This window comes from Sabethes cyaneus, chromosome 1 (assembly GCF_943734655.1).
Source record: "Sabethes cyaneus chromosome 1, idSabCyanKW18_F2, whole genome shotgun sequence".
In the NCBI taxonomy this organism is placed as follows: Eukaryota; Metazoa; Arthropoda; class Insecta; order Diptera; family Culicidae; genus Sabethes; species Sabethes cyaneus.
Genome location: NC_071353.1, coordinates 53,955,640 through 54,218,850, shown reverse-complemented (window position 1 = coordinate 54,218,850; position 263,211 = coordinate 53,955,640). Strand labels below are relative to the sequence as shown.

The following is a 263,211-nucleotide window of genomic DNA, read 5'->3' as shown; positions in this document are numbered from 1 at the left end:
AATTATCGACAGTATGTTTAGATTCAACATCCCGGTACAATATGTATGTACCACACAATTACAATTTTGCTTTAATTTCACCTAAAATTATTCAGATAGTTGAGTTTACATTTAGTTCTATCCAAAAATATATATCTTTGGTGCCTCGGAGCTTTCCAAGCACCCGAACAAGGTATGACATCAACAACCCTTATGCAAGAATAACTAAAGAGAAGGGTTACAAGCGAAAAATCACTCGTCAGCAAGTAAACGAGCAATGCGGTTAGTGTCATACCTTGTTGGGATGCTTGGAAAGCTCCGAGGTAGCAAAGATATATATTTCTGGATAGAACTAAATGTAAACTCAATTATCTGAATAATTTTAGGTGAAATTAAAGCAAAATTGTAATTGTGCGGTACATACATATTGTACCGGGATGTTGAAACTAAACATACTGTCGATAATTGTAAGCGGTAGGCACCATACAATTGCCCTAGAGCTATCGAAACATCAGCATTCAGTCTAGATTTGAACCCTTTTGAACATCTTTTTAGATAATCTCATTTCTAAATGAGAAATCATTCGATTTCTTATCACAATGACTTAAACCGAGCTCTTGTAAAAAAATGGTCAGCAATTTACAGAGGGATATTTGAAAAATTGTTAATTTTATCCCAAACAGATTAAAACAGGACATCAAGAATGTAAATGGTCCTACAAGGTAGTAGATGAGCGAGAAAGGACATTTGTTTCAACTAATAGTTAACTGTCCGAATACTTTTTTGGCTGCATTTTTGAGGAATTCAAACTATATGTACCCTATCTTCAAAACGGAAAGCTTTTCCCCGAATTTTTGTTGTGCATCTAAATATGCTTTAGTTAAACATTGTTTTAAAAAATATGTGTTACCATTCTTTGCAAAAATACTGTGCAAAATTACTAAAAGAAAATTTTATGCGCTGCTGTCCGAATACTTTTTTGGTTGACTGTAAGTGACTAGCGCTCTTAAAATGAAATAAATACGGAAAGACTGTTTATCGTGTCAACTCTAAAACGAGACAGACTTTACTGGGAAACTGCATACAATTTGAGTAATACCAAAATATATGGTCTTGTGGGCCAAATTGACAGCTTATTTTCTTACTAATTTTTTTAAAGCCCTGTTCATGCTGAAACATCTATTGCCGAATGGATGGATGAATTTTATCTGTCAGATAGGAGCAAATGAACACAAAAAGTTCATCCAGTTCCAATCCGGATTGAATAAACAAATTCGACATGTGATACGTGGTGCCAGGTAATTGAAATATTTACTGGTTTTTCGAATTATTTTGAATGACATAGAGCATTAGTGAATTTTTAGACCCGCATTTCAAGACGGAGGATAAATAATTGATCAGGTACTGAACATGGTCAGAATGGCAGCAAGCCAACATAGCTCGTTTCACAGTTCGCAGTATGAATGGTTCTTACAAGTCAGTCTATGCTCGCAGCGATACAATCTTTGATGGTGGTTTCAGAAAACAGTCATCCTGTCTATCCGTTGAGGATTTCCAACAACGGGTCCATAAACGAACTCTTCTTCCGTGATATGCTATGACATTTTTTAAAGCACTCCGTAATTTTTCACTGAAATTTTTTTGAAGAGCTACAATGTGTATCGCAAATTTTTACTGTTGCGCAATATTCTTAATTGTATTTTTGTTAAAGTCACTTTCATAGATATTTAGATAAATATTTTCCGTTTGTTCAAATTATATAATTGAGCTGTTATTTTCAGAACCTCGAAGCATTGAATTGAATTCGCCCTATACGTTAACAGTCTGAACGGCAATGGAAGCTTCTTGAGTTATTTTTTCATTAAATTTACCATGTAAAAAAATACCGAAAATACCGGTTTTTGATCGCGTAAAAACCGGTGTTTCGGTATTGAAAAATAGCACGGTAATACCGGTAAAACCGGTTTCGGTAAAACCGGTAAAGCATTCCTAGTAAATCTGTCACATCTTAGAATTAAACGCATTATTTTATTCTACAAGCGCTGTAGCCTCACTGAATCATTGGCCGCGCGCGTCTTAGATCTAAGAGAACAGCAACTATTGTGTCCTTCTGCTCAAAGCAGTCGTTCCATTTTGTTACCAAGTTCAATGCGGTTTCACAAGAATGACCTTCTCGATAACCCGATTGTTCCGGAATCAACAAGGTATTCGTACTCAAATATTCCAGCAGCTGAACTTTTACAACAACTCTAGGCTTTTTCTAAACTGTGCAACATGTTAATGGGACGAAACTCTTCGACTTTAACCGTTCTAACAACTTTTTCATTTACCATTTATTAACATTAATTCATTATGTCATTCCTCATTCCATCGCCAATAAAAACGATCATTTCAAATGTTCATTTAAGCCAAGACTCAAACAACAGTCACTGCGGGAGAACGCCACTCGCTTACGCTGGCGCTGTTGTCAGATAATATACAAGTATATTTATAGCATTGCTCAATTTATAGCAATCTGCTTTGCGTAGTGCGGAAACTACACCAGGTGATGCTAGTGTTTTTAGAGGTGTTCATTTTTTAGGGGTGTCATTGAAACAATGTTTTGTTAGAAAATTTGTTTGAAGTGTTATGTCTGTTAGTCTGTGCAATAAGCATTAGTATAAACAGTAAATCAGTCGTTTATTAGCATCCCTGGCGTTTTATACTGCAGATTGCTGTTTATCAGCCGTTTGGCTGCATAACTGTTGTAAATTGGCATCCACAATTCTATTTAAATTCTTCTGGTCGGTAACTAGCTGCTCATAAAGTTCTGTACAACATCTGACTGCAGATTCTTCTGTACGGAAATTCACTTTTTTTTCATGTTTTCCTCAGATTTGACCTCCTTGGGATGCTTTCGTCACAGACTAACAGACGTAACACTTCGAACAAATTTTCTAACAAAACATCGTTTCATTGGCACCCCTAAAACTTGGAAAAAACACTAGCAACACCTGGCGCAGTATTCGCGCCACGCAGAGTAGGTTGCTATAAATTTAGCAATGCTATAAATTTACTTGTAAATTATCTGACAACAGCGCCAGCGCAGGCGAGCGGCGTTCTCGCGCAGCGACTGTTGTTTGAGTCTTGGCTTAAGCGAAAATTTGAAATGATCGTTTTTACTGACGATGGAATGAGGCTTCAGTGTTACGTCTGTTAGTCTGTGCTTTCGTAGTGCGTGCTACATAATAGCCCAGTATTTTTCGATGGGTCTTAGTTGCAGTGCGCTGTGAAGGTTCATGTCCTTGGGTACGAAAGTGACCCCGTTAGAATCATACCACTTCAGGATATCATTTGAATAGTCTCATAAAGCTAGATATGGTCAGAAGATCGTAGGGCGCTCGTGTTGCTTCAACAGAGGTAGCAGACGCTTCTGTAGACACTTCTTGAAGTAGATCTGCCGTTTACAGTTCCGGTAGTCACGAACGGCGCACTCCGTTTGCCACATGAGCATATCTCTTGCCAAGTCATATATTTTTTGGCAAACTTTGAAAGTATCTGCTTCCTTACTTCCTCCGGAATATCAAACTTGTGCTGGGCGGTGAAGAACAGTAGCTCCGGAAGCTGCCGGAAGTTCGCCTTGACGTAAAGGCCCAAACAGAATGCTGCGTCAACGCGTCCGTCAGCGTTATTCTGACAGTTTTCCCACGGGTTTACTGTCAAATTGACGCTGACGGATGCGTTAACGCAGCATTCTGTTTGGCCCTTAAGTCTCATCATCCGTCATGAGACAATGAGGCTTCGTCAGCATCTGATTGTTCATTTTCCAGGCCTGTGACTTTCCCACCGTATTTTGCCGTTCGACACGATTTGGAGCCTTCTGCATTTTGAAAGTATGCAATCCCTCCCGGTCCTTGGCTTTCTGAATGAAAAACTTGGACCGATTCAGCTTTTGGGCCACATCCCAGACCTGCGAAGGGATTCCGCTTAAACGCTTTCACGACACGCCTGTGATTCTGATTACTAATAGAACATCCACAGACTAATAGACGTAACACTTCGAACAAATTTTCTAACAAAACATCGTTTCAATGACACCTCTAAAACTTGGAAAAAACACTACTGTGTTACCTGACTCACTGCGAATATGCGTTGTGTTCGCGGGATCGTGTTGGTTCGAAAGGTTTCGAAAAATATCGCCATTGTATCGAAAATATCGTTAATTTTGATCACTAAAAATAATGTACTTAAACGTTATATTTCATGTGCCAGTAGTACGCAATAATTGTATTGTGAAACTGAATTGTTATTTATGCAACTTTTTACAAATTAAATGCAATAACAAAAGCACAACTTATAAAAAATCGTTTGTTATCGATATTAACTGCATATTCGTTATAAACGAATAAAACGTATGGTTACGTTTTATTTCAATAATACGCATATTCGCAGTGAGTCAGGTAAAACAGTAGCATCACCTCACAGAACAGAAGCGGAAGTCCGAACGATTCGGCGATCAAAACTGATAACAGAGTCTTTTTGTTTTTTATTTTTCTTTGGGAAGGTTTTCGTATGGAAGCAAATAACAGCAATATAAGCAGAACGCTCGCTGCCAATCGCATAGCAGCTTTCACATGCTGTCCTGTGAATTCGTATGAGTTCGTATGTTTTCGTGGAGAAAAGTGACTCGCTACCGCCAGGTTAATATCTGTAGAAAATAGCATGTACGTGTTTGGATTTCTACTTCCACTTCTGTTCTGTGATCACCTGGTGCAGTCTTCGCGCTACGCAGAGTAGATTGCTATAAATTTACCGATGCTATAAATTTACTTGTATATTATCTGACAACAGCGCCAACGCAGGCGAGCGGCGTTCTCGCGCAGCGACTGTTGTTTTAGTCTTGGCTTAAGCAAAAGTTTGAAATGATCGTTTTTATTGACGATGGAATGAGGCTTCAGTGTTACTTCCATTCGATGCTCAGTTTCGTTGTAACGCACCCTATTGGCATCTCTATATCGAGCTGCAGTAAGTGGCATCGTTAGGATGTCCCGGGCTCAAATTTTGACAGCGGGCCAAAATCAGACTACTGGCAGTTGAGTGAAACGCAGTGGTGAAATGCTGTTTCATTTTCGCACCCACGAGATGTTTCCGTCGAAAACATGGTTGCCTGCCGATGGGGTATTGTAACGTTTAATCAGACGACTCATCGTTGACTGCACGATTCCGACCCAAGGAACAATTTTTGCTTATTAAACGTTTAACCGACAGCTTTTATTCAGCACATGCTGTATAGCTGCTTTTCAAGTATGTCTAAACACCTCTGTTCAATGCTTATACAGTTGGTTTTGGAGAATTTAAGCAGCACAGTGCTGAATATGGGCGTGGAAGATGCGTTTGTATGACTGTTAAGCAACGTATAGTAAAATGTTTATTCAGTACGTATAGATATGTTTATTAAACTTCTGCTGATGACACTGAAGCTACGTTTATTCCACAGCAGTTCAACTTTTAGACAAGCAAAAAGAAAAAAATATGCAGGAAGTATTTTTTTTTATTTTGTGGGTTTCGCTATTTTCATGGCCATTTTTGTATGCATATATTATAATTTAATAAGAGACTTTAGTAGAAAATCATTGGTTGACTCTAAATTGATCAAGCCTGTCATATACTTTTTTAATTCACCTGGGTTCGAACTTACATCCTGTCGGTCGGAAGCCGTCAACGAACACATCTGAGATAATCTGACATATGACAGGCGCCGAGTTTTCAGCCGATGTAGATTTACCAGCTTAAGTTTGTCAAGTGTGGAACAAAAATTGGCTAAAATACATTTAAGCGCTGAAGAGTAGTTTCTTAAATCATGTTTGGCATCTGCTGTACAAGATTACTTTAGAAGTATTTATTCCGCACATTTAATAAACTATTTGTACTAACATAAAGCATTTCGCTTGTACCACCAGCAACATAACACAGTCGCAACGCAGAGGACTTTTTTCTTTTGAATATTGACGACGGTGAGCGGTGCTACTAAATAAAATTAGCTGGAAACCAGAAATCCAGAATGTTCGGTTAGCGATTGTTCATTTAGTTAGCAGTGATGTGACTAGCAGCAGCAGTGATTAGTTAGCAGCAGGAGTGATTCGTGTTAGTACCGCAGAGGAGGAGTACTTTTGTCACCCCGTCATTAGTTTACGCAGATAGTCCTGAGCTTCCAGAAAACAAAAAAGAGCAGCGGATGGCACGAGAAGCAGTGTTTTCGCGCACCGGCAGCGGGAGCAGTGGTGGTATCGCCACTATGCCACCCGATCATAACAATTCTGGCGGCTTTAGCCCGACGGAATTAATCTCGCTGAGTAAATCCATTGTGAGTAACTCGCAAAGCGTCAAGCAGCCGGCTGCTTTTGGATATAAGTTTGTTAAAGTTAAATTTCGGTACGACGAGGGACAACAACACACCGAGGGAAAAGATACACACCGTACAGGCAACACTTAAAAGGATTTCCACGACCAGCAAAGATTTGCGGCGGCTAAAAGTGGTTATGCAAATGTTTTCTATTCTTAATGTACCAAAAAAAAAATAAAAATAAAGTGTACCTAACATAAATTTAAAGCATAAATTATAAAGTGTAAAGTATAAAGTGTAATTCAAGTTATTGGTGTTATTGGCTGCCATCAAGCACCTTTTATTCCACACCTGCTCTTGGTGGTGCTACTGATACGTTTGTACGACGATTAATCGACACATATTCCACAATTCCTCTTAGCAATGCAGCTGATGCATTTGGGCAACTTTCATTCCACTCTTATTCCACACTCGCTCTCAGCAATGCTGCTGATAAGTTTGCGCAACGCTCATTCCACATTTATTCCACTTTTATTCCACACCTTCTCGCAGTAATGCTGCGCAACATTTATTCCACTGTTATTCCACACTTGCTTTCAGCAATGCTGCAAATTCGTTTGTACAACATTTATTCCACTGTTATTCCACTTTTATTCTGCACTTGCTCTCAGCAATGCTGCTGATACATTTGCGCAACGCTCATTCCACACTTATTCCACTATTATTCCACATTTGATCTCCGTAATGCTGCTGTTACGTTTGCGCAATGCTCATTCCACTCTTATTCCACTTTTACTCCACAATTGCCCTTGACTGACACGTTTGCACAACGTCTGTTCGACATGCATTTTCATGGTAGCTTTTAAGCGACCATTATTCCACATCTGCTCTTAGCCGTACTGCCGATACGTTTGCATAACGTTTATTCGACTCTTATTCCGCATTTATATAACAACGTATAGATGTTGATTAGAAGCTAGAAAAAATATAGGTTATGACGTTTAAACAACAGACAATTCAGTAAATTCGCTTATTCAGCACCGAATGCTATCAAACAACTCTTATTCCACACCTGCTTGTTTAGGTGCTGCCGTTTTGTTCCTTGGGGAGTGGGTTTTCAAGGTCCCGATGAGAGAGTTGAGGATTTTCCAGGTGCTTGCGCAAAATCAATTCGCTACGTTGCTTTTCGGGTGACGCCATTATTTCCAATTTTCGAAAAACTGACAGCGATAAAAATATAGTGTAAACAATATAGTCTAAACTACCACTACCCAATGGGTAATTTTCCATGGCATTTTCTCCGTGATGCAATTTTATGTGGGACAAGCTTTACTTACGATTTAAAACATCAATAAATCAATTAAACCTGCTGGAAATGCAGTATCGTCTAGCAGCGAGTAACCAGTACCACAGAGAACAGACTACCAGGTAATCGACAAAAAGTGTGTAAAAGGTTTTTATGTAATCTACGAATAATTTTTCAATAGACCACCCCTCGAGCAGTAAGTGGCAAACTAAATCTTGATGTTGCTGCCGTCGCTGCTATGTAACTCCAGCACAAAGAAATATTGATAAAGGTACATGGATATTTTTTGATGCGTTTGGCAAACTATTTCTGGAGGGCGCTACCGACAGATTTTACACACAAAAAATCGATTACTTCCTTCGAGCCTGTTAATCTGTTCTCTGTGCCTTAACATTATTGCCAAATTGCATAACAATTTGTTACAATTTGTTGCGTTACGTAATATTTATACGGGACCTACGACGTAAATAATTACAAAAGTATTCTCCGATTACGACGCACTTTACGCTTTACTGGAAACCCCCTGGCTTTACCTTGCTTTAAAGGTACCTTGGTCTAAGCGAGCGGTCTGAGTGAGTAGTCTGAGCTGAGCCAAAACATAACCGAAAAGAAAGAAAGATTCAAACGAAGCAAATATACATTCATAAAGTTACATTACATCATTCTCCTACGAACCATTGGACGATATCGTTCATCGTTCATCGTTCATTGATCGTTCACTGCTCATTCTGGAATACCACAAGGCAGCCATCTTGGTCCTTTAATATTCCTAATCTACTTTAATGACGTCAACTACCTGCTTAAAGGTCCGCGACTCTTGTTTGCTGACGACCTCAAGTTATACTCAAAAGTTGAAAATCTATCCGACGCCGCTGTCCTTCAGGAGGAACTATCGACCTTTGATAAATGGTGTGTCGACAACCGAATGCTGCTTAACCCCAACAAGTGTGAAGTCATCACATTTTCCAGAAAGCTGAGCCCGTTCGCTTTTGACTACAAGCTGTCAAATACGCCATTACGTCGTGAAAACTGCGTCAAGGATCTGGGGATACTGCTCGACTCTAAACTTACATTCAAACAGCACATCGCGTACATCGTGGACAAAGCCTGCAGAAACCTCGGATTCATTATGCGCATCGGCAAGAACTTCAACGATGTTTACTGCTTGAAAGCTCTTTATTGTGCATTAGTCCGCTCCAACCTTGAATACTGTGCTCCAGTTTGGAGCCCATACTATCAAAATGGAGTTAGCCGAATCGAGTCAGTGCAGCGGAGATTCATTCGTTTTGCTCTTCGGAAACTTCCGTGGAATAACCCTTTCCAGCTGCCAAGCTACGAACAACGCTGTAAGCTCATCGACCTAGACCCCCTTCATGTTCGTCGCGATGTAAATAGAGCAACAATTGTTTCCGATTTATTGACCTCACGGGTGGATTGCCCGTATATATTGCAAAACCTTGATATTCACGTCCGGAGTCGTACATTACGCAATAGCCACTTTTTACACGTGCCGAATCGACGGACTAACTACAGCAGCTTCAGCACGATTACCGGTCTCCAACGCCATTTTAACCGCTTTTACACCAGCTTCGAATTTGACGTCAGCCGTAACGTGCTGAAAAATCGCTTTTTTTCAATAGCGCGTAGTTTTTAGGTTAAATTATCATTTGGGCCACAAGGCCTGTTGATGTACAAATAAATAAACAAATAAACAAATAAGGTTGTGAAGTAAATACAGAGCGAAGTCAAGTGCGCGACGCGTGTTAAATAAATTCCTTTTTCCACCATTTTGTTTTTGAGCGAGAACGAAGTGTGGTTTCAAGTAGATTTTACAAAAGCATCTTGTAATTAAAAGTGAAAAGCAGTGTTACGAAAATATCGGATTCCATTCGAACTTCCCGGCCTCCGGGGATTCGGTGGTCTGAGATAAGATTTTCTCCGCGAGGTTTCCAAGAAACCTCGTTGGATGAAGAGGAAAAAAGACGATGAAAGCTCGGAGGACAAGATTATGGATCTTCAAATAGAACAAGAATGCGAATCAGGAACCGGCTACGAATCATCATATGAAGAATTAACTCCAAATAGCGAAAAAATTATTATGGAGGAAGAAAGAGTAAAAAACAAAAAAATGAAGACCCACGGGGACTTGAAAACCAGAATAAAAGAAAAGAAAAATAAAAAGGAAACGAACAAAAAACTCGAAGACAATTGGACACTAAACAAAACATACAAAACCTTTTTAATAGAACCTATTGACCCTCAAAACGAGAACAATAAACGAATCCACATAATGGAAATAGCCAGAATTTTGCATAACCTGAAAATAAACCAGTACTCGGAATTGAAACCAGCAGGAAGAGATCGCTATAAAATCACCTTCTCTAACCCAAGACACGCGGAACCATTAATCAATTCAAGCATACTGAAGGAAACATTCAAATACAAAGTATTTGTTCCAAACATGTACAAAGAAACTATTGGTGTCATCAGAAACGTCCCTCCAACCATATCTGAATCAGAAATACTAGACAATCTGGAAAGCCACATTAAAATTAACAAAATCGAACGAATCAAAAAACTAAACAGGACTGCAAAACAATCTAACGAAATTGATTTGCAACCAACATACTCAGTGAAAATCTACGTTGAGGGGGAAAAACTCCCTCCCCAAGTCAAAATCTACGGTATTCCGACCAAAGTTGATGTATACGTTTTTCCTCTCAGATGCTGCACAAAATGTCTGCGCTACGGCCATAAAAGTAAAGCTTGTAAATCGACGAATACGAGATGCGAAAATTGCACACTTGAAGATCATGTAGCCAAGAAATGTACATCACTAAATCTCATTTGTTTCCATTGTAAGGGACCACATAGAACATTTGACAGGGACTGCGCTGAAAGAATCAGACAAAATGATACAAACAAGACGATGGCGTATGATAAACTAACCTTCCAAGAAGCAGAAAAACTATACAGAAAACCATCTCAAATTCAAATAAGACTAAGATCCAACACGGATTTCCCATCACTTCCGAATCAAACTCAAAACGAAAACCAACAAGTAGAATCATCTGACACCCCTAATTACACTTCGCAAGAACAGAACAAAGTAACATCCGTAAGCACAATGAACTACATAACTAAAGAAGAACTGATACAAACAATAAATCAATTTAAAACAGAAATAACTAAACAACTAAACATAGATAAGGTAAGAAATAAAATTGAAAAAATACGCAATAAAATTACGGAACATGTAACAGATATAAATAACCCGAACAGAGCAATAGACAATGATTTGCTACTGATAAACATAGGGGAAGAACTGTCAGAAATAATTAGTACAGACACAGAAGATATACAAATCAATAAACCAACTAATAACAATGGATAATACACGTAATTTAAACATTTTACAAAATAACATCAATAGCATAAGACCCCCTGCTAACCGTTCACTTTTAATAAATTTACTACAACAACATAAAATTGACATAGCTATCCTGTCAGAAATTTGGACAAAACCTGGGCAGGAATTTAAATTTCCTGGGTACAAATTCTTCAAAAAATGCAGAGTACAAGGATACGGTGGTGTAGCAATTCTAAGCAAGGAAGAATTAGTCTGTACAGAAATTAAACTTCCAGATGTAAAGCCGATAGAAGCTATTGCAGTAAAAATAGAAAACACAATTTATCCTTTAAATATCATCTCAATTTATATCCCACCATCTCCAATCAACAACAACCAAATAAAAAAACCCTTAACCAAACTTCTCGAATACATAGAAAACTCAGGAACCAGAACCATCTTGGCGGGTGACTTCAATGCTCACCATCCAGTGTGGAACAACGCAAATAAAAATTGCCCTCGTGGTGATTTAGTTACGGAACTGTTAGAAGACACGGACTTGATAATCATGAACGATGGAAATCCCACTATGATTAGACCACCGAACAAAACACCATCTGCAATCGACCTCACAATAGTATCAACTTCCTTAGCACACAAAATAGAATGGTCAGTTCTTAACAACGAAATTTGCGGAGATCACAAAATCATAATATTTAGCATACAGAATGAAGTCACTAAATATACCTACAGCGCCTACGCAATAAATAAGAAAAAAGCAATTGAAAATCTCAACCAAATAGAATCAACAACTATAACTACGCCTGAAATTTTAACAGAAACATTTACAAGGGAAATTAACAAAGCAAAGTATAAGATTAACCCTAAACACCGCCCAAAGAAATGGTGGACTCAGAAAATAGACTCACTACTAAAGGAAAAAAATAATCACCTCAAAAACTATCTATCTAACCTAACAATGGAAAACTTCTTAAAATTTAAAAAGTCAAGGACCGTACTAAAAGCAGAAATACGCAGAGAAAAAAGAAATAGCTACAATGCTCTAACTGACCTATTAACACCAGACTTGAATATAAAACAGTTATGGACTACAGTAAAAATGATTAGTGGAGGTTTTCCAAAAAGAAATAATTTAATACTTCTAAACGATAAACTCATGACTGATAAATTCATGGATCTAAATTTTCCACCTATTGTTAACAATATTAAATACGTAACATCAGCAGAACCTGGAGCAATAAAAATTTCTTATGAAGAAATCAACGAAATTCTAAAAACAAAAAAAGACAGATCAGCCCCGGGTCCTGACAACATTTCTTTTTACTTCCTGAAACACCTGAATATCGACCTACAACTAAAAATAACCGATATGTGCAACCAAGTTTTAACAACAAAAATAATTCCCGATAGCTGGAAAAATATCAAAATAACAGCCATACTCAAACCAGGAAAAGACGAAAAACTACCAGAATCGTATCGTCCAATTTGCCTAATTCCGGTATTTCTTAAAATCATTAACATTAAAATCAAAAAAGTAATTGTAAACTTTATGGAGAATAAAAACATACTTCCAAAATACTCATTTGGGTTTAGGAAAAATACCTCATCAATTAATTGTGTAAATACGCTAATTTCCAAAATTAACACAGCTAAAAATAAAAAACAATTTACCCTCTGCACATTTTTAGATTTGACCAAAGCATTCGACAACGTAAACGTAGAGAAACTACTCACAATCTTACAAGATAAACACTTCCCAACAGAAATCATAGAATGGTTGTACAGCTATCTAAAATTATGAACGGTAGAACTTACGATGAATAATGGTAAGGTAACTAGACGAATTACACATAAAGGATTGCCACAAGGTTGTCCCATTTCACCAATACTTTTTAACATTTATACAGCCAATCTACACGACAAAATCGATGAGGGTACTTTGATACAATTCGCAGATGACTTTGTGATATACGTCGAAAGCAATAAACTACCTGAAATTCAAAACAAAATGAACAACACTCTAAGGAAAATAAACGCCGCCATCAGTGAACTAGATTTACAAATTAACCCAACAAAATCAGCAGCAATACTTTTCACTACAAATCTCCCGGATACTCTCAACATCAATATAAATAATACCCAAATAAACATAGTACCATATCATAACTACCTGGGCATTTGGTTAGATCATAAGTTAAACTATAAGACCCATATTACTAACACAATAATAAAATCGAAGAAAAAAATAAACATCATCAAAATGTTAAGTAGAAAAAAAGGAGGTACTCACCCTAAGACACTGCTACAAATTTGCAAATCAATTGTACAATCTCAATTGGATTACGGAATTTCAATTTACTCAGCAGCATCAAAATTCGATTTACAAAGGATAGAAAAAATCCAAAACCTAACCATCAGAACGGCTTTTCGATTACTCCAATCAACGCCAATACAAGTGCTATACGCTGAATCAGGTGAATGGCCAATAAAATTTAGAGCCCAATATTTAACATTTAAAGAAATACTAAAAAATCTCTTTTTTAAAAATAGCCCAATAGAAAACCGCTTACATGAGCTAATCATCTCAGATGATCTCCCGAAATACACTACATTTCTCGAAAAAACAGCAAGTATGAACAATTATCTTATTTTACAGTGCAAGACTAATTGCTTACCCATAATTTTAGAGGAAGATTCGTTACAAATAATTCCGTCAATTCAAAACATTAAAAAAGATAAAACCCCGCAAAGTATACAAACTGAAATAGTAAAAGAAATGATTAGAATAAAATATTGCAACTATTATAAAATCTATACAGATGGATCAAAAACCAGAGACGGCGTCGGTTTCGGGTTTTATGATCCTCAAACTCGTTCATCATTCAGCCACAAACTAAATAGCAATTTCACAATATCTAACGCAGAACTAGTCGCCATCATAGAAGCTATCGAATATGTAATTAGACTGAACAAATTTAAAGTAGTCATTTTTACAGATTCACAAAGTTCCTGTATGACTTTGCTTAGTAACAATAATCAAAACAACTACCTACTACAACTATTCTTCACAATATTAAAATTTAACAAATTTGAACAAATCATAATCCAGTGGATCCCAGGACACAGCAATATTATTGGCAACGAACGTGCTGACACCGCAGCCAAACTAGGAATAACCAGAGTAAAAAATGAAAACTACCAACTAACAGTAGGAGACTGTCTAGTCAGTCTAAAAAAGGAATTACTGCAGACATGGAACAGTGAATATATTGCAGCATCTGAAAGTAAAGGTAAATATCACTTCCAAATCATGAAAGAAATTAATGACCAACCATGGTATGGAAAAATGAATTTAAATACCAGACAAACGCTAATAATGTCTAGAATTCGTACGTTTCACACCGCTACGAAAGATAGACTACATAGATGGAATCTCATAACCACCGATAAATGTGAATTTTGTAACGAACAGGAAAATTTAAATCACGTACTATATAAATGCAAAAAACACTCGAGAATCCGATCAAAGTTCCCCGTGCTCACAGATGAATCAGAGTTCCTAAACATCCTAAAAAACAAAAGAGAAGATCAATATGCTCAGATTGCCGACTTTCTCGTAGAAACGGGAGTCAATGTTTGAATCAACTACTAAACTATCAATGCTGCTTTCCACTTAAAAGTACACCGCTACATTTATATTTAAATATCTTGCTTCAAGCTATACGGGCACTACTCGTCCAAAGACTACTTTTTGCTAATCGAACACCAACCGTCTTTTTAAGCTACAAAATATCACTTGACAGCTCTGGCATTTATGGATCAAAAGGTCTGTGCCATAAAGGAGAAAGGAAAAAAAAAAAAAAAAAAAGTTACAGTTACATTATTCACATTCAATCAAAATAGTAAATTTATATCAGGTACATCAATTTAGTTTATAACTTTAAACCGTGCCTAATATGTTTTTTGTTTTAGTTACACAATGTTTAGCTGCAGCGGGGGCCGGCTTCTGGCTTCGCGCTTTGTGGAGCAAGATGTCAAACAGCTATTGGAGGTGAACAAATATGCGGAACTTTATTCGCAACATATAACACCTGAAGATTTGCCAATGCGGTTGTTTGGGTTCGAGTTTTATTACGTGGATGACGATTTATTGCGAGTGTTACTACCTGTAGTAAGAGACAGTATCGCAAAATTATCAGTTTATGATGTTCGCATGGAATTCAGTGACAAGTGTAGTACCATTAGGGCTGAAATCAACCGTTTGTTTCGATTAATTTTGGGGTACTTGGAGGAACTACTGCAAATGGATTCCTTAGATATGATCAGTTCATTAGAAGATATTCTGCCGGAAATAATTGATGCTATGGTGGGCACTAAGATGCCGCTGACGGTAGCAGAGATGACCACACCTACATGCTCATTTTATCATGCAATATTAGATTGGAACTGGTTGTATCTTGTTCTTACTTATGAATTGAAGAAATGCGGAGAGTGTATGGAATTATTTGAAACAATCTTCCTAAGATGGTTGGAGAACCTCGTAACGATGGCATTATACATGTATAAGAAAATACAACAAAATAAGTATTTAAGTCAAAGTCAATTCTTTTGTCCGTGCATTAAGAAAGCATGGATTGGAGCAATGTGTTTATCGACAGCCGAAAATAATAATATGGATTTTTGGGATTACCTGCAAAGAGCATTGGATAATATTGAAACTAATAAGCAAAAAAGGATTAGCAGGAAAATAAGGGTGCCGTTGGCTTCGACAACTGATGCCCTATTTCGAACGTGGTTCATGAACGGAATTGTATCCTTGTATGAATATCAAATGTTGGATGAAAGTACGTTCAAAGAGTCGCCGGTAATAACAATTCCACCGCAATATTCTATTTTAGACAGTGCAACCAAAGATTTTGTTAATGGGGACAAACCCGAACAACAAATGAGAATATTTTTGCTTCTACTAAAACCAATATATTCGAAGTGGTGGCCAGTCCGACAGGAGTTTGTCATATTATTATGGGATTATTTCTGGAAACGCTTAAATTTACCCTTTCAGTTGCCGACAGAAAGTCTCAGTAACCTTGCATGTATAAACCGTTCACCACTATCGTTCCTAGAGCAAGCACGTATCCGAGCCAGCCAGGAGGAGTTTGAAAGACTTGACATGAAAGATTCAAGTTTAAAAATGTATATGACGTTTTTGGCCTTTGTGGTTCGACATTATACAGAAGCTGATGTCAAAGTAAAAGTACAGATTCTTGTTAATAGGACCGTTCTTAGAATATCTCCTGCAAGGATGGGATCTATGACGGAACAGGCGGTGTATAACATTGGGCTTTTAGCACTCACCATGCTACAGGCTACAACATATGCGGAAGATTATCCACGAGTTGCGAGGCAATTTTTACTACTTAAGATAGACAAAGGAATACCTCCGACGCCAATAGACAGCCTGATTCGTCGGGGTACGACGATTACCCTGGTCAACGTAGCTTTACTGGTGGCCTGTAGCGAACGAGCCATTAACAGGGCTCTCCATGTTAAGCATTTTATGCTACACTTCGAAGAAGCTCGTAAAAAATACGGTGACCGATTGCAAGCGGCATATCAGGTGCTGGCCGAAGGATTGTGTGCAGTTTTTGAGAAAACTCTCGCGTCACGTCACTTAGAGCAATCGGACGAAGCGCTTTTCGGCAACTGGTTGGGGAAGTATCTTCGAGCTTGTACAGAGAACGATCGCCAAGCTGTGTTTAAATGTAAGTATACATATCAGTATCAACATTGAAAGAATTTGAGCCCATTCATTTTTTAAAATGTTTTTTACAGCCATTTCTCTAATATTTGATTACTACAAACGAAACAAAAGTGTTACATCTGATGGCCAAAGTGATATTTTAAAACGATTGTATGAGATTATGTTACCGTACGTAAAAGACAGTTTTAGTGACCCGGCTACGCAAGGCACATTGATTGCAGAATTGGCAGCGAGTTTCACCATATTGACGAGTGAACAGAAGAGTACGAATTCATTTTTGTCGTTGTTTGGTTTCTTTGCTGAAAATGCTGCTGCCAATGCCGAATTACGTTTGCACTTTGTCAAAGCAATAGTGAGTAGCAACCGGTTACCTGAACTGGATGAAAGTTTAGTAATCAAAAATTGGGTAAAATTTGCGATACTGAACAACAGCAATCAGTTGCATGACCTGTCCCGCGTGGTTTGTCGGATGCCACAATTTATAGCGTTGTGCGAGATACCAGAATACGATCTCTGTGAAGAAGAAGAGGATCCTATTGAACTGTTTTTCAAATTTGTTGGACGAAAGTATAAAGAGTTGGAGCGTTGTGATAGTCGAGGACAATATAATTTAACGATAAAAATGCACACTTTATTTCAAAATTTCGATAAATGGATAATGAAGCCTAGTGTTGCCATCTGCCGCAGGATCTATTCCGTGCTAGCTCTCGCGTTGAAAGAGTGTGGACCAGTCATTTACATCAGAGGAAATTCGACATGCCTATATCATATCGCATTTAATCAGTATTTTTTACCACTTAGCGTGCTGACCGACCGAAATGTGCCAAATGATATCATTTTAGCCATGGGTAAAGTTTGGCATCGTGTAATGGAGGCGCTGGGATCAATGAACTATTCCACGGACCCGGTCATAGGTGATCACGTTTACAATATGATGATCAAATGGGCCCCACAATTTATCAAGTTTAAAAATAAAAAAGACACTGTGAATCCATTCCACACGTTTTTCTCATCGCAAAATGAAGCTCTGACAGCGTTTGCGTTCGATCGGTATTCGTGCGTGTATGTCGAAATGCAGGGAACCGTTACTAAACCTGGTGCCGAAATCGGCCTGAAAATTCTCCTTTATATGTTGGAGAAGTTGCACACAATAGGAGATAATGGAAAGATTGCTCTGTTTATCAGGTTACTGGCTACAGTTATTATAGATCATGCATATCGGGCGAACGAAAAAGCTGCTAGCAAGCCTATTGCTAATGAATTGGTTCAAAAAATGATGCAGTGTACAAAGAATGACTCCAATTTAATCAAATTGGAGATGAAAAATTGCTTGTGCAGGTTCACAAAGAAATATCTACCTATGGAAACAGCGCAATATTTCCGTTATATGAACAAACTGGCTTCCATATCGCCAAAATTTATTGAGTCTATGATTTGGACAATTCATTCAGAAATGATGGAAACTGAGCGTATGCGCGGGGTGCATGAAGATAAATTTATTCGACGCTTGTTCGAGGAGCTTAAGTCAGCGATAGAGGCAAGTCCTATTGATAATTAAAATATATGTAGGTACTATAATTTATCCAATCAGTCATTGATCGTGCCGACCAAAAGGGATTATGCGTTAAGTAAATGATTTCGAATACTATGAGAGTACGAATGGTCGTAATTAATGTATAAGTTGTATGAAGTTTAGAAAAATAAGTTTTAGAAATACTATTAAGGCTGAATCATTCATCATTGCACTGGTCACAAGGAAAAATAACAATTGGAAATTTTTGAATATTCAACAAATAACTCAATGAACTAGCGTTAAAATCTGTCATTGTACCTGATATGATTTATTATTACCATTGAAAACTCATAACGATCATTTCGGAGTTTAGTCGCATTGAAAATTTCATTTTTATCCGTATGGTTTGTTTCAGCCTTAATATCTGATTCTATTCCTGTAATATCTACTGAAGCAAAATGTATGTACTATTTATTGAATTTATTACACGTTTATTACGTGATGGTTGGTTCTTCAGAATCGTGTAATACGAAGGCAAGTAGCCAAATAATTAAAAGTATTCCAAAAATTCCATACCGTACCCTATGTTGTGTAACCATATTTTTGATATGAAAACACAAAAACTGGTTTTTCTAATTTTTTTAGAGTCTAGGCAAATTGCAGTTCTTAACTACCAAAATAAAAAGCTTTTCAAAATATATTTAACCACTTAAAAAAAGCCCTTTCAAGGTTTTTTACTTTACAATAAATATTAGCATAAACTTTGGCCGAATACATAGAATGGAAAATGGCTTCACTTAGACTTTTTGATTAACGCACGTCGGATTGAAATGAAAATTTGTGGCTATGAAGCCCTTGTTTTATTAAGAAACTTGGCATCTGGGCTACTGTCCTGCTCTTAGTGCGCCGATTTTACTTACTCTACTTATTTGACACTTCTGTAACACTTCTGCTTAGCTAAATTTGTAAAAGTTATTTATGGGGTACTTATAAAGCTTGTTATTGTCTACAAAATTTGTTGAATTAAGTACCTATTGCCCTATTTTTGTATTTACTATGACTCTCGGTTTACTCTGAGTGCTACACAAAGAGCGCTCCTTGTAACTAACGGGTGTGAACCAGAAGTGCTCCGTAAATACGTAAATAAACAGCTGTAATAGTGCACCATACATAACTTTTAGAACATATAAGTAAAATCGGTGCACTACAAGGAGCACAGCTCTGTTTGACATACATACTTTTTCCGAAATTGGTCCAGACTAACTTTTTACAAAAACTCAATTTGTTAGTGTTTTTTTTAAACATATACTGTAAGTTTTGGTCAAATATGGAGTGCGCAGAATTAGGAAGCATGCGCAAAATTAGGCGCGCTTATGGTAACTTGGAAATTATAAAACCTGCAAAATTATGATTTATGGGTAACTTTTAGAAAATAATTTAAATTTTTATTAAAAAATACTAATCAAAACAAAATCCTACACTAAAAAATGCATGTTAAAAACTAAAAATCGAATTGCTTATCGATGGCAATGGTCATCTCAGAAATTAATGATTATTTTTTGTGGCCTAAGTCCTCCGTACACCTCTACACACTTAAAAAACTCAGCAAAATTTGCCGAGATTTGGACAGCTGAGCGTTCGGTAAAAATTTCAGTTTTGCAATTCGACGTTTACGGATCTTTACTAACGTTTCGGCAATATTTTGCTGACTTCGGCACTTTTTTTTAAGTGTGTAGATATGCCATATTCAAGCAAAAAAGTTTTTCTAATGTAATATTTTTCATGTTCATACTGAAAATAAAGTGACAGTGTATAATATCACTATTACAGTTAATAGGATCGTAGCAACTGGCCCTGCAATTGTCCTGTACGCTAACAGCTGGCTGCGTCTCGTATAAAAAGTCTGTCGTATAAAAACAGGTCAAGTTTCGATAACGGAATGGTGCACCTACTCACCTAGGCTTTGCTTTGTATAATATCGACGGGAAATCAATTTATTCTGTATTTGAATTATTTTGGTAAATAATTGAAATTTTCTAATACTTTCGTAGTGCGGTTTAATTTCTATAATTGATAATGAATGTATGTGTAATTCATAGTGGCCAAATTCCTCAATATAATTTGTTCAACCGATACAGTGATCATATGCCCAGTTCATTGCCTGATAGTACAAAAAATACCCAAATCACTTGCAAGTTTTTTCCTTTGTTTGAGCTTTCAAGCCGGTGCATTAATTTCTTCCCCAATTTTATTTACCGTCCTCGATTTTGGAAGCACTGGTCGTTTCTGTCAGTACGATATGAAAAAAAATCATTCCGTTGAACGCGACTTAAGAAAGACTTTTTTCGCTCAAATGTAGCATCTTGCGACTATGGAGGACTTGTAGCACGTATTATAACCTATTTTTTTAAAAAATCACCAATATCAGAGATACACTTTTTGGCGAATAGTCTTTTTTAAATGTCTTGTAATCGTCTTTTGATACATTTTACAACCCTACTCTACGTTTATTATAGGTATATCTAAGAACGAGCAGACACAGTTAACACAACTAACATTTATAGCGTATAAGAGAAAAACTGTCTTTTACTACTACAACAGGGAGCAAGTAAACCGAACAAAAATTTTTATTTTTATTTTTATTTTATTTTATTTATTCATTTATAAATGTCTATGAGCCTTTGGCTCGTTAAGACTGACTATAGTGCTATGCAATAAAAAATATTTAAACATTAACAGTAGAACTTTGTATAAACATTTGAAGAAAACCGTACGAATATAAAATAACACATATTATAAGCTATTTTACTATATGCTACATTGATTTGACAATAAATCTTTTTTCAAACGCAATTTGAAGTTATTTACAGGAAGTAATTTTAGTTCATCTCTTAGGTTATTGTATAAGCCGGATGCTTTATTGACTGCTGAATTTAATCCGAATCTGCTGCTATAGCTACGGCCAGTTAATATGTTGCTTCGACCTCTTGTGTGATGTGTATGTTGTTCCGAGAGTCTGCTCAGCGCAGTGTTAGTGTGTATAGAGTTATTCAGTATACGATGAATGTGCAAGCATGCACTGGATTTGTAGACATTCTCAACCGAAAGCAAATGGTGCTTAGAGTGAATGAAGACCGTCGATGTTCTGCGGGAGTAGCCGAATAAATTTTTAATCGCTTTGTTTTGGATGACTTGTAGAGATTTTAACGCTGTTTTACTTGTACTACCCCAAACAAGTATGCCATATACAACATGGCTGTGGAAAAGTGCGTGGAACAAATTACGCTTAGTTTCCGCAGGAATGAACTCGCTAATTCTTCTGAAGACACCAGCAATTTGTGCCAGTTTGATGCCTAGTCTGCTGATGTGCTCAGACCATTTTAGTTCGCTGTCCAACCAGATGCCGAGATGCTTAAAGATGTCCACTTTTTCAACGGGAATATTTTTATAGAAAACATCTAGTTGACACGATTTAGGTACGTTGAATAGCATATACTTTGTTTTGTCGGTGTTTACAGTCAGTTTATGCTGGTTCATCCAAGTTTGCAAGGCATAAAGATCGTGATTGATGTCTTGCTGAAGTTGCTCACACAGTTCAGCTGCATAAACAATGACGATATCATCAGCATACATAAATAATACTCCACGAAGGGGAACATCCTTAAGATTGTTCACATAACAGTTGAACAGTGTTGGACCTAGTATGCTTCCCTGAACAATTCCATACTCAACATTAAGTTTACTGCTACATACATTGGCATCTTGGACAAATTGAGAACGGTGCTCCAGGAAACTTCGAAACCACTGCATAGATTGACCTTCTACACCTAGCTCGTTCAGTCGTCGCATGAGAATTTTCCTGTCACATGTGTCGAAAGCCTTGGACAAATCCAGAAATACCGCTGCTACTTTTTTCTTTTTGTCGCAGTGAGACTGGATTTCAGAAACCACATCAAAAAGCGCTGTTTGTGTGTTAGATCCCGATCGAAAACCGTATTGTTTGGGTGAAATCAGATTGTGGTGTTCTAAATGCTTAATTAATTGGTCATTGACTAGTTTTTGGAGAATTTTATCCGTGACGCAGGGTATACTAATCGGCCTATAATCGGAAAACACGTTTGCCGCTGGTATTTTGGGGATGGCAACAACTTTCGATACTTTCAGATCGGAGGGCACGTGCGACTGTGAAATTGATGCATTGATGACATCTCTAAGTCCAGAACATAGCTCTTCTGCACAGAATTTAAGTGTTGTTGTTTGAATCTGATCGTATCCAGCCGATAGGGATGCACGAAGCGAGGAAATCGATCGTTTAACATCTATCTCTGTCACTGGAGCCAGATGAAGAGACGCCGTGGTTTGCTCTCGACGTGGTTGTAACGCAGTGTACGGGATTCTGTCGGCTAATTGTTTGCCAATAGAAGCAAAATAATCGTTTGCGTCTTCGGCAGTTCGTTGTTTCTCCTCACTAGGGCTACCACTGTGAGTGAGCGATAGAGCTTTTTTAGACTTGTTTCCCATCACTTCCCTAATAGTATCCCAAGTCTTTGCAATACTACTACTGTTGCGATCGAACTTTGCAGCGTAATAAAGCTTCATCTTATAAAATTTTTAAATTTAGATATAAGTATAAAAGTCATAAGCATCTGTTAACTTGTTGCCGATACGTCTGCATATCACTGGCTGTGAATTAATATAATTCAGTTTTGTTATCAAATGCGTTTTACTTTTATATCACTTTTCCAAGCTCTAGCGAATAACTATATTCTGGAAAATTATTGTCACCGAAATAATGTTTTTGGGTGTTTAGAAACAGGTCGTTTGTTTCTTAGGATCGAAGTTGGTAACTTAAACCTAGTCTTTCGTGTGCAACACTGGCTGGGAGAAAATGGGTTAATTTAGTCCGAACGAACGGCAGCGAGTAAGGACAACATACACCATGACGTCGACGTTTGTATCCCTCTGTTTTTAGGGTTGGCTGTTGATAAGGCTGTATAAGGGTTGCTAGCGTGTGACTGTACTGCCCATGGATGCATAGTCGACGTAACGACCAGCATTATGATTGTTGAGAAAACGCATTTTTATCGTGAAAAACGTTTAAAGCCATATAATCTTTGCTATAAACTTTTTCAATCAAATAATCTGTCAATTTAGTAGAGTTTATTATTCAAAACAGGACTGATGGGGTTTTATGATTCATTCATCATTTATTGTGTTTAAAAAATGCGAACGCCAGTTTATGCGAATAAACAGACTGTTTTTTTGAACGATTATTCACATAACTTGGCGTAAAGCTACAAAAACAAATAGGTTACTATGATGATTGATTATGCAGGGAATTACGTCAACAATTAGAATTACGTGAAACCAATCCAGCTTTCCACTGTAGCTCAATTTTCCTAAATTTCTCGAATATTTTCGAACAAACCTATGTTGTTTGAGTATTGGGCATGTGAACAACAGTTAAGAGTGCGTAGGACCGAAAAAGTACATTTTGGCCGTTTTGGTTTTTACGTTAACTATGCACCCATGGGCAGTGTATTCATGATTCGTGTGCATCGCGAATCGATTTCGCTATGGAAAAAAAGTTCGTAATGAATACAAATCGCGTATAGGTATACGCGGCAAAGTGTGCGTAAGAGAAATGCCAGTAATCTGTATACTGCCGCTGGAAGCATATCTGTCCCATGTTACAAAACTCGAAAATGAGAAAATCGAACTAAAGTTTACAAAGTGACTTTTCTAAAATTATTTAGTTTTGATGTTATTATTTGTCCCTCTTTGAGATAATGTTGAAAAACTTCACTTCGACTTGAAAACATTCTATATGAAAAGGTATATGTAGCGAGACATTTTTCTATTTTTTCAGTGGAACAAAGCTAGTGACTAAACGGTTAGCAAGTGACGCCTGAGCTAGCTTTGTTTTGGTCGTGCATTAAGCCGCTATGCTGCCCGTTCTTCTTGCACTCGACACTCGACAGTGACTGAGTCGAGCCGAGTTGCTCGATGTGACTTACAGAATAGGGCCCTTATGTTTCCACCGGTATAGAATATAGTTACTATATATATAGTTCGGCGGATAGAAAACCAGGCGAATTGGCATCCCTGATTTATGAAATTAAATTTGAAATTATGGTGAAATGTGCAGGTTTTTACGAAAAATAATCACTGGCGGGTGTTGAAAATGACTAGTTCTATGAAAATAAAGTGTATTTTTTTAACATTACTCCTGCATTTTGGATTTTGAAAAGCTTTTGGCTCCGCTTTTGACGTTTATTTGGCTCCCGATTTTCTATCCGCCGAACTATATATATAGTAACTATAGTATAGAACTTTCCAGTTATGTGTGTTATTGTGGGTAGTAGACGGAGGAAGAGGCACAATTCGTGCCTAAAAATAACCCAAACCAGATACGTCGCTACCTTAATAAGGGGGTTTTGCAGTCTCCTTTTGTCCAGTCCTCTGCGGTTCAAAGGTACATGGGTACCAGCGCACCACATGCCCTGGCGGGTTTCGTGGGTTCAAATCCGGTTATAATCTTAGAGTATACCTTGGTTCGACCCATGCACCTTCCAGCATTGGACAAAAGATAGGAGTTACAACGACTACTTGTTAAGCGTAGCTACCAACAACCCCCTCCCCCCTCACCTTCCCGCTCTTTTCCCTCCACTCCAAAAAAATTTCATCACTTTTCCCTAGAATGACTATATATAGAGTGGCAACAATACCAAAATTGGAATGATAATTATCTGTCAGTCAGTCATTTCAATCGAGCAGACGACCAATCCAACGCGTATGCAGAAAAGAGAAAGAAAATAAGCATTGCATACTTTTGGGATGACATGTCGCCACTCTGTATATAGTCACTCTACTTTCCCCTACCGTCCCTCCATCAATTGTAGAACCACCGTTTCAAAAAAATGTGAAGATGTGTGCTTAAATTTGAAACAGGATGAAAAATTTGACCAAAATATGTGCTCTGCTGTGTGGCAAACGGCCAGCCAAACAAACAGCACAACCAATAATCGCTATTTTTCGGTTTGTTATTCCAGTATTAGCTGTCCAGCAATGCCCAATATGAGGCAAACATCATGTATATATATATATATATATATATATATATATATATATATATATATATATATATATATAGGGTGGCCTAACTGGTAGTACCGAAACTGGTAACACAATGTTAGGTAACACAACAGCGCCCTAGCGTGCGATTGGCCAGACTGGCCCCCGCCAAAGGCGCAAGCTCTTAGAACGCCAAAAGAGGCCTGAATTTCAGTAAGGCATTAGCAATAACGTATGCATTTTTTAATGCAATAACCTATACATCGCCAACCGTAGCAACCTTGTTAAGTACAAATAAAGTTTGAGTGTGATCAGTTGATTTGTATGCAGCAGCCGTAGTGAAAACAGTCACACAACTACGCTACGCTTAGTGTTTTCGCTAAATTTTATAATCGTTAGCGTTTTTGTTAGCTGGCTGGTAAACGGCTGAATAATGCGTACCTTCGGTGCCTTGTGCTCGTGTAGGCATAAAATAGACCCTACAGTGGTTCATAGCCTCTTATTCAGCAACTCCTATTCCTACCGCCTCGTGGTACCAGCCGGGATACGAGCAACTTTGGCGGAGATCGGGTAACCAACCCCGGTGGAAGCCAAGGTCGTATGCTGACAGGAAAGGAGGGCTCTTTCGAGCTTCGTTGGCCCTCCGGCGCAACAGGGGTTTGGTGTAGCAGGCTTTGCAAGCCGTCACCGCGAAAAATACTAAAGCACGGAACGAAGAACAAATAAATTCTTACTGGAACAATCGGAATAGACCCACGCGACGAAAACGGACTATGGATTGGAAACTCGGGACGTGGAACTGCCGATCTCTCAACTTCCAAGGGAGCACTCGAGTGCTCTCCGCCGTATTGAAGAGCCGCAAGTTCGACGTCGTAGTGCTGCAGGAGGTGTGCTGAAAGAGCTCAACGGTACGTACGTTCAGAGATGGACATACCATCTACCAGAGCTGCGGCAACACACGAGCTGGGTACAGCTTTCATAGTGATGGGCGAGATGCGGTAACGGGTGATTGGGTGGTGGCCAATCAATCCTCGAATGTGCAGGTTGAGAATCAAAGGTCGATTCTTCAATATAAGCATCATCAACGTGTACAGCCCTCACCTCAGAAGTACCGATGACGACAAGGATGAGTTCTACGCGCGGTTGGAGAGTGAATACGACCGCTGCCCAAAACATGATATCAAGATCGTCATCGGGGATTTCAATGCTCAGGTCGGCCAGGACGTGGAATACAAACCGGTGATTGGAAGGTTCAGTGCACACCAACGGACCAATGAAATGGGCCTAAGACTAATCGACTTTGTCACCTCCAAGAATATGGCCGTACGTAGTACCTTTTTCCAGCACAGAATCCATCATAAGTACACCTGGAGGTCACCAAATCAGACAGAATCACAGATCGACCACGTTTTGATCGACAGTCGGCACTTCTCAGACATTATCGACGTCAGATTCTATCGAAGCGCTAACGTTGACTCGGACCACTACCTAGTGATGGTTAAGATGCGCCCAAGACTCTCCGGTGTGAACAACATCCGGTACCGACGCCAGCCTCGGTTAGATATCGCGCGGCTGAAGCAGCCAGACGTCGCCGCAAACTACGCGCATTCAGTCGAAGCTGCACTGCCGGAAGAGGACGAGCTGGACGAAGCCCCTCTCGAGGAATGTTGGAACACTATCAAAACAGCCATCAGCAGTGTAACGGAGAGCTTCATCGGGCATGTGGCCCGGAATCAGCGGAACGATTGGTTTGACGATGAATGTAGGAGGGTGATGGATGAGGAGAACGCTGCGCGGGCGGCCAAGATGCGCAGTGCCACACGACAGAACGTGGAAAGACAAACAGAAGAAGATGCAGCGGAACCAAATCTTTCGGGAGAAAAAGCGCTACCTGGAAGAGCAGGAATATGCAGAGTTGGAGCGGCTACATCGTTCTCAGGAAATGCAAAAGTTCTACCAGAAACTGAACGGATCCCGCAAAGGCTTTGTGCCGCGAGCCGAAATGTGTCGGGATAAGTCGGTCAGTATTCTGACGGACGATCGTGAGGTGACGGATAGGTGGAAGCAGCACTTCGACGAACACCTGAATGGCGCCCAGGCGGAGAGCCATGGGGGCGAGGAAAGCGATTTCGACGGTGCAACAAACGGGGAAGAGGTGCCAGCCCCAACGATAGGCGAAGTTGAGGAGGCCATCATGCAACTAAAGAACAACAAGTTAGCTGGAAAAGATGGCATCGGAGCGGAGCTTATTAAAATGGGACCAGAAAAGCTGGCCGTTTGTTTGCACCAACTAATTGTTAGAATTTGGGATACGGAACGGCTACCGGAGGAGTGGAAAGATGGGGTTATCTAAAAAGCAAAGCCATGGGTTTATACCGTCTTTAGACATTACCCTTCTTTATCGACAGACTTCGCAGCCGGCTGTTAGAGTACAGGAAAATTACGGGGCCAGTGCAACAATCCTACTGACTCTAACTAGCAAGCACCGCCTAGCCGAGATTCGAACATAAGACGACTGGCTTGTTAGACCAGCGTCGTACCTCAAAGCTAACTGGGCGGCTATCTGTCATCGGGGGGTTATCTGTCCGATCTATAAAAAGGGCGACAAGTTGGACTGTGAGAACTATCGAGCGATCACCGTTCTCAATGCCGCCTATAAAGTACTGTCCCAAATCATTTTCCGCCGTCTATCACCAATTGCGAATAGATTTGTGGGAACTTATCAAGCCGGCTTCGTCGAAGGTCGGTCTACAACGGATCAAATATTTACACTGCGGCAAATCCTCCAAAAGGGCTGTGAATACAGAGTTCCCACGCATCATTTATTCGTTGACTTCAAAGCCGCATATGATACCATCGACCGGAAAGAGCTATGGAAAATCATGGACGAGAACAGCTTCCCCAGGAAGCTCATCAAACTGATTCAATCTACGATGGATGGTACACAGTGCTGTGTTCGGATTTCGAGTGGATTGTCAAGTTCATTCGAATCACACAGAGGGCTTCGTCAAGGTGATGGTCTTTCATGCCTGCTGTTCAACATAGCGCTACAAGGTGTTATGAACCGAGCGGATATCAACACGCGGGGCACGATATTCAACAAATCTAGTCAATTCGTCTGCTTTGCCGATGACATGGATATTATCGGCAGAACATCTGTGGCGGTGGCTGAACAGTACACCAGACTAAAGCGCGAAGCAAAAAAGATTGGGTTAAAGGTAAATACGTCTAAAACAAAGTACATGCTGGCCAGCGGAACCGAGGCCGAACGACACCGCTTGGGCAGTAGTATATTGATCAACGGCGATGAGTTTAAGGTAGTCGATGAATTTGTCTACCTTGGCTCACTGGTAACGGCGGACAATGATACCAGCCGTGAGATTCGAAGGCGTATTATCAGCGGAAGTCGTGCTTACTATGGGCTCCACAAGCAATTGCGGTCGAGCAGACTAAGTCCCCGTACAAAGTGCACCCTGTACAAGACGCTTATTAGACCGGTTGTTCTCTACGGGCATGAAACATGGACAATGCCCGAGGAGGACCTGCGAGTGCTCGGAGTTTTCGAACGACGAGTGCTAAGAACGATCTTCGGCGGCGTACAGGAAAACGGAGTATGGAGGCGGAGGATGAACCATGAACTCGCACAGCTCTATGGCGAACCCAGTATCCAGAAGGTGGCTAAAGCTGGACGGATACGATGGGCAGGGCATGTTGCAAGAATGCCGGACAACTACCCTGCAAAGATGGTGTTCGCTTAAAATCGGGTAGGAACAAGACGACCAGGAGCGCAGCGAGCAAGATGGTTAGACCAGGTGGAGCGAGATCTGACGGAGAGTACTCGGTGTCCGAGGAATTGGAGAGCGGTAGCCCTCAACCGAGTTACATGGAGAAACTTTGTTCAACAGGCTTTGTCTTAGGACGGCAAGCCACCTAAGTAAGTAAGTAAGTTTTGTTAGCTTCCGCTAAATTTATGTACCGCTAAATAAACCGCTAACTTTTTTTGGCAGAAAGAAAATTTGTGAGAAATATCGCACAGGCTTCGGAGGAAGGATTCCAAATTCCAAACTTTTCTACGTAATTTACCAGCCAAGCGCCGGGGTGGCTCTTGCCGTATCAAGAATTCTTCTCCATTGTACTTCTGGGTCTTGGGCTACTCGTTTCCAATTCGTTACGCCGCCGGCACATGCAAGTCGACTTCAACGTGGTCAAGCCATCTAACTCGTTTGGCTTTTCTTTTCTTAGTGCCGTTAGGGCTCTTGAAGAGAACAGATTTTACTGCACAGTCGTTCGGTATCCTTGCGATGTGGCCGGCCCACCGTAGTCTCCTAACTTTTTCCAAATAGTGACTACAACTCATCGGTTCATACTCATGGTGCACTTCCGTAAACAAAGTTGCTGTCCCAAGTCCGTAGAGGACTACTTTTGTACGCGGACTCAAATAAATCGATATTTAAAAATACGAGTCCTCCTACATTCACTGAAAACATCAAGGGAGATTTTTCGATTTTCTCGGGCATCACTCGTTTTATAAATTCATAAGTGTTGGGCCAAGTATCAACGTAATAAATTTTTCACAACAACCAAGGAAAATTAGGCCATTGCAAATCATATTTAAACCTTAAATAAAAATTCTTAAAATCCATGTTTTTTTTGCTCGATTAAAAAATTCACTTTGTTTTTTTTTCGCCCCCTCCCCCCTTCAGTGGCCGAACACCGGAAGGACAAAAACTTTATAAAATATTTGTAAAGGCCTTATTATGTACAAAATATTTTTAAAAAAATTTTCTACCTTCTGATTCTGATTCCTTTTATTCTGATTTCATTGTATTTTTACTTGAAATTTTATTGCTAGATGCGCCACTACTGGTATGCTTATCGGTAATGCTCAAGTCTAAACCCAGCAAAATGTAAGTAACTGTTTATTAAGCAATCCAGAGAAAATATTATTTGGAAAGCTTTTACAAAAATTTTCACAGCGATGGAAAACTCCAATAAAAAATCGAGAAATCTATGTCATGGAACATGGAAATGTTTTTTACCCTTTTAATGTGCTAATATGGTAAGCCTCTCAGTTGGCTTCGAGGTATGACGCTGGCCTAATAAGCCACTCGTCGTATGTTCGAATCTCGACTGGGAGAGGCCGTTAGAGTCAATAGGATCGTAGCAATTGGCCCTGCAATTGTCCTGCACTCTAACAGCTGGCTGCGAAGTCTGTCGTATAAAAAACAGAAGGTCAAGTTTCGATAACGGAATGTAGCACTTAGGCTTTGCTTTGCTTTATGGTAAGCGATAATGTCCTTTAAACATTTTTCAAGAATGCCTGCAATTCTTTGCACGGAATTAACTCAGGTATTTTTTGACGTAGGACTACGTCTTACGGCAAGTTTTAAGATAGGGTGTCATTCCAAAAAATCGAAAAATGCGAGCGTCACGAAAATTGAAAGGTTTTGAGCGCTAATTGCTTAGCGGTTTTTCGATCGATTTGCAATATTCTTACACCAACCGATCGGAAAATCTTCTAAGAATTGACCCAAATGAAGAAAAGTATGGATTCTTGATGTTGAACTATTGAAAAATTGAAAATAATGAACCTATGTTTTATCAGAATTCTCGCTTCGTGATTGGTTGGAAGATTCTTTACGATGATCTAAACCTATACCAATTTGATATCTGTGCTTGGGAAGTAAGCCAAAACAAGTGACAAAGTTCCCTCATTTCAACAAGATTTCTTAACCCTCTAACGGGTAAGACCGTCTGTAGACGGCCTTCGCTTTTGGAGCTCCAGAGCCGCATATGAAATTTGTTTTTAATTGGCAATATGCAAAATGTGTTCAGAACAGATTTATTGACATTTTGATTCTAATATCATAACATTCTGACCATGCACTCAAAAGTTATCATCTTTCAAAAACAAAAATTTCGAAAAATTCCGAAAATAATGCGCGAATATTTCCTTTTTTACTTTTGAAGGAAAAGGACATCTAGAACAAAATGATTGACCTAAAAAGTTTTTATATGAGTAAGTTTTATGCATTATTTTAATTTTGTAATATATTTGAATTGAAAAAATATCTGGGCAGAGCGTTAGACATGAAAAAAGAAAAAGAGAAATTGGACTTTTTCTTACATGGCGCTCCTCCAGATAATTATATTTGCTTGAAAATCAGAACTTATGGTATTTTTGTGTGTATTTTCATGATAAAATAGTCATTACCTTGATCACATCGTTTTTACAGCGTTGCCCGTTAGAGGGTTAACACCGCGGTTCAACCTAGACCATTTTGATGTCCTTGCTTGGGAAGTACGCCAGAGAGAGTGACAAAGGCCCCACGTGCCAACAGATTTCTTACGAACGCGATTATACCTAGTCCAACCTGATGTCTGTGTTAGGGAAGTGTGCCAGAAAAAATGACACAAGTCCGTTGTCCCAACAGATCGCAAATTCTTTACTGCGTGACGATTAAACCTCGGCGAATTTGATATCTGTGTTGGAAAAATGTGCTACAGCTGTAGTGTACGGTTATAATACGGCTCTGTATGAATACGAATGCTTGCCGTTTCATTAGAAGTGTAGTGCAAAGATGTGCTGTTGATAAAATAGGATTGAATTGGTAAAATCTCTTCAACGTGAGAAACCATGGATAATAAAAAAAATCTCTAATTTCAGTAAGGTAGCAGGAAAGTAATAGTTTGTGTTCTTGATTTTGTTAAATTGTTTTCAAATGCACAATCTTTTGAGAATTGAACGTATGCAATGTTGCTACTTTGATAAATGTTACATGTAGCATGTATACATGAAGAATCGAATGATTACAAGCATGAATACATTCCACTATCACTACAAAGAGTCTTACGTAGTCCTGCGTCACCTATATATGCGGTCGTGTCTTGTACACAACCTCTCTGATTTTTTCTTAGACCTTTGAAACAAAAATTTTCTTTTATTGCCGAAATCAGCGCTTATCAAAGTAATGCTGATTCTACAGTGCTAACAAATTTAGTTGTTAGCGGTTAGCGTTAACTTCCGCTAAATTTTTGGTTGATTTAGCGATTAGCGGTTATCGAAGCTAACATTTTGATTTAGCGGGTTAGCTGGTAGCGAAGCTAAAATTTCGGTCAGTGCTTTACGTCCTTCTCCAAGAAGGTAAGCGATGACACCAAGTATATCTTCCGCATCAAGTTCCCGAAGAAAGTCGTTCTGTGGCTGATGATCAGTGAGAAGCCGCGGTTTTTTTCCTTCGGGTTTGCGGTGAACGAGGACATACAGCACGAAGTGCCTGCCGGAAGTTGCCGCCTTCATCAATAAGTATCACGCGAAGGAGGATGTGGTCGTTTGGTCGAACCTGATCTCGGCCCATCTTGCCCATTACGGGATGAGGGATTACGGGAGGAGAAAACCGGTTGAAAATAAACGGACCGAAGACCGCCAATTTCCCCAACTGCGACGGATAGAAAATTTTTGAGCGAAGCTCTAATGGAGGATCTGCTCCAACAATTTATAAAATGATCAAAACGGAGAAGCTGTGGACCGTCAAGGCCATTAAAGAGTTGAATAAGATGCCGAAGTCTACCTCGATATCGGCTTTGGCGAAGGTTCCGGTCCATTTCTGAAGCAGCAGGGGTGTAGGGAAGTATTGGATAAGAGACGAATTCGAAAAAAATGATAAACTTGGACGGAACACTGATTAGGGAAACGAAGGGGCTACGGCTCTGTGGCTCTGGAAAACGGTAACCCAGAAGCGATAGTACTAAATGACCATAAGTCGTTCGGCGCAGGATCGATAACAGACCGTTGCCACTAAAGTAAGTAATACCTAAGCAGATGACTTTTTACGTGGCCATGAGGGAGCATACGCCAGCAACGACACACGAAGTTTCTACAAAACGTTGAGATGCAGGAATTTGGCCATGTCTGTGATGTGCAATGATAGTGCTGGCAACCTGCTTACTGACAAAACGACTTAGCAGCCAGGTGGAAGGAGCACATCCATGCACTGTTGAGTGGAGAGGTAAACGCGGAGATCAGCAGGGACAGGATAAGAATTGTAAGCGATGGCCAAGCTGCGGAGCCACCAACACAGAAAGAGGTTAAGAAGGCAATCAGTAAGCTAAAAAACGGTAAGGCTGCTGGGAAGGACTGTATCCCGGTTGAACTTCTAAAAGTTGAAAGCGAGCGGTTGTACGAAGCAATTAACCGGATCATACAAGTACAACTTGCAGACACATCATCTGTTTGTGGACTTTTAGGCGTCGTACGATTCAGTCAAACAAAATGAGCTGTGACAGTTGGCAGATAATGCTAGAACATGGTTTTCCGACGCAGACTAGTTACGCTGATTCGTGCGACACTGGATGGGTCCAAATCATGCGTTAGAATAGCGGGTGAGACTTCAGCCGCTTTCGTGGCGTTAGATGGACTGAAGCACTCTCTAACTTGCTATTCAACATCGCCTTGGAAGGTGCAATACGAAGCGCAAACGTGGAAAGAGATGGAACTATCATGGCGAAATCTCATATACTTCTTGGCTTTGCGGGTGACGTCGATATCAACGGAAGCAACCGTAGAGCAGTGGAAGAGGCGTTCAGTCCTTTTAAAAGGGAAGCGGCGAGATTAAGGCTTACCATTAACAGAGCCAAAACGAAGTACATGATTTATGGCAGGGAATGTGTGAGGCTAAGTGGTGTTGGTGCTGAGGTGGAGTTAGATGGGGAACGATATGAAGTAGTGGAGGAATTTATATACCTTGGTACACTCGTGACATGTGACAACGATGTAATCCGCGAAATGAAACGACGAATTGCAGCCGCGAATCGGGCTTTCTACGGATTACGTAGCCAGCTGAAGTCCCGTAGTTTGCAAATTCGTACAAAACCGGCGCTCTACAGAACACTAATCTTCCCGGTGGCTCTTTACGGAATGAATCTCGAGCTGTACCAAAGATACAAATATGCTGATATAGTGAAGTGAAGGTAGTACAATGTGGCAGGCTGCGGAGGGCTGGGCACGTGGCCAGAATGCCCGACGAAAGAGTAGCCAAAACTATTTTCAGCTCTCGGAGGCAGACTCCGCACCCGACGGGTGTGCACTGTCGAAGACGATGCATGTTAAGCTGGTGTTCGTGGGGATTGGAGAACGGCAGCCCAGGACCGACAACACTGGAGGTCCACAATTCGTTCGGTGCAGGATCGGTAACGGACCGTTGTCACTAAAGTAAAGTAAGAGGGAGGATAAAAACGGAACGGGACGGGAAAACGGGAACGCTTTATTTCTTTCTTCTTGTGAAATTCATGCATTTCTTTTGTCCCAAAAAGGGCCAAATTCTTCGTTATCATCTTATGAATTCTTATCTCGCTGCTCGCGGGATTATCCATACCCGTGTGATAAGCTCTCTCGTATCCTGTTCACTGTACGCTGTTTACTAGATAAGCTCCGGAAGTACAACTTACAGACACATCACCTGGGGATTTCAAGATGGCGTAGGATTCAGTTAAAAGAAATGACCTGATGGTAGATTATGCTTGAACGTGCTTTTTCCATGAAACTGATTAGACTGACTGATTTAAATAGCATAGCATAGCATAGACAACCGTACACATCATGGGTGGCTGATATGAAGTAAATACTCCATACACCTGGCCATGTCCTTACGATTGTAGAAATTGGTACGTTAGTTGACCACCTACTTTAAGAGGATGCGCAAAAACTCACGCAATCTTCATAGGCGTTCTTGTACCCAGTAATCTATACCTATAAAGAAGGATTTCTGTCTGTCTGTCTGTCTGTCCGTATGTTCCTTATAGAATCGAAAACAACTAAACCAATCGGCATGAAAATATGCATGTGGAGGTTTTTTGGGGCCAGGAAAGGTTTTAGTGATGGTTAGAAACCCCTCCCGTCACTAAGAGGGGGGGCTCCCATACAAATGAAACACAAATTTCTGCATAACTCGACAACTAATCAAGCAAATAGAACAAAATTTGGCATGTGGGTGTTTTCGGTGACAAGAATTTATTCTATGGTAAATTGAGACCCCTCCCCTCTTTATAAGGGGATTTATAACTCCTCTCCTCTTTAAAAGGGGGGGGCTTCCATACAAATTTCCTCATAACTCGAGAACTAATCAAGCAAATGGAACCAAATTTGGCATGTGAAGGTTTTCGAGGGCAAGAACATTTTCTATAGTAAATTAGGACCCCTCCCCACTTTAAGAGGGGGGGCTCCTGTACCAAAGAAACACAATTTTCCTCATAACTCGAGAAGTAATTAAGCAAATGGAACCAAATTTGGCATGTGGGTGTTTTTGGAGACAAAATTTTTTTCTATGATGAATTGGGACCCCTCCCCGTTTTAGGAGGGGGGGATCCTATACACATGAAATACAAATTTCCTCATAACTGAAGAACTAATCAAGCAAATGGAACCAAATTTGGCATGTGAAAGTTTTCGAGGGCAAGAATATTTTCTATGGTAAATTAGGACCCCTCCCCACTTTAAGAGGGGGGGCTCCTATACAAACGAAATGCAAATTTACTCATAACTCGAGAACTAATCAAGCAAATGGAACAAAATTTGGCACGTGGGTGTTTTTGGAGACAAAATTTTTTTCTATGATGAATTGGGACTCCTCCCCACTTTAGGAAGGGGGGCTCCTATACAAATGAAATGCAAATTTCCTCATAATTCGAGAATTAATCAAGCAAATGGAACCAAATTTGGCATGTGAAAGTTTTCTAGGGCATGAATATTTTCTATGGTAAATAAGGACCCCTCCCCACTTTAAGAGGGGGGGCTCCTATACAAACGAAATACAAATTTCCTCATAACTCGAGAACTAATCAAGCAAATGGAACCAAATTTGGCACGTGGGTGTTTTTGGAGACAAAAATTTTTTCTATGATGAATTGGGACCCCTACCCACTTTAGGAGGGGGGGGTTCCTATACAAATGAAATTCAAATTTCCTCATAACTCGAGAACTAATCAAACAAATAGAACCAAATTTGGCATGTGGAGGTTTCTGGAGGCAAAAATATTTTCTATGGTGAATTAGGACCCCTCCCAACTTTAAGAGGGGGTGCTTCTACACAAATGAAATACAAATTTCCTCATAATTCGAGAACTAATCAAGCAAATGGAACCATATTTGGCATGTGGGTGTTTTTGGAGGCAACCATTTTTTCTATGATGAATTAGGACCCCTTACCTTTTTAAGAGGGGGGGCTCTCATACAAACGAAATACAAATTTCCTCATAACTCTAGAACTGATCAAGCAAATGGAACCAAATTTATCATTTGGGTGTTTTTGCAGGCAAGAATATTTTCTATGGTATATTTTCTATGGATTTCCCCACTTTAAGAGGGGGGCGGGGCTCCTATACAAATGAAAAACAAATTTCCTCATAACTCGAGAACTAATCAAGCAAATGGAACCAAATTTGACATGTAAGTGGTTTTGGACGCAAGATTTTTTCTATGGTGAATTGAGACCCCTCTCTTCTTTAGAAAGCGAGTTATGACCCATCTCCCCTTTGAGAGGGTGGGCTTCCATACAAATGAAATGCAAATTTCCTCTTATCTCGAGAACTAATCAATCAAATGGAACCAAATTTGGCATGTGGGAGTTTTAGATGGCAGAAATTTTTTCTATGGTGAATTACGACCCCTTCCCCTTTTAAGAGGGGAGCTCCCATACAAATGAAATTCAAATTTCCTTATAACTTGAGAACTAATCAAGCAAATGGAACCAAATTTAGCATGTGGGAGATTTTGGAGTCTTGAATTTATTTTACGATAGTTAGAGACCTTTCACCCCTGTGGTAGGGGGATATGGACTCTCATACAAATAAAACAGAAATTTTTGCGAAGCTCAAAAACTAATCGAACTCGAGAAATTCGAGACTCTTCCATAAAACATTAGTCAATACAAGACCACAAAAACTATCTATAGTAACACTAGATCATTCAGGACGAGACGGTCGCGAGTGTTGCCGGTGACCCGCCGTCGGAAGCGCCGCCCACTGGGGGGCTTGCAAAACTCGAGATTGTGGCAAAGATCATCCGAGATTCATGATTTATGTACAACACAGGTTAATTTGTGGCAATACGAAGTTTGTCGGGTCAGCTAGTATACGATATGAATAAAATATTAAAAATAAAATGAAATGGAGCATATATGGGAAAATAGAACAATCTCACCATCAATCCTTCGAATGAAAAATAATTGCGTCAGTTTCCATTATTCTAATATCCAATAATTAATTTAATTTTTCCTTACGATATCCATGTGCATTATTTAAGCTTGTTACGGTTAGAGTCTTAATTGTACAATAGGAGGTGCTTGATGAGCTAAAACGAAAACCTGATTAGACTGACTGATTTAAATGGCACAAAACCCAAAGGCTTTTATTGCGTTAGATGAACTGAAACAAAGGAACACACTTTCAAAAATTACACTTGAAAATGCTATATGAAGAGGAAACGTGCAAAGAATAGGGGCTGTTAGCGACACAAGAATAACTTCTTAGCTTGGATATATTTGTTGTCGTTGTCCACCTAAGGTTGTGGCCGTGCTAAAAATACATTGCATCGATATCACGTATAGTACAGAGCAATCTTTGCGGAGTTATCGTAACATGTATAATAAAATAAGCATTTATTGAGTGGAAAAGTCAAAATCACTGTCATCATTAACAGAACTTAGTGTCGTGTCAAGTTTTTCCTCTGCATGGGTAGCTGGAGGCAGTTGATTTTTCTGAACTTCATCGGACGCTCCGGTCAATCCTTCATTGTTCCCGTTGGTTAAAGCTTCTGAATTTATCGGTTCATCGGTTTTTGAGACACTTTCCGCTTCTTGTTGCAGTGAATCCGGTTCCTCTTGTTTCGAATACTCGATCGCCGATTCCGAAGCTTCCAGTTGCAATTGAGACTGGTCGTAGACTTCCTGTTGCAATTGAGACTGATCATAGGCTTCCTGTTGCTGGTATTGGACTTGTTCTTCGCCAGAGTAATACTGCTGTAGCACATCCTGGTTATTTGGATCATAGTAGGCCTGTGGATTTTGGTCGAATTGCTGTTGCTCTGATTCTGATTGTTGGCCAGCGTAGTAATCCTGCTCGAAAACATATTGTGTTGGACCGGGATATTCCGTAGCTTGTTGATACTGACTGGGATCCACTGCTCGGTTGCCTTCTTCGTTCTGTTGGCAGAAATACATTTGTGACGGGTCCTGATTTATTTGCTCATCGATCGACTGCGAAAATTGCGGATCGAGTGTTTCCTGTTCATACTGGTAAGCAGTTTCGTCTGAGTTTTGTGCGTATTGTTGCTGGTATTGTTCGTAATCATATTGAGCTGGATCGCATGACTCCACTTGCTGCTCGTTACCAGCACCGGCCTGTTCAAACTCCGGCACAGGTTCTAAACTGACGGAAGATACGTTACGACCAAGTGGAGTGCTACGTTTTGAATCTGGTGGCGTGATACGTTTTTCTGCGAAATTATCTGTCTCCGGTGACTGCAGTTCACCATTGTTTGTAACTTCTTCTATTGTTTCCGGCATGACAGTCGATGCCGTGTAACCTCTAGATTTTATCGCTTGAAAAGCTGTCGACCAGTGCTTGGAATTGTTGGAAGATGCTAACTCCGGAACATTAGGGTCTTGCTGCCCTAGCTTATCGCGGTCTTCAACTTGTTCGTATTCATAAGCGTGATTTGCCGACTCTTGGTCAGCATACTCTGCTGAAGCTCCTTCCAGATACATATTGTAGGGTTGATTATTGGTGTTTTCCTCAACCATGTACTGTAGTTGATAATTTCCATCCTTGGAGTAATCTTGCGAAGGCTCCAACTGAGATTCTGTGTTTGATTAAAAAAAAGCAATAATTTAAGCACATTTTATAAATTGGATAAGTCAAACTTACCTTCTCCCGTTTGTAACACTGGTTCTTCAACAGTATTCTCGCCTGAATCAGTAGGGATTATATTGTCAGGAACCGGCTTTGCTACGAAATTCTCTTCCACTTCCGAGATCATCCCAAGAAGGGTCTGCTCAACGACACCTTGAAGTGAGTGCGTTGGCGTTGGCTCCGGGACATGTAAGGGATATTTCTTGGTTGGTGCTGTCTCTTGCTCTTCTTCCGACTTCGATGCATCTAATGGCACCTGCTGGTGGACGGCGCTACAATTTTCGGATACCACAGAGTTGTCTGCTGGGAACACAGCTACTTCTTCTATTATTTGACGGTCGGATTCGCAATTTATATCAAATTGTGCGGTTGCATCAACGATTTCTTCTAATGCTGGTGAAGAATTGTTGTAATATACCGATACTTGACTGTCGTCGTTATCGTTCTTCAAGTCTTCCAGATAGGCTGTCGGGTACTGTGGTGTTGAAGCTTGCGATGGAGGATCTACCACGATGTTCGGTGTTATGGTGCTGATGGGTAGTTGTGCAAGAGATTCTTTAAGAATTTCATTGTCAACATATCGAATAAATTCCTCGTTGGAGAGCTTCGTTTTTGGGGATACAGCTGGTTTAGTTTGCAGACTTTGATTGTACTGCGGTAGATGGTGGTATTCTGTTGGAAAAGAGTAAGATTCGCTCTCAGCGGGAACCGTAGATAACTGGCGATCTGCCGATTTGCTCTGTATTTGATACTGTTGATGGCTAATATAGTTAGAAAGGGCCATAGGCGGGGGAATCGTTCTGGGGTCCGTTGTCGGAACGTAAGTCGCTTCAGTGAGATATCTAACAAATTCGGACTTTGGCGAACTTATAGCTCGGGATGGAAAGGAGTACAAATTAGCGTTGGTGATTGCTGCTGTGCTTTGACGCGATGAAGAACATTCGGCTTGATGCAAATCCGATGAAATGGTATGCTGGGTTGACCAAGAACGGATAAGATACGACTCATATTGTTCCTAGAAAAATAAGCTTCAAAACATGATGCACAAAATTATGCCTTCATCTGTGTATACTTTAAGCATTTTGAGTCGATCGCTTTTTGCTGCTAAAGACGCCGCTTGTTGATCGATCTTATACAACATTCGAAGCAGTGTTTCATTTCTTTCTGCTCGCATCCGCTCTAGTTCCATCATTCGTTTATACTTCTGTTTCAGAGAACGCTCCGCAGCTTTTTCACTAAAATTTTTCAATGATATATCCTAGTACAAAACTCAGAGCAAACAAAAAGAGTAGTCTTACCATTCTTGACGCTCCCGCATCAACTGGCTAAATTTCTGCTCTAACTGATTGCGTTCTATCTCGCTTTGGATAACAAATCAGAAATTATAAACCCTCATTTAAACGAATTCCACTGTCAACCTTTCTTACCATTTCTTAATTTTATTCTCCATCTCTTGAAACCGCAATCGGTAATTATAGCGATTTATGTCCTGCTCCGAAAACATGTTATTGATTTGATTTAATAGCGAAACGTTCAAACTAAAGGACCTTGTACATGTCACACGCGAAATCTATCCGCAGCCAGATTGTTAGTTTCAGTGTTCCTTTGAAAACAGAAAATCGATAACGGAACATATTAATAGTACACAATGCAATGTAAGCAAAATGATGTTAGAGAAAAAATTTAGGCGACTTCATCTTATTTAGAACGCCTGAATTTATGTGCGCCAGTTTACTACCAGAGACTACAATGTTTGGAAATTTCTATAACGGAACCAAACGAAGGGTTAACTTGCACTTTGCACACGCAACACATGACCTTTAGGCGAAATCAAGGATAATTAGCTTCTTGTTTAGATTCCAAGTTAAACACGCACAGTAAATGTTCCATAAGCTTGTTCTAGTTTTATAATGGCATTTTTACTATAAACATTATTGCTGTACACAACAATGAATTGTACAAATTTGAACTAACTTCAACCCAATGTAGGCTGTACGCTGTACTAATGCCACCGTTTTCCGTTGATGCCTGTACGAAACTGAGAATGGTAAAACAATATCAGATACCTACCTGCAGGAGGACCCCAACCCAAAATATGTTGAATGTTTCGCCGAAATTGACCGTGCATTGCATGCTTATTCACCTTCCACAACGAACAGTGCAGAGGGTTCGGTACGCGTCCTTTCAAGGATTGTTGTTCTGCATCGCAGCGCACGTATTGGTAACTCTTTGCTGCTAGCTTACCAAGGCAACAGAAAGTTGTTGTACATAAACGCCTATTGAGTTCTAACCGAGCTCAATTCATATGTCGCAGCTTAGGTGAACGAATAATGCTATCTCGTGAATGCTTAATTACTACTGAATTACCATGTAAATACAGAGTGATCGATATAAATGGAAACACTCTATATTGTTTAAAAATATTTTTTGTACCGTCTGCCGGGGTGAGATTGTGCCAAAAAAGCATGCCTTTTCGTTCTTTAGCTTGTTACACACACAATTTAGCAATTAAATTGACTCAAAGCCTGTCAATATATACTTCAATGTTCAGTTAACACTTGCCGTAGAGATGGTTTAGTTACAATGGATTCTGATTATATTATAAGTATATGAACTTTGGCACAATCCCACCCCTTCTAAGGGGTGACATTGTGCCAAAAACATAACATCATGTTAAATACTTATAAAACAACGTAGAACAAGCATCTATGTACAATACACATAAATAATATTGTGAAACAGTTCGTATTGGGCCGTCCATGAGTTACGTGGACTATTAGAGATTGGGGGTCGGCCAAAAATAACGAAAATTACAAATCAATACCTGAAAAAATGAGTTTCTGTTTGAATTATCCTTATGGACTCAAAAACTACTGAACCGATCGGCGTGAAAATTTGTATATATATAGGTTTTTGGGGCCGGGAAAGGTTCTTATGATGTTTCCAGACCTCTCTCTCATCTGGAAGGGGAGCCCCATGCAAATAAAATATAAATTTCTGCATAACTTGAGAACTAATCACGCAAATGGAACCAAATTTGGCATGTTGTGATTTTTGGAGGTAAGGTTTTTTTCTATGATGGTTCGAGACCACTCCTCCCTCTGAAAAAAACGAAGAAGAAACGAGGTGGGCGAAAAATCTTAGAGGACTTATCTATTTGATCCAGTGTTACCAGGTCGATTGCCCATTTTCCCGCTGCCCAGAGGTTGATTTCCCGCTGAAATCCCGCTGTCTAGAGTCTATTTCCCGCTAGAAATCCCGCTGAATCAAAAGTCACATTATTCTTTCGTTTCTGGTACAGAATTAAAATTAAAAAATATTTATTTCAGTAAGGCTTGCATTTGAAATCAAGATGATCTGCTGAAATTGAGCGGTTTCAATTGAATGAACATTATGCAAATTTGCTGCATTTATGTTGACGAAGCTTCAGGAAACAGAAAAAGAAATATCTTGTTATTCTTCATAGACACCGCTATTCTATATTTCGAACGAATTGGTTATTCGAACGAAATTTCCGCCAGCAAAATCAAATGGGCAAAACATCTCGTTCGAAACAAGTCGAACGAAATAAAGGTTTGTTCGAAACACAGAATAGGGGTGATAATGACAATTTAGTACGAAATTTCGTAGGAATTATAACATTAAGGAGTCTAAGAACACATGCGAAAATTTCGAAAGAAGCTTTTAGCACAAATTCTCTTTCTTTGTCTAGCTATGATAAAAATCATGCAAAATTTCAGCAACTCTGGCAAATGGTTATGGTTTTTGGTGACAAAAGAAGACATGTTTCAATTTTTATAAGCAGCCAAAGTTCAAAAATATCTGTAAAACGCATCGGCTCTTTGTTCTCGCTGATGTTTTGTTTTAGCAAAAATGTACCGATTTGTCTTTTAGACTTCGGTTTTATCGGTTCATCAGCCGATTTGTTTTGGTTTTGTTATCATACAAATGCTGCGGTATATAGCAAACTATGATGTATATAGATACATAAGTTGTTTGTGTTGTTTTGTTTCCAATTCATGAATCAGTTGGATTTTGCCATTCGCAATGAATTAATTTGTGAAAAAATTAGGAATACGCAAAACGGATTGGTTTGGGGCTTTTTCAGTAAGTTCTAATGAGTATTTGTCAGAACTGATTCCATTCTAGGTAAAAAACACGGAGTTTTCTAATCAACAGAATATACTGAACTATCTGCCAATACACGAGCAGACATTAGAGTGTCAATAAACGAAGTTTTTTGCTGTCTACCTCTCTTTCAGCACTCTCTTTGCCTACCAAATATCGCTAAATCGAGATCCCGCTAAAATCCCGCTGAGTTATTTAAAAAACCGCTAGATTCCCGCTAGCCGCTGTTTGGTTAATAAGTCCCGCTATCCGACTTGAAATCCCGCTAAATCTGCGGGAAAACCGCTGATCTGGCATCGCTGATTTGATCATTTCAAAAGGTTAATCATGTAGAATTCGTTCAAGAACATGCAGACGCAAGATAGGTGATTGCAAACTCCCTTGAAAACAGTCAGTGTATATAAGGTATAACAAATTTCGCTTATTTTGAAGAGTTTATTCTGACCCTTCTAAACAAAAGTTAAATTACAATGAAACATGCCTTTTTAATAGACTAATCTCAAGTTTTTAGTCTTGACCTTGAAATGCGGTCATACATATATATTAATTTTTTTGTTTTGAAACGATGGTTCTACAATTGATGAAGGGACGGTAGGGGAAAGAAATGAAAAAAAAATTTTTTTTTTTTTGGTGAAGGTGGGGAAGAGCGGAAAGGAAGGGGGTTGACAAGTAGTCATTTTGACTCCTACCTTTTGTCCAATGCTGGAAGGTGCATGAGTCGAACCAAGCTGTAATCTGAGATTATAACCGGATTCGAACCCGGATTTGCCCTGGCGGGTGTTGTGGCTTCGAATCCGGTTATAATCTCAGATTACAGCTTGGTTCGACTCATGCACCTTCCAGCATTGGACAAAAGGTAGGAGTCAAAATGACTACTTGTCTAGCATAGCTACCAATACCCCCCCCCCCCTTCCTTTCCGCTCTTCCCCACCTTCACCAAAAAAAAAATTCATTTCTTTCCCCTACCGTCCCTTCATCAATTGTAGAACCATCGCTTCAAAAAAAATGCCTTTTTAAGCAAGTTTTATTAATGATCAACGAATATTAAAAGATAAACAGAAATTTACTTCCGTTTTTTACGTTCATTCTCCTTATTGTGACCTTCTTTCGTTGCCGTACGGCCACCAGGATGAATTTTCAACTTCTTCGGACGTTTTGGTGTGATGTTCTGACCTTCGTTCTTCCGCTTTTCGTACTCATGGATCTCTTCAGCCGTAATACTGGATCCAGCAGGGATGTCGAAGTTCTTTCGTCTCTTCCGTGTTCCACCCTCCAAGACAACTACTCGCTTCGAATTCAAAAACCCCTTGAAACTGTCTTCGATGGCAACAGGAGAACTGGATACAGCATTGATACTTTTCAGCAGAGGATCTACGCTGGTTGGATAAATGCCACATTTCTTGAATCCGGCCTGGAGATTGACTTTTTGGTTCTCCTTAAGGCTATCTAAGAGATTCTGAAGCAAGAGTGGGAAATCTGCCCGCTGCAGGGTTGATGCAGAAGAGTTATTTTGTTCTTTATAAGCCCGCAAAAGTTTTCTCCAGTTACGTTTCATTGTCCCAAAGAATGCTACATCGAGTGGCTGTGTGAGGTGGGTCGAATTCGGGGGAAGACACGTGAAGATTATATTGTTCGATTCGCATAGTTGAAGCACACGTGGCGAGAACTAACATTATCCCCAATCAGAACTTTTTTCCCGTCCAGTTTCTTTAGGATGGGGAGCATATGAAATTCAAACCAGTTTACGAAAGTCGCTCCATCGAACTATCCACTTTTCGAGTTGTTATATCTTGCTCCAGATGGCCCGTTCTCAACCCAGGTGTTCCAAAGCTTAGCTGATTTGTAAACCACGTAGGGAGGGTGCAGGTCCCCTGCCGCACTACCTGACATCATTAGTGAAATACTGCTTTTTGACGTGTTCAAAATATTTCCCGGATATTTAACACCTCTTTGCACAATACATTTCCGAGCACCAGGATCGTCTGTCAGGTTCGTCTCATCATAATTGATGATGTTTTGTGAGGGAATATCGGCTGTCACATTTCTTAAATTTTTAATGTAATTCGTCAAGATCTCCGGTGTAATAGCTGCCCGACTTTTTTTTAATATTAAGAACGAAGCGTACAGAAAGGTCGGAATGCCGATTAAGGAACGATTTAGCCCAATCTGGGCCAGGATAGTTGTCTTTGAAGCGATCAATGGTTCTGCCGACCTTGACGAGGTAGTCCTTGACAACATGCCGTAAATCTTCCTCGTTCACAGGAAATCCCGTGTCACACATAGCTACCAAGCATTTCACAAAAATGTCTTCTTCCTCTGGTGAGAATATAGTTTGACCACCGAACAGTTTGTTACGATTACCGTGAAGCTTGTTAAAAATGGTGCTCCTTGGAATTCCGAACTTTTCGGCCGCTTCCCGGTGAGTCATATCATTTTTGATTGCCTTGAGACACAAATCCAACTTGTCCTTGGGGCAGCCACGTAGCCAGAAGGGGGGGCCCGGGGGCCCAATTTTGATTTTAACTGTTTTATAAGCATATTTTTGCGTTTAGAACTACAATACATTGAATGTATTGTAATGTATTATATTTATAAGCAGTAAGATATGCATATAATGTATTAGGAGCCAAGATAGGGCTCCTGGCCCCCACCTCTGGCTACGTGGCTGCCTTGGGGTAATTTTCGTGACCCAGGAATGCGCCTATGTTTGCGAACCATTCTCTGTAAGTTAAATGATAGTTTTAATTACTATAATTAATATATTACTTAGCAGACTTACGACGCTGTTTGCTCTAAAAAAGATAATACAATGTAGTCTGTCAAAATATTGTGCTCGCTTGTAAGCCATACGAGTGTATTAGTGTACGCCGGCGTATTTTTGTTGTGCGTATGAATTCCATACACTGGGTGGCTTGGCACAATCTCGCCCCAGTGAAGCGCGGAAAGTGCATAACATAGGAAAATGTTTTTTTCGTAAACAAAAGCCAACTAACGCATAATAATCTTTCACTACATTATAAATGAATACTTTATGTACATTCAGAATAGCAAGTTGATGCGATTTCATATTTGGGTTTGTTTATATGGGACATTTTTTGGTAACGTTTTTTTCGAGTATTTTTGACCCTGAACTTTGATACACTATTTACGCCAAATCGTTCGTTAATATTATCTGTGTTCCTTTCCAAGTTATTAATTAATATGTTATGTATCAAATCATTTTGAATTTGAGTCCCCAATTTTCATGGTTTTAATATATTTTCTTAAAGAAACATTTTCGGTTTTTGGCACAATCTCACCCCCGTGGCCCAATGTCATCCCGGATGGCGGTACATGTACTTTTAAATAAAATATTTAAAATAAAAAAAAATTCTTAAATAAAATGCTTGATTATCTAGGTTGTCTCCCAATTCGCAATATATATTCTCCTGGAGAATCAAGTAATCAGTTACATAGTTAAAGTAAAGTAGAAACCCGGTTGGTTGCTTTTAGGGAACCCAGAGAGAGCAAAGATCTGCCCAGAAAGTATCGTGCCTCGTGAGTTCGTCCTGTCAGATAAGAGTCGAACCAGTTCACCAAGAAAATTTCGTACCAAATAGTTTACAGATGGCGGTAGCATTATCAGCTACCTCCAGGGTAGTCGGTAGGCTGAACTTACGGTATTGATTGATGAAATTCGAGAATCGCTTGGGATCTGATTGCAGTTTTCCTTCTATACGTCTCGTGCAATTTCAGTGACACGAACGACTGAAGCGTTAATAGGTATGGTTCATAACCCCTCATGGTACCGGCCGGGATACGAGCAACATTAGTGGAGATCGGGTAAACAACCAACTTATTCTGGATGTGTAATGAGTGCGCAAAGCTGATGAAGTTCGTCCGCTTCAAAAACGTTCAAAAACGAGAGCCAAATCCATGGAACGCTGCAACCCCGAAGCGGATACCTGGATCGCGAGCGCCCTTCAAAACATCGCCGCGGTGACACGGAGACTCCAAACAAGCCGGCCAACGGCACTAGACCTGTCGAAACCCATGAAAAGCTTGTTGCCAGTTCCCCAGCCATTTTATTTTGGGTGTACTTGTTGCGTTTTCACCCCATCGTAACCACTGACGACGTCCAGGGGTCCGTCCGAGATGGCCTACAAATCCGGGATGTTATAGTTGTCCCCCTAGTAGAAAAAAGTCCAGTCCAGATAAAAGTCCAGTCGTTGAACAGTGTAGACGTATTTAAATTTGCTCGCGTTACTTTTCGCGCTTGACACGTATTAATTTTGTTCGTTTTGTTTGTGCTAGATTTACAGTTTAGTGTTGTGAACATGAATTGTGAGATTTGTTTGGCGGATTCTGCCGTAGATTCAGTAATGTTGACATGTGTCGGATGCACACGATCATTTCATGCCGCCTGTGCCGGAGTTACAGTTCAGCGAGGATCCCTACGCAAACGAGACAGAAAGATCGACCCACTGGCATATATACTGCCGTGCTGCAGTTCTTGCCAAACACTAATAAATGTCGCTATAGATCTGAAATCGCTAACTGCGGAACAAGCCCAGTTAGTTGAAGTAATTAATAATCACTCCGAAGTGATTCATCGAACAACACAGCAAAATAATGTATGCGCCATACATGAAACGATCGAGCGCATTGAAACACAAATCGCTGACGTTAAAAAAGAGCTGGCGGCCGGCAGAAACACAGCTGGTAATGCTACGTCGATTAAAAACCACGTGACCTCTATGATGGAAATAGCGATGCACACATTCAACGATAACATAGCTGCTACGTTACAAACAATGACGTCATCAATTTCAGCTGACTTGAAACTGATCAGCGAAGAAATTAAATCGATTTCAACTACGTCTAATGTAATAAATGATGGTGCCGTCTCTGCTGACATGTTATGTAATTGGCCAGCAGCAGAGATTATGGGTGCGATACACAATTTATCGGAAAAAGTTACTAAATTAGAATCCCCCCAACATGCACCCGTTCTTAGCATAGCTGAGGAATTGAATAATGATAATGGCAATGATCATTCGGGATGGCGATTCATTGGTTCTACAAAGCGTTGGTCTGCTGACTGGAGGAAATACGATCAAAAAATAAAACGACGCGAAATGCAGGAACTTAAGGAATTCAAGGCGTGGCGAAATCGGAAGAAGCGCTCTCAACGTCAACTACGTGCTACTATGAACAACAACTACATCAACAACAACAACAACAACAACAACAACAGGAGTCACAATCATAACAGAGGATCAAATAACTATAACAGTAATAGTAACCGGACTAATATCAACAACCGTAGAAATATTAACAACAACAACAACAACAACAACAACCGCAGAAATATTAACAACAACAACAACAACAACAACAACAACAGCAACAACAATTACAACAGAAATAACAACAACAATTACAACAGAAATTACAACAACAACAATTACAACAGAAATAACAACAACAGCAACAGGAATAACAATAACAGCAATAGGAATAACAATTACAACAACAACTACAGGAATAACAACAATATCAACAGGAATAATTACAACAACAACAGGAATAACAGCTATATTTCTTTCGATCATCCACAACACAATAACATCAGCAATCATCGAAATCATCTTCCCCCGGATAGAGTACTACTTGCGGCTGCTAGACATCACTTTTCTGGACCACCTTTGAGACCTGCTATACAATTTCAGCGGGGAGAAACGCTCAACCCTTACACAACAAATGATGAACCGCAACGACCGATGGCATCTAATTCTTCTGCTACACATTGTATGGCTTGCCTGCAGCAACACTCGTGTTTTTGATGAAATAAGTCATAGTTCGGTAAATATGTTTGATAACCACGCTACTATTAATACTCATTCCAAACATTGCTTGGAAAATATACCAAATAATTTAATCATTGAAACCCCATCAACTTCTTCGCTTAATTATTCTACGGTAACTGAAGTTTCGGTATACTGCCAAAATCTAAACCGCATGCGAAGTGCTCACAAAATTAATGAAATTCAAAAGAATATCTTATGTTGCTCCTTTTCTATAATTCTTGTAACCGAAACTAGTTGGGATGATAGTGTACATAGCGAGGAAGTTTTTGGTAATAGATATAATGTCTATAGAAATGATCGTAATTATCAATTGTCTGAAATGAAATCAGGTGGCGGTGTATTAATTGCTATTCTATCAGAGCTAGACTCAGACATCATAATCACTCCATCATTTACCGAATTTGAACATGTATGGGCGAAAGCACGAATAGCTGGCGAGACACATATCTTTGCGTCCGTCTATTTTCCTCCAAACAATGCACGTAAAGAAAACTATGAAAAGTTTTTTGAAGTCGCGGAAAATGTCTTATCTGAGCTCTCTCCTGAAATAAAGCTTCACATATACGGAGATTTCAACCAACGCAATCTTGACTTCATTACAGACATTGACAACGAGAGCATTCTTCTGCCAGTCGTTGGTGAAAACGAAACCTTGCAATTAATATTTGACAAATCTGCCAACTTGGGCCTTTATCAGATTAATCACATAAAGAATAGGCAAGATTGCTACTTAGACTTATTGTTTACTAACATAGGCGAAGACTTCTGCGTAACTGAATCGCAAACTCCATTATGGAAAAACGAGGTATTTCATACCGCCATCGAATATTCGTTATTTATACATGAAAATCTGCGACCCTACGAGTGCGAATATGAAAAAGTATCGGACTTTCAGTCCGCAAATTATGGGAACATAAAACAAAGGCTTCACAATATTAATTGGCAACATGTATTTCGAAATGAAAACAATGTAGAACTGGCTGTCGAAGCCTTCTATAAGCTCATATTTGAAATATTAAAAGACGAGGTGCCTATGAAACAACGAAGACGTCAGGCTCATTCAAAGCATCCTATATGGTACAACAGTCAAATAAAAAATATAAAAAATCGCAAGCAAAAGGCACATAAAGCATACAAAAACCATAACAATGACAATAACTTAGCAAATTATCTTGATCTCTGTGATCAACTAAACCAAACGATAAATGTTGCCTTTGAAGAGTATATACAAAAAACCGAGCGTGAGATAAAATCAAAACCAAAAAACTTTTTCAACTATGTAAAATCAAAATTAAAATCAGAAAACTTTCCATCTAGAATGCATTTGGACGAAAAAACCACAGATAACATAGAAGAAATTTGCGACCTTTTTGCCACTTTCTTCCGAGATATCTATGGTACATTCACAGAAGAGGATCGCGATTACGGCTACTTTACACATTTTCCAGAATCCTCAAATGACGTAAACGTTAGACAAATTAGTGTATTAGAAATATTAGACGCCTTAGAAACATTAGATTCCTCCAAAGGCCCCGGACCAGACGGTTTACCTCCAGCATTCATAAGGAAACTAGCAACAGAGCTAGCTACTCCACTATTCTGGCTTTTTAATTTGTCCCTTCAATCTGGAATTTTCCCAAGCATCTGGAAAAGATCTTTTTTAGTGCCTGTGTTCAAAGCTGGTAAGAAATCTGATATCCGTAATTATAGGGGTATTGCAATTATCTCTTGTATTCCAAAACTTTTTGAAGCAATTGTCAATAAGAAGGTATTCTCGCAAATAAAAAATAGAATTACTCATACACAACATGGTTTCTACAAAGGACGCTCAACCACAACAAATTTACTCGAGTTTGTTAACTTTTCGCTTAACGCAATGGATAATGGAAACTACGTTGAAGCCTTATATACCGACTTTAGTAAAGCATTTGATCGCATTGATATACCAATGCTTCTCTTCAAATTGCAAAAAATAGGTATACATCAAGAACTTTTAATATGGATCGAATCATATCTCACATATCGCCAGCAAATTGTTAAATTTAAAGGAAAAACATCTAATCCCATTCAAGTCACTTCTGGAGTCCCTCAAGGGTCTCATTTAGGACCGCTATTGTTTATTTTATTCGTTAATGATATCTCATTCGTTCTCAAGAATATAAAAATCCTTATTTACGCCGACGATATGAAATTATACTTAGAAATAAAAAATGAGACAGATGTCAACACATTTTGTAACGAAATTCAAATTTTTTATAATTGGTGTAAGAAGAGCTTACTTCAACTAAACGTGAACAAATGTAAATTAATTAAATTTAGTAGGAAACGAAATACACCTATAACCAACATCTCCCTTGGAGATCAAATGATAGAAAATTGTGAACGAATTAGAGATTTGGGAGTTATTCTAGACTCAAAATTAACGTTTATAGATCACTATAATACAATTACTTGTAAAGCAAGCAACATGCTCTCTTTCATAAAACGCTTTAGCTTTAATTTTCGAGACCCATACACATTAAAAACACTTTACATTTACTACGTTCGTTCAATTCTTGAGTACTGTAGCGTGGTATGGTCTCCGTTTGCCAATGCACACATAAATAGAATAGAATCAATACAAAAACAATTCTTGTTGTACGCACTCCGTAATTTAAATTGGACGAGCCTTCCTCTTCCGTCATATGACGACCGCTGCAAGCTTATAAATATCGAAACATTAAAGGCGCGTCGTGAATTTGCAATGGTCTCTTTTGTTAATGACATAGTCTCACAACGTATTGACTCTGCCGAACTCTTATCTAAATTAAATTTTTACGCACCTACTAGAAATTTACGTGTTCGTACACTATTTGCCACGGATCATTATCGAACTAATTATGCTAAATTCGGGCCCATAAATCAAATGATGGTGCTATACAACCAACATTGTAATTTTATTGACTTCACAATTAAAAAAAACCAAATTGAAGCAATATTTTAGGACAATAAGTAATTCAAGTCAATAACAACAGAAAACTAGCAGAAACGAGCAAACATAAATAGAATATGTAATCGATTGATAACATTAGGTTAAGCTTGTATCACGGTCTACACACGATTGACTGCAAATAAATAAATAAATAAATAAATAAATAAATAAATAAATAAATAAAAAAGGACCGATCTGCAGTCGTTGAATTTCGTGTTCTTCTTTCGTCTTCGTGTTCTAATTTCTCGTCGCTTCTGCCAGTCTTATTCAACCGCTCATGAACACCCCAAACCTCTCTGCCGTAGTCGAAACATTCCAGCAACCAGCGAGCAGAAGCCGTCCTGGTCCTGCCTGCGGGTGTAGTGAACGGGTCCTCGAAAATCTTTTGTCAGGCAAGTTCGAAATTTCTGAATTTTCCCCACCGGTGATCCGCACTCTGTTTTCAATCCTTTGCCATCCAACCAGCAATTGTACAACCTCCCAGAACTCCAACATATGCACTGCTACTACTAAAATGTAGATGGCATGAACGCTACCGGTCATGACTATTTACTCGCATGCGCCGACAGTCCGTGGCTGGCAAAGGGTGAATATGTGCATTCCATAACCTCTGTTCATTAACTCCTATTCCTACCTCCACGAGGTGCCGGCTGGGGTACGCAACTTTGTTTGTCGTATGCTAACAGAAAAGAGGGCACAGTGGCTCCCGCCCACATTAAGATGGCAGCCCCATCAGCGGGATAAGGATCTTAGATTAACAGCCTACTGTACCGGAGCACAAAAAAATTACCGAAAATGAAAGAAGAAATCTCTCTGGATTATTGGCAACGACCTTTACCATGAAAACACGGACTCGAATCGGAACATGGAATATACTAACCCTTGCCCAGCAGGGCAAGCTGGCTCAACTTGCAAGGGAAGCTAGCGCCTGAAGCTTGAAATCCTGGGGCTGAGCGAGATCCGCTGGCCGGGTACTGGCGAACACAGGACATCACCCGGCAAGTTTTGCTCTAGTCTGGCATACGAAGTAAAACTGCTACTCGAGAAAGAGGAGTTGGAGTCCTACTGAGCCCAGGGGCACATGCGGCCCTGAAGATGTGGGAACCGATAAATGATCAAATAATCGTTGCCAGATTCAGAACACGGGCCTGGTGGCCTGATAACTGGATATCCAATGAGGAACTCCATCGTCGGTGACATTAACGGCCGAAAGCCACAGAAATTCATGAACGTAGGTGGAAGTGGATCGGACACACCTTGAGGAAAGGAGCGAACGAGGTTTGCAGAGAAGCACTCGACTGGAAACTACAAGGACAGCGTAGAAGAGGCAGACCCAGATGCTCATGGCGACGCAGCCTAGCCAACGACAGCCGGGCTGAAGACGAAAACCTTTCCTGGCGACAGGTAAAAGCTATGGCGGTTAACCGCCAGCAGTGGAGATCTCTGATTTCATCCCTTTGTTCTGCCGGACCGGCAGACATGGGCACATAAGTAAGTAAGCCGACAGTCCGTACGAGATTATCGTACTGACCGAAACGTGGAAACGTAGAGGATCGCACAAGCTCTCAGCAGATATTTGGGCCTAATTACGAGATTATTCGCTTCGACCGCAATACACACAACGGCCACAATATCCCAAATCACTAACGAATTACTCGACTGTTACAGCACTGCTGTCACTCAACAAGTCAACAACATTGCTAACGAAAATTGTCACTTTCTCGATGTTCAAGTTCAGGCTCCCAAAAAAGCTCATGACGTGACTATCGCACCACCGGCCGTCCACGATTTCGCCTGCACAGATTCCAGGGAAATCCACAGGATTAATTGGGGTGCAGTTTTGAACAAGGACGATGTTAATTCCGTCGCAATAACATTCTCTAATATTATAAACTACACTATCGATCGAATCGAGTCAGAGCAGCGCAGATTCATCCGGTTCGCTCTTCGGAAATTGCCTTGAAACGACCTTTTCCCCCTGCTATGAACAACTCTGCAGACTCATTGCATCTAGACCCCTTGAATACTCGTCGTCGCTCAAAGCCGTACTTTAAGCGATGCTCCTTTTCTGCGCGTATCGCATCGGCGAATCAAATAACTACAGCAGCATTAGTACGATCACCGGTCGGCAACGCCACTTTAATCGCTTCAAGCCCAGCTTCGACTTCAGCGTTACCCGTGAGGTACTGAGAGAACACGATTCCTGACACTTGCTCGTACATTCTAGGTTTTCTCTTCTGTTGGGTACTCTTACCACTGCGTCCATTATTTTGAACTATTATGGTATACCCCATTTATTTCTTTTACTGTACCCTTCAAGCTTACATATCACTTATTGAGGAAGTGATGGGCTGATAGGTTGGAGCGAGACAGGTGCCAATCAGCGATGACAGGGATCAGATCTCCCTAGGCTCTAGTAGGCCATTTTTGAGATACTGCAGTCTGCGTCCTATTAGTACTCCACAATTGTGGAGCAAGTGTTCCGAGGTTTCGCTCTCGGCGTTACACAGGCGGCAAACAAATATCATCTTGTACGAAACCGAGATTCCGAAGATGATATTTACTCGCACAATGTCCTGTCACAAGACCGGTAAAAGAGGCACTCATGCGAATGCTGAGTGTGAACTCACCGCCTGCAATGACGGTTCTCTGTAGAAGGTATGACTACTAAGAACCAAAGTAGAGGGTCCAAAGCCCCTGAAAGGAGGATGGTTTTAATAGCCGTTATCCATGACTATTACGTAAAGACTTGAATGGATAAAATCCGAATCCAACGTGTGACGCGACCCGTGCCGAAGGATGAATAGCGGAGAGGGTTCTATAAATTCTCTGCCGCAACGGAGCTTGTGGAGTATCAGGGCGCCCTCCACAGTAATTTGCCCTTGCTGCATCAAGCCGGTCACTGATGCAGTGGACCATTTCTTACCGAGCATGCTCTCTCTGCCGAAAAACAAAAAAGCGAAGGAGGTGGAGAGAAGAATAGAAGAGGAACACCTAGCTCTGTTCCTCGTCTATCCTCAACACGTCGACTCGTAGTGAGTCGACAGACGAGGTGGCTCCAACTCTGAAGGGTGAGCTGAAACAATGGGAGAGCCGAACAGTCATGACTAATTGGATGGCCGTACAATCGCTCAAGCAATCTAAAAATCTATAACGTCGAGTATTAAGGTTACTCAAAAGTTGCTGAGTCTCAATAAGAGAGATCTCAGTACGCTTACCGGTCTTGTGACAGGACATTGTCCGAGTAAATATCATGTACGGAATCTCGGTTTCGTACAAGATGATATTTAACCTCGGAACACTTGCTCTGCAATTGTGGAGCACAAATAGCACGCAGACTACAATATCTCAAGAAGAGGAGACATGGTCTGCGTCGTCGATGAGGGTAGCAAGGTTTAAAAACCACGTCACCTCTGATGTATTGTATCGCTCTTGTATCGCTCCAGCTACCACCCTATCACTTCCTCAATAAGTGATAGATTAGCCTGAAGCGTATAGTAAAAGTAATAAAAGGGGCATACCATACTAGTTCAAAATACTGGACGCAGTGGTAAGAGTACCCAACTGAAGTGAAAAAAAATCACAATCGGAGTCCGCGCTGGTAACAGCGTTGACTGAGGAAAATCCCGGAATGAGTCCCCATCATTAAGTCTAGTACTTCAGCAGATAATTTTGTGAATGAACCGTCTCCTTTCTTGAGAGAACCGGGTCCGTTTGAATGATCCTTAGCAAGAGTCTTTTAAGGCTTGCCACAATTAGAGTACTTTCAATGCTTTCACAATTGTGTACCAAAGATTTCCTTTTTGATCGTCTTAGTTCTCTGCTATATTCGGTTAGAGCTCTCCTATATTGAGTCCAGCCATAGTCATTCTGTTTGTTGTCTGTTGATATTTTCATAAACCAAAAAAAGGAACCGCTTGCCAATTAATGGCTAATTTGTATAGATACTTAGGTAGTTTTGAACTGATCATCCTGGCATGAATACATATAACCTCTTTTATAGATTATAGCACAGATGAGTCGTCGCTTCCACTTGCACTTAGCTATATAGGGTACGGGAGGGTATTTTCAGCAGGTTTCTAAATTCAGCCTATTTGCCTCTTCTTTCGCCAATAAAAATACTTTGCCGACATACAATTTTAATATGTTATAACTATTTCCTCAAGACTGTAAGTAACCTACTATTTTTTGTCCAAAGAACGTCAAAACCGCCTGTTCTTCCACTAGAATTAGGCCATAGGCCGAAAAAATAGATGCCATCGCTTAATGGGCTGAAAATATCCTCCCGTGCCCTACGTTGATTTATACTTCCAACTTCTAAGACAGTTGTGCTGCAGACTGCTGTGATTTACCTCTTACGCCAACAATAATATTCGGATAAGAATTAAACAACAGTGTGCAACATCAGCCAGTATTGAATTAATACGAACCATATCTATTTACTGACGCAGGTTTCTTCAGATTTAGGCAATCTGTTTTTTTTTTGTCACTGGCAAATATAAGTTTTCCTATCAGCCATAGTATCGATTACGTGTTAATGCAGTAAATACATCAAGGCTAATTTGATTCAAACACTGATTTTACTGCTATTACTGCTCTGTTTTGTAATCTAACTAACAGAACTATGCTATAATTTTCTCCTATTATACATTACGGTCAACACTTAAAAGCTATCATTACAAACCTAAAAATAGGGATCACACAAATTTGAAATATTTGATTTTTCCTTTATACATTTTCAAAACATCCAAACTAACACTGTAGCTAACTTACTGTAGGTACTTATTCGCCAAAGTGACACGGTTAGTACATTGTGTCATTAAAAATGTGTTTAGACCAATTACTACCGGGTTACTAACGGGTTTTCGTTATATGTCATACAAACTAATGCACTTACCGATGTAACTAATTTGTTTTCTATGTCGGGGTTGATATTCTCTCATAAGGGGGATGAAAAATCACAGTTTTTTGTATATGTAATTTGTTTGTAAGCACGTATTGTTGTAAGACAAAACCACTACTAAAGGTCACAAAAAGGTTTTACATTTGTATCATACATAAGGCAATGATGTAATAGATGAATAGGAATTAAGTTAGGTACCAAATGTTTCAACAGATTTCGTAAAATAGTTACACTTCTCTAGCACATTCCTTTAGTACTTTATTCTGCATCGTTGATTAATTGGAGGCTTTCAAATCGCAATTTTCATTTGTTTAGCAGAAAATGGATCAAGCCATAGGCTTTATATTACGAGCTTCATACAGGTATACTTTATTCTTAATGTCCAATCTCGATGACAACGGGTTTAAACCGATCAAGAGATTGCCTTCAATTGCACATTACGTTACGTTAAAGGTTTCAGTCTTGGACCGACCGTATTTATTGTCAAAAATTCTTGCTTAGCATGCACTATTATCGAAAAAATTTGAACGTTAAAAAAATATTTATATATGAATAGAACTGATACAAGCTCGAATTATCTACATCTTAGTCTTATCCACAAATTTAAAATCAGCCTTACGAATTCTTTGTTGCTTTCCCTTATAGCGTTTTTGTTTTTGCTAATGTCCAACCTAAGTTCGCTCTAGTTCCAATCGAACGGCTGTCAAAACGTTTGTTTTTTCACTCTGGGTTGAACTCTTTAGAAGTCGGGTTCGCTCTGGGGATTTTTACAGTTTCAACCCCGCTGTTAGCAATACATTGGCAACACGAAGACGTTTGTTTATTCTCCCGAAAATGCTATTTTATGCAGTGGTCGGGTTGGAACTAACCCAGGTTAAAAAACAAAAACGCTATTAGTTTATATTTCTACAAACAGCTCATGAATGTTGCTCGTAGCTTCGCCTTTCTATTAGCCTGTTCCATGCTTTCCTGTTTCGAAGAGTCCTTTTTTGAAAAATGCCGAATGCAGCTCGATCAACGTAGCCTTGGTCAAGCCGGGCCGACCTTCGCCTTCGTAGATTGGGCTGTGCGGTACCTTCGAGCAAACGACTAGCAAGCGACGAAGATAGGCTTCCAATTGGCGCCGTCTTGTCTTTGCTACTGATTCCGTATTCGATGCGAACAACTCTCGCCTTGGAAACGGTATCGATGTAATCTGCGTTTTTTAAACAAAATTTTTAAAAAATATAAATGTAAATGATGATGCTATTAAAGTATGAATAAATGGATCACCTATGGATGGCCGAAACTCGAATGACCGAAACATCACAAACGTACGAAATTACAAATGGCATAATTGATCTAATGGCCGAATCACAAATGACCGGAAAACGAATGACCAAATCTCGAACGGCCGAGTGAATGGCTGCCGCTCGTTCGGATTCAACTAATGCACCGCAATGGCGCCTAGATAGAGGTAGTTTCTGTGGGAAGGCTGTCCCCCGCAGTGGCCGGTTCTTCCGACGGCGGGTCGCCGGCAAATACTCGCGACCTGCGACTGTGTCGCCCTAAATCATCTAAGAAACGTTTGCTACTGACACCTTACATAGACAGTCTCGCAAATCAGCGAAACGTACCAACTCCAAGTACGGGTTCGGCCTTTTGTGATTCGACTAAATACAATTTCGGCCTTCTGTGATAGTCATTGAAATTCGGCCATTCGGCCCGAATAAAAAAAAAGAAACTTAGCTTGCTCCACGCTTCTCTGGTTTGAAGAAACATTTTTAACTCACCTTTTCACCATACACTTTTTTCATTACTAAGTGCAACTCCCGAAAGCGGCTATACCTTCTCAATAGCGTCCATCGATCGTCAGGCAGATTAATTTTCACTTCGTACTCGTAGTGTGTCTGCTTACCAGCTCCTCGAATAATAAACGACGGAATATTTATTAAATAGTCCGATCCTATACCCAAAAAAATTATAATATTAAAAACTAGTACGGAGAATTACAAAAGATTTGTTCACTTACGATAGGAACTTTCAATGGACGGCAATGAGCGCGTCACGCTCGGTGCATAGATACTATCAGCTTGCGCTCGATGCTGCACGAAGTCCGAGTAAGCGCAGGAATGAATGCGACTGTCGTCACTATCGGTAAAACTTCCCGGGAGATCACGAACTGAATCGATTCCTCCAACGTCACCATCTGAAAGGCGGGTCTTCTCAACATCCTGCACCTTAATCTCCAGCTGAAGAATTCGTTTCTGTAGCTCCTGTAACTCACTGATTTTGCTATCTAGCTGAGATTTGTCTCCATTCGTTTCAAGGATCTTCATAATTTCAGCTTTTTTAGTTGCTATACTTTCTCGTAGCAGATTCATTTCGTACAGTATTAGATTTGCAGTGGATGAATTAATTGAATTATTATCCAACGAAGATGACTGTGAATGCTGATCATCATCTTCATCTTCGTTATCGTCGCCGCTTCGGCTGCTTACTCGAAGCGGATGAATCCCATGTCGAATATCGAAAATTTCCGTTCTAACGCTAGTTTTGTTACCGCCACCACTGAAATGCACCAATTGAGTCGTTCGGGTAACACCTCCTCCATTTTGACCGCCTGGGCCATGATCATAGTTTTCATCCGATTCGTCACTAAATTCTCTCGCCTGTCCCTCATCAGCGGATCCGGGCGAACCCCGACTGATCTCGATGTTACTGCCGTTTACAATCAACGTCTTATTAGCATACTTTGGATTTGGTGTAGAAGTGGTCAGCAATAAGCAGTGATCATCTGAACGGAACAGTAACTTTCCGTTCAGCTTTCCCCCATTGTTCTCGCTTGCCTTGTTGGTTTCGAAGCTCACCCCGCTGTCACTCATCCCTTGGCCTCCACCAGCCAGACCGGCTTCCTCGTAGTCTGACTCATGATCCACACCGGACTCGGTGCCCTCCATTGAACTGCCGCTGTTAGGCGTCGGCATTAGGTTTCCCAGTGCTTCCAGGGCTGGCGTATTCAAAGCCGACACGAACGAGCAGTCCGAATTGGCCGTGTGGAAAGTATCACAGGTTTCCAAGGTACGAGCTTCTGTACCAGATGATGGTTTTGCTCCGGTTGCCCCGGTTGGATCGCTTAGCGCATCCGAGCCGGTCGTGTTCGACAGATTGAGCGTCATGCTGAAAAGAAGATGTTGGTTTTTCTATTATATGTACTATAAAAAATGTCAAATTTTTGCATACAATCAAATGTTACTTAATTCTGGGTATAAAATGGGGAAGGTAAATGAGGAGCGTCCAATATAGCTCTAGCCATCCCAAGCCCCTACCTAGCGCCTCCACGTGGCCATACTTGGTAATGCTCTATTGAGTAGCCAAGCTAGGAGGTGCGATGCTGGGTGGTTTCCGGCTGCCTGACTTCAAAACCGAGGTTTTGTGCAGACGGCGGAGCCACACGACCTAGCTAATTGGTAAGCCTAATGAGTTATTTTAATTATTTTTTTCGTTTTAGCTTATGAAGCATCTACTGCTATACAGTAAAAACTTTGGCCAAAACGAGTTTTAATACTGCACATGGATACCAGAATGAAAAGGACTGCTGGTTAGATTGTTCTATTTTTACCTATATATACCACATTTCATCTTAATATCATATTATTAACAGTATTATTATTAAAATCATAAATGTGGAAGGGTGGATGATGGAGTGGATTGCCAACCTGAATCCTTAAGATCTGAAGCAAATATGGCACTCAATTTAAAACAAACACATCATCACGTGGGTTAAAGTTGGTACAGCGAAATTGATTATTACATGGAAGGATCCTAATGCTGGAAGGCGACTCTTATAACCCCAGAATGCGCACAAGTGCCTCTGCTTGGGGGTCTGCCCAATCCCTTTTGGCCCTTCTGTAACAGCATTAGTGTGAAATTCATTTGATAATCAAATTCGGATCTACTGTAATTCTACCCACATACATTGGCAAGTCCTTGAAATGATGGTGGCTTTCCCCTACTACTACTACTACTACAATCAAATGTTACTTAATTCTTATTACATATAACTAAACTGCTTCCATGCTGCATATTTCTGAAGACTGAAGTAAGAGTACCTAAATCGAATTACCTACAACTCCATCTCGCAATGATAGATTTTTTCAGTACTTACTTTCTCCATACAGACTTAAAACGTAATAAGATCTAAAACAGAGGTCCAAACACTCAAGAACCGAGGATGATTAAGTTAGTAATAGTTCGTCATAGCTATCACGTTAAGACCAAGTATATAAATCCCTAATGCTTAGGTGTAATGTACCCCATGTCGAGAGCCAAATGTGAGGGCACTATGATGTTGAAAATTTAAACTAGTTATAAAAACAAAAACAATTTTAAATCTTCAGGCGCCGCTAGGTCTACAATGTTGGAAAAAATGACTAGATGGCTACGATCAAACATTGTGCGATTGATGGATCAGGAATTGCAGGAAAAATTTCACCTGGACAGCGATTGAACGAAGGACCTTCGGTTTTCTCGATAATCCGGAGTTTCGTACGGAAGCTGTACGTTTGATATTCAAATAGCAAAAATTTACTTTATCGCATGGACATTGTCCAGTAAAACGTAAATTCTTTAACTAATTCACACTTAATTCCTATTAAAATCTACAAATTATTCCCTTTTCTCAGTTCTAGACAATTTTTGTTTGTAACAATATCACATAACAATTTTTTTTGAAAGAAATCTTGCTAAAACATACAATCATTGGTCGTATGGAAAATAAATCCTGCCTTTGACTGTTGATACTTACGACTGTTTCTTTTTCTGCATTTCTTCCATTTCAAACTGGGAGCGCTGCTGCAGCATATCCTGATTCTGTCTTTCCAGCTCAGTGATTTTTTGGTCTAGTTCTGCAATCTTACGATTGCTTGTGTCCAGAAGAGATTCTTTCTCACGTAACTCCCGTTCGTATTTGTCTATTTCTTCACGCTAGAATAAAATGTTTGCTCTTTAAATTAGATATTTTGGGCCTCTAAGAAAATTCGCACTTACATTCCTTCGTATATACTCCCGAATGTACTGTGCCGAATAGTTATCCAACGTTTTGGAAATAGTAAGCAGAGTCTCCGAGTAATCTTCGGTATGAGGTGCGTTCTGAATCAGTTCAATACACGCCTGTCAAAGAAAATATTTTCGCAAAGTTCAAAAGTATTCTTCCCTTTTTAATTATTACCGCATTACAAAACCAAATCTATAGTTGCTAATCGAACTAAGGTGAAAAAACGCTAAACTAATGAAACTAAAAGCAATCGGTCAAGCTCCACTACCTCGTCCAGTTTGCCGCAATCCTGCAACTCCTGAAGTTCTTTAGCGACGTACTCGTAGAAATCTCGCTTCTTAGTGTCTAGCTGTGTTTGCAAGGCCGACAGCTGCCTAACTAAAATGTCCACCTGCTCACACAGCGAAACGCAGGGAAACCAAACGATGTAAATGAAACGGAAAAGAAAATGAAATACAAAAATGAAATAAACAACTGAGAAAAAACTCAAATCAATCAAGAACAAAACAAAAAATACGCATATGCATCGGAACGTAGATAGCATTGTTGTTTGTATGACAGTCGCAATCCAATTACGGACGACTTTGAAAAAGCCCCGACTTTGAACTTACCTGTGTTTTTTCATTGCTTTTCTCCCAGAGTATCATTTCCCGTTGGGCCATCAGTTCGTCTATCCGGCAGTCGAGAATCGTCAGTCGGTCCCGCTTGCTGGCCTCTAGGCGATCCAGCTCTTCCCGGCACAGCTTTATCTTGTTTTTAAATTGTTCATGCATTCGTGATCGCTCGAGATTCAACTGCTTCAATGCATTTTCAATCGTTTGCAATATCTTTCGATGTTCTTCCTGCAATTCCGTGTCCTCTCGGCTTGGTGCGTATTGACGGAAGCGCAAAGGATTTTGTGGTGACGCCTGACCATCATCATCACTCATGAAGCTACTACAAAGGTTCTCGCGTGACGCCGCAATCAAGGAAAGCCGGGAAAGGTCTAGTCTAGAAGATCTTGAGACATGATTATTATCCTGTCGCATTTTGGCGGCCTCTGCCGGATTGTTGTATCGGAACATATTGGTGCGACCGAGCAACAAAATGTCTCCCTGACTGATAGCGGTAGGTGATTCGATGATGTTGGCATTCAGTAAGCAGGTAGCTGACGGATTAGGATAGATTGTAGCATTTCCATTGTTTAAAACAATGCGACAATGTTCAGGATAGATTCCAATTCCGTTTAAGGCAATATCTTGCGGGTATGTTGCTTCTGCTGTCCCGATTGTTGTTTCACCCTACAAAAAAAATCGGAAGTGATGTGTTATAGGCACGACCGCGTGGTTCACGTAGCGCTTTTAGTTAAAGAACGTAGACTATTAAATAAGAAAACTTTTTTCACGACTTTAACCTACGGACAGTTAATAAAGCGTCTCACCCCTGTTCTATTAGTTCCATGCTATTGCATAAACAAACTCTATCAAAAATGCCTAAGAAATTCAAGTTTTGTGCATAATATATTAGCGGCAATCTAAAAAAGTCAGACCGTGATACAGTCGCCTTGTCTGTGCTTGGGACGATCAAAAATCTTGGAGAAAATATTTCAATTAAATTTTTAAAGGCGAAACAAATCAATATATACTTTATCCAGTACATATTTGTCTGCATATTAGGTACACTGACAAAGATCGAAAAGCAAACTGCTTTTTAAGTATCCAATGTTATTCCGTTCCCTTGGATTGGAACATGTTTTTTCCATGTTCCTGAGTTGCAACCGCCAAGGCACAAAAATTGCTTCAAGTAGACAGACTATGTGCAGTGATGTTGTCCGTGCTTGGCAAGTTGGGAAATAGTGGAGAAAAACGTTCCTAAGCAGACTACAATTAGTGATGTTCGGTAATCGCTCGATTAATCGAGTAATCGATTAGAGCATGGAATAATCGAATAAGTTCAATCTCCATTATTCGTTCCTAATCGTCCGATTAATCGACTTATTAAACGAAATATTCGAATATTTGTAATCGAATACTACTAGCACGAATACTGAATTAATTGATTAGTGCATACAACGCTAACCGACAAATCGGTAATCGAATAATTGAAAATTTCGGACATCACTAATTAAAATTAAATTTTTAAAAGTGAGAAACACTGATTTATTCCTCCCCAAGGTTTACTATCAGATAACTGAAACTTATGTCTGTGCTAGAAAATTATCTCGATTTATTAGCAAATGTACGAAAAATAATCAAAAATAAGGCATGGTATGACATGTGTCAATGCGTAGAGGACTGTTCGATCAATTTGTGCAAAAATAATAAAAATCGATTTGAAAATCTTTTCAACTCGTTTGAAAATCGTAATGCTCAATACCTAACCATTTTTTGAGATGTTCGTAGACCTTTGCTTAAGACGTAGTCCTACGTCAGAAAGACGTTATGTACTCCATTTACAACATCATTTAGACCGAGTGCTTACCTCTTTTAAGCTGTAGAGCGTGACTCCAGTACTGATATCGTCATGAATTCCAATTAAATGCGGCATCTCGGAATCCAGCACTACTCCGACGCCAGATTTTCGAAGCCCCAGGGACTTCTGCTCCCTCAGTATAGATTGAGCTTCGCGCCACTTTTCTGTCCACTCCTCGGTGAGCACCTTCTCTTGAGCTTCCTTTTTGTGAAGATCTTCCAATACCTTGAGGGATGGCTCGAGTAGTGATCCATCGGTAGAAAGCATCATCTTCAGCTTGTAAATCTCGTCGCGCAGCTCCCGTATTAGTTTTACATTTGGATCTTCGTTGATTGTTGGCTTGTTGATGATGTTCTTAGCACGATTAGCATAGCGCAAAGTACTTAATGTTTCACTGTAGTTTACATCTGCGGGGGAAATGGCAGCAATCATAATGGTTTTACTGTTTCCACCCAGACTGTCCTTCAGCAACCACGTTAGAATCGAATCTCGATAGGGAATATATAAAATTCGCTTGTTGTGAGTCGGATTAGTTTGTTCCGCCAGTGCAGAAATGACGGATCCTAGCGTGACAAGCGATTTGTTTATATGTGCACCTTCTTTTAATCGTTGGCCGGTGGCTCCGGTAGCATTGGCTCGCTCACTTCCCGCTAAATCAACCAGATGAATCTTGGACACCGTTTCGCTAGGCATGTCGTTCAAATACCTCGCTTGCACAAATGTGATTGTGAAGATAGCGTGGCTTCTACTGCTGGTATCATTCATATTGGTGCTAGCCGTCGTCCGCTGGTTATTTCCTTGTACCATACAATTCTGAATCTCTCCATAATCCGACACCGGATGTTGCGAGAGGTTTTCTACGTATGGACCCAACGTTCTATGTTCCCGAACTCGCAATCCATGACCCGCACTACTGGGACCAAGCAGATCTTTTACCCGTTCGTTGTAAATCTCCAAGTAGGAACACTGTGTTTTATAGCCAACGCCTTCCTCCTGTCCGAGTTTCATTCGTGCGAATAGCGAACGACAAATTCGCGGAATCAGACCTTGTGCTTCGGCAGAGCCCATCATGGTGAATGTTTTACCACTTCCGGTTTGGCCGTATGCGAAAACGCAAGCGTTGTAACCTAATATGCAAAAAAAAGAGGTGAACAGAAAAAGATAGAATAATTATAAATGCTTATTAATTGTTTAGAGCGGGCAGTTTTTCAAAATTATTTGCAAATACCCACACCCGTAACAAAATAAAGGTAGGTCACACAAGTGCCGCCAAAGAATAGTTATAAAGGTGCTCAAAAAGATGTAGTTTACGCCGCTCTGAAAGCGGTTTGTAACTGTATCGACCCCAAAAAACTAGCAATTTCACCTGCTTTTGTGAGATTGCTTGCATCTTACCCAAACTTGGTTTTGCTCATCCTTATCATAAAATGATGGAGAAATCAGCTTCGCGCCGCGGCCAAGTGCTTTCGCCTTCTGTTCAACCGTTTGCTCTGCCTCTGCCCCCGAATGATCACAAATACTGTTTTCTTTTACAATAACATACGCAGATAGAGAACAACTAGACGTAAAGCCAATTTTTTCTTCACACACTAGACGCTAAAGACTGCTTGCCCTAATTTGAACGATTCCTCATGCAAACCACCAGGGGTTAATTTTTAATTTGAACAGCTGGCAATCCTAAACATGCTGAACTGAAACTTGCATGAACTGGCCACCCTGCTTTTTGTTATTGTTTCAGTGGTATGATTTAGATGGCAGTTGCAAGCAGCAAATATTTCATTCTCCGATTGGAGATTGGCGAATATTCATTGGAAAAACGGAAAGTGAAACAGATTAAACACGTTAGATCAGTACAAACAAATCATGTCTATGTGCATTGTCTTCATATAAGCAAATCATGTCATGTTGATTATGACATTTGAACCACTTTTAATTTTCACGTGGTGCAAACCAACGGGGGTCCATGGTATGCGGACTGAACCGCTTTGCTTCGTGACCTTGGGAACATGCATTCTGTAGTAAAAATTTTTGTCTGACAAAAAAAGAAAGATGAACCAAAAAGACCTGATCTTATCTAACGCACAACACAATCTCTGTGATGGTGAGTTTGCAGCTTTCAGCACGATTCTCGAATATCTCAGTAGTACCACAAGGCACCAATTTAGGATTATTGCTTTTCATGCTGCTCATTAACAATGTATTGTGGCTGCTTCCATTGAACCCTCTGGTGTCCAAGTTTTTTCTTAGTTTTCGAGAATTTTTTAACATTTCTAACCGATAACTCTTTCAAATTAGCATTATAAACCAAACCATGTATTTAAATGGATAGATTAAACTGTAACGCGAAGGTATGAGTATATATTAACATATAAAAATGAAATATCAGGGTTTTATAGCGATTTAAAGAGAAACACTCCTAACAATTGGCGGAGTTGGGCACTAGAGGGTTAACTATAAAGATATGAACAATTTTCAATTCGTGACTTCTGCGGGGTTGGGATGACCAAAAACTGTTTAAAGTGACTATAATCTAAACAAAAAAAAACAAGTTTCAAGGTTGGTGAACGACTGGATAATGCGAACATAAACCCCATAGTTGCCCTTAACCTCTTATCCAGAAACTCCTATCCTTACCTCCTCGTGGTAGCCGAAATACAAGCCACCTTAGCGGAGATCGGGTTACAAATCCCGGTGCAAACTAAGGTCGTACACCGACAAGGAAAGAGGCACTGTGTTGTCTCGGCACCTAAGATGGCAGCCCCATCACGAGACTCGGTAGCGTGGCCCCAGTAAGGTAACCTACCTAAATCACCCAGCTAGCATTTTCATATGTATAAAAAAGGTAAAAATCAGCATTACGTACAGATATACATGCTAAATAAATCGTATTTCATGCGCAAAATTGGCATATCCGTACTATTTTGGAGGCGATATACGTGATTACGAATAATTTTGAGCGTTACGACTATATAAGTATTCATATACGATAATATCCGATTAAGCGCGAGTCGCTCCGTACTACTCTACGATTTTGTGCTGAAAATCGTATGAATGTCAGTCATTATCATTATATACGACAGAAAATCAACTTGATCCCACTTTATCCAGCTTTAGTTACGAGTTCGAGTTTGTTAGGAGATATTTACGATAGTTTTCATACTTTGATATACGAGTTGGTGCTAGCTGGGCAATTACGGATTTACGGATTTCAAATACGGATCGGAATGTTCAGCATCGACCTAGGCGACGAAACAAGGAGAACGAATGGAAACTTGGTGCTTTGAACTGCAGATCGCTAAATTTAGTAGGTGACGACCGGTTGCTGCTCGAATAGCTTGAATTCCGTAAACTCGGCAATCTGTCGCAAAGGAAAGTTTGGAAGATCCGCAGTGGAAAGGCCTAGTTTTATCAGGGACCCTATTCTCACAGTCAGAGAGAATGTGTATATTGAGGATAAAGGATCGTTTCTCCCATTAAAGCATCATCAACGTGCTCTGCCCTCACGAAGGTAGACCCGACGATGACAACGAAGCGTTACACGCAAGGCTGGAGGTAATGGGACATCAAGGGACATCGGGGATATGAACGCCCAGGCCGGTAGGGAAGAAATGTATAGACCGGTTATAGGACCCCATAGTATGTACTCCGACACGAACGATAACGGGCAACAAAGTATATACTTCGCAGCTTCCTGAGCAGAGGTTAGCAAATTCGTAAAATGAATATATACGTCAAGCATCGGCAAACGATTTTATCATGACAAAACACAGACCTGAACGGTTCAATTCGCCTATAACTAATGAGCCACATAAATTCACGCTTCATTGCATCGCTGAATATACGAATATCATGGGCAAAGCAAAAGTGGAAAATAGCACCTTTTGCTGCTTCTAAAGCAGCTAACACTACTTTAAAATATTCTTTTTTCATGGTGATATTATTTTGAACCCTTTTCGGCGTCCCCAGGCATCCTATATCCGCTAAATCGGTCTCTCTCAATATTCAATATTCAATTTTTGAACGAATTTCGTGTTTTCGCTAATTCTCCGACCACTGTTCCTGAGGCATGGTGATCTGGTGCTTCGGATATCCATATATATATCCACAGAGTCACCTGGAGATCACCTGAACAACGTACAATGAACCAGATTGACCACATTCTCATAGATGGCCAGTTTCTTCTCTAACATCGCGAACATACGTTCCCTACGTGGTGCGAATATTGACTCTAACCAACACATAGTAGCAGTATATGTACGCTCCAAACTGTCAACCGTATACCAGACAAGTCAAAGTCGTCCTCCTCGTTTGAACATCAGGCAACTGCCGAGAACTGCGCCAGAATACTGGATAAGACACTACCTTCTTCCGGGGAGTTAGATGCCTCAAACCTCGAAGACGGTTGGAACAGAATACGATCGGCCATCGGAGATGCACTAGGTGAAGAGTCCTGGAGTATACAAAAAAAAACTAGTTTGATGGGGAATACCAAATAGTGGCGGAGAGGAAAAAATTGAAAAAAATTATCTTTGCCATTAACATTTAGGGAGAGCTTGGCCAAATACCAACGAGCAACCAGTTGACCACAATCCTGAGAAGTAAAAAGCGACAAAAGGAGGACAGAGATCGAGAAGAATTGGAACAACTATTCCGAGTTAATGACACGCACAAGTTTTACAAGAAAGTGACAACTGACATGTGTAGAGAAATCGAGTTGCTGAAGACCAACAAAGCTGGTCGTAAGAACCGTCTACCGGCATTGCTTTATAAATATGGCCGAGAAACGCTGGCAACGGCTCTACTCTGAGTTATTTTCAAGATTTGGCAGGAGGAGAAGCTACCGGAGGAATGGATGGAAGGAGTGGTTTGTCAAATCTACAAAAATGGTGATCGACTCGACTGCTGCGACTATCGTGGCATAACGCTGGTAAACGCCGCCTAGAAAGTACTCTCCCGGATCCTGTTACGCCGGCTGTCACCGGTAGCACAGGGTTTCGTAGGGAATTACCAGGCGCACTTCATGGGGGCTCGCGCAACTATAGACCAAATTTTCACCATCTGACAGATATTGCAGAAATGTCGGGAGTAAAACTTACCCACGCATCATATCCTTATTGATTGCAAAGCAGCATACGATACAGCCGATTGAGATGAGCTATGGCAGATAATGCACGAACATGGTTTTCTGGATAAACTGACGCAACCGATCAGAGTGAATCGAGCGATGTATGTTGTGTACATCTCTGAGACACTCTCGAGTTTTTTCGAGGCTTGGCGAAGGTTAAGACAAGGTGATCGCCTATCCTGCATGTTGTTCAACATTCTTGAGGGAGTGATCCGACGAGCGGGCATCGAAACGTGACGAACGATTTTCTCTATGGGTAGCCAACTTCAAGGCTTTGCAGATGACTTTGATATCATGGCCAGAAACATTGCGACGGTGGAGGTGATCTACGCTAGACCGCAAGTGGATTCTAGGAGGATTGGACTAACAATGAATGCGACGAAGACCAAATACATAAAAGGAAGAGGTTCAAAGGAAACAAACTCGTGCCTCCCGTTGACGGCGACGAACTAGAAGTGGTAGACGAGTTCGTATTTGGACGAGTTTGTATTTGGGATCGCTGCTGATCGCGGACAACAACACTGGTTAGGAAATCCAGCGGCGCATTCAAGCGGGAAATCGGGTCTACTTTGCTCTCCGCAAAACACTACAATCAAGAAGCACACGCTATCGTGCGAATCGGGCAATGTACAAAACCTGTATTACACAGGATTGATTTATGGATTTGAAGCCGTGACGCTGCTCATAGAGGACACCCTTGCCGGATTCGAGCGGAAGAAACTGCGGACGATATTTGACGGAGTACAAACTGAAAGCACAGAATGGCGGAGGCGTATGAATCACGGGCTACAGACACTGCTTGGAGTTTCCCATCATATATCTGGCGAAATTGGGTGGCCTACGGTGGGACACCGGACACGTCGTAAGAATGCCAGACTACAGTGCGACAACAATAGTTCTCTTCAACAACCCCACCGACGCTGGGAACAGGGGGACTCAACGTGCAAGATGGCTCGACTAGGTCGAAAGTAATTTACGACTTCTAAGACGACTGACGATTTGCGTTTTAAAATCTACACAGTACATTTTGCTAGTTTGCTTTGGAAATTGGCAAGTATATTTTCAAATCGCAATTTAAATGGAAGTAAGAAAATATTAGTTTAATGCCATAAATGACGTGAAACAAACCTATCTTACTGCATTAAATCTGTGCATTTATGCTTCCCTATATTCTACGTTTTCTAGCTGAGTTTCAAAGCATTTTGACAACGAAATTCATCCAGTACTGTTTCACCTTGTTTTGATTTTTTATTTAGTTTCGCATGCTTACATGCGAATGGGTTTTGAAAACAATGCAGTTTCGCTCTTTACTATCACCTGTTTACAAAATGATTTGCAAATGAGCCAGTTACTTCATTCCAATGAAAGTGGCTAAACTTTAAATTGTCTTTTGTTCTCTACTTCTATAATAGTCCATCACTAAAAACTATTTTTAAATAATTCAGTCGACTACTACTGTAGAAAGGATGTTTGCCATGAATATCATCAGTCTTTTTAAGGCTAATGGTGTAATAAAACGATTTATTTATACTTTGCTGTTCACCATTCTTTGTGCACAATTTTCTAAGCGGACATCAAGACTAGTGATTTTTGACATGATTTACCGATGCTGATTTTTTGTGGTCCCCCTTAATCTCTACCTGTTACCATCTATCTAACAGTGAAAAACAAATGAAACGATAAAATAAATCGTCAAGATGATTTGAAACCCGTTTCGCTAACTTTTAAGCATCAGCGAAACGGGTTTCAAATCATCTTAACTCTGATTCATTTCACTTGGATTCAAAAGATCCATTGTTTTATCGTCGCGTGGCGTTTTTTAATTGAATGTGAACGTGGCTGGCCCTGGCATTGACGCTTGTGTACATTTTCTGAATGAATCGACAAAGAATCGATATAACATGGGTAATGTCTTAGGGTCGAACTGTTACCGTGAACCTTCTACTATAACTTGGAAAACAAAATTTATACCACTTGGTTAACAATTAAACTCACCAAAACCGTAGTATTTCCTCATTCATCTATCTATGTTTAAACGACACGAAAACGTTCCACTTTAAATGGAACGAAAAGCACGGTCGCTTGATGAAAGGAATTATTGCCGCTTTGTCGACGAGTTATTAAACTTCGAATATAGGTGATTAGTACATATAATCATAAACATGCATGTACGCGCCTGACCGTGAAAGCAATCAATTCACTGATGACGATTGGTTGAACTTCATTAACTAGCTCAGTTTCTTTGCCCCCTGATTCAAGTGTCATGAGCCTGATTTTATCGGCAACTGGTGGAAGCACGATCAGCTGATTCGATCTTAGCTTGGATTTAAAAATCCATACACGAATGGCTCATCGACGATTTTAATTATAAAAGAGATATCGTTACCTCATCAACTAAGTAAAATGAATGAAGTATAGAGTAACAAAAATGCAACTAGCCTTGAAATGCACAGTCCACGATTTCCGTTCCGAGATCCTCGAACACCCTTTCCTGGGGGGTGAAGTGCGAATCCGATTCGTCCACCGACCAGTACGAGTGGTCGAAGGTAAAATCATTAAACGGTTCCGGTCCGCCACGGTTCGCCAGATCCATTCGGGCACCACCTGTTCCAGCGTACTTCGGTTTAAGCAGCCGGGTCTTCTTGCCGTCCATCTGGACGATAAGCTTCGCGTCGAGTTCATTCTCCCTGAAAATAATAGAAACAAAAACAAAACGTTATTACGCTACCACACCATCGATCGTGTGCATGAAGGTGAGCTCCGTCTGGACCGGAAACCAAGTTGAGATGTGTAAACAACATGCTTGGTACAAAGTAGCCACTGCCAGCTCGGTAAGCCTCTAACCACCTGTTAGTGTTTTGTACGCTAACGCGGAAAGCAGTTCGGCCCTGGTATGTTAGAATCCATTGCAATTATTTGCAAATTTTTATTCATAGAAAACCGCTTCACGTTTGACTGTCATGAAACTCCACGTCCTACGGTGCGGAATTAAGAAAGAAACTAACTCATATGCAGAAATGTAGGTCGCATCGTACTGGTCTCGTGTGCGAGAGCATTTATACAGTTCTACATGATACTTCCTGGAGAGTGAATAGCACATAATCAAAATAGAAAACTGGCAGCAGGATGCATTGAAATAAAACAAAAATAAACTGCATAACAGTAGTGCACCATCATTATCAACTGCCGTGCCAGCCATTGGGTCCGGTATGGTAAATTAAAGGGAACCCACTCAAAATTTTCTGCTATGGTCTAGGTTAGTAAGTCATAAAATTATGAATTATTCATGTTTTATAAATCAGTTAATTTCTGAAATTTGATGAATTTTAAACTATTTTATCTTTCCTTTAGTCCGTCAGTAAACCACAGCACACACATAGCATAAAAATTGGCATTATTGGTTGGCCGTCAGCACTACTAGGGCTATGTGAAAATTTGGCATTATCTGGAAGCAGCACCGAAGTCGTTTGCAGTAGTAGAAATAATACTAGTAATATTAAACATCAAACTCCCGCATCTTCTCCTACTCCGAACTGTGCTCCACTCTCAGCGCTACACAGTTTGCTGCTGTTCAACCACCAGCTTGTGTCATTCTGACGGACTTTCGAGGTGGGACAACTATTAAAGTGTTTTCGAATGTGTGTGAATATAATGCACAGTTAGGAACAAGATGATCCGATTTCAATGAATTAGTTATTGCATGTTACTAGGGTGGTATTCACAAAAATAATATGATCCTCTTTGGACACTTAATTCTCGAAACTAGCTGAACCGAAACCTAAACTTGGTACAGAATTGTCCTAAAGGTAGAGGGAATGGTAGAAGAAAGAAATGAAAGCAAAGCTGTTTTAAAGTACACTAGAATCTCTTTACGTCCATTCATTTGACGTGATTTCGTTTCACATCCACTTTTTTACGTCCGAAATTTGAATTAACGTTCTCTCGTTTTAAGTCCAAAATTTGAATTACCGCCCTCTTTCTATTTGACCACACATCCGTGTATGGACTCCATATAACAGTTGAGGTTTCTAGTATATAACAAACAAGGCAAAAGGATAATGTTCGTAAACAATACGGAGCAATAAAATCTTCGGCAACTCTTACGATAAATTGCAAATTTCTGTTCGCTTGTGCAATTATATGGGAGTAATAATTTTTGTTCTTTGTCTTTTGAGTGTCCAAAAGTACTCCAAGATCTTTTACTATTTTTACTCTGTTGAGTTGCTCTTCAGATAGAGTATATTCCCAATAGAGGGTTTTCCACGTTAAAAAGAGATTACAAAACACTTAGGCACACTCAATATTAGTAATCTACTGTCGAACGTACGAAAAGTTAGAGCTTGAGATCGTCGGTATAGATAAGAAATCGGCGTGATTGTTATACCATCAGACGTCGTTAAAAAATACTGAAAAAATTCGGCCCCAGGTTACTCCCTTGAGGTGCGCCCGAGCAGTTTGTGAAACATCGCGATTCATGACTTCCTATTTTTACAGAAGGAGGTCCACAAGGTATGATTTAAACCATTCTACCACAATGGGCGAGGCCCCAAGGCGTTCAATTTTTGCCAATAAAGTAGAGTGATCAACGCGATCGAATGCCGGCTTTAAATCTATATACACGGTATTGACTTGGACCACTCCTTCTATGCCTCTAATGTACTGTAAACTGTGCTAAGTTTGTTGCTGTTGACCTGCCTGAGAAAAAACCATGTTGATCCGTTAATGTATACACTTTGGCCTCCCGTGATAGGATGCCACCAACTAAAATTTCAAACAGTTTGGAGCCTACGCAGAGGGAAGTAGAGTAATTTGCCAACTGTTGCACAACACCCAATTATTGCACACGTCGCAATTTTTGTACCTTTTCTTGGCATTTGTTGTTGTTAAATGTAAGTTGACAACAATATCGACTATGTAGTTTCATTATCCATCAGAATGTTACTATTTTTCCTGTGAATCAACCTGATTTTGTTATTAGGAAAGTTAATTTACAAAATAAGCTTTCACCGAATGTGAGATGCATATACACAATAATTGGATCAACGAACAACACTCCTTTCCATGATTTTATTGCACACATCCTAACCCCCTTATTTCTGCATCGTGTTTGTGATGTGACAGTTCACTTCTCTCTGGTGTTTATTTGTCAATTTGTTGGTGTTTTGTTTATCAACCTAAGCGGTAGAAGCCAGAGTTTTCAGCCCCGCGATTTTTCCCGTTTTTACACATCCCTGGCACGAATGTCATTCTCATACATTTTTCTTAAAGCCGTTTGAGCCAGCCTTCCTGGCTCAATTTTATATCAAATTTGACAGCAGCTGTAAGAATTGCGCAATCATACGGTTGTATACTCGACTAAATTTGTTGCATGTGGGATGTACATAGCGAAAGACGTTCGTTTTTTCTGTTATCGGCAACGAAAAATAGGAAAAAATCTAACTTTTGACACTCTTATTTTTTATGATAAACGAAAGAGTGGAAACAACGCGCTGCTTTCGTCATACTGCACAGCATCAAATACAAGCGGCGTTCAGTCAAAACTTGTTGTCAACCTCTATTACAACCACTGTCAGAGGCGGCTTCAGCTGACAGCTATCGTGACCGGGATCTGGTTTTTTACCGTTTATTGCGAGGTGTTCAGGTCCATAATGGACGTGAAGGTAACCCTGAAGTGTATGTGAGTGATTTTGTCCACAGATAAATCAACTTGGCAATTGCAATAATGAGGACCTGTGCAACAATTGAGTGTGAGGTGTGTAATAATAAGATTTGAAGGTTATTTTGGTGTGCTATACAAAAGATGCATTTTACACAGTTTTTGTAAGGAATTCCCTACAGATGGCAGTGGGAATTAAGATGGCGTTTTTTGAGAAATCGATTTTTCATTTTTAAAATGCTTTTTTCAGTATTTTTTATGAAAATTCAGAACATTTTCTAAAAGTCACTCATAGACCATTTTTTGTAGGTCCTGTAGTTTTCGAATATTTTTTATTAAAAAAAGAGAAAAAATTGCGCCCTTTCCAAAAGTTAGTCTAGATAGACTAATTTTGGAAAAACTAAGTATGCAAAGTTGCTTATTTACATAAACTCTTTACACATACAAAGTTTGATTGAATTCTGAGACGGTGCTGCCACCTCCATAGGTGAGTTGGTATGAAATACGTCATTACCAAAATAACAATTCTAAAACCAGTTGGTTTTACTTAAATTTTGTAGAGGTTTCATTGCGGAATTAATCTTTACCTCTGGTTTTATTGTGAATTATACAATACCAAGAAGATACGAATCAAAACACACTCATAACTAGCTATAAAACTTATTATGGTCGCTTATACTACCACGATAAAACTAGTTGGCTGCGTCACATCTCTTATAAACTTACCATACGGGTGGCGTAGCGATACAAAATGGCACACCAATCAAAATTGATCTTATCGCTGTTGATTGTCAAACCGCAAGAAATATTTTGGTTTTATAGAGCTATTAAGGGGAAACCGAAAGTGGCTCAAAGATGGCTGGATAAATGGCTACCATTCGAAGCATGTATTGTTTTGCGCCTTAAAAATGCATCTGTATTGGCAGAGCACGCTTTCGCCACGTAATCAGTGCTTCCAGCGCTGTTATAATGTCCTAAAACTTGTAATTCAATTTATCGATCTGCTGTGTATCAATAAACGCTCAGCAAAACATAATTGCTAATGGAAAATAAATTTAACTGAACATATCGATCATTACGTGTTCATAAAAGCGACCAATGTATAATTTGGAATTAGTTAATAGATATTTGGTTACGCACATATTTCGTTGAACTAGCGATTTCGGAAAAAGCAGCAACACAGTATCAAACTTTCGTCACATCAATGAGCTTTTAAAGAGCTTTCAACTTTCGCCGCTTCGATGAGCTTAGAGTGAAATAAACAAACAAAACGCAAACGCAGGAATCAAAAACGCAATCCGATGCAAGCGGATTAATTAAACATCCTAGTGATCCTACGCATTATTCAGTTGCTGCTGTTAATTTTGATTGAATCGGAATGCCTTGATAAAGAAAACAAACCCTTTTCGGGATGTTGGTAGTCAGTGCGGTTGGCTGCGGATCAGCTGTTTATGTTTGCAAGCTCCGCTATTTGACATATATTACCAATACTAATGCAGTATTCAAATAAACGTTTAGGTTTTTAACGAACACATGAAATGTACAGTACAGTGTTTGTCGCACTAACACAATAACGTTAGCCACTTTCGGTTCCGCCTTAAAACGGTAACTCCCTGACCAAACAGATTTATTGCTGCTATTATGAAGAATACTAAAGTTTAACACCAAAATTATTTTTTATGCGTGGCCGTATTGCCATATTCCAATATTTTGCCTTAACTCGCAAACAAAAATTCATCAAAGCAGAAAGAATTCAGTATTTCGCAGAAAAAAAGTTATTTTCAATCGGTTTTTCTGTCACAAGAAGCAACTATAATGATTTAGCTAGAAATTGAGTTTGAATAACCGAATATATTTATTTTGTTAAAACAACCAGTTTTGAAAATTGGTAAATTTCAATGGCGCGTTGATTTTATCCACCTAGAAGCAAAGCAAAACCTAGGTGCTACATTCCGTTATCGAAACTTGACCTTCTGTTTTTATACGACAGACTTTGCAGTGCAGGACAATTACACGGTCAGTTGCTACGATCCTGTTGACTTTAACAGCCTCTCCCAGTCGAGATTCGAACATACGACGACTGGTTTATTAGGCCAGCGTCATACCTCTAAGCCGATTTTATTTTATTTCATCATATCAAAATGCGTGATACAGTTTAATGCGCATATGCTGCAAACGAAATAATATTTAACGAACTTACAATGTATTGACTATTCTATGGGATATTTTATTATGGTCGCTATAAACCAAATCGATCAGAATGATCTGACAGTAAAACTTTAACTGTTCTGCTGACGGACTTATTTTCAAGTTGACAAACCTGCCGAACTGATTTAGCTTTTACCAGAGCGATAAGTGAAAAGCTTTGTCAAATTATGGCGGTGGCTGTCAAGCAGCGAAAGCTTAATCGGTTTTATAGCTGCTTTCAGCAGAGCGTGATACGACTATACTACTTGAGCTTATAACCTGATTCTTATAGAGATTATGAAAACATTCTGTGAAGTGGACCACTTGGTCACAAGCACCGCGGTGGCAACTTTGACGTTTGCGAACAAAATAGGTGAAGACAACATAACTGGATCACTGGATCACTTTTATACGTATGTGCGTGTAAAAGAACGATTCACACGATATTTCTGCAGCGCCACACGTGATTTTCGCTGCATTATCATTTATTTCTTGTCCTAAAGGCAACGTTTTCTGTTAGTTGATAGTAAATTATTTTATACATGAATTGTTATTGAGATTCATGTTAAATTCTTCACTTCTACGTGATTATGTTTTGTTGGCTTGATCGTATCACTTCACTGCCGTGTGAATGCTGCGTATTAAAAGCAAAACGCCTGTAGCGCCACCTCATTTTGTGTCGGTTTCAGGAAACATAGTAGATGCCCGGGGGTTGGTCACAAGGCAGTCAACATGAACATGATGTATTTCAATATATATATTGATTTTATGTGCAACGTCTAAGAACACTAAATAACGCGAATACTAGACACAACACTTATGGTTCTTATAAAAAAACACCTTATCTGCTAACCGGTTTCGGGTGTGATGCTACCCATCATCAGAGCGGTGGTCGACTGGATACAAAGTAGTAATTTGCTGTTTACTACAGTTTCAACTTCGTCAGTTGAAAGAGCGGTGAGGTGATGAGAGCGTCATCCTCATTCATCAGGGAACGGTCCTCCGTACAGATGTACATCGACTCCCACGCAGTCAAATGAGAAGACTTTCTCACGTTTTTGAGCAGCTTTGGGTTTCCCCAATCGATTTTGTGTTTGGAGCAGATTGAGTGCATGGCTACACTGGAGTCGTTGGGCCGTTCGTTCTCCACTGCCTTTCTATGTTCCTTTCTATGTGACAAAGTTTCCTCATTTCAACAAGATTTCTTAACACCGCGGTTCAACCTAGACCATTTTGATGTCCTTGCTTGGGAAGTACGCCAGAGAGAGTGACAAAGCCCCCTCGTGCCAGCAGATTTCTTACGAACGCGATTAAACCTAGTCCAATCTGATGTCTGTGTTAGGGAAGTGTGCCAGAAAAAATGACACAAGTTCGTTGTCCCAACAGACCGCAAATTCTTTACTGCGTGACGATTAAACCTCGGCGAATTTGATATCTGTGTTGGAAAAATGTACTACAGCTGTACTGTTCGGTTATAGTAAGGCTCTGTATGAATACGCACGCTTGCCGTTTCATTAGAAGTGTTGTGAAAAGATGTGCTGTTGATAAAATAGGATTGAATTGGTAAAATCCCTTCAACGTGGGAAACCATGGATAATAAAAACAATCTTTAATTTTAGTAAGGTAGCAGGAGAGTAATTGTTTGTGTTCTTGATTTTGTTAAATTGTTTTCCAATGCACAATCTTTTGAGAATTGAACGTATGCAATGTTACTACTTTGATAAATGTTACATACAACGCATGTAGCATGTATATATGTTGCATATAGCATGTATACATGAAGAATCGGATGATTACAAGCATAAATACATGCTACTATCACTACAAAGAGACTTACGTAGTCCTGCGTCACCTATATATGCGTGTGTCTTGTACACAACCCCTCTGATTTTTTTCACCACCTTAGTGGTGTTAGGTCCAATGCCAAGATGCCGCTCAAAGGCAGAGCTGTCAATGATCGACCGTCCAGACCAGCTTAATTGTAGAACTGAATCACCGTTCTCAATGCCGCCTACAAGGTGCTGTGCCAAATCACTTTCCGCCGTCCATCACGAAGCTCGCTTCGTTGAAGGACGGTCAACAGCGAATCAAATATTTACACTGCGGCAGATCCTTGAAAAGGGCCGTGAATATCAGAGTTCCCACGCACCATTTATTTGTTGACTTTAAAGCCGCATATGATATCATCGACCGAAAAGAACTATGAAAAATCACGGCTTCCCCAGGAAGCTCATCAAAGTGAGTTCATCTACGATGGATGGTTCAGATTTCGGGTGGGTTTCAACATGGCGCTACAAGGTATTATGTACCGAGTGGATATCAATACGTGGGGCTACACGTCCTTCAACATATCCAGTCAATTCGTCTGCTTTGCCGAAGACATGGACATTATCTGTGGCGGTGGTTGAACAGTACCAGGCTTCATTCTCGGTTTTTTGCTCAGTAGATGCTCATTTGACTGCAGCGCATCAACGAGACATAATTTGAAAAAGTAGTGTAAAAGGCAATTGTAGAGTTAGCTATTATCTACATTATTGTTGAAGAAAGCATAGTTCTATCTTTTGTATTTACGGCGCTATGGAGCTGCTGCACCGTTGGTAGCAAAAAGAGCGCTCGTTTGGGTACCAATAGCAACGGGGTAGGAATCGCATAGCGCCGTAAATACAAAAGATAAAATGATACTTTCTTCAACAATAATGTAGATTATAATTGGCTCTACAATTGCCCTTTACACTACTTTTTCGAATTCTGTTTAGTTGAGGCGCTGCAGTCAAATGAGCATCTTCTGAGCAAAAAACCGAGAATGAAGCCTGATCAGTACACCAGACTAAAGCACGAAGCAGAAAAGATTGGGTTAAATGATACATTGGCTCACTGGTAATGGCGGACAATGATTCCAGCCATGAGATTCGAAGGTGTATTATCAGCGGAAGTCGTGCTTACCATGAGATTCATAAACAATTGCGATCGAATAGACTAAGCTCCAGAACCAAGTGCACCCTGTACAAGACGCTTATTAGACCGGCTGTTCTCTATGGGCATGAAACGTGGGCAATGCTCGAAGTGGACCTACGAGTGTTTGAAGTTTTCGAAAGACGAAGTGCTAAGAACGATCTTTGACTTTACGCCACCGGGAGGCGGAGGATGAACCATGAACTCACATAGCTTTATGGCGAACCCAATATTCAAAAGATAGGTAAAGCTGGACGGATACAATAGGCAGGGGATGTTGCAAGAATGTCGGACATCTACCCTGAAAAGACGGTGTTTGCTTCAAATGCGGTAGGAACAATAGGACTAGGGGCGCAGCGGCCAAGATAGTTAGACCTGGTGGAATAGGAAGATTACACGATGTCCAAGAAATTGAATAACGGTAACCCAAAACCGAGTGATTTGGAGAAGTTTTGTTTATCTGGTTACAGCAATCCCTTACGAATATTTCCTAATCTATACGCTATTTCATTTCAAGCCTGTTGATGTTTAAGGAACATATAAACAAATAGGTTTGACAACTACCAATGGTCAGGTAAATTGATACGAAAGAAGCTGAAAATTCTCAGTGAGCGTGTAGCACACCCTATCGACTTATTCGGCGGAATCCTGTACGGAGCATTTCATTGATATTGAAGAAACAGACAATATTAAAAATAGCAGGTAGGTATGGAATTTCTAACCAACAGCAAACTACGGGATATTTGCTTACTCTGTAACCGGATAGCTGAAAATTGATAGCTTCGAAATGATCTAAAAGTGAATTCACCACAATCGGTAAAGATTAAGTAGGTACTGTATATATCAGAGCGGAACCACCAGTCACCGCAGTGTCTTGTTGGTTAGGTTTCACACTTTCGCGCAACAGATATGTCACAGCTTACCGAGCCCGCCTTTGTCGAAATGGCCGGCTATATGCTCAGTTTACCGCACAATACCGTAAAGCCAACAACCAACAAGACATGCTTTGGCTGATATATCTCTATTGGTTATGTAGGTGGAAACGTTTCAGTGATTCAGGTCAGCGTCATTGAGCGCTCGTATGCGACAATGGGCGCTTCGTTCCGCAACTGTGAAGAAGAACAGAATATTATTCCATCTTTATCATTATCATCGTCATATTAAGTCGTGCAGGATGCAAAGTACACAGATTTATTCATGTCTATACTGCAATTATAAAAAGCAAAACCTCCGGTCTAAGCGTCCCTCAGAGACATCATAGTTGATTGATTATTTACATTGCGGATGCAAAGGCTATCAACACACATTTCAAAGTCCTACAAAAAGTTTATTCGGAGGAATACGCAATCCTAAATGTAAGATTTTGTATGAATTTGGTAAAAACTCAAAAAATGAGATTGAATTTCAAAGACCAAATCTAATTCGTAAATCAAGATCTATAAAACAATACATTCCAAATTTGTCTCGAAATTGATGCTCAATCAAGAGTGATTTTATATAACTTAAAACACGATGAATCAGCGGCTGCTACTAGGTTGTTTGTTGTTCAATTTCGCTTTCATTTCAGTAACGAGTACCTAAAACGTAATAATCAAATCGTCTCTTTCTGATTTATCTAGAGGGAAGGTACGTGACCATATTTTCAGACTATACTATCAAATCACCTAGAGTACATTTGCGAATTATCCACTTAATCATTAAAGTAAGAATCTAAGCAGATGATAAACTTTTTTGATATTTACTTTTAATGCTAATGAACTCATTTCGAGCCGCATCATTATTCATTATAACCGTTTACCCTTCTTTATTCGTAAGTGGAACACACAGCCGGCGCCGATGAGTGAACAAAACTTATCAGTAATCCAAGTGTTGCTACAACACATCACCCAGCGGCTGGGACTGGGGGTTGTTTATCGAATCAACAGTTGTTACTGTTGGTCAATATCGAATCTACGAAAGAGAAAACGTTTCACCGATTGGAGAGCCATTTTGAGGGGTGAAGATTTTCGCTTGTTTTCCTTTTTGTGTCGGCATTTTTTCCTTACTTTCGGTTGGTTGCTCATCGGTCGGCAGTTGATTGCATCAAAGTGGCAAAAATGAGTGTAACGGTTGCGATTTTTTTTTCTAGCCTTACTTAATCATACTTCAGTTTTAGATATCGAAATAACACTTATACATATTAGATTTGGCATTTTGGGCAGTTTATTTTGCCATACATTAGCTCTAATGGCAGTATTACTAATGCTCCTACTTTTGAACCAAAAACCATACGAACGTTGGAAACTAAGTTAAGTGCTAAATGAACGTGATATGCCGAAACAAAATCTCGTCCATATGCATTACATTCAACGAAAGGGAACTAATTTCGAATAAACTATTGTATATCGTCTTCCTTAATTTATTTATTAATATTTAGTTCTGCTTACTTTGTCATTTTGAAAGTCTTAATTGTCATTCACATTGTGAATACGTCGTTATTTCCGTATGTCTCACCGATATACGATTTGATAGTCTGAGTAAGCTGTCTAGTCACGCGCTGTACCAAACAGAAAGACAACTCTCTGCGCGGACGATGACTCATTCGTTTGTCAGATCAGCTGAAATGTTGCGGGTGGTTGTTTCGAAACACACTTCACTTTCTTGCTGTAAGTACCTACCTAGGTATGTATGTGTGGAATTGGATATTTAGTTTTACATAGTGACCGCATATAATTGCGGTCACTTAAGGGATAATTCAAATATGATTTATCACAAAAAATAAATGTCAACATAAATAAGTCGTGTGGCTGGGGTTGACATTTTCACGAATAACAAAACCCATCATGCAAAAAGTGCCTACAATGATAAAGAAAATTCTCTCAACTCACTAGATAATCCAAACCATAATATCACTACACCATAAGCACATGAGATTCAAGAAAAATTAATTTTTTTTCTAGTCGGTTTAATATTTCGAACCATTCGAATGAATTGAATTCGCATGCATCGACTTCTATATTGATTAAACATACTGTTTGTCTATCATAGGCAATACGTCTGCAAGTCTTGCATCCCTCGTTTCCGGCATGTGTGAATAAAGTTACAACTGAGATCTACGGCTGAGATCAGTAGTAGAAACATAAAACCGCCTACAGCAACCATGAACCTACAACAACGATTTAGTTATTATAATAAAAATATTTATACTTTACTGGTATATTTTTTTCGAGAATTTGCGATCCTTGCATCAGTCAAGTCGAAAAGTTCAAATGATACGGATTGTTTGTAAACGTTTCGATCCTTTGTTCTGATAATCAACTGAGAGTTTTGAACAGCCTCACACATTATATGGAATATAGCAACGAACCAGGCTAAACTTATTCGAACATTCTACAGGACCAAAATAGTCGGTTCTGATAAATAAATCAACCAGTTCATTACTACCCAATTCTATACGATAAAAACTTGAATTCCAGTTCGATTGGCAATTTAATATGATGGAATTTTATTACCTCGCATTTAGTCAAACTGATAGTCGAACAATTTAATTTGCACCAATTCACATATGGTCGGTATTAAGTCAGACCGAACCAAATGACATCATTTTGATTTCGAATTCAAAGTTTTAATTCTGACCGATTTCACGCCAACTCGTCTATTGAGTTGGCAGCACCCTCTCAGAATTCAATGAAACTTTGCATGAGTAAAGAGTTCATGTAAATAAGTAACTTTGCATACTTAGTTTTTCCAAAATTGGTCTAGACTAACTTTTGGAGTCACATATACCGGCCGAGTCACATATACCAATCGATAGGGTTCGACAATTTGAGCAATGTCTGTGTGTGTCTGTGTGTGTATGTGTATGTGTGTATGTGTGTGTGTGTGTGTGTGTGTGTGTGTGTGTGTGTGTGTGTGTGTGTGTGTGTGTGTGTGTGTGTGTGTGTGTGTGTGTGTGTGTGTGTCTGTGTGTGTGTCTGTGTGTGTCTGTGTGTGTGTATGTGACGCTTGACATTAGTCGTCTGTTTCTCAGAAATGGCTGATCCGATTCGTTTGCTATTAAGCTTATTTGAAACGTGTTATCACCTTGTAGATCACTATTAGGGTTGGGATACCGGGAGTACCGGAACCGGTAATACCGGTACTACCGACCGATTTTCCGGCACCGAAATATAAGACACATACATACATGCAAGAATACCGGTATTTTCGGTTCCAGACGCTGATGCTGAAATTCATATCCGTTGCAGCAGAAATAAAACTGATAATTATCCCTGATAACTTTGTAATATACAACGAAGTTTTTTGTTTCGATATTGTCACTCTTGATTTCTACAGGGTTGGGATTTGAACCCAGGTTTTCGGCGTAAATGCTAACCACTACACCTAGATTGCCTTCTACGAAGTTCACTGACCGACTACACAACAAAAGAATTAGCCAAGTAGTTTGGTTTATCAAGGAAAATCCATTCCATAATGTTAACCATTATTAACATTGATTATCATGAACAGAAACCATTCATTAGTAAACAGACGAAGAGTGATAAATAGATTAAATTCAGTACTTCAAGGCAGTCCCAGCTTCAACGAATTCGATTACGCCATGATACCAAAGAAATCTTTGAAATAAATCGGTTTCCTTCAATTTGCCCTTGACAGGCAAAGCTTTGGTTATGTTTCTCGATGCCTTGAGTACCTTTCACATGAAGACGGTAGATTCCAAGAGGGCCTGACAATTATAATACTAAGATTCGTTTTGGCATGGAAGACAATGATTCATGAATGTCCTGTGCATCCTTCTCCTTCTCATCTAGCGGGTTCTCATCTAGCCGGTGGCTCATACTGTAGCAAGAATTTGTCTCCATTGCGCTCGGTTCTGGGTACCTGAGCTATTGGTCGCTAATTCGTTAAGCATATCGACAAATTCTCAAGTCGGTTTCAACCTAGTCGAGCCATTAGGCCATTGGGTTTAGCGCGCTGGGCCCTTCTATTCCTGGTGCCAGGGGAATTTCGTAGCTTCCTGATATTCGCCAAGTGTACGATGGAAAGATCTCTAAGTAATGCCTGCAGCACTTGCTTGAGCCTACGCCACTTTCTGTTTTCCGCTTATAATAGTCCAGAATACCTTTCATTCAGATGAGGCAAGTGCTCGTATATCTTTCATAAGAAAAGTTACACTAAGTCGGATAGTCGGAAAGGTGGATTTCGAAGACGAAAAAAAGCAGTTTCGGGCTCAAACGTCTTTCTAATACTTGACCCTTCTTTAACGACGGACTTCACAGCCGGCTGTTAAAGTACAGGATAATTACGAGGCTAGTGCAACGATCCTACTGCCTCTATGTAGTAGCACGGAAACAAATCAGTGTTAAAATAAATAAATGAGTTTTTTCGGTTCTTACTATAAATAAAGTTTATAATTCTTCAACACATATGGGTACCGGTACTGGAACCGGTACTACCGGTACTGATGCTCCCAGTACCGAAATACCGGTTCACAAAAATAGTGTCGGTACTCCCAACCCTAATCACTATTGAATTGCTTTGCAGTCCGACATTTTGTTTAAAAGTTATAAGCAAAAATGTAAAATTACGTAACGTGATTTTCTCCGGAACCGCACAACCGATTTCAACAATTTTAATATCAAATGAAAGCTTTTCTCCGGAACCGCTCAACCGATTTCAACAATTTTAGTATCAAATGAAAGTTCTTCTTCTTCTTCTTCAGCAGCATAGAGCCGGGGTGGCTCGTGCTGTTTCAAGCACTCGTCTCCATTCAACTCGGTCTTGGGCCACTCGTCGCCAATTTCCTAGTCGTCTCAGAAGTCGCAAATCGTTTTCGACCTGGTCGAGCCATCGTGCACGTTGGGCCCCCCTGTTCCTGGTGCCGGTGGGGTTGTTGAAGAGGACTATTTTCGTCGCACTGTCGTCCGGCATCCTTACGACGTGTCCGGCCCACCGTAGCCTGCTAACTTTCGCTAGATGTACGATGGGAGTCTCCCCAAGCAGTGCCTGTAGCTCGTGATTCATACGCCTCCGCCACTCTCCGCTTTCCGTTTGTACTCCGCCAAATATCGTCCGCAGCACTTTCCGCTCAAACACGGCAAGGGCGCGTATGTCCTCCGTCAGCAGCGTCACGGCTTCAAGTCCATAAAGAACTACCGGTCTAATAATGGTTTTGTACATTGTTAGCTTCGTGCGGCGGCGTATGCTTCCTGATCGTAGCGTTTTACGAAGGGCAAAGTAGGCCCGATTTCCCGCTTGGATGCGCCGCTGGATCTCCTTACTAGTGTTGTTGTCCGCGGTCACCAGCGATCCCAAATACACGAACTCCTCTACCACTTCCAGTTCGTCGCCGTCAACGGTTACCGTCCGTGGGAGGCACGCATTTGTTTCCTTTGAGCCTCTTCCTTTCATGTATTTGGTCTTCGACGCATTTATTTTTAGCCCAATTCTCCTAGACTCCGCTTTCAGTCTGGCGTAGATTGCCTCCGCCGTCGCAAAGTTCCTGGCAATGATATCGAAGTCATCTGCAAAGCCTAGAAGTTGGCTACCCTTGGTAAAAATCGTGCCTCTCGTTTCGATGCCCGCTCGTCGGATCACCCCCTCAAGAGCGATGTTGAACAGCATGCAGGATAGACCGTCACCTTGTCTCAACCCTCGTCGCGTCTCGAAGGGACTCGAGAGTGTCCCAGAGATGCGTACGAAACACATCACTCGATCCAATGTAGCTCTGATCAGTCGCGTCAGTTTGTCCGGAAAACCGTATTCGTGCATTATCTGCCATAGCTTGTCTCGATCGACTGTATCGTATGCTGCTTTGAAATCAATAAAGATGTGATGCGTGGGCACGTTGTATTCCCGACATTTCTGCAAAATCTGTCGGATAGTAAAAATCTGGTCCGTAGTTGCGCGAGCCCCCATGAAACCCGCCTGATAATTCCCTACGAAACCTTGTGCTATCGGTGACAGCCGGCGTAACAGGATCTGGGAGAGTACCTTGTAGGCGGCGTTTACCAGCGTTATACCACGATAGTTGCAGCAGTCTAGCCGATCACCCTTTTTGTAGATGGGACAAACCACTCCTTCCATCCATTCCTCCGGTAGCTTTTCCTCCTCCCAAATCCTAGAAATAACCCAGTGTAAAGCCTTTGCTAGCGTTTCTCCGCCATGTTTATAAAGCTCTGCCGGTAGGCGGTCCTTCCCAGCGGCTTTATTGGTCTTCAGCAGCCTGATTTCTCGTTTGACTTCTTGGAGATCAGGTGCTAGGACATCACTATCTTCCATGGGCGCTCCTAGGTTAATTTCCGTTCCGCCTCCTTCTGCGACTTCGCCATTGAGGTGTTCATCGAAGAACTGCTTCCACCTGTCGACCACCTCGCGCTCGTTTGTAATTAGATTCCCTCCCTCGTCCCTACACACGTCAGGTTTCGGTGTGTAGCACTTTCGAGTTTGGTTCACCTTCTCATAAAACTTGCGCGTGTCATTAGCTCGGAATAGTTGCTCTAATTCTTCACGATCTCTGTCCTCCTTTTGGCGCTTTTTTCTCCTCAGGATCGTGGTCAACTGGTTCCTAGCTCGTCGGTACTTGGCCAGGTTCTCTCTAGTGGCAATACTTAGATAATTTCTCCAAGCATTTTTTTTCTCTTCCACCGCTTGTTGGCATTCCCCATCAAACCAATCATTTTGTGTACTCCGAGGCTCAATACCTAGTGCCGCGGTAGCGGCCTCTCCGATGGCCGAGCGTATTCTGCCCCAACCGTCTTCGAGGTTTGAAGCACCTAACTCCTCGGAAGAGGGCAGTGCCTCATTCAGTACTCGCGCGTAGTTCTCGGCAGCTTGTGGGTTGTCTAGCTGCCTGATGTTCAGCCGAGGAGGGCGGCTTTGACGTGTCCGGTATACGGTGGACAGCTTTGAGCGCACATGTACTGCTACTAGGTAATGGTCAGAATCAATATCCGCACCCCGACGGGAGCGTACGTTCGTGATGTTAGAGAAGAACCGGCCCTCTATGAGAACGTGGTCAATTTGGTTCATTGTACGTTGGTCAGGTGATCTCCAGGTGGCTTTGTGGATATCCTTGCGCGGGAAAAAGGTGCTTCGGATCACCAGGCCTCGGGAAGCTGCGAAGTTTATACATCGTTGGCCGTTATCGTTTGTGTCGGTGTGCAGGCTATGGGGTCCTACCACCGGTCTATACATTTCTTCCCTACCGACCTGGGCGTTCATATCCCCGATGACGATCTTGATGTCCCGTGACGAGCAGCTGTCGTACGTTGCCTCCAGCCTCGCGTAGAACGCTTCTTTCTCATCGTCGGGTCTACCTTCGTGCGGGCAGTGCACGTTAATGATGCTATAATTGAAGAAACGGCCCTTTATCCTCAGTACACACATTCTCTCGTTGATCGCCTTCCAATCAATCACGCGATCCTGCATTCCGCCCAACACTACAAAGCCCGTCCCCAGTTCGTTGGTAGCGCCACCGCTCTGGTAAAACTGGGCCTTTCCGCCACGGATCTTCCATACCTTCTCTCCTTTGCGACAGATTTCCTGCAGAGCTACGATGCCGAGTTTGCGGGGTTCCAGCTGTTCAATCAGCACCCGCTCGCAACCTGCGAAATTTAGCGATCTGCAGTTCCAAGTCCCGAGTCTCCATTCGTCGTCCTTATTCCGTCGCCTAGGTCGATGCCGAATATTCCGCTCCGTAAATGCTTGAATGTTGTTAGTTTGTGTTGTTTAGGTGTGTAGCCGTACTGGGGCAACACTACCGAGTCTCGTGATGGGGCTGCCATCTTATAGTGCCGAGACTCACTACCTCCTTCCCGGTTAGTATACGACCTTAGTTTCCACCGGGGTTGGTTACCCGATCTCCGCTAAGGTTGCTCGTATTCCGGCTGGTACCACGAGGAGGTCGGGATCGGAGTGGCTGGATAAGAGGCTAACGACCACTATGGGGTCTATATTCCGCATTATCCAGCCGTTTACCAACCGTTTGAAAGTTCTTGCTACTGCAAATATTTTGGGAGTTTTATAAAAAACAATCAAGCGGTTCAAAAGTTATGCTTAAAAATGTGCTTTTTCAAGGTGTCAATTAGTCGAACGTTTCTCAGGGATGGCTAAACCGATTTATGCGCTATTAGTCTCATTTGGTAGATAATATAGCCTCATAGATCACTATTGATTTGTTTTTTGATTGGATGTTTGATTTGAAAGTTATGACCAGTCGTGTACAGCATAATAAAATTTACAATTATTTATAACGATTTTAACTAGATAATTAATCAGATTTCAATTATCTTAGTATCAAACGAGAGGCCTTAACGTTGTGAACATATCTGCTAAATCTTATTAGAATTGGCCTTACCAGTCAAAAGTTATTTGAAAAACATTGATGAAATTATTAAAGCAAGCATTACTGATACGAACCAAATAGAAAAAAACGCGATCATGTGCTCTAGCTCAAAAATGCTTAATTTTCCAGATGGTGTGTCTTTGGAAGGGTTTATTTAAAAAATATGGCGCAACTTTTTACACGACTGGGTGACCGTAAATCTACCTGTTAGGGTGATACAAATTTTTTTTTTGAATGCGTCCAAAAAAGTACAGTGTCTCTACAAAAGTTGTAGAACATAGTAAAATAAGCAACTTTGCTGTACATAGTAACTATCTATCTTTCACTGGTTGCGAAATGTAACGATTTTTTTTAAATGCAGCGAAAATTGAAAAATGGAGATATCGAAAAGCGGCTACATCACAATTTAGACAATTAATTTTTACACGTCAAAAAAAATTCAGCCGAATCGATCCTCTAGATACTGAGAGACACGCACCGTCACTGAAAACATATGGTTTCGAGGAGAGCGCGTTTAAACTATTGTACAGCATTGCACTTCCCTTCAAGTGATCCCATAGTTTTACTGTAAATTCTCACCACGAGACCACGTTCCGAAAAATACTTTGAGCTCAACATTGCTGAAGATAAAAGGCTTCTGAAAATGCAAAACAAACATGTTTTTCGACTTTTCAGTGAGGGTCCCCCTTAAATATCAATCCTGCCCAAGAACTTTGCACACGATTGTTTGATTGATTTCAGTCTCAGTCTCAATAGTCTCAGTAGTGAAAATATAACAATAAACATCTAGTTTTCGGAAATGCCTGGACCGATTTAACTGCAATAACTAACAAACGGAAAGTTTTGTGACCTAGAAGAATTCAATTGAACAGAATTTGGATCGGATGTACGGTTCCGAAGATATGTCCGGAACAAGGTCCGAAATATATGAAACTTGAACAAAGAAGCATCATGAATCATAATAAACCCGTCATGCGACACTCCAAGTAGTCGAAATTGCATAGCTAGACCATTGGTAGTCGTAGAAAATGTTCAAGACTTCATCGGCTACATCTGAACACGTCCGGCAATGTTCCGGATCGGGGATCAGTTGCTGAATTGAACTGAAATACAACATGTGACATCTTAAAGTACTCAAAATTGCAAAAGTAGTTCATTTGTCGTCATATAAAGTGTCCAGGATTACATTGGACACAGGCGGACACGTCCTGGGAACGTTCCGAATATATCCAGGAAAACGGCCAGTTTCTAACTTAAACCAAACCCCAGAATGCGACCACGCTATTTACTCAAAATAACAACTTACAAATAAAAGGAAGGCATTTTTTGATTGCTTTGAAATATTATACAAATTTATCAGTATATTACATAGACGAGCATATGTATTGATGATAACTACCATAGTGTTATCAAAAAGTTGAATTATGTTCTTGGCGTGTCGAATTCTATCTCAAATGACAAATGAGATGGTATAACAAAGGTTCCTTTCACCAATAGGTGGATTAAATCGTTTTTTTTTTTTTTTGAAAATTATAGCACCTACGAAAAAATGATCTACACTCTAAATGATTCTACCTGTAAATCGGTCGAGTTTAGCTAAAACTTGGTTGAAACTACTCAAAATGCCCTTAAAGTGTACAAACTCAAATTTTGGGAAAAAAATCAACCAATTTTGGCTACTTGCAACCGATAATTGCGTTATGTTCTATGACAAATAACGCACTTTTAAGTTCTTACTACCAATTTTTCGGTAGAAAAAGTACTCATAATCTGAGTTTGTACCCTTCTAGCACGAAATTGGGCCGAAAAAATAGAAGCAATCACTTACGTGTATCCGCTCTCGACGATGGTTTGGAAAACACACAATTAGGCTCACGTTACTTTTTATAGAAATTAAACAGCTGTTAATACGGTATCACAGAACAATTCTACTTATTTTTATCACGGAGGAATACAAAATTTCCCCTCTGATATGAAAATATAAATCAATTTTCATTCACTAGCAATTTGCAGCATTTTGTTTTTAATTTCAGCCTAAAAAATGAGGTGCTCCATTTATATTACTACAACTATGCGCGGCAGATGCGCCTGGAACACTTCTATCATGTTGAAATGGTTAGTTTTTGAGTGAATTCAGTTATTTATTCAGTTAGTAGTGTATATTTAATGTACACTAGCGCCAGAAGAAAGCTGTTGTCACTACAAAACTAGTTATCTTCAATGAGCCGGTATGTAGGCAAAACCGGCACGTTAACCATCTGACTCTCCTTTGATCTGTTGTTGAAGTACAGCAAACCACCGAATAGGCCCTTGTGTAGTGCTGTTTGCTCATCACAATTTCCCAGGATTCTTTAAATATATATAACCGGTTTTTGGTAGACGATAAGCCTTTGATAAGCCCCAGCAATTTGCCAACAATCAGCTTTATTGATAATAAAGTTGTATAATTAATAAGCGCAACTAAGAAATTACAGTGGACACCCACGCAGGTCCAACTATTGTGCTATTCGGGGGATTGCTTTACAACTGTTATGGTTTGAACCATATCGACGCCTTCGGCTTGTTGGAAATTAGCACAACACAGACACCACAATAATAAATGCACCTAAAATAGTCGCAACAACTTCATCATTTCTGGTGACTATGACTCAAATTTAATAGCGTTTTATTAAGACCAAAATACACTCAGATATTCAGTAAATGTTATTCTACCAATTGGTATAAAAATCTTGCCTCAAATAAATATAGTTTCAATATATTTCCTGAATATTGTTCAGGCTACCGCTTAATAGGCTGGCAAAACAAAGGGATTAAACCAGAGATCTCCACGGTTATCCACCATGGTTTTAACCCCTACGTTGTCGTGAGTTCTGGCTCTTCTTCGTTGTCCTTGCGGATTTCAGTCGAGTACTTCTCAGCAGATCTTCTCAGCAGTTGTATTTATATCTATACCAGCTGACCCGACAAACTTCGTATTGCCACAAATTAAACTGTGTTGTACATAAATCGTTAATCTCGGATGACCTTTGTCACAATCTTGAGTTTTGCAAGTTTCTGGGGAGTTCATGGGTGTTTTGATATACAAATTTTCCTCACAGTAAAGTAGAAAACAACTCCCCCCTTTGCTTAGCCTGAAAAAATAAAGCGAATAGCATTTAAATATTCGCCATCATTACAAACCATTTCGCCGGAATTGGTGCGGAACACCAATTCTCGGTTGACCATAATGCGGAATATAGACTTTCGCAGAATACCATTTCGCGAAAAACCTTACCAGAAAGGTAGAAAGTACCATTTCGCAGGGGTGACCCAACTGAAGGAAAGTAATAGAGGTCAGTAGATCTAGGAAAATAAATAAACCTAGATAGAGGTGATCTCTACAGGGGGCTGCCCCCGCAGTGGCCGGCGCTTCCGACGGCAGGTCGCCGGCAGCACTCGCGGCCTATGGCCGTCTCGCGCTGAATAACCTAATGTTACTATTGATAGTTTTTGGTGGTCTTGTTATTGATTAATGTTTTATGAAAGAGTCTAAAATTTCTCGAGTTCGATTAGTTTTTGAGTTACGCAAAAATTTCTGTTTTATTTGTATGATAGTCCTTATCCCCCTACCACAGGGGTGAGGGGTCTCAAAACAACATTAAAAAAATCCTGCCTCCAAAACCCCCCACATGCCAAATTTGGTTCCATTTGCTTGATTACTTCTCGAGTTATGAGGAAATTTGCATTTCATTTGTATTTGAGCCCCCCCCCCCTAAAAAGGGCCCTTCTTAGAGAGAAGTCCTAATTCATCATAGAAAAAATGCATGCCTCCAAAAACACCCACATGCCAAATATGGTTCCATTTGATTAATTAGTTCTCGAGTTATGAGGAAATTTGTATATCATTTGTAAAGGAGCCCCCCCTCCTAAAGAGGGGAGCAGTTTCAATTCACCATAGAAAAAATTCTTGTCTCCAAAAACGCCCACATGTCAAATTTTGTTCCATTTGCTTGATTAGTTCTCGAGTTATAAGGAAATTTGTATTTCATGTGTATGGAAGCCCCTCCTCTTAAAAGGGAGAGGGGTCATTATTTCCCTCCTAAAGAGGGGAGGGGTCTCAATTCACCATAAAAAAATTCTTGCCTCCAAAAACACCCACATGTAAAATTTCCATTGGCTTGATTGATTCTCGAGTTATGCAGAAATTTGTGTTTCATTTGTATGGGAGCCCCCCCTCTTAGTGGAAGGAGGAGTCTCTAACCATCATAATAACCTTCCCTGGCCCCAAAGACCCCTATATGCAAATTTTCACACCGATCGGTTCGGTAGTTTTCGATTCTTTAAGGAACATTCGGGCAGACAGACAGAAATCCATTTTTATAGGTATAGATTTGTATGGGAACCCCCCTCTTAGTGGAGGGAGGGGTCTTTTGCCATCGAGAGATGGGCATGTATGGGAGTCCCCCCTCTTAGTGGGAGGAGGGGTCTCTTACCAACATAAGAACCTTCCCTGGCCCTAAAAGCCCCTACATGCAAATCTTCACGCCGATCGATTCAGTAGTTTTCGATTCTAAAAGGAACATAGGGACGGACAGACAGAAATCCATTTTTATCGGTATAGATGACTTATGTCTGGGCTTATAACATGGGCCTTGCCCGTACCGAATAAGTTTAAGGGCATTTCCATAACATTGCGCAAAATCCAAAAATCTAAACTAAAGTATGATACACATTTTAAGCCTTTATTGGCCTTTATTTTCGTGCTGAGGACTTACCACCACGACCATTGTTTTGATCTATTGTGGTGTGTCCTCTTTTATTTTATGCCATGTCATATCAAAGTTTGATTGACTATCTCTACAACTGTGGGCATTTATCCCAATCAGGTGATGTATTTCGTATGAAATTTATCTAGCGCATTTCTTTATTAGCGCATTTTGATTGAAGCATAAATGAAACTTACACTTAGGCTAGAAATACTCCGAGATGATTATTTATCATTGTAGATAATGAAGATAGTGATAGTGAAGATAGGACCAATACAGGTGATAGGACTAATAATGGCGCCCTCACCTTACACAAAAACTGCCTAAATAACAATACTATTTTGTTCGACATTTTTCTATATATCCATATTAGCATATACAACACAAATTTCGCACTTATTTTTTGTTCAGTTGTACCTACAAGTAACTTGCGTTATCATTTAGCTCGTTTCTCTTCTTTTTTTGCTGCCGGTAGTCCATTTAATCCATATGTTAACAATATCAAAAACATCGGCCAATCTCTAGTGTAAACGCAAGCATAAATATAGCGTTTTTTTCTGTCTACTTCGTACACATCTTCAGGTGCACAAAACCTCCTTCCAACAACCTCCGTCCGTTTCGAGGCCTTTGCAAACCAAAGGAAAAGTGGGTCGTAAATTTTGGCTTAAATATAATGATCATTCTTTATACATACACAATTGAGGTGCTGCGGATCGCAATAGGATTTGAAATTGATTTCAGGTGCCAATTTTTATTGCACTGTGAATTACAAAGCCATTTGTCGGGTAATAATCATCGATGGTTTAAAAGTATTGAATTGGTAATATTATCATAAAACTGGTTTGATTTTTTGTCGTTTGATTTTGTTCGCTTGATTTCGATTACAATTGTCCCATATACATATTTTTCCGTTTAGAACTACAATACATTAAATGTATTGTAGGTCTAAGAGGTAAAATATGCATATAAAGCAATTGGAGTCAAAACCTGGCTGATCTCCGGTGTCCACTGGTCGTTCACCACAAATCTTCGAATACTTCACAAAAACTAGAAAACAATGCCCGTCGAAAGCAACTGGTTGCACTAACCCATTGAGTTCCACATTTTTTCCAGAAGAAAACTGAAACTTTCCGGAAAGTTTTGTTTTAAATCAACTAAGAAAAAAACCGCAGACTTGTATTTTTGATTCTTAGGGAAGTCATTTCCAAATCGAGTACAAGTTATTTCGGATAATATTTAATTCGAAAAGCGACAAAAATAGTGTGATGACAGTGTGAAAAAATCTGTTATGTGGTTTGAAGACTCCTAGTGCTGCAATAAAAGATATTCCTTTACTGACGGCTGTTCAAATCCCTGCCACTAACTAACAACCAGATCTAGCTTTACTCGATATAATCACCTTACACACTATGCTCTCGGTTGACTCCTACCGGATTTGATGCAGACACCATCTTCGCGGAATAACTGTTCGGCCTTCTTGTAATATGCCATAGCTACTGTCCAACATTAGCCATCTTAATGGGTTTGCCGTAGGACTGCGTAGAAGGAGCCTCCTTGATGTACGCAACAAGCGCATCGCCGATGTTCCATCGGATCATCAACTTATTATCACTGAGATACGCTTTTTTTCCATGTTGGGTATTTTTATCACTGCGACCATTTGTTTGATCTATTGAGATATATTCCCCGTTTTATTATAGCTATGTTTATTTTATTTATTATTGAGAACTTCATCCGACAGGAATGCCTTAATCAATAGACACATTCCAGCGTTACGAGACACCATGAGCAACCGTTTTTTCGTAGCAAAATTGTTCATATTTTACCAACAGCCTGACGAAAATCTTTCAAAATAGGTGTTTTGAGCTGCTATTTAGTAGTACTTTCTCAATACGAGGGCGAAATATTTATTATAATAAGCATCATTGAATAGTGGCGGAATACTTTTCGTTACGGGACACCATCGCAGAAAATGCGTATTCTGAACATGATTCAAACATTTGCAAAACTCTGCTCTGTTTCAAGTTTTTCAAAGTCGACATGTTCCAAAAAATTTTAGCTGAAGGCAGTCTGAAACTCAAAATGTAAAGGTATATTCCGGTTTTGTGTTTAGTTTTTAAGATATAATAAAAATCATTTCGTTACGGGACACCATGCGCTGTTGGGCAAACGGTATTCTGCAAATGGTGTCCCGTAACGAAAAAAGTAAACTGCATTATATGGTTTATTTTCTCTAGATTTCTGTTCAGGCCGTCATATTTTCTGTATCTGGTCTATATTCACTATATTTTGTAACAATAGTGTACTGATTTGGTGTGTTATAGTCTGGTAATAAGACATACGTAACGAAGTATATGTAAGGTAAAGTTTACTTTCAGGTAAAAAGAAATACCCATGGGAGAACTATACTGAAGTATCATAATGAAATGCTTGCCTAATCTTAGGGTTTGGACACATTAGTAATTAAAATGTAGGGGCTGTGCATTAATTATGTAACGAGTTTTCCCCATTGTTGACTAATCGCCCCCTCCCCCTATGTAAGATTTTGCATGATTTTGGCCAAAATAACAAAATTCAAAAATTTTATTTGAAAAAATTTAAAACGGTAAATAAAGTTCGTCTTGATGCGAAAGGTATGCTTTATTTGCGCTGCACGCCAAAATAGTATTAAATAGCAAATATTCGAAAAAAGTTTTACTTCAGACGTATCAGTTAACGTATCATAACGCATAAATTTAAAAGTTTTTAAGCAACTCTACTATTTCATGCAACATTAACAACTCATGTTGCGAACTATAACGATAACATAAGTTGCTATAAAAGACTAAGTTTGCCTATTCTTTAAAATAACTTTGTTGATAACTTGCAAATTATTATACAGTCATAAAACAGTTATATAAAATATAAAAAAAAACTAAAACAGTTGAAAAGGGTCATGAAAACTTTCAAAAAAGAAACGCTATAAAAAGTAGCTGAAAATAATGCCGTTCGAAGTACGACACTTACTATGCATCTTGCAAGCTAAAAATTGTTCTCTGGGCTAGGCTTTCTTGCTAGTGTGCTTAGCGAAGCCACTATAATTGCTAAAAAAAGCTGACTAAACAACTTTCAGAAACGGAATTCCAAATTTTTAGACTATTCAAGTATTTTAATGATAAAGTATTGAAGTAAGTCGAAATCGGCGTTAGGTATAAATATCTTTAAGGCTTAACCCTTCTTCTTTATCGAGAGACTTTCTTTCTTTTTTTTTGTTTTCGGGTACAGTGGGTTGTTAGCCTCAGGTCCCTATCTCACTGACGTGGCTGCCACCTTAAGGTGGGAGGAAGCCCCTCTGTCCCCTTCACTGTTAGCCTACAGCAACCGAGATTGCGTACCCCAGCCGGCAACACGTGGACGTAGGATTAGAAGTTAGTAAACAGAGGTTATGGAATGCACATGTTCACCCTTTGCCTGGAGCCACCCTTTGTCGAGCAGCTAGTTATTAGAGTACAAAACAATTAGGTTGATTTGTCTATTTTGGATAGGCTTTACGCGTACTTTATTTTGGTCACTTCTATTTGATTTTGCCGTAAATGTCCAAAATAACGTACGCGCAACGTCTGCCCAAAATAGATAAATCACTCTACGGGGCTTGTTCAACGATCCTACTGACTTTGGCAGCACCATCCAGTCGAGATTCGAACATACGACGACTGGTATCATATCTTGTTAGCCATTACTCATCAGGCATTACACCTTTTTTTGCGGTGTCCACCTTTCATATAATGTGTCCGTTTTTCTGTACAATGTCTAAAAAATATGATTACTAGGTAATTTTTTTGATGTCAAAGCATAAGTTTTGAACAAAATTTAGTAGTATATGGCTATATCAAACAGAGATACTTGTGTAGATATTGAATTTTAATCTTGAGGTGCCCGTCTTTACCGCACATTCTTTAATATTACAATATATTATTATATTGTAATAATATTTATACATACTTATAATAAATACATATTTACTTGCATTTGGTCATCAAAATAATAGATTTGTTATCGTCGATAAAGATTAGTTGAAATATGATGTGATAAGTGCTTTTTCGTTCAATTACTTTTTGCGTTAAACAAAACGTTACGGGACACCATTTTGAAGCACCTATTTTATTTTACATAGAAATGCTTATCAAAAGTCAAGCACAGCGCAATTTTGATTGTACATATATGATTAAAGAAAATCCATAGTTTCAAAAAATTCGGAATTATAATCTCTGGTATATGGAAATAAATGCAAAATTTTCGTTACGGGACACCATTATAAAAGTATCTGTTTTTAAAGACCGCTTATCTGGAAAATGCTTTCATTTTTTAAAAAACTCTGTATGAACAAAATGTTACCCTAGTAATGAAACATGTTTTGACGATATACAGTTTTAAATTATTTTGGCTTAAAACTATTGACAGAGAATTAATTGCAGCCTTGCCTAAATGATGAAAAAATCTATATTGTTAACCTCCCACTTGTAAGGTCTAAAATGCACCTTAGGTCAATAAACAGTATGACAATTCAGGATTTTTGTAAGCTTTATAGTATGTTTGAACATACTACATACAAATATTTTTAATATTACTACTTTCAAAATTTGCTCTCATGGGATAGATGCGCTTGGAATGTGTCAATATATTCATGATTGGGAAAAGCCGCCTTGAAATGCATACACATCGGTTTCCACCCGGCATAAAAATCCAATATCTTTTTGTCTGGAGAAACAAAGGTCAATACAGAACACTAAACACAAAGTTACAAATATCGAACATTAACAAAAAACTACAAAAACTACCGAAAATCAAAAAATAAAAGTTCAAATCAGCTTGGTTATACGCTAGAGCCAGTCGACGAACTGGTTCATGCTGGCTAAAATTTGTGCGATGCGCGTTCAACCGAAGAAGCTGTTGATGGCGTTGTGGGCGACGAGGGCAATAAAGTTGAAGCATCGACAGGATGGTTGGACAATCATAGCTACCGCTGAGAATTTTTTGAGCAGTTCGAGCCATGATATCTTTACGTCGCCTTTCGAGGGGTGTAATTCCTATTAGGAGGTACAGGTCCGTATAGGGCGGTAGGTTGTCAGAATTTCTCCATGGTAGTGTACGGCAAACCCTTAAAACAAAGTGTTTCTGTACGCGCTCGATTTGTTTTATCCAATTATCGTAAAAGGGATCCCAAATAGCGCAGGCTGACTCCAAAATTGACCGCACCAGCGAGCAATACAAGGTCCGCAAGGTACCAGGGTCTTCGAACTCCTTGCCAATTCTCATGATCAGTCCGAGTTGTCGATTAACCTTGCTGATAATCATGTTGTCAAGATGACGCACCACTATCAGAAGTGATGGTCATTGTTTGACTAATAGCATTTGTCCAGCCCGATGATGCACTTCGGATGAAGTGCACTACTGCGCTGGGAGTTGTTCTCCAAATATCAGAGGGTTCTAACAGCCCTCTTTCGAAGAACCTTAATCGTTTATTGAGAATTGCCGGACATCGGCATAACAGGTGTTCCGAGTCTTCTTTTTCTATGCCACAGAAGCGACATATATCATCATGAAGTTTTCCCATTAGCTTCAGATGATAGCGGCTCGGACAATGTCCTGTTATAAGACCAGTATAAATGCTTAGATCTGTCTTCGAAAGCTCCAGCATTTTGCGAGTAATTGAAACGTTTGGAGAGATAAAACGTTTCGACTGCCTAGCATTGAAAGTGCTATTCCAATTTAATTCCACTTTCGTACATTCCCATACTTTTAGCTCCATTTTTAAAGCAGAAGCAGATAAGCAACAGAAGGTCTCAGGTCCTACAAATTGATGAGATGATCCGAGTCTTGCTAGTGCATCAGCTCTTTAATTTCCATCAATTCCACAGTGACCTGGGACCCAGTACAAGTTGACTTGGTTACGACAAAACAATTGTTGGAATGATTGAATACATTCCCAGACAAGTTTTGATGTACATGTCGCCGACTTTAGAGCGTTTAGAGCTGCTTGGCTGTCGGACATGATGCATATATTTGAATGTCTATAGTTCCAGCGCAAGCATACAGTCGTACATTCTAGAATTGCTTGTATTTCAGCTTGGAATACATTTGGCCATCTGCCCATAGAAATTGACATGTCTATTCCTGGGCCAGTTACTGCTGCTCCCACTTGATTATCCATTTGTGAACCATCCGTATAGAAAACTCTCGAGCCTGCACGAATATCGGGACCACCATCTTCCCAGGAATCACGTCTAGGCTCAAATACACGAAATATTCGGTTGAAGTTGTATTTTTTCTCCATTCAATCTTCATTACTGTTTACAAGAGGATTAATACTAATAGTTTTTAGAATACTGAGATGGCCTGTTAAGTCCCCTTCAAAAAGGTTTATTGATCTTTTGATTCTCAGAGCAGGCCTTTTCAGCTTCTAATTGTATAAACTGATGCAATGAAAGTATATACAGTAAAGCATCCAATGCCTTCGAAGGTGTACTTCTCATTGCACCTGTTATTGAGAGAGTGGCTAGCCTTTGAAGTTTTTCCAGCTTTATTTGGGTAGTTTTCTCTTTCGTTTTTGGCCACCAGACCAACGAAACATAGGTAATCCTGGATCTGACAATGGCCGAATAGATCCAATGGGTCATCTTCGGTTTCAGTCCCCATTGCTTACCAAACGTTCTTTTACATATCCACAGAGCATTTGTTGCTTTGTTTACTACTTGCTCTAGATGTGTGTTCCAATTGAGTTTTCAGTCAAGAAATACTCCAAGATAGTTGACAATGTCTGAAAGTTTTAAAAGTGTTCCTTTCAATTTGATGTTATTTAATGTAAATTTTTTCCTTCTCGTAAATGGTATGATAGTAGTTTTATTGGCATTTATGCTGAGGCCCTGCCTATCACACCATGATGAAATCGAATTTAAAGCCATTTGCATTCGGTCAGCGATAATAGAATCAAATTTTCCTCGAACAATTATGACTATATCATCTGCGAAGCCAATTATTTCAAAGCCTAGCGCCGTCAACTTTTGAAGAAGATCATCAACTATTAAAGACCACAATAGAGGTGATATTACGCCTCCTTGTGGGCAACCTTTTACTGCTCTAATCCTTATAGCTTCAAAGGCTTGCTGATATAACTCTTTTTGATAACATTTCACTAATCCAGTCGATAATGGATATATCGAAACCACGTTTCGTCATAGCCGTAACCAATGAATTATGAGATGAATTATCAAATGCGCCTTCTATGTCAAGGAAGGCACCTAATGAAATTTATTTCGCTTCAAAAGACTAGTTTTTACAACAGTTTGTACTGCTGTTATTGAAGATTTGCCTTCTTGGTGTGCGAATGGTTCGCTCAAAGGATCTTTGGCTAAATATGATGACTTTATATGCTCATCAATTATTTTTTCCATTGTTTTTAACACAACGTACGATAAGCTTATCGGCCTGAAGGATTTTGGTGAAGTCTTATATTTCTTATTAGCCTTCGGAATGAACGTGACCCGTACTTGTCGCCATACTGCTGGTATATGACCTAGTATCAGGCTTGATTGAAAAAGGTTTGTTAGAATAGGTGTTAAAAACGCCTTGCTCTTCTGTAGTAGTACAGGAAAAATTCCATCCCTACCCGGTGATTTGAAGGGTTCAACAGTGTCAATCGCCCATTCAACCTTGCTTCTTGTAAAAATTTTTTTGACCAAAGTACAAGCATCATTTCTGTTTCTATCTAACCCAGTCATTCACGAAATAGGAATGTCTGTCCTGGTTTCAAGATTTACAGTTCTCAATGCCAGTGCACTTTGGTCTCCGCATGTATTAATGATTGAACAGGGAAAATGTGTTCTCATCATTAACTCTAATGTTTCCTTAGTTGAGTTAGTAAAAGAGCCATCCTCTTTTTTTAAAGTACCTAACCCATGAGAATGATATTTAGCGAGGATTTTCTGCAATCTAGCAGCTGCTGGAGTACTTTGAATGTTTTCACATGTGTGCCTCCAGTGAATCTTCTTTGATCTTCGTATTTCCCTATTATAGGCAGTGAGAGTTTGTTTATATTTCTCCCACTGTTGTGTTCTTTTTGCCCGGTTAAATAATTTTCGAGTTTTCTTTCTAAATTTCTCCAAAGTTTTGTTCCACCAAGGTACATCTCTATTCGTAGAGCGTTCCTTTGCAGGACAGCTTTCGTGATAAGCTTGTTGGATCAGGTTTGAAAGTTGAGTTGTCCTCAAGTTCTTTACATGTCCTTGAGCAGCCTTTCAAGTTCTTGACTCCAACCTTCAGTTTCATATTATACTGATCCCAGTTTGTGTTCCTGGGATCTCTTATAATTTCCTTAAGTTGCTGATTAGCTTCGTAATAACGCAACTTAATAATCCTGAATATATGATTGAGATATAACTAAATATTACAATCATTTATACTGCTTTATAATTCACAGTCATGAGTTGAGGAGTCATGAGGACACGCACGACTGCAAAACAACTTATTATTCACTTTGTTTTGACATACTCGAATCATTATGCAATTCCAATGTTAAATTGACATGAAAACGATTTAATGTGAACTTTCTATTACGATCTTGTGTTATCTGGGATCATTTGATGATATATAGTCTAAAAGGAGTTCACCTCTGTTGGGCGTTTGCATCACATCCAATTACAAGTGCTTTGTTTTGTTTCTTGCAGAGACTTACGCGTCGCACGTGTCCAATGACGGGAGAAGAAAGTTGGGTGTCGTTACGATGTCCGCCGATTAGAGAATCCCGAGCTGAAAAGGGCCTTTGTCGAATAATTTGAATCCCGAGTCTCGGAGTTGCCACCGTATGGAACCGTCGAAAAGCAATTGACCGGCATTAACCCTCTAACGGGCAACATCGATGCGATCAAGCTAATGACTATTTTGTCATGAAAGTATACTCAAAAGAACCTTACGTTCTGATTTCGTAATTGTAATTGTAATTTATCAGTCCACACCCTGGCAGAACACTTTCTGCCAATCTACATATGCACGCATATGTTGGGTGAGAACCTACCAAGCCTGACCGTTATCCGAAGTGACATTGCAAGTATGATCATGCCTTTTTTAATTTTATATAAGCTATAAGGGATAGTTCTCTCGTGATCTACCAAGCTTTGTTACTTGGATATGCACTAGACCGTATAGCGCTTCTTCCACTAACAGACTCAGACTAATCTGTCCCACTAGTTTCAGATACATTGCATAGGCGATAGTTGGAGATAGAAAGTGAAAAAATAGAGTAGAGAGCATTTGGTTTGCTGTAACGAGATAAAATAATTAATTGAATATGGAATATGCAATCTTATTTACAGTTGTAGTGCTCATCTTTTAGCGCCAGCCGGGGGGGACTTGGTCCTGTATCCATTGCCGTCCATATCTCCATTCCGCTCAGCTACTGCCACTATTGCTACTGTGATAATAGTGGGCGGAATATTTCAAACTGAGATAATTCATTGCAGACGCCTTACTTAGATAGGTAGAGTGACAGGTAATCAGTGAGTTTTCACCTGGCACCTCAAGCTAGGGGTGGACCGGAAGAGTTGATGAGCATACCCCAACCCCCCCCCCCCCCCCCCAAAAAAAACCTTAAGTTCTGATTTTCATGCAAAAATAATTATTTGGAGCAGCGTCAGGTAGGAAATAGTCCAATTTATCTTTTTCGTTTCTCATGTCTACCGCTCTACCCAAATATTTTTTGCAATTCAGATATATTACAAAATTCATGCATGTGACGTGATGTAGCATTTTCGAAGTGATGAAGAATTAGCGACTGTCTAATCCGAAAATAGATTTTGGGCGTTCAAAGTGGCACTTTTATGGCACCACATTAAAAAACATATAAATAAAACTTTTGTTGCTTCCAAAACACTGGTGACAAATAATACATCAATTCGAATGAAAAACAAATTTAACGAACCACTATTGAAATAAGCATAAGTCGGCATAAGCAGCACTGTCAAGAATTAAATCAATTTAATTTTGCACAGTAAATAAAAAATTGGCATAACATATAGTTGAACATTTGCAAAATATCAGCATTGTCGAACACTGTACCCACATTCATAGTTCTACGTCAACCCCGCGTTCGTTTTTCTAGGCACAAGGCTTCATACTTTTTTTTCGCATAATACAAACCGTCACTTAAAAAGACTGAGCGTAATTTGACATAGATACACACGTGCCGCTATTTCTAGCCGAATTTAATACATACTTTGACCTCCAACGTAGCCACCATACGGTTGATTTTGGGCCCCAAATGGAGCTGGTTTTCCCACTTGACTTCGGTCCAGTTAGGCGAAAATGCCTAACCAAGGAAAAATCAGCAAAAAAGACAGACACTGCAATTGGCAACAACAGTACAGTCATCAGGCTGCATGGTTGGTTGGGTTTTGCCTGTGCACAAAGCATTAAATGTATGTAAACTTTACTACAGCTAGCTGTATGTTGTGGTTCCTATGTACTAAAAGGTACGCTTGATTGTAGGCAGCTGCAGAAAGCCTGCTCAAGGTACACCGATTGAAAATGAAACTTTTTTTTGTTTTTTTTTTATTAAGAACTCGTCTACTTTACCGAAGTACGCAATAGAAAGGCGGTAAATGGTAGTTCAAAGAATTGCATTCATTTGCCTAAAAGGAATAAAATGTTTGCAGTGATTTTACAAATGGATGTAATAAACGTGATTGCAAGGTTCCCCTAGACCTAGATGAATTATACTTTTTATATGTCTAGACATGAAAAATCACTACGTATTCATACATATAATAAATACGTGACTTATACAACGACATATCGCGTTTCCATTAGTCAATCATTAATTCATTCAATTGTTTCTAGGTATATCATTAAACATAAGTGGTCATACAGTTTTGCCTATCAAATGTTAGTGAATAAATCAGATTAATACAAATACAATTTACACAAATATCTGAACAGTATAACACTTTAATTAGATAATATTGCTTACAGTTTTTTCATATTACAAATTGAATTAAAGTATTGTTATAAGTAATTTTCATTTAGACATTGTAAAGTCCATATTTTCGCAATGTTGATTGATAAGCAAACATTATCTGATTTAATGGCCCAAATTTGGAATAATTTGTACGGCAGTGACTTGTGCTAAAAATATTTCGGTTACCCAATTGCCGATTCGGTACGTAAAAGCTGCACTAGCACTAGCCCCGTTATTGTCCTGTACTCTATCTAGCAGCCGGTTGCGAAGTCTGTCGATAAAGAAGGGCCAAGTCTTAGAAGGACATTTAATCCCAAAGCTTTGCTTTTTGGAATCCGCACGATGTGAAACAATATCGTTTACTAATTATACTTTGGTGAACTCACGTCGCGCTGTGTTAGTATTTGTATGTTTATAATCTATCTCTTACACAAGTGAACGTGACTATGTTCGTACGTATGTTCCGCCAAACTTGAACCGTATTAGGCGAAAAGAACGCCTAGACCGTTCTTCATCAAACTTGGCACACTTGTTCTTGACATAAAAGATTGTATGGTTGACAGAAAAAAGGATGGTCACTATCAAGGCGGGGAGGTTCAAACAAGTAAAAATATTGCGTTTCTGTTGCAGTTGCGCAAGTGACTGGGACACAGTACTGTGGAGTTACGGGAGGTTATGGTAGGGGGTCCACCAAAGAGGGATATATGAAAAAAGGCTTTGGTTCTTTTACGTTGGGGATTTTTAGAGAACAAACAGATGCATAGTTGGCTACGTGACAGAAGGTGTAGCAAATAGGGAGGTGGGGACGAGAAACGTAAGCATAAATGTATATTCCGCCATAGTTCCGGTACGCCTGGATGGTTGTTTATCAATAATGGCACACTTATTCTTTGACGTAAAAGAATCAACGCAGAGGGGTTGACAAAGGGGGGAGTGAACTCTGACAAGGGGTCGAAAAAGATTCACATGGGTAAAGCGGTGAGTTTCTCTTGCATTTGGACCGATAGCAATTGTACTAGTGGCTGGATGACAAGAGGGAGTTTCTCAAAGGGGAAGATAGACTGGTCATTGACAAGGGAAAGCTTCAAAACCGTAAAAAAAACTTTGTCGCGTTTTATAGGGATTACTGAAAAGAAGACAGAAACACGATTACGAAAAGGAGCAGAAACATTGAAATGAAGAAAAAGGATTTTGTTTCATACATTATGAGAATTTTAGTTACAAAATCTAAAATCGAGGCATGCCAAAGTGCCCCCCGTGCCTCTAATTGTAGAGCTTAGACAAACCTCTTATGCGGTTGAAATAATTAGCACATTGGCTCACGTATTCTAGAAAATAATCTTCGCCGCTTTTGACCGGCGTAGTTCAGTAATCCCTATAATCAAAAGCGGCGAAGATTATTTTCTAGAATACGTGAGCCAATGTGCTAATTATTTCAACCGCATAAGAGGTTTGTCTAAGCTCTACAATTAGAGGCACGGGGGGCACTTTGGCATGCCTCGATTTTAGATTTTGTAACTAAAATTCTCATAATGTATGAAACAAAATCCTTTTTCTTCATTTCAATGTTTCTGCTCCTTTTCGTAATCGTGTTTCTGTCTTCTTTTCAGTAATCCCTATAAAACGCGACAAAGTTTTTTTTTACGGTTTTGAAGCTTTCCCTTGTCAATGACCAGTCTATCTTCCCCTTTGAGAAACTCCCTCTTGTCATCCAGCCACTAGTACAATTGCTATCGGTCCAAATGCAAGAGAAACTCACCGCTTTACCCATGTGAATCTTTTTCGACCCCTTGTCAGAGTTCACTCCCCCCTTTGTCAACCCCTCTGCGTTGATTCTTTTACGTCAAAGAATAAGTGTGCCATTATTGATAAACAACCATCCAGGCGTACCGGAACTATGGCGGAATATACATTTATGCTTACGTTTCTCGTCCCCACCTCCCTATTTGCTACACCTTCTGTCACGTAGCCAACTATGCATCTGTTTGTTCTCTGAAAATCCCCAACGTAAAAGAACCGGGCGGCGGTTACCGGGCTGATGTTTAACATGTTTTCAAATGGCCATAGAGGTAGGACGTTCCTGGAAACATTTCCAGAACTGATTTCCATATGTTCATATCAATGATCAATGAATCAATCCATATGTTCATATGTATTACAATAGATCAACTATACTGGTCGCAGTAATGAGTCCACACATGAAAAAAATATGTTCATATTGCCCCTTTTATGACTATTTATACTGTGATAATCATTTAATGCCACGTGCCTCATTTTGCACTGTTAATCTGACACTAGAGTGGCTTTTAATTTGATCTACTAAAGAGTTTGACTTCTTTTTCCTTCTTCTCCTTCTTTTTCACTTCATTTTCTTTGAGCGAAATCGTGTGCGAGATTCGACTGTGATAATCGTGTAAATCGGGGTAGTCTAAATAGGGGCAAATGTCGCAATATCTCGGAAATGTACATATCTCGGTTGTTTCTCGACGGATTTCCATCCTCTTTTCACCAATCAACTGGAAACGAAGTCGAGTTTTGGACAAACGTACAAACGCAACAATTAACAAACATGATTTTTTTTAAACAGGTAGATCTCGATGGTGCCCTGTGCTGCTACCTTTGAGGTTTGTTTTGTATATTTTGAATCTAAAGATAATTTCCATTTTTTCGTTATTCTGCTTTTTTTTTGGTTTTGCAACACCATTGCAGTGAAACTGGTAGACAAACCATTAGCATTTAATCGCAACTCACCTTTGATTGAAAGGTCGTACTCGGACAGCCACCTTCAGAGACGCCATTCCGGTGCTGGTAAGCGATATCCGCGGTTCTGTCCAAAGTGTCCTACAGGTTCGGATGATTCTTTACAGCTGAGTGCGTTTATTAGGTAGTAGGTCAAACTCAACAACAGTCGCAATAACAGTACAACGAGCGCCCAGCCCAGAATGCAGAATCATTCTTATGAACATCACTTAAATGCAGGGGTATTTCGAAAGCACTCTAATTTACATGAATGGTAGATTTTAAGCGGATAGCAAACATGCGACGAATTATAAGCACAAGAAGTAACAATAATATTTTCCACCTCTTACATTGCACTGCACAATGATTTACCAGGGCACAATTTTTCAACACCCGGAGAGCACGCACATATACCAATGGGAAGCACTTTTCATGTTATTCTTCAATGCTATTTATCGCTTTCGCTTATATTTTGGGTCGAGCTTCTATTCACGGTAGCTGCCAGTGTGAAGAGCATTATTTTTTCACACATTTATCATTACGATGATTTTCCTTTTCTTATGCTCGTTGATGATAAATATTCTACTGGAACGCATCTCAAGCTGAAGTTCCACAATTAGGTAAACACTAAATAGTAACACTAATATTTCATAACTTTGTGTGCAATGTTCAGTTTTTAGTGCAGCTCAGCTGTAGATATTTAGCTTCATTACAACAGAGGAGAAATAACAGATTTCACGATTTTGCTCATCCTACTAAAATAACAAAATTAATTTACCGCAAGTCATTGGACATTCACATATCACATAACACTGATAGACACTTCAGCAATTTTGGTTCAAACTGATTGGAACATCAGTAAAACAATAAAATAATAACTAAATAAAGCACTACTTCTTCAATCCGATACCGTACCGAACACACAAAGAACGCATCCGCCCAGCCGAACCGTTCAAGTCAAGATCTCATCACCTAATGAACATTGAACATGTACATGCAAGGATTTTGGAAAATGAAAACACAAACACACAAACCGCTATTCGCTATATGTAAGCACAAATCGATCTCTTGTACTCTCATGGAAATGCCATATGGAAAGTTTGTGAAGATTTGGTGCAAAGTTTTGTTTATCCTTTTCACTCTTTAACAAACCTGTGCGAAGGGTGCACATCAGACTTCACAAATAGAACAAACCTGGGAAGGTGGCAGCACCGTTTCGCGCACATAGCGAATAGCGAATAGTTTGTTCTATTTGTGAAGTCTGTGCACAGGTTTGTTAAAGAGTGAAAAGGATAAACAAAGCTTTGCACCAAATCTTCATAAACTTTCCATATGGCAGTTCCATGAGAGTACAAGAGAACGATTTGTGCTTACATAGCGAATAGGACAGGACATGACATTGTGACTTTTTCTTCTTGTTTTTGTTTTGGCGATTCCCTTTCAAAATTTACTACGGCAAGCGAAAAGTCTAGATAGAATTAACAAAAGGGCGAATGTCGAAAATGTAAACAAAACGGGTGAGAGTTATTTTTTGCTGGACCAGCATAGGAAAATCAACCCTCACTCGGTTTGTTTACGCTTGCGACATTCGCCCTTGTGTTAATTCTATCTTCAAGTGTTTCCAAGAATCCAGCTGCAGTTTATGATAGAAGCCAATGTCCTAGTTGATCACTAATTAAATAAAAATAGATATATATAGAATGCCAGTGTCGCTGGTGTTTCATGGATATTTTGGTGGCAAACATGTTGCTGGTTAGTGTCTTGGATACGGGAACAACATTGTCAAATTTCCCAATAGAAAATTTTCCTGCCGACGAAATACCCCAAAACGACCAAATCGGGTGATTTATCCTACGTGATTTACGAAAAAGCAGAATGATTTTTTTATTGGGTTGCCTTTTTAGTTTGACAATCAGGGGTGACATTGCGATTCCAGGGATACCAGACTTGCAGATTTGTCTGCAAATTCCAGATTTTTGGAACGGTCTTGCAGATCCTTATAAATTTGCAGATATTTGCAGTTTTTCTGACTTTTATTGTTTTGGTGCAGATTTTTGTTCGAAGCTCTTTAAACTTTCACAGACTTCCTAAAAAAGTGTGCAGATTTTCGCAGATTATATTTAAACCAGAAAATTCGAGTAGCCGGAAAACTGCTTGATTTTTTCGGTTTTCGAGCAGTTGCAGACATTTTTTTAGAAAATATGGCATCTCTGCGATTCACGTTTCGAGTGATTTTGGTTCGTTTCGCCCATTCGTTTAACGTAGTCGAAACGAACCAAAATCATTCGAAACGAGAATCGCAATGTCACCCCAGATTCCCGTTTCGAATCGATCACTCACACATATGTGTACATACGCATACAATGTAAATATTGCGACATTTGCCCCTATTTAGACTACTCCGCTTTACACGATTATCACAGTCGAATCTCGCGCACGATTTCGCTCAAAGAAAATGAAATGAAAAAGAAGGGGAAGAAGGAAAAAAGGTCAAACTGATTAGTAGATCAATCTAAAAGCCACTCTAGTGTCAGATTAACAGTGCAAAATGCGGTACGTTAGTAGTATCAATCTATATAGAATGCCAGTGTCGCTGCAGTGCTTGTGGTAAACATCACACATTTGAAAATTATGTATTTACATTGTATGCGCATATGTGTGAGTGCTCGATTCGAAACGGAAATCTGATTGTCAAACTGAAAAGGCAACCCAATAAAAAATCCTTCCGGCTCTTCCGTAAATCACATAGGATAAATCACCCGATTTGGTCGTTTCAGGGTATTTCGTCGGCAGAAAAATTTTCTACAGCCTGAATTCGTTAATTGGGCCACGATTGCATTCCAGCTGATTCGCTAATTGGGCCGACTGACAGTTGTTAGAAATTTCTAAACTCGAAAATTCCATACAATTTTGACATTCAAGTTGTCACATAGCCCAATTAGCGAACACCCAATTAACGAACCGCCCAATTAACGAACCACCAATTAACGAAACTTTGCTGTACCGTGGACCCCCGTTCGTTTGACCGTTTTTAATCTGAACACTTTTTAATTTGAACCCCGCTGGTTTGCACGATGTGCAAATTAAAAATGGTTCAAATGTCATTCTCAATATGGCATCATTTGCCTTCGCAGACAATGCACATAAACACGATTTGTGTGTACTGATCTAGCGTGTTTAATTCTAGTTTAATCAGTTTCACATTTCGTTTCCCAACGATTACGATAGAAATCCGATCGGAGAATAACATATTCGCTGTTTGCAACTACCAACTAAACGAGACTAAATCAAACCACCAAAACAATAACAAAGAGCAGGGCGGTCAGTTCAAACAAGTTTCAGCATATTTAGGGTTGCTAGCTGTTCAAATTAAAAACGAACCCCGTTAGTTTGCATGAGGAATCGTTCAAACGAACGGGGGTCCACTGTATTGGGTAATTTGACAGTGTTGTTCCCGTACCCAAGACACGAACCAGCAACATGTTTGTACGTTGCATTAAATGATTATCACAGTAGTCTAAATAGTCATAAAAGGGGCAATACATAATTTTCAAGTGTGTGATGTTTTCCACGAGCACAGCAGCGACACTGGCATTCTATATACCATGGACCCCCGTTAGTTTGACCATTTTTAATCTGTACACTTTTTAATTTGAACCCCGCTGGTTTGCACGACGTGCAAATTAAATGCTCGGGTACTTTTTCATTTAGACGTATCTGCAAATGAGAGATTCTCTTCGTGTCTCCTCTCTTCCGCTTTTTACGGCGATACTAATGCATTGAAAACAAAATTTTCAAAACATTTGGCTAACTAGTGACTCCGGCAACCGATTCATGCAAAGCTGATGTGTCAAAATGCATTAGTATCGCCGTAAACGGCGGAAGAGAGGAGACACGAAGAGAGTCTCTCATTTGCAAATACGTCGAAATGAAAAAGTACCCGAGAATGGTTCTAATGTCATTCCCAACATGACATCATTTGTTTATACAGACAATGCACATAAACACGATTTGTTTGTACTGACCTAGCGTGTTTAATCGGTTTCATGTTTCGTTTTCTAACGATTAAAGCCTATCGACCTGAAAAGAAATGGGCAAAAAGATAGGCCAAGAAATGCTAAAGAAAAGATTTTCCATTTGCGATTTCTTTAGCAGTATGCACCTCACAAGAAATATTATTTCACTTTCAGATGGCGTAGTTTTACATGCACTTTTTCGTACGGAATAATATCCGGCGTAATTATTACCACAAGAAAAACTGACAGATAATTGCATGCCTTGCAGTTATCAAATTTTCTTCGGTAAATAACACGATTTTTTCTTGAGCTGTTTTCTTTTCTGCTGGATATGGATACTAGGCTTAAGATAGAAATCCGATCGGAAAATGCAATATTCGCACTTGCAACTGCCAACTACAACAAACCACCAAAACAATAACAAAGAGCAGGGCGGCCAGTTCACACAGGTTTCAGCATATTTCGGGTTACCAGTTGTTCAAATTAAAAAGTAACCCCGTTAGTTTGCATGAGGAATCGTTCAAACGAACGGGGGTCCACTGTATATTGATTCTATACTGTCATGTCCTATCCTAGCTCACAGTAACAGATACGCGGAAACTAAAGCCAACGATTTGGCATCAGTGTGCACAAATTGCCAGCACTTGCTGCGGAGCAAAATGCTGCAGCAGTGGGACTTGATTGTTTTCAACATGATCCGCTTCTGTTTTGTTTACATCAATTTTTTACAATAGAGCGATATATCTTTCAACTTAATCCACCCCATCGACATCTCTATATCGAACTGCAGTAAACGTCAGCGACAGCATGTCCTGGGCTCAAAATTTGACAGCGGGCCCAAATCAGAATGCTGGCAGTTGAGTGAAACGCAGTGCTGACATGCTATCTCATTTTCGCACACACGAGATGTTGGCAGCGAAAACATAGTTGCCTGCCAATGGTGTGACTTAATCAGTGTAAAATGCGTTGCAAAGCTTTATACACACTGTGTCCGAGTATAATACAGTGGACCTCCGTTCGTTTGAACGATTCCTCATGCAAACTAACGGGGTTACTTTTTAATTTGAACAACTGGCCACCCTAAATATGCTGAAACTCGTATGAACTGGCCGCCCTGCTCTTTGTTATTGTTTTGGTCGTTTGATTCAGCTGGCAGTGGCAAGCAGCGAATATTTCATTCTCCGATCGAATTTCTATCGTAATTGTTGGGAAACGGAATGTGAAACTGATTAAACATGCTAGATCTGTACAAACAAATCGTGTTTATGTGCATTGCCTGCATAAGCAAATGATGCCATGTTGAGAATGACATTTGAACCATTTTTAATTTGCACATCGTGCAAACCAACGGGGTTCAAATTAAAAAGTGTTCAGATTAAAAACGGTCAAACGAACGGGGGTCCACGGTATTCAAGGTGCGTGACAATAGCTTAAGTACATTTCATAACTATTTCAATACTTGTTAATCAAACTTGTAAGCAAAAAGTATGCGTGTTCGATTGGCTCCCATTTGACAACTCTAGATAAAATTAACAAAAGGGCGAATGTCGCAAATGTAAACAAACCTCTGACTATTTCTATTCAGGCAGACCTTCCAATATGGTATAAATATCACGATACCACAGGGACGCTGAATTATTACCAACATCTGGTTTTCGTTTAATGCTTACGGTTACTTCGTTAATTTGATCACGACTGCACTTCAGCTGATTCGCTAATTGAGCCGATTGACAGCTGCTAGAAATTTCTAAACTCAAAAATTCAATAGAATTTTCATTCTTTACAAAACTAGTTTTACTAGTGTCGTAAAAAGTAAAAATAGCTTGACTAATACAGTTGATAAGAAAACAAAAAGTAATATATTTGATTTATCATTTCTTAACAGTAAATTATTATTTCTTAACAGTAAAAGTTAAAAACAACTTTTAGTCACTGTAGCCCTCTCTGGTGTAACTATCAGTCTCAGGTATAAGCAATATGATTCGAAGCACCTTTTCCCACTGGGCGTCGATAGGCCAGGACAATTATTTAAACAATCCAACGATTGTAAAATGCATGCGTTCAGGTACTATCTACTATCAATACTAAACCATTTGTGAATCTGCCCCAAACACCATTCATAGCCTAGAAAAGTAGCGGAATTCACTGGAGCCGCTCTGGCAATTATCATACAACTACCACGAAACAGTGATGTCCATCCGTGACGCTAGAATGACAATGAAAAATTAAGTTATCAGCCATTTTTAGCTCGAACAAACTATACCAAGGTAACCAATAAGCATTAGTATAAGCAGTAAATTAATCGTTTAATATAAATATAATATTTTAAGCATTTTAAGTAACTTGAAAAGTATGTATTCAGGTCCTATAATAGAGGTTTTCCCAAGGATTTTCCGTCAGATCATACCCCTCCTTTTCTTATTTTTTCTCGAAAGTACTCCCAATACGAGTGACAATGGTGCAAAAATATATTTTTTTCGTTGACTCTAGAATTTACTACGATTTTTTAAATAATGCAAATTGCAAGAATGTTGAGTTTCTTTTCGCCAAATCACGAATGTTGAGTTCAAAAAATTCGTTTCGGCTGCACTGTTTATCAAAACTTTCAAATTTTCTGGCAGCATTGCACAACAGTTTTTGACATATGTGTATCAGCGGTAGAGTGAAAAGGACAAAACGAATGAAAAGCGAATGATTACCTTCTTCTTCTTTTCGTTTGTTGCTTGCCACAAGAGTAAAGAGTGGCACAAATGGTTTCGAAGTGGTGAAAATAGAGGACACTGGTACAAACAGGCATGTAATACATCCGAGAAGTGACGGGTTGAAATATACGTATTTTAGTTCTTCATTTTTACAGTAGTTAGAGGCTTTAATAAAGAAAGTTTTATATGGGTATCATTTCTAAGAGTCAAAACCGAACATTTAGTAAAAAAAAATTTTGACGGAAAACCTCTATTGTTAGGTTTAAAATTTTGTAAGTGCAGACAGACAGACAGAAATTTATTTTATAGATGGTCGGTGTTAAGTCAGACCGAACCATGTGACAAAACTCTGATTTCAAGAAAAACGCGATCAAAGTTTGCTGCTCAGTATGGTTTATATCTAGGAATCGTTCGAAAGCATCTCATAACTCTGGCTGTTTGCAACATTTATGTAGTCTGATTAGAGTAAAATGTAGCTTAGAAAATTCTTGATTGTTTGCTGTCATTAACCCATTTTTTTTAAATTTTGTGACTTGATCCGGTCTGATTTAACACCGACCAGGTATAGATAGAACAAACCTTAACCAGCCGCCTGAAGCAGTGCATCATGTTTTTATGCACCGTGGGGTCCGTTTCGGACTGCATCACGGTTTTGACAACGTCGAAGGGTACAACAAATAACCACGATATGACTCCTGCCGTGGCACCAGCAGTGGCTATTAGTGATGCCTCGTATGTACTTCCGATTCCCGTTCCTGCCTGGCGGCTGCGTTTCATGTGATGTAACCGCTCTTCCACATCAATCATGTACTCATAAACCAGCATGTAAATGCCGTATGGCAACACGTCGCGGCACATCATTGGCGTGAAACCCCGATATAAACCCCAAATACCCTCGCGCATAAAAATATCCCGGGAGCAGCGCCACGGGTGACCAATATCTGAAAGAAGAGATCATAAAAATATTTCAGTAAATAGAACTGTAAGCTGCCACCGTTTTTACATTGAAGTGTTTGTAGACGAACTTTGATCACTTCTACAGGGCAGGCCAGGAAAACTTGCGCAGCTCCTGCCATCGAACCAGCGTACAAGATATGCTTTCGCCAGAGCTGTTCTTGCTCCTTTTTCGACTTGCAACTGTAAGTGGAAAAATAATGCTGGAGTTGTAGCTCTGTGACATAGAATGATGGTAAACTATCGCTTACCGTGCTTGGAGAGTCCGCAGGTAATCACCGTATACCGCAAAAACTACGGAATTCAGAGCACCATTTGTGACAAACGGAAAGAACATTCCCTTGTAGAAACCCCGAAGCTGCAATAATAGACCAAACAAATGATTAAATAAATACAGCAAAGTTTCGTTAATTGGGCGGTTCGTTAATTGGCTGTTCGCTAATTGGGCTATGTGACAACTTGAATGTCAAAATTGTATGGAATTTTCGAGTTTAGAAATTTCTAACAACTGTCAGTCGGCCCAATTAGCGAATCAGCTGGAATGCAATCGTGGCCCAATTAACGAATTCAGGCTGTAATAACATTTATCAAGGTTAACCACCGAAGAGCGGGTGCCACACTTGTCTTAATTCCATTGTTAATTCAAAAGAAATCCAGCTTTTTACGAGCCATAATGGCGGACATGTTCGTAATATTTAAACAGCATTTTTGACATTTCCCTAATACAACGCACGTTCCCAGTAAACCATTTGGTTTGTATATCTCGATTGCAACTGAGATATACGAAATCATATCTGAACGAAAAAGTTATATTTCACGCCATATAAGAACATATATGTACCAAAGTGGAGGCGATATACGTGTGAAAATTTTGACAATTATTTGTAATTCTATTTTGCGTAGTTTTTATAACACGCAACTAAATACTCCTGAATATATGATTAAGATATAATCAAATATTGCAATCGTCTATACTGCTTTGTAATTCACAGTCATGAATTGGATATGAAGACACGCACGACTGCAAAACAACTTATTGTTCACTTCAATTTGACATACTCTAATCATTATACAATTCCAATGTGAAATTGACATGAAAAGGATTTAATGTGAACTTTCTATTACGATTTTGTGTTATCTGGCTTTTCTTTCCGTGCATTCCTTTAGTTTTACCGTGAACGCGCGGAAAGAAAACGTGCGATGTACTTAGGGAACTGTAAAAAATGCTGTTCAAATATTACGAACATGTCCGCCATTATGGCTCGTAAAAAGCTGGATAAATGTACAAAAAACAATGTTCAAAAGGGCTTCATTAAAGGGGCGCGGATGTGGTAACATCGACGTTTCGATAGACACCGTCGATCCTGACACTGTTTGTTTGGCTGTTGGCTATATCCAACTTTTTACGAGCCATAATGGCGGACCGCATAATCTGTGTTCATAATATTTGAACAGCATTTTTGACATTTCCTAAATACATCGCACGTTTTCTTTCCCACGTTCACGGTAAAATTAAAGAAACGTGCGGAAAGAAAACGTGTGATACATTTAGGAAATATCAAAAATGCTGTTTAAATATTACGAACGCCGTCTGCCATTATGGCTCGTGAAAAGCTGGATAGCAACATTAAGCGCAAGTGTGAATTTTATAGCTGTCCCAACGCGGTTGAGAACACATGGCAAATTATTTCATAGTTTTCTTTCACGTCCACAGAGATAAATATGTATTGTTATTTGAAATTTTCATATCTATTGATCATATGACGATATAATTCTCATCTTAAAGTTGTGCACTTTGGATCGTAAATCCACCACATACGGTCGAACTAGCCAAAAACATTTCACGCGCCTTTGAAGTTAAGACGCATTTTCAGTTCGGTCAGGTGAGCGTTGTGTTGGTTTCAACAAACATTTGACGCGAATGGTTGGTAACAAGTAAAAACACAAAATATATACGCCTATGATATGTTTTCGAATTTTGTATGAATTATGTCTGTTTGACTTGTCATACTTCAAATAAAAACCAACAGTTCCTTAATTTTAAAGTCTAACACAGACCGAATCGAACGAGGGTTCATTTTTATATACCGGTCTAGCAAAAATCAAACACCCTTCATTTTGTTTACAAAAAGTCTAAAATGTACACCTTTGTCTTGTTTAAAATTCAATTCAATATTAAAACAAATTTAAGAACACAACACCACCAATCTGGTATTTACTCTTAAGATTAAATATTCTCTCTTGAGTCTGCATCTGCAAATCATGATCGCGAATATAATACATTAACCCAAACTATTAAGTTGTCTTATTCCGCTACTTACTGATCCACACATCTAATGCAGCCTGTTTCCCTACATGTCTATTTCCTGTTTGTCGGATAAGCAATAATATTTACTAACGCTATCTAAAAATAACGCGCGCTACTTAGTGCGTCCTGATCAACGCTAGACGCTAACACAAAAAAAAACTGCAAAAGCATTTAACTCAATGTTCGCTGGTCGACACTCGACACTAGGTAGTGCTCCTAAAATGCCAAATTTTTATTTGGCCGTACTCACCCCATTATGACGCACTATAATGTTATAGATTGAGGAACCGATTTTGTTGTTGGAAAACTGTTGCCACGTTTTAATAGTATCCAAAGGATGACCCACCAGAACTCCACAAGCACCTGTTGGAACACATTACACCGATAAATAACAAGTGATTTTCACGCGTCACAATTATCCAGCATAATTTTTTTTTCTCATTTAAAATAGGTGAAATTAGCTGAGAATTTTTTTTATTAACTCACAATACCGAACTAAATTATAAACTATGGCATGAAAGTGACTCTAAACGGGCGGTTGAATTAGGATACGTTACCAGCGAAACAACCGGATATGTAGTCACACGTGATCAGCTTCATGACGCTCTATCACACGCAGCCAATCCAATTCCGGTTGGTAAATAAAAGTGGCTTCCTTCTGTGGGAAAATCTAAAAGAATACTACCCTTCATTCACTGAACGATGCATTGCTACCGGTTGCAGTTGCAGTTGATCGTAAGGGGCGCTTGTTGGTGACGATCGTGGGATGCTGCATCACCTGAGCATAGGGAAGATGCCAACGAAATTGCACACAAGTGTTCTTCTGTGCGCCACAGTAATCAGTTGAATGCAAAATGCACATGACTGCTAAATTAATTAGTGTGAGCCGGGGTGGTAGGTGCAACTAAGTAACTTATACATAGTTCAGATTATATTCAAATCGCCAAGTTTAAAGCACAGGTTGTTATAAACTATTGCAGAGCCGGCCGGCAAACCCGTGCGGTCGCACAAAGCCTCACGCTTTGAAGGGGCCTCGCGCTTCGTGATGACTAGAGAACAATGTTAAAAAAATTCTAGTGGACAATCTCTGGTATTAAATACAATACAACCAATTTAGTTGTTAAGAAATATTTGAATGATTTCCATTGTTTATTAAGAAGAAATCTATGGAATTAGGCCTCCCTGCTTTAGAATGGATCGTTACATAATGTGCCAAACGACTCCGCTCAAATTGCACGCTGATTGTTCACGGAGGCTTCGATCAAATGGGCACTTAGCTCCTTTGAACTAATGAAATCTCCAGGTCCAGATGGTATTCCACCCATTTTTTACAGAAACTGGACGTCGTCATAATGTCCGAGCTCATCAACCGAACCAATTTCGCTTTGGGACATATTTCTGAGAATTGGCAGAAAGTAGAGGTGGTGTTTATGCCTAAGGGAGATAAAAAGTGAAAAGCACGCATAAGGCTTTCAGATCAATAAGTCTGACATCAACGCTTCTTAAGTTGGTGGAGAAAATTCCAGATAATTATATCCGGAAAGAGTTTTTAAAGAGCTCTCCGTTGCATGGAAAGCAACATACATACCAATATGGCAAATCTATGGAAACGTAGAACGTAGGAAGGCAAACTGCTCGGTGTAGTGACGTCAATTGAGAAGTCACTCAACTATCCAGAAACGGCACTTTGTTCTTTGCTTGATATTGAAGTAGCTTTCGATTATATGTCCTTCATTTCATTTATTACGGCTCTCTTTCAAAACGGAGTCGACCACATTACAATGGGCTAGATTCAGGCAACGCTTTTGAGCAGAGAAATCACATCATCGTTGAGAGATGCGTCGGTCATGATCTCGATGATCAAATCCCCCTTAATTTGTTAGAGGAAAGTTTGACGTAGTACAGTCGAGTGGTTTGGTAGGAGCTCTAAACACCACCATGTTATGGTACATACAAGACGGGTTTAATATAAGCCCCACAAAAATAGTCTGGTATCATTCGCAAGGTGAAGAAAACATACTGTTACTTCCCCTATACTGATTGGTTTCAGGCTGAGCTTCAGTAAGAAAGTCAAACTCTTAATTTTGGATAAAAAACTTAACTGGGCTGCTCGCCTAGATTATGTTGTTAAGAAAATGTACCACAGGAATCAAATACAGGGTTGTAGACTAAACAGTTAAGCAGTTTATCTACCCAAATCCTACAGTAGATAAAAAAACTACTCAATTTAACTCGTAGTGTCGGGATTCCTAACTAACTGGAAACTTTCCTGCTCTTTACCATTTAAGAAATATCGGATGATACCGAAACCTGCCAATTTTGCATCTCCATCACTGGGTATACGTATAAGCAGTCCGGAAACTGTGTAGAGCTATCGAAGTCTGTCTCAAAAAATGATCATTTAGATTACCACAGTGGTTTTTTAATCCAATTCCTCCGTTCAAAACCCCGCTGCTTAATCTGCACAGGGCCTCGCACGTTGTAACGCCGGCTCTGAACTATTGGATTGGTATATTGATTTCTCAGAGAAACTATGCGTCACCAAGAAACTTGTAATAGGTATTAACGATTTTGTTAGCATTTATTTTGCATTTAACAAATGATGCTCGTTGCATAAGGATATTACATAATCAGCCACATATTTATTGGTGTGTTTCTGGTTTTGTTTTTCACAAAGTATTACACTGAGTTCTTCACGTTTCATTAATATTTAGTTAAAAATGATTCACAGACAAATTTCGAACCGTTTCTTCAACCGTTACTATAAAAAAGATACCATCAAAACGGTAAATGGCACTTGGCTTGTATTACCATCCTACAACTCCGAACTGCATTAAAAAAATTGTTGGACAAGTTTTTGAGTTTCGCGCATTTAAAATTTTTAGCCAGATTGCTCAAACAACTTAAATAAAAGTCTCTAACCCCTCAAGCCCCACAGTTTTTCTAGCAAAGATACAAAGCTGATTAAAACCTGATTTGATCCACCTGTTGCATAATTAACCCAATAATATTAGCTACAAGTTACAAGTTACAAGCTTCAAAGTTACAAGTGCCAATATTTTGCGTTGCATACTTACTTTACTTTTTCGGCGACAATCCTCTTATCGAATTTATACCAAATTCAGGAGCCGTCTCCACATTACTCGGTCTTGGGTTACCACTCTCCAATCGCCGCTAACACCCGCTGTTCTAGCATCCTCATCGACAGCGCTCAGCCAACGGGTACGGGGTCTGCTAGAAGTCGTCGCCCTCTGTCGGGTTCTCTGCTAAATATTGTTTTCGCTGGTCTCTCATCCTTGCTACATGGCCAGCCCATTGTAGCCTGCCCTATTTTAGTCGCTTCACAATATCCGCATCTTTGCACACTTGTCGAAGTGGAGCTATCGACTGTTTATGATTCCAAACTTTATGTTTTCGGCAGGACAGTCATACGGCAAAGCAAAACGACACTTATTTATTCTATGCCCGACGTTTCGATGTATTTAACATCTTTCTCAAGGAGTTCTACAACATAAAATAACATAGTTAACATCATTTCTAAGATATAACAATAGAACGTCATACAGAACCACGTATCGTATTTTGTCTGGTGGCTTCTGTAGAAGGTTTGAACTAGTCACATTGATAATTAATACTAGCAATTAAAATATAATAATGTTGAATACAAAATTATTATTAAATCGATTTGTGCCTAATGCATCGAACAAATTCAAAACTCACTGTATTCGAACGAAATTCTTGCGGATCGTTTTAACATACACCCTGGCTGAATCGGTACACTATTTGGCTATGGCTACTGTGATGGTTGAATATTCTGTGTAAAGGGGCGTTGTGTATTGATGCTGTTGCTTGTTATTGCGTGTGTGCGTGTTGAGTGAGAAGATTGTTTTGCTATGTTAGTTTTGATAGTGTGTAAGATTGCAGCGTATGTGGAGCTAAGGCAGTCAACATCTGATCGCTTGTTAACTGTATGATCGGTGTTTGTTATGTGACAAACTTCCAAAATCGGCAGTGCTGTTTGGCGACGATGTTGATCAACTACTTTCGTTTCGTCTAGCGCAAAACGGTGCTGAGTGTCTATGCAGTGCGCAAGCAAAGCAGTTTTTTCTCTCATGTTGTTTAGTTCGTGAGTTACAGTTGGATTACTTCGGTTTGTTACATCGATCAGCGCTTCCATCTGTTTGATGTTCGATCGATGATTACTGATGCGTTTTTTTAGTTGATTTGAAGTTAATCCGACATAGCTGGCTTGACAATCCCGGCACGGTATGCGGTAGATAACATTCATTTTCATCTGCGTTGGAACGTTGTCCTTTGTGTTGGTAAACAGTTTTTTAACACTAAAATCGTTTCTTGTTGCCAAACTGATGTTAGGGAAATCCGTCCGAAACGTTTTTTTCAATCGATTGGTTAGTTGTTCTACATAGATTATCGGTTTGTAAATAATTGCTTCGGGTGATTGTGCAGGAACGACAACGGCTTGCGATGTGGTGGTGTTTATGCAACGGTGAATGAATGTTGTGGGATAGTGGTTGATCTTTAGCTGCTGCTTGATTATATCGTTTGTAGCTTCCTCAGTCAGGTTTGTACTGAACTCTCGCACTCGACGGATGAAGTTGGTGACCATGTTCGTCTTCATATGTAACGGATGGGTTGAAAAATAGTCAATGAAGCGGCCTGATGCCATTGGTTTGCAGTACCACTCAGTTTTGATTGATTGGTCTGGTTGACGTATTACAACCATGTCCAGAAATGGTAGTCGCCGATTTTGTTCTATCTCACAGGTAAATTGCAGGTTGCTGTTATATTGGTTGAATGTGCCGAGGACCTCTTCTACTTTGTCTGCTGGTAGAACAAGAAAAAGATCATCCACGTACTTTTTTATGACAGGTATCTCGTATCGTATCTCCTTGATGACGTTTTCCAAGAGCATTTCCATTACCAGATCCGCAACAGTGGGGGAGATCGGATTCCCCATTGCAGTTCCGAATATTTGTTTGACATATTTACCTTTGTATGAAAAGTAGCTACATTCCAAGCAAAACGTAACTATTTCTATGAATAAATCCAAGTTTATTTTGGTATTTGGCTTGATGCTTTCCCATCGCTGGATGATCGTATGTATCACCAGTTCGCGTGGAATGCAAGTGAACAGAGAAACTACGTCAAAAGAAACCAGAATATGGTTTTCTGGTACACAGACTCTATTAATGTAGCTGCAAAAAGTGAAGGAGTCGATAATATTGTATTCACTGTGGATGGATGCTCTCAGTATGCGGCCTATGTACTTTGACAACATGTACGACGGCCCACCAATGTTCGGAATAACTGGTCGAAGCGGAAGATTTGTTTTGTGGACTTTTGGAAACAAACCGGTAAAGCAAAACCCAACCGCTGGCTACCAACAACAAAATAACAACATCGTTAGCAGATTAGAAAACCTGAAGCTCATTGATACAAAAACAGCGAAACAACTACGTACACATTCAGCCGCATGTCCGAGGATATATGGCCTTCCAAAAGTCCACAAAACAAATCTTCCGCTTCGACCAGTTGTTCCGAACATTGGTGGGCCGTCGTACATGTTGTCAAAGTACATAGGCCGCATACTGAGAGCATCCATCCACAGTGAATACAATATTATCGACTCCTTCACTTTTTGCAGCTACATTAATAGAGTCTGTGTACCAGAAAACCATATTCTGGTTTCTTTTGACGTAGTTTCTCTGTTCACTTGCATTCCACGCGAACTGGTGATACATACGATCATCCAGCGATGGGAAAGCATCAAGCCAAATACCAAAATAAACTTGGATTTATTCATAGAAATAGTTACGTTTTGCTTGGAATGTAGCTACTTTTCATACAAAGGTAAATATGTCAAACAAATATTCGGAACTGCAATGGGGAATCCGATCTCCCCCACTGTTGCGGATCTGGTAATGGAAATGCTCTTGGAAAACGTCATCAAGGAGATACGATACGAGATACCTGTCATAAAAAAGTACGTGGATGATCTTTTTCTTGTTCTACCAGCAGACAAAGTAGAAGAGGTCCTCGGCACATTCAACCAATATAACAGCAACCTGCAATTTACCTGTGAGATAGAACAAAATCGGCGACTACCATTTCTGGACATGGTTGTAATACGTCAACCAGACCAATCAATCAAAACTGAGTGGTACTGCAAACCAATGGCATCAGGCCGCTTCATTGACTATTTTTCAACCCATCCGTTACATATGAAGACGAACATGGTCACCAACTTCATCCGTCGAGTGCGAGAGTTCAGTACAAACCTGACTGAGGAAGCTACAAACGATATAATCAAGCAGCAGCTAAAGATCAACCACTATCCCACAACATTCATTCACCGTTGCATAAACACCACCACATCGCAAGCCGTTGTCGTTCCTGCACAATCACCCGAAGCAATTATTTACAAACCGATAATCTATGTAGAACAACTAACCAATCGATTGAAAAAAACGTTTCGGACGGATTTCCCTAACATCAGTTTGGCAACAAGAAACGATTTTAGTGTTAAAAAACTGTTTACCAACACAAAGGACAACGTTCCAACGCAGATGAAAATGAATGTTATCTACCGCATACCGTGCCGGGATTGTCAAGCCAGCTATGTCGGATTAACTTCAAATCAACTAAAAAAACGCATCAGTAATCATCGATCGAACATCAAACAGATGGAAGCGCTGATCGATGTAACAAACCGAAGTAATCCAACTGTAACTCACGAACTAAACAACATGAGAGAAAAAACTGCTTTGCTTGCGCACTGCATAGACACTCAGCACCGTTTTGCGCTAGACGAAACGAAAGTAGTTGATCAACATCGTCGCCAAACAGCACTGCCGATTTTGGAAGTTTGTCACATAACAAACACCGATCATACAGTTAACAAGCGATCAGATGTTGACTGCCTTAGCTCCACATACGCTGCAATCTTACACACTATCAAAACTAACATAGCAAAACAATCTTCTCACTCAACACGCACACACGCAATAACAAGCAACAGCATCAATACACAACGCCCCTTTACACAGAATATTTAACCATCACAGTAGCCATAGCCAAATAGTGTACCGATTCAGCCAGGGTGTATGTTAAAACGATCCGCAAGAATTTCGTTCAAATACAGTGAGTTTTGAATTTGTTCGATGCATTAGGCACAAATCGATTTAATAATAATTTTGTATTCAACATTATTATATTTTAAGCTCGGTTAATGCTAGTATTAATTATCAATGTGACTAGTTCAAACCTTCTACAGAAGCCACCAGACAAAATACGATACGTGGTTCTGTATGACGTTCTATTGTTATATCTTAGAAATGATGTTAACTATGTTATTTTATGTTGTAGAACTCCTTGAGAAAGATGTTAAATACATCGAAACGTCGGGCATAGAATAAATAAGTGTCGTTTTGCTTTGCCGTATGACTGTCCTGCCGAAAACATAAAGTTTGCACACTTGGTATATTCCATGATTCATGCGCCTGCGCAACACTCCTTCGTCTAATGTGCCGCCAAGAATTGATCGTAGAATCTTACGCTCGAAAACGCCAAGAGTTCGTCGGTCGCTCTCTTTCAACGTACCACCGGGAGAATTTGCGTCTTATAGAGCGCGAGTTTTGTACGGAGTTGTATGCTACGGGACCTCAGCTGGCTACGTAATCCGTAGAAGGCCCTGTTGGCAGCCGCTATCCGCCTTTTTGCTTCACGGCTCACATTGTTGCTACATGTCACTAACGTACCAAGGTAAACAAATTCGTCGACCACTCCAAAAGTATCTCCATCTATCACCACCGCAGTTCCAACACCCGAAGGGCTACCACGCTCTCTACCAGCTACCATATACTTTGTTTTGATAGAATTTATGATTAGCCCTATCCTCGCAGCTTTCTCCTTAAGACGCGTGTACGGTTCTTCCACAGCTCTACGGTTAACACTGATAATATCGATGTCGTCCGCAAACCCTATGGGCATATGAGATTTCGTGATGATGGTACCGCTTCTCTGCACGCCGGCCTTTCGAATAGCACCTTCCAATGCAATGTTGAACAGCAAGTTTGATAGTCCGTCACCTTGTTACAAACCATCTAACGTCACAAACGAGTCCGATGTCTCACCCGCTATCCTGGCGCTTGATTTGGAACCATCAAGGGTAGCACGTATCAGCCTAATCAGTTTTGTTGGAAAACCATGTTCAAGCATAATCTGCCACAGCTCGTTTCGTTTAACTGAATCGCACGCCGCCTTGAAGTCTTTAAACAAATGATGAGTCTGCAAGTTGAATTCCTGGAATTTATCGAGGATCAGTCGCAAGGTGAACATTTCGTTCGTCGTGGAGCGTCTCTCTCGAAAACCGCATTGGTATTCGCCAACAAAGGTTTCCTGCAACGGCCTCAGTCTGAGAAATAGGATGCGGGAGAGAATTTTGTATGCAGAATTGAGGAGAGTAATACCTCGATAATTGCTGCATTCGGGCATATGAGTCCGGCCAGTCCGTAGGTAATTCCTTATCAGTCCATACCTTTAGTATAACCTGATGTATTGCACAGTACAGCCGTTAGCTCCCGACTTGCAAAAGTTCGACGGGGATACCGTCCTTTCCAGCTGCTTTGCCGTTTTCAGCTCTCTCGCTGCTTTCCAAATCTCGTCCAAAGTTGGTGGATCCACAGCTTGTCCATCATCCTCAATCGTTATCCTGTTTCTGTTGAGCGTTCCATCTTGATCACCATTCAACAACGCATCGAAATATTGTTTCCAACGCCTACCCACCTCCGATCTTTCGGTAATCAGGTTTCCCTTCTTGTCGTTGCACATAACAAGAGTTCGCACGGTCCGGTTCCTGATTCCGTCGATCATATTGAAGAAGCTTCTCGTATCGTGCCTCTCGAAGCAATTCTCCGCCTCTGCAAGAACGCGTTCCGAGTGCTGACGTTTCTTACGACGGTGAAGTCTCTTTTCGGCAGCTCTAGCATCTCGATGTCTCTCTCTGTTCTGGCGTGTCACAGTTGTAGCCAATATGTGACTTCTGGCTAGATTCTTCTCATCAGTCACTCGCTGGCATTCTGCGTCAAACCACTCACTGGAAGTGGCTGCAGCAGTAGTACCCAACACTTCCCGCGCTGCAGTACTGTTCGCGTCGTGGATGTGTCTCCACTACTCGTTCAGGTTCTCTCCGAGATGTTCACCGATCCACTCATCAGTCTTCCGAGAGTACTCTGTAGCAACTCCTTCCGCTGATAACCGCCGAATGTTCAGTCGTATCTTCGTATCGTATCTCGTTGGCTTCGATATGAATACGTTGGACTAACCGGGCGCGGATCTTGCTTAATACGAGATAGTGGTACGAGTCAACGTTTGGTTCCCGGAAGGATCGCACGTCTGCGACAATCAGAAAAGCACCGGTCATCAACCAGAACGTGGTCGATCTGAGAGCAGGCCTCTCCATTAGGGTGTTTCCAGGTGTGCTTCCGAATGTTCCATCGTGCAAAATAGGTACTACAGACAACCACTCCTCTGGCTGCAGCGAAGTTGATTAACCTCAGTGGTAGGATGGAGGCAGCCACGTAGCCAGAAGTGGGGGTCAGGAGCCCTATCTTGGCTCCTAATACATTAAATGCATATCTTACAGCTTAAAAATGTAATACATCACAATACATTTAATGTATTGTAGTTCTAAACGCAAAAATATGCATATAAAACAGTTCAAATCAAAATTGGGCTTCCGGGCCCCCCTTCTGGCTACGTGGCTGGATGGAGGCTTTCCCTACCAATAACGGGACGAAAGAACTCTTCACGTCCGAACTGTGCATTTGTATCCCCGATGACTATCTTTATGTCATGTCTTGGGCACTCTCCATATGTCCTGTCGAGAAGATCATAGAACGCCTCTTTTACGTCATCGGGCTTGTCGTTCGTCGGTGCGTACACATTTATCAGACTGTAGTTAAAGAATTTACCCTTAATTCTCAACACGCATAAACGGTCATTGATGGGCCTCCACCTAATGACACGCGTCATTTGTTTTCCATGTAATACGAATCCGACTCCACACTCTGCTTTATCGCCGCCACTGTAGTAGATGTGGTACTTGAATGTCCTGCCCGCAATAGGATCTACTGCGCGGAATTCACGTTCTCCCGTCTTCGGCCACCGCGCGTGCCGGTTCAAGTCCTGACATTCCAAGTACCAAGTTTGCAATAATCTTTGTCCTTTTTCTTTTGCCTGGGTCCATACCGATTATCCGGTTGTAGATCCTTTCCTGAATTTCTCCTAGCGAAAGTTGTTTAAACATACTGCCTTACTGGGGCTGCGATGCCTAGTCTCGCGGACAGGGCTGCTGTCTTGGGTACAGCTGGCGAGATACAGTGTTTCATAAGTCAGCCGTCCGCTTCGGATCAGTCGCTGTTGTATGCCGCCCCTAACCTGGGATACAGCAGGTACACGAGGTACCGATGTTACGCATTACCCAGCCCTTTACCAGCCTATTTTGCGTTACATAATAATCTCCTTTCCGACTTATAATATTAGCACTAATATCACAGAACAGAACTGCCGGTGGAAGCATAACTGTCCCATGTTACATTTTGTCATTTTCGACATTTTGTTGTCTAACGTTATAATTATATATATATATTTATAATATGAATCGAAAACATGGTGTTTATACTAGAAAAACTCGAAAAAATTTGAAGCCAATTTGTCCCACTGGAAAAATGGACGCATATTTGTCTCGCTGCGTATACCTTTTCATATAAAATGGTTTCAAGTTGTATACAAAATTTAGTGAAGTTTTTCAACATTATCTCAAAGAGGGATGAATAATAACATGAAAACTAAGTAATTTTAGAAAAATCAGTTTTCCAACTTTGAGTGCGATTTTCTCATTTTCGTGTTTTGTAACATGGGACAGATATGCTTCCGGCGGTAGAGAAGTGGAAGTAGAAATCCAAACACGTACATGCTACTTTCTACAGATACTAGCGAACCTGACGTTAACTAGACACCCGCGCAGCGTTCTCCTCATCAACTACCCTCCTACATACATCGTAAAACCAATCGTTCCGCTGATTCCGGGCCACATGTCCGATGGAGCTCTCCGCTACACTGCTGATAGCTGTTTTGATAGTGTTCCAACAGTCCTCGAGAGGGGCTTCGTCCAGCTCGTCCTCTTCCGGCAGCGCAGCTTCGAGTGAATGCGCGAAGTTTGCAGCGACGTCTGGCTCTAACCTGCTCTAACCAGCGACGTCTGGCTCTAATCTAACCGAGAATAGCGTCGGTACCGAATGTTGGTCACAACGGAGAGTCTTGGGCGCATCTTAACCATCACTAGGTAGTGGTCCGAGTCAACGTTAGGGCTTCGATAGGATCTGACGTCAATTATCACCCCTATTCTGTATTTAGAACGAATCTTTATTTCGTTCGACTGGTTTCGAACGAGATGTTTTGCATATTTGATTTTGCTGGCGGAAATTTCGTTCGAAAACCCAATCCGTTCGAAATATAGAATAGCGGTGAATTTCTGAGAAGTGCCGACTGTCGATTAAAACGTGGTCGATCTGTGATTCTGTCTGATTTGGTGACCTCCAGGTGTACTTGTGATGGATTCTGTGCTGGAAAAAGGTACTACACTCAAAATATTCTGCACATAACTAATAGCACAGACAAGTGCTAATAGTAAATTTCCATATGAAATCCCATATGATTATCATGTGCCGCATATAAACACAATCCTTCCAGAAATATACATAAAAATTATACGCAGATGAGTAGTATGTGCATTTATACACATAAAAATTATACGCATACAAATAGTATGTGCAAAGTTTTCGCGTGCACATAAATGATAACTTTTTGGTACATAAAGATCATTCACAGGGCACATTGCAAACTATACGAAAAGTTTTCTCAGTGCACGTACGGCCATGTTTTTGAAGGCGGCAAAGTCGATAAGTCTTAGGCCCATTTCATTGATCCGCTGGTGTGCACTGAACCTGGTCGACCTGAGCATTGAAATCCCCGATGACGATCTTGATATCATGTTTTGGGCAGCGGTCGTATTCACACTCCAACTGCGCGTAGATTTCATCCTTGTCGCGGTACTTCTGAGGTGAGGGCTGTGCACGTTGATGATGCTTATATTGAAGAATCGGCCCTTGATTCTCAACCTGCACATTCGAGGATTGATTGGCCACCACCCAATCACCCGTTTCCGCATCTCGCCCATCACTATGAAAGCTGTACCCAGCTCGTGTGTGTTGCCGCAGCTCTGGTAGATGGTATGTCCATCTCTGAACGTACGTACCGTTGAGCTCTTCCAGCACACCTCCTGCAGCGCTACGACGTCGAACTTGCGGCTCTTCAATAAGTCGGAGAGCACTCGAGTGCTCCCTTGGAAGTTCAAAGATGGGCAGTTCCACGTCCCGAGTTTCCAATGATAGTCCGTTTTCGTCGCGTGGGTCTATTCCGATTGTTCCAGTAAGAATTTCCTTGTTCTTCGTTCTGTGTTTTAGTATCTTTCGTGGTGACGGCTTGGCAAGCCTGCTACACCAACCCCCTGTTTCGCCAGAGGGCCAACGAAGCTCGGAAGAGCCCTCCTTTCCTGTCGGCATACGATCTTGGTTTCCACCGGGATTGGTTACCCGATCTCCACCAAAGTTGCTCGTATTCCGGCTGGTACCACGAGGAGGTAGGAATAGGAGTTGCTGAATAAGAGGCTATGAACCACTGTAGGGCCTATTTTATGCCTACACGTGCACACGGCACCGACGGTACGCATTATTCAGCCGTTTACCAGCCATTGTAGATTTGTTATGCAACAGAAATATACAAATTAAAAACCACAAGACTAATATTATTAGTAATATATTAATTATGCAACAGGGCCTGATATTGCACTACAAATAACATGCATAATAACATAAAAAATAACATAATAACATAACATAACATAAAAAATCGCAAATACGATAGAAAAATCAAAAATCAATGCCGTAGATCTGAAACTAAAAACTTAAATAAGGATTTTATTTAATTTATTTTTACAAATTTTTACTAAGTAAACAAAGTAAAAAATCACTGAACTGTTTCTTTTTAATTTTTTGCAATGCAAAGCATTCAGTTATGCTCACTGACACACATTAGACTGTATTGCCTTACAGAAGCAGGAATCTGTTAAAGTCATGAGTCATGAAACGTATGAAAATCATGCATTCGGAGAGTTTTAGGCAATCATCAAATCAACATACTAATCTTATTTTCTCATTTGTTTCATATAATTTTATTCCTTATATAGTTTTTGTTTTTAATAATTATATATAATATTATTTCATTACTTTTTAAACACTTTAGTTTTACTAACATTTTATTTTTTCATTATTATTTTGTTTTTTTTTTAGTATTTTCTCATCCTTGTATCATTTTTTGTTTCTTTTTCGGATTCCTCGAAGTGTTTACTTAGTTAATAACTCATTCTTTTCCTCGCAATATGGTTGCTTGCATTTCTTATCCATGTGACACCACTGTTTTCCTATAGGGATGTATTCTTGTGTGTCTCTATCGGTGTGGCTTTTTGCGTTTGTTTTCTTTTATAATTACATAATACAAAAGAATAATTTATTATTTACGTGCCTTCACTCTCGGATTTTTCACATCTCCATTTTGTTTATTGATTTGCTAGCAGTTCTGCCCCTACCAGCTGTTTATAGCTTCACCATACACTGCTTTTGTTTGTCAATGCAGCGAAGTGTATTTTTTTTCTTCCATATTATATTCGCCAGAAAAAAAAGATTTTTATTTACTGTACAACATAATTTGCTCGATCAGTGCTGGCAGTTCCTTGATACTTTTCTTCTCTCTTCTTATCGCACTTCATTCTCTCTGTTTTTGTTTTTGCTCGTCCTCGTATTCTCACTCTGCTGTCCTTCTTGCCGCGCTTGCTCGGTTACTCGGTAGAGTGCAATAGTTAATTGTTTTTGCATGTTTTGCTGAGGTTATCTGTTCTAAAAGGAACGGAAAATGAACATTTACTAGTGATAGTGACTGAACGAAACCTTTTTGCAAGTGACCAAAAAAAAAATCAAAAAGTAATCGGTTCAACAGAAATGGGTTCATCGGCATTTATTGGTAGAGGACATGTCCTAAAATTGTTGTTGGTATTGAGCAACATCATCTCGTCTGGCCGGATTGCACTTTGGTTCCCAAAATTTTATTGGTTTATGGGACGGGAAAAGAGAATCTATTCAGAACGTTGGGTCATTTCAAATAATAGATCAAATTACTTCGCACTTCGCATTTTTGTTTCTCTTTTTCTCTTCATTATTTCGACTAGTGTTGTGGAGTTCTACAATTGTATGTGTTTCAGTGTTTCTGTGTGTAGGTGTAATTTTCTTCGCATCAGCTTAATAGTATTCGACCCTTCATTTTTCTGTTAGGTTCATTTTTCAGTTGTCCATCATTCCTTTTTTGTTTATCTCTTATGTAGGCTAATCCTGGTTCACTAAGCACCAGGATTCTTTTTCTAGATAGTATTGAAGCACAGTTCTTTTTTTTAATTGTTTAGCAATAGATACGGCTGCCTATTTTGTTTTTTCTTTCACAAGTGAATTCTATAGCTGTTTCTTGTTTGTCAATCACGCTAACATAAAGTGTTTGTTTTTTTTCTTCTTTTTCCCCCTAAGTTTTTTTGTTTGCCTAACACTAAAACAGCGCATCCCCTCTCGCACTATCGAATCGTACGATCGTTTCTCACGCACACAACCGCAACAATCTGATTGCATGCTAATTTGATACATTTACAAATCTAAATGTGTCCCTAACGAACAAAGCAGGCGCACATAATAAAATTAAAGGAAAATACTTTCCTATTTTCCCTGGATTTCTCTCTCCCAATTCCCCCTGGAAGAATGACGCGTGTTTCTATTTGTTTGATACAGACTGCAAAATTCTCTGTGTGTTTTCATGACAAGCAAAAACGACGAACTAATAAGATTGGTTTGTATTTATTTGACGACTTTGAACAATGTCTGTGTCGGCTCATGTGTGTGTGTGTTACGTGAATGAATGCACAAGTGTGTACGTGGTTTAGTTGGTTTTAGAAAATATATAATTACTTCTACGTGTGTATCGAACACTACTACCAACACATAAGTTTTTTTTATTTGCATTGCTCGTGTTCGCACTTTGTTCACACTCACGCTAATCACCTATTGTTTGTTGCTCACGTGCATCCCCAGCCAACAAATTCTCTTACTTTTGTTTACCGTGTATAGCAATAATGATTTTATTTCAGTATAACTACAACAAATATATTTTTTTCTGTAAGTGGGTGTGTTGTGTTTGTCTCCGCTAGTTCAATTTTTCTTGTTTTCATTTGTTTTCTTCTCTTCTGCCCACTTGTATAATACGATGAATTTTTCTCACCACTTGGAATATGTATTTTTTAGTGTCTTAGCATGCATATGAACGAATCAAGTGAATGTAAGTTTGCGTGATTTCTGTCAAAATTATTATATTTTCCGCACTCGTTTATAAATTTTATGTTTATTTTGTCAGTGTGAAACTTTTACGTCCGATTTATCGATTTTTTTTTGTTTTGTTTTACTAACTTTTCTCGAAGTTGGGTGAATGAAGGTGTTCTGTTTTACAATCGGCGTCTTTATCATAACTGTTATTTTTGTGTGCACTCCTCTCGCTGCTAGTTTCCCGGTTATTTCTTAGCACTTTTTGTTTCTAAATTTAGCTTAGTTTTTAGTCCTAGTAGTGGGTTATTTTAGATGCGGCATATCAACGCACTTATTTGCTTTTTGGCTATGGATCAGATTTGTTTATGATGTTTGGTAATTAATATGAAGATGTACGAGTATGAGAGGATGAGGCGTGATTATTTTGGTTTAGTTTACAAATTTGTTCTACGTCTACAACCAAGAAAACTAAGCAACGAAAAATGCCAGAAATATTAACGAAACGATTGTGTACAAAGGTTAAGATTGCGCTCATTCCCAAATACTAGTAAATACAGACGTCATTTGCTATCTTATTTAGTATTTAAAACGAGGCAATGGTTCCCATTACCTAAAGATCGCATTTTTTAGTGACACACGCTCTATGTTACCCGTACTACATATCCGTAGCATAATTTGTGTGATTATTGAAAATAAAAAATACAGAAGATATTTCGGAAGTATTATTATAACAATCTTGAAACATCAAAATCTCTACAACATAATGTATGGAAAGCATTGGGTAGTAGCACGTGGTCTGCCGGTATGCAAGACTTGTATGACCTCGAAAATCAGCTCCTGAACATCCGAATTCGAATCATCAAACAATATCATATATTCGATAATTTAAATTCATCGGTTTTATATTTCACCGGTTTTATAAGCTGCAAACTAGGCACCCTTATTTTTGATTACACCAAACCGGTTTTTCGGTCGAACAAATCAGCAAAGTGAAAAAGGCAGCAGATTCGATTGAATCTGGAATAAAATTGAGGATGACAGCTCATCACAAACGGAAACACAAAGTACCATAATGAACTAAAAGATCAAATTACTTAGCGCAAACCAGAAGGATTATAATGAAAGCATTAAGCCGAAACGTGAGAAACGTGAAATAAGTTTTTTTACCTATTGTCTACGCTTCCGGTCACGTTTGACGTAATGACGTAATCCCGTCTCCTAAAAGAGCTGAAGTAGGTACTGTTGAGAACACAGCAACATGCAACGAAAACTCCAAACAGTCGAACAGTTAACACCTGATGATCTGGTTCAAGTTTTGTTTGCGGGCAGATATAAATTTTGACAGTATGTGAGAATTTTAACCCTTAACTATTAAATTGTTCTCTATTTTGGTGGTTGATGTAGGCTAAAATTGTTATTTTCTTTCGTTAATTACGTTGACACTTGGGTTACCTATCGTAATGTGTTGGGTTCGTACTCTGTTCGTATGTGTGTGTATGTGTGTTTGTTAGTGTAAACGTGTAGGTGTGTGTGTGTGAGTGAGAGAGAGGAAAGAGATGGTTGCACCTCCGAAGAGCGCTCTAAGCTCAATGCTGCTGCTAGATGTTATTTTGGACTAATTTCGGCGCGGGCTTATTATAGCATTCGATTATTGATGGTGTGGCGTGGATGTGTTAAAAAAGAATAATTTTCCACATGTTCTGCTTTTTCTATTTTATCATCATCACGACAGTATTAGCAGCAGGTAAGTTGCTTGTTCAATAAATTTATACATTTTGAATTACCCATACCATGTTTTGTTTGGTTGTTACACACTTTGCTTCTAGTTTTCGCTCTTTCTCTATAAAAGGATTGTATTCATGTTTTTTTTCGTTAGCATACAGCTGAATATTTGTTTCTTCCTTTCATATATCTTATAACAACATTTTCTTATTTTTTTACTAAGGATGATGTTGTAGATGACTTTGCAAACCCTATGCTCGTTTTGCCTGTATGCCCACCGGAAGCGAAGGGTTGTATTGTTTGGGTTCCTAGCGGAATCAATGCGAGCTGATAATATTTTTATCAACTGAATGTAAGTATGTGTTTGTGAGTGTTTCGTACTCGAAAACAGATTTGTGAGCAGATGAGTGTTTGAGAGTGAGTGTGAAGATGCATAGGAAAAAAATTTCGGGATGCTTGATACTGATGGGATACGGGCGGGTCTCCCAATGGTAGGATTCTAAAGGGCGGATGCGACAAAAGGAAGATGAATTTAAAAGTAGTATTATTCAGTACATCACTTGCTTAATGGCGCAGTAGCGGCATTGTTGGTGGCGGCATTGGGAGATGTGGTGGATGATGATGCAGTACCTGCTTGATGACTGGTAACCAAACCGGGAGGTGGTGCTTGCGACGAGGCTCCACCAAGCCCAGCTAGATTGCTAGCAGATGTAACCGACGACGGCGACGAGGACGACGATGTGGAGGTGGCGGATGATAGCGCGTTGGGTGTCAACTGCGAGGCCGAACCGCCACCGGCTGTCAGCGAATTGCCAGTTCCGTCAACTATCAGGCCCCCGGGGCCACTGCCGGGTGCATCCGGTCGACGAGCGCTCTCCAGTTCGTGAAGCCGCTTCCAGAGTTCTTCCCGTTCCCGTTCCCGTTTCTTTTCTCTGCAATGGTTGATAGCGTTTGAACAAGCAGCGGCGTGTGAGAAGATGAAAAGAAATGGAAGGAAATGAAGCGCATTAGTATCGCCGAAAGGTTAATAAGCCAATTATATTTCAGAACAGCAGCATTTGAACCAATCTAGGCTAATGATGGCAGTATATATTGTGTTGTGTCGTATGTGTAATTTTTTGACCAACATCGCAACATCGATATTTTCTCAGCAATTGTCTCATCTCCAATTGTATTATAGGAAACGAATTCCTCTATAATAACAAAAAGATTAGAATTAGGACTGGATCCAGCCCAGCTTCAGGGATAGCGCGTTACTCCTTCCTACCAACTTTAACAGAAGCTTCCAGCCAATCTTACTAACACGTCTGCAATCCCTGAGGTACTAGACACACCTTTGTTTCATTACTTTCTTCTACCGTCCCCTCCACATACTGTATAAATTTTTTCCTCAGGTGCGCATCAGACAAATGGCGTCGAAAGAACAACTCGTTCGTGAAAAAACTGTGCACAAGTACATCGAAAATAAGAATCTATCACATCGTGCCAAATCGGTAAAAAGTTGGGATTCCCGAATTCTACGTTTTATCCTGCCATAACTCATAAAACGGTTCGAAGAGCGTCTGATTGTCGATCGTAAACCGAGATACAGAGAAAAAAGTCGTCCATATAATGTTAAGGATCACAAGCGCGTAGTGTGGCCCTTTGACCGGGAAGCAAACTTTTTCGGTCGAGATGTGGCAAAGAAATGAATCTGAGCAAAAGTTTCGTACAGAAGGCCAACAGTCGAGCTGGATTACGTAGGTTCAAGGTGCAGAAGGCCTCAAACCGGTCGCGAAAAGCTGTGCCCGGAAGTTATACGCTCAAAAGTTGACGAAACCACACTGCTGCGTTATGGACGACGAGATCTACGTGAAAGTGGACTTTAACCAGATTCCAGGGAACCAGTATTTCACTGTCAAGGATATGTTTGATGTTTCATAAAACCTCCGAAAACAAAAGATACAATACACCGGTGCTGGGGCCGCTCGAGAAATACTGGGCTATTATGAAGCGGAATCTTCCAAAGCATCCTGAAGTAGCCAGAACAGATGAATAAATGAAGAAAGTATGGGTAACTCTGCAAAAACATGTTAATTTTGAGGTCCTGTAAAACCTCATGGGCCACATTACGGATATTCGGATATGGAGGCGTAAAATAAAGATGATAAAACTAAGTTTAACGGTTTCATTTTACCCTGAATGATGACAATCGGATAAAAACTCAAATTTTGCGAATTATGAATATTAAATCCAAGTTAAAGTTATCATTAAAGCATCACATTACATAGCAAAAGCAAATTGCAAATCGATCCGCATGGAATAACTATAAATGAATTCTTGATTGATAGTAAGATGAGCAGGATCATAAAAGCCCTTGCTTCGAATTATCCACGAACAGTTTGTTGTCAGCGTACAATAATGGTGGAATGAAGCACTTCATTTTAAACATTTTAAATTTGTGTGACAAATCATTGAAAATAAGCTAAAAAATGTGCCTGACACACTACCTGAATAGACGAAAAGATAGAGGTACGAGTGCAGTTTTTCATTCATTATCGTTTGAGCCATTGATTTATTAAAGGACTTGGAAGTTTTGGTGTCATTGCCATCCCACATTAATTGGAACCAGACTTTAACCATAAATATTATCACATATCTTCCAATCTAGAACCATTTGTGAAGTGGTGCGGCACCGTATCAAAACTGTTGCCTGGCATAATCTATACCTATAAAGAAGGATTTCTGTCTGTCTGTCTGTCTGTCTGTCCGTATGTTCCTTATAGAATCGAAAATTACTGAACCAATTGGCATGAAAATATACATGTAGAGGTTTTTTGGGGCCAGGAAAGGTTTTAGTGATGGTTAGAAACCCCTCCCCCACTAAGAGGGGGGGCTCCCATTCAAATGAAACACAAATTTCTGCATAACTCGACAACTAATCAAGCAAATAGAACAAAATTTGGCATGTGGGTGTTTTCGGTGACAAGAATTTATTCTATGGTAAATTGAGACCCCTCCCCTCTTTATAAGGGGAATTATAACTCCTCTCCTCTTTAAAAGGGGGGGCTTCCTCATAACTCGAGAACTAATCAAGCAAATGGAACCAAATTTGGCATGTGAAGGTTTTTGAGGGCAGGAATATTTTCTATAGTAAATTAGGACCCCTCCCCACTTTAAGAGGCGGGCTCCTGTATCAAAGAAACACAATTTTCCTCATAACTCGAGAAGTAATTAAGCAAATGGAACCAAATTTGGCATGTGGGTGTTTTTGGAGACAAAATTTTTTTCTATGATGAATTGGGACCCCTCCCCGTTTTAGGAGGGGGGGATCCTATACACATGAAATACAAATTTCCTCATAACTGAAGAACTAATCAAGCAAATGGAACAAAATTTGGCATGTGAAAGTTTTCGAGGGCAAGAATATTTTCTATGGTAAATAAGGACCCCTCCCCACTTTAAGAGGGGGGCTCCTATACAAACGAAATACAAATTTCCTCATAACTCGAGAACAAATCAAGCAAATAGAACAAAATTTGGCATGTGTGTGTTTTTGGAGACAAAATTTTTTTCTATGATGAATTGGGACCCCTCCCCACTTTAGGAAGGGGGGCTCCTATACAAATAAAATGTAAATTTCCTTATAACTCGAGAATTAATCAAGCAAATGGAACCAAATTTGGCATGTGAAAGTTTTCTAGGGCATGAATATTTTCTATGGTGAATTAGAACCCCTCCCCACTTTAAGAGGGGGGGGCTCCTATACAAACGAAATACAAATTTCCTCATAACTCGAGAACTAATCAAGCAAATGGTACCAAATTTGGCACGTGGGTGTTTTTAGAGACAAAATTTTTTTCTATGATGAATTGGGACCCCTACCCACTCTAGGAGGGGGGGCTCCTATACAAATGAAATTCAAATTTCCTCATAACTCGATAACTAATCAAGCAAATAGAACCAAATTTGGCATGTGGAGGTTTCTGGAGGCAAAAATATTTTCTATTGTGAATTAGGACCCCTCCCAACTTTAAGTGCTTCTACACAAATGAAATACAAATTTCCTCATAATTCGAGAACTAATCAAGCAAATGGAACCATATTTGACATGTGGGTGTTTTTGGAGGCAACCATTTTTTCTATGATGAATTAGGACCCCTTACCTTTTTAAGAGGGGGGGCTCTCATACAAACGAAATACAAATTTCCTCTTAACTCTAGAACTAATCAAGCAAATGGAACCAAATTTGGCATGTGGGAGTTTTAGATGGCAGAAATTTTTGCTATGGTGAATTACGACCCCTTCCCCTTTTAAGAGGGGAGCTCCCATACAAATGAAATTCAAATTTCCTTATAACTTGAGAACTAATCAAGCAAATGAAACCAAATTTGGCATGTGGGAGATTTTGGAGTCTTGAATTTATTTTACGATAGTTAGAGACCTCTCACCCCTGTGGTAGGGGGATATGGACTCTCATACAAATAAAACAGAAATTTTTGCGAAACTCAAAAACTAATCGAACTCGAGAAATTCGAGACTCTTCCATAAAACATTAGTCAATACAAGACCACAAAAACTATCTATAGTAACACTAGATCATTCAGGACGAGACGGTCGCGAGTGTTGCCGGTGACCCGCCGTCGGAAGCGCCGCCCACTGGGGGGCTTGCAAAACTCGAGATTGTGACAAAGATCATCCGAGATTCATGATTTATGTACAACACAGGTTAATTTGTGGCAATACGAAGTTTGTCGGGTCAGCTAGTATCAACTATATTAGTATATTCGTCAAGTAACCAATGCAATGGGTCGTTAAGAATGTTCACCATACGAAAACGACTGATTTTCCATACATATTTTGAAGCGTAGGATATGATGAACAAAATGATAATGGTTGAACAAAGTGCTTGAAAATCTCATATTCAATTTATGCAATACACCTGAATTGATGCAATATACTGCTCATTCTTTGCTATTTCTAGGACAGATGAAATGAACTCAGCATTGCCAACCTAAAATCAACGATTCGAGCGGATCACTTGCGTTCATGTTCGTGTTGTTCTCTACATTCATTTATTGTCGACGATAGCGAATAAAATTAAATGTAAATCATTTATTCATTTGGAACTGCCGGCAACGGCAAACGAAATTACAATAAACGTAAACATTGCTTCGAAGTTTTAATTAACTTCCTTCAGCCAGGTTTTGGTTGATTTCAAAAGGCAGGCAGTGTAAAAAACTAAACTTTGAAACCTAAAATATTTGTCAAGAACAAGAAAACTGACTGACAGGTTAGTCGAGCAATTATTCAGCACTGCAATTCACGAATGAATTGTTTTGGAGGGTAGAAAACTGAGAAAGACAAACACTGTCAGCAGTTCAGTAGTCATGTCCATGGGCTGACTGATAAAAGAACACTACCAGGGATAAAACTGTATGCGCTGAATGCGTTTTATAATCGCCTTCATGTAGGGCTGTCAACCATAATGTAAATGGTAGCCGCCATTAAAATGTCTGCTTTCGGAATGTTTTGTAACCTTTGATCTTATGGGGATTATTAAAGATTGTAATAGCGATATGGTTATGATCATTTTTATGATCATTGTTTTCATTTATGTGGGATCGCTCACAGAAGTAAAACAAAAGGTAAACAGGCGATAAAGCTTACTTCATTCGTCAGAAGGTTCAAGTGAAAAGTTCTAGTTCCAAGGTTATCATCCACTAGAGTAGAGTAGAGGAATCGAAGGAGGCCAAGCTTGCTTGCCTTGTCGGTTGAAAGGCCTTGCATAGCGACGAATAATGCGTGGTCTTGCAAACTCCGGAGCCATCTTCAAGCGAGATTAAAATCAAAACAGGACATCCATAGTGCTATAGACTGAAGTCACTTTTTACGCGACTATTTTTACGCCAATTTCGGAATTTACGCGGTTTTTTACGCGAATTTCGGAATTTACGCGGTTTTTTACGCGAATTTCGGAATTTACGCGGTTTTTTTTACGTGAATTTGGGGATTTACGCGATTTCCGGAATTTTTGCGGTTTTTACGCGAATTTCTGAATTTACGCGGATGTGCTCAAAACGTCTAGTTTTTCGCGTAGTGTTGAAATCCACAAAGTTTTTTTTTATCCGAAATTTTGATTTTTTACACGAACTTTGGAATTTAAGCGGCTTTTTTCCGCGAATTTCGGAATTTACGCGGTTTTTTACGCGATATTCGGAATTTACGCGGTTTTGATTTACGCGGGACGTATCCTTCGCGTACAAAGCGACTTGAGTGTATTTATGATTTTTTTTATAGCATATGGGTCGTTATATTAATGGTTTTTCTAACATTAAGAAGTTGAATTGAACCTTGAATCGTAGACCTACGTAAAGCTCGCGTTCGTGCTATTAGGCATTAATTGCTCTTGAATTTCGACTTGGAAGCACTGTGGAATGCAGATCAGTACTGCAGGTTCGTTGTGACGAATAAACCTAGACAAATGTGATTTCTGCGAGAGTTGGGGTCAGCCCAACTGACTCCCCCTAGTCATAAGAACGATTTTTCCTTATTAAACCATGGCGGCAAGCGATATTGATATTGATTTTAATTGAAAATACTTATCATTGTAGTAAGTGCCGGTTCAGGACAATTTAGTGAAAATGTGTATCATTTCTTGCTCACTTGCCGTATTTGAACGAAAGGTGTTGCAGACTATTTATGGCGCAGTACAAACGGAAAGCGGAGAGTGGCGGAGGCGTATGAATCACGAGCTACAGGCACTGCTTGGAGATTTCCATCGTACACCTGGCGAAAATTGGGAGACTACGGTAGGCCGGCCACGTCGCAAGAAAACCGGACGATTGTGCAGTGAAATTCGTTCTCTTCAAGAACCGGCACCGGCGCAGCGCCTTCCAGGACAAGAATTCTGAACGCAAAACCAGATTTTGTGAACCAAAAAAACATGGACCAGAAAGTTGTACAAGTTTTCGGCTGCAAGAAGTGCCGAAAGATGTGCTGTAAGGTGGCCAAAGTATTGAAGAGCTGAGAGGTCAATTTTTACGGAAAAGTTCGGCAAAAATTATTTTGCAAAGCCCTTCGTGACAACGAACACAATTACTGTTTCGGCCAGCGTCAGACTTGCCACCAGTGCATGACACGAATGACACGTTAGCCTGGTAGTCATTAAAAATCGAATTTGCTCCAAAGAAGATTATTCTTCTAATATGTACACAGGCTAGGTCGATCGAAACCTTTAGGGCTCTGATGAAAACATACTTGCGGAAACAGATTAAGGCAGCGGATTCCATTTAACAATTTGGAAAAAATGAGAAAAAGTCTCCAACACTGCTAAAGCTTAGCAAAACAGAGAATACTTGTAGAAAACATAAGAGTAATATACAAATTAAATTTGTTCAACAACCGAGTTCGGTTCGTCATTTTAAAATTGTGCTTAGCCCTCTCTGTCCCATCGTAGCACAGGTGCTCCATGACATGATCACAAGCTGTAAACCATCAAAACACCCCTCGGACAGAAAAAAGTTTTAGTTTCTGCTAGACTCCGTCCTGTAATCCAGCTGATAGCATCAAAAATTAATTTTTTGTAATCACGTATGATTATTGAATGAATATGAATATCAGAAGTTCCGTAAGGAAATCCCCTTTGACTGTGATAAATAAATAAAAAACGGAACTTAAACTCAGCGACGTTTCTGCGCAATGCAACATACATTCTAGACGTTTGTCCAATAATGATCTTTTTTCCTACCAAAAACTGTATTTAGCTGAACAGGAAGTTCATACAATATGTGATAGTAATGTTACGATCTCTGTTGTGTAACTTTAAATTTGTCGTCGACGCCAACCCTTTGCTAAGCTCGTATTCAGGAGCGAAACCGAGTGGAATGCGATACATACGCCAAGCGAAAGATATAGGTATAGTTATACATAAAAACAAATACTCTACTTTGGCGCATGCGTTTTACATGAGGCGCCTGCAATTATAGCTGTACAATAGTGACTCGATAGACGACGCTATGCTGTAACGTGAGTGCTAGCGAAACATGACGCACATCGCTTATACCATAAATTACGTTTAACTTATGATAAGTATTTCTTAACTAATAATTTCTGAATATCAATAAAATAAATTCACGGTAAAGCCACTGAAATATGGTTTGTATTTCTGTGTCACCGTAGGATGTTTCCTCCGGCATGGGTCACCTTTTTTGCATTCCCACGTGTCACAAGCAGAAGAACAATTTTAACTCTGACCTGAACTAAAATCAATCCAGGCGTCGCTTGGCCAGAGGTAAGCTTTAATTGATTTAAATAAAGCGTAATGCTTTTACAGCGTGAATCTTGCAGATTGATTAGTAGTAAAATTATCAGACAATTTAGCTGCAATATACTATATTTTTTAGATGTAAATAAAATAATAATCCAAACCACCGATAAGAATTATTTACAAACATTTCCAGCAGCGTTATGATGACTGTAAGCAGCGAATATGCGAGACTAAACTAAACAGCACTTACTTCTGCCGCTCTGCTTTGTAGCTGGCGGTTAGCTCGTCGAACAGTTTCGAATTCATCTCCATGAACGTTTTTAGCACATTATAGACAAGAGCAACGATCGTCTGGTTCCAATGCTCTTTGCTAATCCGGTAGAGGGCCGGAAACATGATCGGCATGATAACGGCATTGTTGTCTTCGATCAGCGACATAGCGTATTCATTGTTCCAGAAGTACAGTGCTCGTTCGGCCACCTGTGGGTGTTAGGGAAACATAAATTTAGTATCAAGATACCTCAAACAATATTTATTTCCCCACGAAAGGATTCACAGTTACCTGAAAATGTGGACTCGAGACACACTTGGCGATCTGCCGGAACAGCGGTTCCTGAATCTTAACGAACTGTGGCGGTTCGATAACGTCCAGTATCTCCTCGATCTCACCGAGGAACATCACCTCCTTCTGGGAGCACGTCTTTGGCCAGAACTTGAGCAGCCCGCGCACCACTGGCTCCGTCAGCGAGGCGTCCTTCTCCAGGAACTGAACCACACAGTACGCGAGCTGGGCGTGGTACAGCGATAACACTTTCACCTTGTGCAGCGGCAGCAGAACCTTTACCAGAAACTGCTTGTGTTCCGCTTTGAGCGGCAAGGCGAAACCGTTGATTATACTGAAATTAGGGGGATTAGAAATTAAATTATTAGTTTTGTTTTGGAACGTCAAGCCACATGGCGAAACATTATGATTCGTTTTTGCTAATTTTTTTCGACAGTTCATTAGGGTTGATAAATAGTTAGTTTCAAACAAAATGAAAAAGTCTTTAGGATCGAAAATATTGCATTTAAAAATTTTTTTTGAGTAATTTCAACAAGTCTACTTGATAATTAAAAAAAGCACCCATTGGCTCGGCAGAGGGTGCAGGCTGTCTTTACTCACTAACGCTCATGCGCAGGCATGGCACGATAATTTAGCTTCGATTTTGATTGTACCGTCACAGCTAGCTAATATTTGAAAAAGTTTTATATGGGGCATTTGTAGATATATTGTTGAATAAAACTTTACTGTATCTTTTGTCTTTAAGTCGTACGAAGCTGACAATGAACAGAAGTTTTTTATGGCCTTGAAACCGTGACGCTGCTCACGGAGGACATACACCGTGTGTAGATGGAAGGTACTGCGAACATTTGGCGGAGTACAAACTGATGAAAGCGGAGAGTTGTGGAGGCGTAAGAATCAACGTAAGAGCAACATGCACTGCTTGAAGAGATTCTCATCGTACATCTGGCGAAATCGGTCGGCTGCGGTGGGCCGGACCCGTCGAAAGGATGCCGAACGACAGTGTGAGGAGAACAGTTCTGTTCAATAACCCTACCGCACCGGCACCAGGAACAGGGGAGCTCAACGTGCAAGATGGTTCGACCAGGTCTAAAGTGATTTGCGATTTCTGAGACGACTGGGAAATTGACGACGAGTGGTCCAAGATTGAGTAGAATGGACACGACTGCTTGAAACCACACGAGCCTTCCCGGATCTAGGCTGCAGACGACGACGACGACGACGTCAAAGCCATCTTCCACGGCTTAAAATGTAGCAACTACATAACCCACAGTCTGCCGAGAACTGCATGCTAATACTAAGCTATCTTCCAGAGGAGTTTTTTTCGCGTGTGCGTACTGCGACTAGTACTTCTGATCAATTGCGATATCGCCCTGGTTAAACGAAAAATCGGGTTGCTAAAAACCAACAGAGCCGTCGGTAAGGCCCAACTACCAGTAAGGCTTTATCAAATAGCGCTGTAAATACCGTGGTATAACTCTGACAAACGCCGCCAGATCTTGTTATGCAGGCTGTCACCGATAGCCCAAGACTTCGTAAGGAATTAGCATCAGGGGCTGGCAAATGGCTGGATAATGCGTACTATCGGTGCCTTGCGCAGCTGTGGATATAAAGTAAACCCTACAGTGGTTCACCACCTTACCTTCTCGTGTTACCAGCCGGAATACGAGCAGCAACTTTGCAGGAAACCGGGTAACCAAACCCGGTGGAAACCAAAGTCGTATGCTAACAAGGAAGGAAGATTTTACCAGCTACGTTGGTCCTCCAGCGATACAGCGGGGTTGGTCGTGGAGTCTGCAAGCTGGAACCACTATAACCAAAGTAACGAACGACATAGACATTAATTTGGATCGGAGCAATTGGCAAAGACCCTCGCGACAAAAACCGACTTGGAACTTGGAACTTGGAAACTAGGAACGTGGAACATTAGGTCTCTAAGTTTCCTCGGAATTACCCATGTGCTTTGCGAAGGATTTAAGAGCCGCATGGTCGACATCATAGCGCTACAGGAGGTATGATGAAAAAAACGGGCACAGCTTTTTTCGTGATGGGCGAGATGCAAAAGCGGATGACTGCGTAGTGGCCGATCAACCCCGCGAAATGCAGATTAGGAATTAATGGTCAATTCTTGGATATTAGCATAATTAATGTGCACAGTCCTCACCTTGGAAGTACCGACGATGATATAGACGAATTTTACGCACAGTTAGAGCGCGAATACGACCGCTGCCCAAATGTCAAAATTATCATCGGGAATTATAATACTCAGGTTGCTCAGGAGGAAGATCGAGACTAGGCCGAATACATACAGGACATTAGATAAACATTTTCGTGCGTGAGCTGATCATTCACACAAAATGTCGTGTAAAAATGACATACGATGCATTTGCCGCTTTTCGCTTACAGATGAGTTGAAATAGTATGGACAAGTGGTAGAGAATAAGATATATTAGGAGCGTTCTTATTTAAAACCGTGTTGTTTGGAGGAAAGCTGTATGTTTGGTTTACGAGCGCAACAGCAAAATAGAATACAAAAAAAGTGTCTCTAAGACTGATGACATTTTCTCCCCAATAGCGAAGGGTGTACGACACGTAGAACAAAAAATGTTTTCATTGTTCTTACATCTCTCTTCGGTGCTTGAGTGTCAGTAACATGTCGCAAGATTCCATCCTACAACTGGAGAATGTTGGGAGACTTTGATGGGCCGGTCAAGTCGCAAGGATGCCGGACGACTGTGCAGTGCAATACGTTCTCTTCCAGAACCCCACCGGCACCAGGAATAGAGGGGCCTAACGTGCTAGATGGCTCGACTAGGTTGAAACCAACTTGCTTACGTTGAGACGGGCAACGAATTGGCGACGAGTAGCCCGGGACCGAGTAGCCTGGCGATCCGAAGCACCTTTTTCCCGCGCAAGGATATCCACAAAGCCACCTGGAGATCACCTGACCAATGTACAATGAACCAAATTGACCACGTTCTCATAGAGGGCCGGTTTTTCTTTAACATCACGAACGTATGCTCCCGACGGGGTGCGGATATTGATTCTGACCATTACCTAGCAGCAGTACATGTGCGCTCAAAGCTGTCCACAGTATACCGGACACGTCAAAGCCGCCCTCTTCGGCTGAACATCAAGCAGCTAGATAACCTACAAGCTGCCGAGAACTACGCGCGAGTACTGAATGAGGCACTGCCTTCTTCCGAGGAGTTAGGTGCTTTAAACCTCGAAGACGGTTGGGGCAGAATACGCTCGGCCATCGGAGAGGCACTAGGTGTTGAGCCTCGGAGTACACAAAATGATTGGTTTGATGGGGAATGCCAACAAGCGGTGGAGGAGAAAAAAAAAATGCTTGGAAAAATTATCTAAGTATTGCCACTAGAGAGAACCTGGGCAAATACCGACGAGCTAGGAACCAGTTGACCACGATCCTGAGGAGAAAAAAGCGCCAAAAGGAGGACATAGATCGTGAAGAATTAGAGCAACTATTCCGAGCTAATGACACGCGCAAGTTTTATGAGAAGGTGAACCAAACTCGGAAGGGCTACACACCGAAACCTGACATGTGTAGGGACGAGGGAGGGAATCTAATTACAAACGAGCGCGAGGTGGTCGACAGGTGGAAGCAGTTCTTCGATGAACACCTCAATGGCGAAGTCGTAGAAGGAGGCGGAACGGAAATTAACCTAGGAGCGCCCATGGAAGATAGTAATGTCCTAGCACCTGATCTCCAAGAAGTCAAACGAGAAATCGGGCTGCTGAAGACCAATAAAGCCGCTGGGAAGGACCGCCTACCGGCAGAGCTTTATAAACATGGCGGAAAACGCTAGCAAAGGCTCTACACTGGATTATTTCGAGGATTTGGGAGGAGGAAAATCTACCGGAGGAATGGATGGAAGGAGTGGTTTGTCCCATCTACAAAAAGGGTGATCGGCTAGACTGCTGCAACTATCGCGGTATTACGCTGGGAAACGCCGCCTCCAAGGTACTCTCCCAGATCCTGTTACGCCGGCTGTCACCGATAGCACAAGGTTTCGTAGGGAATTATCAGGCGGGTTTCACGGGGGCTCGCGCAACTACGGACCAAATTTTTACTATCCGACAGATCTTGCAGAAATGTCGGGAGTACAACGTGCCCACGCATCACATCTTTATCGATTTCAAAGCAGCATACGATACAGTCGATCGAGACAAGCTATGGCAGATAATGCACCAATACGGTTTTCCGGACAAACTGACGCGACTGATCAGAGCTACATTGGATCGAGTGATGTGTTTCGTACGCATCTCTAGGACACTCTCGAGTCCCTTCGAGACGCGACGAGGGTTGAGACAAGGTGACGGTCTATCCTGCATGCTGTTCAACATCGCTCTTGAGGGGGTGATCCGACGAGCGGGCTTCGAAACGAGGGGCACGATTTTTACCAACCAACTTCTAGGCTTTGCAGATGACTTCGATATCATTGCCAGGAACTTTGCGACGGTGGAGGTAATCTACGCCAGACTGAAAGCGGAGTCTAGGAGAATTGGGCTAAAAATAAATGCATTGAAGACCAAATACATGAAAGGAAGATGCTCAAAGGAAACAAATGCGCGCCTCCCACGGACGGTAACCGTTGACGGCGACGAACTAGAAGTGGTAGAGGAGTTCGTGTATTTGGGATCGCTGGTGACCGCGGACAACAACACTAGTAAGGAGATCCAGCGGCGCATCCAAGCGGCGTCGGCTCTATGCTGCTGAAGAAGAAGAAGCCCGGGACCAAGTACAATAGAGAGGAATTCTCGACAAAATTCGCTTAGGTAGTACCATGCTTACTTACTTACTTAATTGACCTAACGTCTTACGACAAGGACTGCGCAGTATAATTTCTCCATCTGGTTCGGTCCATGGCAACTGGTTTCCAGTTCTGCGAAAACCATTTTTGCAGGATAGTTATCCGGCATTCTAGCAACATATCCTGCCCAACGTATCCATCCTGCCTTAACCACTTTCTGAATACTTGGTTCGCCATAGAGACGCGCGAGCTCGTGGTTCATTCTTCGCCTCCATACACCGTTCTCTTGCACCCCGCCAAAGATGGTTCGCCGTTCGAAAACTCAGAGTGCTCGTAGGTCCTCTTCTAGCAGTGTCCACGATTCAAGCCCGTAGAGGACAACCGGTCTAATTAGCACTTTGTACGGGGGCTCAGATTGTTCGACCGCAAGTATTTGTGGAGTCCGTAGTAGACCCGGCTTCCGCTGATAATACGCCTTTTAATCTCACTGCTGGTATTGTTGTCCTCTGTTGCCAGTGAGCCAAGGTATACGAACTCGTCGACTACCTCGAAGTCATCTCCGTCGATTACCACTATACTGCCCAAGCGGGCCCTATCCCGCTCGGTCCTGCCCACTAGCATATACTTCGTTTTAGACGTATTTGTCTTCAAATGTTCTGCCGACAGCATCCACGTCGTCAGCAAAGCAAATAAATTGACTGAATTTCGTGCCCCGCATTTCGGTCGCCGCTCATCTTATCATACCTTCAAGCGCAATTTTGAATAGCATGCAAGAAAGACCATCTCCTTATCGAAGTTCCCTGCGAGATTCGAATGGGTCCGACAGTCCAGCCGAGATTCTCACACAGCACAGGATCCCATCTATCGTAGCCATGATAAGTGTAGTAAGCTTATCCGGAAAACCGTTTTCGTCCAAAATTTTCCATAGCTCTTGTCGGTTTACGCTATCATATGCGGCTTTGAAATCAATGAACAGGCGTGGGGACCCGGAATTCGCGGCACTTCTGGAGGATCGGCCGCAGGGCGAGTATTGGGCCGTTGTAGACCGACCCTCCATGAAGCCGGTCTGGTGACTTCCCAGAATTGGCTATTGACGATAGTTGATGTAGGATGACTTGGGACAGTACTTTGTAGGCGGCATTCAGAATAGTGATCGCTCGGTAGTTCTCACAATCCAGCTTATTGCCTTTCTTGTAGATAGCGCAGATAACCCCGTCTTTTCACTCCTCCGGTAGTCGTTCCGTATCCCAAATCTTGACCATCAATTGATGCAAACAGCCGGCCAACTTGTCCGGGCCCATTTTAATAAGTTCCGCTCCAATGCCATCCTTTCCCGCTGCTTTGTTGTTCTTCAGCCGCTGGATAGCCTCTTTAACTTCCCTTATCGATGGGGGTGGCACATCTTCGTTGCTTGCTACACCAGTGTGGTCACTTCCTCCACTATCATGGTCTTCCGCCTGCACGCCATTCAGGTGTTCATCATAGTGCTGCTTCCACCTTTCGATCACCGCACGGTCGTCAGTCAAAATACCTCCGTAACAAGAAAATACCTCCATCTTTATCTCTGCATATTTCAGCCCGCGGCACAAAGCTTTTGCGAGATTCGTTGAGTCTCTGATAGAACTTCCGTGTGTCGTGAAAGCGGTACAGCTGTTCGAGTTCTTCGCACTCCTCCTCTTGGTGGCGCTTCTTCTCCTTGATGAGTCGGGTTTGCTGTCTCCGCTTCTGTTTGTATCGCTTCACATTCTGACGGGTGGCTCTACGCAGCATTTGAACCCGCGCTGCGTTCTTCTCAGCCAATATCTGCTGGCATTCCTCGTCAAACCATTCGTTACGTCGATTTGGTGCCACACGGCCCAGGACGTTCGCCGCTACGCTGTTAATGGCTGTTTTCACGGCATTCCAACAGTCCTCGAGAGGGGCTTCATCCAGCTCACCCTCTTCCAGCAGCGCGATTTCGAGAGATAACGCGTAGTTTTCGGCGACGTCCGGTTACTTCAGTTGCGCTAGATTATACAGTGGCGGGCGCCGGTATCGTAAGTTGTTCACAACTCCCTCGACCCCCTTGAAGATGCGACGAGGGTTAAGAGTAGGTGAGTAGAAGTACGAGCTAGGATGATGGGACTAAAAATAAATACGACGAATCACATGAAAAACAGAGGCACGAAGAAGATGAACAGGCGCCTCCCACGGACCATAATCATTGATCATTACAATAAAGGAGCGTACACCACCATACGAAGTTGACAATGTACAGAACCCTCATTAAATCGGTAGTTCTTTATGGGCTTGCAACTGTGATGCTGCTTAAGGAGTACCCACGCGACTTGCGATTTCTCAGACGCCTGCGAAATTAGCGACGATTGGACTAGGAGCGCGTTGAAGAGGACTGTTTGACCCCGCACGAGTCACCGTGGGTACTCAGAATGGATTTGGCGAACTCGGAAACGGCAATAACGGTCCGATGTAAAGTCGGAACACATTGGCTATCAATTGTGAGAATCAAATTGGAGTTTTTCAAACTATTTACGCAGTTATTCCATTGTAATGCTCACTGTATGGTATGTGAGGTCATCTCATTAAGTTAAATATCCTAAAACCCACTAACACAATATGCATTTTTCCGAACTGAATGCTGAATGAGAACAATCCGCAACGATACTCACAACACTAGAATGGTGCCTTGAACTAGTAGTTCATGCTTGAAAGGCAATTGCACTTCACGCCTTTCTGACCTTTCACGTTTCAATGACACTTTGCGTACAATTAGCGCATTTTGCTTGACGCCTGAGGATAAATGTCGCTTTTCGCGTATTGGAAATTAAAAAATATGTAGTTGATTCAATTTATTATTTTAGTCTCAGCTAATGTGTAGCACATATTAGTTTAGAATTTAATTGCTACAATATATTAAAATATTTTATTCATAAAATTATAGCTTCAAAAATCTTTTTTCAGCCTACAATGGATGAAGGAAAAAGAAATTTGTATTTTATTATGTCAGCTAAAAGCTTAACTTTAAAAACTTGAGCTGACCATCTTATGCATTAAAAAAATCTTTTATTCTAAGAAGCGATAAATCGAATTCTTTGCAGTCATAACTAAGTCAACATTCGAGGAAAATAATGCTTTGATAACCAGAACACAGCGGTTTCTAAATAGTCAGCGTTAATTTCAATGAAAAAGCGTAGTAAAACAATCAATCAACGCTAGTCGATGAGCAGCCGCATGGTTCTTAACTTTGATGACGTGCTGGTGATCACATAATAGATGTTGCTTTACATGTCACCTTTACTGGGACATCGGCCAAAAGAGTCGCAAAACAAATGAATATCAATAGAACGATAAATTATTTCATTTCAATGGGTCTCGATGTCATGTTGATTTTACGAGCACTAATAGATCCCTTGATTCGTCTTGAATATGTGGAATAGAATGCCTCTAACGAAATAAAACATACCTTAAATAGACGTGGACCGTCAAAAACCCTGTTTATTATAAATCGAAAAGGCACCTAAAATTATGGACAAGAGACCTATGAATAACTTTAGACCTAGAAGTTTATTGAATGATAAAAAAAATTTCAATCTGCGACAATCAAATTTGACAAAAACAAATAACCAAATCTCTAAATTATAGTACACTGTTATTGACTATTCACATGCCAGGGGACATCGAAAAAAAATTATCAATTAAGAGAACCCTTCTACTACATAGTAGCCAGGAAGAAAAATACGCTTTCAAAGATGCGGAACAAATTGACCGATAAAGCATAATTCAGCCCCAACTTAGGGTGCAGGCTTGGAACAGTGAATGAAAGGTTTTTTTTTCTTTTCAGCCGCTGCCACCCGGCAGCTCCAGTGACAAATGTAGTCATCCATGCATGAAAAGTCTACACAGCGAGCAGGCACAGTCACTCGGCACTCAATGGCCATAAAACGTCTACAGCGCTCCACCACGGTGTCTGTGTTTGTCTAGCTTTCTGTCAATTTTAAGATCACTCTTCATTCATCAAACTGAGTTCCATTCACCGCTACTTTTGACCATTGGTTCTGTATGAGTTTCGGGTTTTCGCTTACGGTGTTGAAACCAATATACGCATACGAGACCGATTGTAGATCCGATAAGGAATGAGTGCGCATGCGCGTATATTGTGAACAGTTCAATATGACCAATTTTTTGATTCATAAAATTATTAACTGCACAGAACGACCCTATAAGGATTCATAGTTTACTGGCAGAATGTCTAATGAGATTTTGACTGTTAAAACAGTTTTTTAAGCAAACGGAACAGGAAGCAATGCTTCATGGTTTCGCAGGTACTACTCTTACCTGAAAAGGAATATATAATTCCATGCAAAAGACAGCAAAAATGGACAAAAGTTAACTACAAAATTGAACAAGCGAAATTTTTTTTGACTTTCTTCGCCCTTGTCATTCTGAGTCCAGCTGAGTATAGAGAACGTGAAACAGTCATCACGTGTCTGTTCGAATACTTCCGACTTATATGAAGACAAAAAGACATACAACATAAAACATGGTCCATGCCATGATTAGCCAGCGCTATCAGGTAGTTGGGAAGAGAATTGACATAGGAGAGAGAAAGAAGGACAGCTGCACAGCGTCCAAGTAGTAATGTTTGAGTCATTCTAAAAACCTGCAAACTGGTATGCCTCTTTGCGTAGGTGTGGGTGGCTGGGTGTGCCATTGGATTAGCGGTATTTCATACGAATGAACGGTACTGAAGAGGTGAAACCGTAGGAAAATCGAACCTTTTGCTATTATGTCGCCGGCAACAAGAGGATGTAGTTTTATTTTCGGCAAGCTTGTCCTTGTGACGTCGATGCTCTTGAGGAGGACCCTGTTCGTCGTTAATGATCAACCAACAACATGGAGTGTGCACATGTTAGAAAAGTGGAGAACCGGAAGGCATAAATGGGTTGAAAGAGTCGACTGAGATAAAACTGCTGTGCAGTTTTGTTCTTAGCGTCGCTTTTCTGATGTTATTCTGCGATGGCAGGGTTATGATTTTTTAACCAACAGTACTGAAAGTGACATGCACGAATATGTGCTGCGGTTTCAGCAGGTATAATTTGAATCTCACTTGAAAAAGCTCGAACAAGGCAGATAAAAAAACACACCAGTAATGTTTAACAGGGTACCAAAATCTGGAAATAGAAATAGTTTTGATACTTCGAATGCATCATCAGTAAGTCAATTATGTAAATTACAAATTGAGAAAGCAAGAAAGACCAAAATGGCAATAAGTACCCACAAAAAAATGCCAAATTTTTGGCGTGCAGTTTCCCCACAATAATATACCTACAATTAACTATCTCTATCAACTACATACCTTCCCAATATTTCCAGTAATTCGCCGACTCCGTTGAAATGTTCCGTTTCGTATATAAAACGTAGAAATATGTTATTGATTTGCTTACGAATAAAAGCACGTAATCCTAGAAATTTGCCATATATACGATGCAATACGGTCTTCAAAAAATCACGTTCCCGCGGATCCTCGGAGTCAAACAGCTCTAGGAGCTGCAACGGAAGAAATAAAGATTAGACCGGGTCAATATCACAAGCTGCGCTCGATAAGCACTTCGCCGCTGGAAACGGTGGTACAAACCTGCAGGACAAACTTCTGGTCGATCACCTTCTTGCCGAACGTCGCTTGGAAGTCGGCTGACTCTAGGAAGCGTAGAAACACCTCGTACACAAGCTGCAGATGGGGCCAGGACGCTTCGAGCGTCGGGTCGTCCTCTTCCGGATCGAAGTCCGGGTTTTCACTAGGCGGGAGTGTTCGGAATAGATTCACTGATATCTAAAAAAAAAAGAGGGAAAGACAAATGAATCAGCCTGGAGTGTATCAGAATATGTTTTGAATTTTTTTTCCATGTGTGGACTCATTACTGCGACCAGTATAGTTGATCTATTCTAATATCGTCCGGGTGTTTGCTGTATGACCTGCACTGCATTTCTTTTTGCTATAATTGCGAATTGAGTGAGCGATATGCTTATTAAATTTTATGCGTGCTTGCGTGTATGTATTGGGATTTTCCCCACCTTCAAAGCTTGATCTACTTTACCTAAACCCACTTATTCGTCGTTGCCAGCATTATCCCATATTATAGCCGTCCCGGATGAGGACTCTTTCGTTCCTCTGACCAGTGCACTTAACTATAGGAGGGACTTTTGCACTGTCAAGAGGCTTCAGTGGGTAAATATATAGAATTAGTGTGAAGGAAGGGTAAATGAGGGGCATGAAAATAAACTTATGCTGAAGTCACTTGACATCGAATGGCTTGATTCTTCTACTAAGATTCGAACCCATGACCACTCGCTTGTCAAAGCAGACTCGGTAACCTTGCGGCTACGGAGCCCCTCTGTTTTGAAATTACTGTCAGAGAAACCTCTGATGGAAAATATTATCGAAAACATTATGACAATAAGTTTATACAGCACTCGTTCGTTAATTGCACGAATGAGGCGATGCGATTAGCGAATTTCGTTTTTTAATTGCACGATAGTTGCCAATATTTATTGTAAAACGTGATGCGTTATCACTGTAAAGAAGTCTTCACATGCATTCACACGTACGCTAAATTTTGGGAAGAACATCTAAATTTTTACAAACGATCTAAAAGCTTAATGAATATGTGTTCAATTAGTCAAAGTTTAGCCAAATTTGCATGAATTTATTTGTAATGTATCTACGTAATGCAGAGATAGAGAGTTTGCATTCGGCAACGCTGCATTTTTGTTTATAGCAACCACCTGGAAACCCACGTGTAGTTTGACAGATAACTGTTTTTTAGTTGCACGATTGTGCAACTAGCGAACGTGCAATTAAAAGACGGTGCAGTTAGAGGACGTGCAATTAGCGCACGAGTGCTGTATTGTAGACTTTTGATCTAGGTGAGAACAAGAAAGAACAGCTTTCAAAAACCCCAAGAATTTAAAGCTTTACTAAAATCCAGTTAAGGCCATTGCAAATAATTTTTTTGTTTTTGTCACCCCATCCACCCCCCCCCCCCCCTTCAGTGGCTTGACACCGGAAGGACAAAAACTTTATAAAATATTTGTAATGGCGTAATGATTAATAAAATTAAAAGCCAGGCTTGTTTTGGAGTCAAATCGAAACGAAGTGATTGAAAATGAATTTTTTACCCAAAAATATTACATATCACGGAGTAAAAAAGGACTCTGTACATTTTACGTGTAAACGAAAATGTAAAACATTATGAAAATAAAATTTGATATAAATGCCTATCTGATTTAAACAGCTTAAATTATTCATGCTTGTGGCCAAAAATAAACGTGTGATATAAACATAGCCTGATTTCTCTCAAATTTTGATTAAAATCCTTGGGGCGAACCAACCACCGGTTGAAAGCCCCATTAAAAAGCAAATAAATAAATAAATAAAATCTTACAGTTAAATATAAAGCATTATTACATACTTTGACCTCTTCCTTGATCTTTAATTGTATAAAATTTAAAACAATACGACTTTTTCAAACCCCCAACAATGCAAAGAATTTATATTAAACTTTCAAGCAAGAATTAACTTAAATGAATTGATATGTATAGTAATTTAAACAATGTTCTCCGCTGTGTAAATGAGTCAAGATCAAGAACAAAGAATTGGGAGAGCTAAACAAAACTTGATACATATTAGACTCCCTGTTGGTAACTTGATGGGTGTGAAATAGAGAGAGTTACCTGGAAGGAGCGTCAAACATAGCTCTGGATCTCTCAAGCTTCCACCTGGTTCCTTCACGCAGATCTAAGTCAAATGATGACGGTCGATGGCCTAACCCGGAAATGCTTCATGTACTTACTGAAGCAGCTAAGCTAGGAGGTGCGAACTAGAGCGCCTGTTCTTCAGGTGAGGGGCGGCTCACACAGCGTCTGTCTCGAAACGGGCGGCTGAATATGAAATGCTGTGTCCCGCAGGCTATAGCTAAGATGACAGACCCATCAGCGGGATGTAGGTATCGCGACCCCGTTGAGGTAGTATACCGAAAACTCAATTACAACGAACAACGAAGAAAGAAATTCAGTACGGAACAATCGGTATAGGACACGGCAAGGGACAAGGAAACGATTAAGGGATAACGATTGGAAACTTGGTACCTGGGATGTCCGAACTCTTCATGAACCGGCACGGGCTGGCTTGCTTGCTCGAGAGCTGCATCAACTCGTACCAGTGGAAATTTCGGAGAAAGGGAGTTCCGTACAGTAGACCCTATTGCAGGCACTTCTTTCAAGTACCACATCTACTACAGTTGCGGTAAAAAAGCAGAACATGGAGTCAGTTTCGTAGTGTTGGGAAAACAAAAGCAACGAGTTATCCGGTGGAGGCCCGTAGATGACCGTATATGTGTGTTGAGTATCAGGGGCAAATTCTTCAACTATAGCTTAATCAACTTATACGCACCGAACAATGATAAATCCGATGATGCTAAGGACGAGTTTAACGACAGGCTTGAGAGAACCTATGGAGAGTGCCCAAAACACGATGTGAAAATCATCATCGGAGATACAAATGCGCAGATCGGGAGGGAGGAATTCTTCCGTCCAGTTATTGGAAGACATAGCCTTCATCTGTCGACCAATGATAACGGTCTGAGGCTCATAAATTTTGCCGCGGCCAGAGGAATGGCCATCTGTAGCACCTACTTTCCACGGTTGAATATTCGGAAAAACACCCGGAGGCATCCAAATGAAGACTCTAGCTCTCAGATCGATAGTGTCTTGATTGCAGTCGACACTTTTCGGATGTTATCGATGTACGGTCTTTTCGGGGACCAAATATCGACTCTGACCACTATCTCGTAGTGAATAAGATTCGCGCAAGGCTGTCGAACACGGCGAAAGCTCGCACTGAGAGGACGCTGCGTTTCAACATTCAGCGGTGAACAGCAGACGGCGTAGCAGTGGAGTATGCCAGGAAGCTTGACCAACGATTCGCAGAACAGCAGGTAGAAGGAGAAGATATAAATGGGCTGTGGAGGAACATCCATGGTGCCCTCGAAACAGCTGTGAGAGAGGTGGTAGGCACGACGCGTGGAAGTCAGCGTAACAGCTGGTTTGATGCCGAATGCCAGAGAGTGACAGATGAAAAGAACCAGGCCAGGAGCCGCATGCTCCCTGCGGCAACGCGTCAAAACAGAGAGAGGTACAGAGAGACTAGAGCTGCGGAAAAAAGAATCCATCGTCTAAAGAAACGCGAGTACGAGGAGCATGTACTCGTCGGCGCAGAGTAGCGATACGCCAGCAACGACACACGGAGTTTCTATAAAACGGCGAGATGCAGGAATTTTGCCATGCCTGTGATGTGCAATGATAGTGCTGGCAACCTGGTTACCGACAAAACAGCGGTAGCAGCCAGGTGGAAGGAGCACTTTCAGACACTGTTGAATGGAGAGGTAAATGCATAGATCAGCAGGGACAGGATAGGAATTGTAAGCGATGGCCAAGCTGTGGAGCCACCAACACAAGAGGAGGTTAAAAAGGCAATCAGTGAGCTGAAAAACGGTAAGGCTGCTGGGAAGGACGGTATCCCGGCAGCACTTCTAAAAGCGGGGAGCGAGCGGCTGTACGAAGCAATCCACCGCTTAATTGTCAGGATCTGGGAGGAAGAACAAATGCCGGAGGAGTGGTTGGATGGCCTACTTTGCGCAATTTTCAAAAAAGGACATCGACTGGAGTGTAAAAACTATCGAATAATTTAATTGCTCAATTCTGCCTACAAGGTGCTTTCTCGTATCCTGTTCTGCAGACTGAGACCGTTAGCGAAGTCTTTCGTCGGCGAGTACCAAGCTGGTTTTCATGAGGGTCGCTCCACGACGGATCAGATGTTTACCTTGCGTCAGTTGCTAGACAAGTTTCGGGAGTACAACTTGCAGACACACCATCTGTTTGTGGACTTTGAAGCGGCGTACGATTTAGTTAAACGAAATGAGCTGTGGCAGGTAATGCTAGAACATGGTAGTTACGCTGATTCGGGCGACACTGGACGGATCCAAATCATGCGTTAGAATAGCGGGTGAGACCTCCGCTGCTTTCGTGACGTTGGATGGACTGAAGCAAGGGGATGCACTCTCTAACCTGCTATTCAACATTGCCATGGAAGGTGCATTACGAAGGGCAAACGTGGAAAGGAATGGAACTATCATCACGAAATCTCACATGCTTCTTGATTTTGCGGATGATGTCGATATCATCGGAATCAACCGTAGAGCAATGCAAGAAGCCTTCAGGCCTTTTAAAAGTGAAGCAGCGAGATTGGGACTTACCATTAACACCGCCAAAACGAAGTACATGGTTGCTGGTAGGGAACGTGGGAGCCCAAGTGGTGTTGGTGCCGAGGTGGAGCTAGATGGGGAACGATATGAAGTAGTGGAGGAATTTAAATACCTTGGTACACTCGTGATATGTGACAACGATGTAAGCCGCGAAGTGAAACGACGATTTACAGCCGCGAATGGGGCTTTCTACGGATTACCTAGCCAGCTGTAGTCCCGTAGTTTGCAAATTCGCACAAAACTGGCGCTCTACAGAACATTAATCCTGCCGGTGGCCCTTTACGGATAAAAATCATGGACGCTAAAGAAAGCTGATCGGCGAATGCTCGGGGTTTTTGAGCGTAAAATTCTGCGATCTATACTTGGTGGCAAAATGGAGTGTGGCGCAGAAGCATGAATCACGAGTTGTACTAAGTATACAAATATGCTGATATAATGAAGGTAGTGCAATGTGGCAGGCTGCGGTGGGCTGGACACGTTGCCAGAATGTCCGATGAAAGAGTAGCCAAAACTATTTTCAGCAGAGAACCAGGAAGAGGCCGTAGACTCTGAGGCAGACCCCGCACCCGGTGGGTGTGTCCTGTCGAAGATGATGCACGTTCAGCTGGTGTTCGTGGGGATTGGAGAACGGCAGCCCAGGACCGACGGTACTGGAGGACCATAACTCGTTCGGCGCAGGATCGGTAACGGACCGTTGCCACTTAGGTAAAGTAAAGTAAGTTGGTAACTTGAGCGGAGGTCTCTCTCTCTTTCTCTCTGTCGTCATCTCTCATAGAACATATGACCCGAAAACTGCGAGCGGATATCATCAAGGCAGTCCGCAATAATCCCTGGATTTCCGGATGTACATTGGAGAAAAGGTTCACTTCCGCTCGGCGAATCGGTGTGTGAGAATGATTTCGGTTGTACCACGCCAGCAAACATTCCAATAGGATGCTGAAAGTCACCAAAACCGTGCAAGGAAACTGTACGACCAAGTCAACGGATGATTTTCAATGGATGATGAATCCTGGGTCAAAGATATTACTTTATTTACTAAACGTAAGGGGATTAGTTCAGATTTGCCTTTACAGATAAATTCGTTCGCAAGTTATGGATTTGGTAAAGGTATCTGTAGTTGTGAAAAGAATTCATCGCTGCAGAAACTATCTATTAATGGACAACTTTCTACCAAATTGCCCGGTTTTTGGCCCATCGAAAAATATTGGGCGTAAATTAAAGAAGTGCGACAAAACAATTAAAACACCATTTTATATGGAAAATGAAGGCAATACGGTTGACAATGTCACTGTGCAGAAAATGATGGGAGGTATTCAGTGAAAAGTTCGAAAGTTTAAGTTTGTTCGTAAGAAAAGACGTGAACATAATTTTTCTTGTATTTTTTCCTTCAAGCTTAATAAAAAATCTTCAATTTGGTTGGTACTTTGTTTCCTCATGGAGAAATTGGAAATTTTGAGCGACCAAATTCTAAATCGAACAAACTTTAACACCACATTGGAGTAGATTTGACGCTTATCTTGACTTGTTGGTGAAGTTAGACATTATAAATTTTCATAATTGTAGTCTTTCGGATAGATGGAGAGTAGTAGAAGAAAGCAATAAGGCAAAGGTTTTCCAATCACGAGTTTCCTTGCTTGGTATAAAGTAACAAACTACGAGCTTATTAAGTGTTGTTTCAGGTAATCCTCACTGGCGTGTCCAGAGGTGGGTCACCACCATTTCAAATCATTCCTGGCTTTAGGAAAATGGATATTTTTGGTAGTATTATGTTCAGTACACTTTTTTCAGATTAAAAACATTTGAGGTTTTCTACGCCCAAATATGTGCGTCACCTCTGGGTGCGCCAATAGTGATCCTCCCGTCATCTAATTTTCCGCTCTTTTCTTATCACATCTTGTTCTAGCCTAGGGATAGGTCAGGCTTTGTTTCTATGCTTTCTTCTATTGTTTCATCCGTCTTTTGGAAAGATTAGCGTCATAAAAAAATCACCAAAATAACTGCGAGCAAAAACAAACCACCCATATGAACCACACTGGAAAGCTTTCAATGCCGACGAACGAATATTTGGAATAATTGGAAAAGCAAATTTTAATACACATCTTTTGCTAAACTTTTCAGTTTACAAAATTTGCAGAGCAAAGTCGAGGTTAACTTGCTTACAAAGCAATAATGAAGCAACTAGTTAAGAAGTCGCGTTATACATTGTTATGTGCGTCTAAAATACTACAGTCCGGTTTGATTTTGAGAAGAATTAATATCCGAATAAAATGTATCACAAACTTCTAGATCGCTACCAGAATCCATTGCGAAGTTGACAAATTCCCGCGCCAGCTTGACTTATTGCAAAACACACAAGATACACGCGGCACTTTCAATGAACCCGCAATGACTGGCGGCGGTGGAAACCACATTTGACACAAAACAGCCAGGTGGCCAAATGCAAAGAACAAAGTTTTCACTTCGCAGGAAAATTGATCGCTGCAACAAAGTAACTTCCTTTGACAAAGGCACTCGCAGCAGCTATACTATACTGCATCGCCCGCGGCGGTTCCGCAAAACCTACCATTTTGATAATCTCCGGGTAAACGTTCTCCGTCAGCACACCGCGGCCGTGTGTGATGTACGCCGACAAGTCGTTCAGTGCTGCCCGCTTGATTTCCTTGCCCTTGAGATCCGACAGCGGGTCCATGAAGTCAAACGAAACACAGCACTGTCGCAGCTTCCGGATGAACAGCTCCTCCTGCTCTAAGCTGGAGCAGTCCACTGAAAAGAGAAAAGAGAAAATGAGAATTTAGCTTACTGTGACGCACCTGTGATTGTTGTTAAGGTCAGAGTACAGAAGTATCGAATTCATGTATGACTGTAAGCTATTTTCTTCCCACCCAACAAAGTATATTTTTTCCATATTTTGGTCCCCCTAGCGTATATCGAAGGTTGAAAATATTCTTAACTCTTCCATGGCAAGGCAAAGGGTGGTGCAAACTAGTACTTTGTTGAGGTTGTCATAATTTAATGCAAATATAGATTGCAGCAAAGCCTTTCTTCGGTACTGCTTCCAGACAGCCGCAATCATTTTCACACTACAAAAGAGTAAATGTTTACAAATAGCAGCAAAACAATCCGGAGACGACGGTAATATGCACTGCAAAATGCAATAGAGGCAAAATTGGAGGACTGAACCGTATTTCTCAATCGCCTATCGTTTTCAATGTTATTCCTAGCTAGTTTGCATTATGTATTAGCCGCAATTACTAGTGCACAGCCGACAATCAATCGACAGCGGCTGTGGCAAAACCGGGCGATATAAATAGGTGAAACCGAATAAAGAGACTCGGTGCACGCACACTAACTGCTTTGTTATTGTTTTAAGAGCTAAAAAACTGACAGCTAGAGCACATATGTACGTGCATTGAACAGTGATCGAAACTATTAGTAAAACGTAACAATTTGAAAATCATTACCTACCCCTCGGCTAGTACTGCAGCCTACAGGTTTGGAAATATATTCCTTTGCGTTATTCTTAGTTACTGAGGTCTTTGAAAGAAAAATATCATGAAACATTCCATGGTAAATGGCGGAAGTTTTTTTTAGAAAATGTTAAATGTGTAGGATTTATTGAAATTTAAATAGTAGAAGGCCTGATGATAGTAGGTCAATTAAAGATGTACTCCTCAAAAATAATTCTCGTAAAGCCATGTTATATTAAGCCGAATGTCATTTTAGCATATAACAGTGCTTCTGGTTGATGGTTTTGAAACCTTAAACGACCTATGGGTGGGAAGCCACTATAACAGCGTTTCCCAAATAGGGGTTCGCGAACCCCCGGGGGTACGCCAAAAAAATTAGTTCGCTGCAGAATAGTATAGGGAATTCCGACAGGGGGTTCGCGAACCAAAATAGGTTGGGAACCGCTGCACTATAACATTAACCCTTAAATGCGCACGCTGAAAAACTTCATTTTAACAATAAACTTACTTATCTAAAGGCGATAAACATAATTTACTTTAAGGGTGTTTTTCACTATGTTGTTTTAAAGCATCATTGCGCATTTAAGGGTTAACAATACATTGTTAACATTGCGCAGATAGATCGTGTATCATACGTAAGTGATCAACATGCAATTTGAATCCGGAAAATCAAGTGTGGTCCGCGAGTAAGGCAACAAAAGTGCTGAAAATATCAAGGCTCGGAAGTCTCAAGCTTCCATCGAAGCGAACCTGTGGACTACAATTGCGTGGGAAAGTCAAAAGTACCATCGACAGTAATCTGAACACTTCGGATCGTGAGTTGATCCAAAAGATTCGGTGCCACCCTCAGCACAGTAGGAAAAACTTCCCTCCGAGAAGGGTTCAACCTGCTAACATAGTTGTTACAAAGTAGTTGAAACAATCGATATATGACTAATTGTGGTCATAAATAAATTGATGTAACTAGAAGTGCAAAAATTGTGCTGTTTGGGTGAATTTCTATCACGCCAGCAAGCAACCACAGGGGTCTCTTAAACAAAGCTGTGTGGTCTAAATCTGTGATCGAAAGTTTTACGATTAAGTAGGGACCATTTTCGACGGATGGATTCTCATGGACTATACGCACACGTAAGAAGACTTCAGGCAATTACCAGGAAAAAAATTTTATCTGGCAACGGTCCCTAGCAGTCTGTTTGAAATACGTCGCACGCTTAATAAGGGGGTTGTAGTGCTTCCTTTTTATTTAATCCGCTGTAGTTAAAAGGTTCATCACTATTTGCGCCAGGGGGAAAAGTTCGATCTGATTCCGGTTGTAATTGGCTCCCACTATAGGTTAGTTCGATCCGTGAATCCCAGAACTTGGATAAAGAGGTACTTTATACTAACTTAATAAGCGTTGCTTCAATGACCCTCCCGTTCATAATTTTTCGCACTTTCCCCTTTACGGTTTGTTTCGCCCTGAAGATACTATCATCAACACCTTTGTTTCATTGTCATTTGTTGCCATTTCATTTGTTTCGTGCCAATTTTCTGCCTAATTTCCGCTTTCTTGCGCTGCGTGTAAAAGGTCATCAACTCGTATTCAACAAATGTCTTCCTCTTCCACACCTCTTCATACCGCATTGCTACAGTAGTAATAGCAACACGATCCATGGGCTTGAAGTGTCTTGAGTAGAAGAAAAATGGTGCTTTCAAACATCGGAAAAATCGATGCTTTCAAACATCACGAAGAACATTACTGCTTTGTTCAGTAGTGATAAGTTACAAATGCTCAAAAAAAAATCCTTCATTTGTGTATTACTAGCAGGGTAATCATAACCTGTACTTATACCTTTGTGATAGTAGTGAAGCAAGTTTCAATACATTTTTGAAACATCTATTTTTGGTGGAGATTACTTGATCGCATTTCCAGATCTGGTGGTAGTGGTGGTGGTAGTGCAGAGGCAAATTCTGCTACAAAAGTTTTAAACTCACAATCCTTCCTTTTGTTAGCAACTACATGGCCGCAAAGACATTGCAACTGAATTGCTCTTCCAATAAACTATCTAGCATGTTCAATTTTAAGCCCACATTCAAATCTAGTTAAATTGCGATTTAAACTCCGATTTTAAGGGCAGTTTTTTGCTTCATTTTTAAGCCTAATTTCAAGTCTATTTTAATTATAATTTTATCTTCGATTTCAAGGTCAGTTTTAGTCCGATTTCATGTCTTTTTTAAGTTCCATTTCATCTTAGATTTTAAGTCTAGCTTCAGGTTTAATATGTGTACAATTTCAACCGCAACTTCATGTCCCATTTTTAGTTCAATTTCATGCCTAATATAATTTCAATTTTTTCTCCGATTCAAGTTCAATTTATAGCCGATTTTAAGTCTAATTTAATTCCAATTTCAATAACGATGTCAAGTGGAATTTCAAGATCAATTTAAGTCTAAATTTGTATCGAGTTTCATGTCCCATTTTAGGTCCGATTTTAATGGTCATTTAATTCCAATTTCAACTCCAGTTGTAAGTAAAATTAAGTTTAATTTCAAGATGCAATTTTAGGTCCAATGTAGGTCTAATCTCAATTCTAATTTACTGAAATTTTACGACCTTTTTCACATCGTAGTTTAAGTTCTATTTCATGCCTAATTTCCAGTTCAATTTCAAGTCTAACTTACAGTTTAGGGTTAAGTATAATTTCAAATGAAACATTAAGTCCAAGTTGGACTTGGTCGAATTCAAATTAAAAACCATGTTTCAATATAATGTTAAGAACAATTTTAAGTTTAGTTACAAATCCAATTTCAAGTCCACTGGGGATATGAAATGGGAAAGGTAGCCAGGAAAAAGCTATTTTATCAAAAGTGGATGAGCGTTTGATGGGAAGAATGGTAGACTGGATGAAACTACGGAACTTCAATATTGAGCTAAAAATATATTGCGTAGTTCAATTGCTGAGTGGGACTACAAACCACACTCTCTTGGTTTGCACCCAAGTGTTTTGACAGTTAAACTACCAGCACACGGCACCAGATAGTTTAGATATATAGGAGGTGAAGGGTCGTGTGGTTTTCGACTCCCGATGTTATAACTGTAGTTTTAGGCGAATTATTGAACCACACGACTTTATTTTCAAATGTTATTAGCATATTATTTAAAGTAATATTTTTGGTAGTCGGTGTTTCTTAATTATTTTCAGAGAGCGAAGTAAGGCGCTAATTCTTGGCCTATTCTAGCGTGGCTTCGAGCCTAAATGCCATCGGTCTGTCCCCGAGGGTCCGGAGTATCACTTAACCTTTATTGGCAAAGATACCCCAAGCGACTGTAAATATTTCAGGTTCACGCTTTGTTCTTTTCCCTTAATTTCAAGGAGTTGAATGGAATTAAGTATCATTTCTCGTATTCCTATTCGTAATAGCATTTTATGCCATATTATATGAAATTTTATCTCGGCATTATACAGTCATTTGCAAGCGTGATGCAAAAATCAGTTTTCCCACGTGGTTTGACGGCGCGGCGAGACAATTTTACTACTAAAAAGGAAAAAGAAACTGTATAACAAATTTAGAAAGAGTTGGCTCTCTTCAGACGAATTTGCGTATAGACAAGCCAGGGATGTTTTCAAATCCAGAAACAGAGCACAACATAGCCTTTACATGGACAGATTGTAAAGGGATATATGTACAGTCAAATTCGAAGACTTTTTAGACGAACGTCAATTCAAAGCGTCAGGATAAAGGACTACCGATAAATGTGACAAGACCAGAAAGCTGAAAATCTCTGCTGAATTCAACTTTTGCTACATTTGAAATATCGTTGTCGGATGTCTGTGTCCAAATTCTATGTTAAAAATTTGTATGGAGGACTTCTTAGTTCCATTACATAGTTTATTCAATGTGTCTTTAGCAACAGGTTCATTTCCAAAATTTCAGAAAAAAATTAAAATTGAAAATTTTGAAAATTACAGAGGAATTGCCATACTCTCGACCATACCGAAAATGTTCGAATCCATAGTTTATGAGCATTTGTATCGTGAGATTGAACCAAAAATTTCAATTTTCCAACACGGATTCCTTAAAGGACGCACAACGGTAACTAACTTGGCGGAATTTGGTTCGAGAACTGCGCAATGGATGGTGGATGGGTGGCAAGTAGATACAATTTACACAGCTATGTCTAAGGCTCTTGACGTAATAAATATTGATGCGATCGTATCATTGCTGTCAAAGTATGGAATAGGCGGCACAAATCTGAGGTGGATAAGCGATCATCTAAAGAATCGGTCGCAATATGTCACGATTGACAAGAGCAAGTCAGCTTCATTCCCGGTCTGGCCAGGCGTGCCTTAGGGGAGTCATCTAGGACCATTGCTTTTCGTCACAGTCATGAACGAGCTCCCGGAACTTCTGCCTGGAGTTTACGTCTTAATTTGCGCTGACGATGTGAAGGCTTTTCTCCTGGTAAAATCTGTTAAGGACTGTTGAATTCCTCAGGATAGCGTACAACATTTGATCGGATTTTGCAAAACGTTCGGCCTTAAAGTTAATACGAAGTTAATAATCTGGTTTCCTATACTCGAAAAACAAATAAATAGCTATTTGGTTATTTCATGGAAGGTGAAATAATACCAAGAAGAGACCATGTATGTGATCTTGTGGTAGAAATGGACAGCGAGCCTAACTTCATCCGGCATACTGAAAAGCTTGTCGCAAAAGCAAATTGTTTATTTGGCATGATCGAACGCCTCAGTGGAGAATTAACGGATCCGCATACTATTATCCCATTGCACAATGCCTTGGGACGAAGTGGTGTTGAGTACGCAAGTATAATATGGCAACCATTCTACGAAGTGCACAAAAAGCGAATTGAGCGAATCCAAAAGAAATTTATTCGTTATGCCCTGTGGAATTTAGAATGGACCACAGAGATGCCTAAAGTAACTATAAATTGTTATGTTTATTCATTGGAACGGAAAGCTTGGAGAACAGAAGACGTATAGCAGATGCGCTGTTCTTGACGGACATACTCGCCGGCAGGTATAATTCGCCATATTTATTAAGTCAAGTGACAGTGAATGATGGATGTTCGTCGTTAAGAAGTGTAAGACCTTTTCGTTTGACAAATAGAGTTCGAAATTACACCAGAAATGAACCAATGTATAGAATGATGGCCACATTTAACAATTAGCGTGACATTATAAATGTTGAATTGACAAAGAAGCAAATTAGAGATAATCTTAGAATATTTTATGTAAATTATATTTGTAATAAGTAGGTAATAACTATGTAATAATTTTAAAGATCGATAACGGGCAAAGCCCAACATCAGTCAATAAATAAACAAATAAATTTCTGTTTCCACTTGATTACTTGGAATTCTCTTTACGGTACATGCAGCGCAGTTGGATTGGTCGTTAACAAGAAAAATGATAGATTTACGCAACCATCATTTTCTAGGATAGTTTTAAGAATTGACTGTTTAGATTAGATTAGATTAGAAATCCAATTTCAAGTCCACTGGTGGGTCCACGCTGGCGCACGTTTTCTATCATCGCTATAAAATTTAGTGAAAGAAATATTGTAACCGAACTCAGAAGTCCGAAGTTTTTACTTAATTTTTTCTAGGCCAAAACATGCTTTTGAGAGTCGGTGCCCCACCTTCTGTCTATGTCTGGGCACGCCAGTGGTCCCTACGTGCATAGATTTTTCCTTTTTCTTGTGTAATTTTTTTATATATTGTTCATATACGAGAAATAACTCCATACGCGGTCATGACGTTAATTATTTTTGGAAAGGGATGAAGTGTCTGATGCGAAAAATGATTAATTGAATGAACTGGAAAATTTCAACATAGACCTCGCCGCCACGCTTTTTCTGTTGGTACCCGAATGTTTTACTCACTAAACTACTGCCACCGCGTATTAGACTACGTTGTTAGACTAATGCGTTGATCTGATTTAAATAAATCAATAAGTTTTCCTTTTTTTTTTTTTTTCCTTTTTTTTCGGGTTATCCAACTGGTCGCTTAATAGCGTATAAAACTCTGCGCTGGGCCCTTTTGTGTTGTCAACAAAGTGTCAGGGAGACCTCAAACATCAGTTCTACCTGACGAGACAGGCACTGGCGCCCACTAAAACACAGGTAGAGCCCCAAGCATAGCCGTCACGCCTATACCCGCAGGCGGAGGCGTTTCGGCCCTGCGCGGACTCCACGAACTGACTCTAAGATCTCTCTGCCAAAGGCCGGAATGTCATATTTTAAATATAATGATGATGATGACGATGATGATGATAATTATGATGATGAGATGAAAAATAATAGATCGAATTTGTAAATGTGCTTTGGACTTTTTGTACCACTCGAGTTGCAATATGTGGTATAGTGAAGAAGTGGAGAATTCGTCAGCCCCGCCTGACACCGGTCTTCAACCGCGCGCCCGCTTTCAGTTTTCCAACACAAACAACCACAAATGAACCAATAGGTAAGACAAATTTCGGAGCATTAGTGGTTATCAACTTATCAGGGCAAATTTAATCTTTTATCCCCTTAGTATTCACAGTGCATTCCCACGATACAAAGTAAATTGAGCGCAGCACAAGCTGGACGTTCGCGGTAGTCGACAGAAGCTTCAAAATATAGAGACTCGCCCGCCTTCCCACCCTCGAGACCAAAGTGCTGTAAAGCTCTGGGCTTAAACGTCTCTTTAAGACTCGACCCCTTCCCATCGACAGAGCCCGCGGGCGGCCATCAGAGCTCAGGACAGCCACGGGGCCAGTGCAAAAATCCTACTCTATCTAGCAGCACCGCCTAGCCGAAACTCGAACACGCGACACGAATTGACCTAATTTTCCCATCTGCTACCTAAGAAGTGCTATTACCCGTAATCATTACAGAATGGTCCTTCGGCATCCAATCGGATCTGGTATCCCGCTTACATCCCATTACTAACCCTAAGCCCCCGACCAACTCAATCAATCCGACATTTTTCGGAGATATTTGTGACAGTTGTGATAAATAAGGATGAATCCCAGAAAACTTCATCTATTGTCAGAGATCCCCATGCTGGCCTTATTCTTAAACGGAATAAAAGCACTTTCTGAACAACGCAACAATCACATTTGGTAAATTTTTACCCCGAGTCCCACTTGAAATCACAAAAGTATTTTGATATATACCCACATTCAGAAGTAAACGTGACCGCTGTTCATTTACTGATTAGTTAAAAAGCCCTACACCACGACAAGGTTCAGTTTTATCGTAGGGATTTAAATAAATCAATAAGTTTAAGCGAATAAATCACACGTTCTTCAACCAAGTTTTGCAATACACTCAAGTCTTTTTTTATATGGGGGATACGTAGCTCGTAGAATAAAACCGTTTAAAAAAAAAAAAAAATATCGCGTTAATTCGAAAAATGTTGTAAAAAACCGCGTTAATTCAAATATCGTCATAAAATAAACCGTGTTAATTCAAAAATCGACGTAAAAAACCGCGTTAATTCAAAACCATTGAAAAAACTGCTCGAATTTAAAAATCGCGTTAATTCGATAAATGATTTAAAAGAAACCGCGTTAATTCAAAAATCATCATAAAAAAGCGTGTTAATTCAAAAATCGTCATAAAAAACCGCGTTAATTCAAAAATTATAAAAATAAACCGCGGTAAAAAAGACGAGTGTACATCAAATGTAGAGATGATTTCACTATTTTTATTTCAGCAAACGGTGTCTATACCCGAGCAGGAGCGAAGAGCAAAGTAATATCAAAATGTGTTCTTGGAAATCTGATAACTCATATCAAAATTTGGTCTTGTTTTGGCTGACATAGTTGGTGAAATAACAAAAAATAATATTAAAATTTTACTCCTTTAAGGCCAAAAGAATAACTGCTTATGTTATTTGAATAACAAAGCAATAACATGACTGTATTCAGAGTTTAGAATAACATATTTTAGTATTATTAAGGTATTGAATAAGAAATGCAGTAGTATATGAGATATGAAAAAATCATTTTATAAAATAGTTATAAACTAAAATCTCTTTAATCAATAAAAATAAATTTATGAAATATATCGAATGTCATTTTAAGGCCAAAATAAGATATGATAACAAAATCAGTTATTAAACTCATCTTACATCCATTGTTTTAAATATCTACTCAATAACAAAATGTGTTATCAATGTATCTCCATATCTATTCAATTACAAAATATACCATTCTAACACAGTTTGATATTGTTTTTATATTATTTTGCTCTTCGCTCCTGCTCGGGTAGTTTTGCGAAATTAATAAATAGGGGAATGTCATAAAAGTCGGGCCACTGTTTGGGTCAAACCACCGTGATTTTCCAGTTTTAATTACTCGTACAATCTATGGTAAATTTCTTATTGTGACAACTAACTATTCATAAAACATATTGTGAATACCAATTATGTTTACAAAATACGTATTCTGAATTCCGCGGTTAAATATACAAAAAAAAAAGAAAATCTCGAAGCAAACTTTTATTTACATTTAATTATCAGCGGCGGCCCAACCGGTAAACATGGAGCGATTTTGAGAAAATTTTCATTCTTTACGTAATTGCCTTAAACTTATTATTATTTTTCAAGCAATCCCTTGGAGGTCTTTCATGTAGTCTTATATTCGGAGATCTTCACAGCGATGTGCATTTTTAAATGAATGTTTTTGGCAAATGCCAAAAGGTGGCCCAATCACAACGACATTCCGCCATAGTTTTCCAGAGTTGTTCGTCCGTCCGTCACTAATGTTCGCATATATGCCGCGAATACTTGCAAACAATTTACATACATGCTTGCATACAAATGCATGCAAATGATTGTGACAAACACGCAACAGGATCTTTGAAGAAACTGAGGCGGCAGAAAGCCGTCGAAGTTTCCGATAATCAAAGATGTTCAAGCGAACAGCAGATTCAAAGTTTTGCCCGGTTTGCTTCTTGCGATCTATTGAAATTTTCTGTAATTATGGCTTGGGAAGTCCGAATGTTTAATTGGTTTTGCAACTAAATAGGTGGGTTACGTGCCTTTTAATTAAATAAAGATCGCCGAGTTATAAAATGTTTGACTGGTTAATTTTGATACATCTTAAAACCTCAAAACTGCACAAAAATTGTGCCAAAATAATCATACCTTGCTGATAAATACCGAATATGTTAAACTTTCTGTACTATTGGATGTGATATAAACTAAATTTCTTTTTAAAAAGCTTTTGTACCGTGGCTACCCACGCCGGTTCAACTAGTTATTTAATGCGAAGGCATAAAATATTAATTAACGAATATATACCATACACACAGGCAAAAAGTGTGTAAGGTGAACCACAGTGCACTGCATTATTTGTCCACTTGTCTTCCATTAGAATAAGATGTGGATGGGGATTTGATCGGTTGTTTACATTGTGCACTGTCTCCTCTGCTGTAAGAGGCTGACTCGCTTGTGCGCGCGAACGGAGAAACAAATCAAAGCTTAACTGGTTTCTGCTGCAGCTGAAATCGCTGAAACAGAGAATAGAATACAAAAGAAGGGCCGGAATGAATTGACGTGTCCGTGGTGTTGATGGATGGCAGTGCTGATTTTCCGGACGATGCGATCGTGCACTAATGTGCGCTGTGTATGCCTTTGCGGAAGGTCGTGCTGGGTTTGGAAAAACACATGGATGAGCTGGTTAAATTGATTGGCGGAAAACAAAGAACCCCGAACGATTTGACTAATGCATGATGTGCACTGGAAAAGTCTAGCAGGGCTACGCAGATATGCAGTTATACGAAAAAAATTTTTTTTTTTTCATTGATACACTGAGGAGATATATATGGAAAAAGACTTTGTTTTTTTTCGTTATAGTGATTTTCAGATGCATAATTCTCGGATACTTTTTCATTTCGACGTAGGTATCTGATAATGAGACACTCTCTTCGTGTCTCCTCTCTTCCCCTGTTTACGGCTATACTAACTACGGATAATTTCATTTCCAATCCCTCTAATCCTATATCGTGGTATAAAGTGCAAATGCCTTTTTTAGATCGATAAACAACGCTTCAACAGCTTTTTTCTCGTCAGTTTCTTTGTCGACAAGTTCAACGATTACGGTTGTAGTGCCAAATCCTAGCCTAAACCCATACTGAAGATTATACAACACATGCTTACTGTCCAGAAAGTCTTGAATACGGTTAACCAACAGTATTTCAAGTATTTTGTTGAATACAGAGAGTGTTGATATTGGTCGATAGTTGGAGGGATTGCGAGTATCTCCAGGTTTAAAAATCGGTACTACTTTTGCGATTTTTAAGAAACTTGAATAAACCCCCGTTGCCAGTATTTCATTAAAAATTTCAGAGAGAATTTTCGAGAACGATACAGCATTATTTTTTACTATATCGGCCGGAATATTATCTGGTCCACAGCTTTTATTTGGTTTTAAATCTTTTATTAACCTTAAAACTTCATTTATACTAGTGGGACGTAAATAGACAGATCTTTCTACATAACGTACCAAGAATCGATTAGGCGGGTTTAGAATACCCGAGGATGTCGGAAAGTATTCAAAATCACCATGTATCACCATGAAAAGTGATTAGTTTAAAGTAGTGTTAGTAACTTTAGCAGCAGCAGAAGATTCAGCGATGCTATGTAGCGTGAATGTATAGGGGTTAGACAAAATGATCGGGACAGGCAAAATTTTGATGAAATTCAAACGGCCATAACTTTTACAAAATTGAACGTTTTTAGATGAAATCAATTGCATTCGACGGGAAAATTTTCCTAGTTTTCCAAAAATATTTCAAAATTTGCAATAGTCGGCGGATACCGGAGATACTCGGTAAACCACTTATGAATCGTTTCAATCGACGGTGCAGAGTCCGGGTAATACTTATCCAGCTTGGCCTTGGTCTCGGATATCGTTTTCTTGCGTAGATAGTAGTGTTCATACTCGAAACTCGAAACTCAGACTTTTCCATATTTAAAAAAACTCGGAGGTTAGTCGATTCTCAGTGCTGTAACTTGTAAGTGCGTAAACATAAATGGCTGAAGTTTTGAAAGGCGTCATTTGAAGGATCAAGCTCGACAAAAATGATTCACAGTAGTGAATACTAATGCCATCTCTTAGATTTTCAGGTACTTATCAGACTGCCTACTATTCTGTGGAACAAGAGGGGTAGAGAATTTTAGATGCCGAGATGAGGTTATACCTCAACAATTGCTGTAATCGAGTCAAAGACCTTTCTTAGAGATCAGGCATGTGAGAGTTTCCAACCAGATGGCACCAACGCATCGAAATGTGGTTTCTGACACTTGGTTACCTTCGGTCTGACGGCAATCAGGTTCCCTTTCCGTCGTTGCACTTAACAGGAATTGGTACGATCCGGTTCCTGATTCCGTTGATGGTTTTGTAGAACTGTAGAAGTTTTGCGTATCCCTGCAAGAAGGCGATTTCAGTGACGTTTGTGACGTGACGTTTCTTAAGGTGTTGAAGTTTTATTTCGCCAGTTCTAGCATCTCGAAACGGAACGGATCGGATAAATCGGTAAAGTACAAGACAAAGAACAAGGAAATTATCACACAACGATTGGAAACTTGGTACCAGGAATGCCCAAACTCTCCATGAACCGGCACGAGCTGGCTTGCTTGGTTGAGAGACACATCGACTCGGAGTGGAGATCGCTGCTTTTCAGGAAATGCGGTTGCCAAATTCCGGAGAAAGGGAGTTTCATGCAGTACTCGATTGCAGGCTCTTCTTTCAAGTGCCACATCGAAAAGGTGGTAGAAAGGCAGAACATGAAGTCGATTTCATAGTGTTAGGAAAGCAAAAGCAACGCGTTATCCGGTGGGGGCTCGTAGATGACGTAGTATTGAGAATTAAGTAAGCTCTTCAACTACAGCCCAATCTACGTATACTCACATACATGTGATAAATCTGATGATGCTAAGGACGAGTTCTATCACAGACTCACCCGAAACATGATGTGAAAATAATTATCGGAGATGCAACCGCACAAATCGAGAAGGAGCAGTTCTTTCGTCCTGTCATTGGGAGACTTAACCTTCATCGGATCTTCACCTGGGGGCATCCGAATGGACTCAAGCTCTCAGATCGATCATGTCTTTTTAGACGGTCAACACTTTTCGGATTTGGTACGGTATTTGGTTCCCAAAATTTTACCGAATGGTCGGCTGTTGAGATTTCGGCAAAAATTTTGCCGAGCTCGGTGCTTTCATTTAAGTGTGATTATCTCGTCGTTTGTAAGATTTGCGCAAGCAACGTTGGCTCGCACTGAGAAGACGCTGCGTTTTAACAACCAGCGGTTGATGGCAGATCGCGTGGTAGGGGAATACGCCATAAAGCTTGATCGACGAGTCGCAGCAGAACAGCAGGAAAAAAGAGAAAACGATATGAATGGGTTATGAAAAGAAGGACCCACTGTCTAATAAACGCGAGTACCAAGATCAAGTGCTCGCCTGCGCAGAGGAGTGATTCGCAATGAACGACTCGTGGAATTTCGGTGAGAAGCATGAATTTTGCCATGCAATGATAGTGCTGGCAAGTTGCCAAGTTTTGTCGGTAAGTGGGTTGCCACTGGCAACCCACTTACTGACAAAACGGTGGTAGCAGCAGCAAGATGGTAGAAGCACTTCTAGACGCTGTTGAATGGAGAGATAACCGTGGAGACTAGCAGGAACAGGATCAGAATTGTGAGCGATGGTCAAGCTGTGGTGCTACAAACAAAGGAGGAGGTTAAGAAGGCAATTACTGAGCTACAAAATAGTAAGGCTACTGGGAAGGATGGTTTCTCGGCTGAACTTATAAAAGCGCAGAGCGGATGTACCGGGTGTACGAAGCAATCCACCGGACCATTGTTAGGATCTAGGAGAAAGAACAAATGCCGGAGGAGTGGTTGGATAGCATAATTTACCCTATTTTTAAAAAAGGACATGGACTCAAGTGTAATCCTACTCTATAGACTGATACCGTAGAGATCGCTCCACAACGAATCAGGTGTTTATCCTGCGTCTCCCTGCGTTGACCGCCCAGTTAGCTTCGAGGTACGATACCGGTCCAACAAGCCAGTCAGTAGTCAGTAGGATCGTAATGCTAGGACATGGTTTTCCTATGAAACTAGTTAAACTGATTCGTACGATGCTGGATGAATCAAAAGCTTGTGTCAGAATAACGGACGAGGCCTCAGCCTTGGAAGGTGCGATACCAAGAGCAAACGTGCAAGGAAACGGGATAATCATCACGAAACATTTTATGCTTCTTGGTTTTCCGAATGAAGTCGATATCATAGGAATCAACCGTAGAGCAGGGGACGATGAGTTTAAATGAAAGCAGCGAGATTAGGACTTACCATTAAACACCGCCAAAACGAAGTACATGGTTGGTGGCAGTGAACGTGGAAGTCCAAATGGTGTTGATGCCGAGGTGGAGCTAAATGTGGAATGATATGAAGTTGTGGAGGAATTCATATACCTGGGTACGTTCGTGTCATGGGACAACAATGCGAATTACAGAATACAAATCCTCTCGGTGGCCCTTTACGGACGTGAATCATGAATGTTAAAGGAAACTAATCGACAAATACTTGGGAGTTTTTGCGTAAAGTTTTGCGTTCTATACTTGGTGGCAGCGCTGCCAACCTTCCAGAGGTTTGTGCATGCATAAATTTAGGACCCTGTCATTTTCTTCGCCGTATTTTATATCCTCAGTCTAATCTTTTGCATAACAAAATAGTTTGTGGAGTACTTTAAACTCACAGGAACTAAAATAATTGGTGGGACCCGAATTTATGCATGCACAAATGTCTGGAAGATTGACATCGCTGCTTGGATGCTTTTCTGCTTTTCAGCAGAGAACCAGAAAAGGTCGTAAACTTCGGAGCAGACTGCGCATCCAATTAATGTGCGCTGTCCAGGACAATGCACATTCAGCTGGTGTTCGAGGAGAGTAGAGAACGGCAGCTCAGGACCGACAGAACTGGAGAACGACATCGTTCGGCGCAGGATCGATAACGGACCGTAAGTAAATAAGTAATGTAAGTAGGTAAAGTAAATAAGCTTCTTGTTATCGTTCCCTGCTCTGACGTGTCGCCAAAGTATTCATTGTGTGAGGTTTGACTCGGTTTTCCTATCTGTTAGCATTCGTTGGTACTCTGAGACACTGGACCTGGCAAAAAAAAGGACTAACGATTGGAAGCATGAGCCAAAGCAAAGCAAAGCCTAGGTGCTACATTCCGTTATCGCAACTTGACCATCTGTTTTTATACGACAGACTTCGAAGCCAGCTGTTAGAGTGCAGGACAATTGCAGGGCCAGTTGCCAGTTGCGATCTTATTGACTCTTACAGCCTCTCCCAGTCGGGATTCGAACATACGACGACTGATTTATTAGGCCAGCGTCATGCCTCGAAGCCAACCGGGAAGCACGAACCATGGAACTGCAAGTCTGCAATTTTATGGGAACTAGCCGCATTCTTTCCGTCTTATTGAGAGCCCGCAAATTCGACACTGCTGCGCTGCATAGGTATGCTTGAATACATTCTACGATACATTCCCTCGAATCCGGTTACCACCTGACGCGGAGGTGCGTAGCGTGCTCGATGGTTAGTAGAGCAAGAGAGTAAGGTTAGTAGACCAAGTAGAGCAAGACCTGTAAAGTATGGAACATTCGAGAAATTGGAAACGGACAGCTATGGACCGAGTTTGTTGGCATAGCATTGTTATTCAGGTGAAACCCTAAAGAACATCGCACCAGGATAAGTAAGTAACGTAATACCGCCGTATCATGCAGAATAGGGGAAAAGCTGGGTTTGATTGAAATGATTGCCGAAATTATAGTAAACTCAAGATTTTCCGGGTATTTACGAAAATATGAGAAATTTAGGTCATCTGAAAGTAAATAAAAACTCAAAGCGAATCACAACTTTTCGGGTTGTTGGGGTAATTTGTATCTTGACACCAACATGTTGATGTAGACGATAAAGAAATAAAGAGTGTCAGAATAATTATGGTATATCTTTATCATGTTTTTATGTTTCAGGAAGGCGAGAAAACATTTCACACATTTTTTGGAATAGCCTAATTGTGTGTAGAATATTTCAATAACTAAATTATCTAAACCGAACTTATCTTACCTTTTAGTGACGGCAGCTGCTGAAGTTCTACATCCTGTGAACTCCTGTACCGCGATGAACCCTGAGATTTTTTACCCTTCTTTTTGAGCGAACGTTTGGCGAACGGATCGATCCGATCGACGAATGTTCCGGACGACATTTTTGCACGTTTTGCTGTAATCTCTGCTTCGCGGTTCGTGTTGTTTGTCTTTTAACTCACGGAAGCTGAGCTGGTAAATGGTGGGGATCGAGGTTATGGTTGCTGCTGGATGATGAGTGCTGCCGTCGGGAACACAGTACGATTGAATCCTAACCAAAGTGTTGATATCGACGACTATGGTTCGAAATCTGTTTCACTTACACACATACACACATTCACAGACCCGCACAAGGACACAAGCACCCACACGCACACACACGCGCACGCACACAGCGGCCGTGTGTGTTTTTTGGATTCTTGCACGCGGGTGCCTTTTTCCGATTAGAAAACGTAGCGGTGATTTTTCAATACGGCGTGCTGTACTGAGCGTACCGGAGTGCGCTTCCTTAATCAATATTTTCTTCCTAGATTATTTACAATAATGCCGATTTTTCTGTTATCACTTACACTCTCGCATCTACACAGGGCTGTGACGTTATTCTTAATTTTTTTTGCCGGTTTCACTCACACTATACTTTGAAATAGAACCTTTCTAACTTCGACACTGAATTATGCAACTATTTATTTTTTCCCACACAGTTACTGAAATGAAGCAATATTAATCTCATGTGGCTTTTCAACACAACTTCAACACTATGGGACGATAGAAGGCTGCCTTTTCTATTCACTTCTGAGTGCTGGTATTACTTTTCGCATTCCAACTGAGCGATCCATTTTTGCCCACCAACCTAATGCACTTGCTTATCACTACTTTTTTTTCGTATACCAAGAAACGACATCAGACATGCCACCCATGGCAAACACAACAAGGATGCGTCAAATCGTGTACAAATAAACGCACATCACGCACACGTGCACCTGATGTTTGGCGAGCAATTCAAGCAAATCACGCCAAAAGAATTAATTTTCGGCGGTCCATTACGCTTGAACTTGACGAACAGTAGTCCACGGACAGAGTTGCGTGTTCTCCGCCGGTCCGTCCGTCCTGGCCGTTTCGATCGGCAGTCGGCGATTGGTCGTGATTTTGCGCTTGTGTACGACGCGCCAGCTTCGATTAGCGCGTGCTTTCCGCTTCGGTGGTGACGTAATGGTGACGTTCGTATTATTGCCGCTGATTTTCCCGGTGTGGCACATCTAAGCCATAGCCATGCCGATGATCATCGAAGAAGAGTTGTGTGGGAGCTGCGAGCTGCGCTGTGAAGATAAACGAAACGAGAAACAAATGAGAATTTAGTAACGTTTTCATATATTAGCGATTATGGTTGTTGGTATTATGACATAGGTGATGTGCGACAGGATTGACGAAGGCTGTTGAAAGTACGGTATATAAACTCAATTTAAATCCCGGTATACAGGGTAAGGTTCCATCGACAGGTTATTCGTTTCCTATCGATTCTCAAAAGTAAATATTGATATTTGATTCAATGATCAACACCAATCACCAGTTTTTAATAAACTTGATTTAACTTTTATTTTTCTTTAGCGAACACAACAGTTTTGAGCTTAGACCAGATTTGTGAATTTGTTATTAAGTTGAATGCGAATACCCGAATGGGCGGCAATGTTCTGCACAGAACACTAAGGCTAGAGCTGCTTCAAAATGTGGGAATTAACTTGTTGCTGATTAGCGGTTGTCGTTGTACAGCAACGGGTTATCTAGCTCGTTCGTTCTCAGACTATTTTCGACGTACAATGGAAAACGAATGTTTCCAAACGCTTCCCAATATTGTAATTGAATTTGTGCGTTAGAATGTACAACACGTGACCAATTTAGTCACAATGTGACCACTTTTAACAGGTATGAACTGGAGGGAAATCGGAAAAACCTTCCTCTGCCTTGAATTTGACTACAAAAAACTTACATTGTTGATATTTTCCAACTTTGATATTGTGACTAAGTAGTAACCCTTGTTACTATTACTTAGTAGTCAAAACTTCCCGTTGCTTAATTAAAACGGGAGAATTACAATGAAAATTACACATACATTATTAATGCTTAAACACGTATGTTAAGAAATTGGATGACAATTACCATAAACTAAATATTTCATGTTGTACACAGTTCCTAGAAATCTCAAATAACGGTTCAAATCAGTGAAAAGGATGCCGTTACGATTTCAGTAACGATCCCACTAGCGACGGCAATTGAATGCATTATAAATTTCTCATCATCTTCATATGTGGCAAGACATAAACCACTGTCATTTCACACAAACCGAGTTCCGGTTACAACGGAGAACGGTGATAATGCAGGTGTTTTTATTCCTGCGGCTGGAATCACTCTGCATACTGCTTGTTTACGCTGGCTAAAAGCGGACAATAAACACTTACTTAGCAGAGAATGCTATCTATTATCATGTCATCAGCTCGGTTGTATCATGAACGCTTCATCAGCATGCACATCAGCAGTAGAAGGTGAAGAATTAGCTATCGAAGGTAGCAAAGGGTAGACGACGACATGGCAGGACCGCTAATGAACGCCATTTTTAACCCAGGGTGTCGACTCAAATCCAAAAATAAAATTCCCTGACTTTCCCTGATTTTCCCTGATGCTTCAAATATTTTTCCCTGACCCTCAAAACTCGAATGTCAAGCTTATTTGGGCGATTTCTGGCTTAAGTTTTTAACCCTTTAGCATGGCTTATGCGAGCTGCTGAAAACTAAAGCTAGATTTCTTCATGATATAAGAACACATATCAAAGATTCTTAACCTATTTCTTACCAGCGTTTCGAAAACGCCCTCTTCTATCGAGTCTAGGGACAGTTATGTTTGAGGTATCAACTTGAATCAAAAGAAACAAAGATGGAGAAATAATCTAATCGACCTGTTTTTGCACAAAGCTTAGATGTTACATACAACAAAATTACAGCCGTGTAAACATAACAAATCTTGCTAATTTTCAGTCAGCTCAAACTAGTAACTTTGCCGCTGGAAGGTGGACACATGTCTGCGGGTTTTCAGTTAAACTAAAACAAAACTTTCCTGGAAGTTTCAGCTTGTTATCTTTGCTGCAAAAAGTATGGGGTTAAGGAGATGGTTCCTCAAAGATTTTTGGTACAAAAATGTGCGTTTTGCTGGCTTCGAGGTACGGCAAAACTTTAGCTAGATAATATTGTTAGAAAATGTCCAAATGGTAAATATTTTAACCCTCAATGGTGGACAGTATGCGAAGTTAAGACTATAAGACTAAAGCTGTGTGTCATGATTTCGGATTGCAACTATCGAGACTTGAGAGCAACAATGACTCGAAGGTAGTTCGGTGGCCGGCCGTTCGATCCGATGACCGTATATGGGTGTTGAGAATTAAGGTAAATTCTTCAACTACAGCTTAATCAACGTATAGTCACAATCATAAATTCGATGATACTAGGAACGAATTGAATCGCCCAGTTAGCTTCGAGGTACGATGCTGATCTAACAAGCCAGTTGTGTTCGAATCTCGGCTAGCCGGTTTTTGTTAGATAGAATCAGTAGGATGGTTGCACTGACCCCGTAATTTTCCTGTACTCTAACAGCCGGCTGCGAAGTCTGTCGATAAAGAAGGATAATGTCTAGTGACGGTTAATGCTCAAGACTTTGCTTTGCTTTGCTAGGGACGAGTTCTATGACAGGTTCGAAAGGATTTATGGGGTGCGCACGACTTGAAAATTCAAGACTCTAGCTCCCAGATCGATCCTGTTTAACGGTCAATACTTTTTAGAAGTCACAATATACAGTCTTTTCTTAGCGACTTTGACCACTATCTCGTCGTAAGATCCACGCAGATCCACTCCACGTTGCAGTGGAGCACATCAGAAAGCTTGATCAACGAATCGCAGAACAGCATGACGAAAGGGAATAAGACGTAAGTAGGCTGTGGAGGATCTTCCATGGTGCCAACAACTACGAGGGAAGTGATAGGCATAACGTGTGGAAGACAGTGTAACAGCTTGTTTGATGTCGAATGCCAGGAAATGACAGATGAGAAGAACCAGGCCAAGAGTCACATGCTGACTGCGGATCACGTCAGAACAGAGAAACATGTAAGCTTTCTGCGTAGTACGTAACCAGCTGAACCAGTCCCGAAGGTTGCCAACTCGCATAAACGCAAATTCTACAGAACGTTAATGCTTCCGGTAACCCTTAACGGACATGAACCATGGACACTGAAGGAAGATGATCAATGCTTGGGGCTTCTGAGTGTAAAATTCTGCAATTGGTGAAAACGCTGTGGATCGCGTGTAAATAACAGTCTGTATCCCGGTTTGTGCTCTTGATGTCTGCACCGTGAAGTGCTTGGGGCCTCTGCCATTGCCGATTTCGAGCACTACAGCGAATGAAGTCTGACAATTGTACGTCGCAAAACAAATAGGAAATTTACGGCAAACTGAAAGATAATCGAATCGCCACTAGACATGTAACAAGTTTTAATTCAACCGATCAATCTGCGTATATTTTACACGAAAATTGATTTGATTCCAAAGTTGATCAACAATATTGCCGGGTAAACAAAATTTCCCTGATTGAATTTCAAAATTCCCTGATATTCCCTGATTTCCCTGATCCAAAAATGAATTCCCTGATATTCCCTGATTTTCCAGGTTTTTCCAGGAAATCGACACCCTGTAACCACTCTGCAGACGCTTGTTAGAAATCAAAGGTAATGAAAATGTACGCAGAACACGTGGGTCTGACAGACAAATGGTGGTTCCAATGTCATACCGCCTGTTTTTCGGTAGTACAGGTCTCAATTATCCAAAGTATTGAAAAAAAAAGAAAAAAAAAAAAGAAATTTGCAAAATTTAATGATATTTGGGTCCGTAGCTGTCAAACCTTCCAGATATCCTGGAGGCATCGTATGTTCGAATCTCGACTGGGAGAGGTTGTAAAAGTCAATAGGATCGTAGCACTAGTCCCGCAATTGTTATGTACTCTTACAGCTGGCTGGGAAGTCTGTTCAATAAAAAACAGAAGGTCATGTTTCAAAAGCGGAATACAACACTAATAGACTTTCCGTTTTTTGAGCTGCCGAGATATCAAAGATTTAGTGGTATTTATTTAAACAACAAAAAGTGTTTCAAAACATTGTTTTAAATGGAAAAAATATTGCTGCTGGTAATCAATGGTTCCAAAAAAAGTGTTTAAAGAAAATAAACAATTGTGGATTTTACACACAGTAAGAGATTGGCAACACGGTTTTGCCTTTCTACTATATAAATATATAGTATAAAGGTATAGAAATCACTTGGAAAACCGGAAATGGAAAGAAGGTCCTGCGGGCCGAATGTTATATACCATTCGACTCAGTTTCGAAAACTGAGCATTTTCTATGTGTGTGTATGTATGTGTGTGTGTGTGTGTATGTGTGTGTGTGTGTATGTGTGTGTGTGTGTGTATGTGTGTGTGTGTATGTGACGCTTTTAATCTCACTCACTTTTCTCGGAGATGGCTGGACCGATTTTAATGTTCTTAGTGTCAAATGAAAGGTCTAGGTGTCCCATTGGTCGCTATTGAATTTCATACTGATCGGACTTTTAGTTCAAAAGTTATGTATAAAAATACGAAAAATATGGGACTTCATTATCTCATAGGTATCTTAACCGATTTGAACAAAATTGATTGCATATGAAAGAGGAGCCTTGCAAACCCTTAACTTCCAAATTTCATGACGATTGGACTTGTAGTTTGAAAATTACATAAAGAAATGTGAAAAAATAGTATTTAAAACATATTTATGTAACATATAAGCATTAATTTAATGAAAAACATCACACATTTTATGATTATTTGAAAATTACTGCTGAGATCTATCAAACGAAACCAAGTTATTTAAAATCGGACGGTTCATTCAAAAGTTATTCAAACTTTAACACTTAAGCACCGTATATTAAACCGTTAAAACGTGTGAAATCAAAACATATCAATCAAATGTTGATTGCATTCAATGTATGAGATGTGTGTGATGTATGTATATATATATATATGTATGTATGTATGTATGTATGTATGTATGTATGTATGTATGCATGTATGTATGTATGTATGTGTGTATGTATGTATGTATGTATGTGATGACAATTTGCAATTTTAAAATTTGCAATGAAATTCAAGAAAAGTGAGAAACATGTCAATTGTCTGAAGTTTTTGAAGCCTCTTAGTGGAATACGAACTCTGAAATTAAAGAAAAGAAAAAACTTTTACCGACTAAATTCCACTATTTAATATTTATTCGCGACAGATACGTATACGCTTTGAAATAAGACACTGATGAAGCCTGCACGTCGTAGGTGAACTACGTATCAGTTGCAAATAAATATTAAATAGTGGGATTCAATCGAAAAGTTTTTTCTTTTCTTTGATTTCAGATTCCAATTGTCATTTTCTTCACTTGCTGTTACTCACAATTGTACAAGAAAAGCAAAAAGCGAAGAAAAGCAGTTTATTTAAGCATGTAGGTATAGGGGTGTATAGAATCAAAAATACTAGTGAGCAGGGATGGTTCGATCACTTTGACTCAATTTTGATTCATTTGACAGTAGCGTCGTAACCAAGCAAAATTTGGCAAATTGATATATGGAACATTTGTAGATAATAACTAGATCTACAATTTTGCTTAATAAAGTGTTGCTGTATCTTTTGTAGTTACGGTGCTACAATGCTAGTACCGCATTAGTAACTAAATGAACGTTCATTTAGTTACTAAAGAGGTACTAGCATTGTAGCGCCGTAACTATAAAAGTTACAGCAACACTTTTTTCTGAAAAATTATAAATAATAACGAGTTCTACAAATGTCTCATACATAACTTTGTCAAATTTTGCTCGGCTGAGACGGTAGTGTCAAATGAATCAAAATTGAGTCAAAGTGATCGAACCATCCCTGCTAGTGAGTTGATTTTTCCAAATAAATTTGTACAAATTTCAAACAAATTCTGCGCATCAATAGATGCTCTTTTCAATCAATAGATACTAGAGCTTAGAAATGTTATATGAAAAATAGGAAGTAAACGTAGCACGGTAGAAATTTTGTAAGATTTGTTTTCGTTAGTGATATTTTAAAGGACAGATGTCTTATATCATGTATCATGTTTTAATAAATAAATCAAAAAAAGACAAGCACTGGGAATCATATCGATCGTATTTCCCATTCTCAAGCATGTTTATGGCGCAGCTTTGGCACTATTTTTCGACCTCATCTTGTTTTCCTAACCTTCTAACATTGTAAAAACGATGCGATCAAGCTAATGACTATCTTTTCATGAAAGTACATTCAAAAGAAGCTTAAGTTTTGATTTTCATGCAAAAATAATTATCTGAAGGAGCGCTAGCTAAGAAATAGTTCCATTTCTCGTTTTCATATCTAATGCTCTATTCAGTAATTTTTTTTAATTCAGATATATTGCAAAATTGAAGCCAAGCAAATCAATAGTAAAATTTTGAGATCAATCATTTTGTTGTTGATATCCTTTTTCATCAAAAGCGAAATATAATAATAATTTTTCTGAACTCTTGTTTTTCAAAGATGCTAACTTTTGAACGCATGGTATTAATATGAAAATATCAAAAAATCTGCTATGAACACATATTTCATATTGTCAATTCAAAACAAGTTTCGTGTGTGGCTCTGAAGCCCGAAAGTTAAGGCCGACCGATTATAAAACTAAATAAGGTGTTCATCAAGTAACATAAATGACGCTTACATGTATTTACGCACCCAAGGAAAGAAAATATAATTCTACACAATACGTTGTGAATTTTACTGGCAAATAAGGATTTTGAGGAATACGGAACGGATATTTAAAAATATAGTCTAATATAACATCTATACATCTACAATTAAGTTCCTGAGAAATTAAATAATGATTATTGTGGCAGTAGAAAGGCTAGGTCACGCCGCTAGGTGGATTAATTCGGGTTTTTTAGTGAAGTGACGGTTTGTGCTCTAGTGTTTTAAAATGGTTTTCGCCGGTTTAAAACTAGGTCCGTGTGTATATTTGGTGAAAAGATGCAGAATACGCTAAAAGTCGCTAAAAAGTCAAGGATTTGTTTCGACCTTTTAGGAAAAAAGGCGGACATATTGATAAGTATGAATGAGAAACAGCATTCAAGGGTTATGTAAATAAATGCTGTTTCTCATGTTGTAAAAAGATATATATTCTTACAATAATTATCCAAAATTATCTCATGGTTTTTCTGTGAAATCACTTATAACAGGAAACAACAGGTACTCTTTTTATTTTCTTAATTGATTTTGTTTTCGTATTTTTTAGTTGTACAGAAAATTATTTTGAAAATTGTGTCTGTATGTACTCATTAGACATCTGTAATAATTTACATACGCCGGCCCCTCGAAAAATCTGACAGCATCTGATTTATCTTGCAGTCTCAGCTCATTTCAATGAGAAATATATAGGTACGGAGAACATAAATATTTATAGCTGTAAGCAAATTAGATGATAGTGCTACAACTGGCTGTAGCACTATCATCAATTATATACGGGTCGATTTCTTTGGTACGACATACCAGAAATTGAAAGTCCGAAAGTAATAGTGAAGTCCATATGATTCTGCTAGTACATTCGGGCGGGGCTTGCTGACTAGAAGTTGATTCCGGAATGCGCTGCAAGTACTCAGTCATTCTTCATGGGTCTTTGGAAAGTCAGTAGAGCTAACACCTTCTATAACCCGAAACTAAGATAATTGCAGAGTTGTAGCATAGCTGCAGCTACCTTTTTTTTCATAATATCACTGCCGGACAGTGGGAGATAGATAGGTTACACACACACACACACACACACACACACACACACACACACACACACACACACACACACACACACACACACACACACACACACACACACACACACACACACACACACACACACACACACACACACACACACACACACACACACACACACACACACACACACACACACACACACACACACACACACACACACACACACACACACACACACACACACACACACACACACACACACACACACACACACACACACACACACACACACACACACACACACACACACACACACACACACACACACACACACACACACACACACACACACACACACACACACACACACACACACACACACACACACACACACACACACACACACACACACACACACACACACACACACACACACACACACACACACACACACACACACACACACACACACACACACACACACACACACACACACACACACACACACACACACACACACACACACACACACACACACACACACACACACACACACACACACACACACACACACACACACACACACACACACACACACACACACACACACACACACACACACACACACACACACACACACACACACACACACACACACACACACACACACACACACACACACACACACACACACACACACACACACACACACACACACACACACACACACACACACACACACACACACACACACACACACACACACACACACACACACACACACACACACACACACACACACACACACACACACACACACACACACACACACACACACACACACACACACACACACACACACACACACACACACACACACACACACACACACACACACACACACACACACACACACACACACACACACACACACACACACACACACACACACACACACACACACACACACACACACACACACACACACACACAGAGTCTTACTACGTCATCCATCTGCAATATCAAGAGAATACGTATGGCGTACAAGGCGGGATGTATGGGGGCTCACGCTACTACGAACCAGATCTTCACATTACGACAAATCCATAAAAAATATCGGCCATACAACTTGCCCACGCATCATATCTTCATAGATTTTAAGGCAGCATACGATAAAATCGATCGGAAACAGCTATGGCAGATCATGGATAGCAACGTTGAAGAGTCTACTTCGTCGTTGATAATTTTGGCTTCAAATATTGCCTATTGCAATTCCTACTGGTATTCCAGTGTATCGAGCTCAAGTAAACGGCATCTATCTGCGTAAGGAGGCATTAACGAGGAGAACGTGATGCTTAAGTACAAGTACAAGTACCGAATGAGGCAAGCTAATAATAATGCGGCCAAGAAGATGAGTGCGGAGTACAGAAAACAACTGGATATCAAAATAGATCAACCAAGGAGGTTCCATACATCGCAGGAAAGGTTTTCATAAATCCACGCTCACAGGTAAATAGTAAGATACTATGCATCCAGCTGTCGAAGAGGTCATTGCCGCAGGAAAAATGTAAAAATGCCTTGATTTAAAATTTGCGTAACCTTGACTTAATGCTGTTGACAGTGTATTTGTTTGTAAAAACGCCACTTGATTACGACGGCGCGGGTAAAGGAACTACGAGTGACTCGTTCGAAGAGATTGCTTTCTTTGTTGAAAAAGGAAAAAATGATAATCCTGTTCTCCGACGAAAAGTTGTTCAGCATCGATGCTATGTCCAACAGCCGCACAGATCGGTTCATTTAACCGAAGAAATTTAAGGATGTTCCGGAGAAAGTGAAGCTTAAGTACTAAACCTGGTGTAATGGTGTTTGGCTCGGTGGCGACGGTTTGAAGACAGCGTCTGTTTTCATTGATGCTGGAGTTAAAATCAATACCGAAGTATATATTGGTATTTTGAAGGATTCATTGTTTCCCTCGGTGAAGGGCAATTTCTCAATACAATCAATACATCAGTCCTTCAACAGGATGAAGTGCCATATCATAGGTCAAATTGGACCGAAAGATGGCTGATTGAAAACATGAAGTGTTAACCGAAAGACTTGTGGCCCCCATCAGTCCGGACGTTAATCCGTTGGATTATTCAATTTTCAAGCAACCTCGTCAAAAGAGCTCTTCCAATGGAACGGCTACAGGGCCTGCTCGAAAACGTTGCCTTCTTTCGGGTTCTCTGCCTAATATTGTTTTCGCTGGTCTCTCATTCGGCATAGTTGCTAAGTGGCCAGCCCATTGTAGTCTATCGTGTTTTAGTTACCTCAAAATATCCGCATCCTGAGAGCAGTTCTCTCCATCAGGGTGGTTTCAGGTATGCTTCCGAGTGTTCCGTCGAGCAAAGTGGGTACTACAGATAGCCATTCTTCTGACTGCAGTGAAGTTGATTAGCCTTAAGCCATTGTCGTTTGCCGAAAGAATTTTTCGCGTTCGACCTGTGCATTTGTATCCCTGATAACCACTTTTATGTCATGTCCTTGGCGCTCCCCATTTATCCTTTCGAGAGGATCATAGAACTTCTCCTTCGCGTCATCTGGTTTTTCGTTGCGTACACATAGACACATAGACGGTCATTTATGGGCCTCTACGACCTAATGATACGTTTCATTTGTTTTCCATGTACCACGAGTCCGACTCCATACTCTGCTTTATTGCCGGTGCTGTAGCAGATGTGATACTTGAATGTCGTGCCCGCAATAGAATCTACTGCGCAGCACTCGCGTTTTCTCGTCTTCGGTCATCACACTTCTTGCATGGCTGCAACCTCAACCTTTTCATCTTCAGCAGCTCTTGCGAGGTTACCCGCGCGTGCCGGTTCAAGTCGAATTCTGACATTCTAAGTACCGAGTTTCCAATGTCCGCTGTCCTTTTTCGTTCGACTGGTTGCACACCGATTATTCCGTTGTGGTTGTGGTTCATTATTTCCGACATTGTTCGTAGTATAAGTTCTTCAAACATACCGCCTTACTGGAGCTTTGATGCCTAGTCTCGCAGACAGGTCTGCTATCTGGGATATATAACTGGCGAGACACAGCGTTTCGTAAGTCAGGCTGTTTTTCGTCGATCCTAACCTGGGATACAGCCGCTTACTTGGTAAGGAACCGACAATTCGCCGTGCAGTGGGATCACCATTATAATCCGCCCCTAACCTTTTGTATAGGCGTTCACTGGTGACAAGATTATTCCTTTTGCCAACACTCAGCGGAAGCAATAACACTCCCTTTCGGCATACGAGCTTAGTATCCACCGGAATTGGTTACATGATCTCCATTCGGGTGCTCGTATCCCGGCTAGTACCACGAGAAGGTAGGGATAGAAATTGCTAGATAAAGAGCTGATGATTACTGTGTATGCTTGCTGTTATTTTTTTCCAATTAGAGAAAGATATCTTGAGACAAAAAATTTCAGGCAATGCTTTTTTAGACGACAGTAATTGGCACAGTACTGGATGCGGTAAACAATACAAAAAAACGAAACATTACAACGTACGACGACAAAATGTCTACGGTTGATATTTAACAAAGCCATTTCCTAAAAAGGACTTTCCTGCTCTCGAGCATTTTGATTTCAGTGGAAGTGGCATTGGCAACTGGGCACATACAAACACCATATGCAGAATAAAACTCGGTAGTATATTAGCATGTTCCTTTTGACTTAGCTGCACAGACTGGTCCTGCCCTGTCAAGCGAACGGAGCAGCCAATTAATTTATAAAATAATTAAATGCACCATCATGGTGGTCAGCTGGCTGGTTGCCCACCCCGACACTGGATTGTACAATAGAACAAAGGAACGGTAGCAAATCCGAAAATGTCAAGACATTCTCTATATTGCCGCTTAGATTGTTTGTTTATTTTCTAAATAGAAATGTCACCCATAGTTTAAGAATCGACAAAACTCTGCAACTCTTTACAATACAACGACAAGAATGATTATGATCAATCATTGTAGATAGTTGTTATGAGACAACTTTTTTCAACTGGCAGCTGAATTTTGTGCCCATCCCACACCACTCCGATGCGACAAAGTTGTGTTCAAAAAAGTGAAATTCAGATCCGGTGGCTTCTTGTGGTTTAAAACTAGTCAGCAAATGTCAACCACTATTATTACAATTTGAGTTCCAGTCAGAGTGTCGAATTCAATCGATGACGTCAATCGAAATAACCGCGGTAAGCATTGACGCTCTCCCCCACCCGTGCTTGGCCCATCAACACCCGTCGATCCAGAAGAAAAGCGGTTCACGTGTGCAGCAACAATCCGCCTCACCGACCGTCCTATCTGCCATTTGTATCGATTCCCGTAAACTTTTCTTGCTTTTATCTGTACCTTTTCAAATAGGCTAATAAAAACCTCCACGTACCGATAATAAACCACCGAAAAACGACTGGATTTGGAACGGTTCGAAGAAGGACGAACGGCTTGTTTGTTGGGCGTTTCTTTTATTAATGTTTGTTTTTATTTGGGGAAAACAAGGCATATGCGAAAAAATCGTGAGAATGGAACATTTTGGTCCACCAGCTGTAGGATCCCTTCCGAAAACCGTGCTTTTACATTAAATTTAACATTTGAATTAGATTTCTTTGGTGTGATAAAATATTAATAGGGTAAATGGAGGAGTTGATTCAATCGATTAATATACATATTCAGCACACTTCTTACGTTTCTAGCTATTATGGTATAGCATTTTGTAAAAAAAAAAACAAACTGTTACGTCCAATGTAAAAATTGATTTTTTTGAGGCGGCGGAACGCTACCGATTTACCGCTGAACGAGTTATAGTAGCCCAGAATTGGCGGCTCTGAGTAGCAGCCTTTCTGCAATTGCCTCGAATACCGGATGGTCGTGCATCTTCCTCTGTAGCTGATAGTCCGACCTCTGGTTTTCACTTCATGAAAGAGGTGCTGTCTCTTTGCACATGTGCACCTCGAAATGCACTGTTGAATAGTAAATGAAAGAGAACATCCCCTTGCTTCAGTTCATCCAACATCATGAGAGCGTCTTAAATCTCATCCACTATTTGCAAGCATTGCTTTTATGATCTCATAAGCTTAATCCATTTCATCGTATAGCAGTATCTGTCACTGCTTGTTTCGTTTAACTGAACCATACGTTGTCTTGAATCAGTTACAGAGTAAATATCCATCGTTTTACGAAAATAGTTTGGTATTCGCCTAGTCTAAATTGTTAATACATTAAACTGATTTTAACTGAATAGTTGATTTTTACTAAAAGCTATATTGAGATCTTGACGAAAAACAATGTTAAATAATGTTTTGGATTTGCATTAAAATCCTTAAACTAAGCTAACAATGCAGTGTTTGTTTTCCGCATATCAAGCTTCGCAGGTACGTACTAAAGTGATGGGAAAAAATTGTGTGACAGTAACAGCATTTGAATTATTCTCGTGCAACGCGTAGGAAGGTGCACAACTATTTGATGTTCCATGATTATTTGTGCATAGAAAAAATGAACATGGTCAGTGACAGGTTTTAGGTAGAAAACTCCCTGTATTGCTCTTGCACAGAGTTTGCAAAAGAGGAAAGCACAAACACATTCCTGCTGGAAAGGACGACCCATGATAATCTCTTTACATGCAAATATTTGCTTACCCGTTTCGCTCGGAAAATTTATACAAATTGTAATTATGCATTCGTTATCACTTCATGACGATGCAAGTAAAAATCTGGCAAAGAAAATAAATGACGTGCCATATTTTTATTTAACTGTGCACTGTAAATATATGTTACTTCCGAATATCAATCATTAAAATTTGTCTTTTCTCGGTTCATTTGTTATGTTCGAGAAAATACCTGAAGACTCAGAACAAGTTCTATAGAATCTCTTAGTAACGGAAGAAACGAAAAACTTTCTTCGTATCTTACTGATGACAGAAAAACTCTATATATATTCCCTACGCTTGGCTTCTGAAACTTGGTGGCATCGAACAACGTAGGGTGGTTCCTGAAGGCTGAAGGTTAACATTTGAACCAGATTCAGCGACAAAAGTTAGGGTCTGCAGAAAGTTCAATTAACTTTGCAGCACAAAAAAACATATTTCTTTAGTTTTTCCACCTCATTTGCTTTTGGCCAACATTAATATCACATAGAAATAAAAACTACCCCCAACTCGTTTCTTCAACTTCCGGCGGAGAGCGTTTCTCCAGCTTTGAATAAAAAAAATAATACACACAACACTGCAAACATCGAGCTGTTGGAAAGAAAGAACGCGGAAACAAGCCAAAAGTGCCTCGGTGCATTTGGGATGCAGTAAATGGGTATATGCTCGTTGTCGGATATACTCGGATACTGGAAAACCTTCCCCTCTGGACGGAATGTGACTCACAAAAGAGACCAGACCGGGGAATAAATTGCTTGCCGTAATGCTACGAGCCGTGGTACGCCTCGGCTGTTGGACTTTCTGATGCCTTCCATTGCTTGACTGAGAGTCAGCAGAAGTTGGAGCAATCGTGTAGGTACGTTTAGCATTACAGAGTAGAGGCAATTTAAAATTTAAATTTGTACTGTCGACATTTTACTGTGATAAAATAACGATACTCGGGTACATTCAGGGCGTGTGACAATGGCTAGCATAAGGACTGTTATTATGATTGATAGCTACAGGCAGCTGACTAATCGATGTCCGCTCCATATGGCGACTGAACATCTCACTCAACATGCTAGATACATAACTCATTAATGCACACACCTCCGGTAGGTAACTGTTAGTTTCGTTAAAACACAGTTTATCGACATCGCACAGAGCCATAATGTATGTCATCGAAAAGACAAACAAACAAACAGCGTAATATTTGACATGTCGCACGGAGTAAATCAAACTGTGATGGATAATTATTTGCACCGTCACCAAATGCAAAACTCATCAGCTGCATTGTGTACGCAAACATTTTATTTAGTTTTGCCTTTCTTCCCGACGGAAGGATTTTGTATCACTCCCAAAATGAACTTTGGGCTTCAAATAGCAATATTTGATTGCGCCCAATGCCCAATAATTATGTTAAATTTATTAAACCTTAATCAATATCTGACCATCAATTTTATACGATGGAACGTCATTACATCGCATTTAGTGAAGCTGGTAATCAAATACTTCAGCTTGTTACAATTTACGAATGTTTCCGAAAGAGCTTGAGAAGAACGAGAATGCTCGATACTCCTTTGAATAGTCCCATGAGTTGAAAAATAAAATAAACAAAGCTGGTCCCAAGTTAGTACCTTGCGGCACACTAGTTTTTATTTGAGAACGGGATCGATACATTCGAGCCAAGTGTCACTTGCAAGAATTTATGGCACGAATACGAGCGTCGCCACGTGACAAATTGTTCCGTAACACCTAGTTGTAAGATTTTATCCAGCAGTACATATGCAGTATTAACTGAACCCTAAACTACTGAGTATTTTAAATCATCGTAAAGTCCGCCGGCGGTATGCTTAACCTTTCGCTAGGACAAATTCAGCAAAGGGACTACAACGGAATAATCGGTATGGTCCCGGGCAAAAGAAAAAGGACAACGATTACTGGAAATTAGGTACTTGGAATGTCAGGACTCTACTTGAACCGGCACGCGCGGGTATCCTGGCAAGAGAGCTGCAGATGAAAATCGAGGTTGCAGCCATCCAGGAAGTGCGATGGCCGAACACGGGAAAACGCGAATTCCGCGCAGTAGATCCTATTGCGGGGACGACATTCAAGTATCACATCTACTACAGTGGCGGCGATAAAGCAGAGCATGGAGTCGGATTCGTATTACATGAAAAACAAATGATCATTAGGTGGAGGCCCATCAATGACCGTCTATGCGTGTTGAGAATTAAGGGCAAATTTTTTAACTACAGTCTGATAAAAGTGTACGCACCGACGAACGACAAATCCGATGACGTAAAAGAAGCGTTCTATGGAGAGTGCTCAGGACATGACATAAAGATAGTCATCGGGGGCAATGTTGGTGATCCGCGAGAAAACTGCGAGTGGCATTCAACTTTTTCTCGGTATATGAAACGACATCGTCTATCAGTGTATTGCTATATTCATCGTACGATGCTGCTCCGTGTGTGAGCACAATCGGCAATCCTGTGAGTTAGTTCTCTCTGTATTGTATCCTGAACGTGTACGCGCCATGGGGAATGCGATTCACTCTCTCGTGATTCGCTCTGTGTGTAAATATCACGGAAAAGGATCGCCAGGCGATAATTTTCGCAGATGAGAAAGGATTGCGATCATTGGATGATTATCGTTCTTTTTTCGATTGGTAAAAAATGTAAGATTTTTGGTTATGGATATTTTTGTTGCAATTGTGTTGGCGAATGGAGGATATGGTGATGTCTGATATTGTTTTGATATAAATACAAGGCAGCAACTTGCTGTTTAATAAAATGTTTACAAAAAATATTATGGCTGAATTAAAGAAATGTTGCAGAAGATTTGAATGGCACTGCACGTTTATAAAACCGTTTTGCGTACTCAGTTGTGTTGATGCACTTTTATTCTGGTTATCCATATCACCACCTCTGTGAATTTTGGGCCATTATACAGTGGGATTTCACATTTGGCATTTTAGTAACAAAATACTCCGTTTTTGGCAACATAAAATATTTCACTTCAAAAATATGCTTAAATAACAGTCAGTTTCCGCATACAAGCCTTAAATGACGAAAAAATGAATGTTACGAACAGTATTATTTTAATTGCCGTAGGACTACGTCTTACCGCAGGTTGCCAAAAACTTACTTGCACCGGACGGATAACTCTTGGCGGACTTGCAATCGTTGATTAATAATATTTAGTCAATTTCTAACGCAACTACAGTCAATATTTTCATATCCAAAAAGGGTCTCGATTTGGCACGGTTTCGATTTTGGCAACATAGGGGACCTGCATTTGTTGCCAAATTCGATTAGAAAAACGCGTGAATTCGCGTAAAAACCACGTAAACTTTGTAATTTTCAAACCTAGTTACGTATAAAAAAGACGTTTTGAGCACATCCACGTAAATTCCGAAAATCACGTAAACCGCGTAAATTCCGAAATTCGTTTAAAAAACCGGATTTAATCCATCTGCTGGTGAAAGGAACCTTTGCTATACCATCTTACATGTTATTTGATACAGAACTCGAAACATCTTGGGAACATAATTCAACTGTTAGTTGACGCTTTACAATTTATTCCATATAACTTGTACTGACATTTAAATATAAAGAATGACAAAACCATTTATTTGGTAGTAAAATCATTAAAATCGATTTGGTTGTCCAAAAGTTATTTGAAAATAAGTTTGGCAAAACAATGATTTTTGGAAGAGGGCCTTAGAAAAAGCCAACCTAAACGCCAAACGAAAAAAATACAAATCTAAAATTGTTTTAAAAACGAAAAAGTTTACTAAATTTGAACATAATCAAAGCACTTTTGAATTTTGATAGATCCTTTTTTACAATAAATTGCTGAGTAAGTATAGGTAAGTTGTATTTAGTTACGTCCTTTTAAAGTTTTAAAGGGCAAATTGCTCATATAAAGTAAATAAAAATCATCAATTACACTTCCGCAATGAACCTAAATCGCAGCCTGTATTGTAATTGTTTTGCAAAATACAGTTGGATTTCGAATTTGGCAACAAATGCGTGTCGCCTATGTTGCCAAAATCGAAACCGTGCCAAAATCGAGACCCTTTTTTAAGATGAAAAAATTTAATGGAAGTGCGTTAGAAATTGACTAAAGCTAATTAATCAACGATTGCAACCTTTTTATGTTTATAAAATCCGCCAAGAGCTATCCGTGTGGTGCTTGTCAGTTTTTGGCGACCTGCGGTTAAACGTAGTCCTACGGCAATAAAAATAATATTGTTCGAAATCGCAAACTTTTTTTCATGGACACACTTAGGGCAATAATTTTTCGTCATTTCAAGTATGTATGCGAAAATTGATTGATATTAACGCATATTTTTGGAAGTAAAATATTTTATGTTGCCAAAAATGGATACTTTTGTTGCCAAAATAGAGGCATGCCAAAATCTAACCATGCCAAATTCGAAATCCCACCCAAATCCATCCCAAATTAAGTTGCCGTCGAGGGAATGACTACTTTACGACCTGAACCGAATCACATCATCCATGATCTCAAATCACACTAGAAATATTCAAAATTCAATTGTCATCTCTTCTTCTTTTGCATCCGCCAACGCGGTTCGATACAAATCCACCTGCAAAGGCAAATCACACGTTAAGATAGCAATTTCAAATCTAGTAAAATATTTTAAAATGAAGTCTATTATGTTAAAAGACGTAGTCCTACGTCAAAATTATCAAGCTCATTTTTATGTAATAAGTAACGGTCATCTTAGTGTTTACACAGCTGTGCTAGTGGTATACGGCTTCTATTTGCCAATTTCAATTCAAAATTATGCGTAGGTACCCGCCGCTCGTGGATTGTTTCCTGTGTTTGCTGCTTGCGATAAAATTTTATTCCGATCGCTGTACTGCATTATCGCCAAGTGATTCGATCGGAAGTTCAAGACTCATCACTCACTCGTATCGGGAAACGATAATTATCGCCGATCCGTTCACTCGGAGAGAATCAAATATGACACACGCAAGCAGCGATACACACACAAAGCTTTATCGGCGATAGAGGTTCACGTGTTGTTTTTTCGCCTCATTCTTTTGCGTCTTTGGTTCTCTTTTCGCAAGAAGATACAAGCGTGCCGTGATCTGCATGTATTGAATCGGCAAATGAATGGGGAGTGAGTGAGTTTTGATCCGATTCGAACCAACCTTGATCGGGGGTACAAATGCACAGGTCGGACGTGAAGAGTTCTTTCGTCCCGTTATTGGTAGAGAAAGTCTCCATCCTACCACAAACGACAATGGTCTGAGGCTAATCAACCTCGCTGCAGCCAGAGGAATGGTTAACTGTAGTACCCATTTTGCACGATGGAACATTCGGAAGCACACCTGGAAACACCCTAATGGAGAGGCCTGCTCTCAGATCGACCACGTTCTGGTTGATGGCCGGCACTTTTCTGATGTCGCAGAAGTGCGATCCTTCCGGGGACCAAACATCGACTCGGACCATTATCTCGTAGTAAGCAAGATCCGCGCCAGGTTGTCCAACGTATTCAAATCGAAACCAACGAGGAAGATACGATGGAACATGCGGCGGTTATCAGCGGAAGGAGTTGCTGTAGAGTACTCTCGGAAGACTGATGAGCGGATCGGTGGACATCTCGGAGAGAACCTGAACGAACAGTGGAGGCACATCCACGACGCGATCAGTGCTACCCCGCGGGAAGTGTTGCGTACTACTGCTGCAGCCACTTGCAGTGAGTGGTTTGATGCCAGAGTGCCAGCGAATGACTGATGACAAGTATCGAGCCAGAGGTCACATATTGGCTGCAACTGTGACACGGCAGAGCAGAGAGAGATACCGAGATGGTAGAGCTGCCGACTTCACCGTCGTAAGAAACGTCAGCACTGGGATCGCGTTCTTGCGTAGGCGCTTCGAGAGGCACGAAACGAGAAGCTTCTTTAATACGATCAACGGAATCAGGAGCCGGACCGTGCCAACTCCTGTTATGTGCAACGACAAGGAGGGGAACCTGATTACCGAAAGATCGGAGGTGACAGGATAACGATTGAGGATGATGGACAAGCTGTGGATCCAACAGCAATAGAGCTGAAAACGGCAAAGCAGCTGGAAAGGACGGCAGGACCGCCTGCCAAACGTTTAAAATCGGGAATGAACGGCTGTATTGTGCAATCCATCAGGTTATACTAAAGGTATGGACTGAGGAGGAATTACCTACGGATTGATTGGAAGGTCTTATATGCTCTATTTACAAAAAGGGCCATCGACTCGAATGCGACATTTATCGAGGCATTACTCTCCTCAATTCTGCATACAAAATTCTCTTCTGCATCCTGTTTCTCAGAGGCCTCAGGAAACCTTTGCAGGCCTGTTGCAGGAAACCTTTGTTGGCGAATACCAGTGCGGTTTTCTAGAGGGACGCTCCACGAAGGACCTAATGTTCACCTTGCGACAGATCCCCGATAAATTCCGAGAATTCAACTTGCAAGCTCACTATTTGTTTATAGACTTCAAGGCGGCATACGATTCAGTTAAACGAAATGAGCTGTGGCAGATTATGCTCGAATATGGTTTTTCAACAAAACTGATTAGGCTGATACGTGCTACCCGTGATGGTTCAAAATCAAGCGTCAGGATAGCGGGTGAGGCAACGGACTCGTTTGTGACGATAGATGGTGTGAAGCGAGGTGACGGAATAACGAATTTGCTGTACTACATTGCATTGGAAGGTGCTATTCGAAGGTCAGTCGTGCAGAGAAGCGATACCATCATCACGAAACTCATATGCTTGCTCCTAGGGTTCACGGACGACATCGATACCCTGAAACAAAGATCATGGTAACTGTTACCATATTAGAGGGTAAAATTAAGAGGACACACCTGTTAATTTTTGCAGAAAAGATTTCTGTTTAGTTTTAGCATTGTTCTTGTCAAAATTAATATACAAAATTAATACTCGAGAACAGCGGGTTGTTTTCTTTTTCGATTATTGTGCTATGATGCCGATTTTGACTAATAGTTGCATTCATTTTCATCGGAATTTTGATATTGAAATTGGAAATTCGCAGCCCTGAAAATAGTACGAGATACCATGGTTCTTGTTTCAGTGTATCATTGATGTTAACCGCAGAGCTGTGGAAGAAGCGCACACGCATCTTAAGGATGAAGCTGCGAGGATAGGGCCTATCGTAAATTCTAACAAAAGAAAGTATATGGTGGCTGGTAGAGAGCGTGGTAGTCCTTCGGGTGTTGAAACTGCGGTGGTGATAGATGGAGATACTTTTGAAGTGGTCGACGAATTTGTTTAGTTTGGTACGTTACTGACTTGTGACAACGATGTGAGTCGTGAAGTAAAAAGGTGGATAGCGGCTGCCAACAAGGCCTTCTACGGATTACGTAGCCAGCTGAGGTCCCGTAGCCTGCAACTCCGTACAAAACTCGCGCTCTATAAGAAGCTAATTCTCCCGGTGGTACTCTACGGCCGCGAAAAGTAGACGTTGAAAGAGAGCGACCGACGAGCTCTTGGCGTTTTCGAGCGTAAGATCCTGCGATCAATTGTTGGTGGCATGTTAGACGAAGGAGTGTGGAGCAAGCGCATCAATCATGGAAAACACCAAGTATACAAAAATGCGGGTATGCGGATATTGTGAAGCAATTAATATACGACAGGCTACAATAGGCTGGCTAAGTAGCAAGGATGCTGGATGAGAGACCAGCGACCAGAGAGCAGAGATCCCAACAGAGGCCGACGACTTCGAGGCAGACCCCGTACTCGTTGGATGAGCGCTGTTGACGAGAATGCTAGAACAGCGGGTGTTAAGGACATGTTAGGGACTGGAGAACGGCAGCCCAAGACTGAGTAACGTGGAGACGGCTCCTGAATTCTGATTACTGATTTCACCAAAATGGCCATATCTGGGTTGTTTCTCGCCGGATTTTCGTTCTTTTTTCACCAATCGACTGGAAATAAAATCTAGTTTTGGGATAAAATATGAAAATCAATAAATTTCCATGACAGAAAAAGATACAGGTGATTAAAAAAATCAGTTTTTGACAATCCCCTCAGACAACCCGGATTATCTCCAGTGTCCGCTGACTACTGCGAATTTTGAAACATTTTAGGAAAACTAGGAAAATTTTCCAATCGAATGCAATTAGTTTCATCTAAAAATGTTCAATTTTGTAAAAGTTATGGCCGTTTGAATTTCATCAAAATTTTGCCTGTCCCGATCATTTTGTCTAACCCCTGTATAACTTATATTTTAACAGAACAAACAAAATATCAAGAGCTATTGTCACTTAAATTTCTAGATTTTTCCCTAAAATGGTGAGAGATACAGATACATTAGAGTGTGTAATTTTCCACGAAAACACTCTGTGCTCGCATCTGAGTTGAATCTAAACAATTTTGACTGGCCGCGAAATGCCAAAAAAAACGAAATCTTCCCGTCCACTGCAGAAAGCAGTGCAGTGGCGAGCGAGAGGTTCTCTTCATTGCTGGCGACCGGAAAGAGTAAAGCAAACAGCTTGACAAACGATAAAAATGAATAATATAGCTCGGAACGCTTAAGTGTCATTGCACAGCAGATACTCACTGAAGAATGTAGCACAACGATAAACAGCAGCCATTTATACAGCAGCACCAGTTATCGTAATCAATCAACAAACTTGTGTGTTGGTTCAATTATTCAACAACAATACAATATGTACAATAAGCGAACAGTTTGCGAACTTGTTTTGGCAGTTTGTCCGGGAGAGTGTGAGTTGCTCTTCTCTCTTTAATTTTCCTTCCTTATGAGAGCGATCTTCTAATAGAATTAGAAGGGTACTACCTAAACAAGAGCTTGTAGTAAAGTAAAAAAACATCTAGTTCCAAGATTTCTTATAAAGAAATAATAACCAAATATCATAGAACATCGTGCAGCACCTTGTCATACAAAATACATGGTACGAATGTATACAGTACTGAAAAGGTAGCGCAACCACAGTCTAATGGCTATATTTGTGTGGCTCATGTGACCGGCAATTTTTTTAACAATACAAAGCAACCATTTGAATGGTGCAATTAAATATTTAAAGCAAGTGTCCCATATAGTGGAGCAATTTACACCTCTAGATGCAATTTAACTTGACAGGCGCGCAGCATGGTGTCACGAACCATAATCGATTAAACCCTTATTGTGCTCGAGATAATTGTTGTTTAGTAATGCAATTAAATGTTTGTCTGCTTTTTTAAAATTTTGTTAGTTTCCACCGTGTTTGTTTTTCCAGCCATATCAAGTGAACTTTTTACCTCATTTTGCTCATTGGGTAGATGTAGAGCATTTTGAATACATACGAGTAAATAGAACCGCTGCCATGAACTTAGCGAACCCATGTACATTGTCCAGCACAGGTAAAAACGTGCTAATTGCTAACTTTTTGCACCACCAAAGTGACCCCTGCACGGCACAGGTGCACATGACTGCAATCGCTTTAAAATTAAAACACAGTAATTTGTGTTTGGATCTTGCAGTTCACGAGGTTGTTGTTAATGAGGAATAATTCAACGCACAATTCTTTAAAATATGTACATTTATTTTATTTTATTTACGACAGCACTTGACTTCAGCGATGTTGTTGGGTAAAACTCAGATTATGAGATAGTGCGCTATATTTCTGTTGATAAAATGGTTAGACTAAATAGAGATAATTTAGATGGTTCATGTTACGTATTTTATCAGTCATCGACACACACGGCTTCGCTATCGGTTTACAGTCGTCTGCAGTAACAATCGTTTATGAGCCGTTTGACCCAACAACGCATACAACGCACATCCCCGATTAACAACGTTCCGTATCGGTTTCAAGAATTCCGATTGTACGGAAGCTCAGTGTGTTTAGCATTCTGCTACAGTGTATTCGAAAAAAACCTTATCACATGTACCGATGCAGTCCATTATTACTTGTAAAAATTAATGTCTGTTTTCGCTATTCAAAGTTCGGATTTCGTATGAAAATTTTGAAATGCAAGTTGACAGTCATCTGTTTTTCTATAATTATGACTAAAAACCCGCTTTAAGCGGTAAACGGTAAATAGGATAAGGGACCTATTTTAGGCAGTCTAATCGTATCACTGATTTTTAACCTTATTGTTAGTGATGGATTAACTAAATGGGGGATATCAGCATATCAATTTTCTTGTTAACTTTAATTCTTTAAGCTGTTACCACTGAAAGTCACTATTATTGAGCACAACTTCTGATGTTTTATATTTAACATTGAGGCATTGGAACTAATTTTAATCAGCCCGGATGTCCGAACGTTTAATCAGCATTTTAATCACCAAGGTGCTTTCCTCAGCAGTACTGAATTTTACCGACATGTTCCAATTTATCATTGTTATAAGTTTATGACCATGACATCAAATGATGCAAGCGCTCACATGTCTGCTACAATATGATATGTTCAAATAGAGTGCTTGATTTTTAGATATGCTGTAATCAGTTCTCAAAGTAGCGAGGTGGAGATTCTTTTCAGCAGTAGCGAGGTGCTGATTTCGCTTCCGCAGCTGAAAAAGTGCAAGTTTTTTGAAAACAATTTTTAATTCATCATATTTCTTGTCGAAAACACAGTAAAATTGTGTTTGTATGAATTACATCTATGGTTATTTGACTCAAGACGATGTTCTTATTAAAAGATTCCGTAAATATGAAAAAATACTGCATTTTAAGCTCATTTATGTTTAACAATTAATCCGTTCTTTACCTGATGTCCCTTCACATAATTAGTTAAGTCAGTGATCCAGAACTTGCGTTAGGAAAGTCAACTCTTCACTAACAAAAGTTGTCAGCATTAGTGAGGTCTAGTCATGGCATGAAGAAAGTCGAACATAGAAATTTATGTTCTTCTCACTTTCCGTAGCCAAATGAGTATCTAACGAGTGACAACAAAAATTTTGGAATTTTTTCGAGGCCCCTATACTCAACCACAAACGAACTCAAAGAGAAATGAGAGTATGTGAAATGTGTGCTCTTTCTCTCCCCTTTTTGTCAATGTTTGTTTTTTGTTTATGCTTGCCCAATTTTGCTTAAAATGGCGTCGAAACAAGAAGCATTTCGAGAGCGCGTTGTACACTTCTCCGAACTGCGACAGAAAACTCGGCAAAAGGTAGGGGGACCCGGGGCATAAAGGACACCTTAACTGTTTTCAATTAATAGCGGGCAAAAAGAACCAATTGAATTCAACCTGAAAAGGCCTAAAACTTAGATGAGGGTATAATCTAAACAGTTTCAGTGAGTTCAATATCAAAATAATATAAATATAGAAAAAAATAACGTTTTCGTTTCTGATGTTTTTTCGCTCGATATTAATAGGTACGGGGCAAAAGTGTGTCTATGGTGGGGAAAATGACCACTAGTAGAGAAATGTTGAATTTTAACTTCTATCTAAAGGAATTAAGTCAAGTTAATGTGTTAGACTAAAAATAATCCATATAAAAATAAATAAGATTTCAGTATGCTTGTTTTCGGCATAGTCATTATAATTTTGTGCAATTTTCAAAAAGTAAAATTTCAAAATCATTTTAATCATTTTAATCATCATCGATGAATTTTCTTATGGTATATTGTAAGACACTTTAGAAACCATAAAAAATAACCATATAAAAATTCTTCGTCGTTTTCATGGAAAACTCAAGAGTGGCACTTTTGCCCCGGGTGGTCGTCTTGCCCCTTGTTCCCCTATACGGTACAACATTTAAAAAGCGAATATGTTGCGGCTTCGACTGTTTACCATATTCTGTGAGATGCCCAACAACTATTCGCAAACAAGGTTGTGGAAGTCCAGCCAAAACTATGGACGCAGAAGGACATCGTTCTCTAACTCGTGCCTTCAATAACAAGCTCTCTGGTTTGGCCATCAAATGAGATGTACACCAAACGAATGTTTGAAGAAAATTTTGATCCTATTTCTACAAAAACATCATGCGCGATGGACAATGCGTGTTTTGGCCGGATAGAGCATCATCGCATTACCATGCCAAAAACACAATCGTTCCTGAATACCCATTCGATCCCATTTGTACCCAAAAACCACGATCCGACAAATCTGTTTCAGTGCGCCCATCGAAGATTTCTTCGGGATTTTAAGTTCTTTGGTGTACAAAAATAACTGGAGAGACACGAATTGCAAACAGTTGATGGGTAGAATTAAGAGATGCATTCGCAAAGTTGGCGTGCCGGCCGTACAACGCTCCTGTTCCAACATCAAACGGAAGCTTCGCGAGCAACTGATTACGGAACGTTTTCAAATGTACACTAATTTTTTGTCAACAATGGACAATGTATCTTTAATTTCGGTAAATTCAATCTTCTTCATGTATCTTTATATTTTTTTGGCAAATTCCAAAATTTTAGTTGTCACCCGTTAGTAAGCAAAAAACCAAAAATGAAGCCTATTTGTTTCCACCAATAGATCTAGAGTTCCCCAAGGCAGCCACACGGGATCTTTGCATTTTTTGTCACGTTTAACGGTGTTACGGTAATTTTTTAACAGTAGATTTTTTTACAATCGTCAGAGGGATGTAACGTTGTTTTTTATTTCCCCGTATTTTCACCCGCAGTTGAAAGTATGATCCAGCGAGCGGGAATCGCAACGAGTGGAACGATTTTCAACAAGAGTAGTTGTTGAAAGTCTTAGGCTTCACAGACTACCATGATATTATTACTAGAAATTTTAAGACGGCTAGACTAGAAAGATTGGTCTTAGAATTTATGGTAGGACGAGGCTCAAGAGAAATCAACGTTCGTCTTCCACGGAGGGTGACTATTAACGGAGTTAAGAGATTCAACAACGCAAAAAGAAAAAAACCGAATCTGCTTTCCTCTCTGCAAGAGGTTTCGATTAAGAAGCAGACGTCAACGCACAAATCTGACAATGTTCTGAAACGCTAAGACTGTTAGTTCTTTACAGACTCGAGAGCAATTTAACTTGACTTGTAACTTTGCCTACGAAAGAGATACGTGTAGTTGCCGAATTTGAACGAAAAGTTTTGTAAACTATTTTTGGTGAGGTATAAACGAAAACCGAAGAGTGGTACAGGCATATGAACCAAGCTGCAGACCTGGAGAGACTCCCATCGCACATCTGACGAACGTCAGGAGGCTATGATGGTCCGACCACGTCATGAGTTTGCCGGATAACTGAGTGGAATCTGTACTCTTCGAGGACTTTTCCCGCACCACGGATAGAGATGCTAGATGGCTCGACTAGGTTGAAGCTGTAGCCTAGTGTCGAGCATAATTGGGACGTGTTCTTGATACGGCACGAACCCTTCCGATTCTAAGCTCCTACGGAGGAGTCAGAGTTTAGCAGGTGAAATTAGGTCAAAGCGTTCCAAGAAATAATAGTCTGCGAGGCAAGGTCACGTTACGGATTTTTTATTTTAGAAATGATTTTTTAATCATGACGGTCAGTTCTTCTAAGCGTGAACAAACAGAACAACGGGCGTCATGACGATGACCCACTTTGTAAGTTATCAACTTTTTTTACCAACGGAGGACTCATCTTACGGCAAGGTTTGGGATAGGGTAACATTCCAAAAAATCCAAGAATGCGAATGTCACGAAAAATGAAATATTATGACCGCTAATAGCTCTGATAATTATGAAAGGATTTTGAAGTAGCAATTATCTGGTTTTTATTAAAATTTTCATTTTCAATCACTAGTAACGTAAAGTTTCAAGGTCAAATTTCCTCATACATTTTCTTCGTGATTACCTTGCTTCACATGCAGGGACGAAAGCTAAACACACCATTGTTTAAGTGTGCTTTCGTTTGACAAAAAAAGCAACCAACCCCTCTCCGTCCCAACAGGTCGAAGATTCTTTACGAAGTTTGATATCTGTGCTTGGGAAACAGCGAGAGTGCAAAACCACCCCTTTCCTTCAACCGATTTTATCATTAAACGTTGAACTTACTCCAATTTGATGCCCTGAAAGTGAAATATAATAGAAAAGTGAGGTCATCCTTTGCTTTTGTTAGATTGCATCCATATACTGCAAGAATTTGTTCGGAATTGTTGTCTTGCACGAAAACAGGGCTGAAGGGATATTTCATCATATTTGTGCATGTGACGTGACGCAGTAATTCTCAAAGCGAGGAAAATCAGCGATTATTTTATCCGAGAATAGTTTTTAAGCGTTTCATTTGCTACTTTGCGCCAGTCAGTTGCTTGCAGTTCCTAACATAGTTTCAATTGTATTTCTGCAAGTATGCAAATAGTTGTAAAGTACAGTGTCGAAAGGAACTAGTAAGATGCAGAGCACGTTAGCTAATTGACAATTTAACTGACTGTTCACATGTTAGTTGTAAGAAAATTATACTTCAAATCAATCTATCACGATTAATGGTGCTATCAACAATTTCGTGGAAATTGACAAATGCGAATCAGTGTTGTAAATTATAATCCAGAATAATTATTTATTTTTCCGTTTAACCGTAGTTGTAAGCAAGTAAGCTAACTTCGTCAACTACATACCAGTTTCAAGCCAGCTACTTAAAGTGGACTAGTTCTACAAGTCATGCAAAAATAGTCAAAACGTGAAATCAACGCCCATCATTAGAAATTGTATAATTGAGGCCTGATGGCTTAACTGTTAGTGACTACAAGCTACAAACTCTTAGAAATTGACAAAAATGGTATACAGAGTAGACATTTAGGATTTTTAAACTTAATTTCATTAAATAAATGCATACGAATGTTATAGGGCATTTAGTACTACAGTACTACAGGCATTTAGCAATACAGTAAATTTTAAATTTGAGTAAAAAACTGCTAAATATTTTCAAATTGTCAAACATTGTCGAATTGTACCCAGCTTCGAAGTCCTACGTAAATTCCTCGTTCGTTCCCCTAGGCACAGACTTCCATACTTTTTTACAAAAGTTGTTTTACCTCTTCGATCAGCATCCCTCTATTCTGCAGAGTTCTCCTCTATCGTTTAATGTCAACCGTCAAGAAAAACAAGTAGACACTGAGTAGACAAAAAATTACCATGGTGACTTTTAGGATTACTTGCGGCACATTAGTTGATCTGGTAATTAATTGCCCGCTCAAACCGCCACGAAAGACTACTTCATCATCCAGAGCAGTTTCAGCTGTGTTAGTCCTGTCTAGTTAAGCAGGGTAATAGAAGTAAAAAGACCAAGGGGGCCATCCAGATACCATGTGGACAGAAAAATACCAATTTTTAACAACCCCCCCCCCCCTCCCCGCTCCGTCCCCTTCCGTGGACAGTAGGCCGTATGAATAAAACTTTGCTTTGCTTTTCCCGTATAAATCTTATGGGAGAGCTTGCTCTAACTCGTTTATTCATACGGCCTATTGACTCAACTCCCCTCCCCTGTCTGTCCACTTGGACATTTTGTTTCCTATGTAAGATTTAACAAAACAGAAATGCATAGTGCTAAATTTTGTCTTCAATGTAATTTATGCAGTATTTATTAAAAAAAAACCTTACGGGAAAGGAAGCTCCAGTCTAAAGGCCCCGACACAAATGATTCCATGGATTTTTTGTCAAATTTTCGCAGCGTATTAAAATCCGCATGCAAGATGTTATGACCTTAGTTCTTCTGTTCATAACGATCTTGTCTACTGTGAACTATTATCGACTGCTAGAAAATCCGAAATTCCGTTTCACCTTGACTTTCACTTGACGATTCTTCCCTGTCAATTTATTTATTTACTATTTGATGGGGCTTTCAACCGTTGGTTGGTTCGCCCCAATTCCCTGTCAAGAGTATCCCTGTCCAACCAGAGCATCTCAGCTTAGCCGTCTAGCTCAACACAATACAAGATTTTTTCGACGCGACGTCGTTCGTTAAATTTTCTGAAGGCGAATCCTTTTGGAAATACGTTGCCCATGGATGCCATTTTGCGGCGAGTTGAATTTGATTTTGAGGCAAAACGCAATCCACATTTAGTGCAAGCGCGACCTAAATGATAAATGAGTTACGTGACTGGTGAACATTCGTGGGTTCTGTGACGCATCTTAGAGTGAGATCAAATGTTTTGGGTATACCTCCGTTACCTTTGTCATTTCCCAAAAAAGGGAAGAGCTCTAAAATAATAATATCTTTATTAATGCATTACTTCAACTTTCAGGCTGGCAGTCAACATCTTTTCAACAAGATTTATGCCATATATGTGCTCTCGTAATGCTTGGTTCATGTGGTCAACATATGCCTCAAAACATAAAACTCAATGGTTAATGCTAATAAGTATATTTTTTGTTAGATTATAATCACTTTAACAGCTGAGTTCTGCGGGGTTGGGATTCGAATCCGGGTCCTTGGCGTGAGAGGCGTGAATGCTAACCATTACACCGGGACTGACCCCAATATGTGTAATAAAATCAATATTTTTGTTTCTAATTTCTGTTTTTGACGTAGGACTACGTCTTTGTTTACTATACTGGGACTGGGTAGCACTTTGTGAAAACGAAAATAGAAGTGTAACGTTTGAATGAAAGATTTTAAATGTTTACAACTACTAAACTACTGAACGAAACTGAACAGTTTATATGTCGTTGAATAGATAAAATGACCAGTAATTTTATGGGGGGATAAAAGAGCAATTTCAAGGAAGGGGTAAGAGGGGGGGAGGCTCCTACACAAATGAGAGATAAATTTCATCATAACTCGAGAACTAATCAAGCAAATGAAACCAAATCTGGCATGTGGGGGTTTCAGAAGGCAGGATTTTTTCTATGGTGTACTTAGACCCCTTCCCCTTCTAGGTGGGGGGGGGGGGCTCCCAAACAAATGAAATACAAATTCCTTCATAAATCTAGAATTAATCAAGCAAATGGAACAAAATTTGGCATTTGGCATTTTTTCTATGGTGAATTGAGACCTCCTCTCCTCTCTTTAGGAGAGGGGGCTCCCATACAAATAATATACAAATTTTTTCATAACTCGAGCTAAACTCGAGCATAACTAATCAAGCAAAAGGAACCAAATTTGGTATGTGGGGGTTTAAGAAGGTAGGATTTTTTCTATGGTGTACTGAGGCCCCTTCCCCTTTTCCCCTTCTAGGAGGGGGGGGCTCAAATACAAATAATCTACAAATTTCTTCATAACTCGAGACCTAATCAATCAAAAGGAATCAAATTAGGCATGTGGGAGTTTTTGGAGGTAACAATTTTTTCTATGGTGTACTGAGACCCTTCTAAGAGGGGGAGGGGGTCCTATGCAAATGAAACACAAATTTTCTCATAACTCGAGAACTAATTAAGCACATGGAACCAAATTTGGCATGTGGGGATTTTTGAAAGCAGGAATTTTTTTCTATAGTGAATTAATCCTTTGCCTTTTTTAAGAAGGGGGATCCCATACAAGCGATTTTTAAAAGAAATCTTCTATGTCTCAATGGTTGCAGGCGTTGCCCAAGTAGCACTTGTAACTAATCATAAAAATACAAAAATACAAAAAGGTTGCACAGCAGTTACATTTAGGATACTTGTAACGAGTTAGGTTACATAAAATTAAAAATAGTTACTTTTTAGTTTTCTAGTGACAAAAATCTCAAAAAGTCACCAGGTAGTTACCAAATGACCAAATTGAAACCTTTTTTTCGAACTGTCAACAACTTGGTCGTCGCAAAACAGTCACCTTTCAGTTACGAGTTACCAAATAGTTATCAAGTGACACAAATGAAACCTTTTTCCAAACTGTCATCAACTTGCTGGTCGCAAAACAGTTAATTTTCCGTTACGAGCAGTTACGAAGTCAAAAAAAGTCGGCTAGTAACATTTTCGCAACAATTTGTTCACTGTTCCTTGTAAACACAACGGATTAAGGAAAAACTAGACCTGAAGAATATTGCTAATGGTAAAGACAAACAATTGGTACTCGGGTTGTTAAATGCTCTTGTAAATGCGTTTATTTATTTAATTGATGGTACTTGGAATCTTCTCCGCCCAGACATTGGTATTAAGTAAACAAATGATGATTATTCTCAAACGTCAAAACGATCAAGTTACATCGAAACGAAACCGGCAATGAAAATAGGTTACAGTGTAACTTAGAAATGACGACATAAGAAATAAGTGACTACAACAGATTTAATATTGGTTACCGTATAACCGATACCGTAACCAGGTCGAAGGCTAAGGTTACGTACAACTAGAATGTAACTGAAATGTAACCTTCTATGATTAACACTGGTGGTAACTGTTTTATTCAAACTGAAACTATTCTTTGATATTAAATTAACACTTTTTTTTCACAACAATCACTAAAAAATACCTTTTCCCGATATCAACAATGTGAACAATGAACAATGGCTGCTTAAAATCATTTCATGCAATATGCCGAAAACGATACAAAACTTCAAGGACGATGGTGTAGTAGTTAGAACCAAAGGCAAAATGGCTATGAATTTTACTGTGATAGAAGTGATAGCGAAAACAACTTGATTTTTAATGGTTTCTAGGTGAATGCTCCACTAATTCATTATTGCTAAGAATAAATTTAAAAAATCAAAAAATTTAAATTTAAATTTTTATATTTGATTTACAAAACATCAATTTTTCAAAGAAGTAAGTAACGAAAAGCTATATTAAATAAGAGCGCGTGAATTTTTCAAAGCTAGAATCATGCATTTCACCATAAATTTGAAACTGCATTAAAATGTGTTGAAATAATAATTTATACACTCTTCTATATTCAACAGTTAAATTTACTGCTTGACGTTGACAGCCATAGATTGAAATAATAAACCTGCTACATTTTCGCTATGCAATAAAAGTTACAAGATAACTAATTTGCCACCAATTGAAAGTCAATTTACAGTTTATGTGTAACTTCAATAGTAACCATTTTGTAACTATACATGTTACATATTGGTTATTGAGTAACTGTTAATGCAACCAGATTTAGTTACATAAGTTGCGCTATTTCGGTTACACAACTGTTATATTTTAGGTTACTGTAACCGAAGTTTTACATTTAAATTTGTCGCATATCAGCCGCTGCGACTCAATTGTGACAACGTGTGCTACTTGGGTGTACTTATGAACCCCCGTCCATGTGTTTTCAAAGCCACCATTGCATTCAATGAAGAATTGAATCTGAATATTTCGCTCTCTTTCAAACATTCACTTAAACAATGGCACTCACAGATTCTTATAAACATACATATGCCAGAAATGCAGTTTACATTAGTCTTTGATCTAATGATCTGATATAGTCCTACGTCACCATTCGAACAACCCTTAGGGCTGTATACCTTGTAGTTTTTTTTGCAAAAAAACTTGTACACGTGGACATTTTCCATACCCCCTCCATCCCTTCTGTGGACAAGCATGGATGGTGGATATTCTCATACTCCCACCCCCTCTAAACTGTCCACGTGGTATCTGGATGACCCCAAGGTTCCATTTGCTTGGTTAGTTCTCAAGTTATGCAAAATTTGTGTTTCATTTGTATGGGAATCTTACTTTTCAGAAGGAGGAGCGGTCTCGAATCACCATTGAAACATTTCTCGCATTCAAAAATCTCCACCTGCCAAATTTAGTTGCATTTGCTTGACTAGTTCTCGAGTTATGCAGAAGTTTGTGTTTCATTTGTACGGGAGCCCTCCCTTCCAGAGGGGAAGGGGTCTCGAATCATCATAAGAACCCTTCCCGACCCCAAAAACCCCTACATACAAATCTTCACGCCGACCTGTTCAGTAGTTTCCGAGTCTATAAAGATCATGCATCTATGCATTGTTTGCATGAAAACTCCAAATTTATCCAAAGACAAATGGAAGACTAATTAAATTATTGAAAAATGGCTATGATCATTTAGTCACGAAATTGTTATACATTTTATCTACTTGGGTTGCATTTATGGTTAAAATCCATTTTAAAACAGCACAGACAAACGAGATCATGAAGTACAAATATTAACAAAACTCCTAATATGGCCTGACCGGGTATCTTAGATAAAGTACTGACTTAACAATAGCAAAACGTAAGCTAGCATCGGTTTTAATTTCAATAGCTTTCCTGAATATTTGGTCTGGTTGCGTGACCTAGGCCGATGATTTCCATTAGCTTTTTCTCACACTATAACGACCGCATGTTTTCCATCTTAATCAGACGATGGGGTAGTCATAATCTAGTTATTTTCCATCACTATCAGCAGCGCAATGATCAAACCGCACTTAGCTCGGTTGCCTGGCACAGCCATCGGGTGCGATTTAATCAATCAAACTGAACTGATAACAGTTTGTTGTGCGACTGCCGCTGGAGCCACAGCCAGCCGCTTCGAATGATCGTCTGCCGTACGCACAACCGAGTTCACGAGCGAAACACAGGTTACTCCGCGTCCGTGGTAGTCATCATCGGTCTGTCGTGTGCGACTGGTTGGTCTGTGGTAGGAAAACGACAATAAAAATTAAGGAACAATTAGCCTCGTGACCCAAGTTGCAGCAAAACTTAAAGCAGACCGTTGCAAGCAGATCGACGATACCCGATGACGGAGTGGCCCCATCTTTCTTCGTTAGGCTTTTCCAGCGCAGCTATTGGATGATAGCTGACACGACATTTTCTTTTAATTTCTCGATTTAAAACATTGTAATTTTCGATTATTTCATAAATTTTCAGGAATAAAAAAGCGAGAATGGTACACATTAGGAATGGTAATGCTTACTGGTTACCTGGGTAGCACAGTTATTGCCAGTCAAAACGAACCAAATAAGATGAGGATACCAAATAGGTGATTCTCAAGCCCAAATTTGTTGTAAAATATACTGATATCAATCAGTAAGTTCATTTGATGCATATATATGATAAAGCGAAAGCATAACTAATAGCTTATTGCGGCTTTTGTCATGTAATAATGATAGATAATGATAAATGTTATTATTTGCCAGGGCAGTCTTGGAAGAGATTTATCAAAACTGAAGTTTGATGTTTTTCCGACGTTTCGACACTTTGTTGGTGTCTTTTCAAGGGGTACTGTAGTAAAATACATTTATAATATTATTTTTAAGTTACTTACATAGATTTACATTTGCTATAGGATTTTTAACAGATTTTTCATGGTAGTATATATATATATACTGCACCCTTAAAATGGAAATGAATTCGGTATCATCTCTGAAGATCCTAACGACTAAAAGCTAGCCAATCGACATTACTAATAAACTAATTTGATTTCCGTTGCCATTACTGATGTGGCGTAGATAAACCTTATGTTGATTAAAACCTTAACGAATCTCGTCATCTGTTTAATTCAGCACATTAAACTATCTTACAAAAGGCAAACCACCAGCTACTAGGTATAGTATTAGATTTTTTTTAAGCATAGTTTATTTTATTACGTCACCGGCTTCTCGTCAGTGCCAGTAATTGTGCACCGATGACTATGACAGTCGCCCCGGACTTTACACAGTACGGTCGCCTGTTTAGCAGTGTCGAGGAAATTAATTAAAGTCATTAGCATCTGCACAGTGTTTCGATCTCTAGCGGTACAAATGCTGCGAACTTCAGCTGGCTAACGAGAACAAAAAAGTAAATATTTTCATTTGTCCCATGAACGGATGCAGCGCGGATGAAAACAGGAAGAAGCACACAGATTCAAACTCTGTCTGTTGCCGTTTCGTATATGTGTGTCTGCCAGTTGCGATGTTATATAATTAAATCGATCAGAAAAATGGTAAAAATAACAAATAACATTACCTTTTCCTATGGTATCGGCAATCTTAACGAACGCCTGCGGTTGCAAACAGGGGCGAACGTCTGTGCCGTCCCAAAAATAGCTGCAACAATACGCGCCAGAAGTTTCATGGCACCCGAAATAACAACACGTCAAGCTAGATAACAAACGGATGTGCCACTGGGGTTGGCTCACGGTTTCGGAACTAAAATTACTAGGCGTTTAAATAATTTAAAGCGGCGTTTGCCGTCTGATTAATCTGTGACCTAATTACATCAACAACGTATGGCACTCTTCTCAGTGATTGTTTCAATCATCTATAAGCTGGTGGAAAGGATCCGTGAATTCTCTTCGTTAAACGTCAGAGGTACCAAAAGCGGTGACGTGCGTTTTGTTGTATATTGCAACCCACTGCTTAAGTTTTGGCTATGATAGTTAAAAGGATTACTGCATCTGCTAGAGATGCCGCTATTGAATTTAAATCTTAGCATTGAATGGTGTGTACAATTTCGAAATCGTTTCTAACTGCGATGACAGCTTAGAAGCACCATTGCACACGATTGCTATGGCAATGTGTACCGTTTTGAAAGCTAATAACTTTTAAATTATCTTTGAACTGCTTAATACAATTCACGAATCAACGAAAGTTAAAGGAAAATTTCGTTAAATTCTACTATAATCAATTTAGAGTACAATTAAATAAGATTTTACTCTTTCTTGTTGATGATTCCATTTCTGTGACGTATACCTCCAAAGGCAAAACGAACGGTTTCGAAGTATTATCTATACAGTGGACCCCCGTTTGTTTGAACGATTCCTCATGCAAACTAACGGGGTTACTTTTTAATTTGAACAACTGGTAACCCGAAATATGCTGAAACCGCTGTGAACTGGCCGCCCTGCTCTTTGTTATTGTTTTGGTGGTTTGTTTTAGTCGGCAGTTGCAAGTGCGAATATTGCATTTTCCGATCGAATTTCTATCTTCGTTAGGAAAACGAGATGTGAAACCGATTAAACACGCTAGGTCAGTACAAACAAATCGTGTTTATGTGCATTGTCTGCATAAATAAATGATGTTATGTTGAGAATGACATTTGAACCATTTTTAATTTGCACGTCGTGCAAACCAGCGGGGTTCGGATTAAAAATGGTCCAACGAACGGGGGTCCACGGTATAATAAAAACTGCTAGTTCATCATCTGAATGTTTCATTACAATCAATAGAGAGAGCAAATCTTTTATACCCTCAAATATCTTCATATACAAAGGTGTTTGTTCCTAAAAGAACGATTTTGACGTAGGACTATGTCTTACTGGAAGGTAGCGTAGGTAGGGGTCATTCCAAAAAATCTAAAAAATGCGAGCGTTACGAAAAAACGATAGGTTTTGAGCGCCAGCAGCTCGATAATTTTTCAACCAATTTGAAAGATACATATTTATATCAGTCGGTCAGAAATCTTTCTAAATACGAATTGAACGATATAGTGAAAGCAATTGATTTCCAATCAAATTGATAAATGCATTAACGTATGTCCTAACTGTTGAATCATCCAATCACGTGTCAGCACATTTTTGCTTCACAAGTCTGGGACGACAATCACGTGTGATTTCATTTCATTCATTTCCTTTTTTGAAAAACAGTGACAGAATCACCCCGTCCCGGAATATTTTTCTACCTAAATGAATTTCATGTCCTGAATGAAAAATGTATTTAAAAGCGTGCAACCATTCCTTATATGTTTAAATGTATGTTCCACCATAACTCCAGAACGCCTTGACTGATCTCCACGAAACTTGGCACATGTATTTCTTGATATAAGCGAATCAGCACTGGGATATCAGATGGGGGCGGTTCGTGACCGGAGGGAAGCGTGCCATAACTCCGAACTACCCGGACGGTTCTTTACTAAACTTGGCATGCACGTTTCTTGACATAAGGGAATCAGCACTGAAGGGTTGACAAGAAGAGGGGGGGGGGGGGGTCCGGATTCATAACAGGAGAGGCCATAGTTTCGAAACACGATTCTTGCTTAAACTTGGCACACATGTTCCTTGGCATAAGGGAATCAGAACTCAGGGGGTTGACAAAAGGGAGGGGGGGGGTTCATAATAGTGGGGAGGCCATAACTCCCAAATGCCTGGACAATTCTTCGTCAAACTTATGTGTGCTCGTTGATATTAGGGAATCAGCACTGGGAAGTTGGTAAAATGGGGAATCCCTAACAAGATCTAAATAAGTAAAATGGGTTACGTTTCTCTTGTTTTTAAACTGATTGAAGCTGTGCAAGTGACTTAGAGAAAAGAGGGAGGTTCCACCGAGGAGGAATATATGGTAAAAAAAACTTTGTTTCGTTTCCATTATAGCGATTTCCCTTGAGCAAACCGATACATAATTAGCTACGTGACAGAGGGGGCAGCTGACTGGGAAGGAACCGACTTTTAGGGGGACGAGGAACGTGAGTATGAATGTATGTTCCCGCCATACCTCCGGAACTTCTGCACTGTTCTTCATCAAAGAGCGAGACGGTCTCTTCTAATGTGAGAGAAAGGTTCAAATGGTCATGAACCGCTGGCAACGGCACTTCACTGGCTGATTTCAAGGATTTGGGAAGAACAGAAACTACCGGAGGAGTGGATGGAAGGCGTAGTCTGTCCTATCTACAAAAAGGGCGACCGGCTAGACTGCTGTAACAACGGCGGCATTACGCTGGTCAACGCCGCCTACAAGGCGCTCTCCCAGATTTTGTTGCGTCGTCTACCACCGATAGCAAGAGAATTCGTAGGGCAGTATCAGGCGGGCTTTATGGGGGCCCGTGCTACTACGGATCAAATTTGTACTCTCCGACAAATCCTTCAGAAATGTCGAGAGTACAACGTGCCCATGCATCATATTTTCGTGGATTTCAAAGTAGCATACGATACCGTATGCGAACAGCTATGGCAGATAATGCACGAGTACGGTTTCCCGGACAAACTGACGCGGCTGATCAAAGCTACTCTGAAACGAAAAATGTGCGCATTTCGGGGACACTCTCAAGTCCTTTCGAATCGCGCAGAGGGTTACGGCAAGGGGATGGACTGCACACTTAATACAAAGCGCCGAATTCGGTAAAATTTTATCGAAATCTAAATAAACAGCTGAAATTTGTAGAATTCGGTAAATTTTATCGAATCTTCGAGTGTGTGTCCTGTATGTTATTCAATATCGCTATTGAAGGTGTGATCCGGCGAGCGGACATCGAAACGAGAGGAACGATCTTCAGCAAGAGTAGCCAACTCCTAGCCTTTGCAGACGACCGGAGGCAATCTACGCCAGACTAAAAACAGAGGCTAGGAGGATAGGGTTACAAATTAATGCGTTGAAAACCAAAATATGGTAGGAAGAGGCTCCCGAGAAAGTAACGTTTGCCTCCCACGGACAGTGACTACTGACGGCGGTGAACTGGAAGTGGTTGATGAGTTCGTATATTTGGGATCTCTGGTCACCGCCGACAATAATACGCAGTAAGCAGATCCAACGACGCATTCAAGCTGGAAATCGAGCCTACTTTTCCCTTCGCAAGACGTTTCGATCAAAGAGCATACACCGCCGCACAAAGCTGACGATATCAAAACGCTAATCAGACCAGTAGTCCTCTACGGTCTTATTCTTCTTATTCTTATTAATACCGTCACAGCGACAATAGAGGATTCCTGGAAATAATTCTAATTATTTCTAACCATAGAAATATGTATTTCGAATTATTTTCTTGTCAGTATTGACCAGGCATTCAATTTATCCTCTCAAACGCGCGATAATCTATTAATTTTGCCTACTACGAATAAAAATTGAATAAAAGTGAAACGAGAATGTTTTATACCCATTTATTATCGTTCGTGAGCATGGGCTACCTGGATTTTCATTTATCCCAAGGAATACACGATCATGATTTGTTTATTTTTAAATTTTCGTAACACGAATTTATCCTCTCTTTGTGTGAGAGGATAAAGCTGTATCAGCCGTGTTTCAGAGACGAAAATGCACAGGTTACTATTGAATTTACCAAACAACCAGCCAACAAGAGAGTGAAATAAAACAACCGAGCTTATGTATTTGAGTATAACCATGGTTTGCTGTTATATACCTATTATTGCATTAGATATTCGCGCCAAGTCTACCTGCGATATTTATTTATCATGCCTTCAGTGAGAGAGGATAAATGTTTTTCACCGAAAAATGAAACGAAATATTATCAACTCTCTTTCTTTAGCGGAAAAATGTTTTTCTTCCGCTTTGTACGAACAGATAACTACAAAATCTAGTTGTCATGTGAGAAGAATAGGTGAGCGAAATACGTTTATCCTACATATGAGTGAAAATTTTAATCCCTGGTATTGACATTTGCAAAACATCGAAGATGTATCACAAATGTTAAATCGGCCAGGCCCACTGTGAAGTATTGCCGCAAAGACGATTCTGTGAAATGAATCTTGTGTAAATAAGTTATTTATGCATAAATTCATTTGTGAATCAACAGGGGAAGAAGAAACGGGGACGTCTCGTACCAACCGCTTCTAATTAATTACTAAATTGATGAAGTTTTATTTTCGTTAGGAGTATTTAGCTAGTAAAGCTTTAAAAAAATACTCCGGACCCTCGGGGATGAGCTTTTGGCACTTAGCCAAAAGCCAGGCTGTAATGGGCCAAGGATATAGCGCCTTATTTCGCTCTCTGAAAATAGATTGATACACCAACTACTAAAAATCCACCGATCACATAAAAAAGTAGTCGAAAAATTATTTTTCTAACAATATTACAATATAAAACGATATTTTGAAATTCCTGTCTAAGTTTTAAGTGGGTTTGTTGTAAAGCTGAATTAAATAAAAAACGAAATTTAAATGAAACTTTCTCACCACATTTCCTCATTTGTCGCACGAAACAACCGGTAGTCCTCTACGGTCTTAAGACAGTAACTTTACTTACGAAAGACATACGTGCACTTGCCGTTTTTGAACGAAAGGTGTTGCGAACTATTTTTGGCGGAGTACAAACCGAAAGTGGCGGAGACGTATGAATCACGAGCTACAGGCACTGCTTGGAGAGATTCCCATCGTACACCTGGCGAGAGCTGGGAGACTACGGTGGGCCGGCCACGTCGCAAGGAAGCCGGACGACTGTGTAGTGAAATCTGTTCTCTTCAAGAACCCCACCGGCACCAATGCTTTTTTGAAATCCAAAACAATAGCCACAGTGTATTTATTTCAATATTAGGCTTACAATTATGCAAAATCAGATTTATAGTCGTTTCCGAGGAATGACTTTTGACGTAGGACTACGTCTTACGGCAAGTTTTGAGATAGGGTGTCATTCCAAGAAATCGAAAAATGCGAGCGTCACGAAAAATGAAAGGTTTTGAGCGCTAATAGCTCAGCGGTTTTCCGATCGATTTTCAATATTCTTACACCAATCGATCGGAAAATCTTCTAAGAATTGACCCAAAAGAAGAAAAGTATGGATTCTTGATGTTGAACTATTGAAAAATTGAAAATAATGAACCTATAATTTACCAAAATTCTCGCTTCGTGATTGGTTGGAAGATTCTTTACGATGATCTAAACCTATACCAATTTGACATCTGTGCTTGGGAAGTAAGCCAAAGCAAGTGGCCAAGTTTCCTCATTTCAACAAGATTTCTTAACACCGCGGTTCAACCTAGACCATTTTGATGTCCTTGCTTGGGAAGTACGCCAGAGAGAGTATCAAAGCCCACTCGTGCCAACAGATTTCTTACGAACGCGATTAAACCTAGTCCAATTTGATGTCTGTGTTAGTGAAGTGTGCCAAAAAAAATGACACAAGTTTGTTGTCCCAACAGATCGCAAATTCTTTACTGCGAGACGATTAAACCTTGGCGAACTTGATATCTGTGTTGGAAAAATGTGCCACAGCTGTAGTGTTCGGTTATAATACGACTCTGTATGAATACGCATGCTTGCCGTTTCATTAGAAGTGTAGTGAAAAGATGTGCTGTTGATAAAATAGGATTGAATTGGTAAAATCCCTTCAACGTGGGAAACCATGGATAATAAAAACAATCTTTAATTTCAGTAAGGTAGCAGGAAAGCAATAGTTTGTGTTCTTGATTTTGTTAAATTGTTTTCAAATGCACAATCTTTTGAGAATTGAACGTATGCAATGTTACTACTTTGATAAATGTTACATACAACGCATGTAGCATGTATATATGTTGCATATAGCATGTATACATGAAGAATCGAATGAATACAAGCATGAATACATGCCACTATCACTACAAAGAGACTTACGTAGTCCTGCGTCATCTATATATGCGGTCGTGTCTTGTACACAACCCCTCTGATTTTTCTAAATCCTGACTGCTCAGGTATAGTAATATCCTGGGAGTTGGTATAACTCATTAATTGTCCTTTGACAGCGATTTTCAGTGTTTTCTCTAGGAACTCCAACATATTAATTGGTCTATGCTACGTTGCATTCTTTGTATTGCTCACTTTCGAAACTGGAACCATGGTTGATTGCTTCAACTTAGGTTAATTTACTTAAGTAATAACACCAGTAAACCGATAACGATTCTTTTCAAACTTCCGATAGCATTGTTATCGCAGAATAACTTTTCAAGATGTGAGATGCTCGTTGAACTGGCAGTCTAACACATTTTTTTTTGTTTTTATAACGGTAATTTTTCACAATTAACGGAGGGAACGGTAGAATAAAGTAATGAAGGAAAGAATCGATAGGATCCAACAGGTTAGGATCAGGCGTGAAACGGAAAGAGCGGAAGATTAGGAGCTCAGGGAGGGTCATTGAAGCAACGCTTAAGAAGTTGTGTAGCGCAATCTTTTATCCAAGCTAGGGAATCCACTGATCGAACCAAGCTATAATTATAACCGAATTCAAACCTACTCCCAGGCCTTGTAATGATGATCTTTTGAACCATAGAAGTACTGGACAAAAGAGAGACTTCACAACCCCCTTATTAAGCGTGCGACGTATTGCAGGTTGAGCTATTTTTAGACACAAATTGTGCCTCTTCCTCCTTCTACTGTAGTCAAACCACCGTATGAGAAGCTTAAACTAACTCGTTCTACTGGCGGGACGACGGAATTTTGCAGGCCCTTGTGACTTACAAGGTAAGGTGCGTGTGACGGCGCGCCGTCAGCGTGTTAGCCGCGATTCTCAACGCGGGTGTTCGGGGGAAGGCGCCATTCCTATGGAATAGACTAACCTCGTGTTTGTTGTCTTGATCTTGAAATGAAGACAGGCATAAAGCCAAGGTTTAAAAACGGTAGTTTTTTTTAACAATTAACGGAGGGAACGGTAGAAGAAAGTAATGAGACAAAGAGTGTATAGGATTGAACCGGTCAGGAAAGGGAAAGAGCAGAAGATGAGGTGAGGAAGAATCATTGAAGCAACGCTTAACAAGTTGTCTATCGCAATCGTTTATTCAAGCTGGGGGATCCGCGGATCCAACTAAGCTATAACTGGATTCGAACACACTTATCCTCCCAGGCCCCAGTAGAGTAAAGCTCTGTACCGTTAATTTTTGCTAAATAAAAATTTTGCGTTCTTTCATCGAGTTATCGAGTTCTTCAGCGCACCCAAAAGCTTCACACGTCAGTTTTTGACGGTTGATTGGTTATAATATTCTACGCATTACGAGGATTCCTATTTCATAGTAAAGGAAGTTTCTTTACCGAGCTATAGGTATCCTGGGTATTTGCCTTTTGTATTCTCATACAGGATCCTAGTTCTAGAAGCAAATCATTCTGCACGAATCTTAAGCAGAATTCCTCTAAAAGATTCCAATGCAAGGAATCCCAGACATTCTGTGCGAATCTTTTTGGTTTGTCCGGGCAGAACTCACAAACTTGTTGTATGAGAAACGTTCCTGTTTTTTCCTCATTAAGGAGTAAATTTTTTCAATTAAACAAAGAGCATTCGGATCAGTGTAGCGTATGCATGAAAGAAATATGGTACTTTTTGAGCTTAAAAAAACAACGAAAATAAATATCCAATCAGACAAACATGCAGCTTACAAACGCCATCCATGATGTTCAAATTGCTACTAATATATATATATACATACATCAATACAGCTGAAGCTCAAGCCAACTTTCAGGATTTAGCCAACTCAATAACAACCAAATAATGGCATGTAGGAAAATACAGTGCCACTTCAGCGCTGATTTCCAAATTTCCACATTTCCACATTGCATCCAAACATTTGGACTCGACTACCATTCGAATCACCCGATTGGGTATCTGCTGCTGCACTTACTCAACCAGTGGAACACAGTTCCGTTAATTTCAATTATCATTTACCGAGCGGCAGTCAAAATTTACGGCAGCAAATAAATAGTCGAGCTGCTTTTCGCCTTTCTCATAACCGTCAACAGTTGAGAGAATTGGCAATACCAGCAGCCAGTTAGGCCGGTACAAATAGTTGTGTGGTAGTAGCGTAGCGAACGAAAGTCAAACCAAACCAACCATGTTTTTTCGCCATTTCTTCGCTACCACTGCTGTCAGCACTGCACTGCTACACTATTCTTTGGTGGTAAATGTGAAACCTTATACTTCAGTCCGAAGATAACCACTGCATTCGAACAACACTGTTCACTGCCATTGGCGAGAAGTGGAACGGTTCAAAATAGGACCACATGCCCTGACGCACGGAACGACGATATGCACTCGTTTACAACGAAACACAAACTAAAACATACACCTTGGTCGCATTCGGTTACTCGGTTTCGTCGTCGTTGCCGCCTGCGGGGGTTTCAATGTCACGTGCCGCCCGCCAGCTAGTCAGCCAGCCAGCTACGAGACTTTGCTCGACTCAGAGTTGCACGAAAAACGCCACTTAAACCTGCCAAGGAGGTTAAATTGTTGCTAGAAAATCAAGTTCCACAAAGTAAGCGGTTGTTCGCACCGTTTCCACCGGGAAAGTCATAATATCATTTCAATAGATTAGCAATGACAACAGTAATTTGGGTAATATTTACCAAATTTGGTGCATTTGTTTGAAGCATGGGAATAGATTCCTTGAATATTGTAAATTTCCCACCCTTTCGAACGCGATGCATTTTAACCGTCGTGGACGAAATCGTCGCGAGTAATTTAATTTCATTTATTTTGTCAAGTAAACAAATAGTTTATGTGCTAGTCAAACGAAATATATGCCTATTACCCCTCTCCCCTTCCTTTCCAAAAAAAATTCATTACTTTCCCCTACCGTCCCTCCATCAATTTTAAAACCATCGTTTCAAAAAAAAAGGTATATGCGTTTAACTCTGACACAACCAAGCGATTTTTGCCTGTAGTTGACGTAGAACTACAAATAACGATGCAATTGAACGATGCTTGACGTTTTTCAAATGTTCAATAGTTCGTTACCCAACTTTACTGTATTGTAGTAAATGCATTGAAAAATCATTTTTATCAATTTGCATATCATTTGTATCAGTTTCTTAGAATTTGTAGTTCCACTAAGGATTTTTTTGTATGCCAGAAGGGCATTGGGTTAAAAGGCCACTGCGACAGTCTTAATGATCGTCTTTTGTGGCAGGTTCACTAAGGTTTAAATCACCAGACCACAGTTGCACATCATCTGGAGATGGGCGATGATATCGCATTTTGAAGATTTTTGTGTGACTTATAGCACCTTTAGATGATTTGCATAAAAACGATGACAATTGACAATGACACTGAGATTAATCAAAAATCAAAGATCACGCAACAATTAAGATTTTTATGCATTTTTATTTGAAGTTTGATCGTGAAAACCGAATCTATATTTGTTTTTCCTACATACGATAATATTTTCCAGGTAAAAACCTACCCAAATAGTGTCAAAATGGAAAGAAACTTTCGGAAATTACATTTTTCGAACTATCATTTATGTTTCGTGCTAAAAGCCGTTTCGTGACACACCGTACGTTCGTTTTTCGAGTTTTTTAGGCTATAAAACACAGATAATTGATTTTATACAAAAAAAAAATTCACTCAGCTTCAACAATTTTTTGTCCCCCGATTCTTAAACTCAATTTTGATGGAGGGAGACAAAAAGTTTAAAAATAATTTACAATGGTCTTATTGACAGTGCTTGTTATTTATGCCTATTCCATGAGTGATTGGACAAATTCCCCTTTAAATCCACTACTTCAAACAATGCATAGAAAAATTTCTGATTGATTGATGCAAATATTTAAAATCCATTAAAAATGGTTGCGTTATAAAGGTGCAAAACGTCACCACTTTGCGTTACATGTTTATTTTTTCGTACTTCTAAAGTGCACCCCAATGTAGAAAACGAAAACGTAATTCTATGTTAGAATTATCAACAATGTACTGTACAAAATCAATAGTTTATTTTGCATTGCGACATACGCCCTTTTGTTAGCTTAAGCTGGTTTTGACAGTGTACTAAAGAGCCAGCACATGCTTTAAGATTGCTGTATCATAATTGATTTGCTTTACAGTCAACGAAACAGAATCAAAGTGCATTTCCATTTAGATAGTAAAACCACATATATTTTGACAGATCTGTATAGTGCACTACGTAGTATTTTTTGTTTGTTTAGATCACCTTCATTATGTATCCATTTTCTCACTTCACTGACAAGTTGGTCGACTAATCCTATCAGTGTCGACCAATCTCAAATTGTAACGAATTTGTTAAGTTTCAAAGCGACAGCACTAAGCACTATTTTTGTAAACAGTCCATGTAATATGTATGGAAAAATCAATCAGAACCTTTTCACTAGATTGTTTCACTGGTTGATTGCATAAGTATAAGTTCGAACACAGTAAGATGGAATTGACGTTTACCGTTGTTTTTTACTATTTCTAGATTAAGCAAAATAAGACGGACTTGGATTGGTGTTAGTGTTGTTGCTTGCTTGTCCACGAGCGAAACCTGCAACATCTTTGGCTGGCCTAACGTCTGTAGAGGCCAATGTTTACTAGAAGTACTGTGCTGTCATCGCAGAAATAACCTTTGTTTACCAATACAGTGCTGAATGTGGGAATGAATAACCCGCATATCAGCAAAATTCACACAAATACCACCGATGACACTTGAAATATGCACAGCCCAGAGTGATGAAAACGAGCGGCCGTAGCCGTGAGTTCCTCTAACACTGAAGAGCTATCAGGTGAATTACACTTGGTTGTATGATTTTCGTTTAACTGTAAATTCATTGAAAATATTAAAAGTTACAGTTTCAACAACTTGTTTGCTACAACCTGTTTGTAAGATCAAATTATTTCTCACATGCGTTGTCAACATTGGCGGAGCCGTTCGAGCTACATGTGCTGGCTTGACTTAATGTCAATATTTTACATTCAGTTGTAAGCAATGTGCGATCCACTGGACAAGGACGTTCGGTTTTATCTGTATCGGCCTTGAAAGATCAGAAAAAATACTAACCCTTTATGCTCTAATTCTTTATGATAAACAACACTGCGGAGCTCCAAATACATGCGGTATCCCGTGCTCCATACCACCACCATTGGAAGTGGTTTTAGCTGACCGTAGTTTTTTGAATTAATTCAAAATCTTTTTTACACTGCACTTTCGTCGTTTGGAAATAGTACCACAGAATAGTCGCTCTAGAGTGCCGCTGTCAAGAGCGAGTTCCGCGAACTCATGCTACTGAAAGCATACGTCAAACTGAGGTAAATTCTCATCTTTTTTTTCATCCACTGACGGGACGATGAAAAATACAAGGCAGGAAGAAGACTCATTGTAGAACTCGCGTAGCAAAATAAGACTGCCAGTGCCAGATGTAAGACATCATACGAGAATACGAGATACACACTGCTAATGGAGGATGAGAGACGGACAAAAAAATGGATCAACCCGAGAAATTCCTTCGCTGGGGTGACAAGGTCTTCTGCTTTTGAAAATTCATTACCGACAGAATGACTGCGACGAATATCTTCGTTTTATGCCGAAGCTAACCTTTGCCAGTTGTTCGCACGGCTAATATCCAGAAACTAATGGCTCCAGTAATGCTCAAATTGTCCATAATTGCATCACCAGTCAGATTTCAAAAAGATGACAATTCACCAACAACTTTAACAGTTTTACTATCTAATCTGTCAATTCACCACTATGATTTTGCTCATCCGAATTACTAGGTATAAACGTAAGATAATTACTTCTACTCGCAGTCGGAGTTGGCCACGTTCCGCAAATCGAAAATTATCTGCTTCTAACCGGAGTTTCTCACTTTCACCATATCACCCAGTCACCGGGTCACACACAGGTAGTTTCCGCTTCAGGAGCAACACTACGGTACCAATAAACTGCTTGATTAAAACCGAGAACGCATCGCGTACTCCGGATTTTTACATGAAATCCGGATTTAACCGTACGACCGAGCAATCGTCAAGAAAAAGACAGTCGATTTTTTATTCCTGCTACTGGTGCTGCTGCTTGGGATACAGTCTCTACGAGACTGTCGTCACTCACCACCGTACGGACGGAACTCTCAGACACCCATATTCGTGCTCTGAATCGTTTGCCTTCCGCTCTCGCACTGTCAGGGTTGCATCGTGCTTTTCTCACTATGTACTCCCAGAACCGTTTGCAACCAAGCAGGGTTAGCGGTACCAGCGGTAACAGCCGGTAACCACCTGATTGATTGAAAACTGGCAAATTGTTTTTTTGAATTAAAAAAACTTCAAGGTTCAGATCCAAATGATGGATTGTACGAAACGTCGGACGTAATATTTGGTTTTAGTAGTTTTCAGACTTTCAAAATTGAAATTAGTTTAAGCTAGAATACGTCTGTACTGCCCCTGTGTTGAAGACTGGAGAATAAAATAAAAAACCCGCACATAATGGAGTTCATTTATAGCATTTTTGTTATTTAACCTGGGTTAGTTCCAACCGGACCACTGACTAAACAAACATTTTCGGGAGAATAAACAAACGTTTTCGGGTTGTCAGTGTATTGTTTATAGCGGCTTGAAACTGTGAAAATACCCAGAGCGAACCCGTCGTCTAAAAAGTATAATCCAGAGCAAAACTAGTCTCAGTCTGAGCGAAAAAAACAAACGTTTTGACAGACGTACGATTGGAACTAGAGGGAATCTAGGTTGGACCTAAGCAAAAACACAACCCGAATTAATCCACTTAGCGGTGTGACCTGGCCTTTCTACTGCAACAATAAATATTTTTTATTTCTCAGGAACATCTATAATTAAGTTGACAAGATTTTTAAATATCTATTCCTTAACTAAACAAGACATTAACCGACCGACCGGTTTTGTGAACCCTGCGTACCAACAGTGCCAACATAGACACTCTCGATTCATTTTAATGTAATATATGCTTCACCACCAGTTTCTCACGACTAGTGCTGAGTGCCCCCGGTGAAGATCACCCAGAAAAAAGTACTGGACATTAAACGTCCGACTTATGCCTTCTCGACACGTTCTGAAGACGGTCAAAACAAAATTGGCTCCGTCACACCGTATTCACACGAAAATTAATCGACCGCTCAGGACAAATAGAGAAAAACATTCCGTAAAAATATGTAAATAAAAATCAAAATGGCGGAGCGCACAGCAGTATATATGCTATGCATTCACATCACACTCAACGTCGTGGCGGTCGTCTAAGCTCAAAACTCGTTCCCTCCCGTACCATTCTTTCTTCTTTGGTTCAGTCAAAAACCGATACCGTGGGCCCCGTTCGCGAGTGTTCACGTTTCACGAGTCTATACATCGGTCGCATTCTGTTGCCAGTTGCCACTGTGTGAACGAAATTTGCGTAGTTTTGTTCTACTACACCTTTCAGATTGTTGCTTGTTTCTACACTATGTAGAACCTATTATTGTTTTCGTTGGGATCCCACTGTGGATACGGTGTGTCCTGCCTGAGTGACGTTCTGTTGACAGCTAGAATTGTAGGCAGCAGCACTCATCGTGAACCCCTCTTGATTGCCCAAGATGGTAGGAAAAGAAACGTGTGAATTGGGGCTCCTATTCAGTGCTCTTGAGTATTACAACCAGCACGATTTTTTCATTCAACTGAATATTTAGACAATCATTGTTTTCTGAAGGTCACAGTCATACAATAATAGCATTTAGTTTGTTATTTTTAAAGCTTCTTTTGCTATGACTATGACTCATATAATTTCATGTTTTTGATAGTTATATTCCACGTCTACCAAAAAGCGAACGTAAAATCATAGTTGTAAGTATCATTTACAACACAATTTATGATTGTTATCAGATATAATCTGCTGATGGCGCTTAATACAGTCAACCAAAAAAGTATTCGGACAGCAGCGCATAACATTTTCTTTTAGGAATTTTGCAAAGAATGGTAACACATATTTTTTAAAACAATGTTTAACTTAAGCATATTTAGATGCAAATGATGTTGGGATGCATGGAAAGCTCCGAGGTAGCAAAGATATATATTTTTGGATAGAATTAAGTGTAAACTCAATTATCTGAACAATTTTAGGTGAAATTAAAGCAAAATTGTAATTGTGCGGTACATACATATTGTACCGGGATGTTGAATCTAAACATACTGCGATAATTGTAAGCGGTAGGCACCATACAATTGTCCTAGAGCTATCGAAACATCAGTATTCAGTCTAGATTTGAACCCTTTTGAACATCTTTTTAGATAATTTCATTTCTAAATGAGAAATCATTCGATTTCTTATCACAATGACTTAAACCGAGCTCTTGTAAAGAAATGGTCAGCAATTCACAGAGGGATATTTGAAAAATTATTAATTTTATCCCCAACAGATTAAAACAGGTCATCAAGAATGTAAATGGTCCTACAAGGTAGTAGTTGAGCGAGAAAGGACATTTGTTTCAACTAATAGTTAACTGTCCGAATACTTTTTTGGCTGCATTTTTGAGCAATTCAAACTATATGTACCCTATCTTCAAAACGGAAAGCTTTTCCCCGAATTTTTGTTGTGCATCTAAATATGCTTTAGTTAAACATTGTTTTAAAAAGTATGTGTTACCATTCTTTGCAAAAATGCTGTGCAGAATTACTTAAAGAAAATTTTATGCGCTGCTGTCCGAATATTTTTTTGGTTGACTGTATGAATACATTAAATGTCTGTGGCGGATAAATCTGTGTTCACTTTATTTTAAATGTTTCATTCATTATAACACTTAGAAGCTTCACACATCCAAGCTTGTAAATATGCAAAATTTTCAATCAAATCGGACATTATTAATCCTCTGGTAACCAACCTAACCATTTGGCAGGTTCCAGGAAAAACCTCATAAATCTTAGATTTTTTTATGCTACCATACACTGATTATAGTCTAATTTAGAACTTTAAAAAGTTTTTGTAAGGAAAATTTTTTTTTAACAAACAATAATCTAAGAATTAGAACAAGGTTTTACTGATTTTTCTTTAGTGTTTAACTGTCGTCGAAAATTTTATGAAAAACTTTCTCCAACTGATATTTTTTCTACATTTCTGAGAAAATTTTCTTGCATTTTCATAACAACTGGTGCTTTCACGGTATATATAACGCAAATAACTGTCGATAATTCATAATTTTCTGGCATAATACCCAAGGAACATGTTTGTTGTATAGTAGTTTATCAAACGCTAATTCCATTGATTTCAGTTATACAATAGTTGAATAAGCTACTCTTAACAGGGTGGCAACTACCTGGAAAAACCTGGAAAACCTGGAATTGTCAGGGAATTTGAAATTACCTGGAAAAACCTGGAATAATCAGGGAATTTTTAACAAAATCAGGGAATTTTTCAAACAACCCCAATGATCGATTCATTGAGTAGTCAAGAACACTTAGAAATAGATAAAGAAGTACAATAGATTGGGTTATCGATAATTAGCTCAGTGTTTTGCAAAGGACCTTATTCTGCGTGGCAAGTGAAGGGATATAACAAATGTGGTTTGCACTCACTTTGCGCGTTTCGTTTGGCGTTATTCAATGTCGAATCGAATGACATTGAAGTTTCAGGACGGACATTTTGCGGCATGTGACACAATTCGCACAACATCGAAGTAAGTGCCAGTGGCACCGCAGCGAAATTTGGTTTTCGAGAAAAATGTTGGAGAAATTCCACTGACTCACGGCAGTGCATAAACTTGCCATACAGTTGAATGTTAGAAGTTGTTACCGTAATACGGGTATAGCGACCCTACCTTCCACGTTACGAATTTTTGGCTCTAGCTTGGATCCGGAAGAGTAAATCCCGATCAAACCATGCAAAGTGAAATAAGCCGTGTTGGTCAGAAAGTAGAACAGCCACCAGTGGTAAAGCGAAATTAAAAATTAGCTCAATTAAACTGCTTTTTTGCATGGCTTATGGCTCGGAGAATAAAAATTAAACATATGAACATTTCCGCGTGGCTGGCAGGAAAAGCGCCACGGCGGGTTCGAGAGCTAGCTGCAATGAGCACTAAAACTCCGCTTGCGTCTGAGTTTGGGAATAAACTTGCGCGGGAAAAAGAACAGATAAGGAACTCACGGGAGGAGTGTAATTTGCTGGTCGGCAGAATAAGAGTAAGTGATTGAAGAATTCGCCTAGGGAAATAGAGTAGGTGGGGAAATTTTTCTCAATACCTCGTAGATTGATAAACAATTCATATATCAATGATCGAAACACATTTTCAGTTAAAAATTATATCGCAGTATGAAACCTAGAATTTTATTAAACACCGGGAAAAACCTGGAAAAATCAGGGAATTTGGTTTTTCGTATCCAGTTGCCACCCTGCTTAAACAAAAATGTTTGTTGGGTAGGCCGTATGAATAAAACAGTTGGGCATGAAATGGGGAAGGCAAACAAGAAAGCGACCTTTTAATAGCTTTTGCCAGCCCAAGCTCCTACCTAGTGCCTCTACGCGGTCATACCCGTTAATACTCTATTGAGTAGCTAAGCTGGGAGGTCCAAATGCTGCGTGGTTCCCAGATGCCTGATCTCAAAACCGAGATTTTGGGCAGCCGGTTGAGCCACACGGCCTTGGTAGCAGGTAAGTCCAATATGTTATTTTAATTATTTGTTTCATTTTAGCGCATCAAGCATCCCCTACTGTACAAAGAAAACTTTGGCCGTAACAAGTTTAACCGTTATGTGTGCGACAAAAATAACACCTTTAGCAGGGCGACAAGGGTACCCGTATACCCAAAATTGATATTGTTATAACATCAATAATTTTAAAACGATTTTGATGAAATAGGTGTCGTTTGATTCGTTAATTTATCTAGTTTTGAATTCCTTGGCTATTTGGCCATTAAAAGACATACGGGGCCCGAAAATCCGGAATTCCGACAGAGTGTCCGCTGTGAGGTAGAGAACTGGTTGAATTGCAGGAAAATCTGTCATGCGGATATAAAAATAAACTCTAAAAATTCATACAATGAACTATTTCATATAATGAGATGAATCAGGTTGGTCATTCCGAAGTAGGTTCCTGTGGGGTCATGGGTGGCCAGTCTAGGATTGGAGGTAAAACCTAGCAATATGGGTATCAAAGTTCTTGGAATTAGTTCGGTAGGTGATATTTTTTACATCTCGTTGTATTTTGATTGGTTATTTCGAAAATGGTTTCTACGGGGTCACAGATGATACCGCAGGATTCAAGATAATGCTTAGCATTATCAGAACAGTTTAAAACGTAGAACCATCCGTTATACATTTGGAACCAATTCCGAATTTATTAATCAGTACTAAACTGGCCATATCCGTTCAAAACATCTAAAAGATCCGCTAAACCAACCCTAATATTGGATTAGGCACCCAACTGGCCATCTGTAACCCTACAGGGACCTAATTCTGGAATGGCCAATGCGATCTAAAGTCACCAATTTATATAAGATGAAAAAAGGGTCCACAATGTCAAGTTCAAAACTAATAGCTTTACTGAAGGCTGATATTCTTTCAAAACAAGCGGCTTCCAACGTTTTACCGGACGTTGCTCCGGAATTACCGATTTCCGGGAACTACATGTCATTTGCTTTACATGCTTTATCTAATCAAAACTAGATAAATGTACGAATCAAATGCCACTGGTTTCAGCCAAATCGGTTCAAGATAGCCAAAGTTATGAACATAGCAAATCATGGGTACCCGGGTACCCTTGTCGCCCTCCTACGTAATAAAAAAATTCAAGGGCCTCTCATTGCTAATCCCCTTTATGGATATGCACCAAAAAAACCTCAATTACTTAAGATCAACGAGTTTTACGATGTCGCAAAATTTCAAAAACGTATGTTTTAAATTGAATGGGTTATAACTATTTTAAAACTGAAAAGGTACCCGGGTACCCTGTTGCACACATAACGGTTAAATAATGCACATGGATAGAAGAAAAACTTAAATTATATTTCACTCGAAGGATTGCTGGTGAGATTGTTCTACTTTTGCCCATATATACTATATATACTTTATTATTAAATAAAGCTTCCTCATGATCCTTATTGTTTGCCTACCCACTTCCTCTGCGGTTGTTCGGACGTAACCAGGTATATAATGCGATTATATAGCCATCTACGATTTGTGAAACCTCATATGCTAATGCTAATGCTAATAATGTATGCATAAAAAATTAACTGATTTTAGTAATTTTTCATGCGATTACCCAGCCAACTGGTGATGATCCCACCTATGTACACTCAAGTACTATTTTTACACGGTTTAGTTTTTGACGTAGGACTACGTCTTACGGCAAGTTTTGAGATAGGGTGTCATTCCAAAAAATCGAAAAATGCGAGCGTCACGAAAAATGAAAGGTTTTGAGCGCTAATAGCTCAGCGGTTTTCCTATCGATTTTCACTATTCTTACACCAATCGATCGGAAAATCTTCTAAGAATTGACCCAAAAGAAGAAAAGTATGGATTATTGATGTTAAACTATTGAAAAACTGAAAATGATGAACCTATGTTTTACCAGAATTGTCGCTTCGTGATTGGTTGGAAGAGTCTTTAGGATGATCTAAGCCTATACCAATTTGATATCTGTGCTTGGGAAGTAAGTCAAAACAAGTGACCAAGTTCCTCATTTCAACAAGATTTCTTAACATCGCAGTTAAACCTAGACCATTTTGATGTCCTTGCTTGGGAAGTACGCCAGAAAGAGTGACAAAGCCCCCTCGTGCCAACAGATTTCTTACGAACCTAGTCCAATTTGATGTCTGTGTTAGGGAAGTGTGCCAGAAAAAATGACACAAGTTCGTCGTCCCAACAGATCGCAAATTATTTACTGCGAGACGAATAAACCTCGGCGAATTTGATATCTGTGTTGGAAAAATGTGCTACAGCTGTAGTGTTCGGTTATAATACGACTCTGTATGAAGGTGAAATTAGTCATCATCGATTCTGCCAATTTCAAAAGCAGTTTTTTTGTTTGAAACAAAAATTCGGTTCATGAAAATATATTCGCTGTGTTCAGATTGGCAAGAAGAATGCAGTATATTATAATAAGTATAAGTATAAGTGCAGTATATTATAATAATTATAATTTTATAAAGACAATCCCGCTTTTGGGCCGAAAAGCTGCTTCCGAAATTGGGTTTTCCGACGAAAAGTCAATGACTGCTAGTTTCATTAGAAGTGCATTGAAAAGATGTGCTGTTGATAAAATAGGATTGAATTGGTAAAATCCCTTCAACGTGGGGAACCATGGGTAATAAAAACAATCTTTAATTTCAGTAAGGTAGCAGGAAAGTAATAGTTTGTGTTCTTGATTTTGTTAAATTGTTTTCAAATGCACAATCTTTTGAGAATTGAACGTATGCAATGTTACTACTTTGATAAATGTTACATACAACGCATGTAGCATGTATATATGTTGCATATAGCATATATACATGAAGAATCGAATGATTACAAGCATGAATACATGCTCCTATCACTACAAAGAGACTTACGTAGTCTTGCGTCTCCTATATATGCGGTCGTGTCTTGTACACAACCCCTCTGATTTTTGAGTATTAAGAACGGGGTAACTTAGAAACCATTCATTTATTTCTCAATACATATGGGAGTAGCTCGACATTCCTCACGTAGATTGTAAATAGTTCCTTAGCAGCACAGTTTTCGAGTAATCGAATAAAACAAACCGTGCAAAAAAAGACTTGAGTGTACCGCCAATCGTAGAAATTGATTGTGTACAGAAATAATTTGACAATAAGGATCATGAGGAAGCTTTATTTAATAATAAAGTATATATAGTATATGGCGACATCCATTTAGTACGTCACGCAAATTTTAACCAAAATCAACAACAACAACCAACAAAAATTCTGCTCATGTAAATATATATTTGCTGTATCTAGATTGGCAAGAAAAATACAGTGAATACATTTCTATAAACACAACCCCGCTTTTGGGACCAAAAACTGCTTCCAAAATTGGGCTTTCCGACGAAAAGTTAATGACTGCTAGTTTCCCGTTAAGGAAACCTTTTGGAGTTATTTTCATCGCCGTGCGTATTTTGTTTATTTTTGTAATGCATACGTTGCATATTGCATGCTCTATCAGTGTCTATTTCTTATGTTATTATTGCCGGAAATCAAATTTCGATACAATTAGAATTCGTTTGAATTCGACTTGTCTGGAAAAGATGAGTGGAACTCTCGATATATCATGATACTTCCTCTGTCATTCACCAGACAGTAATACTATTATTTTGGTGATTCAACCGTATACAAACTTGTTAATATGTGACATTATTTCCATTGGCGGCCTGAAGGGGGGGGGGCTAAGTACCCTCCACCCCCCTAGAAAAATGAACCTGGCCGACCAAATAAAATGGTCGAAAAAATGCTGGTGGCTATAGCCCCCTTTAGAAATGAACGCAAGTCCCGCCTATGATTATTTCTGACCAATGCAATATAAAACCGGCGAGGGAAAGTTTGAATGATTTCACAATTTTCATGCAGCTTTAGCGATTTAGGGGTTAGCGATTTTAAAGGTTTATTTTTAGCGAAGCCAACGTACTTCCAATTTAGCGAAAACGCTAACTAGTTAACCAGAATTTAGCGTCGCTAACTAGCGATTTAGCGAAATAGCGGAATTGTGCCCAACACTGGTTAAAATTAGGGCTGTTTAACCGGTAGTACCGGTAGTACCGAAACCGGTAATACCGACCAATTTTTGGATACCGAAATACCGGTTTTGGAAAGATAAAAAACCGGTATTTCCGGTATTTTCTAATGTTCTGGTTTTTCCCAACTCCTTTAAAATTTTTCTACGATAATATGTCTCCTCAAGTATCGAAGAGAACTAAGTTTGATGAAAGATTGTAAAACTCATAGAAAAACAATTTGGTGTTAATGCTGAAGAAATTCTTCGACTACTAGCAATGAAGAGGGTGAAATAATTGAACTTCTTGAACCCGTTTTACGCACAGTAAAGTTAAGTGACCAGATCTTACTGGATGAATACGGGACGGCGGAGGCAATTTACGCCGGATCAACAGCGGAGTCTAGGAGGATTAGGTTAAAAATAAATGCGTCGAAGACCAAATACACGAAAGCCTCAATGAAGACCAACGCATGCCTTCCATGGACGATAACCGTTGACGGCTACGAACTAGAAGTGCTAGTTGGGATCATTCGTGACCGCGGACAACAATAATAGTATAGAGATCCGGCGGAGCATTCAAGTGGGAAATGCGATTTACTTTGCCCTTCGCAAAACGCCACGATCAAGATGCATAAGCCTTTGTAGCCTCATTAGACGGGTAATTCTTTATAGGCTTGAAACTGTGACGATGCTCACGGAGGATATTCGCGGTCTTGCCGTATTCAAACGGAAGATGCGACGGACGGTATTTGGTAGAGTACAAACTGAAAGCGGAGAGCGGCGGAAGCGTATGAATCACGAACTACAGGCACTGCTTGGAGAGATTTCTATAGTACATTTGGTAAAAGCCGGTAGGCTATGATGACCCAGACACCTGGTAAGGATACCGGGAGACAGTGCCACGAAAACGGTTCTCTTCAACAACCCCACCGGCACCAAGAACAGAGGGGCACAACGTAGAAGATGGCTCGATGGCGGAAGCGTTTTGCGACAAGAGAAATTGAGTTGAATGGAGACGACTAACTCCGACGGTGGGACATCGTCGTCGTCGGCAGCATAGAGCCGGGATTCGATCTTTATTTATTTGAAGGCAAATTAATACAAAATTACATAAATCTTTAGGTTGCAGTGTTTCAACAATATTTCGTAAAAAGAATTTCTTGAAAAGCTCCTAGAACTCATATGTAGCGTTTTTCTGAGCGTTTCAACGTTCAAATAGCACGATAAAATAATAAATCAATGCGGGGCACTTTCCAGGACGCTTGACAATCCGGGACAAACTATCCAAATCCGGACAGTCCCGTAAAATCCCGGACGTCTGGTCAGCCTACAGTGAAGCATCTCTGCTGTAAAACATTTCATTGTATGAGCCAGACGTCGCGTTTCAATTTAGTTTTGAACAACTTGATATTCAAGGCCACAAAATTATTTGATACTCGCAAATAACAGATTAGGAAACGAAATCAGAATATGGGGATCATTGCGGAAAATTCCTGATGCGCTTAGAGCCGTTCGTCAGACTTCGATGGACGCGGAATTTTTTTCAATTGTTGGAAGCATTGACCACAAAATCCGTTATCCGAGAGATAAAATGTTAAGCAAAATATATAAACAGTAATATTGAAACTAAAGTTTGAAAAATAAAGAAATTTACTGTAAAACACCAACATTTCTATTGATTCCGAATAATCTGCCAATACCGGTATTTTACCGGTGTTACCGGTATTTTCTACACCAATACCGAAATACCGGTTTTCACCAAAAGGGCTCAATACCGACAGCCCTATTAAAATGCATTAGTATGGCCGTAAAAAGCGGCAGAGAGGAGAGACGAAGAGAATCTCTCATTGTCACAATTTGAACGATTACCCGAGTATTTATTAATTATGCGCTTTTAAAACAGACGTTATCCGAGAAAATCAGATCGTTTTTTGGAAAAAATAGTACATCTCGATTGTTAACGTAGAACTACGTTTTTGTTTTCTATATTGAAGTGCAATTTAGGAGTTCGAGAAATGAGCATGTAACGAAAAGTAACTCAGCCATTTTTAATGGATTTTAGAGATGTTTGCATCAATCGATCAGAAATTTTTCTAAAAACCTATTTATATGATTTGGTTTTAATCACCGTGCACTTATGTGAATGTATTCAAATTGATCACGATCGGTGAAATATCAAAACTCAGTTGATTACGTTTCGGCCTACGCTTTTAGGCCGAATTCGTAATTCGGCGAATTCCGAGTCCCCACGCATCACCTGTTCATTGATTTCAAAGCCGCACATGATAGTGTGAACCTACAAGAGCTATGGAAAATTCTGGACGAAAACAAGTTTCCGGGTAAGCTTACTAGAAGAATCATGGATACGATAGATGGGTTCCAGTGCTGTGTGAGAGTCTCCACCAGTTTATCCAGTTTATCACATGGTCACTACTAATGGCATGCATTGCCAAACTGGAGTGGTTCGTACATTTATTTTCGGTTGCGGCTTTATGTTCCTTCACGCAGACTTTAATTTTTCCACAAGTTTGGCTAATATATATATCGCGGGGCAATCTCGGTAAATTCTCGATTTTTCCTCGGCGGGGATCTTATCTATCGCGTTACAAAGTAGATCCTGTAGTCGTAGTGTATTATTACTTTTGTACACTACGTGATACCCATGTCGTTTAAGGCGTTGCTTAATCGGATTGGTGGATTTCGGGTAGAACGGCATGCTGATTCGTTGCATCTTTCTGTAGCAGTATTGTAGTGACATTTTTCCTTCGTCTCAGGGGCTCATGCAGGCGAAAATCGTCATATTTAAATGTGTTTAAATTTAAAAATTTAGTAAGTTTGTAGCTGCTCTTATTAATATAGTTTGTTTGACTCAGCCTCATAGATGGGTAACAACTCACCCGACACCGGGCGCCAAAAAGGTAGATTATACTAATTGTAAGAACACAAAGTAAAGTGTCTTGCATAAGATTTATATCAGTTCTTACGTTAGTACAATTTGTGCTGCACAAACCCATAATTGAAGTTAAGCATGGGATATTTCGATTATTGCAGACTAATGACGCTCAATTCCTACTCTTACTGCTTGAAAAACAATATTTAGGAATAACACTGTTCCAGTCAAAGTTGGAACATTGGCTGAGATTCATTATCGTTCGATCTAGGAGGAAAAGTCCGGTATGACCGACGAGCACGTGACTTACAGCCGAAGATGGATCATATCCATATCGAAACGCTCAGCTTGGGCATGGCTCGTGGTTATGCCGAGAACCATGACGCGGAACAGATGATCCAAGTAGCGTACTACGACTACGTTGTACGTTGTGCGATCTAAGTATCTTAAAAGGAAGGATGAACGGTACACGTATCACGTGAGGTGATCCGGAAACCGATTACATTTTATTTAATGATGATGAACGAACTCGTATCTCGTATCCAAATCAACAGCACATATGTAAATCTTGCCAGCAGTCGATTCATTCTACGTAGAAGTATTCTGAAGTCGCCCAAAACACACAAACCACTCTGGATTTCGCAACGGATGCCAACTAGTTCAAGATTTGTTAGCTGATCAGAACTCGAATGTAGACTACATACGCACTTTCCAGCCACCACTGTTTCCCAGCCAGTATGTGATATTCAGCGATCTCAGAATAAGTTGCTTTGCAGCCGTTATGGCGTAAACAGTGAAGCCATTACGCTCGATGCTTTCTTCGTAGCGCGCCAGTTCCACCCGATATAGTGTATCCGACATTTACGACATCCTCTAACTTCTGGATAATGGCGAGAGCGTCGCCTAATTTCGACCAGCTTACGATGCTGCGCGACCGTAAAACGCAGCAGATACTGAAAGGAAAGACCGAGAGCATGACCTGACGGCCTCTTCGTTCCATGTTTTTTGTCGGGAGGTTGGAGCAACCGGTCAAACGGCATAAGAAGTATCAAAATGGATATCTTTATGCGGAAGCCTCTGTCGAGTCCGGCCACGTCTGACCAGTAGGACTCAGAAGGAGCAGCAGAAGGAGCTGGTGAAAATCAACTTTCCGGTAAAGCGTGACGTACAAAATACCTGTCAGAAGTTGCCGCCTTGATCCAGAAGTATTTTGCGTGGTACGGTGTAGCCTAGTCGACTGTATTCAGACTATTGATTCGAAACGCTCCTGGCGACAGATCAAAGCCATGGCGGATTACTGCCATTATTTGGGAAATCAAACATTTTGTTCTGCAGAACTAGCAGACATGGACGCATAAGTCGTCAGCAAGCAACAGAACTTTTTCCTGGTTTTGGATAAAAAATTCCTGGTTTTTTCCCGGTTTTTCCTGGTGAAATAAAATTCCTGGTCTTTTCCTGGTTTTCCCGGTTTTCCTGGTTGGGTTGCCAAAACACTGCTTTTGGTATCTCGAGATAAAAAAAATTCATATTGATCCAAAAACCAAAAATATCGTAACTAAAACCCATCGTGCTTAAAGGGTTATAGAATCATGGAATCATTAAAAGTGATTTTTTCTGGATTCATTATTTTATACTTATTCGCTTGAATTTTTACGCAACAGAGTGTCGATTGTCCAACGGTTAATTGGTTGTTTACTCCAAGGTGAATAGAGACAGGTGATATGGTTTTGGCAGTGTACAGAGCAGCAGTGCGCGTACAGAATGGTTAGCGACCATCGACTTTGTTTCTCCTTTTAAAATTTTCCAGTCCGAAAAAATTTCATTCGCGAACGTTAGGATTACATATAAGGGTTTGTGCGGTAAAAGGGCAGTGAAATGAATTCGCTGCAAAGGAGAACGTTAGGAAAATTGTGATTCCTCTATTTCAAGTGCATGTGAAAGTGAATGGTGAAAAAACGGAATATCTTTCTATACTTTGTTTGTAAACAAATTCCGTGATCATCAAAGGTAACACCCTCAGGATTGATAAACAAATTTGTACATCTGAAAACCTCTCTTGATTAACCTTGTTTTACTATTGAATTATTATTTTCTAATAAGTTAGTTTTTTCAACTCAAATTCATCTTTTTTTGCAAAATTTCTATGTGGTTCTACGGGTTCTACCATTAGCATTATGTTTAGCGTATCATACGCTTCAAAAATATGTATATTTATATGTGTATGTATGTATATGTACCGTTCTGATTCAAACTTCGAACACTTCAGCAAAAAATGCTCGTTAATAATCGCCAATATGGTAAAATATGATTTGGGGCGAACCAAATAACGGTTGAAAGCCCCATCAAATAGTAAATAAATAAATAAAATATAATGCTTATTGTACAACATCGTGTTCGTTAGAATGTCCTCTATCCGGTGAGGTATGACATTGACCTGTAGGACTTGTAAGAAATCAGCAGGCGCTGGAAAAAGTGAGATCTCAGATTTTAACTTAGTTCGCATACTCTTAGGTTAGCGTTTCGTGCAAAAGTAGCTGTTTTTTTGTTTGCATTATTTTACGAATTTTAGAACGTTTACTTTCCCACTTCGCGATTATTAGATAAGTCCAAGATATTAGAGTACTAAAATATAGTTGAAATACAATATTGCTTGCATAATTTCAAAGATATTAGATAAATTAAAGTGTTTGAAGTTTGCATCACATTTTAAGGACTGATTCAAACTTTGAACAAACATGAATAAGGCCATTGCAAATCATATTAAAAGTTTTTGTCACCCCCCCCTTGGAAATTGGCTTGAAAAATCGGGGGGCAAAAAAATAATTTGTAGGATATGAGGTAATTTTTTTTTATAAAATCAATTGTCTGTGGGCTCTACAGCCTGAAAAACTTGAAAAATGAGTATACGAGTTGAGTTAACGTTTCTAGCATGAAATAGAAATGGAAATTCAAACAACGGAATTTCCGAAAATCGGCTAAAAAAATTATCTTTCGTTTTTGTCTTTTTCGTAGATTTTTGCATGGAAATTAATAACGTATATATTAAAAGCAAGAATAGATTTGGTTTTCACGTTTGAACTTAAAATAAGAATGCCTAAAATCCAAATTTTTTTTTGCTCGATTAAAAAATTCACTTTGTTTTTTTTCACCCCCCCCCCCCCCCTCAGTGGCCCAACACCGGAGGGACAAAAACTTTTTAAAATATTTGTAATGGCCTAATATCAAGTTTTTCCGGGTTTTCCTTCGGGATAATGAATTATCTGCATTGTAAAGCTGTACAAAGTTAACTTGCTTTAGATGTGGTACATGGAGTTTGAAAAGATTACCAATTGACTACAGAAGTATGGATTGAATCTAATTATTATGATTGTGAAAATCTTAAATCACACTACTAGGTGGATTTAAAAAGACGGTGTTTAGAAAAAGAATATAATTTCACCCATTTAAGTTGAGTGACACTAAAAACTTTAATACTAATCCAAGTAATACAAGTTTTCGATGTCTGAGACTGAAATATTCGAGCTTTGAATGTCGACCATGAAAGTGTTCGAAGCTTGAATCAAAACCGAGTTTCAATTTTGTAGTGTTTTTCAATATAAAATAACATTTTATCGTTATTTTTAAAATTTTCCCACGGAAATAAATAAATTGTCATGTGATTAAACCATTTATGGGGGTAGAATAAAGATTTTTTCGAACATTTTACTTTGAAGAAAGTTTCAGCATAGCTTAAGTGTTCGAAGTTTGAATCAGAACGGTATATCACTTATTTTCAAATGGTAAACTTTCTTAACGACCTATTGATTTTGTTTACTTTTTTTATTTTGTGGTTTTAAGTAGTTGATCATTCACCATTAAATGGAGTACACAAATTTTGTTTACTTGACAAATAATCCTAACTAATATACTTGATATTCTAACAGGCAACAGCAAGGTTAATCCTGATTAATCTTGGGCAACAGTTTTGACATGGTACTCAACCATTTAATAAACGTGGATTGATGATGATGATGGAGCCCCCCTCATTGGATGATAGCTGCCAAGTATCTTTTATTAATATTGAAACCAAAACTGCATTCGATAGTAAAACCAGCTGTACGGATGCAAACTCCCCTATTAAATGGAACCTACCTACACATTTTTAGGTGCTTTACTGTCAAAAGTAGTAAACTCATAGATAGCTATTTGGCTGTTGTATTGGTGAGTTACCCAAGAAAATCTCTCCACATCTCCCATGCTATATATTATCATGTAGCCTGTCAATCGGTCATTTTTTGTTCCGAAAAGGGATAATTGGAAAATAAATTTTATGCAAAAAAACTTACCTCTAACAATTTATAACAGATATCCTATATTTATTGCTGCGTACAGCAATTAAATCAATCATTCCGTCACACAAAAACTATTCTGGCAGTCTGATGGCATTTCATTCCGCTTCAAATCGATTACAACTCGCAAGGCGATTATTGATTGCCAAACCCAAAATGACTTCAAATACCGCTTAGTAACCGCAAAAATGCTTATACAAATTAAACCGAGAAACTATTTTGCTTAATCACGAAAAACTAATCACTTGAAAAGGCAGCCTTCTTCGCCCTATCCTATTTCACCAGTAGACCCTTACCGCGACCGTCACTCGCCGACGGTCAACACTAAAGGATAAATTCTTTTGCTTCTCAATCCGGTGGATTAACCGTACGAAAGACAAACACTTCCCGATCCGACCGAAAAACGTCGCGGGTCTACACAACCCGATATTTACGGCCGGTGCTCCTACCACCTAATAACTAAAAAATATATATCATTCACCAGCCAATTTTTTTCAACCTCTTATGTCTCTTTGCGGACAGCAAATTTAAATATTTTTTTTTCGCCGTAGTTGAATGTCGCTTCTACACCTATATGTTCGCTTCTTTCTACCAAGAGGCCAAATTCAATGACACTTTTTCCGAACTAGACGTCTCCGAAAGTGCAGAGAACCGATGTTGACCGCATATCCAGTAACAATTTTTATAATTTCGCTACCTTCTGGGCAAAAATTCTCTGCAAAACCCTACTTTTCACACTTTTTCCGCACTTGTAATCGCCCGACGAGATATCGGTTCTGCTGTGCAACTACACTCCAACACACCTCTTCCTTTGCATCACACACATACAATGACGCATTCTCGTATTCGAGCACTCAATAGATACAATACATTCAATTGTGTCTGTGCACTTCCTGCACAGAGCACAGTTCCCAAGCTATAGTTCCCATGTCCAATATGGCACATTCAGGTAAAGAAACGATAGTTTCGTTTCGTGTAATGCAGTATAAATTTGATAATAAAAATTCACCAACAACGATAAATCACAATGCTAATACACTGACTTGCTTTGGCGGCGAGGTTATTGTTTATACATTTAACAATTAGGCACTTTTGATAACTTGATGCCAAAATATATTCCAGTTCGTATACACACCTGTTTGCATCTCATTGACACATATATCGAACCCAGCGATGCCAACCTTGCAGTCAGATTTCGGGATGGAAAATAAAAAAAGGCAAAAGCGGGCGAAAATACCGAAAGGACCGAATAAGCCAAGGGGTTTTCAATAAGCGTAAAAGCGAAAAAAGCGAAAAAAGCTTGGAAAAAAGTTTTGGAGATAACCGAGGAGATAACCGCGTTACAACCAGCGGGGTGGTGTGGCTGTCAAATCAGATACATTGTCCTTGCCCCACTCATCGGTTTTGGTACCTTTGGTACTGGAAGTAGGTCGTTGCGAGTAGGAAGGTTGATTCGTTTTAAAACAACTGAAACTAATTCGAAAGCAGTTAAACACAGCCTTTTAGCTATGATTTAACTATTATTAGCCGTTATTTTCGATACGCTGGCTGGTTCCAAATTGTCGCATCCATAGATGTTTAGTCCGCAAAATTTTGACAATTTCACACCCCTGGTTAGGCGACATCCATTTAGTACGTCACGCAAATTTTGACCAAAATCGACCCCCCCTCCCCCCCTTGTCACATTTCGTCACACATTCGTGACCCCCCCTGAGAAAGTACGTCACGTCACAGCAAACCCCCCCCCCCTTCACAACAAAAAAATTAAATATTCATTCCAACCTTTTTATTTAAAGCTATCAAATGAATTTCAGCAAATAAAAATAAAAGGAAAATTTTCGAGCTTATAAGTCATTGATTCACGGATTTTGAAGATGATCTTCAATTGCTGCAATCGGATATGCTTCAGAAGTCGCTGATGTGCCGTCGATTAATGTTTAGCGCATATCTACGCCCTTTACATTCATCCACTCAAATTCGTCTGATCTAGTCGAAAGAATCAGGACTTCCAGCTGACGTCTTGCAGCAACACGCCTTGGAAGAACTTTTCTGAGGGACTTTGTCATTTTGTGTATTTCTTCAATCGTGTAATCATTCAACACTACCTTAGATGCGAAATTTAATCCGCAAGTGGCTTAAACCCTATCCTTCAGAGAGCTTTTGAGTGAGGGGCAGTATAAATTATACCGAAAAACCTTAAAAGCAGCCGTGGAACTTCGGTATGAGTTTTTGTTCATCGATTGAGTTCAGCACGAATATCAAGGGAAAACATTGCCGTGGGTCTCTGGTAGCATCCCGTAACCCTTCAGGAGTTTGTGCGACTGCTATTTGCGGTTGCAAAAATCTTTTAGGCAGGACGGTACTCAAGCAGCTCTTCAGCGGTGTACTGCATATTCTGTAAAGCCTTAATGGAGAGTTCATACTACATAGAATAAATTAGTCCTGTTCACACATATATGTTCAAAAATTGTTCATTCAAAAAATTTAACTATTTGTTTTAAAATCTATCAGTACGTTAATTTTATAGAAGCCTTCAATAGTTGTATCTTCAAATGAAGGCTAAATTATAATTTCCCGAATAAATTTTCCATTTGATTTTTTTTTTCATGTGACGTCACATAACTTCATACCCCCCCTCCCCCCTACGTCACAAATCGTCACGATTAGGTCAACCCCCCCTCCCCCCTATAAGCGTGACGTACTTTATGGATGCCCCCTTACAAACACTGACGAACTGACGTGCACGTGATACAAGAAACATATTTTTGACCGAAGAGAACCGCCACTTCAAACAAGCGATCTAGAGTGACTATATACAAAGTGGCGACAATGTCAAAATTGGAATGATAATTATCTGTCAGTGTCATTCCAATCGAGCAGACAACCTATCCAACGCGTATGCAGGAAAGAGAAAGAAAACCCTAGGATAAACCGCGTTGCATACATTTGGCACTCTGTATATAGTCACTCTAAAGCGATCAATAAAAGGGGTTGTGTACAAGACACGACCGCAGAGGTGACGCAGGACAACGTAAGTCTCTTTGTAGTGATAGTAGCATGTATCCACGCACGTAATAATACAATTATTCTTGTACATCATGCTAAATTCAGCATGTTTTGAGCTTAACTGCACGTTGAGAAAATTCGATTGTTTTTAAATATATGTTAATCTTACTTCAACATCAAACACTATTTAGATATATGTATATGGGTCATTCCACGCGAAGTGTCCAAGTCACCTGTAATCGACCTACACGGGTTTCAACCAAATTTGGTCAGATTGTTCGTTTTGGGCGAAAAAGCACAAATCCCAAGTTTGGTGCCGATTGAACCCCCCCCCCTCGGTTAATGGGAGCCCCGCTTTTTTATGAACAGTCCCATTTTTGCCAAATTATTTAGCTTATATCTCCGAAGATATTGTCAATTGCAAGGAAAATTGTACCATCCAAAGTGCGATATCGCTCATAAAAGTGCTATTTTGCATTAAATCGTTTCGGTATCTTCAGCGCAATTATTGCTTGGAAGATAACGAAAAAGTGCGCCGATTGCAATTGACAATATTAAGTTTAGAAACAAACTTTCTTATGCATTTTCAAGGAAAGTTATCCAAGGAATCCGAAAAAGATATCAGTTTTTAACAACAGTGCTGCCAAATATTGTTATTTTCGGTTTGAAAACTAAATTTGCATTTTTCTTTCAATGAAGACAATTTGATCTCGAAAATTTCAACACCATCGTGTTCCGCGGACTTTTTTACTTAAGAAACACTCATCACCCCGAGGTATTCTTAGCCGATTCCGAGATGCAGCGTTTTGAAATAAATAACACCCGATTCACAGGGTAACAATGGGTGCTTATTGTGTCCCGTAAAACGCTGGAATGTGTCTTCTGCTTTTATTGCTTATTTCTATGACACTATCTTGAATGTTGTCCCTGATTTTGATTCGGAAATAGTTTTCATTATAAAGCCTAGTATCGACCTGAAAAGAAATGGGCAAAAAGATAGGCCAAGAAATGCTAAAGAAAAGATTTTCCGTTTGCGTTTTCTTTACCAGTATGCACCTCACAAGAAATATTGTTTTACTTTCAGATGGCGCAGTTTTACATGCTAGTGAATTGAAACGTCACTTTTCCGTACGGAATAATATCCGGCGCAATTATTACCACAAGAAAAAATGACAGATAATTGCTTGCCTTGCAGTTGTCAAAATTTCTTCGGTAAATACCAGCATTTTTTCTTGAGCTGTTTTCTTTTCAGCTGGATACTAGGCTTAACAGTGTTAGTACCAGAAGGAATTGCAGCATGCATAAATTAATAAAGATTCGGATCGGAAGATGTATCGGAAAGCTTGCTTTCAGGATAACACGATCCCTATCTTTTGATGCTATGCTGTTGGGTTATAGTTCGCTCTGGTTGGATGCAATTTCGTTTTTTCTGCAGTCTGCTACACAGATTTATAATTTGAAATTGAAGTTAACTGTCTGAATAATAGGCCATTTTATGGCCGATAGATTATCATTTTTCGCATACAGTGATGTAAATTACTTACTTTTTGAAAATTTGGTCCTTGATTAATTTTGGCATAACCCCGAACAAATGCTTCAGCATTTCCGAACAAATTCTTGCAGTATATGGATGCAATCTGACAAAAGGAAAGGGTGGCCGCTTACTTTCTATCAAGTTTCACCCTCAGGACATCAAATTAAGCTAGATTTAATGTTTAAACGACATTGTTTCATTTGGCAGATAAGCTGAAGTGGAACATAACTGAACGGATTCAAACTTTTGTAGTGGTTTGCGGCCATAATTTCCTGAATGCACCGGCTCAGGATACTTTTTACAATCGTGCGAATTAAACATTCGAGTGCACTCAGAGGCAACCATTAACTTCATATTGGTCGAGCCGTTGCCAATAGTAAATTTCCATATGAAAATCCATATGATTATCATGAGCCGCATATAAACACGATCCTTCCAGAAATACACATAAAAATTATACGCGTAAGAATAGTATGTGTACATTATACACATAAAAATTATATGAATATGAATAGTATATGCTAATTTTTCGCTTGCACAAATGATAACTGTTTGGCACATAAAGATCATTTACTGGGCACATTGCAAAAATCTGTATGTCGTGGGACACATAGAAACTATACGAAAATTTTTCTCAGTGTGGAAGCAAAATAAAAAATCTAGATATTGTGCATTTACTTGACCGATGGATTCCGAGGGGAGTTCAGGTACTGTTTCAAACGTTCCAAAGGTAGAAAAATGACTAAGTTGGCAACACAGTTCGTAATGTTTTATCGCCATAACTGGCAACACAGGCTCATTGCGTTTCTGTCGCAACCTTAATCGTGACTTCGTGTTAATCATACAAAAGCATTAAACAAATTGTTTTCGAATACGAACGTTATTGCTTTGTTATTGCTTGTTTGGATAATGAAGGATAAACTACGCTTTATTCACTATGAAATTTCGGCAAACCGGCGTTGAAAATACAAATTCATTTCATGCTGAATTTCATTCCGTTTCTTCTGATAGAACGGTAATTCCTAGGTTTATTTACTTTGCTCGATTGGTTCCAATAATGAAACAGCGATGATGACACCATTTGACATTTTATCTGTCAAAAGCTAAAAACGACCCTTTTTACGACTGTTCAGAAACACGACTGTTTCAACCGTCGTGTCCAGTAAGGGAATGCGCGCACAATAGAATTAACAACAGGGCGAATGTCGCAAATGTAAACAAAACGAGTGAGAGTTATATTTTGCTGGAGCAGCATAGGGAAATCAACTCTCACTCGGTTTGTTTACGCTTGCGACATTCGCCCTTTTGTTGGTTCTATCTTCAAATGTTTGTTGGTGGCAATATAGTTGCCACTGCCTTATAAAGGGTTAAACGTGTGAGAGAGGGGAGGGAGGGGTCTCTTACCATAAGATCCTTCCGCGGCCCAAAAAACACCTGCATATAAATTTTTACGCCGATCGGTACAGTATAGTTTCCGTCCTTGATCTGACAGTATGTGTGCTGTCAGCCGAATGAAAGCTTGGTAATAGTTTGAAAAGCAACTTTAACACCGTTGAACAGCTTTACAGTACTTTGAAAGTTGTGAGCCTAGCGAAAGCTTCTACTGGACTACAAAGCCACTTTAATACCTTTAGGTAATGGGATACTGGCTCCAGTTTCTGATAATAAAAAACAGAAGCTGGCGCCAGTGTTTTATCGAGGTGCCATGTGTTAAAATATTTGATGAAAGAATGTTTTTTAGTTGGATATACGCACTTCCCACTAAACTGACGCCCAATTTCCTACAAAGTTGTAATAAATTGTCCCTTTGGCGTCATTTGGTTGAAATAAGAAGATAAGATGATGAAAAAATCTCAGGTTTGAATACGTTCTTCTGTAAAGTTAATCTTGGCGAAAAAATATGAAAATAAATCTTTGATGCGGTTGCTAGGTGTTCAAAGTTCAACGGTTCAACCTATCAGCAAAATTTCATTGCATTCAAGAATAGTCGAGTCAAACGGTTTTGCTATTAATTTGGCTTGCATCAAGCTAGGGGAGAAATCCACTTTTAGCTTATAAAAATTCAGGGTTGCCGACAATTACAAAAAATTCGTTAGCCAAGACAGATACCTATGCGTAAGCGACATCTATGAGGATCTATATAAAGTAAAAGCATTAAACGGTTAGAACCGGTTTGACTAAAAAATAAATATCACGACGCTAAATACCAGCTGCTAAAGTTAAAGAAATTATTTAGTTATCGGAAAACAGGTCGATGTACTGTATTATAAAATAATGTAGTGTAAATTTACATTTATTTATTTTAAAATAATACATTATATTTACTTCCTTCGTGCTCAATCAAAAACTTATACTTTGACATACAACCTTTTTATTCAAAACTTTATTGTTACAAATCCAACAAATACCTCCATAATGAATATATATGATCTTTTGACAAAATGGAAAAATGGAGAACTCTATACAGAATCTCTAACTATTCTTATAAGATTGAGGGCTCTATATATCTAATAGGGTTCCAAGTAGCATGCCGATGGAGGTACTTAAAAAAGTTATCTGAAAATTTTTATATGAAACATGGAAAAACACATGAATGGCTCTATGCCAGATCTGTTGCATATACCTAGACCCTTCACCATGTGGAGTGGCGCCTTCAACGAGACAACAGGAATCGAGATATTTAAGTTTTACTAACAAATTCGCATACCGATGGAGGTACTTAAAAAAGTAATCTGAAAATTTTTATATGAAACATGGAAAAACACATGAATGGCTCTATGTCAGATCTGTTGCATATACCTAGACCCTTCACCATGTGGAGTGGCGCTCTCAACGAGACAACAGGAATCGAGATATTTAAGTTTAACTAACAAATTGGCATACCGATGGAGGTACTTAAAAAAGTAATCTGAAAATTTTTATATGAAACATGGAAAAACACATGAATGACTCTATGCCAGATCTGTTGCATATACCTAGACCCTTCACCATGTGGAGTGGCGCCCTCAACGAGACAATAGGAATCGAGATATTTAAGTTTAACTAACAAATTCGCATACCGATGGAGGTACTTAAAAAAGTTATCTGAAATTTTTTATATGAAACATGGAAAAACACATGAATGGCTCTATGTCAGATCTGTTGCATATACCTAGACCCTTCACCATGTGGAGTGGCGCCTTCAACGAGACAACAGGTATCGAGATATTTAAGTTTTACTAACAAATTCGCATACCGATGGAGGTACTTAAAAAAGTTATCTGAAAATTTTTATATGAAACATGGAAAAACACATGAATGGCTCTATGTCAGATCTGTTGCATATACCTAGACCCTTCACCATGTGGAGTGGCGCCTTCAACGAGACAACAGGAATCGAGATATTTAAGTTTTACTAACAAATTCGCATACCGATGGAGGTACTTAAAAAAGTAATGTTATGTATAAAAATACGAAAAATAAGGGACTTCATTATCTCATAGGTCCCTTAACCGATTTGAACAATTTGATTTGATTGATTGCATATGAAAGAGGAGCCTTGCAAACCCTTTACTTTCAAATTTCATGACGATTGGACTTGTAGTTTGAAAGTTACATAAAGAAATGTGAAAAAATAATATTTAAAACATATTTTTGTAACATATAAACATTTTTTCAATGAAAAATATCACTTATTTTATTATAATTTGAAAATTACTGCTGAGATCTATCAAACGAAACCGATTTAATTAAAATCGGACGGTTTATTCAAAAGTTATTTAAACTTTAACACTTTAACAAGCACCGTATTTTAAACCGTTAAAACGTGTGAAAACAAACATATCAATCGAATGTTGATTGTATTCAATATTTGTGATGTATGTGTGCGTGTATGTATGTATGTATGTATGTATGTGTGCGTATGTGATGACAATTTGCAATTTTTAATTTGCATTGAAATTCAAGAGAAGTGAGAAACATCCCAATTGTCTGAAGTTCTTGAAGCCTCTTAGTGTAATACGAACTAGATTGTATAACATTTCGCCGAATACCATTTCGCAGAAAACCAATTCGCGAATGACCATAACGCGGAATATATTGTTTCGCGGAAAACCATTTTACGGAAAGCACCATTTCGCGGAAAACATTTGCGCGGAAAGTACCATTTCGCGGAAAACATTTTTGCGGAAAGTACTATTTTGCGGAAAAAATTTTCGCCGAAAGTGCTATTTGGCGAAGAACCACCGCTTATTAAGTTTAGAAGTCGACAAAAGTTAAATCGATGCGAGGGCTAGGGAAAACTAACTAGAGGTCAGTAGACCTAGGAAAACAAATAGACCTAGACAGATGTGATCTCTGCGGGGGGGGGGGGGGGGGCTGCCCCCCGCAGTGGCCGGCGCTTCCGACGGCGGGTCACCGGCGAACACTCGCCGTTGCCTGCGGCCGGCTCGCCCTGAACCATCTAGGAAACGTTTGCTATTAACCCTCTCTGTCCCAGGGGTATTTGGGTGGTTTACAACTTTTCGTCACCTAAAACAGTTAGTAATAAGCAATTCGTAAAGCAAAACTATGCAGCTTATACCACAATGCACTATGGTCCAGAAAGCGATTTTAGACGGACAAAAATGATTGCGCCTTAACGGGATATTCTAGCTCAATGAAGTCTTCGGCAACTTTTTGAATGAAAACATGACGCATCTTTTAAAAGGGTCGTCTAATGTTCAGATGATACCGTAACAACAAGTCAAGTAATAATTTTTTAAATAAGTTTGTTTTCCATTTTTTAGTTTCAAAACATTAAAGATAGATTAATTTCACGTAACTTTTCTAAACATTCCAAATTTCTAACTCTTACGTATTTTCAGTAGTGGACCTTTGTTTATGGACGACCCGTAAAATCATATTTCCTCTTATAACTCTTTTATCTCAACAGATAGCTCAATATGATGCTCTACAAAAATTTGTATACGTAAGAGAAGAATATTTTTGCAGAAGACTGTTTTGCTTTATCTTTATGAGTTAATAAGTTATAGCCGAATTCAGGTTAAAAACAGACCAATTTTACTGAAGCATAACTCAAAAAGCGGCAAACGGATCTTGATGAAACTTTGGCGATTTAATATACACATATGCATAAAGTTTTTAGCGAAAAATGGTGGAGGTGTTATTTTTTTAAAAAAATCAGAGAGGTTGTGTACAAGACACGACCGCATATATAGGTGACGCAGGACTATGTAAGTCTCTTTGTAGTGATAGTAGTATGTAATCATGCTTGTAATCATTCGATTCTTCATGTATACATGCTATATGCAACATGCTACATGCGTTTATCAAAGTAGTAACATTGCATACGTTCAATTCTCAAAAGATTGTGAATTTGAAAACAATTTAACAAAATCAAGAACACAAACTATTACTTTCCTGCTACCTTACTGAAATTAAAAATTGTTTTTATTATCCATGGTTTCTCACGTTGAAGGAATTTTACCAATTCAATCCTATTTTATCAACAGCACATCTTTTCACTACACTTCTAATGAAACGGCAAGCATGCGTATTCATACAGAGTCGTATTATAACCGTACACTACACAACGCTGTAGCACATTTTTCCAACACAGATATCAAATTCGCCGAGGTTTAATCGTCTCGCAGTAAAGAATTTGCAATTTGTTGGGACAACGAACTCGTGTCATTTTTTCTGGCACACTTCCCTAACACAGACATCAGATTGGACTAGGTTTAATCGCGTTCGTAAGTAATATGTTGGCTCGAGGGGGCTTTGTCACTCTCTCTGGCGTACTTCCCAAGCAAGGACATCAAAATGGTCTAGGTTGAACCGTGGTGGTAAGAAATCTTGTTGAAATGAGGAAACTTTGTCACTTGTTTTGGCTTACTTCCCAAGCACAGATATCAAATTGGTATAGGTTTAGATCATCGTAAAGAATCTTCCAACCAATCACGAAGCGAGAATTCTGGTAAAACATAGGTTTATTTTTTTCAATTTTTCAATAGTTCAACATCAAGAATCCATACTTTTCTTTATTTGGGTCAATTCTTAGAAGATTTTCCGATCGATTGGTGTAAGAATATTGAAAATCGATCGGTAAACCGCTGAGTTATTAGCGCTCAAAACCTTTCATTTTTCGTGACGCTCGCATTTTTCGATTTTTTGGAATGACACCCTATCTCAAAACTTGCCGTAAGACGTAGTCCTACGTCAAAAGATAAAATTCTTTGAACTTTATGATTTACTATAGCTAAAGTTTTCGTTTTATCCATCCCTAACTGCCCAGGTACAGTTTCTTGCTCAGTTTCAAAGCGTTAAAACATAATTTTGTGTAACTATTTTTTTAGAAAATGTCTAAAACATAATACAAAGCTTGTTGCTTTACTATTTATGTTTTATCGAGACAAATACGAACGCTTATCTTACGACAATCGCGGTCTTTTCAATCTGTTTGTGAAAAATATTCATGAAGTTTATTTGATACGTTTAGTATCAATGCCTACATTGAGAGAAAAACTATTATATATACGCTGATAAATTACATAAGGCTTATACAAATTTGAAAAAAAGTTTATGTCCTGGTCTCAAAATATTGTTGAAGGGGGGGGGCAAGAAAAAAATAATAATATTAAACCCTCAATAACCAAACAAAAGAGAAGAAACCAGCGTTTATTTTTCCATATTAATATTAAAATTTTAATAAAAATATTTTGTACAGTACTTAAATTTTAGTTTAACCCTTTCAAACTTCAAAATTTTTCGACCCAGGCACATCCTGTAAGTAAGCATCCTGGTAGAGATGAAGCAGTTTGATAATAGTGGAGTGCCACAGGATCACCTTAGAGAGCCACAAACGTATAACTTGACCTTCATTTTGTTTTGAACCTCCGTGTCACTCGGTTAGTTACCTTGTTTTTTAATAATCGAAATCCGTGTCACTTACTAGTTCAGAACTCGGTAACCACGACATAGTATCGTAATCTAACCATAGTGTGAAAATGGCAGTTTAGGTCCCTGCCACTTTATTACTTGGAACACTTACGCTGTGCTATCGACATGTTTCAAGAAAACAAATCTCTGAAGCTATTCACGTTTCTTGGTCAACCTTTTAGTCATGATTATCAGGCCTCTCCTTTGTATATTAAGGATGCACACCGTTTCGAAAATTTCAAGTTTCGAACAGTTCAGAGACATCCTGCATGCTGCATGCATCCAATGAATGATAAAAAGTGTATTGTTGAGTTTTACGTCCCCTACCTTCAAAATTACGGTAGTTACTTGAACATTACGGAGTAAAACGACCAATTTTGAGCCCGAAAACCCGAAAAATTGTGTTTCTATTTTTACCTTTGAGGAAAAAAATAATCCCACTGCAATTCAAAAATCGGAATATCTCCGTCAAAAGCGGTACCAAATTTCACTAATATATTGTTTAATTGATTGTTGCCTCCATCTAATTCTTTTAAAACAAGGTAAATTAAAATGGAATCAAGCCGAAAGTCCGATTGCAAGCACCCCAATTTTCGACGTCGGGAACTTAAAGATTAAGCACAATAGTTGCCTATGACTTGCAGCAGAATCAGAACGCTTAGTTGGTGAAAGAAAGTTGATCGAGACTAACGAGATAACTATAACTTTGCACATATTGGATAATTTAGAGATGTAAACTCATTGAACTGTGAAATAATCCGCTTGTCACTAAAAAATGCAACAGACTAATATGACACTTTATTTTTTTGCCCCTTCACATTTCGAAAATTTTCAAAGGGGGGGGTGACATAAACTTTTTTTAAAATTTGTATAAGCCTAATTAAGAAATCTAAATACTATTTGCACTGTGACTGTCGGAGGCAAAGGATACCAGCCATAGAGCTATACATATAGATTGTTCTGTGTATTCCCGAAACTGTACATATTTAACCTTCTAAAGAGGCAACGATAGATAATGACTATTTTTCAAGAAAGCACACTCAAAAGAAAGTCAATTTGATATTCATGCAAAAGTAATAATCTGGACTAGCAACAGTTAAGGCATATTATAAAATCTTTATTTTGGGTTTCATATCCAATCCTTGTTTTTTCCAAATATTACAAAACTCAGTGCGTAGCTCATCACTGAATATTTTTGAGGTCGAACATTTTGTTTTAGATGTCCTATGTTTTCAAAAGTAAAAATTGACAAAAATCGTGCAATTATTTTCGTCACAATTTTCCTGAATTTTTGATTTTAAAACATAAGAACTCTTAAACGCATAGTCAGAATGTTGCAATGCTGATGCCAAAATGTCAATCTATTCTCAGCACAGATATTGTGTTATCCAATTAGAATAAATTTCATATATGGCTCTAAGACACTCAAAGCAAAAACTATCTGCAGAAGTCTACCCGTTGAAGGGTTAGTTATATGTTTGCTAATAATTATTAGCATCTCGTGCATTCGCTCAAATAAATCAACGTGGTGTATATTTAATAAATGTTGAAATTGACTGAAGTTTTTTGAGCATTTCAGTGGAATACTAAGATTGAAAATAAAGAAAAAAAAATCCCGATTTATTTCCATTGTTAATTTTATAGTTTTAAATGGATTTAAAAATCATAATAGAATTCTTCTTGAATTTCAATGGTAAATTTCCCGAAAAGTATAACAATTAGTGGAATTTCCTTCGTAAGTAGTTCGATTACGCGCAAATCATAAGTTTTCCGCAGCTCTGCTTCATCTTCGTCGTTTTTCACATCGCAGTTATTTTTAGTCTATAAAATATTTTCAAAAAACATTCAAGACATATTGCGAATATACGCGTATAACAGTAAAAGTCCGTGTTAGTATCTAAAGGGATCGTAAAAATCGTTTAATTCAAGGTTATTATTAAACATTCTTTTAGTTTTTTCGCTTAAAAACAAGATTGCGAATGTAACTCTTTGAATGCATTCACTATTTTAGTATCAACCATGGTTATTGCCAGTATATTTGTTGTGTATAGTATTCCGTGGTCGCATACTTGATTACTTGAATGTGAATCTATGAAGAAAACGACAATTTTAGCTATAGTAAATCATAAAATTCAAAGAATTTTATCTTTTTTTTAAAAAATAACACCTCCACCATTTTTTGCTAAAAACTTTATGCATATGTGTATATTAAATCGCCAAAGTTTCATCAAGATCCGTTTGCCGCTTTTTGAGTTATGCTTCAGTAAAATTGGTCTGTTTTTAACCTGAATTCGGCTATAACTTATTAACTCATAAAGATAAAACAAAACAGTCTTCTGCAAAAATATTCTTCTCTTACGTATACAAATTTTTGTAGAACATCATATTGAGCTATTTGTTGAGATAAATGAGTTATAAGAGGAAATATGATTTTACGGGTCGTCCATAAACAAACGTCCACTGCTGAAAATACGTAAGAGTTAGAAATTTGAAATGTTTAGAAAAGTTATGGGAAATTAATCTATCTTTAATGTTTTGAAACTAAAAAATGGAAAACAAACTTATTTAAAAAATTATTACTTGAATTGTTGTTACGGTATCATCTGAACATTGGACGACTCTTTCAAAAGATGCGTCATGTTTTCATTCAAAAAGTTGCCGAAGACTTCATTGAGCTAGAATATTCCGTTTAGGCGCAATCATTTTTGTCCGTCTAAAATCGCTTTCTGGACCATAGTGCAATGTTTCTACTACGGTCTAAGATAGAAACAGCCAGATTTAAAAGCCTTTAAAATTTTATCGGCTGATTTTGGTGTCGCAAGTCATGGATCACCTGTGCTACCATGGGACAGAGAGGGTTAAAATTGGTTTTCCGCGAAACAATATTTTCCGCCAAATGGTTTTCCGCGAAATGTTTCTTTCCGCCAAACGGTTTTCCGAGGAATAGACCTTTCCGCGAAAGGGTTTTCGGCATATTGGTACTTTCCGCGAAATGGTATTCCGCGAAACGGTACTCTGCGATATGGTCTTCGGCGAAATGTTACACAACCGTACAAGAAAAGCAGTTAATTTAAGCATGTAGTGGTGTACAGGATTAAAAATACTAGTGAGTTGATTTTTCCAAATAAATTTATACAAATTCCAAACCAATTTTGCGCATCAATAGATGCTCTTTTCAGTCAATAGATACTAGAGCTTAGAAATGTTATATTAAAAATAAGAAGTAAACGTTGCACGGTAGTAATTTTGTAAGATTTGTTTTCGTTAGTGACATTTTAAAGGACAGATTAAATCAAAAATGACACGCACTGGAAATCATATCGATCATATTTCCCATTCTCAAGCATGTTTGTGGCACAGCTTTTGCACTATTTTTCGACCTCGTCTTGTTTCCTAACCCACTAATATTGTAAAAACGATGCGATCAAGCTAATGACTATCTTTTCATGAAAGTACATTCAAAAGAAGCTCAAGTTTTAATTTACATGCAAAAATAATTATCTGAAGGAGCGCCAGCTAAGAAAAAGTTCAATTTTTCTTTTTCATATTTAATGCTCTATTCAGTTATTTTTTCTGATTCAAATATATTGCACAATTGAAGCCAAGCAAACTAATAGTAAAATTTTGAGATTAATCATTTTGTTGTCGATATCCTTTTTCTTCAAAAGTGAAGTATAATAATTATTTTTCTGAACTCTTGTTTTTCAAAGATGCTAACTTTGGTATTGATATCAAAATATCAAAAAATCTGCTATGAACACATATTTCATATTGTCAATTGAAAATAAATTTCGCATGTGGCTCTGAAGCCCGAAAGTCAATGCCGACCGATTATAAAACTAAATAATCAAGTAACATAAATGACGCTTACAAGGAAGGAAAGAAAATATAATTTTTCTACGTTGTGAATTTTACTGGCAAATAAGGATTTTGAGGAATACGGAACGGATATTTAAAAATATAGTCAAGTTAATTATAGATGTTCCTGAGAAATTAAATAATGATTATTGTGGCAGTAGAAAGGTTAGGTCACGCCTCTAGGTGGATTAATTCGGGTTTTTGTAAAGTATTTTTATCTATTATTCTGTTCAATTAGGCCTTCTATTTATAATAAATGTTGCGATTCCACTGGCATCTACGGTTTCGCAAAAGATCTGTTGTCATGCCCAAAGGTGTTCATCGCGTGGTCATAATTGCTGGATTTCTTACCTGACTGATTTACAAGGATGTTGCATATGGTACGATGAAAATATGTATTTGGCTGAAATAGGGGACCATTTGAATGTTACCATTCAACAAATTGATAAAAATATGAAACTGCCATTGAAAGAATTTGATAACATAGTAATGTATGGCGAGAAGCGATTAAACACATCTAGCAGCTACAAGGATCACTTAGACCAACTAACACCTGATGTTATAAACGAATTGTCCCGACTGATGCGTTCCTTGATGGTACAGTGTAACGTTTTAAAACTATTTCTTTAAATATAGCGTTTCTTCTCCGAGAATCCATAACAAATTCAAAACTCCGATAATTAGTCTAATTATCTAATAAACCGAGCCTTATTTCTAAACTAACTATCCTTGGGTGCACATTCTCCGATATATAGCTGTTGCAGTTGAAAACCATAGTAACCGGCGAGCGACATTCGGTTTGATTCTTGTTCTTGTGCGCAAGTAGTGCGCTGTATTATGCATCACTGTTTAATTACAGCGCATTACTTGCAACACACATTACAAGAATTAAACCGAATGTTGCACGTCGATTATTTTGCTTCTCAACTGCAAGAGCAATATAACCGAAGCGTCTCCTCGTCGGCTTTCGGTCATTTATAGTCCGCTTCATAATTCACTCGTATCGTTCGGCCCAACAACTTAATGCCGTTCATATAATCAGCCCTCAAAATTATTTTTACGCTTATATATTCTTATTATATTCATATCGTATATTACTAGGCACATGAACGCCTATGAAGATTGTGAGTTTTTACACATCCTCGTAAAGTAGATGTTCAACTAACGTACCCGTTTCTACACTCGTAAGGACATAGCCAGGTGTATGGTGTACTTACGGGCACACCATATCAGCCACCCATGGTGTGTACGGTTGTCTATGCTATGCTATGATTATTCATTGAAATTACATTATAGGAAAATAATCCTTTGATGACCTTAGATTGTTAAAAAGTTAAACTCCGGTGCTGATAACATAGGTTCACTATCGCGGGTATCGTCCCTCAAGTGCTTTCTTAGATCGTTTTTGTTAAAAAATGTGACGGTTTCTAACTTTTTTGTCGAGATAAATATTCACAGAAAATATTAAATATTCTAATAAATAAATAAATAAATAACACTTACCTGGATTTAGTTAGTTTTCGGCAAGTGTTTTTGAAACTGGAAGATAGTTACTTCACTAAAAAAAACACGAATTTAACTTTGCGCAAACAAACACGTCTATCGTAATTAAAATTTAGACCATTACGGCACCGGATCTAGTATTGGGCGATGTCACATCGATAAATCGAAACATCGACGTTCCAACATCGATTTTTCGATATTACGACTCGATGTGAGAGGGGAGTTTCAAGTAAAGCGTATAAGTGCGTAGTAATCAGAGATTACTTTTGTAATCATTTACGAACTAATCCAAAGAGAACAGATTAACAGGCTCGAACACGGAGCGAAAAAGCTCCAGTTTGTGTCAAACAAAATGATTGTTGCTTTAAGCCTCAATAAAATATTTTTATAATAACCTGAAAATATTGTTGTTTCAAAAGGAAATTTTGTTTGAATCAAGAAAATAACAGTTTTGAATTAAAAGTAAAGTATTTTCAAATTTGAAGTTAACATTGATATAACAATAAATATTTCCATTTCAATCATACATTTCAGTTTGAAACAAAACGAAATTTTTGTTTGTGCGTACACACTTAAAAAAAAGTACCGAGTTCGGTAAATTATCGTAAATTTTACCGAACTCTGAGCAGCAAACATTACTAATGATCCGTAAACGTCGATTGGCGCCATCGAATTTTACCGAACGTTCGGCTGCTTAGAGTTCGGTAAAAAAAATTTAAGTGTGTAAAACAACCATAAATATGGTTGAAACTACATTTTTATTCTCCGTGAAGGAAGTAATCGATTTTTTGTGTGTAAAATCTGTCGGTAGCGCCCTCCAGAAATAGTTTGCCAAACGCATCAAAAAATATCCATGTACCTTTATCAATATTTCTTTGTGCTGGAGTTACATAGCAGCGATGGCAGCGACATCAACATTTATGTCGAATTTGTTTATTCAATCCGGATTGGAACTGGATGAACTTTTTGTGTTCATTTGCTCCTATCTGACAGATAAAATTCATCCAGTTTCAACCCGGATTGAATAAACAAATTCGACATTAGTTTGCCACTTACTGCTCGAGGGGTGCTCTATTGAAGGATTACTCGTAGATTACATAAAAACCTTTTACACACTTTTTATTGATTACCTGGTAGTCTGTTCTCTGTGACTAATCCACCTTTTCGCGTGCTTACCCGCTTACCGGTTTCAACCGGTTTGTGTTTTTTGCGTAACTTTTTGATTAAAAAAAGCTGTCATCATTAATATTTAAATACAATACATACATTTGCGCATTTCACACTACTTTATTGTTCATTCTTACGTTCAGCTTATTTTTGTTAGTTTTCGGTGCATTTCAGAAGCTGAAACCAGATGAGCGGGACCTTTGGTCTGAAAACAAAAAGAATGCACGGAGCACGCACGTTATTGGAATCGAGCATTTAAAATGTTTCGTGAGGCTTTAAAAACAGTAACTAAATCCCGCAGAAACAGGTTGAATATTATTTTCTTACCTGTAATGCAGAACTGCAACATTAGGCAGCACCGTGTGAAGCACGTATCTCCCGTTTTAAAATGTCATTTTTGTCATACAGAAAAGCGAGCGAAAAACGAAGAAGACGAACCGGTTCTGAATGTCAAATTTTGCCGGCGTCATATTGATTCTGTTCGATTTCTGCCGGGCATCCGAATTTTTCCTAAGCGGGCAGGCATTCTGCCGGATTTCTGGCCGCCGTCACCCGTGAAAACTAGCAGAAATACAACAACCGATTCTGGCAAAAATTTCGCCTAACGGTTTTGTCTGCCAGATTTCTGTTAGATTTCTGTCAGCCATGTCAAACAGAACCGATACCGAAACCGATTCAACCGGTTTGTTTTTTGCGTAACTTTTTGATTAAAAAAAGCTGTCATCATAAATAAATACAATACATACATTTGCGCATTTCACACTACTTTATTGTTCATTCTTACGTTCAGCTTATTTTTGTTAGTTTTCGGTGCATTTCAGAAGCTGAAACCAGATGAGCGGGACCTTTGGTTTGAAAACAAAAAGAATGCACGGAGCACGCACGTTATTGGAATCGACCATTTAAAATGTTTCGTGAGGCTTTAAAAACAGAAACTAAATCCCGCAGAAACAGGTTGAATATTATTTTCTTACCTGTAATGCGGAACTGCAACATTAGGCAGCATCGTGTGAAGCACGTATCTCCCGTTTTAAAATGTCATTTTTGACATACAGAAAAGCGAGCGAAAAACGAAGAAGACGAACCGGTTCTGAATACAGACGGTAGATAATCTACAGACGCGCAAAGAGCGTGGCATAAAACACCAATCGAACCGTCAAATCGAGACACCAAATGAGCAAAGTAAACAAACTTGTGTTTCGTATAGGCAGGGAAGACTAAGTTTTGTAATCTACCAGAGATGTTAAAACTTTAACTATTGATTTACAAAAAAAAATGGATTAGTTACCTTGGATATATCATATAATGCTTTAAAAAATTCAATTGGCTTGTTCACTTTGCAAAATATGCGTCGTAATTCGCGAAGTTCCATGGAACATACCAGGTGATTCACGCAACTTACTGCTGATTGTAGGAAGATTGATCCAATTCTGACTAGTTGCCAAAACTGTTTAAATAATATAAACAAAAAAAGTGTTGCCGAATTGGTAATTTTTCTCTTTGCGCGTCTGTAGATTATCTACCGTCTGTAGTTCTGAATGTCAAATTTTGCCGGCGCCATATTGATTCTGTTCGATTTCTGCTGGGCATCCGAATTTTTCCTAAGCGGGTTACTACGCACCTTTGAAAAAAGTTACTTTTGATTACTTTACTGCTCCAGCAAAAATTCTCACAATTCTTTGTATGTGCATTGACGCTGAACTCAAAGATGTCGCTTACATGTTGGTGAGATTCTTGGCTAACGAATTGTACCGATCTATCTGAACCGTTTCAGTTCAGCCTTCAGTCAAACATGGCAAGTCTCATAGATGTCGCCACCACGTTGGTAGGTTTCTTGGCTAACTGCAACTCGAGTCCAATTTTTATAAGCTGGCAAAGGCTTTTTCTAGCAACAAAATTATTAGGCATACGAGAGGATTAGAAATATTCACAGGAAATATTAAATAACTCAACTTTCATTGTCTCATTGAAGCCGCCACTCCACATGGTGAAGGGTCTAGGTATATGCAACAGATCTGGCATAGAGCCATTCATGTGTTTTTCCATGTTTCATATAAAAATTTTCAGATAACTTTTTTAAGTACCTCCATCGGTATGCGAATTTGTTAGTTAAACTTAAATATCTCGATTCCTGTTGTCTCGTTGAGGGCGCCACTCCACATGGTGAAGGGTCTAGGTATATGCAACAGATCTGGCATAGAGCCATTCATGTGTTTTCCATGTTTCATATAAAAATTTTCAGATTACTTTTTTAAGTACCTCCATCGGTATGCCAATTTGTTAGTTAAACTTAAATATCTCGATTCCTGTTGTCTCGTTGAGGGCGCCACTCCACATGGTGAAGGGTCTAGGTATATGCAACAGATCTGACATAGAGCCATTCATGTGTTTTTCCATGTTTCATATAAAAATTTTCAGATTACTTTTTCAAGTACCTCCATCGGTATGCGAATTTGTTAGTAAAACTTAAATATCTCGATTCCTGTTGTCTCGTTGAGGGCGCCACTCCACATGGTGAAGGGTCTAGGTATATGCAACAGATCTGACATAGAGCCATTCATGTGTTTTTCCATGTTTCATATAAAAATTTTCAGATTACTTTTTTAAGTACCTCCATCGGTATGCGAATTTGTTAGTAAAACTTAAATATCTCGATTCCTGTTGTCTCGTTGAGGGCGCCACTCCACATGGTGAAGGGTCTAGGTATATGCAACAGATCTGACATAGAGCCATTCATGTGTTTTTCCATGTTTCATATAAAAAT

At 39.6% G+C, this 263,211-nt stretch overlaps 4 protein-coding genes across 13 annotated transcripts; 1 reads left to right on the top strand and 3 right to left on the bottom strand.

The window, feature by feature from the left end:
- Positions 1 to 14,956: 14,956 nt before the first annotated feature.
- LOC128745698 (protein MMS22-like) lies at positions 14,957 to 18,296 on the top strand. The gene is made up of 2 exons (XM_053842776.1): positions 14,957 to 16,739; positions 16,810 to 18,296. Exons 1-2 carry the CDS (start codon positions 14,957 to 14,959, stop codon positions 18,294 to 18,296), a joined length of 3,270 nt encoding a protein of 1,089 aa, XP_053698751.1.
- Positions 18,297 to 56,606: 38,310 nt separating this feature from the next.
- On the bottom strand, positions 56,607 to 109,222 carry LOC128736877 (kinesin-like protein Klp98A). Its single transcript, XM_053831380.1, has 10 exons — positions 108,296 to 109,222; positions 72,132 to 72,379; positions 64,577 to 65,694; positions 62,728 to 63,396; positions 62,385 to 62,507; positions 62,110 to 62,232; positions 61,868 to 62,046; positions 59,093 to 60,240; positions 58,854 to 59,026; positions 56,607 to 58,276 (listed from the first exon to the last, which is right to left on the bottom strand). Exons 1-10 carry the CDS (start codon positions 108,340 to 108,342, stop codon positions 58,031 to 58,033), a joined length of 4,074 nt encoding a protein of 1,357 aa, XP_053687355.1. The 5' UTR covers positions 108,343 to 109,222; the 3' UTR covers positions 56,607 to 58,030.
- Positions 109,223 to 114,367: 5,145 nt separating this feature from the next.
- Positions 114,368 to 121,371, bottom strand: LOC128732776 (solute carrier family 25 member 45). The gene is made up of 7 exons (XM_053826143.1): positions 121,341 to 121,371; positions 118,821 to 118,933; positions 118,514 to 118,626; positions 116,207 to 116,313; positions 116,005 to 116,138; positions 115,581 to 115,942; positions 114,368 to 114,505 (listed from the first exon to the last, which is right to left on the bottom strand). The coding sequence occupies exons 2-7, from the start codon at positions 118,861 to 118,863 to the stop codon at positions 114,368 to 114,370; spliced, it is 897 nt and encodes a 298-aa protein (XP_053682118.1). The 5' UTR covers positions 118,864 to 118,933; positions 121,341 to 121,371.
- A 10,207-nt stretch (positions 121,372 to 131,578) lies between these two features.
- On the bottom strand, positions 131,579 to 243,269 carry LOC128732765 (serine/threonine-protein phosphatase 2A 56 kDa regulatory subunit epsilon isoform). 10 transcript variants are annotated; one of them, XM_053826126.1, is made up of 8 exons: positions 243,159 to 243,269; positions 177,976 to 178,696; positions 161,944 to 162,143; positions 154,697 to 154,891; positions 154,418 to 154,608; positions 144,290 to 144,623; positions 143,978 to 144,207; positions 131,579 to 136,411 (listed from the first exon to the last, which is right to left on the bottom strand). In XM_053826126.1, exons 2-8 carry the CDS (start codon positions 178,112 to 178,114, stop codon positions 136,036 to 136,038), a joined length of 1,665 nt encoding a protein of 554 aa, XP_053682101.1. In that variant the 5' UTR covers positions 178,115 to 178,696; positions 243,159 to 243,269; the 3' UTR covers positions 131,579 to 136,035. The 10 variants fall into 10 exon arrangements, with proteins under 10 accessions (XP_053682101.1, XP_053682103.1, XP_053682105.1 ...); XM_053826128.1 differs by lacking the exon at positions 243,159 to 243,269 and adding an exon at positions 242,943 to 243,150; XM_053826130.1 differs by lacking the exon at positions 243,159 to 243,269 and adding an exon at positions 242,961 to 243,150.
- Positions 243,270 to 263,211: the final 19,942 nt, after the last annotated feature.

Coding starts and splice junctions, on each gene's coding strand:
- LOC128745698 (XM_053842776.1), top strand. CDS start 14,957: ATGTTTAGCTGCAGCGGGGGCCGGCTTCTGGCTTCGCGCTTTGTGGAG. Junction 16,740..16,809: donor TCGCCAAGCTGTGTTTAAAT/GTAAGTATACAT, acceptor TGTTTTTTACAG/CCATTTCTCTAATATTTGAT.
- LOC128736877 (XM_053831380.1), bottom strand. CDS start 108,342: ATGGCGTCTCTGAAGGTGGCTGTCCGAGTACGACCTTTCAATCAAAG. Junction 62,508..62,727: donor AAAGCAATGAAAAAACACAG/GTAAGTTCAAAG, acceptor CTGTGTGAGCAG/GTGGACATTTTAGTTAGGCA. Junction 62,233..62,384: donor ATTGCGGCAAACTGGACGAG/GTAGTGGAGCTT, acceptor TTTCTTTGACAG/GCGTGTATTGAACTGATTCA.
- LOC128732776 (XM_053826143.1), bottom strand. CDS start 118,863: ATGAAGCTGATCACGTGTGACTACATATCCGGTTGTTTCGCTG. Junction 118,627..118,820: donor CATATCCGGTTGTTTCGCTG/GTAACGTATCCT, acceptor GTGTTCCAACAG/GTGCTTGTGGAGTTCTGGTG. Junction 114,506..115,580: donor GCTTCAGGCGGCTGGTTAAG/GTTTGTTCTATC, acceptor TTGTCATTCTAG/CGTCACGGATGGACATCACT.
- LOC128732765 (XM_053826126.1), bottom strand. CDS start 178,114: ATGTCGTCCGGAACATTCGTCGATCGGATCGATCCGTTCGCCAAACGT. Junction 162,144..177,975: donor GCAGCTGCCGTCACTAAAAG/GTAAGATAAGTT, acceptor TTCTCTTTTCAG/TGGACTGCTCCAGCTTAGAG. Junction 136,412..143,977: donor TACAAAGCAGAGCGGCAGAA/GTAAGTGCTGTT, acceptor CAACCATTGCAG/AGAAAAGAAACGGGAACGGG.